General features: G+C 34.5%; 33 protein-coding genes and 1 long non-coding RNA gene across 64 annotated transcripts; 16 read left to right on the top strand and 18 right to left on the bottom strand.

The window, feature by feature from the left end:
* Positions 1-891: 891 nt before the first annotated feature.
* On the top strand, positions 892-6,289 carry LOC110613785 (pectin acetylesterase 6). Its single transcript, XM_021755095.2, has 13 exons — positions 892-1,297; positions 1,463-1,545; positions 1,654-1,783; positions 1,866-1,939; positions 3,285-3,371; positions 3,446-3,570; positions 3,669-3,729; positions 3,913-3,966; positions 4,076-4,153; positions 4,559-4,664; positions 4,781-4,926; positions 5,188-5,291; positions 5,877-6,289. The coding sequence occupies exons 1-13, from the start codon at positions 1,093-1,095 to the stop codon at positions 6,004-6,006; spliced, it is 1,383 nt and encodes a 460-aa protein (XP_021610787.1). The 5' UTR covers positions 892-1,092; the 3' UTR covers positions 6,007-6,289.
* A 630-nt stretch (positions 6,290-6,919) lies between these two features.
* LOC110613803 lies at positions 6,920-9,158 on the bottom strand. The gene is made up of 2 exons (XM_021755131.2): positions 7,643-9,158; positions 6,920-7,419 (listed from the first exon to the last, which is right to left on the bottom strand). Exons 1-2 carry the CDS (start codon positions 8,376-8,378, stop codon positions 7,331-7,333), a joined length of 825 nt encoding a protein of 274 aa, XP_021610823.1. The 5' UTR covers positions 8,379-9,158; the 3' UTR covers positions 6,920-7,330.
* Positions 9,159-13,390: 4,232 nt separating this feature from the next.
* LOC110613797 (transcription factor MYB61) lies at positions 13,391-15,636 on the bottom strand. Its single transcript, XM_021755118.2, has 3 exons — positions 15,209-15,636; positions 14,979-15,108; positions 13,391-14,896 (listed from the first exon to the last, which is right to left on the bottom strand). The coding sequence occupies exons 1-3, from the start codon at positions 15,339-15,341 to the stop codon at positions 13,798-13,800; spliced, it is 1,362 nt and encodes a 453-aa protein (XP_021610810.1). The 5' UTR covers positions 15,342-15,636; the 3' UTR covers positions 13,391-13,797.
* An 8,790-nt stretch (positions 15,637-24,426) lies between these two features.
* Positions 24,427-26,918, bottom strand: LOC110620643 (cytochrome P450 709B2). The gene is made up of 4 exons (XM_021764456.2): positions 26,593-26,918; positions 25,815-26,038; positions 25,488-25,738; positions 24,427-25,388 (listed from the first exon to the last, which is right to left on the bottom strand). The coding sequence occupies exons 1-4, from the start codon at positions 26,870-26,872 to the stop codon at positions 24,572-24,574; spliced, it is 1,572 nt and encodes a 523-aa protein (XP_021620148.1). The 5' UTR covers positions 26,873-26,918; the 3' UTR covers positions 24,427-24,571.
* A 1,935-nt stretch (positions 26,919-28,853) lies between these two features.
* Positions 28,854-32,620, top strand: LOC110620822 (auxin-responsive protein IAA30). Its single transcript, XM_021764726.2, has 6 exons — positions 28,854-29,271; positions 29,884-30,198; positions 31,435-31,677; positions 31,770-31,969; positions 32,054-32,153; positions 32,256-32,620. The coding sequence occupies exons 3-6, from the start codon at positions 31,508-31,510 to the stop codon at positions 32,305-32,307; spliced, it is 522 nt and encodes a 173-aa protein (XP_021620418.1). The 5' UTR covers positions 28,854-29,271; positions 29,884-30,198; positions 31,435-31,507; the 3' UTR covers positions 32,308-32,620.
* A 4,026-nt stretch (positions 32,621-36,646) lies between these two features.
* Positions 36,647-39,694, top strand: LOC110619843 (probable WRKY transcription factor 47). 3 transcript variants are annotated; one of them, XM_021763414.2, is made up of 6 exons: positions 36,647-36,943; positions 37,059-37,130; positions 37,251-37,403; positions 37,958-38,293; positions 38,386-38,499; positions 38,731-39,694. In XM_021763414.2, the coding sequence occupies exons 1-6, from the start codon at positions 36,725-36,727 to the stop codon at positions 39,352-39,354; spliced, it is 1,518 nt and encodes a 505-aa protein (XP_021619106.1). In that variant the 5' UTR covers positions 36,647-36,724; the 3' UTR covers positions 39,355-39,694. The 3 variants fall into 3 exon arrangements, with proteins under 3 accessions (XP_021619106.1, XP_043818251.1, XP_043818256.1); XM_043962316.1 differs by having other exon boundaries at positions 36,647-36,948; positions 37,214-37,403; XM_043962321.1 differs by having other exon boundaries at positions 36,801-36,943; positions 37,214-37,403.
* Positions 39,695-40,240: 546 nt separating this feature from the next.
* Positions 40,241-43,040, top strand: LOC110622886 (protein S-acyltransferase 18). Its single transcript, XM_021767591.2, has 9 exons — positions 40,241-40,528; positions 40,689-40,802; positions 40,890-41,216; positions 41,381-41,449; positions 41,572-41,643; positions 41,763-41,891; positions 41,982-42,062; positions 42,144-42,308; positions 42,393-43,040. The coding sequence occupies exons 1-9, from the start codon at positions 40,487-40,489 to the stop codon at positions 42,912-42,914; spliced, it is 1,521 nt and encodes a 506-aa protein (XP_021623283.1). The 5' UTR covers positions 40,241-40,486; the 3' UTR covers positions 42,915-43,040.
* Positions 43,041-43,592: 552 nt separating this feature from the next.
* LOC110617273 (probable polygalacturonase) lies at positions 43,593-47,584 on the bottom strand. The gene is made up of 6 exons (XM_021759956.2): positions 46,964-47,584; positions 46,108-46,425; positions 45,329-45,449; positions 45,077-45,251; positions 44,864-44,934; positions 43,593-44,546 (listed from the first exon to the last, which is right to left on the bottom strand). The coding sequence occupies exons 1-6, from the start codon at positions 46,979-46,981 to the stop codon at positions 43,849-43,851; spliced, it is 1,401 nt and encodes a 466-aa protein (XP_021615648.1). The 5' UTR covers positions 46,982-47,584; the 3' UTR covers positions 43,593-43,848.
* Positions 47,585-51,496: 3,912 nt separating this feature from the next.
* LOC110613767 (proline--tRNA ligase, cytoplasmic) lies at positions 51,497-59,025 on the bottom strand. 3 transcript variants are annotated; one of them, XM_021755075.2, is made up of 14 exons: positions 58,846-59,025; positions 58,574-58,638; positions 58,344-58,380; positions 58,152-58,237; positions 57,519-57,611; positions 57,138-57,254; positions 55,915-56,102; positions 55,453-55,519; positions 54,984-55,106; positions 54,702-54,854; positions 54,176-54,460; positions 53,837-54,055; positions 52,248-52,341; positions 51,497-51,808 (listed from the first exon to the last, which is right to left on the bottom strand). In XM_021755075.2, exons 3-14 carry the CDS (start codon positions 58,351-58,353, stop codon positions 51,744-51,746), a joined length of 1,500 nt encoding a protein of 499 aa, XP_021610767.1. In that variant the 5' UTR covers positions 58,354-58,380; positions 58,574-58,638; positions 58,846-59,025; the 3' UTR covers positions 51,497-51,743. The 3 variants fall into 3 exon arrangements, with proteins under 3 accessions (XP_021610767.1, XP_021610759.1, XP_021610775.1); XM_021755067.2 differs by lacking the exon at positions 58,574-58,638; XM_021755083.2 differs by lacking the exons at positions 58,152-58,237; positions 58,344-58,380; positions 58,574-58,638; positions 58,846-59,025 and having other exon boundaries at positions 57,138-57,270; positions 57,519-57,601.
* A 4,320-nt stretch (positions 59,026-63,345) lies between these two features.
* On the bottom strand, positions 63,346-68,636 carry LOC110613751 (protein transport protein SEC23). The gene is made up of 6 exons (XM_021755043.2): positions 68,388-68,636; positions 67,233-68,236; positions 65,187-67,007; positions 64,143-64,259; positions 63,970-64,041; positions 63,346-63,777 (listed from the first exon to the last, which is right to left on the bottom strand). Exons 2-6 carry the CDS (start codon positions 67,710-67,712, stop codon positions 63,640-63,642), a joined length of 2,628 nt encoding a protein of 875 aa, XP_021610735.1. The 5' UTR covers positions 67,713-68,236; positions 68,388-68,636; the 3' UTR covers positions 63,346-63,639.
* A 176-nt stretch (positions 68,637-68,812) lies between these two features.
* On the top strand, positions 68,813-71,458 carry LOC110613758 (L-cysteine desulfhydrase). 4 transcript variants are annotated; one of them, XM_021755055.2, is made up of 2 exons: positions 68,813-70,400; positions 71,136-71,458. In XM_021755055.2, exon 1 carries the CDS (start codon positions 69,038-69,040, stop codon positions 70,394-70,396), a length of 1,359 nt encoding a protein of 452 aa, XP_021610747.1. In that variant the 5' UTR covers positions 68,813-69,037; the 3' UTR covers positions 70,397-70,400; positions 71,136-71,458. The 4 variants fall into 4 exon arrangements, 3 of the variants coding, with proteins under 3 accessions (XP_021610747.1, XP_043818238.1, XP_043818236.1); XM_043962303.1 differs by having other exon boundaries at positions 70,903-71,458; XM_043962301.1 differs by having other exon boundaries at positions 70,880-71,458.
* Positions 71,459-72,651: 1,193 nt separating this feature from the next.
* Positions 72,652-80,508, top strand: LOC110613733 (probable leucine-rich repeat receptor-like serine/threonine-protein kinase At3g14840). 9 transcript variants are annotated; one of them, XM_021755009.2, is made up of 24 exons: positions 72,659-73,213; positions 73,316-73,493; positions 73,811-73,882; positions 73,962-74,030; positions 74,118-74,189; positions 74,300-74,371; positions 74,454-74,525; positions 74,628-74,699; positions 74,795-74,866; positions 74,985-75,056; positions 75,145-75,216; positions 75,400-75,471; positions 75,941-76,006; positions 76,286-76,351; positions 76,444-76,479; positions 76,581-76,621; positions 76,750-77,126; positions 77,194-77,389; positions 77,587-77,733; positions 78,380-78,498; positions 78,601-78,811; positions 78,899-79,136; positions 79,449-79,599; positions 79,785-80,508. In XM_021755009.2, exons 1-24 carry the CDS (start codon positions 73,096-73,098, stop codon positions 80,109-80,111), a joined length of 2,988 nt encoding a protein of 995 aa, XP_021610701.1. In that variant the 5' UTR covers positions 72,659-73,095; the 3' UTR covers positions 80,112-80,508. The 9 variants fall into 9 exon arrangements, with proteins under 9 accessions (XP_043818225.1, XP_043818221.1, XP_043818228.1 ...); XM_043962290.1 differs by lacking the exon at positions 79,785-80,508 and having other exon boundaries at positions 72,652-73,213; positions 79,309-79,588; XM_043962286.1 differs by lacking the exon at positions 79,449-79,599 and having other exon boundaries at positions 72,653-73,213.
* A 74-nt stretch (positions 80,509-80,582) lies between these two features.
* LOC110613745 (diacylglycerol O-acyltransferase 3) lies at positions 80,583-82,154 on the bottom strand. The gene is made up of 2 exons (XM_021755030.2): positions 81,551-82,154; positions 80,583-81,388 (listed from the first exon to the last, which is right to left on the bottom strand). Exons 1-2 carry the CDS (start codon positions 81,920-81,922, stop codon positions 80,696-80,698), a joined length of 1,065 nt encoding a protein of 354 aa, XP_021610722.1. The 5' UTR covers positions 81,923-82,154; the 3' UTR covers positions 80,583-80,695.
* A 472-nt stretch (positions 82,155-82,626) lies between these two features.
* On the top strand, positions 82,627-87,039 carry LOC110617597 (PSME3-interacting protein). The gene is made up of 7 exons (XM_021760503.2): positions 82,627-82,945; positions 83,053-83,127; positions 83,439-83,496; positions 83,859-83,914; positions 84,332-84,394; positions 86,026-86,091; positions 86,574-87,039. The coding sequence occupies exons 1-7, from the start codon at positions 82,889-82,891 to the stop codon at positions 86,823-86,825; spliced, it is 627 nt and encodes a 208-aa protein (XP_021616195.1). The 5' UTR covers positions 82,627-82,888; the 3' UTR covers positions 86,826-87,039.
* Positions 87,040-88,295: 1,256 nt separating this feature from the next.
* On the bottom strand, positions 88,296-95,111 carry LOC110613706 (ABC transporter B family member 11). Of its 5 annotated transcripts, none has more exons than XM_021754961.2 (14): positions 94,996-95,111; positions 94,761-94,894; positions 93,624-94,043; positions 93,433-93,487; positions 93,172-93,347; positions 92,836-93,057; positions 92,483-92,721; positions 91,781-92,306; positions 91,425-91,698; positions 90,133-91,007; positions 89,641-89,907; positions 89,293-89,556; positions 88,882-89,175; positions 88,296-88,795 (listed from the first exon to the last, which is right to left on the bottom strand). In XM_021754961.2, exons 3-14 carry the CDS (start codon positions 93,933-93,935, stop codon positions 88,439-88,441), a joined length of 3,861 nt encoding a protein of 1,286 aa, XP_021610653.1. In that variant the 5' UTR covers positions 93,936-94,043; positions 94,761-94,894; positions 94,996-95,111; the 3' UTR covers positions 88,296-88,438. The 5 variants fall into 5 exon arrangements, with proteins under 5 accessions (XP_021610653.1, XP_021610645.1, XP_043818198.1 ...); XM_021754953.2 differs by adding an exon at positions 94,353-94,662 and having other exon boundaries at positions 94,761-95,041; XM_043962263.1 differs by having other exon boundaries at positions 93,624-94,039; positions 94,761-95,041.
* A 3,529-nt stretch (positions 95,112-98,640) lies between these two features.
* Positions 98,641-105,165, bottom strand: LOC110613698 (ABC transporter B family member 11). 2 transcript variants are annotated; one of them, XM_021754940.2, is made up of 13 exons: positions 105,013-105,165; positions 103,928-104,317; positions 103,586-103,640; positions 103,315-103,490; positions 103,003-103,224; positions 102,687-102,925; positions 102,050-102,575; positions 101,688-101,961; positions 100,372-101,252; positions 99,947-100,213; positions 99,580-99,843; positions 99,212-99,505; positions 98,641-99,124 (listed from the first exon to the last, which is right to left on the bottom strand). In XM_021754940.2, the coding sequence occupies exons 2-13, from the start codon at positions 104,255-104,257 to the stop codon at positions 98,768-98,770; spliced, it is 3,885 nt and encodes a 1,294-aa protein (XP_021610632.1). In that variant the 5' UTR covers positions 104,258-104,317; positions 105,013-105,165; the 3' UTR covers positions 98,641-98,767. The 2 variants fall into 2 exon arrangements, with proteins under 2 accessions (XP_021610632.1, XP_043818196.1); XM_043962261.1 differs by lacking the exon at positions 105,013-105,165 and adding an exon at positions 104,653-104,964.
* A 2,183-nt stretch (positions 105,166-107,348) lies between these two features.
* Positions 107,349-109,152, bottom strand: LOC110622794 (acyl transferase 4). The gene is made up of 2 exons (XM_021767435.2): positions 108,686-109,152; positions 107,349-108,484 (listed from the first exon to the last, which is right to left on the bottom strand). The coding sequence occupies exons 1-2, from the start codon at positions 109,094-109,096 to the stop codon at positions 107,627-107,629; spliced, it is 1,269 nt and encodes a 422-aa protein (XP_021623127.1). The 5' UTR covers positions 109,097-109,152; the 3' UTR covers positions 107,349-107,626.
* A 6,814-nt stretch (positions 109,153-115,966) lies between these two features.
* On the top strand, positions 115,967-118,775 carry LOC110619479 (two-pore potassium channel 5). The gene is made up of 2 exons (XM_021762960.2): positions 115,967-117,251; positions 118,199-118,775. Exons 1-2 carry the CDS (start codon positions 116,242-116,244, stop codon positions 118,344-118,346), a joined length of 1,158 nt encoding a protein of 385 aa, XP_021618652.1. The 5' UTR covers positions 115,967-116,241; the 3' UTR covers positions 118,347-118,775.
* A 7,772-nt stretch (positions 118,776-126,547) lies between these two features.
* Positions 126,548-127,417, top strand: LOC110613689. Its single transcript, XR_006352715.1, has 2 exons — positions 126,548-127,239; positions 127,365-127,417. It is a non-coding gene; the product is annotated as an uncharacterized LOC110613689 (long non-coding RNA).
* Positions 127,418-127,569: 152 nt separating this feature from the next.
* On the bottom strand, positions 127,570-129,748 carry LOC110613675 (protein RADIALIS-like 3). Of its 3 annotated transcripts, XM_021754914.2 has the most exons (3): positions 129,502-129,748; positions 128,765-129,365; positions 128,042-128,487 (listed from the first exon to the last, which is right to left on the bottom strand). In XM_021754914.2, exons 2-3 carry the CDS (start codon positions 129,052-129,054, stop codon positions 128,451-128,453), a joined length of 327 nt encoding a protein of 108 aa, XP_021610606.1. In that variant the 5' UTR covers positions 129,055-129,365; positions 129,502-129,748; the 3' UTR covers positions 128,042-128,450. The 3 variants fall into 3 exon arrangements, with proteins under 3 accessions (XP_021610614.1, XP_021610606.1, XP_021610601.1); XM_021754922.2 differs by lacking the exon at positions 128,042-128,487 and adding an exon at positions 127,570-127,821 and having other exon boundaries at positions 128,765-129,730; XM_021754909.2 differs by having other exon boundaries at positions 128,765-129,748.
* A 1,204-nt stretch (positions 129,749-130,952) lies between these two features.
* LOC110620454 (protein HAIKU1) lies at positions 130,953-131,801 on the top strand. Its single transcript, XM_021764205.2, has one exon. The coding sequence runs from the start codon at positions 131,127-131,129 to the stop codon at positions 131,634-131,636; it is 510 nt and encodes a 169-aa protein (XP_021619897.1). The 5' UTR covers positions 130,953-131,126; the 3' UTR covers positions 131,637-131,801.
* Positions 131,802-133,503: 1,702 nt separating this feature from the next.
* On the top strand, positions 133,504-135,054 carry LOC122725246. Of its 2 annotated transcripts, none has more exons than XR_006352712.1 (5): positions 133,504-133,663; positions 133,975-134,067; positions 134,482-134,597; positions 134,746-134,819; positions 134,941-135,054. XR_006352712.1 is itself a non-coding variant. In XM_043962238.1 (5 exons), exons 1-5 carry the CDS (start codon positions 133,598-133,600, stop codon positions 134,977-134,979), a joined length of 303 nt encoding a protein of 100 aa, XP_043818173.1. In that variant the 5' UTR covers positions 133,506-133,597; the 3' UTR covers positions 134,980-135,054. The 2 variants fall into 2 exon arrangements, 1 of the variants encoding a protein (XP_043818173.1); XM_043962238.1 differs by having other exon boundaries at positions 133,506-133,663; positions 134,567-134,597.
* On the top strand, positions 134,975-138,499 carry LOC110613649. Its single transcript, XM_021754880.2, has 6 exons — positions 134,975-136,316; positions 136,411-137,097; positions 137,181-137,264; positions 137,485-137,560; positions 137,682-137,998; positions 138,136-138,499. Exons 1-6 carry the CDS (start codon positions 134,976-134,978, stop codon positions 138,325-138,327), a joined length of 2,697 nt encoding a protein of 898 aa, XP_021610572.1. The 5' UTR covers position 134,975; the 3' UTR covers positions 138,328-138,499.
* A 751-nt stretch (positions 138,500-139,250) lies between these two features.
* LOC110613659 lies at positions 139,251-143,244 on the bottom strand. Its single transcript, XM_021754890.2, has 3 exons — positions 142,627-143,244; positions 140,539-141,946; positions 139,251-140,444 (listed from the first exon to the last, which is right to left on the bottom strand). The coding sequence occupies exons 1-3, from the start codon at positions 142,976-142,978 to the stop codon at positions 140,291-140,293; spliced, it is 1,914 nt and encodes a 637-aa protein (XP_021610582.1). The 5' UTR covers positions 142,979-143,244; the 3' UTR covers positions 139,251-140,290.
* A 1,080-nt stretch (positions 143,245-144,324) lies between these two features.
* Positions 144,325-149,012, bottom strand: LOC110613625 (pto-interacting protein 1). 5 transcript variants are annotated; one of them, XM_021754866.2, is made up of 8 exons: positions 148,778-149,011; positions 147,286-147,395; positions 146,764-147,014; positions 146,538-146,664; positions 145,916-146,189; positions 145,190-145,322; positions 144,989-145,075; positions 144,325-144,763 (listed from the first exon to the last, which is right to left on the bottom strand). In XM_021754866.2, the coding sequence occupies exons 2-8, from the start codon at positions 147,368-147,370 to the stop codon at positions 144,632-144,634; spliced, it is 1,089 nt and encodes a 362-aa protein (XP_021610558.1). In that variant the 5' UTR covers positions 147,371-147,395; positions 148,778-149,011; the 3' UTR covers positions 144,325-144,631. The 5 variants fall into 5 exon arrangements, with proteins under 5 accessions (XP_021610558.1, XP_021610554.1, XP_021610542.1 ...); XM_021754862.2 differs by having other exon boundaries at positions 147,286-147,431; positions 148,778-149,010; XM_021754850.2 differs by having other exon boundaries at positions 147,286-147,431; positions 148,824-149,010.
* A 10,423-nt stretch (positions 149,013-159,435) lies between these two features.
* Positions 159,436-166,382, top strand: LOC110613606 (squamosa promoter-binding-like protein 1). Of its 3 annotated transcripts, none has more exons than XM_021754835.2 (11): positions 159,439-160,675; positions 161,013-161,194; positions 161,373-161,527; positions 161,612-161,953; positions 162,302-162,376; positions 162,460-162,567; positions 162,659-162,776; positions 162,876-163,017; positions 163,141-163,294; positions 164,491-165,114; positions 165,683-166,382. In XM_021754835.2, the coding sequence occupies exons 1-11, from the start codon at positions 160,068-160,070 to the stop codon at positions 166,124-166,126; spliced, it is 2,952 nt and encodes a 983-aa protein (XP_021610527.1). In that variant the 5' UTR covers positions 159,439-160,067; the 3' UTR covers positions 166,127-166,382. The 3 variants fall into 3 exon arrangements, with proteins under 3 accessions (XP_021610522.1, XP_021610527.1, XP_021610534.1); XM_021754842.2 differs by having other exon boundaries at positions 159,442-160,675; positions 163,144-163,294; XM_021754830.2 differs by having other exon boundaries at positions 159,436-160,675; positions 161,373-161,953; positions 163,144-163,294.
* Positions 166,383-166,513: 131 nt separating this feature from the next.
* LOC110613588 (major pollen allergen Ole e 10) lies at positions 166,514-168,890 on the top strand. 2 transcript variants are annotated; one of them, XM_021754811.2, is made up of 3 exons: positions 166,514-167,646; positions 167,738-167,993; positions 168,070-168,890. In XM_021754811.2, exons 1-3 carry the CDS (start codon positions 167,530-167,532, stop codon positions 168,096-168,098), a joined length of 402 nt encoding a protein of 133 aa, XP_021610503.1. In that variant the 5' UTR covers positions 166,514-167,529; the 3' UTR covers positions 168,099-168,890. The 2 variants fall into 2 exon arrangements, with proteins under 2 accessions (XP_021610503.1, XP_021610495.1); XM_021754803.2 differs by having other exon boundaries at positions 166,514-167,503; positions 167,612-167,646; positions 167,738-168,212.
* LOC110613582 (S-adenosylmethionine synthase 1) lies at positions 168,732-171,444 on the bottom strand. The gene is made up of 2 exons (XM_021754795.2): positions 171,257-171,444; positions 168,732-170,242 (listed from the first exon to the last, which is right to left on the bottom strand). The coding sequence occupies exon 2, from the start codon at positions 170,231-170,233 to the stop codon at positions 169,052-169,054; it is 1,182 nt and encodes a 393-aa protein (XP_021610487.1). The 5' UTR covers positions 170,234-170,242; positions 171,257-171,444; the 3' UTR covers positions 168,732-169,051.
* A 10,280-nt stretch (positions 171,445-181,724) lies between these two features.
* On the top strand, positions 181,725-186,090 carry LOC110618762 (autophagy-related protein 8i). The gene is made up of 5 exons (XM_021762003.2): positions 181,725-181,883; positions 182,011-182,066; positions 183,807-183,859; positions 185,593-185,711; positions 185,813-186,090. Exons 1-5 carry the CDS (start codon positions 181,757-181,759, stop codon positions 185,920-185,922), a joined length of 465 nt encoding a protein of 154 aa, XP_021617695.1. The 5' UTR covers positions 181,725-181,756; the 3' UTR covers positions 185,923-186,090.
* An 872-nt stretch (positions 186,091-186,962) lies between these two features.
* LOC110613574 lies at positions 186,963-189,379 on the bottom strand. Its single transcript, XM_021754784.2, has one exon. The coding sequence runs from the start codon at positions 189,335-189,337 to the stop codon at positions 187,121-187,123; it is 2,217 nt and encodes a 738-aa protein (XP_021610476.1). The 5' UTR covers positions 189,338-189,379; the 3' UTR covers positions 186,963-187,120.
* Positions 189,380-194,734: 5,355 nt separating this feature from the next.
* On the top strand, positions 194,735-195,478 carry LOC110618323 (ubiquitin-40S ribosomal protein S27a). The gene has a single exon (XM_021761488.2). It carries the CDS (start codon positions 194,839-194,841, stop codon positions 195,307-195,309), a length of 471 nt encoding a protein of 156 aa, XP_021617180.1. The 5' UTR covers positions 194,735-194,838; the 3' UTR covers positions 195,310-195,478.
* Positions 195,479-196,803: 1,325 nt separating this feature from the next.
* On the bottom strand, positions 196,804-198,906 carry LOC110620177. Its single transcript, XM_021763801.2, has 8 exons — positions 198,419-198,906; positions 198,173-198,206; positions 197,826-198,062; positions 197,635-197,724; positions 197,474-197,539; positions 197,296-197,387; positions 197,156-197,203; positions 196,804-197,072 (listed from the first exon to the last, which is right to left on the bottom strand). The coding sequence occupies exons 1-8, from the start codon at positions 198,763-198,765 to the stop codon at positions 196,955-196,957; spliced, it is 1,032 nt and encodes a 343-aa protein (XP_021619493.1). The 5' UTR covers positions 198,766-198,906; the 3' UTR covers positions 196,804-196,954.
* A 949-nt stretch (positions 198,907-199,855) lies between these two features.
* On the bottom strand, positions 199,856-201,514 carry LOC110629019 (short-chain dehydrogenase reductase 3b). The gene is made up of 2 exons (XM_021775858.2): positions 200,914-201,514; positions 199,856-200,823 (listed from the first exon to the last, which is right to left on the bottom strand). The coding sequence occupies exons 1-2, from the start codon at positions 200,925-200,927 to the stop codon at positions 200,049-200,051; spliced, it is 789 nt and encodes a 262-aa protein (XP_021631550.1). The 5' UTR covers positions 200,928-201,514; the 3' UTR covers positions 199,856-200,048.
* A 1,582-nt stretch (positions 201,515-203,096) lies between these two features.
* LOC110613566 (probable protein phosphatase 2C 49) lies at positions 203,097-206,275 on the bottom strand. Its single transcript, XM_021754772.2, has 4 exons — positions 205,902-206,275; positions 204,889-205,086; positions 204,551-204,792; positions 203,097-204,013 (listed from the first exon to the last, which is right to left on the bottom strand). Exons 1-4 carry the CDS (start codon positions 206,067-206,069, stop codon positions 203,443-203,445), a joined length of 1,179 nt encoding a protein of 392 aa, XP_021610464.1. The 5' UTR covers positions 206,070-206,275; the 3' UTR covers positions 203,097-203,442.
* Between the last annotated feature and the right edge of the window lie 3,761 nt (positions 206,276-210,036).

The following is a 210,036-nucleotide window of genomic DNA, read 5'->3' as shown; positions in this document are numbered from 1 at the left end:
TTGAGTATTTGTGCTCTTCAGAATCAAGATTACGATCTGTGGCTGTTGTGCTTCACTAATAGCTTTTATCAGTTAATCGGCAACATGCAAGCTTCTATTATATGTCACCGATGGTATGCCAGTATGTTAAAAAATAAAATATATTTTTTAAAAATTTAATTAAAAATGATTTTTACATGTATTTAAATGTATATAATTAATTAATAAAATTATTAAATTAAAATTATAAGTGCATATAATGAGAAATTTTTAGAATTAAAAAAAATATAGAACCAAACTAACGTTAAAAGAATTAATATGAAAAAATGACGGATGAAAATATATATGATGCTTTGTCCTATAATTTTTTTATTTTTTTATATATAAAAAAATAAATTTTTAATTATATTAATTTTAAAAATATTAAATTTTATTGAAAATTTTAAATATTTATTTAGGTAAATAAATGAAAAATAGAGTTTATAATAATTTTCAAATAATAAAAAAAATAGATAAAATTGTGGGAAGGATTGAATATATTTATTGGGGAGACATGAAGGTTGACGCATGAGAATAATCACGGCGGCAAACATTCGCATTTAGAATTATTAGATTTGACAAAGCAATAAAAAGGTGAAATATGTGGTGTCGGTCGCCGATGGATGATGAAAACAGCTGTATAGCGTTGAAAGTAGGAGATAATGGCAGAACACCAGAGACAGACAGAGGTCTATTTTCACTTTTCACGGTTTTGTCTTTGGTGGTCCCTTCTTTCGCCCTTTTTTTTTTTCTTTTTCTAGAGGTGGGTTTCGTTCCTAGTAAAAATATCAGACAGACAAATAATTAATTCTAAAAAAATGCTAACAAATTAACAATATTTTTCAAAAAAATTGTTTATTTATTATAGCAGGCAAGTGTCGTATATGGTAATATAGTTGTGCTCTACAAAATGCGCTTTCAGTTCTTGTCCTGCACAGATTCATAATTGAATCACCTTGGCCTAACGGTTCTTCTTCGACTTCTCCAGCACACCACTCACTGAGTGGCCGATTCCAATAAGCCTCAAGCCTCCTCTGCCTCTGGTTTTCCCAACATTTCTTGGATAGGCAGAGAATGATGAAGAGGGAGGGGAGACTGGTGGCCTATTTATACGCCTGTAGTGTGATTGGGCTGGTTTTTGCCGGATCTCTGGATGTTTTTGAAGATTTCAAAACTCTTTCTTTCCTGGAGAGTGATGCGGGGTCCCCTTCTTCACCTGTTGCTCAACCTCTTATGGTCGACCTAACTCTTATCCAGGGAGCTGACTCCAAAGGAGCTGGTACGACACAATCTCTTATATATCCAAGTATTGGCATTTGTTTATTAAACCAAAATGCGTTATTCGTACTGTTCATGGGTCGTTTGATAAGAAATTGTAACCTCGAATGCTTCATTTCAATACTAGCGTGAGAATGTTTTGTGTTTTAATGGCTTCTCATGTCAGTCTGCTTGGACGGAACACTGCCTGGTTACCATTTGCATCGCGGGTCTGGATCGGGTCAAAACAGCTGGGTCATTCAGTTGGAGGTTTGTGAGACAACTTTTGGGTATTGGGATTCTGGTTCTGATTCTAAAACTGGTTATCTCAGTAAAACATTAGCAGATTCGACTTAACTAAAATGTGGCTTGGTGCAGGGAGGTGGCTGGTGCGATACTATCAAGAATTGTGTTTTCAGGAAAACGACACGCCGCGGTTCATCGAAATTTATGGAAAAGCAAATACCATTCACTGGGATTTTAAGCAATAAAGCAGAAGAAAATCCTGGTTTCTCCAAGACATAACACTTGTTTTGCTCTTGCTATATTGATTAGAGGTTCCAAATTCTGATTCCTTTGTATGGTTGCAGATTTCTTTAACTGGAACAGGGTCAAGCTGAGATACTGTGATGGGGCGTCTTTCAGTGGGGACAGTAAGAATGAGGTTGGTTTAAACTTTTAAGTATATGTTCTTCGCAATTACTGTGAACAATTGGTGTGCATCAAATGGAAGTTTTTAAACCACTTTCCTGCTTCAGTCGCTAACTTACTCAGTATCAAATCATGTTGTATTTATGGAATATTGTCTTTACACTTAATATTGGTGTTTGGCATTCTTTAGAATTCTGACAGTATCACAGTTATATTCAATTAATGATAGTGTCGAGAATCTAGGTGCTTGATAAAGCTCATCTTGGTAAAATATTCCTTCCACCCTCCAATAGACCCGTTAGTTCTATTAATCTGATTTGGTCTCTGAAATCCATGCCTGTCATACAATGGCAATATTGGGGCAAATCTAGAATTAAAAACTTTGGAGGGGTCAAAGATTTTTTTTTTTTTTTTAAAAAAATCTTTAACCATATAGTTGTAAGAAAAAGTCACAAGATCCTCTCATAAAACTTATTTTAAAACTAGTCTCTGACCAAGGCTAAGACAATACTATCCTAATAATTTTTAAAATATCAACATTTTTCTTATTTTACCAACTACCACACTCAATTGTCTATCCACATTGTCCATTTTAGTAAATTAAGGTATCTTTAAACATCTTTTTAGCCAAACACTTAAATTGCTTGACGTTATTTTAAAGTATTTTTACCAAAAATCAACTTTTTGTTTTTACCAATAATCCAGTTTTTGGAATTCATTAATTCTACTAATTAGTGTTTGCATCAAGTAAACATTATCTCTAAAAGAACAAAACACTATCTCTTAAATTTTAAAAGTGTTTTATATCAAGATTTGAATTTCAGACCCAGTTTAATAGCACAGTTGTTTTGAGTACAAAATGTCACGGGTTCAAATCGTGTCATCTCTACCTATTATTTCGTATCTGAATTGGCTTGTGAGTTAAAAAATATATTTCAAGTCCGGTCAAAAGCAAGTATGTTAAACCAAATGCTTTCTCAATGACTCAATGACTTGCAAATGTTGGATTTAATGATGATGTGACAGTATTTTTTTTATTTGGGTGAAAGTGTATTTCAAAAAAAAAAATGATTCAACTAGTTTTTTTCATGAACCACATTTGCCTCTTTTTTTTGGGGGGAGGTAGATTTTGTATTATCACACAGATTACAAACCAAACTAAGCTTTTCCACACTATTGAATGCATAACAGCAAAATGTTCTGATATCAGAAATTTTTGCTAGCATAGTTTTATTTTGTGCTTTTTTTTTCTCTTTATTTCATTTAATGTTGGTTATGTAAGAAAAGTGATTTGGATTAAGATTTTGTTTTAGCATTAGCACTTGCAATTGCACATTTACAGGTACTTTCCTTTTCAGGCTGCTCAGCTTTATTTTCGAGGACAACGCATTTGGTCAGCTGCTATGGAGAAACTAATGGCTGAAGGAATGCAATCTGCCACTCAGGTGTTTAATTTATTTCCTTTCTAATTCTCAATTGGTTTCCAAATTTCCAGCCACTTTATGAACGCATGCTTCAGGCTCTTCTCTCGGGATGCTCTGCTGGAGGCTTGGCATCCATAATACACTGTGATGAGTTCAAGGACTTGTTTCCACAATCAACAAATGTGAAATGCTTAAGTGATGCTGGACTCTTTCTTGACGTGTGAGAAACGATTCTTTAATACCTTTCTATGATTTCTTTTGGTGTGTATAGTTCTGTTAACATATATGATTTTCATTTTTACTTTAAATCTGCTGTAGAATTGATGTGTCTGGTAACCGCACGCTTCGGAATATGTATGAAGGTGTAGTTAGGATGCAGGTAGAAATACTTTTTTGCTTGTGAAAAATTCCTCTCATTAATTTTTTGTAGTACATTCTTTAACAGAACCTAAACCTCTGATCTGAGTTCTACAATGGTTTATTAATATGTTGCAGTATTTCAACATCTTTATGCTCAGTATTTAACCATCTATTTAATATTGACATGCATATGAAATTGTAGGAAGTGCAAAAGGATCTGCCAAGTACTTGTACCAGCCACCTGGATCCAACTTCAGTAATCACCAATCTTTTCTTTATTGATTTTCTGTTGAATGAATGAATCTTAATCTGTGAGAGGTTAATAGAAGATAATAACCAATTCACTCTCTTTCTATCTCATACAGTGCTTCTTCCCTCAGAATTTGATTGCAAATATTAGGACTCCATTATTTATTCTCAATGCAGCCTATGATGCATGGCAGGTAATCCTCCTTTATATTTCACGTTATCTTTTAATGGCAATTGCCGCCTAGTATTTTGGGAAGGGCTGTTGATATCGTTGCATATAAGCATGTTGAATTAGCTAAGCTACCACAAGGTGATGGTAGATTATCCAGAGAACCCTATCTTCCATCACTCACCTTCCCAGCAATCGTGGTTCAAACAAAAAGACATGAGACTTCCTCATTTTTTTCAATGAGAAGAGTTGAATACAGAACCCTGGGCATGGGAAACCAGGAGTAATAATAGTAATAGGTTGCATAAAATTTCAACTGATTTGAGACTTCGTGTGTAAGATATGTTCAGTAGCTAAGGCTACTCCACTCTACTGAATATTGCCTCTGTTTAATATTGGACAACTTGGATGTGTTCTGTTTATTTTTCAGCTCCAAGCTAGTCTTGCTCCAAAATCAGCCGATCCTCATGGTTCTTGGGATGCATGCAAGCATAATCATGCAGAATGTAATTCAACACAGATCCAGATTTTGCAAGGTGACTTAAAGTTCTACTTTCTATGCTTTGTTTTCCATTACTAATGGACTTTTTAATTAGAACAGATACGTGGGTACCTTTGTATATTGATTTCTCCTGTCTCTTTAACGGTACAGCCTTCAGGAACCAAATGCTAGAAGCCGTATATGTCTTCTCAAAGTCAACTCAAAATGGTTTATTCATAAACTCTTGTTTTGCTCATTGCCAATCTGAGAGACAGGACACATGGTTTGCTGATGATTCTCCCCTCCTCAATAATAAGGTACCTCTTCCCCGTCAGAGAAACTTCGTAGGAAATATAAAAGAGGCATCTATACATTGTTTCTTCAAATTAAAACTTTTTCTAAACAGTCTACTGCTCTTGTATATGATATTAACAACTTAGCTGTCTAACCTGATAAGGGAATGAATGAGCTTATTTGTATGTATCTGCAAGTATATTGTGGGATTATAGAACGTCGAATGAAAATTTCATTATATATGGAATTTTCCATTATAATTATGTTATGTTATCAATATGCAGAGGATTGCTCAATCTGTTGGAGACTGGTATTTTGATCGAGTTGATGTTAAAGCCATTGACTGTCCATACCCCTGTGACAACACTTGCCATAATCTAGTTTTCAAGTGAGTGAAGAACCTGTCTGTTCCTCATTATTTTTTCTTGATTCATCTCCCAAATTTCTATTTATAGAGATTGTAACATTCATTTATCATGACCTAAGTCATCACTTGCTGAAGAATGCAAATGCAATGGCTGGCATAATTCTTCTACAACGCCTTTGAACAAGTGAATTATTAGTTGTTTGTTATCTCAGTAGAACATTTTAAGTTCGCTGGGCTCAAAAATAAAATATAATTGAGATGTTTCCAGAAAGCTAAGCTCTATATTTCTCTTATCCTTGTCATATTCATCATGTCCTATGATTTATTGTATATCTTTCCTTCCAAATGTTGCACCAGCACCACAATACAAACTCTAGATCACATGGTCATTATGAGTCAGGATTTTAAACCTGGCATTTGATGAGGTTCAAGTTTGTGCCCAAGCCTGGCTCACATATATACTGTGGATTTAATAAAGCTGCCTTATTTGAATGAATATGGAAGCTGTGGTTATTTGGTGTTCTATGAGGCTCGTACACCATCTTTTTTATGAATTTTCTGTCTCAAATTTCAATTGTTAGACTGAAGATATTATCTTCTCTGCAGTGATGTTGCTTCAACTATATCATTCTCTCAGTCCTCAAGACTAACCTTTACCACGCTAAATCTGCTTAGTTCCATTGTGATGTCATTAATATCTTCCAAAAGCACCATGGGGTTTCAGTTTGATCAATGACACTTGATTAAACATGGAGAAGGCGGTTTCAGTTTGATCATTGACACTTGATTGAAACATGGAGAAGTGCACAGAGCTGCAACAGCAGGTGGATGTGCTTGCTCATAAGCCCCGAACACGTAAAATACATAATTGAAGGCCAATTTTTCAGCAGCCCAATTATCATGTCTTTCTTGTGTTGCTTCTCGCAGCTGCCTCTGTTTTTCATCAAAATGAGTTTTTTTTTAAGACATTGAGAATCAATTTTGGTAGAAAACCTCACAATGATGAACTTATTTGATTCAAATGAGTTGCCAGAAAGTTCACTTGGAAATCATGAAAAAAATAGCCAACTAAATAAGTAAAATTTTGGCACTCACTGATATCTCGAAACTCCTTATAGTTGAGTTATTCCCAAGCTGATATCTTACATGCCACAGTCAACTACACTGATTTCTTTAAAATCATAGGATCTATATACATATGAAAATAGGTAGATGTTCTCAACAGCCTCACCAACTCCCATTTTTTAGTACGAGGGAGGCATAAATTTACCTAACTATAAACCTTCTTAACCAACTTCAACAGTCAAATATTTGTTTTTGGAATGTCGGATAGGCAAGTTTATTGATTCACCTAGATGTAGTCGTACATTGCTTCTGCCTTGATCAATCCAATACAGACTGAGCCCTCCAAAAAAGGCGAAAACAAATCATTATAATGATTAATGCCAATATATCCTTCATCATATATATATATATACAATTCGGGTCTTCGAAGAACTGATGTTTCCTAGATCGTCGATCTCTGGTATTTGTCATGTTTTACCCATACATGAAACTTTAACATGATATTGATAACGTTGGGTTTTTTTCTTTTCCCTTTCTGTAACACTCATTGTAACGCAATCTCATTCACAACATTGTCAACTAGGTAACAGAATACAATGAAAATTGAATACAAGCTCCAAAAATCACAATAGCATAATCTACTGTTTTGAGTCAACCGGGATTCGACCAGCCCCAGTCATCTGCTCATATATTTACAACAGCTGAAAAATGTACAGAAGAGAATCAGTGACAGAGACTTCGACGGTCCCACCTGAAATCCCATCACCACAATTATCTACCAATCAGATGATCAAGATAACCTTCAAAAAAGGAAACTCTTTTATACCAAGAAAGTGAAGTCCATCCCCATGTTTAAAATTACCCAACCTAGATTGAAAATCAACATTTATGTGTGTCCTTCATAGCATATGCTTTTTGAACCTAGTTTGGTTTAGATATGACAGGAAAAAAAAAAATCAAACGTTGCAAGAAGAGCTATGCCAAAACATTAGCAGTCAGAAGCCGCCGTGTCGAGACGTAGATGCAAGCGCCACTGCCTGTGCCCATACCTTTAGGCGAGCCTTTACTTCTCGTGGATCATCACCTGCATATAGATAACATAGTTAATAATCATAAAAAAAAAACATGCAAATCGATACAAAAGTTTCTAGCTTTAAGTAACTATGCAATAAACTACACAAAGCCTGTATGCAAAACTGCAATAATTGGGAACATTGAATTATTTCTTAGCCCCCCCATTTCAATTTCTAGACCCAAAATTATGTTCAAGAATGAGAATGAAGAGACACTAGGTATCGAACGCTAACCAGGGCTAGAAATCCGCCAGTTGGCAATAGGGGAGTTGCCACCGCTGCTTGTCTCTAGGGTGGATCCCGACAGAGACACACGACTAGGCATTTCCAGCATGCGCTCATGCTCCAATTCAAACCCAAGGTCTCTACAAGCCTTCACTTCCTCATAGTCCATGCACAATGACCTCCTCCCTCCCTTTGGCCTCGTTATCACCACCAACCCTCCGCCTTCACTCTCTCCACTAAAACTATTACAGTGCCCGTAGTAATTACCCATTCCCGCTCCCTCATCTTTCTTTTTACTCTCATTATCACCATCCACCAATATTTCTCTTACTGCCCTTCTGCTCCCCATAATCTTTCTCATCTTACCCTTTCGAGCTTCATTTTCACTGGCATACTCCTTAACACCAACAAGTTGCTTCTTTACCAACCCTCCGCGATTTCTCCGGCGAGGCGGTGTCGCTGGAAGCGAGTAACATCCAACTTCCTTATCGGAATCCGAGGAAAGGTCAAGCATGCCTATCCCTTCTTCGTCATCGGAGAGTTCCTCATCTGCATCGAAGCTTTCAAAGGACAAGCCTGACGATAACATCATCATACCATCGCAATCTGGATAATCACCATCTTCAATAGTATACATCGAACTAGTACACAGAGACAACCTAGACAAATTATCTTCAAGCATAGTAGCAGAAGAAGAAGAAGAAGAAGAAGAAGAAAGCAAGTTGGTGCTCTCAGCTAATAACATAATCAACCAGAAGAGAAAGAAAAACAAAAAACAAAAGCAAATAAGGCAAAAATTTTGATCAAAGTATGGGAAAGGGTAAGTAAATTATAGCATTAAAATGATTTGATCTTCATTTCCTGATAAGCTGAAGGTAAGCATAATCCTCTCGCTAACATTCCCATTTATACAAACGTCATCCCATTGAAATTCCCACTACCCCCATACACGTGTCGATCGAGCTTAAATTCATCCCTTAAGTTCTCCTCACTCGAAGACTGAGGGGGTAATCACGGTAATTAGCAACGGGATTACAGGGAATTAATAAATGCTAATTCCGGTAATTAACATGAGAAGTTTCGCCGTTTGGTTAGATAATAGAAATGATTAAGAAATAAATACACACGTCGGATAATGGGAGGATTAACGTACAGAATCAGGAGAAAGGACGAGTGTCCCACACCAGTAAAACAGTGACACGTAAACATAGATAACCCCTGCAGTGGGTTACACTAGCGAGCCACTGAAGGCCTCATGCGAGTGCCTGAGTGGGCAGGCGACCGAAAATTGAAAGAGGAAGCTACTCGATTTCCTAGAAGGTAGTCCAAGTCTGTGGTCACGGGTCCATTTGCCAAGAGCAAGGTCTGACTGTTCTGGCTACACGGACTACTAGTTGTACAATATTGTGTAACAAAATTCACAAGTACCCCACAATTCAACCTCTTATACTGATCTTTTATCACTGTCTAGTGGAAAATTTGGGATCTACCGCACCAATTATTCAGTAATTTGTCCATTATGCAGCCTGGACTGTCGCATTCTTTTCTTATTTTTCTGTTTTTGAGTTATACGAAAGAAATGGGTAGAGGGGAGGAATAAGTAAGAATTTTTTTTTTTTTTTTAAAGCGTGCTAAAGCAAGTGAAGTATGCGTCAATTTGGTGTTTTAACGTACCTAGATTCTGACCTACTGAAAACATCCCGCCTACGCTTTTCACACATTTCCGAAACTGCCCATCTCAATTCCACTAAGGGCAGTTTCGGCGGTGGAAAAGGATTATAAATTTTATCGGTGGGTTTGATAATTGATAGTGATGTTTATCAAGTGATGTACAAACCGCGTTTAAAAGGACAGTTGTCTGCGTTAGCTTCTCCATGGCCCATTGTGGCCCACCTTACCAGGCCCAACAATGACCACCTACACGGATGCACCCATATGCTTTGACTCAATCAACTATTACACGTGGCATTAAATAGCCATTCCAACGCATCACTTATCCTCTCCACACTCTGCTTACTAAGTAGTGGGTCACCACTGTTACCCCCATATCGAGAACTGCTATTGCTTTTCTCTCTTTTTCCCTTTTTTTTTTTTATTTTAAAAATATATTTTTTAAATTAATTGGGGCCCGTCTAAAATATATAATAATCATAAAAAGGCTTTGGACCAATTTAATAAACAGAAATAAGTGCTAAGCAAGTATGGTAAACACTGCCGCTCAGCGACCGTTGATCTTGTTGACTAGTCGCCTTCCTCAACAAGCTTTTTAAGATGTCAATGGAAATGGACGGTTGGAATTGTCGCTGTGGCGTTAAGATGTGTACACGTGCACTTCTAATCACGCTCCTTCGTGTGATCGCATGATGAATTGAAAACCGTGCGGTGAGGAGCTTTATTTTTGGTGATGTTATAATTACTTTTGGTGATAATTATAAATATTATGAAATCCATTTCTATGTATTAACTTATTTTCTATACAAAATATTTATTTAAAATTTCTGATAAAAATAAGACCGTCTCAAATATTTTATTTTGAAAAGAAAAATAGAAATTAATTATGCGTAGTTTATCTGGTGACACGATAAAAGTGTTTATTTCAATTTTACGAGTATTAGGTTTGAGTCTCAATCTTTCATATCTTTTAGTTAAGTGATGAAAAAATAAAATATAAATTTGTTAATTTATTAGGAATAATGATTACTTTATATTTTATAAATAATGAAAGAAAAATAACTAAAACGCCATAAATTAAATTTGTTAAACTGGAGACGTGGTAGCACACTTGCATTTCTGGCACCGATGGTGAATGGATGGCTGTCTCTCTGCATCTCTTTTTTTTATATATATTCTTTTTCTTTTCACAGAAATTGTTAATAAAACTCTGTGACTAAATAATTGGGGCTGTGGTCAAACCTTGGAAATTCTAATAATTGTATTAAAATGGCATCATTTGCAGATGAGACAATAAAAATCCAAAATTTTCAGAGACAAACAAACAGGTTAATGAAACTTCCATCGTTTTTTTTTTAAAAGAAAAAAAAAAGCTATGGTTGGATATAGAATAAAGAAGTAAATAAATGGTGAAAAAAAAAAAACACATATTTACATATGCTAAGGTCAAAAAATAGTGGACAATTAATATAATCAAATAAATTTGAAAAAAAAAATCAAATCAACTGAAATTTAGATAGATTAAACGTCAGAAGAGAAATAAAATTTAGGTGATTATTTGAATGAAAAAATCTTCTTCGTTACTTAATTTATATTATTAATCAATTGAGACATAAGCCTAAACTTTATAAGTTTATCTGATTGAAAATTATCATAAAGAAAAAAATAATTAAAATAAAGAAGTTGGACAGTGGAAGGGATTGTTTAAGAATGAGAAGTGGTTTAGATTTAATGTCTTTATCTTTATTTTTTAATTATTGCTAGCAAATTAGATGAATTGCTTATAGAGATAATTCAAAATAGTGATAATAAATAATTTAAAAATTAGAGAAAGAACGAAATAATTTTAAACACGGAAATAAGAAAATGTTTAAAACGATTGAGTAAGAAGAATTGGCATTGGACAGTGAATACGTCAGTGAAAAGATTAAATTTTACGTAAAGTTTACAGACGTTGATTATCAAAGTCAGGAAATATTTTTATATTTTTAACGTTTAAAAGTGATTAATATAATTTTTTTAATTAAAAGGAAAAATTGACTTTTTTTTAAAAAATATATATACTTTTAATTTTAAGAGAATAAGTCATTTTATAAATTTTAAAAAAATAATAATAATAATATATAATTTTATTAATATATATTATTCTTATCTATTTTATAATTTTTATTCACTCTATTTGTTTTTACGTATATTAAAAAAAAGATAATTTTTCTTAATTATATTTATTTTAAAAATATTAAATTTTCTTAAATATTAAAAAATATTTTAAATATTTATTTAAAAAATAATTAATGAAAGATTATAATAAAAATAAAATAAAATTATAATAATGGATTTATATATTATTTATAATAAAAAATAAAAGTAAACAATAATTTTAAAATAGTGAAAAAATAAAATATAGATAAAAATTATAAAATAGAGAGAAAATTTTTTAACTTATATTCAAACAGTGAAAAATAATTTATTTTCTAAAAATATTTTTATGTATAAATTACTTTTTGCAAATAAATAATACTGGACTCTATTTATTTTTTAAAATGGATTTTTTAAATGGATTAATGTAAAATATTTTGTTAATTAAACTAAAAATTAAACAGATTTTATGAAAATTATTAATATATAAATGAAATATATAATGATCAAAGCATAATTTTTAAATACAAATAAAACAAAATTTTCATTCTTTTTCTAAAAAAATGACTTCAAACTTTTTAAAAAATTTGAACAGTTTTTAGAAACTTGAAAGTGGTGGTTACCAAGCAAGGCTTTTGTCTGAGTTGAGGTCAGAGAATCTGCACTCTGCAAGGCTAAAGCCTAAAGAAAACAGGAAGGGGACCCACCTTGGGCTGGTGCAATAATCATGTGGTGATTTGTGATTAGGAGCCCAGTATTCACATACCCACAAAAGATGGGCAAAGGCCCAAATTATTATTTGGGTCTGACTGAAACGGCCCAACAGATTCTCAAAGTAACTGTGTCGCCAGTTTATGAATTTTATTTATTTTTATTTTCATTGCATTTTTTATTATAATATGAGACTTTACTCTGGAAAAAAGAGGGTGGTAAGAAAAATTATTGATTACATATGTTAAAAACTTGAATTAAATTCTTACGAATTAATAATATGAATTTTAAAAATCCATAAAAAATATCAATTTCATGTGAATTTAAAAAAAAAAAAATATTCCCTCTCTATTTTTTTTATCAATTAAAACTTTTATGTAATCATAAACAATTAATTAAATCATAAATTTTTATAAATATTTTCATCATATATGAATATTTTATTATGTATGATTTTATAAAAATTTATTAATTTTTTTTTATGTCAAATGAATGGAAAGAGAATATGGTAAGAAACTATTGCGTTTGTCTCGTAACTTTGAAGAAAATCTTTGGAAATGAATTTAAGAAACAAAACTACCAAAAAAATCTATCTAACTGCAGGCAAGAAAAAAAAGGATTAAAATCACAAGTTACCATATCAGCTATTTGTTCTGGATGATTAAGGAATTAATATCAGAGGGTGACAAGTGGCTGCTGCAATGGTTGGGGTTACCATATCTGCAATTTCTTGATTCACCTCAGAATTGACTAATATTTCCCTTGAAATGGAAGTTTTCTTACTTTAATTATAAAGTTTTTCTTAAAGTAAACTTTAATCTCTTTAAGAAGCTACAACACTTGACTAATAATGCATATGGCCCTTATTAGATTATGAGTCACTATCCTCTTGTACGGATTGTATAGCAACTGAATAACTATCATTTCACTTGTGGGGTTCTCTGCCACACGTGTGTGTGTTCCTGTGTGCTCGTGTGGATCACAGTGTGAGAGTGAGAGAGAGAGAGAGATTGGGACTTGCAGATCAAGAAATTGAAAAATGAGACTTGTTTTAGGTGTTGCGTTGCTTAACTATAGATCATCTAAAAGTTGAAGGCACTGAAAAGTGATAAAGCTCGTAGAAAAGTGATTACAATCTGTTGTCTCTTGGAGACAAGGATGGGCACCCATATCAATCTTCAACTCGTTAATTAAAAAACAATTCATGAAAGATGCGTCATGTAGTTTTCAGTTTTCTTGCTATTAAAGGATACACCAAAATAATATATACTAAAATAAAAAAAAATCTCACATCTTTTCTGGGGATACTTAACACAGAGAATTGCAACACTGTAATGCATATGCAATGAGGCAAAGAGGAGAACTACACTGGCATATGCAACCCTTATTCTGCAATCCTACCTCCCCACACCCAACAGCTAAAACAAAGCTAGTTAATAAGAAAAGATTGTTTTTTTTTTTTTTTGGCTCACAAATATTTCAAAACCATAGGGTGAGAAATGTTTTTGTATCAGTCCTATTTACAAGAGAAAAATCTATGGCACACACCTGTAAAATAAAGAAACAGCTCTAGCCAGCATCCGTTGGAGCATCTTCAGTTTCTTCGTCTAATGCCAGTGGTTTCACTCGAATGCCTATCAAAGCTAAATATGTCCATAGGCTGCTGTAAGTCTTTGAATATCTTTTGGGCATATATCAGAATTTTGGAAAGGTTCTTGTTGCTGCTGGTTTTGAGGCCAGACGGCGCTTGAATTTTGGGTTAGGAAATGCGTTTCTGATTTTATCTCATTGTATAAGGATTGCGGAAGACTTTGATTTTGTAAAGCTGCAGCCATTATCAATGGATTATGAAGATATTCTGGCCATTTTACGTCCTCCTGTTGGCTTCCCATCAGCTGGTTTTGGCCCTCTTTCTCCGTTGAGCTACAGTCCCCTAATCCCCAAGAAAAGATTGTGCTCTCAAAGAAAGTGCTTTGCAGTTCGGCGTTGCCGCTGCTTCCAGTGCTGCTGTTACTATTGTTGCTCAGGGCAACTGCTTCCCAAAACCGTGAACTATTGATTGGAAAAGATGCTAATGAAGGATCGTCGGAGGGAACAGTAACGGAGGGCTTGAAGGGCATAGAAGTGGAAAGAAATGAACTTGTCGTTGGTGGAAGGATGGTGGGTATTGAACTGGAAGAGAATTCTGAGTTCATATCCAAAGATTTGCTGGTTTGGGTGAACCAATGGGAGGGGATTGAGTTCGTTACAAGCCTGGAATTGGACGCATAATTCAATTGCTGAAGAGGGAAATGCCCCACCAAATCCGAAGGTTGGCAGTTGGTTGTGGAGCCTTCATGATGGGAGGTTGCGAACCTTTCCAAGAAAAAGTCCTTGTTGCTTATGGGCGACATCAAATTGCTGTTGTTACTGTGGTTGTTGGTGTTGCTGCTCATAGTTTTGGAGTTGGAAGAACCTTTTCCCTCTAAATGGTAGGATTGTGTCTTTTCTTGTGAAGTTGGCCCGGGCTTAGAATTATTGGCTTCAAGGAGGTTCAATTCATTGGAGACTCCAGAGGCCTTTTCTTGGCTCTTGTTGGCAGGTGGATTCTTGTCTTGTCCATTGTTTTCAACCTCGGATAGCGGTTTGTGGGTAACAGGGTCAATGCCTCTCTGCCTAAGTTTCTTCTTTAAGCAAGAGTTCCAGAGATTTTTTATTTCGTTGTCGGTCCTTCCGGGCAGTTGTGCTGCAATCTGAGACCACCTGAGATCCCAAAAGTGTTAACTAGCTTTTTCATGAACAAAGGAGAGAGTTTTTATGAATATATAAATATACACATGTATACCTGTTGCCCAGAACTGCATGAAGTTCAATTATGAGGTTCTCTTCCTGTTGGGAGAATGTGCCTCTCTTCAAATCAGGCCTCAGGTAATTAATCCACCTCAATCTGCAGCTCTTTCCACACCTTTGCAAACCTGCAAATTCACCGAAAGTACAAAAGATAGAAATCAGTGAACTGCAGAAGTAGTAGTTCAGCTTGAAACAGAGGAAATTAATGAGGCTATTGTGAGATACCAGCTTGCTTAGGAACAGAGCTCCAACAACCATGGCCATACTTGGTAATATGCCTGAGAAGTTTCTCATCTTCCTCTGGGGACCAGAGGCCTTTCCTTAGCTTCTGCTTGTAGCAGCAAGAGTGCCTTCCCATTTGGAGTAAGACCCACCAAGCAATGAAGGGGGAAGATGAGATATCTTTCCTAAAACAGCAAAGTTTGCTGAATCCCAGGTGAAGTGTCAGCAATTAACACAGGTGGCTCGGAAACGGATGTGTAGGTAGATGGTTTCGCAGAAAAGATGTAAGCACACATACAGAGAGTTGAAAAGGGAGCCGAGAAAATGAAGTAGCAGCTGAGAAAGGGAGTTGAATTAATATAAGGTAGCCTTCAAGAGAGAAAAGTCGCCGTCAATAAGCTCCTAATCTCTCTGTTTTTTTTTTTTCCTTTTCTTTTCTTTTCTTTTTTTTTTTTTTTTCTGGAGATCAATTATATATTTATATTTATTTATTTATTTAGTTGAAAGGTTCAGAAATGAGTTAATAGTCTGAGTTGCATATGTCTAATCAGAGGTCTGAGAATTAATGTCTTTTGCAAGAATGGTGGGGCATCTCATTGATAATTCATTGAAGACAATTTTATATATATATAAAAAAAAAAGTTGATCATAACCTAGGCCAGAAATTCAAGCCAGTTAAATGAAAAAAGGGTTCAATCCTCATCTTCAATGTGGTAAATAAACACCAAACTCCTTATAGTGAAAAAAAAAAAAATATTGCAGTTTTGGTGATTTTCTGTTTGAATGAGCTTGAAAGCCATGTAAAAGAACCCACAGGATCAAGAAAAATCTCAAGGGAATGACAGAGATGTGACATAAGCTAGAATTACCTATTTTCATAATATTCATCACTTTCTTCTCAATGAAAAATTAAAAAATAATAGGAAATGCTGCTTCTGTTACCATCTCATGTTTATAAAAGAGTTCATTAACAACCGACAAGTTATAATATTTTTTTCTTTAATTTCATATTTCTTTGCATTTAGCAAGTAAACTATTATTTGTTTATGCCTTTGTGTGAAGGGGAAGGGAAATTGTTGAAAAGATAGAAAAGTTTTGATGATGATTAGGTGGAAATTAAGAAGAGAGAGTGTGTAGTTATTTTCTGAAAGTAAATGATATCTTCCCATAAGTGAAGAAATCACAACGAGGGTTGCTAATTTCCTGACTCCACCAAGATTTCCATTTAGATAAAAAAGAGTTTTCAACTTCATTTTTGCCCTTTTTGGCTTCAAGATATTGATGCTTTGTCCACCATATTTCTTGTGGATAGAAGATGACTACGTAGTTGTATTTTTGTTTCATTTTTGCATATACACATGCACCACCCCCATTGGTTTCTTCTCTTTAATTTTCTCAACTAAAACCCTATTTTTAGCTGTATGATTTTATGCTGCATGTCCTTTACCAGTTATAACCTTCCTCTCTTAATAATGCTTAAGTGCTTGATTAAGGCTACTTTTTCTCAGATTATTAGAGTGTCGTAGCCTTAGCCAACCCACTTTAATAAAGACACCGTCCACCCCATCAACCACTGGCTTTGCTCCACTCGCTGGCCGGTTTCTCCGATTCTCCGTCCATCCCTACCCTAGCTAGCTCAAATGGGAAATAATTTACAATATTATAACAAGTACAAAAGCATGCAGATTAATTTCTTGCTATGGACCACCCCTCCATTTATCTTATTTATTAACTACTTTGAAGCCCTTAATCCTAGCTGTTTCCACCTTTTATTAGGGCACTTTCTTCATAGACTCAGAGGAGATTAATTAAAAAATTCAAGGTATATTCCTCCAAAAACCCTAATATAATATTGATATTTAGACCCAAAATCCAGTTAAAAAGGAATGGGAAGATTGAAATTTAAAAAAAAAAAAACTCAACCAATTATTCCAAATCATTATCTGAGGAGGCTGTGGCCCGCATTGAATATGAGAACCCTCCAGGAATCTTCATGATTTTTTTAAATAGTAATTATTATTATAAACTAATTATGATTTTTAAAATTTTTGAATTTAATTAAGAGTAGTAAATAAGTTTGAAAAATAGTCTTTTTCAATTTTCGAATTTTTAGAATGATGGAATATTAGTTTTGAAAGTTCAATATGTGGAAGTGAGTGAGGTGATGATGATGATGTGAAGAAGGGAGATCAGACGGCTGAGATGGAAATAGAAGAAAGTCGGCTAAGATCAGAGGGTTTGGAAAGAGTGAGGGGTTGATTTATTTGTGATTGAAGGAGAAATGGACCCAGACAACATCTGCATGTGCAAATATTTCTGCAGATAACACATCTCTTACGCCATCTTTACGGGCCCCACCTACTGTCTCAAATCATGAAAAGGAAACCTTTGTTCATGATTGAGGGCTTTTTCCCTCCTTTTCACCTTTTTTTTTTTTAATTTATTTATTTTCAAATATGTGTAATATTTAAAATTCAATTTTTTTTCAAACTCCATTAAAAACGTATGTTGCATATGTGAGTTATGCATTTGAAATTTTTCCCTTTAAAATAAAGAAATTTATAAGAATGTCGTAATTCAGTTATTTTTTTATTTAAAATAAAGACTTAAGAGGTTACCCAAATTTCCATTTTTCTAACTTAATTTCTGTTGAAAAGTTGATAATGAAAAAGAATATATAAGTACGCATGAGAATTTGAATTTTGAGTTGTAAAGCAATTTCCTTTTCTTTTGACTATACTAAAGCACTCAGCCAATCAAAATTTAAGCTGAGAAGGAATTTTTTTTTTCATTTTTGGTTTTATTTTATATTAATTATTAGGGGAGAACTCTTGAAGTTTAATTTGTTCACATTCAGATCGAGGGACCCTTCTCTCTGCATACAGCTCCAATTGACATCCTCGCATTGCACCGACACAGCCGATTATTATAATTTTCAATTTTTTTGGTTAAAAAAAAATACTTATATATATATATCTTTGTTGGAAACCTAATTTTAAAATAAAAATGAAGAATCATAAAATGGTATATAAAATTGGTAAGCAAAATCATAAACGATAAGTAATTGATTTTGGAATCAAGGTTTGTCAGCTTGTAAGGGCATAACGTGGCCTGACCTTATATAAATATATAAATCGATTTAAAAAAAACCCATAACAAAAGATGCTTATAATCTCCAATAGTTCATCATGTACTCCTGAGATAATCATATGCAAGCACATGCGGTGCTTCCTTTCGTCAACTATTGTCTTAACTGTTTTATTAATATTAAATTCTTAATCTCAGTTGGTAAGCAAAATTAAGGCAAAAAAAAATCATTTTTTAATAAATAATCATATGCTAATTAATGCTTCAATGGCGGCGGGAAGGGAATTGATTTTTGGGTTTTGCTTTAATTCATCAACACGTTTCAATCCACAAAAGAAAAATTAATAAAAAAAATCAAAAGAGAGAATGTTTTCTAGTTTTGAGAGTTGCAGTGTTGCTTTCAGACAGAATTGGTTGACCTGTTTATCATGAGATGATTGAGTTTCCATTTACCTTGCAAGTTGCAGAATGTAACGTTTCAATTCCATGTGACGTCCGATTCTGGAATCCAATCATTTTTTCTTGTTTCTTCTTTGAAATTAGAGTGGCAAATTGAGATCAGAGATTTAGTTTCCAAACTCCAAGTGAAGGATGACAAGAAACAAGAAGATCTGAAAGGAGATAGAATTTTAGGGTAGTGTAGGTTCATTGCTTAAACGAGGTGAGGAAATCATGGTTTGATTTGATCCATATAATTTAGGGTACATGGTGCAAATATTTGTCCCGTACTCCAGGATCCAAGTGGCTGAGCTGAGCTGAACTGATGAGGATATCTGAAACCTAACCCTAATTAAAGCAGTGGCCACTTGATGATTATCCCCACTTGGGAAATTAGATAAGGTTTTGGTGTTGGTGGGGTCTTTTTCTTTCATATGTACCTATATATCATTAGTGCAGTGGCCATCTCCTCAATCATTTTGATCCATTAATAGAACGACCATTCTCATCACCACGGAAATCTCCTTTGGTTTATATATAAATGCTGTACTATGCTTCATCCTTCTCGTTTCAGTCTTCTCCCTAGGGAGATATATAGTTTGAAGCTCTCAAAACGCTCAAACACACGACTATGCCTAGCCAAAAGTAACCTTTTTTTTTTCTTTTTGTTTTCTTTTTACTCGTACGATAGTCCTATCCGTTAATTAATCTCGTTTGAAAATTAGTAAAGAGATGACTAAAGAAAGCATGTTTAAAGTTCTTTAATTACTATATTTTTTTTCTCAATCTTTTCCTTTACTTTTCTCCTCTGAATGCTTAAAATTAATAAAACGAAACTAAATAGTATTACAAAACATCAAATGACTCCATTAATTCGTTATACTTGCAGCGATGAGGGGATGGGAGCTTTCGGAGCTAAAAAATTTAAAAAGAGGAAGCTTGTCAGTGAAAAAAGAAACCAAAATTTTCTCTTATCCCCTTTAACTGTTTTCTTTAACTTTCTTGTTGTCGTGGAGAGAATTTCAACGAGAGCCATGTTACAGGAATATAAAAAGAAAAAAAGGAGAGAAAATATGTAGACAATACAGAAACAGGTCATCGAATTTAAGGTGACAAACATGTCTTTAAAACTTTAGATAACTCTAAAATGGCATTAATAGACATGCATGGTTGCACTGCATACGAGATAATAAAAGAGATGACACCAAAGATAAGAAAATCGTAAGAAATATACATGATTTTAAATAAAACGATGTCTCTTAATTTTAAAGTTTTTGTAATTTTTATTCGTTTAATTGATTTACGACTACTAAATTAAGTAAATTTAATTAATTAAATTTATAATCAATTAAATTAAATTATATATGTCTCCAATATATATATAACTAAATTAAAATATTCATGGTAATTAAGTTTTATGGGAATTTTAATGTGAGAAAAATAAGACCCCACGCCCCATATTTCTGAGGATGCGTCTCATTCTTCAGGTCAAGTACACTATCACAGAGTAGAACGCATCATTACCAAAAAGATAAGCGACGAAAATGCAGGATAGCCATTCATCCATTTTTACATATATTAGACTCGGACCCATTACATTTTACATACACAATTTCTAGCAAAAGCTGTAATGCGGGCCCGTTGCGATCCCGGCCGTCCATGGATGGGACCCAATAATGAGTACGCTATGACGTGTGCATTGCATATAAACGGTAAAAAAAAAATTCCCAACAATATAATTATTAATTATTATTACCATGCAAATGCATATCAGATTCCCTTTCGTTTTCCATTTTCCCCTCTATTTAGTAATTACGTTTTGGGTAATTGCGTAATTTTTGAAATTGCTTTTCAATGCTTATTTTAACATTTTTGCATCAGGCAACGTAGGAAATATATATTTATTAAATAAATCACATCATTAAGAACAGTGATTGTCGGCAAACCCTTTTTTAACTGCTTTTACTGTTAACCTCATACGCTGCTCTCTTGTCTGCCACCATTGTATGATCAACAGTTTTTACTATTAAAGTGACGTCGTATGAACAGGTTTAAGCTGCTGTTTAACACCCTTAAAAAGAAAATCAATTGATTTAAAATATATTTAACAATAATTTTACATGTAAAAAAAGAAAAAAGAAAGCATGGCCCACAAACCACCAAAGGTGGATAGATTTTGTGTCGTAACGGTTGAATGATTGACCAAAGAAGCCATGGTTTGTTGATTTTTTTCACTAAATCTTTTTACTCACCAAAAATAGATGGACCGACCTGAATAACTTCTTGTTATTCATTTTTGAGAAAAAAAAAAAAAAACAGAAAATTTTCATTATGGCTCTCTCAGGCGACACGTGTGTGTAGTACTATGAGGGGCCATAAACTACCTCAGCCAACTGTAAATCCAACGTCATATCTCCCTTCGTACTCCCACGTCAACCTCACTATCACTAAAGCTGTCGACACCCTATTGGTTGCCTTTCGAACCCTAGGCCATCGGAACAGCTTCTTGTTTGATGTTCGGACCCTACTATAATAATTGCCGCCTTTTGACATGCAAATTTCATATTTCTGCATCTACCCATTTAGGTTATATACAAACTTTTATTTAATTACTACGTACTTTATATTCACCTGGTTATTTTCATCGCAAGTGTGGTATCAGGACGAGAAAAAAAAATTAAAAATATAGAAAAATAGGTTATTGAAAGTGCATTAATGATGAGAGGGTCCAGGGGGAATGATTGGAGGGTCCAAATAGAAAATGTTAAAATAGTGGACAATTGAGGAGCTGGAGCTGGAGCTAATAAATGGCATAAATAATGAAGTGTGTTAATAGGATCAGAAATGGGACCTGGTGGCGATTTGGAAATATCCATATAGACAATGAATGATTTGCTACATTTCTCTTCCATCACCATATCATCAATAAAATTATAGGTGCATCGTTGTCCACACGACTGCCTCTGTCCCATCTCATCCCCTTTCTTTGTTCTTCACATATTTTTTTCAAACCTTTCATATATGTTGCTAGTTTTGTAATATTAATTGCACCAAGGGATCTCCATTCCTTTATGGGTTTCCAACATTAAATTCATATGAGAAATTTAGTAAATTTGAAAAAAAGGATAGGATGATTTTGATGGGATATTAGTGAAAATAAGAGAAGGACATAATGGTTATGTCCTGGAAGAAAGAATAGTCTTTTAAAAAGGATGACAACCAATTGACAAGAAAGATCAACCGTCACTTTGTGGATAATGGGATTACACATTCTGCTTACTCCTCATTAAAATTCTCTAATTATTTACACAACTTTCTATCACTATGTCAAATTTCATGTTAACTGCCCAAGATTATTTAAAATTATATCATGACCCACAAAACAATTTCTCTTAGGGAGCACACCACGTTCCTTCACCTTATGGAGTGAGTACCTAGGTCTAGTCCTTCCACTCAGAGAAGTGTCTATTCAATATGACCCCTTAATGTATCCCACTTAATATAACAAGCAACATTTGCACATGCACCCTTGTGTATTTTTCTTAAAACCTTCAATTGAAATCATATTAGCTTTAATCATACCCATGACAAAAAAAAAAAAAAAAACCCATGTCTTTTTCACTAGGTAATGGTGGCAATTTAGATAAAACTCTTTCAATCTATAATAATAAATTTGACTTTTAATGAAATGGAAGACAGCATCTCAATGGAGGATTAAACACCATTAAGACATAATTAACCCACTTTAATTAAATTATCAAAAGTTGTGTGAAAGATGAGTTTTGTCAAAGTTAACTTGCTTGGGTCTGCCTCCTCCGTAAATAAGAATAATTATAGTGGAGAAAGATGGTCAACTTGCGTCCAAGATTACATCTCATTGACCTATTGCTCAATCTAATATTAGTCGGCAGTGGATTAGTTAAGTCCAATCAATCCAATGGTTTTGATAATGCTTGGCTGATTTCTAATAATCTAATTATTCTTTAATACATGATTTCAATTTTCTAATTCGTAGAGAGAGAGAGAGTCCTCTGTTCTTGGTTTAAGTCTAGGCTTCTAGGGCCTTCTTTTTTGCTTTAGGGCTTGATTTCTGTATGGGCTTGGCCCTTATGGCTTATATGAGACTATACCTAGTTTTCTTTTCAGTTTGGGTAAGAGATGGGCTCAAAACTCCAACCCAATTTCAGGACTCGATTCTACAAATCTTCAGCGCCGGCGCCGGCACCTAGTGATCTTGATATCTTTAGATGAAAAAACAAGAATAGTTTATATTATTTTTAACTTCAAAGCCTCTGAATAATAACAGGGCGTCTTAAGAAATGCATCAAGGGGAGCAAAAACGAAAAACGAAATATATTTAATTAGTTAGATGCTATTGATAGATGCTGGGGATGAAAAATTACACATTACAGAGAAAGTGAGGAGAAGAAACACGCCAATCAATTTCATCAAAGGTAGATCAGGGTTTGCACCCTCACAAAAAAAAAAAAAATCTTAATATATTTTTTTTTGAATAAATAATTAGCTTTATTGAGTAATTTGATTTGGGTGACAACTCTGAGAAGGCAATTGATGGGCATGGTTGGCTTGTAGATGTTGGATGATTCCTTGTATAGTTAAATTACTGGCCTTCACGCAACACTGTTTTCGCAAAATCTTTGGCCCTTGGATTATTCAATAGATTACGGATATTCGCCCTTTTGAAATTGGCTCCTTGTTTGGATTGCTTCCTTCCTGCATCCGACGGTTGAAGTTGAGAAGAAGGTTGTTTTTGGATGAAGTTGTAAGATGGAGTATTGTTTGAAATTGTTGGGACGCCTTTCTCTGCAGTTTCTTGCTCGCCAGTGCCAACCTTCATGAAATCATAATACCTATCATCTTTCTCTTCCATGCTTCAACTCCAACGCCAACGCCAACGCCAATCTCTCACATACACTCTCTCCATCTTCCTACCTCTTTTTATGATTATATTTGCATCCTAAATTGGAAGCAAATTTGAATGCCACATCATTTCCATATATGATCATGCCCAATTCTGTCACAATCAATCTAATAAATATACTATTTTTAATTAATATAATTGATTTTTTTTCCCAATAATTATAAAATGATAAATTTTTTTTATGTTTATTTAGTTTACTGTGTAACATATCAAAGTTATATATAGTATATTTTCAAATAATTAGTACTTTTGGCACACCTGCTACCTAAAAATTTTCTTATATTTTCTATAAAGACTACCTCGCATCTACTCGGCTTCAAAAATTTTAAATGTAAAGAGGCGTGGATGTCTGTATATTAATTATTTAATAATTTATATTCAATTTTTTCAAGAAATTGATATATAACATCTTAATTAGAATTTATTAGTTTTAATTGATAATTTATTTTCATTTAATTAGTAGTGAATCAAATTATTAGTATTAATATTTATTTTAAGATAATAAATTGATTAACGTAAATTCTTAAAATTATTATGTTTTTATAATTACGTAAAAATCTGATATTTTTTTAGGAACTTACCTCTCTTTTTACATGCACATATATAATTTGACGTTATGCAATTTTTTTAACCGAGTAAAGTAAAATTGATTTAATGAATAACAAAATTTTACTATGTTTTAAACAAAATATGTAAATTAAACTAATTGAAAAATTATATTAATTATAATAACTTGAAAAATAAAATTCAAATATAAGAGTACCAAACTCCCTTGAAATTATAATTATAAGAGTACCAACTCCATTGGACTTACCTAAGAGCAAAATCTAATCTCAAACCGTACATTGAAATTATAATATTCATATTATATCTAGAAAATCAAACAATTCAGCTCCATCTTACAAAAGCAAAGATTTAACGTTAATGGGCAGACCATACTGCGGATGCAGAGTCAGATAATCGACTGGGGCGTGCTTGTACTCAGGGCAGAGTGAAAAAGAGAATCTTTGCAGAAGCAGAGCAAGCACTGTTTTCGCTTCCATCATTGCAAAATTCTGGCCTATGCAAGCTCTTGGACCCATCGAAAATGCCAGCAAAGCATTTGGGTGTTTTGCAGCCTTGGAGATCCCATTGACGAACCTCATTGGATTGAACTCGCTTGCATCTTCTCCCCAGTATTCTTTGCTCCTATGAATCTTCACAATTGGAATTGATATGCATGTTTCTTTTGGGATCATCAAATTTCCCAGTTTCATGTCTTCTGATTGCTTTCTCACCAACATTATTACCGGACAGTACAGCCTCAAAGCTTCGAGTAGAACCATGTTAACCAATTTTAACTTAGCTAACATGTCTGCATCTGGAATTCCCATCCCACATTCCTTCAACACTTCTTCTCTAAGTCTTTCTTGCCATTCTGGGTGTAAGCTCAACAAGAACGTTGTCCATGTTAGTAAATTTGAGGTGGTCTCGTGCCCAGCAAAGAAGAATGTTTTACAGTTTTCCATGATTTCACTCGTTTTCATTTTTGGACTAGTTTTGATATCATCAGCTTTAGTTACTGAAGCTTCAATCATTAGCCCAATCAGATCATCGCCATAACAACCATCTGAACTAGCCTTCGCCTTTATTCTGCCATCTATTATGCTCTTCAACGAATTCTTCAGCTGCCTGTTTAGCTTCCACATCCGAAGATTCAATGGAGTAGGCAGATACCTTTAGTGACCAAAAAATAAAGAAAATATCAGTGATGATTTGGCTTCACAATTGTAACTGAATTAACAAGTAGAAACATGATTTGGGCAAGTGTATTACTGGCTACCGGGGATGAAAATATCGGTAAATGAAGCTACACAGCATTTTTGAAGCTCTCTTTGCGCTTTAAAGGCTTGTTTTCCCTCAGCGTAACTACTGCCAAAGGCAGTGTGGGCAATTATATCAGCCGTGAGCTTCTGAAAAAATTCATTCATCTCTATCTTGACAATTTGCTCATCCCCCACTCCAGCCATATTTTTCCACTCATCAAGCATCGACATGGTGCAATCCGCCATTTTCTTTATCATACTCTGCACTCAAAAATTAATTAATTAAAGTGATTTTACCAAATAAAATCTCACTAAATTAAGGGAGGAAGTTCGAGACCTTGAGCTTGTCGATAGAGAAGGCTGGATTGAGAATTCTTCTGTGCCTAACCCAGTCTAGTCCATCAACGAGAACCAATCCATTGCCAGTGAGAAGTCGTATTGATGGCCTTGTCTTGGGCTTAACATAGAAGCCGAACTTGTTTGATAGTAATTGTTTGGCCAGCTCAGGGTTTGTTGTTGTGATTCTTGGCTGCGTGCCGAACCAGTATAGCCATGTGTCACCTGCAAAGGTAAAAATTTCCCATAACAGATGAAGCTGATCTGTGACTTTAAATGTTTTAATAATTTATCTAGCAAATAAAAGGTAAAAAAAAAAATATATCCATTTCAAATATTTTAATATATTATGTCAGTGCTTCTTGTATTCCAAGAGCAGAGCGGTCTTTTTCAAAGGTAGCATTTGTCTGGACATGAGTATTGCGTTGTCTTTATTGTCGCGTAACTGTGTTTAGCTAAAGTTTGTTACTATATGCATCAATAAAATTTTTATTAATTTATTTTTTTTAAAAAATACTTAGGAATTTATATAAAATTTAATTTTTATTTTTTTATGTTATTACTAATAATTTTATTATCTCAACAAAACTTAATATTCTTTTTTTTAGATTAAAAATGAGTATAATCGATTATTTCTTAATAAATCTATGTAAATAAAAATTATTGGACAAAAAGTATTTAAAAGAACAAGCAAGCAAAAAATTAAAAAGGAAAAGGAAAAGCATAGTCATTAAAAATGGGGAAAAAAACAAAAAAGGATGTGTAGGAAGAAAACTGACCGTATTCTGAGGACCACTTATGATAGTGTGGGAGAACTCTGGGAGTGATATCAATATTGGAATCAGTATCTAAAACTGCATCTCTTGCAAGCTTCTTCAGCTTCTTTATCTCCTTAAGGGAACCATACAGCAACTTGTAAGTTGGTCCTCTGATTCCTTGCTTCTCAAAGGTTTTCGTCAGCCAATATGGTCTCCAGACCACAACCTTAAACACCTCCCAAATCTTACTTACAATAACAATACTCACCACACCCATCAAAACAACTCCTACATAACCCATCAGGACAAGAATACAGCTATGAGTTGTTGATAGATATGAGAAGATTAGAACCTAGTTCTGGTTTATAAAGTCCAGTGTTTTTGGATGACATCATTGCTTAGGTAGTAGGGATGGAGTTAGAGGACAAAGTACAGTAAGTGTCACAACATTATGTGTAAAGTTTTTGTCCCCTAACTGGATAAAGACTAGAGAGTGAGAGGATTTGGTTCATAATTTTCCTTGTGTTTCAATTCTGAGTCATGATTTTACACGTCTTCTTTGTAAATTATTCATAATTAATTTGTTGAAGGACAGAAGAGAAGCTTCTTCCTTATCATGTCAGGATAAGATACACTGTGAAACCAAACAATCAACCGCACCTTCTTTTGTTTTTTCGTCCAAGAAATCACACCCATTTTCAAGTAGGTCCCTTGGAACATTCTCAGCTTTCTACTTGAACTTGAACTGAAAATTACTTTTGGGAATTCTAGACTATTCTGAAATTTAATAACTTTTTCTTTATACCGGAGATTAAGGATTGGGATATACGTTAATTTTAATTTTCCTTTGAAAAATGAATCAGGGAAAAGGTTTTTTTGAAAAAATCAAAAGCAATGACTTGAAGAAGATGATTGAATATACTAAATTTATAAGTTTACTGTTTTTTTTTAAAATAAAACTTGTATTAATAAAATTTCATCAAATAAAGACAGACGTCATCCCAAACAGAGAGACGATAATGTCTAATAGATTCTCTAGCTAAAATATAAACAGTTAGAGTGTTATAACAACGAACACATATAACAAAAATATCAGTTTTCGAGTCTAATAAAGATTTACAATCATTTAAAATCGGATCCAATTTAAAAATGTCTAAATGTGGAGACTAATTACCTGCAAAACAGTATATAAGAATGCAGTTATTAAAAGACAAAAATTCTATCGTAAAAAGCAAACAGTGATAAAGAGTTAAAGTTTCAACAATTACCGACGTACGATTACCTTCCGAAAAACTAGAAACAAGACGTTGAAATATATGCTTAGAGTTTTCCAAGCAAAACTGTAACCAATAAAATATTGAATTTGAAACAAAACTCCATCAACTTAACAAAACCAAGTGAAATTGTCTAAGCTTGATACAAATCCCAGTGGAACAGAATTGTCGAAATTAGGCAGTCACAGCCTTGTCTGTCTCTGGTTCCGACGAACAGGTGTTATGAGAAATCACCCCAACTAAACTTGATATCTTCTTTCTTCAACTTCAGCTGCAAGTCACAGAAAATTTCCACATGATCTAGTTTCCACATAAATAGCAAAAAATAGTCAATTTTTTGTATTGAAATTTCACAGTAAATACAATATTGTAATCTCCAATAAACTTCTTCTGCTGTTTCAAAGGTTACCGAATGCCCAAATAAACTTTAACTCTCATAGGGTCCGCGCGACATAACTTGTATCTCCTTCCAACCAAAGAGGAATCCATTATACAACTAAGAGCCTCTATTCCCTATATGTTCAAAATCAATATTATTAAAAAACCGAAATAGATATATTTTTATCTCTAATTTCATAATAGATATCTCACTAAAAAATGTCATAAATCTGTCAAAAAGGTCTGTATATTCTAAAAAAATAATTGGATTGTATGTGAGAAATATTTTCATCATATAAAAATTATAAATTCTTAATAGAAATAATAATATTTGTTATTTTACCTATAATCAATTGACGCAGATTATTTTTCATGGAAATAAAAAAGAAAAAATTTAAGTTTAAAGAAAATAATAAGACAAAAAGTATGGAATCATAAAGAAATTATAGGGAGAAATTTGGGTGATTTATAAGTTTACTCTTTTTATATATGTCGGAGAAAAAACGTATATTTTTTAACCTTAATGATTTAATATTTGCAATTATTTATTTCAGAAGGAAGGGTGTGAATGTGACATGTGACGTGGAGTTTGGGCTTGGAATAGTTAAAATGGACATGGGATTCAAGTTCAAAGTAGCAATCTGCCAGCGACATACAGGCCCCTTCTCCACGACCTCTGGAAATTGGATATTTCGGGTTTCCAACAAAAGAAATCCGAATTTTGAATTCCGATTCATTCTGATTTCCCCCAAAAAACCTAAACGCAATCACACGAATAACTTGTTTCGAGCGGCTCCAGTTCCAATTTAAATTCAATAATTCAAGTACCCGCTTTGCCCTAGAATCCACTGTAAACGGATTCTAACGGTGTGAGGGAATTCGCAAGGAAAAAAGTCCCTGATTAAGCCGACAAAGTGATCGCCACAGCACGAGTCAGAGCATGTAGCGGCCGAAGGATCCAACCGGGTTTGGCTTATCATGCCTGAAGGTGAAAATCGTGTGGTTTAATCGAGGAGGATTCAACACTTTATGCTTTGATCATGTTCCGGTGAGCGTGTTTTGCAATTCAGTTTTATAGTTGAAACGAATTTCATATTTTATATATTTAAAATTGAAAATAATTTTGATTTTTATAAAATTACTTTATATCAAATTTGAAAAAATTTAACTATTTTATAAAATTAATATGGTAGTATTTACTTAAATTTTTTAAAAATTATTTATTACTTACCGAAACTCCACTTTTTTCATATCTCCCTTTTCTCTCTCTCTCTCTCACCTATCTTTTTCTTTCCCCCAAACTTTCTCACCTATCTCTCTTATCTTTCTCTGATTGATCATACTATTTGCTTAAAGACTTGTTTATAATTATAATATTTACGATCTCCTCTTATATATTTTTTTCCGATTGATCATACTATTTACAATTATAATATTTATGAACGAATTTGTAATAATAAAAAGAATTGTTTATAAATAAATATGGAATTTAAATTAAAATGAAATAAAAAAATGTATAAAATTTGAATTAAGAGATTAAGCATAAAATTAAGGAAATTTTGATTATGCTTACAAGAATTAATTACAATCTAATTTACATTGAATCCCTATAAGCTATGATTATATATAATACAATGAGTATATTATAAAATTTCTCCAGATTCTAGTGATTTTGGTGGAGTTTTTCATTATGATGTGGCAATTGAAGCCTGAAGGTCCAATATTGCGAGCTGCCCTGCTGGAGCAAAAATGAAACATCCAGAGACATGATGATGGAAGCACACAGCTGGGAGGGGAAGAATGAGTCAGGAAAAGGATTTAGTCCATGGAATAAAGATGGCAAGTCCTGTGGAGAATGTGAAAAAAAAAAAAAAAAGTTCAATTGCAGTAAATTGAAACACGAATAGGGGGTAGAGACCACAAAGTCTTTGGAGGAAGGGAAAGTCCTATGATGTCCAATCCAAGCAACAAAATGGTAGGGGCGGTGGGAGACATTTACTTCTCTTTTTCCCTCTTTTGTTTTAATTCCCAATCTTTCCTTCTAACATTTGTCCATATCTTTAGCTCCAATTCAGATTTCTTGTTCCCTTTCACCTTAGACAAACATGAAGCTGATGGAACATACATATAAATTTCATATTATTACCTAGAATGACTCTTTTTTTAAAAAAAAAAAACAAACAAACACGTGAGGGAGACTTGTTGCATAAAGATGGAATGGAGAATGTATCCACGTATTTTGCTTTATGCCTTCCTTTTCCATGTGTTCTCCAATATTTCTAAGGAAAAATTATTTTTTAGTCCCTGAGATTTAACGTAATTAACATTTCTGTCCCTCTAATTTGGCGACCCAACACTTAAGTCCCTCACTTTCTCTTCCGTCCAAATTCGTAGTCCTTCCGTTTATTTAAACCGTTTGGTCAAAGAATCAAAGGTGAGATGTGATAATTTTTAAGAAGAAAAAGAAGAAGGAAGTTAATTTTGTCAATTCAAGTGTCCCAAACGACTATTTTGAATGGAAGGACTACGAATTTGAACGGAAGAGAAAGTGAGGGAAGAGAAAGTGAGGGACGCCAAAATAGAGGGACAGAAGTGTTAATTACGTTAAATCTCAGGAATTAAAAAGTAATTTTTCCAATTTCTAAAATAAATTGGAGATGAAAAAGATTAAATAATTAACATGTATGTATAGATTTTTGTTGTAATGTTTCATGTTCTTCTTGCATGTATTGTTTAATTGTCACTGTACAGAACAACATAAAGCCTCGCCAGTCGCCAATACCAATACAATATCCTTTAATTATGAAACTGCACCCAAGGCCCTCCATGCGCACTACGATAATCTAATCCATTGAACATTGATATCAGATTGTACATGTTCACTGTAAAATTCAATGCTGTCTAAGGGATCTCAACTCTCAATGCCTTATTTGTCTACATTCATCTTCTCTAGCCCACTACTCTTACTCTTACTCACAAATATATATTATAAAAACATCTAGTGTTTGACTGTTTGTGGGTATTTTCGTATACAACTATAATTGATATAGAAGACATTAGAATCCTGGAAACAGCAACTGTATTTGCCACATGAATCACGTTGAATCTTAGCTCGAGCTGGAATCATGAGCAGCCTAGTTCGATTCCTACTCGACACGTGTATATGTCGGGCCAATGAGTTACACATGACCCCACTTGATTCTTATACCAGGACCAATCAAACTTGTATTTATAAAATGGAAAGCAAGGTGGCGGCTTCTGTGGATTAATTCTCATTTCAAAAAATGGGTAGAGGAGGCTCTACTAGTTCTTCATCCTCGCTTGAAAGCAGCAATTACCCAGCTTTTTCAAGTGGGTCGTCTTCTCTCTATCAGCAAAATCGAGACCTTAGCACAGATCTTAGACTTGGACTTAGCATTTCAACTTCTCAACAAGGCAATCCTTCAATACCAAGGTACATAATCATATTGAACACCCATTTGAAGAATTCATGTACTTGTGCTTTTAGATTTTTTATTATTTTTTGACTGATTAATTGAATATTAGTGAGCCAGATTGGCCACCGATCAAGCCTCTTCTGAAAAAGGCATTAGCAGCAGAAGAAGATGAATGCAAGAGTGCTACCTTTTTTGTGAAGGTTTACATGGAAGGAATTCCAATTGGCAGAAAATTAGACCTATTAGCCCATGATGGTTACCATGACTTGATAAGGACTCTTGATCATATGTTCAACACTAGCATTCTCTGTAAGTAATTTCCTTTTTTTGATCTTTTTAGTACTGTGTAGAATTATTTTAATAACAAGCAGTGCATTCTTGGATACAAAGCAGGGGCTGAAATGGATGGAGATGAGCGCTCAGAGCAGTACCATGTGTTAACATATAAAGACAAAGAAGGAGATTGGCTGATTGTTGGGGATGTTCCATGGGAGTAAGTTTCACATCTTTATTTGTATTGCTTTACCTAATTCCATCTCCTTGCTTAAGTATGCATGATAAAATGGATTATTATTATTATTTTTTTCATATATAGGATGTTCTTATCCTCTGTGAGGAGACTGAAGATCACAAGTGCAGATATCTAATATTTTTGTTCAACAACGAGCACCCCTTTTAATGGGGTTCTTTTAGGCTTTTCATCTGCTCGGTTTTCTCCCCTCAGGCAAAAATGGACTCAAGCCGAAGGACGTCCACAACCTTGCCCTGGAATGTACTCTTCATCGAGCTATGGGACATAATCACTTGTATATAATAATTTTCTCTCCGATGCCGTACTCGTGGCTCTTAATGTGCACTTAATCTCCAAGATGTGGATTTTAGGTAGGACATTAGCGGAAACTATGTTATTCTCTATTTGAGTTTGCAATGTCAAGAAAATGTTGTTTAGCTGCTTGGGTTTACATGGGAAATGTCAATTGAATAATTTTCCTTTGTACATGGAATCCTTCATTTCAATTTTTCTTTTTTTCTTTTTTATATATATATTACTATCTCCTTTCTATAATAATTTATTTTATTTTTTAAAATTTTCTATTATTTCAAATATTTCAAAATAATATCAATTTTTATTTTTCATATATATTTTTTTACTAATCTTTAAATCATTTGATACTAATATGAAAAAATTATTATAATTTCTTTAAAAATTAATATTATTAATTAATTTTATTTACTTGGCTAAATAAATTTTAAACGAGAGATGGAAGTAGTGGTGAGCATTAATTTAATTTTTATTTTGTCCTGAAATGTTTGGATGAGTGTATGGTCGAATGTAGGATTCATGAAATTCTTCTACATGTGCTTGTTGAGGGAAAGGGGTGGCCCAATTTTTACCAACTGGGCTTCAGCGAGGGAGCTGGGCAGTTTTTGGAAATTAATTGATACCTAAAAAGGGGTGGCCCAAATGTTTACCAACTGGGAAGAGCCCATCGTACAAGACCACCAAACCAACAGCTGAACTAATAAATAAATCTATAATATTATTTTATTTTTTTAAACAGTATTTATTTCTTCCTATATTTCAATAAAGATGTATATTCCCAACTATATATGATTTTAAAAAATATAGAATTTCTGGATATGAAATACTCTCTTCCCTTTTTCTCCTTTTAGGAGGAAATGGCTTAGGTAACTAAGATTATAAGTTAATCAGTTGGTTAATTTATTAGGGTTAGGTAATTATGAGAGTCGCAGTCATGGAGAAAAGTAACAAAGCCCAAGGACAAATAAAGAAGAAAATTAAGAGATGCATGGTGTTTTAAAGTCCATAAGCTTGAAAATGAGAATACCCACTTGCTCTTATTGTATCTCTCCACTCTAAAAGCTTGAAAATGATCAGTAGTATACTTCCTCTGCGCGGATAAGGTCGCTGCTTTTTCAAACCTGTGAGGAAGGCAAGGGCCCATTCCCTTGAGGGGCCCAGTGTAAACGTGAGTTCTAGGGAAAAGTCACCACCCTTATTGTCCATAGATAAAGACAAGAGAACTAAAACGAAAGGAAAAGCAAAAGCATTTCTTTGTCAGTTTCCATCACCTTTTGATGAGTTTGACACGAAACCCTTTTCCCTAAACCCTACCTTTTCGCTTTTTCTATCCTTTTACTTTCTCTCCTTTCCTTTCTTCCCTTTTCTTTTAATATAATATAATACAATTATCTAAATTAGACCTCCAATTCTAATATTCATTGATAAGAATATGAATTAAACATAATCAGATTTCAACCATACCTCATCCCTCCATCAATTAATTTTCACCAACCAAACATAGCTTTCTTCTTTCTTTTTTCTTGCCTTTGCATTAATATTTTTTGTGCGTGCCATTTGGCTTAGCTGCTTCTTTATCAATTGGCCGCCGCTTTCTCTTAATTGCTTCCAATATATAATTATACATTTTATTTGCTTTCCTTTATGTGTTGACCTAAAAACAACCACGTTGCATGTGACATGCCCACGACCCTATTAATTGCTCTTCCCTTTAAGAATCTTCTCCTAAGCCCTACCTAGCTATGTTCCTCCCTTTCTCTCTGTTTTTTTATTTTATTTTTTATTATGAGATCTCAAATACCCTCTTATAATTGAAAAAGGATTCCAATATAGTTATAATTGAAATATTAATGGTGAATGATCTAATGTCACTATTTTCAAAACAATGGATAAAGAAATAAGAATTAATTAGTGTATAGAAAAATATAAATTGAGTGAGAATCATTGACTTGTTGGTATCTTTCACATGGAAAACAGAGACCAAAATTTTTGGTTTTATTGTGTAGAGGTAGAAGGAAGAGACAATCTTATTCATTCTTAATGCTTGTATTATAGTAAATACAGAGAACGACCTTCCAGCTGTGGGTTTTTGTGTCAATTGCATATAGGGCATCTTTCGCCATTGACCCAACTTTTTCCACATCTTACCCAATTAAACTGAGATTTTTTTATTTTATAAAAAAATATTTTTTTGGATTATATATATTGATTAGGATGATTTGTAAGTGATGACAACAATTTCTTTTTCTTTTTTATAGTTTATTTTATATCACCAGTTTGTTCTACTCTAATTAGGAAGCGGTCCACTGTGGTCATTGTATTGACAACTAGCTAAACTGAGATATACAAGTTTCCTTTTTTTTTTTTTTTAAATATATATATACATTTTTAATTTCTAACCTTTTTGAAAAAAAAAAAAATCAGGCGTGGAGCGTAAGCCTGATATAATTGTAGCGTGTACCTTGTTCCCATTTGATATTTATCTTTTGATGTATTCACATATTCAATTTTTTCCTGTAAAAAAGAAAATACAATTATTTATTAATATAACATATATAAGGTTGAAATTAAAAATCTTAAGGAAATTGAAATTAATTATCTGCTGAACTTTCTTTCTTTCTCTATGGAAAATAAAAATAAAAATAAACAATATTAGCTTGGCTACTACTTGGACTGCTACTTATGCTTTGAGTTAATGCTTTTGGTTGGGATGATAGGATCCTTCTAAAAAAGAAAAATGTTGGAGGCAGCTAAGCCAATAAATTAAACTTTATTTTACTATTATTTTAGCAGGAGATTGGGATGTAGAGACTCAAATCTAAATCTATTAGGTCATAATTTGATCTTATCACCTTCTTCTGTTATTTCTGTCCTTATGAGTTTTCAATGTAAAGAATGTTGTATGATAAAAAAAAAAAAATTAACTATCGAATGAAATTAGGTTTTAAAATTTAAATAAATAAATAAAAATTATTTTTTTTGAAAGCATAAAAAGTTTTACTTGGAATAATAATTTTTTTAAAAGAAGAAAATTTCTAATTATAAATTACTTGCATATTACGTGAGTGCCTCTTTAATTTTGCCTTGAATTATAGGGAGAATTTAACGGCCACGATACCAGAATGTTTAGAGTATTTTAGACGGACCATTCTACGTCCATCTTCATTCATTCATTCATTTCAAACTCCCAATTTTTTTTCTTTTTTTCTGTTGTTATATTGCTATGAAGTTTCTAATTATTTTTCTTCTTTTTTTTTTCCATTTCACCAATATTTTCAATATAGTCAAATTGCTTTTCTACTAAAATCTATATTTAAAAAAAAATTATACATTAGTAATATTAATTTCAAAAAAAATTTACTTGTAAAAATGGAGTGCATATTTAAAAAAAAAAACTAAGAAAAATTTATAAGCTATTATTATTATTATTATATATTATTTCTGCAACAATATTAATTTCAAAAAAAATTTTAACCTCTCAACTATAATAACTAACTTATTAACTAACTTAGAATAGTTACTCAATGTGAGCTACTGATAATGCTACATATTTATTCTAGTGTTTTCTATTATTATTATTATTATTATTATTTTGCTTTTATAGAAAACTTCATAAATTCATTTAAATATAATTATTAACAAAAATTTTTTTATTTAGTGTGTTTTTTATAATTAAAATATTACTAAAATTTATTTATAGATATTTTCTATAAGAGAAAAGGTTAAAGTAAAAAGACTCGTTTAGCCTTCCAGATAGATCCTGGTCCCTGGGGCTGGGAGGTGAACAGAGGAGGACAATGACGTCTGGGCGTTGGCTTTCTGGAGCTTCACAAGTCAGTCAGTGGGATTAGGTATTTTATCTATGACGGAGTTAGGACCCACCTTTTCTTCTAACCAGTAATCACCGTCGGATGGAGCATTTTCGTCAACTCGGTTGACCCCCACGTGAAATTACCGTACCTAATCCAATCCCACCCCTTCATTTTTAACGACGCCACCTCTTAACGGAACACCTCGATGCTACTTGCACGGCGCTGCAGCTTTCATTCCATCCACAAAGTCTCGACACGTGTATACTTACCTCAAGCTGATGTCATTTCTCCCGCGAAAAAACGGCTATTCTTCTCTTTGTCTCTGGTCCTTGGTTATTATTTTTGGACCACATCACAAGCAAGTCTTCTAAATAACTTCGTTGAAAAACCTCTATAAGACTACAATCGCTTCCTCCTCTCCTTCTACTCATGGACCAACAAGGCCGGGAATTGACATTCTTCCACTCCGGAGATTTTCTCCGGCAGAATCCTGATTTATCTGATCGCTCAACCGACAATTCCGTCGATCGGGGCAAGTCTAACGTCAAAGAAGTAGATTTCTTCTCAAGCGATAGGACTGAAAACTTGCCGCTTGATCAAGAGATGAAGGATGGATCAAAATCAGCTATTGTTGTTTCCGTGGTAAACGTAAGGTTCCAATATTCATCCCGATTCTCACCCTTTTCTATCTTTATTTTATTTTTGTTCATCTATTAGTCATGTTGCTTGTGGAAGATGAATAAAATATGGTACTTTGTTGCAGACTCGACTCAATCTCCTCACTTCGAGCTCCGGAATATCAGAAACAGCAGATGGAAAGAAATCCAATAATGAAGTGAGTTTTCATATGCTTTGTCCAATGTTATAATTAATTCCTTTTAGATGGATCTTCGCTAATGGCTGTGTGGTTGTTTAAAGATTGGATATTTGCTGGTATTGGTTTCATCTTTTACAGCTGAAGAAACTACAAGCCGAGTTGGATAGACAACACGATGACAACAAGAAGCTGAGAAGCATGTTGGATCAGATTACCAAAAGCTATAAGGAGCTGCAAGTTCATCTACTCATGGCAATGCAAAAACAGGCACAAGGGAATCGGGGAGAGCAGGTGAATTTTGGTTTGCCTTTCCTCCAGATTAGTCATGTTAGATGGAGAAAGCGGATTTCCATTATCCATACACCCAATTCAGAAATCGAAAACAATCTTTATTATCTATAAACAAATGGATGACGTGCCTCACTTAAATTGGAAACCGTGCTTGCTTTATTCGGTATCCGCTTTTTGAATATCTTATTACTCATCTTTTTACCTTTTTCAGCTCTAACCGCCTAGAGATTACTATCTTAAATAAGTAAATTTCCACTGAACTATATTATCTTTCAACTCGTATCGATTTACTCGATTACGTGCTCGTGTAGGATGACGGGCACCCATCACCACCAAGGATGCCAAACCTAAATTACTTGTCCTAGCTAAACTGTAAACAATCTTCCTCCCGTTGTACCCTAGCTAGGAAGAGAGAACCCATTTGTGTTTGTTGCTTTGTATGTCTAATTTCGCTGAGATTTGCATATTTCATCTCAAATCTTGATGTGATTTGAGCAAAGTACCTGAGGATTAGCTGTGTAATTAACAGGATTCATTTTTAATGATGGATACAGAAGGGAGAGCTGAATGGCATCGCAAGTTCCATAAAGTCAGCCCAACAGTTTATGAACCCACGCCCATTTGCTGCATTAGATGTCAACAATCCTTCAGCATCTGTTGATAAGGCACAGGATCTGTCGTCGGCATCTCCGACAAATACTACTGAGTCTATGTCTCAAATTAATCCAGGGAAACAAGTTTCGAAAGAGGCTGGTCTTGATCAGACTTCTCAGAGTTGGGGATCCCCCAAGAGTCCGAGGTTAGAACCAGGAAAGTGCGAGGAGCAAGTCCCTGAAGTCCCTTTCAGGAAAGCTAGAGTGTCTGTGCGAGCAAGATCTGAGGCTCCTCTTGTACGCATTTACACAAATTTTAATTAGTTAAACGTTGTATGAATTGTTTCTTGTGAACCAAACGCTATATGGATTTTTCTTTTTTGGTTTAGATTACTGATGGATGCCAGTGGAGGAAATATGGTCAAAAGATGGCCAAGGGCAACCCTTGTCCTCGTGCATACTATCGTTGCACCATGGCTGTTGGATGCCCAGTTCGTAAGCAGGTAATCCTCAAATTTCAATGCCAAATTACCCAATATGTTGACTAATTTGAATTCATTAACATTATTATGGAAAAATTATAATTTTATGCTTTAAAAAATAATCTTTATTTTAAAACCTAAACCTATAGATTTGTGTTATGAGGTAGAGATAATTCAATCATACGGTCATTGTAGTAGATATATTTTGATTTACGACATTTATTGCCGTGAGGCTGCTTGTTCTTTGAACAGGTGCAGAGATGCGCTGAGGACAAGACCATTCTAACTACAACATATGAAGGAAATCACAACCACCCACTTCCACCAGCAGCTACGGGTATGGCTAATACTACATCTGCTGCTGCGGCGATGCTTCTATCCGGCTCCACTGCATCCAGAGAAGGCCTAACATCGACTAGTAGCTTCTTCCCTTCTTTACCCTATGCTTCCACAATGGCTACCCTATCTTCGTCTGCGCCATTTCCCACCATAACCCTCGATTTGACACAGAGCCCCAACTCCGTACCTTTTCTGCGTGCTCCTCTATCAACCACATTTCCTCTTCCATTACATGGCTATCCACAACTGTTAGGCCACCCTATGTATGTCCCTCCTAAGCTACCAGCAGCAGCAGCTGCAATTCCATCAGTGCAATTACGGCAACGGCATGCTTCAATGGTTGAGACAGTGACCGCTGCCATAGCTTCTGACCCAAATTTCACTGCAGTGTTGGCGGCAGCCATCTCCTCAGTTATTGGTACACAGAGGAGCAACGATGGAAGCAGCAGCAACGTTAGTGCTCCTAACGGGGGAGTATCCGGGTTGCCTGGTTCCCCACAATTTCCTCAATCTTGCACCACTTTCTCCACCAACTAGGGTTACTGATATCTTGCGCTCTGGATTGAAGCTATTAGAGGATAACGGTGGATCTTTGGTAGGAGAGTGGATGATATATGGGTGCAAAGTGGTCATAGGGATAAATCTTGGCATGCTTAAGCGCTAAAACTAATAAAAAGAAATTACTATGATTCCTTTGTAGATGATACATATCTGATATAATCTATTTAATTTTAACGCACATAGATTTTACTAGTGTAATAATTACTCAGCATAGTAAGCTTTTGAAAGCTTAAGAATGAAGTATGCAGTGCGAATGTAATGTATTTGGCAAAAGAATAATACATAAGGCAGATGTAATCATAAAGTTCCATCAAGAGATATACATGATCAATGTTTTCATTTTAATTACTAACAAAGACATGATCAATGCTTCTGGGCTCGATGGTTTTACTTTGGTACAGTGAAGTTGACATCTTCATGATCTGTCCCTTGTATTAACTCGAATTGGTATGTTGAAAAGGATGTCGTGCCGGCATTTTGATGATCATAAAAATGAGATAATACATTTTCATATTTTTAATGATTTCAAGTCTTTTATGTACATATATGTAGGTGGGAGTATATAACAGAAAGCCTGTAATAAATTTCATATGGCAATGACTGTATTGTTCTCTTGTTTGTATTTAGAAAAAAGAAATTAACTTATAATTTACATTTAAGATCTATTGATTTATAACTCCAAAACTATTGCATTCAGGAGGTCAAGACCTTCTGTGAGGAGGCTTAGGATTTGGGCTTTCGTATGAACGATAAAGACCCATCTACAGATCCATCGACCCATGACCAAAAATAAGTAGCCTGTCCACTCTTTCCAAACGGCTCATCTCTTTACTATAAAGCCCAATAAAGCCATCTTAGCCACGACGACTCATCCGCGTCAAAGTCATTATATTGGGGCCCGCAGATTTCAACAAGTTAAACTGCGAGCCGTCAGATCTGGAAGTGGCCGTTCAAATTTCAAAAACCCTTTCACTACTCGACCGTTAGAGGGTCCTTCCTTTCTTTTCTTTTCTTCGTGAACTCCAAGGATAGGAAGCAAATAAGCCAACAACCAGCTTAACCTTTTAGCTCTCAGTGTAAGTGCTCAGGCAATTTTTATTAGAAAACCATGAGGCGCCATGGCTGGCAGCGACCTCTCCATCCTCTGCAGGTACATCCATTTTTGTTTCGCTCCAGTTAGATTCTGATAGACCATTAATTATTTAGTCACACCTCCGCAGAGAGCTATTTTTTACAATTTCTGTGTTTGTTTCTATATTGATCGAAATGCTTAAATACCCATCTGCCAAAACTTGAATTCCGCATTGCAGATTGTGGGAATGGCAGTTTACAGTTTCCTTGTTGTTTCCTTTTACACATTCCTCGGGCTCTTCCTTGGGAACAGAATCGCAGAAATCACTGTCACCGCAATCTATTCTTTCGTGGTAATGCACCACACCGAGTATGTTTTTGCTGTTTCTACATCATTTTCTGCACAAAACCAACGAAGAGTTCATGGTTCTGTTTTTCAGGCACTTTCAGTTATGTTCTTATTTATTAGGTGCACTGCCATCGATCCGACTGATAAAACCAGCTTTAAAAAGAAGAAAAAAGCTAAATCCAATGGGCCTCCTAATTTTAATTATGGGTTTATCATGAGTCAACTAGTTGTGAGGTTTTTTAGAAGGCTGGAGAGGAAGATTCTAAGAACTTTTATAAGGAGGAAGTACCTGGATCCACTGAAGACCAGTGCTCAAATGGAGCCATTGCTCCCATTTCCCCTTGTCCTGAAGGATGATTCAATCGCCCCTGATCCTAAAGATGATGATATCTCTTATTGCTCTCTATGTGATTTTGAGGTTGGCATACCATAAATTTGAACCAACTATACTCTATTGTGCTCAAGAATCATGTCAAAGAGTTTTAATTGAAAGATATTAAAGAAATGCACATGGGAATCGTAGTATGAATTATGAAACATGATTTTATCTTGGTGTTACTGAGTGCATTATACTTCTCCCAGGTGAAGAAGCATAGCAAGCATTGTAGGACCTGCAACCGTTGTGTTGAAGGCTTTGATCACCATTGCAGGGTATGAAATTGGGTATTTTCCTTGCATTAATAAGAAAATCTCCTGCCTTCTATTTCTCATAACTTCTTTTTGGAAATTTGCCTGCTAAAACATCTATGAAAAATTTTTGTTTTGTGGTCCAGTGGTTGAACAACTGCGTTGGTAAAAGGAACTACACAACGTTCATTCTTCTCATGTTATTTGTGTTGCTAATGGTCAGTAGCTTTATACCTTTCAATTGTCAGAGATCATATAACTGTGTTCCTGAAAGGAATTTCAAGTTTTCAACTCTCATTTTGCTTACTATTTCCTTACAATATTGTTACCATTGCAGTTAATCATAGAAGGAGGAACTGCAATTGCCATATTCATTAGGTGCTTCGCAGATAAGAAAGGGATAGAGAGGGAGTTACAGAGGAAGCTACATCTAGAGTTCCCAAGAGGGGTTCTTGCCACGATATCGGTAACAGACAGTTAATTTTTTTTATTTTTCCTATCACATTTGGAAGAAAAAACTGTTGCTAATTGTTTGGACATTGAACAAATGCTACAGGTTTTGTTGGTTTTAATGACAGCTTATAGTTCAGCAGCCATGGGACAACTTTTCCTCTTTCATGTCGTTCTCATACGCAAGGTAACTAAAACGAGGAATTTCACTATAAAGTTATGCTGCGAGGTTGCCTTCCCCCCTATGTCTGATTAATTGTTCCTGCAGGGAATGAGAACATATGACTATATCCTGGCTATGAAAGAGAATCACCAGTCAATGGAACTAGATCCATTTGATGATTCAGATTTATCTTCAGACTCTGATTTTGACTCACCCGAAAAGTCAACATTTGTTTCACGGTTTATTTGTAGAGGACATAGAGGAAATCAGGTACTGGTTACATGGATAATCTTAAATTTTGCTAAGAAAAGATGTTCACAGATTAGCCAAACTGAATGGTTCATCTATTTTCAGAACCCGACGAAGCTATCCATTAGGATTGATAAGGATCCTGAGCTTTCCAACTTAAACAAGAAACAAGGATTCTATGTAAGTATCAATCCATGGAAGCTGATAAAGCTGAGCAAAGAGAAAGCTCTAGTAGCAGCTGAGAAGGCCAGAGAAAGGCTCATGAAGCAGAAGCCAATGGTGCAACAAGATTCATTAAAACCACTGCCGTTGGAGACAAAGTGTGGACCTTTGACGAATCCAGACATGAATATAACAAATGTGGGATCTGGATCAGGATCAGGCTCAACCCCTCTTATTTCCAAAGGGAGGACTCCAGGATCACCAGGAAGGTTTTCGAGTCCAAGACGGCGATTTTCAGGCTCTCCAGCTATGTTTTCTAGCGTTGTTCCATCGCCAAAACAAAAGTACAGAAGTACTTTCGACTTGAAGTTAACAGAGGTTTCCAAGGAACTTGAAACCTACATTTCAAGGCAGGTCTTATGTTCTGTTATTAAAAAGGATGCATGTGAGGCATCTCCTAGATAAATATAATGCTTGAATTTTTTAATTCTCAACCTTAGAGAAAGATACATTGATTGATTATTTGAGCGTGTAGAGCCAAGTTTTCCTCTTAATCAAACTCAAACCGATACTTGTATGTTTGTTTTTTTCTATTGATTGACATTAACTATTTGAGCCATTCAATTCAAAATCCTATTTCGAGTGGAAATGTTTGTTAATTCTCATTGCACAGTTGAAACAAAATTCCATGGGAGATTAAAGTCCATGCATTGTAATCACAATGTATAAATTTCTTTATCAATTAGGATATATTATATTCATATATCCTAAATTTCGAATCAGACTAATGCTCACCCCCAGGAGAGACTATCATTTTGGAGGAAACTTGATACACAAAAGAGTACTGAAAGGACATCAGTGCTATTGTTTTCTCAGCATAATAAGGCCAAGGATGTTTCCCCTCTCAATCCGTCCCTAATCCAATGCATAGTCAATAAAATGACAAAGGCACAGTTTTTGCTGAACATGAATTTTGTCAGTGAGACAAAAAAAAGGAAAGGCCCATCTCTCTCATTCCAGGGATGCAACTTTCCAGGAAATAGGCTAGACTAGCCTCGTGAGCTAATGTAAAAGTAGAATTTGGAATTGCAAAAATGATAAATAAACAAAAAATAAAACAATTATGAATGAAGAGAGAGAGAATTGAAAGTATATAATCTCATTATATTTTCACTTTCTGATAAATCACTCAATTATTTGTTACTGCACACGAACTTACAGGAAAAATCATTTCTCATACTCTTTCACAAGTCAACAACAAATCAGCAACTTGACTCAACTCTATGTGTCAGGCAATCTTTTTTTTTTCTCCAATGGCAAGAATCAAAATTTGAACTTAATTGACCATTCACAATCGAAGGTGAGTAGACCACCAAACAAATAATAAGCTTCCATGAATTTACCAGGACAGAAACCAAGTACCTCTATTTTGATTACTTGAATTCAGCAAATGACTTGACAGATTGTAACAATCAGAATAATGATAAGGGGAGATGCTCTCCCTGAGGGGCTCACAAGTTTCTGGGGACACTGAGTCAGAATACCCTTGGATATATGAACAGTTCCAGGGAGACTTGGAGGTTATATTGAGGGTAATGTTTGATAGGCAAATGTTGAGAAAACTGTCTCCTTCTATACCCTCTAGAATGCCCGCATACTGAATGTTATCTCCAGCAATGTCTTCAATGGTTATCCGTTCTACAGTTGGAAGAGCTTCTGGATCATAATGTTCATCTGGGTGTTCCCCATAATGACCAGTGAACCTTATAGCTATTTTTACATCAGTCAATGTTATATTCGATATATAGATATCTCTCACATAGCCACCCCTTCCTGGAGATGTTTTTATCCTAATACCTGTATTTGAATTATAAAATTGGATATTTTCAGCATGAACTTCTGATACACCTCCAGACATCTCACTCCCAATTGCTATCCCAGCACTTGTTCGAGTTTGTCCAACAAGCCGGCGAATAATAATGTTCCTGCAAGGACGAGCGTATGATATTCCATACTCGTCCCACCCGCTCTTGATAGCAATTAGATCATCACCAGTGCTAATGTAACAGTCCTCGATGCAAACATCATCAGAAGAATCTGATTGCATTTAAAGAATAGGTAAGCAACCCTAATGAAGCACTTGAGCAAGTAATTGAAAATGGTTGAGCAACACAGAGTTGATATTGCTGTTCAGCGGAGAAAATATATCTTGCCCTAAGATCAAAGCAAAAACAAAAATTGCAGGTACCATGACAACAACAGGAACAAAGCTGGGAGCTCGATTAGCAAAAACTTACTGCTCTAGTTGCCACATGGGAATAACTACAATGTTTCTATGAGTTGCATCTCAAACTATGATACTTCCCATTTATACATTAAATTAGAACATTTCCAGCCTAGCAGAGAAAGTTTACCTGGATCAATCCCATCTGTGTTCGGTGAATCAAGAGGAGCACGGATCGTAACATTTTGGACGATAACTTGGCTGTTCATCCAGAAAAACAATCTCAACTCTCCCCCTAATTCATGAAAGTTTCACTTTTGCACAGTTTTATATGGCTATTTAAAAAACTTCAAGTACAATAAACAGGACAGTGATGCATTATAGTCCATTTGGAGGGACAAACCTGCAGTAAACAGGGTGGATTGTCCAGAATGGTGAATTAATGAAGGTCAGGTTGGAGATTACTATCCCAGATGAGTTCATTAACTCAACCAGATGAGGCCGAGTATAATTTAGGGTTTTGGTATGGAACCAATTCCACCAGTTGCTGCCTTGACCATCAATAGTTCCATTATCACCTACACAGAGAAACCAGTGATGTTATGAAAGCAAACAAAACAAACATGGAATTTAGTCCTTCATTGACATCACTAACCTGTTATAACAACATCTGTCAAATTGCGGCCATAAATGAGGCTTCGATGCCTCTTACCAGGCAACTCCCTTCCTCGGCCATATGATGGTAGAGGATCAACAACTGGCCAATCATCAGAGTTCTGGAATTGGCAGGTCAAGGTTTTTTAAAATATCATGAGCTAAAATATCATAACTATCACTGTTCAATTGGCCTAGGGGGCTCAACTTGCACAAGTGGATATCAATGAGCTCACCGATAATAGATTCACTGTCATTCTTACATTAATTAGCATACCAACTCAATGGAGTGTTAAGTTACTTAGATTTCAGTTAGAGATAACTTCCCTGGAATTCACATTAATTACATGTCTTATCATAATAATTGCTGCTTAGAATCCCTCAAACACTTTCACTTTAAATAAACTGCAAAGGGGCAAGTCAGAACACATATTGCGGATAACTGGCAACGAATGTAAGCAATTTTGTGTTGTGCACATATCCTGCGGTATGGAAGTGAGCTCCACTTGCACAAGTGGATATCAATGAACAGATTCGCTGTCATTCTTGCATTAATTAGCATACCAACTCCATGGAGTATTAAGTTAGATTTCAGTAAAACAACTTCCCAGGAATGCACATTAGTTACATGTCTTATCATAATAATTGCTTCTTAGAATCCCTTAAACACTTTTATTTTATATAAACTGCAAATGGGGGTAAGTCAGAACACTGTTACAGATAACTGGCAACGATCAAAATTTTGTGCATATATCCAGTGGTATGGAAGTGAGAACTTACAGTTGATCCCAGAATCACTGCATCTTTATCTAACCACAATGTCAGATGACTGATGAGATCAAAGCTGCCAGTCAACCACTGGCCAGCTGGCACAAACAGCTTGGCGCCTCCCTTATCAGCAAATGAATTGAGATAGAAAATAGCGTTCTGAAATGCTTTGGTGTTGAGAGTGACCCCATCTCCAACTGCACCAAATTCAGTAATACTGACACTGTGAGGCCGAATAGCTGCGGAGTTAGCTCGTTTGCAAGGTGAACTGCCCTTGATAAGCCGTGGAACATGACTGAAAAGTGCAAGTACCAGAAGCACCCCCACTGGCTGAAAGGACAACGAGAGGGGAAAAAAAATCACAACCGACTAACAGAAATATGGGATCTGAATGATGGGTTTAATTCATTTTCGCCTTCTACCATTTTTTCCCCTTAATTAATTCTATTGATCAATGATGATAATCTATAGATACTGGGCAAGTTTGACACCTTGATCAACAAATAAACTCAGAAACAGCCAAAATAATGAAATTCAGATAAGCAAGCCAAGCAATAAATGGATGTATATGTCATCAAAGATTTGATGACATATACAGCATTGAGGGGCGCAAAAGCTAGCCAGTTGCCTACATTTTGCCTAAAAAGTAGAATGACAATATTGAAAAGCCGGTATTACTTATCTGCGCTCAATCGGATCCTAAAAGATTTATATATTATCTGTGGCCGAATTAAGATGATTAAAAGGTATGCTATACATTTGCGCCTAATCGCATTCTAATTTATGCTTCTAGATAGAAAAATGCGGAATGAGAAAAACAGAAGAACAGGAAGAAAGAAAACAAAGAATGATAAAAAAAAAAACTCACGGTAAAAGATCTCCTCATATGACTGAAATCTGGTGATTCCCTTTAGAGCCCAAGCACCAAGAAAGCAGCTTAAGTTTTTAGCTTGCTTGGGAGAAAACACAGAATTCCCTCAAAATAAGAAATGGGAGAAGGTTGATAAAGATGGGACAGGACAGGGATCTTGATCACCAAGATCTCCCCCAAGCAATGTTGGAAGATTATGCGAGTCTGTGAGTGTGATTAGTGATTAGATATTGAGAGAAACCACCAACACCACCCAAAGAAGAAAAATCATTGACAGTGACCGTTGCTGCCAGCCAAAAATCAAGCAGTAGGTCCCCCTTGTTCCTTCACCTGCTCCTCATCACTCCTCTTTATCTCTCTCTCCTTCTCCTGTTTCTTCTTGAAGATTACACTGAGAAGCCAGAAACCTGGATTCCCAAAAAGGCGAAAAAAGAAAAAAAAAAGGGGGAAAACACTCGATGAAATCGAATGTAGATTGATGAATAGTGATTAAATTGAAGAATGGTGTGTGAAAGCGCTGTTCTTGAGAGGCATGATTCAGAGAGAGACTGCAGAGACTAAGTTTGCATGGCAATTGAGATGTCTCTCTGTGGTCTCCCTGTTCCAATTTCAACAATTTACTTAAAACCTTTGTAAACTCCGTCTCAGAAGTCAGAACTAACTTGTAAATTTTTATTTTTTTTGAATTCTTTTTTTCTTTTATTTATTTCATTAAGAAACTAACTTTTAGATTTTTTTGGAAACTTTTAGATTTTTTTTAAATTAATAAATATTATTATCTCGAATTTATTTTTTATAGGATAAAGCGTCTTATTAATCTCTTTTTATGCTTAATTTAGAAATTATTACGTCACTCGAATAATGTCAAAAAATTTTAATTATAATACTCCAATAACAGTTATATTTAAAAAAAATAAATCATAAAAAAATTACTGAATTTCGTAATTAAAAAATAACTGAAGAAATTTGTTTGACTAATTCAAATTATTATTAAAAAAAAAAACGTCTAATTCCTCTATTTTGTGATTTGCGAATGAATAGGTTTGACAATCTCTTATTTTTAGTTTTTATTAATTTAATAAAATAGTAAAAAATGTGTTTAGAAGAAAAAAATAAAAATTATAAAGAAAATAATGATAGTTTAGACAAAAGAATATAATTGAGAGTTATGTTATGGGAAGTGGTGGACACGCTTTTTAGACATATAGACAAAAACAACCCTCTATTTTACAGCTGGTATTGCGGTTTTGCTGAGCGACTGCTTCTGCATGCTTCTCTTATTCAAATTATTATGCCAACAAATTCAAAATATGGATTATCCAGTAATTTTAAATATAAATTAATTATATTATCCATAACTTATTTTAGAAAATAAGAATTATCACATATACATATTATTAAGTATATTTTAAAATTTTATATTGAATTATTATAAATTGATAAAATTAAATAAGAGACTACTGTTTATTTTTTAAATCATAAGAATATAATTAATTAATTATTATATTTAAAATATTATAATTTTGTGTTTAAAAGATCATTTTTAAATACTGTATTTGGCTTCCTTTTTAAAAAAAAAAAATTGAAAAACGGTTAAAGTATTTTACTTTAATTAATTGTGTGTTGACCTTGACCAAATCTTCTTCTCATACTTCTTCCAAGCTCTTAACTTGGAAAAACTGATAACTCCATCCCAAAGCATGTGGGACCCCTTCATCTCCGTTCGATGCTTGTTATGTTAAGGTTTTTTTATTTTTTTTTGTACGGTTAAAAATGAGAAAACTCGTATCGAAACAGAATAGATTTGTTTTCTTTTTATATATATATTTTACAAATTATAAAATAGTTTTATTTATTAATTTTTTAGATGGTCTTAAGAAAAAGGTATCCAATAAGAAAACAGTAGATGGTCCGCATGCATCAGCTTTATTTTTTGTACCTCTTTACATTTGTCCATACTTAACTTGTATATTCAATCTTTCTCAGATCTTAAACAAACCTATCAATTTTCTTTTCTTCTTGAATTTGGGATGCTCATCCCCATGATACAACTGCTCAAATGGTTACATAGAGACAAAACTGCTATACATTTCCAGGCCAGACTCTGCTGCATTGGTCCTTTCTAAGTCGTTGAATTGTTGTCAGGTTGGTTCAGAATCAAAATTGCTTCCATTTTTAACCCTACCTGTAAACTTAAGGGTTTTTTGAATTTTGATACAATTAATTGGCATTGTCATCACTCGTACAACCATAATAATACATCACCAATTATGGACTTTGATTAAAACTCCCTTTAAAGCTAATTAACTCTACATCTTATTTGAAGTAAAATATAGCGTAATTGGTTCGTGTATGAAATGATAAGGCTGGCATATGCAAAGGTCAATTCAAAAATGAAATGGACCTCAGCTCAGCACAGCACAGCACACCAACCAACCAACTCAATTGGGTTTGGCATATTAATTGCCATAATAATGGACAACAATGGAGTAGAAGCATCAACAACAAACCCACGTTCAAAAATTCTAAATACAGAGCTTGCAAATGCTTTCATCCTAACTACCATTAAATTTATTCTCATCTGCATGCCCTGTCTTATGCTCTTTATTTCTTAGCGTCAAAGTCCATTAACACTTGTATTTCACATTTTCTCCAACTATCAAAACATAGGGATATATACTTTTTATATATATAACCCCATGTGATTATATTTGCATTAATTAAGAAAAAAAAACTAAGATTTATCTATTTTATTTTTTTCTTTCAATTATTTGAGAAATGATCAATTATCTATTAATTTAACAACAGCTCTAGAACAAAACAAATATATATGTGTGTAATCTTTTTTATACAAATGAAATAAAATTAAGAATTCAATTCCTTAAGATCAAGGAGGTGTTAAAGTAAGATCTTGGAATTCAATTTTAGATTGATAGTATCTTTCTCCTTGAAAAAAAAAATAGGGTGTATTTGTTTGAAAAAAAAAACAATTTATATATATATAATATTTTCAATAAAATGATTTATTTTTCATTGATTGTAATGTTAAAAAATAAAAGATATTAATAAATGTATATATATAATGATAATAATAAGATTTTTAAAATTTATAAAATAATTAATTTTCTTTTTAATAAAAAATATTTTCCAGTGGTGATTTTTATGAGTATTCTAAATATTAAAAATATTAAAAATATTTTTTATAAAATAAACATGGCATTTACATTAAAAAAAGTTAATTTAAAGATCTATTCGCTCAAAAAAATAATAATTTTATAATTTTTCATATTTATAATCTAAATTTTTAATTTTAAATAAAAAAATTTCACGAATTTATTATAATTGTAATAGCTTTTTAAATTAATTTTACTCAAATTTAAATTAATTTATACAATATATATTTCATTATTTTTATCATATAAACAATTTAATTAACTGAAAAATCTTAATTAAAATTCTAAATTCTTAATTATATGAAATTTCTAAATTATATAATTAAAATATTTAATTCTCTCATACTTAAATAATAATTTTAATTTCTTTCTAAAAAAATAATAATCTTAATTGAAAATTTTAGATAATTAAAGATTTGAAATCTTAACTAAAATTTAATTCAAATTAATCAAGTTATTTATATAGTAAAAATAATTATACATTGTGTGATATGTGAGGTAATTTAAATTTAGTCAAAATTAATTTAAAAATTATTAAAAATTAAATATTTTAATTCAAAATTAAAATTTTAAACTATAAATATGAAAACTAATTTTATGAGATCTTTTTAGACCAATAGAACTAATTTAAATTATACAACATTTCTATGTAATATCATTATTTCAATACAGATACATCTTCTATGAGGACCGCCATCTTTACACGTAAATGCAGTAATACACTAAATATTGCAATTATTTAACCTGTCAATGAATAAATCTAAATCGGGAAAAAATTTTAAAAAAATACAATTTGGTATCGTCCCGTAAAGAGCCTTGAAGACGAGGCAGGAAAGGGAGAAATTACATTGGGTCACCGTGATTGATTCCACCTATAATTTATGAGTTTCAAGAGCGGTCCATGTTGGTGAACGAGTGGCTTATTGTTACCCCTCCTATTGGACAATTTCCTAAGAGTCCCATACTCCAATTGCACAATCACACTTTGTGGGGAAATCACTGCCCACAGCCAGTGTAGGAAACAAAAGGCAGGCCTTACAAACAAAACTACACTTCCATTGTTTTCCAGTTACCGTTACAGATCCCTTAAGACCGATAAATTGTCGCCTCTTCATCTCCATCAGCCTCCTCCTTTTCCCACCAAAACAGATAAATTTCAATTGACGAATCACTGAGTTTTTGAAGCCCGACCTTACAAATTTGCCACACGGCCTCCGACCTTGTGGAAATTTCACGCCAAGGAGAAGCACACCCCTAGTCTTCTTCATTATCATCATCATCTCTTCTCCTCTATCTTCTTCCTATGCGGCACTCCTCATTTATGATTTAAATGCATTAATATATTAAACATCTATAATGTTATAAAAGTGCCGTTCATAAAAATTAAGATTTGCACCAGATATAACGGCGCGGATGAAGGATATCAACCACGACAGTACATAAAATAATCCGACAACCGCTTCATCATAGCAAGGTACATTTTGCACAACATTTCAAGAAGAAAAAAAAAAGCAACAAGTGAGGTATCAATTACTAGTTCCAAAAACCAAAATTTAGCATGTCTCAATCATTTTTTAAAAATTCAAAAACTAGGGGATAATAATCTAGTAACTTCTGCCCCAGTAGGTCCATTTCTTCGCAGGCTTTCCAGAGGCAAAGCATTTAGTACCTGCGAGGGACAAAAAAAAGTGTTAACACCAGAGGAAAATTCACAAGTTGGTGTTCATACATCAATATAAGTTCTTTTCTTTTCCTTTTGGTTTACTTGATGAGCTACATAATGGAGCTAGATGTCTTCCATCCATAAAATCCTCGCTCTATCCATTGGATTAGAACTACAGACTTGATGTTAGATATCTCCGAGTTTTTAACCACAAACAACTAGACCATCCATTCCCATTGAAACAGATAACTGCAAGTCAGCAGGCATGCGCAACTCTCTCCAAAACATTCTAGTCTTTTAACCAATAAAACAATGCTATAAAAATTGGAAGGAAATCTTAACAAGACGTGCACACTATTTAATAAGTTTGAAAAGCAATTACCACATTATTAAGATACAATGAGTTTAATTGCCAATCAAATTAAATTGCATAATGGGATATTACCTTCAGGGAGTTCTGGCTGGTCAAATGGTGTACAAAGGCTCTTGGCTGCTCCCATCTCACCTCGTGTTCGTTCTTTCACATCTTGCTCCACCTCCTGCAGAATATTCTTAAAGCACTGAGGTCACCTTAAAAAACGACATCCTTTGCTTATAGCACTTGAGGGATACGACAAGTTTCATTCTGCTTATAGTGCAGACCACCCAGAGACTAAAAATGAGTGTATCCTATCTTTTAAAAGTTCATTAGGGAGACACTTGAATTAACTGCAGTATTTTCGTTTCCAATTCCATTAATAAAGTAATTATTTAGCAAAAATTAAATGATTGTGAAAGTAATTAGTGAGAGAAAAATCGAGCTTGGCATTATTTTTTTAATTTGAAATAAATAAAGATTTGCATAGAAAAAATATAATTACATATTTCATTTTTTTCCCAATTATGTTAACTTCATGTATTTTGTTTATTTCATTTTTCTGTTCTATTTTCTCGTATTTAGCCTAATCATATTGATTTCATCTTATTCCCTTTTCAGATATATTATCCTACACTAATATCAACTAGTTTTTTCCTTTATCTTATTGTGTTAATTTCCCATATTTAACCTGATGACCGCTGGATTTCTCCATCCCGATCAGGGACCAGGCCCATAACGACAGCCCATCACTTAAAAGCCCTCCGGTCTCTTGAATGAACTAGGACCAGCCCGCTCAGCCTTAAGACTAGGGTCCATCCAGACCCCCCAGTCAGACCGACCCAGCCTAGTGGGCCCTGAGACCGGATCTCCACCTGGATCAGTCCACTTCTCTCCAACTCTGTCATGAGAAGAAAGGACAATAGGCCTGGTCACTTCGTAACCCTGTCCACTCACGCGCCGGAGGGAATTAAATGGCCGCCTGACACAGAGAGGGTCGCCGCATTATCCGTACGTACGGACCCATACGACAACAAGTGTGTTCTTGTGGCAGAAAGGTCGTGACACGCCAAGGGAAAGGCGGGATAAAAAAGGGAGACACCCTCCTCACAAACTAAGTTTTATTTTAGTACAGAGACCCCTTGTAAAGTCAGACCTTTTCTTTTCTGGATCTGAGATTATCATAACCTAATTGCATTGATTTCCTCTTTCTAATTATTTTAAATTACAATTCAAAAAAATTTATGTCCTTAGTCATATTATAATTGTAAGCAATTAAAATATTTCTCATCAATTATTTTAGTAAAATTTCCTTGATCATGTTATAATACCAACTAACAAAAACTTTTTTCCTCAATAGTTTGCAAGTTGTAATTAGTCAAACAAATGTATATTAGATACCCCTTTAAATTTTCAATTTAATCAAAGAACTGAGAATTTCTTAAAAAGAAAACAGTATGAACAGGATGGAACTGCCAGTTCTAGTCTGGCTCATGGATCAGAGGGGGCTTCTGATCTAGGTCAGACTTATGAACTGTTCAATGGTTCTGGTACCAGGCCCAACTCAGATGGTGGCTAGGCCTTGTTAGAGGAACAAATTCCTAATATGTGTGTGTCTGTGTGTGAAAAAATTATATATATTCTCCTCATATAGCTCCAAAAAAGAACCAGCACCATACCTCCTCATCACACCAAGGAGCTAAGATCATTTTCCTTTGGCTGAGAGCCTCCTTGAATTCATCCCAAGTTTTTACTACTTGAATGCAAGCATCTCGCTTTTGTTTAGCAGCATCAAACAGACTTTGATGAATATCATCCAGTATACGTTTTACTTGCTCAACCAGATTGACCCTGCTTATATCTTCTTTTGCTGCATTGTCACGACGAACAGCACGCACCTAAGGATAGATAGATATCATCTTAGCATTTAATACCTCTAACCATAAAAGGATAAAATCAAGTGTAATAATATAAGAAAAAAAACCATCATGCACTTGGAACAAAAAAAATCAGAATACCTGATTATTTGCCAAGTCTTTTGGACCTATTTCAATCCTTAAGGGAACACCTTTCATTTCCCAGTGAGAGTATTTCCAACCAGGTGAATAATTGTCTCTAAAATCAGCTTCTGCACGAATACCTGCTTTACATAAAGTATCCACAGTTTCAGTGCAGGCATCAAAGATTCCTTGAGTATTAGCGTCTTTGTATGGCACCGGGACCACAATAACTTGAACAGATGCCACTTTAGGTGGTAGCACCAAGCCTTTATCATCTCCATGAACCATCACCATCACCCCAATCTACATAAAATATGAAAAACTACATTAGTTTGATGACAGATGTCCAAAGAGCACACAACAATCAAATTGATCGTAAATGAACAAAAACTAAATAAAAAATGTATAAATAAATTATTTAATAAAAAAGCCAGTCTAAAGTGCAAATGCATCATAACAACCAAACAAAATAAAACAACAGAAGAGCAATGTCATATTTTCATTACAAAAATCAACTCAAGATGACAAAATTCGCAAAGTTTACCGTTCTAGTGCTATAAGCCCAAGAATTCTGCCAGACCATACCCTTCTCTCCCTTCTCATTTTCAAAGTTTATCTCAAACATTTTTGCAAAATTTTGCCCTAAACAGTGAGAAGTGGCACCTTGTATGCCACGCCCAGTGTTTGGAATAAATGCCTGACACAGATAAATTTGAAAGAATTTGATTCAGGTAAGTCATGCTAATCAAAATAAGTCAGTAAATGGATAGAACTTAAAAGAAGATAATGTAGCACAGTCCCTATCTACACGATAAATGTTAAATACCTCAACACTAGTGGTGTAGAGTCCACCAGCAAATTTCTCCATCTCACTTTTCCTGCCTTTTACAACAGGAATAGCCAAGAATTCTTCATAAATACGTCTATATAGTTCCAATATTTGAAGGACCTGGTACATAACAGTTGAACAGAAACCATGATATCAATAAAATTCTACCTAGATATTTAATGTCAATACAGATATCAAAGGCAGGCAAATAATTCCATGCCAAAAGAGTGAGTAATGATACAGAAAATTAGAAGCATATACAGCATCCCAAAACTCATACTTTAGTTGGGTCTATGAAATGATAAGCTCTTACAAATCAACTGGAATGCTCATGATCATGTACTTCGCAAGATCTACAAACAATTTGTTAATAATAACTGCAATACTTTGTTTCATCACTTCCATTATATTCCATTAAACATTGATCACAACTATAAGGACAGGAATTAAGTAATTAGTTTCATGCCTCCTCATCTGCTTCTGCCTTTGTTGCAAATGCAGTATGCCCTTCCTGCCAAAGGAACTCTCGGCTCCTATAAAATAGAAAAATGTTTCAGCATGAACATTAATCTGCAAACACGGACATCAAAGTACTATGAATTATACTGCAAATCCATATATATGTTGGACAAAAGCCAGCATGCAAATTAAAACAAAAGGCTTGACCAAACAGTTTATCTTTCAATAGGATTTATTATATTGAGAAAATCACATTGTTATTAACTCACATGAGGTTCTAGCAAAATTGAACAGAAAAAGTATATATCGAGCAAGACACAACAGTGCATAGATAACACAAACATACTCGGCAAGTCTTTTACTCTATGAATTCAAGAACTTCCTAAACAATAAATTATCAACATGGAAAAAAACAGAGAGAGAGAGAAGAATCCAAAACTTTATACATGACAAAATCCAAACAATGTACCTGATAAATGGAGTAGGATTGCTAAATTCCCAACGAACAACATTGCACCACTGGTTAAGTTTCAAAGGCAAGTCACGGTGTCCCCTTATCCACTTAGAGAAGTAGGGGTACATAACTGTCTCACTAGTTGGACGAATAGCTATAGGAATTTCAAGGTCAGATTTTCCAGATTTTGTCACCCATGCAACCTGAAAAAGAACCAAAATGTCATACGGTAAACATCCTTTCTATTTTCTTTCCATTTTCTCCAATTCAATAGCTTCCTAAAATAAAATGGCCAGAGAGGATAAGAAGGAATTAATGATTTTTTTTCCTTCAATTAACACTAATCTTAAATTACCAAGCATAACCCAATACTGACCAAGGTTAGCCATCTTGTATTAGAACTTGGGGAGGGTCACACAACATATAATTATTTACAAGATGGGGGTTTTGAAATCACAATGCAACAATGTCATATAACTGGTAAACGATATTATGAAGTATGAGGACCACTCTTATAAATCATGTCAAGAAACATTTGTAGCCACTATCTTCACTTCTCTTGTCTCGCTAGCTGACAACTCCCCAACATCATGCTCTCAGTTTTCTTGCTTCTCTGCCCGTCATCATCTACAAGCCTGTTTGGCTGAGTTTCAACTTTGCTTTTTGAAAAGCATCCTTTCCTTTAAGATAATGTTGGAAAAATCAAGGTCTTGAGATCCTATCTTTTTGGAGGTAACCACAAACTATTTGAGTACATCATGTTTTATTGTTAAACATTATGTATTCCAGTGTTATACATACATATATATATACATACATATATATATATATATATATATATGTATATATGTATATATATGTTTACTTGAGTAATTTAACTAATTTTTTGAAAAAAATAAAAACACAAAAGTAGCAGCTCTTTCAGTCTGATTTAGTTTAGCAGTGGAACAAAATGACCAATCTCCATTCCCATTTTGTAAATTACACCCTGCCTTAGATAGGCCCCAACAGCCAAGATAAAAATTATTCCCACAATAATAATGCAGATGCCAGATGTGTCTTAACCTGCTATAAAAATATCTTCCATGAAACATCTGCATATATGGTCTATGAAAAGTTTATTAGTCCTCTACATCTAAATCATGGTGACTTGTGAAAACCAAATTACTTCAAAATAAGCACCATAATGCAAGTCCTTAAATAAGTTCTCCTTCCTTCATGAAGAATTCAGATCTCACCTCTGGAGCAAAGCCCTCTATGTGGTCCTTCTCCTTTTCCAATACACTGGATGAAACAAAAAGAGGGAAGTAACAGTTCTTGATTTTCATTTTCTTGATTTCAGCATCAAAGAAAGCCTGCAGATTGTCATCACTGAAAAACATTATCCCGATGCCCAATTTATATGCTTATAGACTGGAAGAACAAGGATTGGTAAAAAATACATACAACTACATCAAAAACCAGGATAAGCACCAACCAAATTAATAGTCTCGTTTGTAATTACTATTATTCAAGAAAATTTCAGCCTGATGAAAAACATCATATGGGAATCATAACAGCAGCATAGAGAAAAACTACATAAAAAATAAATAATTAAGTGATCAAGGGTCTAAACTTACTTGCATGATCTCCCAAATTGACATTGACCATGGTCTCAAAATATAACAGCCAGAAATGTCATAGTACTCGATCATCTCACCATTGACGACCACCTACATGGGCCAAAAGGAAACAAATTGACAATTAAGGGTCTAATGTTCGAGTAGATAACATCATTTAGTGTCGGCGGGGCTGCATTTCTTCATCACAAAATGTATTTTGCCTTAACAGGATGGGACAATCATAATATTTGGCTGGACAATTGATTTTCTAACAAGTGCATAAGCAAACAAAGAAAATCATTTATTGAAATTTGAGAATCACTGAAAATTTGCAAGAACATATGATCTTAACATACTGCATTAGCGCATTGGGTGGTGGAATAACCACTTGCTAGAAGGAGAATTTGAACAAATCCATGCATAATACGGACACATACTATCATAAAGAATTTCCATATAGCAAGTTACAGAGAAATGTCCTTAAATTAAAAACTTGTTTCTTTTGCTTTTTACAAAGTTATAAATGTACTGTACTACTGTGTCAGTATCAAGCACTCCTACCTGATCTCCCAAGCTCAAAACGGAAAATAATCATCCTACACATAAAATTACCAACAGCTGATGCATATAATTCTAAAGTCTAAGAAATACCTCAGAGTACCACTCTCCAAAGTTCTCTTCCTTCTTAAAGGAGAGTCCTAACCCAGTCTCTTTCTTCACCTCCTTCCTTTTACCCCCTGAAGAGGTCAACACAGATCATTTTACCTTGTACAGACATAAGTAGGGCAAGTACAAAACACTAAGAAATAAACAGATAAGCTGTGATGGGGGGCAAAAACTCACCACCAGCCATTTCACCAACTCAAATTGGGCACAACACCTGGTAAATTATAAACAAAAAAGAAAAGGAGATTTCAGTGACAACAACAAGCAGAACAGGCACATCAGATAAAACTGCAAGACCACGCAATACATATCGAAATGGACACCATGGTCAAATCTGAAGAATCAATCTGAATAGAACTAACAAAAATCAACAATTTAACAAGTTCTCAAAGTCATCATTCACTCACTAACTACAGCACACTGTGTTGGGAGTATGAAATAGGAAATGAAGCAGCAAAGAAGACGCCAATGGCTAGACAGACCAAACAAAAGAAGACTATTAGAGCTTAAAGACTAATATTGATAACATTAATCTGACACAAGTAAGAAATTGCGAACCTAAAAGAACCGTCAGATTGGACCAATAAAAGCGAATTTGCAAGAAATCATACAAGTTAGAGATACTCATTGTATTCATAAAAATGAAAAATACTAGCTTAAAATAGAGAAGAAAGCGCACAGTCTGATTGGATTTTGAGGTAGCTTCTCTTCGTCTTCCCCTCTCAGAGGCAAAAGAGAAAAGAGGGAGGATAAGGAGAATCCAGACGATAAGAGGAACGGAGGTACAGCTTCAGAGACGGAGAAAGAGAGTGTTGTGCCTCTGTTTAGTAAGATCAAAACCCTAGGGAATATGTAAGGACTGCGTACTTATTACTAAATTATTTGTAAATGGATCGGAAGGGCCATTTGGCAGGTCAACAAACCCATGTTCACTCTCAAATGTCCGTTTAATTTGCAAAAATAAATAATTGTTCTACTTAAACTGTTATGGTATACGGGGAAATTAAACTATTTAAATTTAATTTTAATTTTTATTATTAATATTTTAATTCGATCCCGAATCTAATTATTATCAGTTTAAACTATTTAAATTGATCTCAAATCTAATTATTATTTTTTAAATAAAATTTAAATTCATTTAATTTTATATATTTTAATTAATAATTTATAATATCACACAAATTAAACTATTTAACTTTAAATTTAATTTATATTAATAATATTATAATATTTGAATCTATTTTAAATCTAATTATTATTAATTTAAATTATTTAAATTTGCCTCAAATCGAAATAAAATTTAATTTTATATATTTTAATTAATAATTTATATAAAAAATATTTTTTATTAATAATTTTTATTTAAAGAATACAATATTTTTAAAAAATATATAAATTTTAAATTTTAAATAAAAAAATATATAAAAAATTATAAATATTATTATAAAATATTTTTATATTAAATTAATTATTTATATAAATGGATATCGATTATGAATAATTTATAAATAAAATTTAAATTTGATCCGAACTGTATATTATTTTTTTAAATATAAATTTATCTCAAATTTAATTATAACTATTTAAATTTATTCAATTAAAATTGATCGACAATATCAGCTTTATATATTTTAATTAATTTATATAAAAAATATTTTTTATTAATAATTTTTATTTAAAAAATTAATATTTTTAAAAAATATTTAAATTTTATTTTTTAAATAAAAATATATAAAAAAATTATAAATATTATTATAAAATATTTTTTTATATTAAATTAAGCATTTATATAAATGGATATAGATTGCGAGTAATTTATAAATAAAATTTGAATATGATTCGAATGGGTATTATTTTTTTAAACACCGATTATTTTAGATTCTATTATAATTATTTAAATTGTTAAATAAAAAATATTAATTTTATATATTTTAATTAATAATTTATATAAAAAAATATTTTTCACTAATAATTTTTATAAAATTTAATATTTTTTAAAAATATTTAAATTTTAATTTTTAATGAAAATATATAAAAGTAAAATTATAAATATTATTATAAAATATTTTTATATTAAATTAATTATTTATATAAATGGATACCTAATTTATAAACAAAAATATGAATGGAAATTATTTTTTTAAACATAAATTTATCTCAAATTTTATTGTAATTATCTAAACTCATTGTATTAGGATTGTTCAAAAATATTAATTTTATATATTTTAATTAATGATTTATATAAAAAAATATTTTTCATTAATAATTTTTATTTAAAAATTTTAATATTTTAAAATAATATTTAATTTTTAAATGAAAATATAAAAAAAAATATAAATATTATTATAAAATATTTTTTATATTAAATTAATTATTTATATAAAATATATATTTTGATTATTATTTTTTTTAATACCAACGCATTTCAAATTTGATTATAATTATCTAAATTGTGTGTTGTTTCAAAAATATTAATTTTACATATTTTAATTAATAATTTATAACAAAATATTTTTTTATTAATAATTTTTATTTAAAAAATTTAATATTTTTTAAAAATATTTAAATTAAATATTTAATTTTTAATTTTTAAATAAAAATATATAAAATATTTATAAATATTATTATAATATATTTTTATATTAAATTAATTATTTATATAAATAAATTCGAGCTGCGAGTAATTTATAAATAAAATCTGAATCTAAATCTAAAATGATATTATTTTTTAAAATATAAAATCATTTTAAATTTTATTATAATTGTTCAAAACAGTACTATTAGAGTTGAGTCGAGAATGTCAGTTTTATATATTTTAATTAATAATTTATATAATAAAATATTTTTCATTAATAATTTTTATTTAAAAAATATATTTTTTATTAATAATTTTTATTGAAAAAATTAATATTTTAAAAAAATATTTTAATTTTAATTTTTAAATAAAAAATATAAAAAAAAAGTTATAAATATTATTATTAAATATTTTTCATGTCAAATTCTATGTTTAGTTGAAAATACCCAATTCATTACCATTCTTAAATTTATCTCATTAGGGGTTAGCTTTAAATCAATTAACTTATTGAATTGTCCGATTTAAATCAAACTTTCCAAATGGAATCGGTGCTTTTAACCAACAAAAACTTCTAACATTTGTAGCAAGATTCGAAGCCTGTACCTTCAAAACATTCAATTTCATTAATTCAACAAGTAAGACTGCCAAACTAATTGTTATTTTTTCACAACTAATAATATGTATAGGTGAAGCAAGTGATATTAATATAAGTAATTATTAATAGTATACGATAATTTATTTTTTTAAAAGTTATTTTGTTATAAAATTTCAATATATTATTGTTTAAAATTTTAAATTATCTTTTAAAAAATATTTTAAATCTCAAAATTTAGGTAAATTTATTTTAATAGTCAGTTATAAGATATATAAAGTGATAATTAAAATAAAAAAATTATTATTAATATTATAATGTTTATTTAATAACATTATGGTTAACTCTCAATTCGATTTCAATTGGACTTTAAACCCCTTTAATCCTATGCATTCACCGATTTATTGTGGTTACTGCTCCTCATCCTTCTCTGGATGGGAAAATACTAACCTTTCCATTTCCAGTAGCTAGATTGCTTGCTACCTCCCATTGTCCATGGATGTAATTAATATTTAATTTTGAAATAGTTTTTGTTGGTATATGTCCTTTTGTTGTTAGTATTATTGTGGTGGTCTATTTTTTCTTATATTCGCAAGTTTATCTTTAACCGAAAAACTTGTATAAGTTTTAACTCAGAATTTAATTTTTTATTTGATGAATTTTTTAAATTAAGAGGTCAACTAAATTCTTTTAAGTAGTGTTATTTGTTGCCCTCTAACTTATAGACCTCTCCATTTCTTCTTTTCTTTTCTTTTGAGCTTCTAATAGCAAGGAAAATTGAGATTCAAGATTTTCTTGTTTTCTTTGTGATGTGGGTATTGAAGAGCTTCATCCTCGGCTCCTTTCATATAGGGTTGATTTGAGATTTTTTGTTGCTTTTCTTTACATGCATCCTCCTTTGGTGATTTGAGCCTTTTCTCGGCAGACCAACTCAGTTTTCAATTCCCTTGTTCAATAAAAGACTTTGTGTGAATATGATTTTTCTAGCAACTTACAATTTGAGTCTCAGCGTTTGATGCTCCCCTAATGGGTTTCAAATTATTATTCGGGCCTAATCGTAATAAGTCGAGCCTTTTGATAATGGATTAAAATATTCTTAAATGTTTTTTATTCATTTGAATGTTTTTAGCCTTTTAACGAAATCTCTATTTCTCACAAAATAAAAAAAGGAAAAACGATTGAAACTAATTTTATTAGTTTATTTTAATTTGAAATTAAATCATTACTTTATTTTTTACATTGTGAATTCCCTATTTGCCTATATATATATATATATATTTAAACTTCAGTAACGATACAATTGTAAAAGTGAGACAGTTTATCTTAAATAATATAAAAATCTTAATTACAAATCTATCAAAATCCCACGAGAAGAGATGAATTGAGAGTGGGTTAAGTTATAATCAATTTAATTATAAAAGTGAGATAACGCATTGCAATATAAATTAGAAATCCATATCATAATATGAGATAAAATATGAGTAAAGTGGTGACGCTATAAATTTCTTTCTTTTTATTTTTAATTGCAGAAAATGTCCTTTACAGTGAATCATACAAATTAATTTATTTCTCAAGGCTTTGCTTCTCTACACTCTCTTTTGTTCTACTCAAGATCTTCTTTAAAAAAATATTTTTCATATTTTCTAACCTTTAAAATATTTAAAAAATTTAATTAATAAAAAATGTTTTACTAATTAAAAAAATTAAAGAAAAATATAAAAATATTTTTAAAAAATCATTTTTTACTAACATATATATTAATTTATTAATATCTTTCATTTTTTAAATTAAAATTAAATAATAAAAAAATATTTTTCCATATTTTTCTGTTTTCTGAAGAAAATATTTTTTAAATACAAGTTATAATTAATCTAATAACCTCCGAAAATTGGTTTGTAATAAATATCATAACTATAGCCAATGCAAGGCAATATTCGTTTACTCACCTCCCCGGGTTTCAGTGTTCTCTGTCATTTACCTGAGAGATCATATGTACTGCACAAGAGCTAAGATGACGGCTCAAGAAAGGTAATTTTTATTGCTCCCGCAAAGTATTTCAATGGATAAACAGAATAATATCAAAACTTTTCACACTCAAATGTAGGTGCTTCCTATGTCAAAAATAAAAAATAAAGATTAGATGATATTGAAAGATATCATCCAAGAAAACTTACCCTTATCCACAGAGCAGATAAGAAAGGGATAGAAAGAGGAGAAGACAGGTTTCCGTTCGCCAAAACGTAGGATGCAGCTCCTAAAATTGTTTCTGGAGGTACACCTGCCACTGAATTGCAGGACGTTACTGCTTAACTTGGTTCTGGTGGCACCACTTTCAAGCTTCGCATCCACTCACACAAACTAGGATCATCAAAGTGAATAAAGCTGCATTTTAGCTTCGTTCGCTGTTCTGTTGTCAAAGATCGAAGCTGTGGGAATCTTGCCTCCTGCAATAATAAAAAAAAAAAAAGAAAATTTCAATTTACGTCAACAAATAGCCAGTGCAGTTGTCTGATGAAGACCTGGTATCTATTTATTCTCAACCAAGTGGTTTAGAACCATCCATACCCCTCCCGCTCCACCATTTTTTCCCTTAAAAAGACAACAAAAGAAAGAGGTTTTTCATTTGTCCATTTCACCTGCTCGTAAGGAGGATCCTTGTGTGCAGGTATCAGACGAGAAACAAAGTATCGAGCTTGAGAGCTCCCTTCCTGTTATCAATGCAGAACATGAAATTCATTAATTTATGGAACATTTAATGGATAAAACTGCATAAAGAAAAGATTGAGGAAGACATTCGTGGGATAAGTACCTTAAAAGCAAGGATCCTAGGAGCTGGAAAGCGCAATTCAGTGAGCTCTTCAGCTAAAGTTCTGCAAGCTGCCAAAGCTGCTGCACTTCTTCCTTCATCAGCAGCTAGTTCAGCACCCTAGGGTTACCAGTTATCAGGAAAATGTCCTTTAATGGTAAGCAGTTAGGATAATATTAATCAAGGCAGTGAAATTCTTAACCAACAGAAAGGAAATCCAGGATGTGGGGGAAATATTCAAAGCAGTTAGGCTGTCAGTATGAGACAGACAATGATTTATGTGTCAACATGGTAATCGGATATCTATATAGGGTATGACATTTCTAACATGAATATCAATGCGAAGGTCTGAAGATGAATACACAGAGAGTTTCCTCACACTCAAGTATGAAAGAATGTCATAATAATATAATATTACAGGCAATGGCAACATTAGATAGGTGAATTGCACGTCCCATTTGATTTCTTCAGTTATCAATGACTTTAAGCAAACCTATTGAAGTCTGCTACCATAAAAGTCATTTATCATCTTCAATTTTCATTTATGAATCAGAAAAAATAAAAAATCTGAAATGTTAATTACCAGAATTTTGGAGATTTAAAGGACCTGGGCTAGTAGGAAAGAAATTAATGCTTAGATTTAGCCTTTCTTGTTGCTATTTTCTTCTATACTCGGTTAAACCCAGCTAAGCCTCCATCACAAAAAATTTTCTTCCATTAAACACTTTCTGTTGTTCTTAATGTTAAATCATTTGAAATTAAAACAAGGGGGTTTTATAGAGAACATATTACTCTCAAGGCCTTGCATCTGCCCTCCATATTTTTGAATTTCCTTCCTTCTCAAAATGGCACAGGTGTATGCGTATGCATGAGCATAAACAGAGAGCACATGCATATACATGAAACTAAAGATGCATAGATCATAGGGCCATAGGCACAAGATAGCATAAAAAACATATTTACATGAAAAATAAAGAAATCTGCAGAACCAGGGACTAATAACCGTGCCATATTATAACAACAACAAAGAATAATTCGGTAGCTTACCAACCAGATGAAGACATCAGTACCATGGTCAAGAACAACAGCTGTATTAGATTGCATTGCAAGGTCATAAGCAGGTAATTCTTCAAAAGTGCCCCCTTCACGGTGCATTAAACAACGAGGTGCCACCATACGCAGTGAAAGATCAAAGGATGCATTGAGAAACAAATTCCGCAGCACAGACCTCTCATCTTCATGCCCAACAATGTTTCCCAAAAGGGGTCCCCTTCTGAGATGAAAAAGGAACTCTGGTAACAACGAGAGTTCTTTGGGGAATCGATGAAGTTTTGACTTTGGTACCTGCGATCCAAATCTCAAAGCAATGTCTTTAATTCTCTCATCTATTATTGTCCGCATATCAATTGCATCAGAATAGTTTTTGGCTCGCAAGAGAGTCCTTTTGGCAATAAGGATTGCAGCCACTTCATCTTGAACACTTTCAAGATATGCTGAAACACTATCAACAGTAGACAATCTAACAGTAATAACTCTTGAAATATCAGCTTGATAAAGGCTCATGTATTGAATTGCAAACTGGAAATATACACAATCACTCTTGATGTCTCCTTTATTTTCCATAGAAAGAGAAAAGCTCTGGGTTTCTTCTACACTTAACATTTGAATTGAGAAAGAAACATCATTTTTGAAAGTTTCATGAGTGTCTATATGCGCCTCTTCACCCGGACCCACAACTTGAGTAATAAGAATATCATCAGAACAGCGAATCTCCAATAGTCCCTGGGATCCTGATGCCCTAGTAGATGCCCTTTGCAAGTTTACACCAAATGCTTCTCCAAAGTCATCATGAAGAACCAAAATGCCTCCAGAAGCTTTTGCAAGAGGTTGCAGAAGTGGAACTCTCACAGGACATGTTCCAGCACATAAAATGTCAACCACTGTATTATGTCGATATGCTTCGTGACCCAGATGCTCCATCCATTTTAATGCCGTCTTTTCCATATAAGGATAATTTGGGTGACTAAGAGAATGTGGGACTGATCCAGGGCCATAAGTACTGGGTCCACCAGCACACACAATAATTCTGCTATTACCTCCAGCCCGTTTGACTACACCTCGTGACATTTCTGCAGATGGTCCTTGAATTATACTCAGTGCAACCTCAACTGCAGTACCCAGGCACCGATCTCTTGAAGCTTCCGCAATCTTTAATTTATAAGGTCTTAATGATGAAAAAATTTGGTGAGCCACTTCTTTTGAAGCATGCATCGGTGACAAGTACACACCAGTTCCATAGATCAATGCTTTCAAGGATTCCTGAGAAGGTGATTTATCACCAGGAAGTACATCAGCAGATGCCATTGATTCCTCGGAAAAATCATAAACCGATACTGTACGGCCATACAATATGATTCCAATTCTTGCTGCAGGGGGAAGTGAATCTACAAATGCATGCAAGGAGCTTTGCAAATGTTGCAGGTGTGGTTCATCTAAACATTCGTCTATAACAAGAACAATGGGTGCAGACATTCTGGAATCAGAAACTGGAACAAAACCAGGTCTCTTGTTCCCAGTTCGAACATAGTCAACCATAGGTGATGAAATTTCCGGTAAGTTACTAAGGTCTTCTTTGCTTGGAGCGATGTATTCACCATCACTTCCATTCAATTTCCTGCAAATTACACATTGCCACTGGCCTGAACCAAGTAATATCTTGCAATAGAGATTTGCATAAGCTCCACAGTTTTGGCAACGATGGGGATCACGCTGTATTATCTGAGGTCCTGGTGAAATCTCCCTCCCAGGAAAAATCAATGCCCCAAAACCCAAACTGGATACATTGGCTAGTTTCTTCTGCTTCAGCACCTAGTTGACAAATATAAACCAAATAAAAATAATCCATAAGATTCAAAACATATATCAGTTTGGGGATTAAAACAAAAGTAGATAAAATAATTCAAGTTGATATTTGTAATTAGTAACCAAATGCAACAAGAATGAAGAATCTAATAAGTCATGATATTTGAAATTCTGTTATATATATAGAAAGATGTTAACTTTACTTTGCTCCAGAGAGAACGAAAGAGATACCTTGTGAGCAGAGAATAAGACGCAGGGTAATTCCTCAATAGATATTGAATCCTCTGTAGCTTGGGGAACTTGGTGATGCAACTGTGCTGACCCATTTGAGAAATGCGGTGGTGATGATGTGGGCAATGAGGATCCTGATGAGAAAGCAACTGGTTGAGGTGTTGCAGGAGAAGTCCGGAAAGGCACAGCAGCAGGCCGGACTGGTGAAGTAAAAACAGGAGGACCAGGGGGAGTGCTTAAATGAGGAATCGAGCTTCCAGTTTTGATCCCATTGAATGGTGATTGTAAAATTGGAGTTTTGATTGAGGGAGAAGGGCTCTGATCTTGTTGCAAATTAGGAGAGGGAAATCTAGGGGCTCCAGGTAGCATTGGAGTAGAAGGATTTATTGGAGTTTTCTCAGGTTGAGGTGTTGATGTATCAGGGTTTGTGGGAGCAACTGTGAGAGGATATGCAAGGGAAGGTTGAGGTTGTTTAGCCATCGAAAATCAAAGTCTTTATTGAAGAGAAAGAACTTTGAAGAACCCAAAACCAAATATCAGATTTTAAAGAAGTTATAAACAATTCTATCGGAAAATCAATGATGTTCAGAATAAGGACATTGAGACTGCAGTGAATTTCAACGGGTTATGGATAAAAAGTTTAATGCAGAAATGACCAAAAAAAAAAAAAAAAAAACCCTACGTATTACTGCTCCACCCGCAGATGAAGAATTCTAATCCAATAGTCATTTACTGCAGGACAAGACGGGGAATTGGAAGCCTAGAGAAACCTAAACCCTTAATACAACCTAAAACCCCAGAAGCAATCAAGAAACAGTAACAAATCTTGATCCACACCCAGCTCAAGGTATCCCAATATAGTCAAGACCCAATCAAGAATCCTCAAAAAGCACAAATTTCACGTTCAGATATAAAAGTGACTGGAATAGAAGGTCTTGTAATCAAAACCCGATCAGCGAGCACTCTTTTCTCTGCACAATTGGGCACTAAATCCCTCTTGTACACTGAAATCCAACCGACAGAAAAAAAAAATAAAAAAGATAAAAAAAGCAGGGGAGGAAAATCAACAACTTTGTGAAAAAAGATCTAGGCTTCTTATAGAAAAGAACATCAACATTTGATAAAATTGAACTAAGGAAAACGGAATACACATACCTGAGAGAGAGGGGCAGAGGGGTTGGGAGAATTGGCAATGTGATCTTTTTCTTTTTTGTTTTTTTCCAAAAAAAAAAAATTAACGATGGTAAAACAGTTTTTTGTACTGAGTTTGGATTATGGGTCTTGGGTCCGGACTTGAATTCATCAGTTAAAGCGAGTCTTTTCTTGGTCTCTTTCTTCCCTGTTTTTAATGTTTTTTTCATGACATGGGGAATGAGACCGATTCACACTTGAAAAAAAAAGGGTTAAAACATAGTACGTGTTGTGTTGAGTTTTCACTGCGGCGTCGTTGGGATGCTAAAGCAGTCACCCCAGATCCATTAGATCCTTGAATCCAATACTCTAGGCCCAAGTTGTTTCTCCACGTCCACGTGTTTTTGCTTATTACTGTCATTTTTCTTTCTCCGGACTCGAAATAGAAAATTATTCACGTAACCTCGTGATCATCGTCTTCACCTTGCAACCTAAAACGACGGCGTTGAGCCCCTCTGTCACTCTTCCTTCTAAGCCGTGGCATTTCTACCGCCGCATTTCCCTCGTAGGTCCTCTGATGCTAAGCACACCGTGAGCGACGCTTCCACCCTTTCCATTTTCGAGCCGCGTTTCAAATCATGCCCAATCTTGGTCACAAACCCTAACTCACCCCAATGGAAAACGAAGATCCTCGAAACGGTGAATCGTCTCAGCAGCACCAACCCACCAAGAAGCCCCGTCTCACTCGGTTCATAACCGAAGCCGAAATCCGAGGAGAGTTCGCTCACCACCTGTCTGGCATAGCCCGAATCAACAACGGTAGCTTCGGGAGCTGCCCCGGATCTGTGCTCGCTGCCCAAAGGAAGTGGCAGCTCAAGTTCCTTCAGCAGCCCGACGATTTCTACTTCAATACACTCCGCCAGGGGATACTCCACTCGCGGACAGTTGTTAAAGACCTTATTAATGCTGACAACGTGGATGAGGTCTCCCTCGTCGACAACGCCACCACCGCTGCTGCCATCGTCCTCCAGCAGGTAGGCCGTTCCTTCGCCGACGGTAAATTCCACAACAACGACACTGTTTTGATGCTTCATTGCGCCTATGAAGCTGTAAAAAAATCTATCCACGCTTATGTCACGTGTGCTGGCGGATCAGTAATAGAAGTTCAGCTTCCATTTCCCGTTAACTCCGATGCAGAGATTATCACAGAATTCAGGAAAGGGATAGAGAAAGGTAAGTCCGATGGTAGAAAAGTTAGGTTAGCAATAATTGATCACATCACATCAATGCCATGTGTCGTGACTCCAGTCCGGGAATTGGTTAAAATTTGTAGAGAAGAAGGCGTAGACCAAATCTTTGTAGATGCAGCTCACGCTATGGGTAGTGTTAAAGTAGATGTTAAAGAAATTGGGGCTGATTTTTATGTCAGCAATTTGCACAAGTGGTTTTTTTGCCCACCATCGGTTGCATTTTTGTATTGTAAGAAGACAAGCTCCTCCTCTGATGTGCATCACCCTGTGGTTTCACATGAATATGGGAATGGACTGCCAATAGAGAGTGCTTGGATTGGGACGCGGGATTACAGTTCGCAGTTGGTAGTATCATCTGCTTTGGAGTTTGTAAATCGATTTGAAGGAGGAATCTGTGGGATAATGAAGAGGAACCGTGAGAAGGTTGTTGAAATGGGAAAAATGTTAGCGGAGTCTTGGGGAACAAAACTTGGGGCCCCACCGGAGATGTGCGCAAGCATGATTATGGTCGGCTTGCCTTCAACATTGAGGGTAATGAGTCAAGACGATGCTTTGAGGTTAAGGTCGTATTTGCGTTCGAATCATGGCGTTGAGGTTCCAATTCATTATCAGGCTCCTAGAGATGGTGAGGCGGTTGTGAAGGATAAGGATGAGTTCATAAAAGCGTATGCAAGGATCTCTCATCAGGTCTATAATACGCTTGACGATTATTGCAAGCTTAGGGATGCTATAAATCAGATTGTTGATGATCCCCAGATATCTGAAAAGCTTTTCACAGAATGAATAGGTATTCTTTTTGCACACAATTGGAATTTCTTGTGAAGTATTTATTTGGAAATGTAAAATTTCTGTGATTTGTGCTGATTGTGTCAATCTTTAGTACTTGACATAGTCCCTTTACATTTCCATTACAATATAACTCAACGAACTTGAGGACCAATTAATGATGGATGATCAGTTATGGATCGTTTATGTGCTGCCAATGAGAGGTATGCAATTTTGGACGTGCAAATGCCTGGCACTCGTCTGTTCTATATATGCTTTCTTATGCTATAAAATTCTCGGTTAGGAAGTGTTTGCCCTCGTTTTTTTTTTTTTTTGTGAATGTTTTTTTACCTGGTTAGTGATGTAACTGGTAAGAGGGGTTACAAGAGTAGGGTTTTTTTTTTTTTTTTTTTTTTTTTTTTTTTTCTAGATTTAGGTTTCAAAATGTATGAGCTTTTGGGTGTATTGAGCTTAAAGTGTTGCTTTTGCTAATGCATTAAGGATTTCTTGGATAAACACATCAGCCAAAAGCGAAGAGAAAACGATTAGGTAGGATGGAGACAAAAGAGGAAGCTCACTAAGAAGGGATGACATGGTCCTTAAGACAATATGGCACCGTTTCGTGCCTTTTTGTGGAGAATGGCTTCAGCCTTCAGGCATGGCCTATGAAATTGGAGATAGTAGATGGGTGGTGAGTAGTTGGTTGTCCTTTGAATTTCCTGCAAGGTCAGTTAATGATTCAGTACTTTGACTGCAGATTGGAATGATCTGGTTGGAAGAGACTTGTTTAAAGGACTTGATGCGATTGGCAATCATCTTTTGGCTTAGTTCATCTGCTTGGATGCAGCAAGCCAGGTTGTTGCTGGCAATCTTTAATTTTTGCAACTTTATGCCATTCTTGGACTGGGGAACTGTTAGTCTGTCAGTTCTTGGCTTTATAGGTGTAATTTGAGAACTGCGTGAAGTTACTTTGAAAATATGAGGGAGGATAATATGTAGTGAAATTCTCAAATGACCTCTTCTCATTTGCAGTATTTTTTGTGAGCTTACAGTAAGCATTTGCATTCCCTGGTTCTGTGACGCTTGTGGTTTACTGCATTCATTATACTTTTTAGGCTCTATTGGTTATTAGAGGATACTTACATAGAAAACATTTTCCGTGAACTTATTTTTCATTGTGTAATTGCAATAATGAAAAATAAATAATATTAATAAATTTATGTATAAAATGTTCAGTGAATCAATATTTTGTTTCTCTCTTCTTTATTTATTTTTATACTTGATAAATTATATTAGGGGTACACAAACAAATTGAACCTAGAATAAAGATATCAATTCATTTTTCATTCTTTGATTCTCTTTTAAAATGAAAATTAAATACTTGACTATCCAATATCAAGAATATTTTTCCATGCATTAAATATATGTATATATATATTTAAAAAAAGTTATTATAATTTTTATTTTTTTGAATCAATTATAATTTTTATTTATTATTTTTATGGGATATTAAAGATCTAATTGTAATTCAATATTTAAATTCAGTAACTTTTACTTATCTCTTTTATATATTCATATAATGATAAATTGATTTATTATATTAATTTCGAGATATAGTTAAATTAATTATCACTTTATTATCAAATTAAAGTATATTAAATATAAATTATATCCGTAAAATAGCACAACAATATTGAAGATCGTTATTATAGGCTAAGCAAACGGACGTAGCCTCAGATTCTGCAATTTCCGTTGAAAGATAAACATTCCCTGTTTTTCTATTTTCCTCTCAAAATCGGTAATCATACAGTTGTCTAACTCCATAACTATAGTAATAATAATAAGGTCAACAATATCAGTGTTTAAATCTCAAACAAGAGCGTTTATAGCCGAAATATTTGACTTAATAAAGTTGTCATTTGTTTATGATAAAGCAGTTCATGTGACATTTTTTGACAGCTCTGCTGGTTTCTAAAGTTTTTATAGACGTCTAGGAAATTAAGTGTAGGTATTATTTGTATAAATATATTGTTTTTTGGAATGAATATGGAATTTGAAAATTAAAATTTGAAACCTTTTAGATTTATTTAAATATATTTATTATTAAATTATGTTTGAGTGTTTGCATAAATAATTTATTATTTGTTTAGTATTTTAAATCGATACTTTCATGAGAATGATTTATAAAATCTAAGATTAAATTTGCAACATTTTCTTATACAATTTTTAAAACAGTTAAATAGTAAAAAAATCTTTTAACTTTATTTTCCGAAATTCCAAATTCACATAACAGAAACAAAACCTCCTTCATGAGAATTCTTAAAACACGGTGCCAAAGGTTGCACTGACGCCTTTACCCGTAATCGTTACTGAAAAGGTCAATAAAGCATTAAAACCAAGTATATGACTTCAAAAATGATGGCTAAAATGGATGATTGAACTTTCAGACAACGTATTAATTGCTCTCTGTGGACACTCAAACATCAAAAAAGAAAAACTGTAAAGCTAAATTTTAAGATAATGAATACATAAATAAGTTGCTTAGAAATAAAATCTCTCATTATCTTAGGTTATATTACATAGTTAAAAGATCCACCTTGAACTCCTCACAAGCAGAGGAAAGTAAAGCCATAAAGAGGATATCATCTACACAGGGCATTATTGCATTGCAGCTTGCAAGCGCAGCAAGTGCAAAAAGTTGCTAGGCGAAGCAGAAGATGGCAAGAGTTGGTGAAAATCTAGAGAACCTGTTTGGTTCACTTAGGATTATATTTCTGATTATCATTTCCACGGGAGCAATCAGAGTTAAATCGCAGCTTCTTCCTCAAAATGAAGGTACACTAATGGCTTCTCTTCCTTTTCTTCGCTCTTCCCACATACCCAGAAAAATATTGTTGGAGAGAAGTAAAGAAAGCGACGATCTTGATGTGTGTGCAGTGAAAGCTTTAGAAGAAGTAGCAACTCAATTAGGTAAGCAAGATTGGAACTTCAAAGTAAATCCTTGCAGTAATGACACAAGTTGGTTCACACCAATATCGAAGCACAGGCCATTATACAACAACAGTATAGTTTGCACCTGCTCCGACCCGGGGGGTGAATGCCACGTTATCAGCATGTACGTTCCCTTTCCCTTTATTCGCCTATTTCAATTTGCCTGCGGATTGTAATTTTCAGTTAATCAATGTTACTGTATTTCTATAGTTACCTGGTAAGCCAATAGGTCAGAAGATCCTGATAGATACTGAAAGGGTATAGTTAATGCTTCTGTTGTTCTTGGTTAGGTTTCTTGATGCTCATTTTGGCAAGTATACTATCAGATTTTTCAGTTTCAACTTCATCTCATCCACAGCAGTGGATTTAAAGTGCTGAAATTTTAAATTGCTAGTAACTTTAGTTTTGGAATTTCATAGGTCTTGCATTCTTTTGATACAGATTTCTCAAAGGGCAAGATCTTGCTGGTGTGCTGCCTCGTGCTATTGTGAAGCTACCTTACCTCAAGAACCTGTAAGAAATTTCTGTTATTTAACCCTGCAAAATGAACTGAAAACTTTGATCAATTCTGAATCTTTCATCTGGTTTATAGTGATCTTACTCGAAACTACCTTAGTGGTAATATACCAAGTGAATGGGCTTCTACAAAGTTGGAATTTCTGTAAGTTAATGTCCGCAAGTCAATGTTAGATTAGCCAATGAATTCTCTCTTACTGAACTATTAGAATGCAAATGTGATATGCCACAGGTCCCTTTCTGTGAACCGCTTAACAGGACCAATGCCAAGCTATTTGGGAAATATTAGCACGCTTAAAGTCCTGTACATATCTCTCTCTCTCTCTCTCTCTCTCTCATATACATTTTTAGTGTAAAATAATTCAATGTTCTATTTGATTACCCCTGTGATAATCTTGAGGTATAATTTTTCAGGGCCATCGAGAACAATCAATTTTCAGGAGCTGTTCCCCTTCAACTTGGAAACTTGTTTAGTTTGGAGATTCTGTCAGCCCCTTAACCTTTTTTTGTCAGAAAATATGATTATATTTCAATAGACAATGCTAAACTCACATCACTTTGCTTGCAGCATTCTCAGTGCAAACAATCTGACAGGAACTTTACCACTGGCTCTCTCTAATTTGACCAAACTCACAGAGCTGTAATTCCTTTCTAACAATTATCAATGTTGCATTTTTATTAGTTTTAGTTTTTCTTTGTCAAATTAATTTCTTAATCTAGTTTTATACTGGGACTTGTGCAGTAGGATTAGCAGCAACAACTTCATTGGAAAAATACCCAGTTTTATTCAAAGCTGGAAACATCTTCAGAAACTGTACTTGCTTCTTCCTATCTCAAATTCTTAATCCTTGGAATGGAATCTTAATCTCTTTCTCTTTAATATCCTTTTGAATGGTGGTATTCTAACAGAGAGATCCAAGCTAGTGGTCTTGAAGGGCCAATCCCTTCTAGCATTTCTGCTTTGAATAATTTAACTGAACTGTAAGTTATGCCTCACAAGTTAATTACTATCACGCTCACACTTACCCTCTTAAGTTATGTGCTCTTGAGGGTTGAAAATTGCACATATGGTAATATCGTCTTACTGTCTATTGTGTAGGAGGATTAGTGACTTACACGGTGGAGGTTCAGAGTTTCCACATTTAGAAAATATGACAAAGATTCAGCTGTTGTGAGTCATTATTGACATTGATGGATGCTCTAAAATAAGAATAATTCAACTACAGTAATTGAGCTTACGTGAAGATATTTTGTTCCAGGATGTTGAGGAGTTGTAATATATCTGGACCTATCCCACTAAATGTAGCAGCAACTGAAAAACTGAAAATTTTGTAATTTTTTGGTCCCTCTATCCCCATGCTTTTATTTTGTTTTTCTCTAATTACAGTGTTCAGATAGTTGGAGCTATGCTTTCCTTAGATTTTAATTAACTAACTATTTTCCTGGTAAACAATGTTAAAGATTTTGTTATCATGATATCTGCAGTTTGGTTTAAGAAAAATGTTTCCATGCAGAGATCTCAGTTTCAACAGATTGGAAGGAAATCTTTCAACAAATCTTGAAGGTCTAACGAGCCTGGAGAATGTGTAAGTGTTGTAGGTTCATAGGGATCTTTTTCTGTATGGATAGTTGCTTTGTTCTTTCTGATCATACCTATAAGTCGACCTTCCCTAATTTCACATCCGAGTTAACAGTGAGTGGATCATAAAATTAGCAGATAGAAACACATAACTTTAGATGAGCAATTGAGATGTACAACATGACTTTCCTTTGGAATTCAACTTTACAATGATGCCTCTATCCCTTACTCTGTAAGCTAATTGAAAGAGTAATGGTGTTTGAAGTTGACCCAGAGTTTTTTTTATTATTATAATTGCTATAAGGGGAAAGCACCATATGTTGTTAACAACTTGAGAGCATATTAGTTGCCGTTTACTTCCTTGTATGTTTGAATGTCAGCAAGTGCCTTTTATGTTAAGTGTGCCTTTGTCTTTGCTTCACCAAATTATGATGATTAGTGTGTAACAAAATGACATGATGCTGCCTAATTAATAGGTATCTGACTAGCAATTTACTCTCTGGACCCATCCCAGACTGGATCAAGAATGGAGATACTCGTGCGTATGTGTGCTTTCTTAAATCCTGTGTATATTTTTTTGGGAAGTAATGTTTATTATATATATTTAGTATTTTTTACATATGCTTCTGATTTTGTAATGTGTTTTGCATTACAAGCATTACATTAGTTTGCCTATAAATTCCTAATTTTGGACAAAAAAATTTTACCTCTTTGGGATCAGCTGCAAATTCCCAATTGTAATTTTCTATCGATTTTAAATGGATTAGAGTTTTAATCCTTTGGACAAAACATATTAAAAGGACTTTAACTTTTATATGCAGTGAAATAGACCTTTCTCGCAATAATTTTACTGAAAGCACATTGCCATCTACTTGTCGAGATACACTGTAAGAACAAACGCCTTATTTTTTTTTTCCGGGTTTGTAGTATGTCAGTTTACTTCATACCTTCTAACCTTACCTTTCTGTTTGTCCATTAGAAATTTGTTTAAAAGTGCTTCAGGAGGAAACGACTCGTAAGATTCTGCTCTATTGAGCATCTAAGGATCTGTTTCTTTCTCTTTTATTTTATTTTTTTCCATAAGATGATAATTATTTCTTATACAAATCTTTTCAGAAAGGTTGTGGAGTGCCTGAAAAGCTATGCTTGTTCAAAAGGTAATTACACTTTTTCATGAAAATACATGGTGTACTTCCTCTTTCGTTTTCACTTTGGAGAATGGTCTCACATCCTTTACATTTTCATAATGCCTAATTACTATTAATGCGTTTCAATCTCTTTATAGACAGATATTCATTGCATATAAATTGTGGTGGAGGTGCAACTAAAATGGGAAGTATAACCTATGAAGCTGATGAGGAGGCAGGAGCTGCAGCAAAATATGTACCCATTAAGGAGAGTTGGGAAATTAGTAATACTGGACATTTCTGGGATAAAAGTAGATCCTCAAGTGACTACATAGCACAAAACCTGTCTACCCTCAATATGAAGAATTCCGAATTGTACACAAGAGCACGTCTATCTCCTCTCTCCCTTACATACTATGTGCGGTGTTTAGGTAATGGGAACTACAGTGTGAAGCTTCACTTTGCAGAGATAGTAATGAGGGATAATAGATCCTTCTATGCTCTTGGGAGACGGATATTTGATGTTTATGTGCAGGTAAATAATTTCATTTATATGCTCCACTTGTTGAAGAAGATGGTTTGATTAAATTTTCGCGTTGTAGGGAAAACGTGTGTTGAAGGATTTTAATATTGTAGAGGAAGCAAAAGGGGTGGATAAGGTAATCATTCAGGATTTTAAAGCAGTTGTTAAAGATGGAACTTTAGAGATTCACCTCCATTGGGCCGGGAAAGGGACAACAGCTGTCCCAAAGAGAGGAACTTATGGTCCTCTCATATCTGCAATTGATGTGGAATCTGGCAAGTTGTACCTCCTTTGTTTCCTGGTATATATAAATTAGTGATATCTTGCATGATACATGGACTAGAATGACATAAAAGATGCATATTCATCTATCACAGGCAGTACAATTTCTTTTTGAGTATTGAACTTGTGTACTGTGTACATATACTGCAATGTGATGATCAGTGTTCTTGTTTTTCTTAATCCTGCATAGATTTCAAGCCACCCAGTTCTGATGGAGGCAAGAGGAAGAAATTCATTGTGGCTGGAGCTGTAGTTTTGGCATTGTTTCTCATTCTCATTATGGTGGGTGTTCTTTGGTGGAAAGGTTGTTTGGGAGGCAGGGTGCGAAAAGAACAAGGTACTGAATGTCAGTTAAAAGAATGAATGGAGAACTGTGTATTCAATCACTATAGAATTGCAATAATTTTTAAATCATTTAATTGCTTTGCAATCTTATTGATATGATTTTCTCTCTCTTGAAATTCTCTGTTAATTATTGTAACATGTCAATAAATGGACACTTTTTTCTTGACAAAGAATTGGGCCAATTGGCAACTGAAGTGTAACCATGAAACCACAGTAGCTTTTGTTAGAAATGGTAGCCTCTTTCTATCATACCTGATAACAATAATGACCATTTGCTTTTAGAACTTTCAAATGAAATATGAGACAATTTTCGATTTTAAGATTTTTTGCATTCTAGCAATTTTGAAAAATTACAAAATTGTAGATATATTAGATTGTTGAGAAGAAGAAATGGACACAATTCACATGCTAATTCTATCCTTTTTATTTGCCTTTTTTCTGTTGCACATCATACAATTTCCATTAAGAGATGGGATAAGCAATGAGTAGGAGTCTTGTAATAAGTCGATCGTTATTGTAACTAATTCAGAATTTACAACGCCTAAAACAGGTTTTATTTTTCATCACTGTCTTTTTTGCTCCCTTTTTTTCTCAATCCTTAAGAAATTATTCAACTCTTTAGCTTGTTCCTTGTACAGAACTGCTAGGTTTAGATCTGCAAACTGGCATTTTCACCTTCAGACAAATTAAAGCTGCTACAAACAACTTTGATCCAGCTAACAAGATTGGAGAAGGTGGCTTTGGATCAGTCTTCAAGGTATAGTACAACTCTATTATTCTATAGAAGTTTTTCTTTTTTTTTTTTTTTCAGCAAGTGAACAACTGAAGCAACAGCATTTAAATTGTATTCTTATTGCAGGGAACACTATCAGATGGTACTGTAATTGCTGTTAAGCAGCTTTCTTCCAAATCAAAGCAGGGAAATCGAGAATTTTTGAATGAAATAGGCATGATTTCTGCTTTACAACATCCAAATCTAGTTAGATTGTATGGATGTTGTGTTGAAGGGAATCAATTACTATTGGTATATGAGTTCATGGAAAACAACAGCCTCGCACATACATTGTTCGGTAAGCTTACTGTATATACTATATATATACACGCTGTGAGAATTAGGGTGGTCAGCTTTACTGATTGCTTTTGTCTGCTGGTCATAGACACAGGAGAAAGCCAGTTGAATCTGGATTGGCCTACAAGGAAAAGGATTTGTGTTGGCATAGCAAAAGGCCTAGCCTTCCTCCATGAAGAATCTGCTTTGAAAATTGTTCATAGAGACATCAAAACTACTAATATACTCCTTGATAAAGACCTAAATCCTAAGATTTCTGATTTTGGTTTGGCCAAGCTTGATGAAGAGGAGAACACCCATATCAGCACCAGAGTCGCCGGAACTATGTGAGTTGCCCTTTTCTACCTTTCACATACTGTGAACTTTTCATTACAATGATTATTATTAGTTTAAAAATTATTACTAGCTCTGTATACGTATAATGGCATAAAAGCTATTACAACATAATCACAAAATTAACATTGTCACTTTTGTGGAAACAACGTCCTTGCAATCTAGGGGAAGACTGCATATACCTTATCCTCCTATTTTTGCCAACACTCACAAGTCTTGAGCAATGATGTGGTATCCGAGTTATTTTTTTAAAAAAAATTAGTATTAGTGAAGCAAATGTCACTTGGTTACATTTTATTCTGCAGAGGATACATGGCACCAGAATACGCATTATATGGCTACTTGACCTATAAGGCAGATGTTTACAGTTTCGGAGTTGTTGCATTGGAAATTGTTGTAGGGAAAGCCAACATGAAATATATACCAGATGAAAATTTTGTCTCTCTCCTGGATTGGGTAAGATCTTTAGCATTTTCCTTTGAGATATGATGTGTGCAATAGAAGCCACTATCACATATTGGCACTTTCGCTTAGCAAGGAAAAAATATAAACTGAACAGCAAAACGAAATGTGTAGAAATCTCTCTTTTTGTTATATTTATTTTCTCATTTTTCTCAATAATTTCTCTCTGTATATTTCAGGCTCTTTTTTTGCAACAAAGAGGAAACCTTATGGAGCTGGTTGATCCCAGATTGGGGTCCAAGTTCAAGAAGGAAGAAATAGTTAGAATGACAAAAGTAGCATTGCTATGCGCTAATTCTTCACCTGCACTCAGGCCTACAATGTCTGAAGTGGTAGATATGCTTGAAGGCCGAACTGCTGTTCATGAACAGGTTGGGGGACCAAGTATATATGGTGAAGAATTGGGATTCAAGGGCTCAACGGATAAGTTTGATCAAATTTCACATCATAGTTCAAGCAGAACTCAGTCGTCTACTCCTCGATCAGATGCATCATTGATTACCTGATCATCTATATCTGTTCAGGATCTTAACCCATTTAATCCTGATAGTCAGTAGTGTAAAAACAATTCTGTGCTAGCATCCTTTCATGATGCACAAGTTTCTGGCTCGAGATGTTTTCCCTTCCCAATTTGCTGAACCAAAACAATTACAATAGCTTCTGCAGATAAAGAGGAAAGGAGTTGTTTGGTAAAATGGAAACTTGGTGCGACATGAAGCTGAAATTCTGCCCACATAACGAAGATGATGTACGAATCTTATCTTTGTTATATGCTAGTAACAGACATTAGTTATGTCATGCAGTGGGAATTTTTGCTGGTCTTTTATGTAAAGGCAAATTTATAAATGTACTAGATATGTTTTATTTTGATATATCATATTTACTTTGTGCCTTGCAGCAAAATAAAAACTATGAAGAATAGACTTCAAAATAGAAAAAGTAAGATCTTGTTATCAATGCTGCAAAAAGAGAAAAAGTAATGTTGAATGGTATGAAATTTCTCTGTTAATATGTGAAATCACCCTAAGAAAACAAATGTTGAATCCTCAGAAATAGAATCGACATAAAAAAAAAAAATAAACACGTCTCTTCAAGAGGATGCCATGATACAATTATCGTTCCTGTCTTTGCCCAGAAGATTTCTAACAATTGCATCTACGTCTTCCAATCCTACTCCAATGCACAGTGACAGAGGATTGATGAGAGCTTCCACAGAAGCTTTTGCACTCTCGTTCTGAATCCTCACATTAGGACCGTTCTTGCATTTCCCCATGCATTTGCACCCCATAACGTTGCCCTCTTTTCCTACTTTCCTCTCAAATTCTTCCAACAATGCTAGTGCTCCCATCTTCTTGCACTTGCCCCCCATGCAAATCTCAATCCTCCTGCCTGATGCAGTGCAGCTACTTTCATGATCATTGGAGCAATCTTCTGGGAGATTTTGAAGACTGATAATGGGGTGCTCTTCTTGATTCGATAAACTACTATCGGCCAATTTCTCTTCTTCTTTATTATTCTCCTGCTCCTGTTCTGTTTTGCGGTCTATAAATTGATTCAGAGCATTGCTTCTGAACCTGCTCATGTCCGTTACTACTTCACAATCGCTGTCGCTTGACTCAGATGAAGAGCTTGAAGAGGAGGAGGATGATCCAGAATCAATCTTGGCCTTGGCTTTGACCAACGTGGCTTTCCGCTGGGCTTTCTCCTCTTTTCTTTTCCTCTTCTCTTCCTTTTGCTCTGACCTCAGATGTCGCAATTCTGCAAGCAAAACCTCCATTGATTCCTGCATCGGAGAAGCTATCACATTAGTACTTAAAAGTAATAAATTAAATACCACGATCAACAAAACCAACATAAAAAAATGAAAATTGATCATAAAAATATTGGTATCTGGCTTGCTATTTTTTCTTAAATCTTTTGATGAGAAGGGGAAAAAAAGGATTACCGATATCTTCTTTCTTTTGACCTCATCCATCAAAATGCTACCAGATTCTTCAACATGGACCATATGATCAAAAAAGTCCAAGTCTTTGGACAATCTTTTAATCAACTTCAGCTTCATCTTCTTCGTCTTCTCTGTTTTTATCTCGTCACTCTTCTCCTTTTGCTTCTTTCCTCCACCCATAGATGGGGATGCATAATATTGCATGTGCCCAGCATCAGAAAATCCACGACTCAAAATCCCCATATCATCTCTGGATTTGGATGATACTCCATAATTTACCATACCCAATTGACGAAATTTCCTAGATCGATTATGGACTCCGGCGTCGGCGAAGCGAAGAGCAGGCGAGGAAAATATTCGAGCGGCCTCCATATTTGCTATAGGGTTATTAGCAAAGAGCAGAAATTTGTATTTAAGGGACGCAAAATTAAAGTTTGAACTGGTTTAGGATTAGCAGTTCAAAAAAAACAAAAAGAACTGGTTTAGGATTCTGGTAGTCTAATTCTGCATGCACAAGGAAAGGAAGATGAGTTGGCAGCGAAGTGAAGATCTGAAGCTGACGTGGATGGCTACCGTTGATCGGCCATGGCGCGCTCGTGCTTCTCCGAAGCGCCACACTTCCATTGCAAGTATGACACGAGCTTTTATTTCCTACGAGCGGTGGGATTACTGAATGTTTCATTGGACGGTGTAGATTGTGACAGCTGGAAACACAAACCATCTATGTGTGTTTCCATTTTGATTTTGTTTATAAGAGAAAATCCGAACCTATCTTTTGATTGCAGTATGAACATTTCTGTTAAAAAAATATTTGTCAGTTTGGTATATATTAATATAATTAATTTTCTGTATATGAACTGGATATATAATATTTATAATTATAAAAATAAATATATCCATTAAGAATAATAAGAAATTTCAAATAGTTGTATTTTTAGTTAAAAAAGATAATAATAATTTCTATTTGTATTATTTAGGAGTGAAAAAAAGATAAAAGCATTGATCCAAACAATCACTAAACAAAATAAAACTATTTATAGCCCAACAGTTAAAAGTGTAGCCCAACGGATTTCAAGGATCAAGCCCATTTGGTAGGAAGACTCAGGTTGACACCCTCCGAGTGGTGAGGTGGACGCGTTTCTTTTGCATGTAGCGGCATCGCATGCGACGTGAGTGAGGTTCACTATACAGAATCATGTCTCGCCCGTTGGAAGTAAAGAGTTGCGCGGCTTAGAGACGTGAGTTAGATTCTGTCTGATTGTTAGAAAACGAATAATTGGAAGGAAATTAGGGTTTGAAAACGTGAAATTGTAAATTTTGGAGCGAAAATCTTGAAAGATGGCAGGGGAATCTCCAAGGCCCATAAGGTTAATGAATTTCATCTCGGAGGAGCAGGTATTCCCAATTGATTAACCATAAACCCTGATTCACTTGTTAACTTTGTTCTTTTAATTTCAATTTTTCCCGGTATTAGTTCTAATTTTTATTCTCTGGTGTTACAGTTGGATCTGGCTAAGAAAGCGAGGGGTGAGCGGGTCGAGGACGGCACTGCGCAGAGAGATAGACCTCTCTACGAGGTTTGCCCCGCTTCTTCTTCTAAAATGTAGTAGCTATTAAGTTGGTTACTGCACTGAAGATTCTATTTAAACGAAAAAACGACGACTTCTAATTCTGATAAGAACTAGGGCTTCAATTAGATTATGGATTAAAGTGATAAACGTGCTTAATGATTCTTAATTTTCATTGCACTAATTAGCCCGATTTGTTTTCAACTATAGCGAAGGTGTTTGACGGTATTATGGTGACATATTATCTTCTTTTTCTAGAAAGTGCATAAGCACTTGATCATTTTCCTTATTATAATCCTCTTTTTCCTCCATGAATGCAGATTTTAAAGGAGAATAAAGACAAGCGGGATGCAGAATTTAATGAACGCTTCAAGCATAGTAAGTGCTTAGTTTGTAGCGGATCCATTCCCCTCCCTCCTCCCCCCTCCTCCCAAAAAGAAATGTCTGCTCAGGAGTTAATACATCCAGCGATATTCCTGTTAGTACTTGAATTAGAATAGCATAATTCATTTTATGAAGAGCGGTGTTTAGCTATTCGAATACTGTGTCCTTAATCCTTATCATTATAAAATCTCTACATGTTCCACTCTTGAGGATGCCTGTGAGGGTTGTTTAATTGCCTGGCCATTCCTACCTTAGGGCTGCCCATTTCCCAATGAGGTGGAAATTGGGTTAAGGGATTCTTGCTTTGCAAAATTTAATGATTGAGAATGAAGATTTAATCAATTGTTTTGTTGCAGGGCCTCCTAAAGCTTTGGATGACGATGAGACTGAGTTTCTTGATAAATTAGAGATGGTGAGGCTATGTTGTAAGAATTTATGATCTTTAAGATCTAGTAGAAGTGCCATCTTTTCTGCTGGTTTCTGCTGGTTATTTATTTGCTGTATGAGTAATCAATACATCAGCTAGTATCCATAAAGAGATGTCTGCTACATTATAAGACTTAGGAGTTAAGTAACGAGTTGACTCTCAAATCTAGTGTAAACAATTTATGTTACAAGTTTGTTGGTGTCGATGCATGTATGCTTCTAATTCCTATGGTGCTTACTTATTTACCATTGAATGTACCAGTTGAGACGTAAGAAATGACGGTTGTACGTTTTTTTTTTTAATAGATAACTTTTCAGATGCTTGCAAAAAGATTAATTACGTAGCATTTACCGGAATTATGATTCTTTTTTCCCCTTTGTTCTTTGTGTATTTTGCAAACAGTCAAAGAGGGAATATGAGCGGCAAATGGCAGATCAGGAGGAGGAACAGCTTCGGAGTTTCCAAGTAATTTACTAACTTTATATGAGTTGAAGAACTACCAGCACTTTAAGATGTAATTAGGGGTATTACTTTTACTTCATATTAGGAATCTTGATCCGATAGTTAGGATTGACAAGGTTTTGCGTAATTGTTTTTATTGAAGCTCATGGTAATGGGACTTGTTATTCTTTTCCTTGTGGAAAACTTGGTCTATTGAAGGGAGTGTTGTCGCTGTGGAAAAATTAAGTTGTACATTCTAATCTGTTGGTGGTGTATTAATGTTCAAGCTATAGGGAATCAGAGCCAAGTTAGTTCATTATCTTTTTTCCCATGTGCTGCTTATATTAGCTCATTAATATCTTAAAATATAAGCATCTCACAGTAGCATAAAAATTAACTTCTCAAATTAGCCACTGGAAACTTCGTTTGATTGGTTGTTCAGTTATTTTAACTGAACTAACTGAACCTAAACAAAAACAGATACTTCTGAGGAAAAAAATTCAAAACAAAACTCGAATATGATCTGCTAATGGTGAAATCTGGCGAGTCGTCCAGATGAGGACACCTAGGTAGAGGTCTGATTCGTTGGGTTGATCATCATGCTGGTCTGGTCGGTTCGTTAGATCCCTCTATGCTTGACTTTAAGAAATGGGACCTGTAAGATGATGAAGACGGTCAGAAGTCTACCGAGAAAGTTTTCGATGGAGACTCTCCGATGCTCAAGTAAGATCTAGGAACTTCATGGAATTAAGGGAAGTAAAATAGAGAAGAGAAGAGAATGGTGGTTCTGGGTTCTCGTCATGCAGGAGAGGGAGAAAGATAGGTCCCCTTTTAGAGAATGAGAGATCCCTTTTCCAGTGCATAAATACTTTTGAATAAAGTGGATGCTTCTTTTTCGGTGTATAAATACTTTTGAATAAAGTGGATGCTTCTGGTGCCATGTCCTCTTCTGATGCCATGTCCTCTTCTGATGGGACGGGATGTTTTTGTACAGATGTGTTAGGCAGCCCATAAATGATGGACTATAGGACAATAAATGCGGAGCTGATCGATTCGTACCCTCTATATGCGCTCTTATGATACTGTGCTGAACCAAGAAGGCGACTAGCTCATAGAAGGTCGGCATGTTTATGGCATCTTTATCTTGGCTTTGTCAGGTCGTGCCGGGATCATTCGACCTATATAGAAATGAGCTCCTTCTGATGACTGCCGATGACTGAAGTTGGTCACGTCTTTGTTCAAAGCCTTATTGTAGTATAGGCTTTTGAGGAGATCAGTCTGTTTGTCCCCTCCGGTCTTTGAGGAGGTCGGTCTGCCCGTTCCGGGCTTGGGTAAATTCAGGAGTATTGCAAGTCTGATTTTTTGACTCAATAGGTCGGATTTCTTACTGCCTGGTCCGACCGGATGGAAAGTCTTTCGATTCACGAATACACCTGTCACGATATTGGGGGTCCTATTTTTTATACGATATCACGATTTGTTTGGATGTTCAGTTTTTAATTGAATTCTACTCTGCCCTAATTCTATACGTAACTGTTTAGAGTATCCTCTTTTTTTTTTTTTGAAGCCCTTTTTATTGATGTTTTAAGAACTTCTGGTTTTTCATATTTGATACGTCTTTCATCTTAGATTATACCGTCTGATTTCTCTTTCAGGCTGCAGTCGCTGCACAGTCTACCATTGTACATGAATTGAAAGCGCCACCTGTTCCTGTGGTCCAGGTTTGTTTCATCTTTGATAATGTTCTGATTATAGGCTTTACACACGCGAAGCCATAGACACACTTGTGCATGCTTGTGTATGTGTTCAAGGTGTTCAAGCCATACATAGGGAAAACTATAGCATTTTATGCATGCAAAAGAAAAAATAAATAAATTCTGCATCTAAACTTTAGTCACCATCATTTTCAATTTGCAAAACTAGATTCCACTGACCTCATGAAAGAAATAAACTTGTAAAAAGTTTATATGTACAAGGACCAAGGTTGGTAATGATTATTTATGTAACGAACATACGTTGAAGCCAGTAATGAACATTTTGGTTAAAATGTGAATCGCCCTAAGAGTTGGTATATTTACGGGGTTGGTAATGATTATTTGTATGAGCAATCGTTGAAGGCAATGATGAATATTTTGGTTAAATTGTGAATCTCCCTAAGAGTTGATATACTCTTTCTAATTGGAACCTTTTTTTCTGCATGCAGGAACAGAAAACCGTTGGGAAGAAGAATCCGCCTGCTCGCTCATTAAGTATGATTATTAAAGTTAAACCACAGGCAAAGAAAGCAAAGCTAGATGTAGGAAATATTGAACCTTCAGATATTGTGAGAACACCTGATGATACAGAAAAATCTTCAGACCTATTGAAAATACCTAATAGTGATACTAACAAGTTCCCTGATGTTGCTAAAACCGGTCTTGTTTCATACAGCGATGAAAGTGAGGAGGATGATTAGTTCATTTGCTAGAAATATCTTATTTATAATTCATTTAATTTCTCAAGTTCTTTAGTTTCATGTATACAATTATTAATCGAGGTGGAAGCCGGGGCATGCAGTATGGCAGTAAGCCTGTCTCCTGCGCTGTTATTGGGTAAATTACTATGCCCTTGAAGTTTAGTTTGTATTTTTAATATTAAATTAAAATATCTTTGCGGTTTTATTTTGTTAATCACTCAAATATTCGTTTAAATTTTAATTTTAATTTTTTTTTTGGTGTTAATTACTCTCATTTTTTTCCAATGAAAAAAGAAATTTTTTTAATTTTTTAAATATTCTTAAAAAAAATACTAATACTAATAGGAAAGAGAAGAAAATTTGTTAACTTAGATATTTTCATATCAGTTTGTTTTTCCACATTTATAGTCGATGTTGAGAACTCTTTTTTTCGTTATTACCATTGTCACTGAAAATTGCCATTGATGAAATTTGCAGAGAAATAAAAGGAAATTGAGACCATGGGAAGATTTATTTAGTTAATTTTTTTTTCCATTTTGCTATTTGTATTTTTTTTAGAATATTTACGAGATTAAAAAGATGTTTTTTTATTGATTAGTTCTTAATGTTTAAGGGAAAGTGTGAGGAGATACGATACTGTAATGATATTTTTAATATCGGATATTTTAATCTAATATTAAAAGTATATGAATATTTTAATTAGATTGATTAAATTTTAAGGATATGGTAGTAAATTATTTTATTTTATTTTATTTTATTTTATTTTTATTATTTATTTAATTAATAATTTAAAAAAATTATAGTATATAATTTTTTGAAAATGGGAATAAAAAAATAAAATTTTAAAATCAATAAAATTTTTCTTCGATAGTCTCTAACTAGATTTTGATGAAAAAATTGTACATTAGTTTCTTTAATCAAAATTTAATAGATTTATTTTTTACCTTAATCAACCATTTCCTTACAAAAAAATATTTATATGTTTCTAATTGATTTTTATAGAATAATATATATGTTTATATATATTTAAATTTAATAAATTGAAACGTAAGATTTGAATTAGCATATATCAATGACTAAAAAGGATATATTTTTGCAATTATAATTCATAAGTACAGATGTGTATAAATTTAATTTAAATTTTATCATTAATAAATATAAAAATCAAATATTAATTAGTGGTAATAACAAAATTACTAAATTTTATTTGATATTTTACAATAAAATAATTATTATTACTACTATTATTATTATGATTATTACATAAAATTGAGTAAATCACATTCTTCGTTAAAAGAAAAAGGTAAAAAAGCTAACTATTAGTGATGGGAATAAAAATATGGTCATAATGGATAAAAGCAGAAAAAAAAATCTAACAAAACGTCACCGGCGACCATTAAATAAATTTATTCTGGAGACTCTTTAAGGAAAAATCTCTTTATAGAAAACTTATTTTTGCTCCAGGTAATATATCAAAAAACACATTACATATATTTATTAATTGGAAAAAAGAAAAAGGAGAAGAGAAGCAAAATTTACATTTGAAGTTCCGTTATACGGGTAGGGTAGATAACTCTCGTCTCTACACCATAAACAAAAATTGAAAATATAGCTTATGCAGTTTGAGCACTCGTGTGTAGTGCTACTAAGGAGGCGTAGAAACCATCTTTGATGTTGATCAGAGTCTCATGCCTTCCTTTCTCCACAATCACTCCATTCTTAACTACTGCTATAACATCTGCATTCTTTATTGTGGATAAACGATGAGCTACCACCACAGTTGTCCTGTTCACCATAACTCGGTCTAGTGCATCTTGAACCACCCTCTCTGATTCTGCATCTAATGCACTGGTGGCCTCATCTAATAGCAATATCTTTGGACTCTTGACTATGGCACGAGCTATGGCTACCCTTTGCTTCTGTCCCCCCGACAACTGGACTCCTCTCTCCCCCACTGCAGTTTCATACCCCTGCTCTTGCATTGGCAATTTACTTTAGTCTAACATCAATAATGAAAATTTTGTGAAGAAATTAAAGATGGTGTTTGAAAGTTTACCTGTTGTGAACTACTGATGAAATTGTGGGCATTGGCCAATTCTGCTGCCGCTATAATTTCTGCCTCAGTAGCATCTCCTTCCTTTCCATACGCAATGTTGGCACGGATTGTGTCATTGAATAGAACAGGCTCTTGGCTTACTAGCCCCATCTGCTGCCGTAACCACCTCAGTTGCAGTTTCTGAATTTCAACTCCATCAAGTGTGATATGTCCTGAATTGGGATCATAAAATCTTTGTAACAATGCAATTACTGTTGATTTACCACTCCCACTTTCTCCAACCAAAGCAACAGTCTGAAACAAAATAGAAACCGATCAATATTATTCTAATGTATTACTCATTTGCAATTCCCTTTGTCATGTGCTATTTGGCTGAAAGAAATGGGATGCACAATATTAGACAGAAGTTACCTTTCCAGAACGAATAGTTAAGCTGAGGTCCCGGAAAATTTGAATGTCTGGTCTAGATGGATACTTAAAGCTTACATGATGAAGCTCAATTTCTCCCCTTACATTCTCTATTGTTGTTCCTGACTCATCACTAGGGTCTATCTTTGATTGCCTGTCTATGATTGCAAATACAGAAGCAGCAGCAGCCTTCGCTTTGGTGGAATCGGTACCCATGGAACTTGACTGAGAAATTCCTACGGCCGCCATAGTCAAAGCAAAGAAAACCTGCAAGATGAAAAAGTGATTTAAAATCAATGGAAAATATGCGGTAATGGGGAAAAAATTGATTAATATGAAAGATAAACTCACTTGAAAAACATCTGCAAATGTTATGTGGCCACCCTCAACTAGTCTTGCTCCCGCATAGAAACTAGTTGCATAGAAACAGAACAAAAAGAAGGAGGACAATCCAAATCCTACGCCGCTGACCAATCCTAGCCTTACTCCTGTCCACATGGGGCCTTCACATTTCTTTTCATATAGTTGCATCACCTTCTCTTCAGCACAGAAAGAAGCAACCGTTCTTATACTCCCAACTGCATCATTTGCAACTTGGCTTGCTTCCTCGTACATAACCTGCAGCCAGTAAGATTCATGTCTTAGGAAACAAAATAAGTGAATTTATAGGACACTGTCATATAGCAAGTCTTAATATGGCCTAGCGAAAATCTCAGCTTGACAGACAACATTGATGAGGATTCAGTTTCTTTAATCATGAACTATTTATTTACTTATTTATTTTCCCCTGGATTGAATGCAGCTTGTCGCAGCCAAGTCAGGCTCATTGCCTTTAGAGCATACCTTTGCATCTGCACTGAATCCTTTCATGAACTTCACTTGGACTACTCCATTGACACCTATCAGAGGGATTAGTGCAAGGATAATGAGTGCTAGTTGCCAACTTGCAGTGAAAGCAATGACCATAGCAGCCACTGCTGTTGCAATGTTTTGAACCAACTGAGCTAATGCATCTCCGACTAGGGCTCGCACTGTGGCAGCATCTGCAGAGAGCCTAGCACCAATTGCACCACTTGAGTGCTCAGGCTCATCAAACCAACCAATCTCCATGTGGACCACCTTCTCAAAACACATAGACCTGATCCGTTGTATTAACTTGGACCCAGCTACAGAAAAGAAGTAAGTTCTGAACGGATACACCAAAAATGACGCCACACCAAGGGTTGTGAACATTAGTGCCCAGAATTTTGAATCCTTTCTCAGTTCATGAGGTGGTTCGAAAAATGTTTTGATTGCTTTTGAAATTAGTATACCATAAATTGGAAGTATTGTACCGTTGATACTTGCAGCAATAGTTCCAACAATAAGAACTGGAAGTTCTGGCTTGTTGAGATATGCAAGGCGGCGGATTGGAACCTCTGGATATTTTTCTTTTGATGGAAGGTCTTCTATATCTTCAAGGTCATTTTCAGGGCCATTGAGTCCTGTGGGTAAACCAAATGAGAGCGACAGCGAATGGTGGCTGCTATTTCTTGATGATCCCCTACTTATGGAACGTCGCAATGACCTTCTTTGACTTGACTGTCTAAATGATTCCACAGAAATTTCTGACCTGCTGCAATCATTTGGTGCTTGTTCTGACTCTTTGTTTACTTCCTGCAATCGTATTAGCTGAGAGTAAGCTCCATCAGTATCCTCCAGTAATTCTGAATGCGTACCTGGAAATTGACAATAATGTCAAAACTTTTCTCCCTGACATGATCACATCATAAAATTCAAATTTCTGTAAGACTTACTAGGCATACATTTTACTTTATACAGTAAAAAAAAATCGTACATAGATTCCTGAACCATGCTAAATTTAGGATGGAAAGCTTCAGGAATTGAACGGTGTAAAACTACTGCATGGAAATCATACAATTATTTACTGAAAAGCTATATGTCATAATTTGAGCACTTTGAAAATAACCAAAAATGGAGTCCAAAGAATAACAACACCAGAGAACAACTCAAAATCAAAATCTTTAGAAACAAGCAACGAAAGAAACAAAAGAAAAAATCGACTTGCTTACTGGATAATGCACTACATGTCTATTTGAGAATGTATATTCAATGGCTATTACTTTTAGATATACCTTTTTCGACCATCTTTCCTCGATGGATGACAGCAATTATATCAGCATTCCTGACAGTGGTCAAACGATGGGCAACAATAACAGTAGTTCGGTCAAGCATAATCCTGTCTAATGCTTCTTGCACTACCCTCTCAGATTCTGCATCAAGTGCACTTGTAGCTTCATCTAAAAGTAAAATTCGAGGATTCTTCAGGATTGCTCTTGCAATTGCAATTCTCTGCTTCTGCCCACCAGAAAGCTGAGTTCCATGCTCACCAACCATGGTGTCAATTCCCTGGAAAAACACAAAATCAGAAATTCATATGACCTTAAAACAAACAGCACTTTTCATCGACAAATAGGCAATAACTTAGAACCTGAGGTAGTTTATCAATAAATTTTGCAGCATTAGCAAGTTCAGCTGCAGATCGTATCTCTTCAATAGTTGCACCCTCCTTCCCATATGCAATATTGTCCTTGATGCTAGAACTAAACAATACAGGTTCCTGACTGACAAGGCCAATTTTTTCTCTAATCCACTTAAGTTGAAATTCTTTGATGTTAATGCCATCTATAAGAACTTCACCAGATTTTGGATCATAAAATCTCTCTATCAGACTGATTACTGTTGATTTCCCACTCCCACTATGCCCAACCAAAGCTGCAGTAGTTCCACTTGGGATGGAAAGAGAGAATCCACTGAATATCTCCTCATCTGGTCTGGCTGGATAACTAAAATATACATCTCTTAATTCTATATCTCCACGGACATCATCCAGTACTTTCCCACTCATATCATAAGCATCTATCTCTGGCTTCCTATTAATAGTCTCAAACATTTTATATGCTGCAGCTTGACCGGAAGCAAATGCACTCATACATGGAGATGTCTGCCCGAGGGACCTGCAAAAATGCAAGCAACAAACAATATGATTTATGAAAGAAGCTTTTCTATAAATGCTCAGCATATCTACGCATTCAAAATGCACTTTAAAAAATGATACATGAAAGAAGATTTGTATAAAACACCAGCATATGTATGCATTTAGAACAACACTTAAAAAAAGAACTGAACTCACATTGAACCAGTCAAGACAGCAACAATCACATTAATAACTTGTCCTCCACTATATCCTTTTTCCAATATCATCTTTGCACCAAACCATACAGCCATGCCATAGCTACTGAATACAACTAGCATAACTACGCCAATGCCTACTCCAGAAGCAAAACCTTCATGAGCTCCTGATTTGTAAGCAATTTGGAGATACTTGTTGTAAGCGCTAATGGCTCGTTTCTCTCCCGTATATGATGCGACCTGGAATACGAAATAGTATCATACTTCTAACAAAAATAAGTGGCAAATTAAAAATAGTTCATTGAAAGACAAATTCTTATATTTTTCAAACATCCTTTTGTTCACGTAACATACTGTTCTAATTGAGCCAATTGTCTGCTCTACTACAGTAGCTGCTTCTGCATAAGCATTTTGTCCACGAGTTGCCATCCTGGATACCAAAATCGACACAGTTGCACCAGCTAGCACTAACAGGGGAATAGCAGCTAACATGACAAGGGCAAGCATCCATCCTTTGGCAAATGCTATAACAAAACCCCCAATGAATGTCGCCATCAGCTGCAGAAATTTTCCAACCTGCACGCAACAAGCAGACATAAATTCTTCCCAGGATTAGATGAGCAAGATAAATGAAATTCACCATAATATTCCCCTGCTGGCGGAGGCAATAAAGTTGCAGCAATATACTACCTTTTCACCCATTGCATCTTGTATAAGAACAGTATCACCAGACATTCTGCCAACAACCTCTCCAGTATTTGTTTCCTTATCAAAGAAAGCAATATCTTGTCTCAGTATAGTTTTCAAATAATAACTTCTTATTCTCGCTGCCTGTCTTTCCCCTGTGACCATCCAGCAGGTCACCTCTGCAAACAACAAAAACAGGATTTCTTTTTAATTGACAGTAAATTTAGGACTTCTGTTTGTATTTTGAGCACGAGATGAACTTACGTAGAAAGGCTGCTGCTGCAGCTCCAATTGCCAAGTAGACAAATTTTAGAGAGACCTGAAGAACTTGCAAGTATCAAATCAGTAACATGTTCACATGAACAATTCCAAGACATCCCAAGAGAAAGAACAGAATTTAGAATCTGAATTTCCATGGAAAATATCATGGCCAACGACTATTAATTTAATTTTACCTTGGAAACTATATGAAGTATATCCTTGTCTGCCTGATTTTTTCCGAAGGAATCAACCATTTGCCCCATTAGCAATGACATGAGAGGCATAGACGCTCCATTCCCAAAAGCACCAACTGTGCCAGTAATCATCAACAAGATATCAATAGAATCTGCAAACGAGAAGAGCTTAAGAAAAGGAACGGTCTTAGGTTTCTCTTTGCCATTTTCTTTGCTTCTACTGGGGCTAGAGTCTTTCTCCTCCACCACCACCTGAGAATTTGAGCTGTTGGCCTCCTGTATATTGGGATTGCCGTTTTCCTCAGCCATCATACAGATACCAAGATGGGAACCTCAGATTTAGTATCAGAAGGGCACAGAGTTTTCCGGAGAATTTAACTTGAAGCCGCAGAAGCCATCCCTATCAAACCTAATAACTAACTTACAGCACAAGCAACAGAAAACAGTGTCAAATTACTACACTAGTAATTACAGCCGGTCATGGCCGGATATAGAAAACAAAAGAATCGTAAACAAAAGGGATGGTTTAAGATTTCACCTAATGCCAAACAATGACGAATGATCAGTCCAATAAAAAAAATTAAAAAACAAAAAAGCCACTTCTGTGTCTTTAATTAAAGCAAGGATGCCTGAGACAAAAAGGAAACAGTAACCATGCCCAACTCACTCAAGATTCTGTGTGTGCACATGCATTCATGTCCATAGATATTCAGTGGCGGGATCAAATACCTTTTCACTGCAGTTGCTGAGGTTCTTGAATGATTTATTTATTATCTCATAGCAGGTGAAAACTACGGTGCAGCCTCCAGAGTGGAGAAAAAAATTACTAAGAATAAGAAAAGGCATGTCAAAGCCACACGCATGCCATCAAAAGTTTGACACGCTTCACGAGCAAAAGCGATTCAGAGTTGAAAAAAAAAGAAAGTAGCATTAAAAGGACATAAATACCCTTTTTTGCAAGTTATGGCTAAGTATCCATTAAATAAATGAAAACGGAAGTGATCCGTAAGTGATGGAGCCGCCCAAATTATCTCCATCCCTAATCAACATCAAAAGATACGGACTAGGGTTTTATGATTTTTTTTTTTTTTATCTCACTATATCCATAAAGGTAAGGATTTGAATCTTATTGTTTACCTTTTTTCTTTTGCATTAAAATGGCAGGTAAATCTCCTCAATCTTCCTTCTTTAGAGGCCTTTTAATTCTACGAGAACAATCGGCAGGCCAATTGAATGTATAAACCAAAAAGAGCTTCTCCTCTCAGTCCTCGCTTTTACATACATCGTAGGACGACCAAGATCAAGAAAGTAGCAAAGAAACGAGAAAGAAAATGCGAAAAAGAATCTCCCTCGAGAAAGCATTTACACTTACCAGAAGAAAGAATCCAATGAACTTGATACAATTCTACTGCCCATCTGCAGGTTATATCTAGCTCCTGCCTCACGAGTTCTGGAGTCTTATTTAAACCTGCGGCTGCAAAGCTTAACGCTTAGTGGAATAAAATAAAATTTATTGAATTAAATACTATTTTATATTTTATTTTTTTACATGAATAGGCTTGCTGTATAAGAAAGAAAGCAAGCAACCTTGCTTCTTTTTTTTTTTTTTTTGTAGAAGTATTATATTTAATAATTTTAATTAATATGCATAGAATACAATGGTGATATGACTATGAAGTTGAACAATTGTTCAAGTGCATTAGAATAATCCGTTGTGTGTTAATTTTCTTCAATTTTGTCAACTGAAGAGGATGCATGCATTTATGGTATAGAAAATTGCCTTGTGCTTCTTTAATTTCCTTTCCAGTACGGTGGTGGAGGAGGTAGTGGACCACTGTGTTGGACAACCTAACACGTAAAAAATCTCAAATAAAGAAATTAGTAGGCCTCATCTCTTCAGGATTCTGCATGTGAGAACCACCATATTCCCTTATGGCGGTATGCACGGCATGCACGTAAGCTTTATATTGCTACTAATAATTACATATAATTGTGCTCTAATTGGAAGACAGGTAAGCTTGCAAGAATATCAAATGTAAAGAAAGTAATAAGCAACGAGAATATATTCATTATGGGCAGGATTGTGCTTCTTAATTCCTGAACAGACGTTAGTTTGGATATTATATTATGTCTGCATAAAGTTGTTGCACCAGTGAAGACGAGTGCTATTGGAGTGAGTATCAGCACAAAAAGATGCTCCCTTTTTTGCAGGGTAATCATCTCAAGATTGCCTCGCAATAGTTGGTGGGATTAAGTTTTTATATATATATTATCGTTATTTTATTAACTAAGGTTAGGATTCCTGAAACTAATGAGTTCCTTTTCAATAATACTAATTAATATTTTATCATATGAGATCAATTAATTAAAAATTATGTCACATCAATTAATAGAATTATACTATTTAATAATTAAATAATTAAATTATTTATTTAAGAATAATTAATTAATATAATCATTTCGCCACTTTATTATTCATATGGTAAGTAAATTGCTATAAATTAAATAGTTTCAATTTTAAGATTTACATGGAAATAAACAACTCATAACAAATAAATATAACTTTTACTATAAAAAAAAGTGTTTGTTCAATTCTTTTTTAGATTTTTCTAATTTTTTTTTAAATTTTCAAGACAATCTCTTTTCCCAACAAAATTATTTTAAAGAAAAAAACTCTTCTGAGAAATATTTCAACGAAATAAACTTTCTAAATTAGCTTATAAAAAAATAATATTATTAAAAATCTCTTAAAAATAAGTTTATTAATGGTGAATTGTTAGCTAATCATAATTTATTTGTGACATTATTATATATTTTTTTAAATAAAAATTAGAGAAATAAAATTTTAAATTTTTTAAATTTATTTAAATATTAAACTTATGAGTGCGTCAGTCACTATTATATCAACACTGCTTATAACTGTGTTTAATATTATTTGATCGAGTTGAGAAAGATCTCTTAAACCTAACTAATAACAAAAGATACATATCGTGATAGCTGATTGCTTATATATCATCCAATAATTTTTATCGTTTAAAATTTAAATTGGAGAAGAAATGAAATTTTAATTATAATTAAGATATTAAATTAAAAAAATAGAAATTATATATTATTACCGTATATAGCATAGATATTTTTCGCTGGCATAACTGAAATTTAGGTGAAATGAGTTGTTACTTTGTTGAATTATTGATTCAGGCCTGCATCACCAAAATAATTGGAAGATTAGTTGAATTATTGATTTTGTAGATTTAATTTTTTTTGAAAAAAATTTAGATAAAATACATTGCTCGGTATGTTTAAAAAAATATATGAATTTAAATTTCAATCAAATTGAAGATAAATTAAATATTTTAACGATTAAGTATTTGAAGTAAATATATAGTAACTGTCATTTAGAAATTAGTGCCCATTTATTTTATAAAAAATATTTTAAAAGAAAATATTTTATATATTTTTTAATTTGAAATATTTAAAAAAATTAATTAATAAAAAATATTTTTTAAATTAAAAGAAATATTAAATTATTTTTAAAAAATAACTTTTTTTAAAAAATGTACTGTGAGAATCTTATTAAAACTTTTTTATAATATATTTTATTTTTTAAATTAAAATTAAATAATAAAAAATAAATTATTTTATTAAAAAATATTTTTCATAAAATTTTAATATATTAAATTTTAATTTGGATTATATGGAGTGGCAAATTGACTAGATTAGTTTTGAATTTAGATGTTCAATTTTTCCTAAACATTATCAATAAAAACAGTTTCTTTTTATTAAAAAAATATTGAACTAATAAAAAATTAGAGGTCAGGTCATTGAATTTGCCTTGCAAGGGAGTCATACCTATTTTATAAATAAAAACTCATAATCGCAACCAAAAAATTAGTCAAGAAAATCTTATAAGTAATTTGGTGTTTGATTTCACTTATAAATTAAAAGATTTTTTTTTAAATAGGAAAAATTAGATTTTTTTATTTTATAATACCTATTGAAATAAAATATTACTCTCTCCATCTTATAATTTTTATTCATTTTATCTTTTTATATATATTATAAAAAATTATTTCTTTAATATTTATTATATATATTTATATTAAAAATATTAAATTTTATTAAATATTAAAAATATGTTGAGAAATTTTTTAAAAATAATATAAAATTAAATGAAGATTTATATGTTATTATAGTAAAAAAAGAAAAAATTTTAAAATAATTAAAAAATAAAAGATGGATAAGATTTATAAGACGGATGGTATATTTTTCTAAATTTTCTTAAATACCAAGTTATTTTTATGTAATTTAACTAGGCATTTACTTAAGTTCAAATTGATTTATAAGTTAAAAAATATTTTAAATAAAAAGTAAAAGCTAAATATATTACTGCAAATCCTTTATTCCAAGGATTCCACCGAAATTATTCAGCCAGGCAAAGAGATAAACTGCCGCAGAATCCCACTTGAGCAAAAATGACAAATAAGAAGAGATAAAAGAAAAGGTTTGAAATGGCATTATTTCCTGAAACGTTGGTTTAGTTCTGATAAAAGAGTATATACCAAAATCAATTATTATATTTTTAAAAAATTAACTAAAAATTAAATAATATACGGTGATTCACGTTATTAGTATTTGGTAACCTGTGAGTGTGATTGTAGAACTGGTCAAATTTTAGTTGGAAGTTCCTTTCAGAAGAGTTGTTAAGAAATGTAATTAATAAACAATCTTTATCCTGATCTTCCTTCTAGACGTTGATATCTTTCAGTTTCGAAAACCAACCAAGTCACATGTGCCGCAAGCTTTGCCTTCCTTGCTACGGAAATTATGAATCATGGTCAAGCTTGATTAAAATATACATTAAGTTGTAGCCCATCACTATTTCTTTGTCTGCCTTAATTCTTCAGTTAACAAAGTACAAGGCTTTAGCAAATAATCATAATTTAATTGCTAATGGGGTTAAGTGTTATGTTGATTATGCCTGTGACAGCTGAAAAGTGAAAACCACAGCAGGTCAGTAGCCAAATAGGCGTCATCCATGACGTTTAATATTTATAATGGATCAGTGGTTGTTTACCAGAAACGCTTGCACATTTTTCACATTAAAAAGTATAGTGCTCACAAGGAAAAAGAAATGGCTGCTAACTCTATGCGGTTGAGGCACTCATGTGAAGTGCCACTAAGGAAGCATAGAAACCATCTCTCATATTGATCAAATTCTCATGCTTTCCTTTCTCTACAATTACTCCATTTTTAACAACTGCAATAACATCTGCATTCTTTATTGTAGATAATCGATGGGCTACAACCACTGTAGTCCTGTTCACCATTACTCGGTCTAATGCATCTTGAACCACTCTCTCAGATTCTGCATCTAGAGCACTTGTTGCCTCATCTAATAGCAGTATCTTTGGACTTTTGATTATAGCACGAGCAATGGCTACTCTTTGTTTCTGCCCTCCAGATAACTGGACTCCTCGCTCTCCTACTACAGTATCATATCCCTGCATTTCACAGTCATAAAACGACAGACAGCATTAAGCAGCAAGAATCTAAATAAAATGATACATATGTTTCTTCTAAGTTCTAACCTGTTGCAAGCTACTGATGAACTTGTGTGCATTGGCTTTCTCTGATGCAGCTATGATTTCTGCCTCAGTTGCATCTCCATCCTTCCCATAAGCAATATTGGCTCGGATTGTATAGTTAAACAAGACTGGCTCTTGGCTCACTAGCCCCATTTGCTGCCTCAACCACTTGAGTTGCAGCCTTTGAATTTCAACTCCGTCAAGAGTTATATGACCTGATTCGGGATCATAAAATCTTTGTAACAGTGAGATGACAGTTGATTTTCCACTTCCACTTTCTCCAACTAGAGCCACAGTCTGAAAGCAAAAAATTTGTTTTTGTTGTCTTCTCCTTATATGCAATAGAAGGAATATAAAACAGGATTCATTACCTTGCCCGAATGAATAGCCAAGCTCAGGTCTCGGAAAATTTGAACATCTGGTCTTGATGGGTACTTGAAGCTTACATGACGAAGCTCAATTTCTCCTCTCACATTCTCAACTGTCATTCCTGAGTCATCACTTGGATCTATCTTTGACTTTCGGTCAATAATTGAAAATATGGAAGCAGCAGCATTCTTAGCCTTGGCGGAATCAGGAGCAAATGAACTTGATTGAGAAATTCCAATAGCTGCCATGGTTAAAGCAAAGAAAACCTGCAAAGTGGATGCATGAAATCAACATCAGAAAACAGCTAATGTTTAGGAAGCCTTGAACATCTTTCAAGAAAAACTAAAGAAATAAGAAAGAGATACCCACTTGAAACACATCCGAGAAAGTTGTTTTCCCATGCTTAACAAGTTGAGCTCCTGCATAGAAACTAGTTGCATAGACAGAGAACAGGAAAAAGAAAGACACACCAAATCCTATTCCACTAATAAGGCCTTGCCTTACTCCTGTCTTCAAAGGGCCTTCGCATTTCTTTTTGTACAGTTGCATCACCTTTTCTTCTGCACAGAAAGAGGCAACAGTTCTTATACTCCCTACTGCATCATTTGCTACTTGGCTTGCTTCCTCATACATCATCTGCAGACATTCAGATTTACATTATATTTTATGATATGATATAAGTATATAAGAAGAGACCCTAGCTTTGACACACACAAAAAAATAGCAATAATAGAATATTTTCCTTATTCTTTTTTCAATGCATGAGCAAATGAAATACAAGATGAGAAGTATACCTTTGCATCTGCACTGAAACCCTTCATGAACTTCACTTGAACGTATCCATTGATTCCTATGAGAGGAAGTAGTACAAGAATAATGAAGGCCAATTGCCAACTTGCAGTGAAGGCAATGACTAGACCTGCCACTGCCGATGCAATATTCTGGACCAGCTGAGCTAGTGCATCTCCGACCAGAGCACGAACTACCGCTGCATCTGCTGAAAGCCTGGCACCAATTGCACCACTTGAATGCTCAGGATCATCAAACCAACCAACCTCCATATGAACTACCTTCTCGAAGCAAATCGTTCGAATCCGTTGAATTAGTCTATTTCCGGCCACACCGAAGAAATAAAATTGCGATGGAAGTACCAAAAATGATGCCACCCCAATTATCATAAAAATAAATGCCCAGAATTTCGTGTCCTTTCTTAATTCATGAGGTGGTTCGTAAAATGATTTAATCACTCTAGAAATGAGTATGCCAAAAATTGGAAATATGATACCGTTGATGCATGCGGCTATAGTTCCAATTGTAAGCACCGGAATCTCAGGCTTGTTGAGATATGCAAGCCTACGGATTGAGACTTCTGGAATTTCTTTTTGCGGTGGAGAAACTTCGTTTTTTTCCTGGGAATTTTCAGTGACATTAATTCCTGTAGGTAAGCCAAATGATACTGAGAATGAATGGCGACTGCTATTTCCTACTCCAGATGATTCCCGACTGATGGATCGTTGCAGTGAAATTCTTTGACTTGACTGTCTAAATGATTCAGAAGAAAGATTTGATCTTTTATGGTCCTCTGTTGCTTGTTCTGAATCTTTGTTTACCTCTTGTAATCGTATAAGTTGAGAGTATGCTCCTTCAGGATCCGAGAGTAGCTCTGAATGTGAGCCTAATCAAACAAAAAATATATTAAATTTATATTTCATTTCAAATTGTGGATCACAATCACAGGAATAAATTGAAGCCCTGAGAAATAAAAATTTTACATCTAATTAGGACAATTTCCTATACAAAGTTCATATTTTCACAACTAATTAGCTGTAGAAATTAGTGAAAATTGCAAGAAAGCACAGCCTTGTTAAATTTTTATGGAAAATCAAGTAAACAACTAGGAGTTTTGCAAAATGAATCACAATCGTGGATAAGCATCAAGAACTCATGAAACAAATGATTTCAGAGTTTGAAGCTGCATGCAGTGGATATGTGACAATGTGAAGACAATATATAACCAATTAGGCAATAAAAACTTCAGCAATAGATGACAAGCAAATTTGAGTTTGCTGTATATGTCAGAAAGTATGCTCAGAGTCTAAACATAAGATACCTTTTTCAACCATCTTTCCACGGTGGATAACAGCAATTACATCAGCATTCCTAATTGTACTCAGACGATGGGCAACAATAACTGTTGTTCGATTGACCATAATCCTGTCCAATGCCTCCTGAACTATCCTTTCTGATTCTGCGTCAAGTGCACTTGTAGCTTCATCTAAAAGTAAAATCCGTGGATCTTTTAGGATGGCTCTCGCTATTGCAATTCTTTGCTTCTGTCCTCCAGATAGCTGAGTTCCATGTTCACCTGCCATGGTGTCTAGCCCCTGCAGGATGAAATTCGAAGGTCAAACTGAAAATGATCCAAAAATAAAGAAAAAAAAAAATACTGTTTAACAGGAAGCTGTTTTGTACCTGAGGTAGTTTATCAATGAATTTGGCAGCATTGGCAAGTTCAGCTGCAGCTCTTATCTCCTCCGTTGTTGCTCCATCTTTTCCATATGCAATATTATCCCTAATGCTGGCTGTAAACAACACAGGTTCTTGGCTGACCAGTCCAATTTTTTCCCTAATCCACTTTAGCTGGAACTCTTTGAGGTTGATGCCATCAATAAGAACTTCACCAGCTTGTGGATCATAAAATCTCTCAATCAGACTGATGACAGTTGACTTCCCGCTTCCACTTTGTCCAACCAAAGCTGTGGTTGTGCCACTTGCGATGAAGAGAGAGAACCCACTAAATATTTGCTCATCAGGTCTGGCTGGATAACTGAAATGTATATCTCGCAACTCTATATCTCCATGGATGTCATCCAATATCTTTCCCCTTGTGTCATAAGCATCTATCTCTGGCTTTCTGCTGATAGTGTCAAACATTTTATAAGCTGCAGCTTGCCCAGCAGCAAATGCACTCATGCAAGGAGATGCCTGCCCCAGGGACCTGAAGCATCCATATGTGAAATTCAGAATTCCAACAAGTGATCAGCATCAAATAAAATATTGCACTTATTCATTCACTCTATTTGTGTTTTTGCTTCAGAAAGGAACTTACATGGAACCACTCAACACAGCAATGATTACATTAAGTACACTGCCCCCTGTGTATCCCTTCTCCAGTATCATCTTTCCACCAAACCATATTGCCAAAGCATAACTACAAAATATGATTAGCATGAGAACACCAAGCCCTAATCCTGTAGCTAAGCCCTCATTAACACCTGAATTATAAGCAGTAACCAGGTTTTTCTTGTAGTTACTTATAGCTTGCTTCTCCCCAGTAAATGATGCAACCTGGTTTAAAATAAAGCAATGAGCATAGACTTTAAATTTATTTTCCAAGCATGTCTAATACTGCTATGTCTACTTACGGTTCTGATTGAACCTATAGTCTGCTCAACTACAGTTGCAGCTTTTGCATAAGCATTTTGTCCGCGGGAAGCCATCCTAGCTATACTGATAGACATGGCTGCACCAGCTAAGACTAGCAGGGGAATAGAGGATAACAAGACAATTGTAAGAAGCCATCCCTTGATAAATGCTACTACAAAGCCTCCAATAAATGTTGATACAAGCTGTAGAAATTTCCCAACCTGCACGAAAGAAATAAGATTCACATAATTGGAGGAATACAAGGGAAAGGTGGAACAAATTCAGTATAAGTTCTTCTGTAGGAGTTCAACCTTCTCTCCCATGGCATCTTGTATAAGAACAGTGTCGCCAGACATTCTACCAATGACCTCACCAGTGTTCGTCTCCTTATCAAAAAAGGCTACATCTTGTCTCAGTATAGTTTTTAAATACAAACCCCTTATCCGTGCAGCCTGTCTCTCTCCTGTGACAATCCAACAAGCTACCTCTGAAAAAACAACAAACAGAGTTCTTTAATCCACACGCTTCATACAAACTACATTTCCCTGTACAGAAGATAGCACTATTGAGTATTTTACTTACGAAGAAACGAGGCTACAGCAGACGCTACTGCCAAGTAAACAAATTTTAGGGACACCTAGAATCATCCAATAAACAAATTAGCAACATCTTCTCATTAAATAGAAGCACATTTCATCTTCCCATTTAGTAATAAATCAGTAAAATCATCGAGTTTATGGTCTAACTTCCATCCGCTAGATTATTAATATATGCTTGAACTAGTTGCTAAAGTTTAGAGCCCAACATCCAGTTAAGCTTCAGAAAGATGCACATTATCTAATACTAACATACTTTTGATGCAAATAGGAATTTGTATTAGAAGAGTACAGGCTCTTGCTTAAATCTTGTGCTGAAAATGTTTACCTTTGAAACCACGTGCACCACATCTTTATTCTGATTTTGTCCAAAGGCATTAATTGTATCTCCAAGGAATATAGTCATAAGGGGGAGAGAAATCCCATTCCCAACAGCGCCAATTGTGCCCACAATCATCAAAAGGATATCTATGGAATCTGCAAAAGAAAAGAGTTTATGGAATGGAACTGAATTAGTTTTCTCGTCTTCTTTGCTCTTCTTTGCCTCTTGCAAATTCCCATTTATGCCGGGATTCTTTTCCTCTTCTTCTTCATAGGTTTTTGATGTGCCAGCCTCTTGGGTTCCTGCAACACCATTCAGGCCGTTCTCCTCGGCCATAACAACAACTTCAAGAGTCAAAGATGAAGAACAAATGTCTACTTAGCAGTTATATTGCTTCTGCAGAGCAAGAACAAATAGCGGCTTCAATCAGCAATTTAGTATAACCAAGGGGCAAATGCAGACACATAACTTGAGCACTTAGCAAATTTAAAATTAAATAAAACCCAGAAAACAGAGTTGAGTTACCATCTATTTTTTGGAATGAAATAAAGTAGCCATTAAGAAACAAAAGAGGAAATAAAGAAAAAAAAAAAACAACAAAACCGATTCAAATAAATAGGACTTTGTTTACACTCCAAGGAATCAATATCTGTCATTTGCTTATTCTAATATTAGACAGTATGCAAAACAAAGGAAATAATAATCAAATACTGCAAAAACAAAAAGCTAACCAACTGGAATTGGAACTCCATTGGAAACTGTGGTTCCATATAATCCCGGAAAGTCGAGTTATAGCTGAATAAAAAGATTCTTAACTTGTTTTATCCCACAGAACAAAACTCTTGAAAAAACATAATCTTTTAAAGATCAAATCAAATCTTTCCTTGTTTTGTTCCTTTACTTTTCTCTCTGTCTCTTTCTCATGATTAAGAAATAAAGAAGCCAAACACTGAGAAGACGTTCGCTGCAACTCCATACCCACCATTTAATCCAAAATTAAAGTAATCAAATTTCTCTTAAATAAAAAGAAAAAGAATGAATAGGCAACACTAACAAAAGAAAAAGCCACTGAGAAGCATGTACTTGCTTACCTGACAATGAAAGAAAGATGGAAAGAGTAGTTGAGATGTTCAGTTTCTGAGATCAGGGCCTTGTTCGCACATTGTAATTTTATACAGATATTTCCATTGCTTGAACTGCAAGCATTTTTGAAGGGGATGACTCGTGAGTGTGACCTACCATTTTTTATTTTAAACTTCTTGAAAAGTGAAGCAGCTCACTCATCAGCAACCATAGTCCTTCGCAGATGGGACCAACGAGCGTAGGGGCTACCCCTTTGTCAACCAAATCCAGTATTTAATTAATATTTAAATTCAAATTACTTAAAAACTATCTTTGCATTTGACCATTGGATAAAAAAATTTTACAATAATTCATATTTGTATTAAAAAATTAAATATAATTTTTTTATTTTTCATATTTTAAATTTTTATTACTAATCTAAAATATTATATAAAGATAAAAGGAATAAATAATAGAATTAATAAAAAATCAATAAAATATGTATTTAAAAACTATTTTATTAGTTAAATAAAATTTTATAGAATATATTATAATTTATCATTAATTTTTCTAAATTTAATTTAATTTTTTTAACAATAATTGTGATAAATTAAAAAGTTTTAAATTTAACATTAAAATTTAAAGTATTTGATATAAATATAAACCATTCTAAATATTTATATATTGATATAATTATTGTAAACATTTATATTTTTTTATCAATAGTGATTATTTTTTAAAATTTTATTTTTTATAATTAATACTTTTAATGTATAATATAGAAAAATGAGAAAGGGAAGAAAATTATGATAAATAAAGTATCCGCGGTAATCATGTTTGTTTAAAAATAAAAAATTAGAGTTTATTTTTTTACAAAAACTATTTTATATAAAAATATTTTTTTAATATTTAAAACACTCAAAAATTTTAATTAATAAAAAATATTTTTCTAATTAAAAAAATAAATAACGTTTCATTTAATAAGAATAAGTCATTTTTTTATTTTAAAATTCTTATTAATATTTCTATATATAAATTGATTAATAAGTTTTATATTTTAAATTAAAATTAAACAGTAAAAAATAAATTATTTTATTGAAAATATTTTTAAATGTAAATTATTTTTTGTAAATAAAAAAATTAAATATAAAAATCATTTTTAATATAGTCATGACAATCAATTATTAAGGTTGATTAATTATTAAAAACATAAGTATGTAAAGGAATATAAATAAAGTGTCGTGTCAAAACTAAATATTTTCTATCTAATAATTACAAAATTAAATTGAAACTCATAGTTCTTTAATTCAAACATGAAATTGATTTAATGGCTTGTATTATGACCATCACCTTCAATAATTTTAGGTAGAGTTAAATCAAATGTAATTTTAAAGGTAAGTTGATTAAGTATACTACTGAATTAGGTAGTAGGGTTTGTGAAGAAGTAACAGCCAGTGGAATTAGGAATCAAAACTTTAGGGTTTTAAATTATTCAATATATTCAGTGTAAGTCATTTTTTAGTCAGAATGGATGAATTTCACTATTAATCATTTAAGAAAAATTTAAATTTTGAATCATTTTGATTTATATGAATAATTATAATTATTATATATTTAAGAAAAAGCAAATATTTTCATAGTGGATTTTGACCTTAGCAGACAAAATAATTGGTTGGTCCCTCCTTCCTCATCAACATTTCCATTTCCTCACTTTTTAACTGTCAACCACAGCAATATGCTGCAAATTATAGCACCTACTCCACCTCACTACCTACATCAATTTAATCATTTTATTAAAAAAATATAGAATACGATGATTATATACATAAAAAATAAATAAATAAATAAATGCAGTTGGATTTAAAACTGGAGGAAGTGGTCGATTGAAGTTCAAAAGTGGAGGAAACTCGGATGATGGGCCTTCCTTACCAAAACGAAGAGCAAAAGTCGAAATGCGAAAGAAGCCTGGAATGGTCGATTCATGACCTTCAAAATGGAGCATTTTCTGTTGTTTCTCATCAACTGATTGTTATGGCACAACTTCCTGCTTCTGCTGTTGTTATTATACATATCAATACATATAGGGTTAAATTCAACGCTCTAAATGAGTACTCACTTTGTCTTTTTCAACAATTCTTGCCATAGAATTATCATCCCACAAGCAAGAATTATTTCTTTTATTCTTCATTTTTCCCCTTCTCACTCGAGAATAAGCCACGTGGAGATCGATGGTCCTTGGATCAACGGCAGCATGACGTCTTCAACCTGTCACATGGACGTCTAGATAGAATAATCGAATTTATTATTGTACGGCGTCGTATAATATAAAATTCGGAAGCCCATGTTTGGGAACGCTAAAGCCTTAACCCATACTTCTGTCTTCATAGTCACAGACTCGCAGCACCCGCAAAATGTACGGATGAAAAATTATTACATTTTCATCAATAAACTTATGTAAATAAAAATTTACATTTTCCTGAGTTTTTTTTTTCTTTTTTTTTTTATAAAATCAAACAAATTCCATGCTTATTATTGCTTGCAATCACGGAGTAAGCTTAACCATATGGTTATCTTGGAGAAGGAATCAAGTTAATTTCCAAGTTTTTTATTTCCACAGTTTTTTTGGGAATTGAACATGAAGACTCAAGTAGCTTTCGTCATCTGATCAATGAAGTGCTGGCGATGGACCTCCTCAACGCACCAAGTCATCAAACGGATGCCTTTCTCCGGCAGTGGCAACGATCCTACAATACCTACAGGTATGATGCTAGAGCCCTGTATTGGAACAATATGCACTGGAGGACCCCATCCATAATCCACCTGATTGAATCCCAATCTACCCCATTCTGATATGAACAATGTGCTGTAGATTAGCGGCGGTGCAAATGGGTCCTCACCATCTTTCAAATACTCGCCCTTCAGATACTTACCAAATTCTGTTGGCAGCTTAGATTTTGATTCTTGTATGAGTTTTATCACTTCAATGTTTGATGCTTGTGCCAGAGACTCTGCTTGAACTGTGATTGTCACTGGGAAGAAACAATTCCCGTAGAATCCTTTAGGCAAAGCAGGGTCTAGGACTTGGCGGCAATTCGCGAAGAAAACAAGCTTCATCTTTGTGTTGTGCTTCAGGTTTATTGCAATCGTTCGGTGTCTCCAAAATGTGGCAGCTACAACTTCGAACGTGGAGCAAGTTTTCCCCGTCGACTCGTGAAATTCTTTCTTGAGCCGAGTAATTTGATCAATTGAAATGTCTATATTGGCATGTTCTAACCTGTAATTTGGCATTGGTGGTGGCAGTATTGGCAGTGCTGTGACATTCGCTTGCTGGGGTGGTGTTGGAGCAAAGTCCCTACACCAAACTGGGGAAACGCTAAGCTGCTCAACACCTCTAGCTAGCTCCCCAACTGCGTTTAAGAATTGTGCAGCTCCAAGGCCGTCGCATATACTATGGCAGAATATAAGTCCAATCACAAAACCTCCAGATGCAAATTGTGTAACCTAGAAAAAAATGGAAAACAACAACAACTTACAGCTTTTAGCTAGAATCGAATGGATCAAATAGCTTTGACATAGGTCTTAGTTATTTATCGTTAAAAAGTATAACAACCTCAAGCCCGATATAAACATTACATGTTAAATAAGCTTTTAGTTTCTTTTCATTCAATGGGTGATATTAATTATCTCTGACAAGAAGTATACCTGCATTTGGACAAGTGGTTCGATGTCTTTGTCAGTTTCAGGAACATAATCAGGAAGGAGTTCATCACAGGGGATTGTTGTGACATTATCAAAATAATTGACAGATTCAAGATTACTAGTAGTAGATGCCTCAACAAACCATACACCTTGACCAGAGCATTCAATCTGAAGCTGGCCCTGGCTGGACTCCTTGAGACGCCCTGCAAGAGGGTAGTAAGGGACCAAAGCCTTTGACAAGGCCTCTCTTATAATTCTTGCTGCTTCAGGGCCATTTCTGAAAACATGCAGCGTCCGAGCATTGCATCTCAGGACAGGCAATCTATCAATGACAGAGAGATCAAGAGTTTCTGACGGTGTAGGCTCAAGTGGCCTAACTAGACATCGACTTGTTCTAATTACAGACAAAGCCATGAAAGGATAAGATGCTCGATAAGAAACAGTTATTAAGCACCATGTCACTGCAAAGCCATAATAACCTTTTATAGAACATAAGATGTAGAGGAGATGTTAGTTTATAAAATTAAAAAATAAAGTTGATGATATATGCTTGGCCTTTAAGTCTACGTTTCCTTTGGTAGCAAGAGAAGATAGCTTGGCCAAGCAAAATTGCTCATATTATATATGTCACAGGCGTTAACTTCAGGCAAGGATATCTATATTGTATATACAAACCCAGAGGAAGGGTGCAGCTGTGGATCCAATGGAAATGGTAAAACTCAGTTTATCAATAATAAAACCAACTTAAATAATAATTATCCATGAGAATGAAGTGTAAATAGTCAATTTCACATGTTACATCAAAATCCGCATTTGGTAATTGGTATTCTTAATTAAAAAGTGCTTATATATTAATTTACCCGTTCAAGCCGTTGAAAGGTTAGAAGGATAAATCCCTATAAACAAAGACTAAATACAATAAGTTTGGTTAGACTAAAATTCCTATGACAAAAGGAAAGCTAATAATAGATATTTGACCTATAGAATAGTATTTATCACCTCCCCGCAAACTGATGGGGGAATAATCTTTAATTTGAATTTTAGATCAAGAAACTGTGATTTAGACAAAGGCTTGGTCAAGATATCTGCTAGCGGGTCTGTTGTGGAGATGTAAGAGACACGAAGATTTTTCTTGTGAGTCTGATCTCGAATGAAATGGAAGTCTAGTTCTAGGTGTTTGATCTAATATGAAATACTGAATTGGCTACAAGATATGTAGCCGAAACATTATCACACTAAATATGTGGAACATATGAAACTGATTGCTTGAAGTTTAACTACTTCATGATAGAAAGACGGTGTAGTGAAAATCACTGTGGATTGATATGTTTTGGGTTTGAGGTTTCTTATTCTTGAACGGGTTACCATGGAATGATGATTGGTTCAATTATTTAGATGTTGTGGCTTAGTAGTGTTGAAGCAGTAGGTTGTATTGGTGGAAAAGGAAGATTCGGTGAATTTGAAGTAAAAGGCATTAGGGTTCGATTATAACAAGAGTTTCAGTTGAAAGTGGTTCGGTTATACCAAGACTGTGGGGAAGTGTTTGAGTTGCAGGTAAATTGTGAATATGACTTGGATTAATTTGAGAAGGCCCATTAACCGAAGATAATGGTAGATTGATACAATTACTTGTATTTGTAGGAATGGATGGCAGTTGCTTGGTGGAAAGTGATAATATTGATAGTAAAGGAGGTGGTGAACCGAGGACAGAGGACTAACAATCACTTTCTTTGAATGGAAAAACCCGTTCATCAAATAAAATATGGTGTGAGAATAATATTTTATTTGTAAACAAAAAAAATATTTATAACCTTTATGTAAAAGATGGTAATTAAGAAAGACACATTTAGTTGAACGTGACTGAAATTTATTTTTTATACATGGTCGCAACCAAGGATAACAGCAACAACCAAGAACATGTAAGAAATTATGTTCCAGATTACATTGAAAAATTATTTGATAAGGTGATTTGTGATGAAGATTTGAAGTGAAAAGTCTATTTATTGTGTAAACTACAACAACAAATGCATGGTCTCAAAAGTTTGGTGATACAGAGGCATGAAGTAAGTAGGCTCGGCCAGTTTCGTTCATGTGATGGTGTTTTCTTTCCGCACATCTATTTTGTTTAGATGTGTGTGGACATGAACTTCATTGTGTAATTCCATTTTCAACCAAATATTTTTGAAGTGTCTAGTATTCCCTACCCTAATTTGATTGAAATTGTTTTACTAAAAAATTTTTAACTATAGTCCGAAATTTGACAAAACAATAAAAGACATTAAATTTTTTATGAATAAAGGAGATCCAAGTATACTTGGTAAAATGATAAAAAAATAGTACATAATATAAGTAACCATCAGATAAAGGAATAGGTGTAGGACCCTACAAATCTGAACAAATTAGCTCTAAAGGTTCTTTTACAACAAATGAATAATTAAAAAAAAGCAACTTGTATGATTTGCTACACAACATATTTCACACAAAGATTTATTCACATTATTGAAAGCAGATAAATTATTCAACAATAGAATTTTATCAATAGTTTTATAACAGGCATGGTCTAAACGAGCATATCATATAAATAAGGTGACTAAATTGCAAGTTGGTAAGTTGCACTTGAGACTAAAGCATACAGACTATTCTTAATTTGTCACCTGTGAAGTATTTGCTTCGTTCAGAAGTCATTTATCACAAAAAAAGTTGAGAAAGAATTCCAGTGAGATATCATTAGAAATAGAAAATTGACGAAGCATTAGAATCGATAACAGGCAAAATATTGTCTAACGAAAAATCATAAGAATTGAGAGTGATATGATTAAAACCAATATTAGAAATAGGTAAGCTTTTACCATTACTGAGAGCAACTTCATCAGTTCCCGAATATTCAGAATGAATGCCCAAGTTTTTCAATTTAGACATCCAAGTGATGAGTTGCCACTACCCATAATTCACGGTTTATGGGATGTAGTAGGTGAGGAAAAGTAATTACTTGCAGGTTTTGAATTTTGATTATTATATCTAAGACTGGGATATGAATTAAAAGCGTGGCCCTGTCCTCCGTAATTGTAATAGATAAGATTGAATCCTTCAGTTCTGATGTTTCAATTCCATCCACAACCAGAGTTTAATTGGTAGCCTCCACGCCTACCACCACATCCTCTCCCTCTTTGACAATTATTATAATGCGCAATAGTAGGTGTATTAAGTGAAGCATTGGAGCTCTAAAGTTGCATCTCTTTAGAAAGGAGACCAAAAGATCATCGAAGGAAATAGATGTTAAGCTGGCCTCTATATTTTGCATCAATAGTCTATAATTCGAGCTTAGGCCTCACAAGATATGGTCAATAAGATCATCTTCAGAAATCGGGGCATCACGAGCAACCAGCTGATCAAATAGCTGCTTTGCACGACTTATGTAATTTGCAATAGTGTCAGTATCTCTGGATAGCGAATGGAGAGCATTTTTTATGGTCCTGATTTGCGCCCGAGAGCTAGAGGCATAGGTGGTTTTCAAACGATTCTAGGCATCAAAAGCCGTGTTGGCACCAACAACTTAGGATAAGACCGATTTTGAGAGGGAGCTTATAATCCAACCTAGTATAGTTTGGTCTTTGATGAACCACTCTTGATAGACAGGATGTTAATCTGTTTGGGAGGAGGATCAATCAAGCCATCAACGTGATGGAACAATTGTAAGCCATAGAGAAGAGAGTTTAATTGCGTTTTCCACATAATATAGTTTGAGGAGGTCAGTTTAACTGTAACATGATTTTTAATGGACGGAGTAGTAGAGGGTAACACGTTAATTGGAATAAAAGGAGTAGGTGGGTTGTAAGCCATGGAGAAGAAACATAACTGTAATAATAAAGAAAAAGAGAAAAAAAAATGGTGTTTAAATCTTAATAGGGCTCTAATACCATAAAGAGTTATAGATATGTTTATAATTATTGTTGTATATACTTCTTCTATTATTACGTAATTTATAGGAAAAATACAAGTTAACTCATTCAAGTTATTGAAGAGGCAGAAGAATAAATTCCTGTAAATAAAGGCTAAATATAATAAATTTAACTAAACTAAGATCCCTATATAAAAAAAAGCTAACAACATATATTTGACCCACAATAATTTAGTATTATGCTTATCAATACCATTGTATGCTCATTTGAACAGGTTCGTCTTTATCAGAAAAAAATATTTTTATATTTTTATATTTTAATTAAAATGTTTTAATTTTAAATTTATTATTCAATTACTTTTTTAATTTGGTGAGATTTAACCTAATTCTAAAATTAATATATAACATTCAGTTTTTATTGACATGAAATTCAATATTAAATTTCATGTTAATTACGGAGTATATACATATATATATATATATTGAAAAATGAAATTTTTGTGTGTATAAAAATTGAAATTTAGGGATTGATCTTAAAAATAAATTAAAATTACATTAATATGTTCGGATTAAATACAAACCAAATAAAATATTTGAATTTTTTTTTATTTAATCAATCTTTGAATCCATATAAACTGGACAAATAAAATTTTTAAGGTGAACCATAATTTAGTCTATGTTATTTAGAGCCAATTATTTAGTTTTTTATGGTTAAAAAAAAAAGGATTCTTTTACTTTGTTCATAATTTAAAATTTATAATTTCACATGTTTAAATAATCCATATAGTTAATTGGTCAAACACATGAAGTAGGTGCTGACCAAAAAAATACATCAGTAGACTGTTTACAAAAAACAAAAAAAATCACATCACTAGACTTTCCTAGATATCAGTAGCCATGGGAGGACTTGCACCGCCGCCAGCAACGAGCATGTGGGTAATAAATAATGATGATCCACTTATATATAGTAAATAAATAAACTGGATAATCAATCCAAAAATAGTAATAAAATTAAATTTGTTCTTCAGTTAAATCTGAGTATTATTATATTTAATGTTTATGTATATAGTAATATTTAGTAGAAATTTCCAGAATTATATACACCGTTAAAGAAGCAAAATAGTTAAAATTTGATCCTTTACGTGTATTCTACTTGAGAAAATAATTATTTCAATGTATCAATATTTTTAAATATTTATATTGTGGAGAATTTAAGGATGTAAATGGTAGGGTACCCAAAATTGAAGGTATCCAAATTTGAATCCGATTATATATAAAATTTTCAAATCGTCCCAAATCGATTTAATATTTTAATTTTATTATTCGTACCCGTTCCAAATCTGTTTAACAATACCCGCATAATATCCGAATTCGATCGAACCTGATTTTTTTTAATTCAATTCAATTATAAAAAATTTAAAGATTTAGATATTTTAATCCAAATAACAAATCTGAATTAAAAAATTTAAATATACTAAAAGAAAATAAAAACCAAAAACAGAATCCATTCAGTATCATAGTAATGAACTGTATCACCGACTACCAAGAGTTCTTAAAAAGTCTATTCATAACTGCAATTAAATTTTTTAACAGTATCCAAATAATCAAATTAATAGTTCATAAATTCTAAAAATCTACTTTTAGTCCATATATCAGATTAATAGCCATAAATTCTAAAAATCATCAGTGTTACAGTAATCAAATAGCAAACCTGAAGAGAGTTTCAGTCAAAGGAGATGTCGCCGATACCGATTGGGGAGAGGCAAGGGCAGTCGGAAGAGAGAAGGAGATATCGCCGATGCCGACCGAGGAGAGGGAAGAGTTGTCTCCGACTAGGAAGTAAGAGATGTCGCCAATGAAGAGAAAAGATTTATCGTCGACTGGAGAGAGAAAGGAGACGTCGCCAGTGCCGACTGGGCTACCAGCACTCATCAGTGAAGTGGGGGAGAGAGGCGTTAGACTGGAAAGTGGGACTGTGGGAGATGTCACCGACTGAAAGAGAAGGAGATATGACTGACTGGAGAGAGAAGGAGATATCGTGGCTGGGGAGAGAAATGAGACGTTGCCGGTGCCGATTGGGCTGCCGGGGAAGAGAGGCGCAGACGGAAAGATGGGGAGAGAGGCGCGGGAAGCGATGAGAGAAGCGCAAACGGAGAGAGAGAGCAGTATGGTAAAATAAAAAATGGAATGAGGGATTAAGGTTCATTTTGTTAGTATAGCTAATTGGGTTGGGTAACGGGTATCCGATTATTTAATTTCGAACCCTACCCAAATCTGAAACGTGTAAAAATTTTTAAATCCGAACCCGCCCAAATCCGTTTTGTAAAAATTCAAATTCATCCTAATAAAATTTGGACGGATCGGATATCCGTAAAAACCCATTCGCCTGACATCCCTAAGAGAATTGCACAAAGTTAGCAATATCTAAATCGTGTGACGGTGGCTAATGTACAAATTTTGGTTGAATTATTATTAAGAAAAGTATTATTATTAAAAAATGGTCATTAATTATAGTTTAATTATAAAATAAATCTTCATATCATAGAGTAATATAAAAAGATTTTTTTTTTTTTTTTATATAAATCTTGATTCTTTTAGCGGAAAGCACAAGGCGAATGAAAAAGACAAATAATTAAACGCATCCTCAATAATTGAAATCTCATCAGCTGTAGCCTGTAGGCTGTGGGCTGTAGGTCGAAGGCTGCTGCGGTTGGTGTAATTTTTTTTTTTCAAAAAAAAAAAGGTAAAATATCAGGATTTATAGTCTACGGATTACTTATTCCGTACCTGTTACGATTGCCACATACCCCACCATCTCGGGTTAAACTCACGCGCTTGAATGGAGGATTCAGACAGTGCAAGGTTTCCCATGTTAAATTTCTACTACACGTGATCTTTGTTTCTTTTCCTTTTTTTTATTTTTCAAATATTTCTTATTTTTTTCTTTTATGTTGTTTTTATGGTCGTCTTTGATTTATTTTAAAAAGTCCACAAAATCTCCCACATTTTCCATTTTATTTTTAAATAAAGTAAATAGTTTAATCAGTATCTTTTTTGGTAAGATTTATTTTCTATCACTAATTAATTTTATAAGCAAAAGATTTAAATAAACTATTATACATTTTTTTATATTTTTTAAGTGATATTTTTTAATTTAAATAACCTATTATTTTATAAAAAAAAATCAAACAGTTTGCTCAAATAAAAATTTTATTACAAATTATGAATTATAAGATAATAAGAATTAAATAATTAACGTGAGTTTTTTTTGTTTAACCATAATAAAAGCTAAACAGAACACACAAATAAAAAAGTTGGTTAAATTAATCGGTGAACACAAATAAATTTTTGAGCTAATGGCATTGGAAAAATTAAGATTACTTGAATATTGCAACCATGTAGGTGCAGGGGAGACAACATTACTCCCCCGAAGTTCACAATTCGCTTACGCAAAAACCACCCACAGCCATCAGCGCCGTCATTGGTAGAGGAGAGGACTGCGACAATGTCTTCAGTTTAACGGCCTTATTTATGGGTCCCTCCCACCTTACAACTAGACGGCTCTCCCTCTCCGGTCACTAGTCGCTACGTTAGGAGAGCGAGAAAGAGAGAGACCACTTGCCTGCCACTGGTCCGCAACGACTTTTTCTTCTTTATTCTGATGGAAAATGAGCCTTTTCTCGGCTCCCAAACAATGCCCCAGCCCCAATCCATTCGTGATCATCATGATATTTCTTTCTCTCTTCCTCAGTCTCTTTCCTCCCCACTTATATTCTCTGAAATCCAGGATCACCCACAAGAGCAACCCTCTTCTCCCCCCGGAGCTCCAACCCTCTATAGATGGAAACCGGGTTCTCTCCGTCGCTCCAAGACGGCTCCAGCCATGGTCGTTATGCGAGACTTGAAACCAGAATCGCCCCAAGATCCCAAGCCACAATCTCACTCCGACTCCATTATCAGGCAAGCCATTTTCCTGCTTTCTATGTATTTACTTCTCGGTGTGGTTATCTACTCTTTTAACAGAGATAACTTCTCCGGTGTAGAAACCCACCCGGTTGTCGATGCCCTCTATTTCTGTATAGTAACTATGTGTACTATTGGCTATGGTGATATTGCTCCGTTGACCCCAGTAACAAAAGTTTTCGCCTGCGTCTTTGTATTGGTAGGCTTTGGATTCATAGACATATTGCTTAGTGGGGTTGTTAACTATGTCCTTGATTTGCAAGAGAGCATGATCTTGGCTGGGATTCAAATGGGTAAGACCCACCAAGGATTTTCAGCTAGGAATTACATTGTAGATGTTGAGAAGGGGAGGATGAGGATACGATTGAAGGTTGCTTTGGCACTTGGCGTGGTCGTTTTGTGTATTGGAATTGGTATGTTGGTTCTGTACTTTGTAGAGGATCTAGATTGGATTGATTCGATCTATTTGGCAGTTATGTCGGTTACTACAGTTGGGTATGGTGATAGAGCGTTTAAGACCCTGCCCGGAAGGCTATTTGCAGCTGTTTGGCTTTTGGTTTCGACCCTGGCGGTGGCAAGGGCTTTTCTTTATTTGGCAGAGGCTAGAATTGATAAGAGACACAGAAGGATCACCAAGTGGGTTTTGCATAGGGACATTACTGTTGAGGATTTGCTGGCTGCTGATATCAATAACAATGGTTTCATTAGGTGCAGTTCTGTCTTGATCCCCTCTAATCCTTCTTGTGCAATTGTTGCGCAATTTCCATCAATTCTCTAGTTTTACTATTTGGTGAAAATTTGTTGAATTAGTGATGGATTCCTCTTTTGTTAGTTCTTTCTGGTTAGCATTTTTGGCTCACAACGACACGAGTATCAGAATATGTAGAAATAATCATAGAAATGGTTCATTAATTTCATTATTTCAAACTTGTCATTCTAGTTGTCTCGAGATTCTTATCATCTTAAAGGTTAAAGTTGGTTGATCAGTTAATAGAGGCCAATCTATAAGAAGCTTGTATATGATGAAAAATGCTCATTTACTAGATGTGGAGACCTAGAAACACAGAGCTGCAGAGTTGTCTGATGGAACACATCATGTCAAAGCTTTCCAGCAACATTTTTGTTGCTGAAATATCTAAAATTAAGCATTGCTTAATTGAACAACCCATCACATAGCATGTAGGAAACTTGGGATAAATTACAGCAGTCAGACCTGATATGCCAATGTCCATGAATCTTTTAGTATTTGAAGGTTTCTGTGAATTCAGTACTTGCATCTTAATCTTCTCTTTGTTTGATCTCAAATGAGTAGTTAGTAGCCAGAATTTGTAATCTTGGCTTCCTAAATAACTAGTTTGTGCTCAATTCGAATTTGAATTTGAAAAGTTGAGAATTCTTCGCCATGCATAATATATTTTGACTGTGTATAGGTTGGGGATGCTAATTAAAGTAGAGAAAGTTGAATAGTGGTTGATGTTTATTATTTATAATCCAGCTCATGTAATTTCCTTAGTGATTTATGAATAGAATCAAGACCTCCATTGTTATTAATACTGTTATTTTTTTTGTTGGCTTTGAGTACTTTTGCTGTTCACCTAGCCTAGGAGCTTATCTAACATTATCTTTGTGTTTTCCTTTTAAAATCTTTCCTGCAGCAAATCGGAATATGTAATCTACAAGCTCAAAGAGATGGGAAAGATTGGGGAGAAAGATATATTGCAGATATGCAATCAATTCAGCAAACTAGACCCCAACAACTTGGGAAAGATAACGCTACCTGATTTATTGGAGAACCGTTTATGACAAGTAGACGGTGTAATTTAGTATGTACTATTTCAGCAGAAGAAGCTATCTCCTTATTCTGGGAGCAGGACACAGGAAGAAGGAACCTGAGAATCTTCTTGCAAAAGAATTGGTGGCATACATGCGCAATCGATGTCCTATCTATCAAAAATATGGTAGCAGATTAGCTATGCAAGCGGTGGCACGAGGAGCTGACAGGCACTTCTTGGCTTAGTACAAGATCACAGGAGAAAACAAGGAATGCGAACACAAGGGCAACGCATGGTTGCCTAGTTTCACGAACTCGACCACACCCCCCAGGCCCATCTCTCAGAATCTAGATCTTTTTATCCTGGGGCCTTGACTTTGTATAACAAATTGACAATGTGATTAAAGCATTGATACTGGAACAATTCCCAAGGAAAAAAATGCAATGAGAAAATTGTACAACTCAACTATACTACTCAGCATTAGTACTTAGACATTATTAAAGATATAATTAAAAAATGAATCTAAATCTAAAATTACAAATGCCCAGTCATTCATTATTTTCTTGACTCCAGAAAATGGGAAAAATTCCACCCTTCTTAATTCAGATATGTGCAATTTTTCCCTCTATTTTTGACCAAAAACATTAATATAGATTGTAGGTTTTAGTGGGAAGTCATAAAACCTAACACAACTACTATTTAAAAAATCAGAAATCCCCATTTTGTTAAAGAAAAATAAAAGAGCTATGCAGAGTTTTTATTGATTTATTTTATTTATTTTTCTTTTGCTTCTTAACAAAAGCTCAAATCTTAAAATTTTATAATCCTTATGGCAATTGATCAAGCATAAATTAGCCACATTTTTATTATCTTTTTTATTGCTTATTTACACATTTTTTAGCTTAATTTATGGTTTTTATCTTGTTTTTACAGAAAAGGAAGAAATTGGAGAATTGGAGAAAAAGTGCAGAAAGTTGACAGAAAAGTGATCGGGTCAGTGATTTGCCCAGTGATTTGCCCACTGCTTGCCCAAATCAGGCTGAAGCAGAAACCTGAAGGCAACAGGCAGTAGTGATATGGCAAGTGATTTGCCCAAGAAACGCGAGGATCACTGGCCAAATCACTCGCAGAGACATAGAGGACTGACTCACAGAGAAGCGATCTGGTCAGCGATTTGCCCAATCACTTGAAGAAACTGGTCAAATCGCAGGGCAAATCACTTCGACAGCAGAAAATACAGCAGAGCGGGAAATTGTTCAGGAAACCGAATTTCAAGTTTTCAGAAGTCCAAATCCAACTCAATCACTACCAAAACAATTCCAAGAGCCACGAAAGAGTTTCTCACCTAAGGAATTCCAGTTGCAATTAAATTCAACATTAAAAGAGGAGTCACAAGCCAAATTAAAAAGGGGTTTCAAAACCCTAGAAGGATGGAACTCTTCAACTATAAAAGGGCAACCTCCAAACCAGCAAAGGCATCTTCGGCTGAGGAATTGAACTCGCCAGAAACTCTCCAGCATCTTCCTTTTTCTTTTCTTTTCATCTTTTTGTGTATTTAGTCCACCATGAGTGGCTAAACTCCTTCTTTTCTAGTTGAAGTTGGTGAATTTCAGATTTTGTGATGAATTGGGAGATTTAAATCTCCATTGTTAAACTTCTATTTATTTTCAATATTTATGCAATTTGAGCTTTCCATAAATATTACTTTGCTTTTAGAATCAATAAGGGCCCATTGCTTTTAAATTGCTTAAGTAATATTGTTTGAATGATTTAGGTCCGTAATTGCTTAGATTGTTCAAATACACATTTAATCAAATTGCATAATTTAAACTTGACCACGCGGTTGGCAAGGATAGAATTGGGTTTCTCTAAGTCTTAATGCAGTCAACAGTTGTTCGATGCTACAATGCCCCAAGGACGTTCCTTGGCAACTTGTTGATTAGTGTTTGATTAGCGAACGTTTCCTAATCAAACTAGAACTAAGGAGGAATTTGGATTGTGAGAAGCGTCTTCCACATCCAAAACTAATTTATTGGAATAAATAGGAGAGTTAAAGAATCAATGATCAATTCTAAACAATCTGAAATAAGATCCATACTTCAACTAGAAGCTTTTCTCTTATTGATTTACTCATCTTTAAATTATTGCTTTCTTTTGTTATTTAGTGTTAATCCATCAACTCAAAACCCCCCTCTTTTAATTATTTGTTATTTACTTATATTGGTTATTATTAGGAAGATCTTTAGTGTCAATTCCCTGTGGTTCGACCCTATTGCCACTATCTACAAGTTTATTGTTGATTGTTTAATAGGTTTATTTTTGACGGCTTCGACAACCGCTTATCAAAAATTGGCGCCGTTGCCGGGGAATTGATTTAAACTAACGTATTTTCCTTTTATGATCAGGGCTGATCGTAAAGAAGCTCTTCTTTACGATCCTGAAATTGAACGCACTGCCAAGACCTTACAAGCATGGCTACGGTAAGTATGTCTTTTCTCTCTTCTCAAATTTCTGAACTAACCTCTATTGTGAGAAATTATAGTCAAGCTCGACAAGTTCAACAACTTCAACAAGCACATGCATTTGAAGGATTCTATGGACAGCCAAGACATAATCCCTACCTTGACACATATAATTCAGGTTGGGGAGACAATATGAGCTATGGCTATACAAGGACAGACCATGACTACCAAAGAGATCTGCAATACAATCCATGTTGGGGGGACAACCCGAATTATGGCTATGCAAGGGCTGACTACTACCAAAACTATCAAGCCCAAGCAACACCTAAAAACTCCCATATGGAACTTGAAGAGATGGTGAGAAAATTGGAAATTTCTGGGAAAATTCTCCAACAGCAAGTGGATCAAGCGGTCAACTCAATGAACGCGCACATATTAAGAAGGGAGGAAGAGCTTCAAGATCTATGGGACGATGACGAAGAAACAGACCAAGCTGCTGAATCTGAGGCACAAATCACCACTGTAGAACCTGCTGCTGTCCAAAAATCAGCACCAACCGAAGCTCCTGCTGCAAAAACAGCACCTGCTGTCCAAAAATCAGCAACCTCAGAAATTGCCCCAACTGAACCAGAAGTTGCTGCACTTGCTGAAACTGCCAAAATTACACCAGAAATTACAGAATTTGCTGCTGTCCAAGTTGCTGAAAATAGAGACAGCAACTGCTGTCAAACTGCCACAACCACTGCTGCCCACAAATCAGCACCAGCCGAAGTACCTGTTACATCCCCTGCTGCTGTCCATAAACCAGCAACTGCTGGAAGTGCCCCAACTGAACCAAAATCTGCTGAAATTTCTGAAACAAACCAGCCCCCTGGAGAATCCAGCACAACCAGATTGCTAGCACAAGTAAGTTGTTGTTTGCCCTCCCAAACTGAGATAAATCCATGGCAAAATGCTAGTGCCATCACATTGAGGAGGGGAAAGGAGTTACAAGACAATAGGGATGAAAAATTGCAAAAACAGGGCATGGAAGAAATTCTGCCAGAAAGTGATCAGGGCAGTGATTTGCCCAGTTTACTCGTAGGAACTGACCCGATCGCTGGGCAAACTAAGCTGTCCAGCAGTGGTTTGCCCAATTCTCCAAAGAAGGCAGAAAGTGATTTGCCCAAATCAACAGACCAGGCAGAATCAAGTCAAAGGCAGAAACAACAACCTATGGAGAAATTCAAGGTACCTCCTCCCTTCCCAAAGAGATTTGCAAGGTCCCAAAAGGAGAAAGAGGAAAAAGAGATATTGGAGACACTTCGCAAGGTAGAAATCAACATACCTCTACTTGATGCTATCAAACAAATACCAAGGTATGCTAAATTTCTCAAAGAGCTATGCACCAATAGGAGGAAACTTGCTAAACATGAAAAGGTAAGTGTGGGGGAGTGTGTTTCAGCTGTCATCCAAAGAAAACTACCAGTCAAATGCAAAGATAGAGGAATGTTTGCGGTTTCATGCAAAATAGGCAATGTGGGAATAAAGAAGGCCATGTGTGACCTTGGAGCTTCAATAAATGTCATGCCTCTTTCTATTTTTAACTTGTTGAATGCAGGTACACTCAAGGGCACCAGCATTATGATCCAATTGGCTGATCGATCCATTGTCTACCCCAAAGGAGTGCTTGAAGATGTGTTGGTGCAAGTGGACCAACTAGTCTTCCCAGCTGATTTTTATGTGATTGACATGGAGGAGGACAAGGGCAACATCACCTCTGATATCTTACTTGGGAGACCATTCTTGAGCACAGCAAGAACAAAAATTGATGTGCATGATGGCACATTGACCATGGAGTTTGAAGGGGAAATTATAAAATTTAATGTTTATGATGCCATGAAATTCCCCAATGATGTTTCTCCTGTTTATGGCCTTGATATAATTGATGATTTAAGTCAAGAAATTTTTGATTTTGATCAAGAAAACTTACTCTATGAAGGTCTTTGCAGGAGAGAAGAAGTGGACAGCAACATCACTGAAACAAAGAAAACAGCAGACTGCTGTAACTTGCTGGAAGTGAGTGATTTGCCCAGTGATTTGCCCAGAATACCAGAAAATCTGCTCAAATCACAGCTCAAATCAGACAGTAAGCAGACAAAAAACCAGCAGACAGAGAATGCACCAGATCTGAAACCCTTGCCTAGCCACCTCAAATATGCCTACTTGGGAGCTGGAAATACACTTCCAGTAATTATTTCCAACCAGCTCAGCCAAGAAGAAGAGGAAGCTCCTTGATGTGTTGAGGAAGCACAAGAAAGCAATTGGGTGGACCTTGGAGGACATAAAAGGCACCTCAAGACCATTCGGTGGAGGCTCAAGATAGGATGCAGCACATGGAAAGCATGTTGCAGCTGCTGGTTCACCATTTTCTGCCCCAGCACCGTGACAGATAGCTATTTGCCCAGTGATTTGCCCAGTACTTGCCCAAGTCACTGGTCAAATCACCCCCAGGCCAGGAAATATCTTTCCCTTTTCTCCTTCATTTTTCTATATGTTTATTCACACATTGAGGACAATATGTGGGATAGGTGTGGGGGTACTAGAGAGTCTTTATTCACTGATCACACCATCTTTCCATTTTTTTGATTTCTTTTTGTTTCTTTTTGCATTATTTTTACCCCTTATTGCACACACCAAATTTTTTTTTTTTTCTTTCTTCACACTTTTTGCACACACACACAGAATTTTGTAGCTAATTGCTCTACTCAACATAGATAACAAGGTTGAAAGAGTACCCTTATCTCATGACCCCATTGATTTGCCACCCCTTTAAGCCTAAATTGAATCATTCACAGTATGTTACCTTCACTTAGGAAGTTTTTCTCTTGAATTGAATCCTTAAATGTGCTAAGGTCAAGAGAAATAAAAATACAAATGCATGCAAACACAAAGCTAGTGTAACTCCCTATGAGTTGATTTGCCCAAACTATCATAAAAAACCAGCACAAAGCACAAATCATAAACCTGTTCCAATGGTCTAAAACTATGAACTGTGCCTAAAAACCACTTGGAGAAGTTACTAACTGAGTAACCGGGGGTGTATCACCCATGTACACAATCGCGTAAAAAGGTCAGTGACTTTTTCAAGCAAATACGTTTCGATGGTCTAGACTATGAACAGAGCTAGTAGCCACTTGAACAAGTGACTAACTGAGTAACCGGGGGTGTATCACCCATGTACACAATCGCGTAAAAAGGTTAGTGACTTTTTCAGGCAAGGATAAGAATAAGTGCTGCTAAAAATAAAAATAAAAATAAAAAGAAAGAGAGAAGAAAATGGGCAAATCACTCCTAGGGGTTGCATTAAAACTAACATAAAGGAATAAGCATGATTGAACCAAAAACCTTTCTCTTGACCATGGTAGGTGAAAGGAAACAAGGAAAGGAGAGGATGACCTTAGTGCATGTACTCTATACTGTGATACTTCAATTTAGGAGTCTAGGGGGGCTGATTAAGTGGAACTTAGGCTCTAAGGAAAAAGGGGGCTTGATTGGCTAAGTTATTTGTTGCTTGAGGACAAGCAAAAAGCTAGGTGTGGGGGTATTTGATCAAGCATAAATTAGCCACATTTTTATTATCTTTTTTATTGCTTATTTACACATTTTTTAGCTTAATTTATGGTTTTTATCTTGTTTTTACAGAAAAGGAAGAAATTGGAGAATTGGAGAAAAAGTGCAGAAAGTTGACAGAAAAGTGATCGGGTCAGTGATTTGCCCAGTGATTTGCCCACTGCTTGCCCAAATCAGGCTGAAGCAGAAACCTGAAGGCAACAGGCAGTAGTGATATGGCAAGTGATTTGCCCAAGAAACGCGAGGATCACTGGCCAAATCACTCGCAGAGACATAGAGGACTGACTCACAGAGAAGCGATCTGGTCAGCGATTTGCCCAATCACTTGAAGAAACTGGTCAAATCGCAGGGCAAATCACTTCGACAGCAGAAAATACAGCAGAGCGGGAAATTGTTCAGGAAACCGAATTTCAAGTTTTCAGAAGTCCAAATCCAACTCAATCACTACCAAAACAATTCCAAGAGCCACGAAAGAGTTTCTCACCTAAGGAATTCCAGTTGCAATTAAATTCAACATCAAAAGAGGAGTCACAAGCCAAATTAAAAAGGGGTTTCAAAACCCTAGAAGGATGGAACTCTTCAACTATAAAAGGGCAACCTCCAAACCAGCAAAGGCATCTTCGGCTGAGGAATTGAACTCGCCAGAAACTCTCCAGCATCTTCCTTTTTCTTTTCTTTTCATCTTTTTGTGTATTTAGTCCACCATGAGTGGCTAAACTCCTTCTTTTCTAGTTGAAGTTGGTGAATTTCAGATTTTGTGATGAATTGGGAGATTTAAATCTCCATTGTTAAACTTCTATTTATTTTCAATATTTATGCAATTTGAGCTTTCCATAAATATTACTTTGCTTTTAGAATCAATAAGGGCCCATTGCTTTTAAATTGCTTAAGTAATATTGTTTGAATGATTTAGGTCCATAATTGCTTAGATTGTTCAAATACACATTTAATCAAATTGCATAATCTAAACTTGACCACGCGGTTGGCAAGGATAGAATTGGGTTTCTCTAAGTCTTAATGCAGTCAACAGTTGTTCGATGCTACAATGCCCCAAGGACGTTCCTTGGCAACTTGTTGATTAGTGTTTGATTAGCGAACGTTTCCTAATCAAACTAGAACTAAGGAGGAATTTGGATTGTGAGAAGCGTCTTCCACATCCAAAACTAATTTATTGGAATAAATAGGAGAGTTAAAGAATCAATGATCAATTCTAAACAATCTGAAATAAGATCCATACTTCAACTAGAAGCTTTTCTCTTATTGATTTACTCATCTTTAAATTATTGCTTTCTTTTGTTATTTAGTGTTAATCCATCAACTCAAAACCCCCCTCTTTTAATTATTTGTTATTTACTTATCTTGGTTATTATTAGGAAGATCTTTAGTGTCAATTCCCTGTGGTTCGACCCTATTGTCACTATCTACAAGTTTATTGTTGATTGTTTAATAGGTTTATTTTTGACGGCTTCGACAACCGTTTATCAGCAATTCATATATATTTTTATTAGAATGGACAGTTAGAGTTTGCCTTTTTAATGATTCATGCTATTGGATCATTATATTCCAATTCCGCAAGCACTTCTTCTTTCTCGGGCAGAAATAAATATTTACATTTACCAAATTACATACAAACTCTAAATGATTGGTGATTACTGTCCATTGCAAAGTTGTACATTCGGATCATGTGTAGGCTTAACCAAGTTTCTTGGGCTGGGGGTTGGCTTGTTGGTTCAGTTTTATCATTGCTTGCTTTTTATTGGGTCTGCTTGCATCTGTCTCTTCTCTTCCCTTCCCTTCACAGGTTCTACAAACAGACACCCATGAAGTTAAAGGGATCTTAGATGTCTTTAGGCTTGGCTTGATGACACACTTTATACATATCCATATTTTTTCAATCAAATGTTCCAAATTATTTTAAAATCTTTATATGGGAATCAAAGTTTTCTGTTGGAGAAATTAATTCAATTTTTTAAACATTTTCATCATAAATGAATTTGCAAGTACAAAGAGAAAAAGAAGAGAGTGCAGTACATGCAACATCCTTAAGAAACCTCAGAACTTGCCTAATCTAATCTGATTACTACTAAAGCAGGCAAAAGGTAGTACATGGTCAGGTAGCCCAATTTGAATTTGGTAGTACATAAGAGTAGTACTATAAACCTTCACCTTTTGTCAAATAAAAAGCCCCCCATGATTCACAGCATAGCCCCAAACAACCGATCTAAATGTTGATGGTCTGCCCACAAAGAAGGTGGAGGAATTTGGTAGATTTCTCGCTGCAAAATAGCATGGTATCAGCATGGCAAGGCAAGTGAATGGGATTTGGGTTTTGGGGAAGCGGGGAAAGAAAGAGGCTGACAAAGACTGGGAACAGGCAGAGCATGGATGGAGCTATTAATGGAAATATCTGTTTTGGCTCCACCCATGCACTGCCTCTTCCCTGGCTTGTGGCTCCTCCTTTTCTCCCTCCTCACTTTTTTTCGTTTTCACAATTTCGTGCTTATACTTCATTTAAGAACCCTGTTAAGGGAATTGTTAGCATTGATGTTTGGAATTTTCTGCGCATGATATTTTTATGTCTAACGTTGAAATTTTCTTTTGCCTGATTTAGACTAACATATGCTGACCCTTATCGCTAGATTAGCATTTTATTTATCTCTTTGATGAATTGATACATCTTGAAGAATGAAGAGATGATGATCGATGCAATTCCATTTTCTATACTGGGTCTTGACTCTTGAAGAGAGATGGTTTTGGCCAAGGGAAATATCGTTCCGAGGACGTTGATGACTATGAATCCTGAACTCTCGTTTTGTCAAAACCAATTCTTGAGAAGAAGTCTAAGGAAATGTACCTAATCTTCTTGTTACATTATAGCATATTGAATACAGATTTTCTTGGTTTACCAAAAAGATTTATTCAAATAGTTTTGACAAACTAGGATCGTTTGCTAAAGGGCTTCATTTGGGTGACAGGCTGATAGCTTATTTTCTCACTCAAGCTAATGGAATGAGGGAGCTTCATGCTAGTGATATGAGTGGGTCTCCTCTTTTAGTGACAGTTGCTCTTGCCCCTCGTTGTATTGCTATTCTTGGGCATAACGAGCAAAACCTTTTATTTTTCTTTCTTTTTTTTTTTCCATTATTAACCATAAAAAGAGGTTCTAAAATTCTAGTCAACTGAAGTAAGTAGTGATAACAAATCCATTGACTGATATTTCCAAATCCATCTGTTACATACAGGTTGAGTTGGCATATGCTTTCTGCTTTACAGAATAGAGCTTACGAAAAAACTTACAGCGCTTGAGAAAAACTCCTATGTGCATACCTCACAATCACATTTTTCAAAGCAAATCTTGCACAGGATGTCTCTGTTTTGTTGAACAGCCACTTCAGCTCTACAATTTAATTTATGTTCAATTGCGCCAGCAATCTGTACTCAAAGATGCAATAATAACACAAATTTTAATTCAAGAGCATCAATCATTATATCATACGCAATTTTTAAGGAATTTTAACTTTTATCATGATAATGAAAAAAAAAAATTCACTATGAAAATTAGGAACTTAGGATTGCTCTTTTCCATTCTGTTCATTGCTTTTGAGAGGAGATATATATACTTGAATATTTGAGAAAGATGAGATTAATGCTAGAAATGAATCACGATTTTTATGAGTTTAAAATGAAATTAACAGCAGACTTTCACTGATGAAGCAAGAAATTACATCAGAGTAAAGTTTAACCAGACACCACAGACTTAAAGAAACCATATAGAGAAAAATGAACCAGTAGCAGTAAGCAATCTGATAGCTGCTTCTGGGATGAAGATGTTTGCTGAAGTATGCTGGAGAAATATGGTTGAATTCTTGGTTAGAAACATGCAACAACGCAAAATCACTAAGAAAACTATAGCAGATTTTTCTGAGCAAGAATTGCATGTATTTCTCAATCAGCAGCTAACTGGCCTAATGTTGGCTTTTGGAGACATCTGAATTATATACGAGGATGATTGTGCAGGCCGAAGAAGACACGAACAGAGTTTGTCAATAACTTAACGATATTTAGCAGAGTAGCAAAACTGGGTCCACTCGGTTGACCCTAAACAACATGATCGAGATGCCTCAGAACATATGAATTAGGAATGCCAAATCGAAAGACGCAGGCAACCTTTAAACAGAGGAGATTTCAATAACTCTGTTGAGAGGCTACTACCAGGCACGAAGTGGAATACATATTCAGAAAAATCAACAGAAACTATTATGAACTGTATGAGAAAGGAAGCCTCCAATAAAACCAATGATTGTTTCATGGAAACATAACAGGAAAGGGAAAGAAAAGCAGAGAAATAAAACTAATGAAGAAAGTGAGGACATACTTCTGATCTTCTTCTGTCCAACAGACAGATGGAGTACGTTCAACTTCAACACAAGCCTGAGCTTCTTCAACAAGTGTATGATCCAATTCACCTGACTCTATAAACTGCAAATCCTCCAAAAGAATCGCATAATGTTTTTGCACATCCTCTGCACTCTTCTTTCCTCCAAGCATGGATGCAACCACTTGCCACCGATCAGGGTTTTCCTCGTCAACTGCTGCCAAAGCCAGCTCAAATAGCTTGTTCTCTTCCCAGCTCCACCCAAACAACATTTTTGGAAAATCATCCATATTATCGAATACCAATTACCAAAACACAACAACTATTATAGAGTCTCGATCAATCTATACTCTTTTTTCAGAGAAAAATAAGCAAGACCCAGTTGGCCATTCACATTATAGTATTCATCGAAGAAGTGTGAGAATCTTTTCTGGTAGTTTGTTTGATTCTCTTGACCAGATTCTAATATCCCTAAGTCATTGGGGGCATGTCAGATATGCGGGTTAGAACTTAGAAGCAGATCTTCTCTTTTTTGTTTTTTTTTATAGGGAGTTTCTGGGTGTGCGTATGTCAGAGACAATTTGCCCTTCTTGGTCCAGATCTGGACGTAAGCAATGAGAGAGGGAAAAATACATAAAATACTAATTAAACATAATACAAGAATTCAATATTAAGCAATTTGGTTCAAATCCAGAAACCAATAATCAAAAAAAGACAAAACCCAATTCTTCACTAACCATTTCTTGCAGGACCCAGAATCCCAAAATTTTCCAATTCTAGCATTGGATTCCAATTGCTGCTAGATCCGGAACTGCTGCCATCATCACATGTAAATTTTTATACAAAAAATCAGAATTCACTCCATCAATGGTGAAGTAGAACCGGCAGATTTCATTTGAAGCCAATCAGCACATTTTCACATTTTTTTAACAAATTTCTAACTTGGCAATAAAAAGAAAATGACTTCTCTGGGCAGGATCATTCGTTACTTGATTTTTTTTCCACGCAATATTAATTTGTCAAGCAATCACAATTGGTAACTGGGTCATTTTCAAGTACTTTTAAATGTGAGAAAGACTTTGCTGTAAAATAGTGGAATGAGGACCCTAATGAGGTAAAAGGATATGTTTCTTTATTTACCAAATTTCCATTGATTGGACATAGAAAAACCAATTCAAAACCTAATTTTCTTTTTCCTCATCAGTAGGTCCTTAAGGCAAGGCATTTTTTTGTGATGGGTATCTAATATCTTAATCAGTCTCCTTCAGCTATGGACCCATTAGCAACCATAAATCTCTGGGCTCTGCTTATAGCCTTATATACTTGATCATTTTTTGTGGCAGTCACATGGGATATGAATATATATGTACGTCATAGGAATCCATAAATAACTAAAGATTATGACTATAGAAATATCATAATATGGCTGATAGAGACCATTGGTTGGTGTAGAGCCCAAAGTGGGCGAACTTTGCAAGGAAAAGAGTTGATCTCAGCCAAAGATGTATGAGCGGCAATTGCCCCCACGCATATGGGAATGTGATCCAATGGGTGGGTCGGCTATCTCAAACATGATTTTGTTTGAGATTAGACAGCTAATCATAATTATATTATCTTCATTGTTTTTTAAACAGGTTGATGATTTTTAATACCCACTTGCGTGTGGGGAACAGAACTCTCTCTTGATGCTTGAACTGTGAGTGAGTTGAGAAAGGCGATTACTAGCGTTGTCTTTATTTGAGAACGATAGCAAATAAAGAAACTGGCAAGTGGGTCAATCAATAGTTGGTATAAAATTTTTGCTTACAAAATCACAAAATTAAAATGCTCACGCTTAGAAAAGCCGCAAAAAAACAAATATAGTTCTGTCACTACCTGTTACAGTAACTTTACAGGGCACGTTGTGATCGGCTCCTAAGCTCGCAACGCGTCCTCATCCTGCTTGGACAAGTAAATCTGCATTAGGAATAGAAACTGTTGATGGGCTTATGGGCATTGAGCCCGAGCCCGAGCCCGAGCCCAGGCCCAGGCCTAGAAATTAACATACACGAGGGAAATTGCATCTAACTACAGCTGGTGTGACAGTTGGCAGCACGCCGATGTTGACTTTCTCCCCTTAAACTAGCTGAGCTAATCTAAGCTAACTATTTATAAATACACCAACTGTTTGTTGAATATCAGCTCTAGGGTTTGCTTTTGTTTGTCATTTTATATACTGTGGGATTTTATTATCTGTTAATTCTGCAGTATCTGGCTTATTCAAGTTATGGAGACTTTTGTTGCTTGAGCTATCTGGGATTCCTTTGAGTTGTCAATTTTGTTTTGCTTCTTTTGGGAGTGAACTTGGATTGGATTTTGAAGCATGGATAACTCGAAAAACAGGCAGCAAAATGATCATTTGGGTGTCAACAAGACTAGCAAGAATATAAGGAAGGGTCAGCTGCAGCAACCCAATGTTGGTAATAATGCCCATAGGCAACAACCTCAGCCTCAAGTCTACAACATTAGCAAGAACGATTTTAGGAATATTGTTCAGCAACTAACTGGCTCTTCATCGCAAGAGCCTTTGCCTAGGCTTCCACAAAACCCACCCAAACCCAAAAGCATGCCGTTGCAGAAGATTAGATCACCCATTTTAACTCCCATCAACCAATCCCATATCCCCCCTTCATTGCTGACTCCAGCAGGAGCATCACCCACTTTTCCTTCTAACAATGACTTTGTCGGGCCAAGCCATTTTGGATACACAGCTTCAACAATGACGGCATCTGGGGACTCTACTTGGGCGAATACAGCTACCTCCAATCTTAGCTTACATGCGATATTTTCAGAATTCAATCACGGATCTAGTCAGATCCGCGGGCGAACCTAGCTCCATTTCACTTCTCAATTCATTTTATCATCTCCTATAGGCTTCATGAATGTGCTGTCTCCTTGTATCCGCTGTTTTCTCCTGGGATTCAGTAAAAATATTTACTTATGATTAGATTATTTTGTATGAAAAATATTAATTTAATTATTAACTTAAAAGTAATAATTAAGTTATACATATGAAGTAATTGACTGTGCTTGGCTCTTAACCTAATCCAGATAATTGCTGCAGTGCTATTGCAGGTCCACCGTGCACAGAAAGTCAACCTGGAATTGGCAAACAGTACCGTTCTAACAGACTGGAACTATTCTTTTATGTGCAAGATGTCGTACGATACACTAACAATTTAAAACCACACATCACGTGACTGCACACGTCCATTCTGCATATGTCATGACTCTGACTCTTCTCATCTCTCTCAAAAATTCAAAAAATTTTGGGAGAAGGAAGAACTGGTAACAGCCCAGCGCCTATGGGCGTTCGTGACAACAACGGGCAAGGCAATTGGTTGGCGCGCAGACAGTTGGTGGGGCTAGTAGGCCTACCGAAAAGGGTCTCTGCCAATTGGGTCTGCAGGATGCACAAGAGTACTATGGAGTTATGGAGTGCGCAATGCGTGTGCAGGGAGCGCGCGAGGAAAGCTACGGAACAAAGGCTGGTTGGCCTACGGAGCTGCACCAAACAAGATTTCAGTCTGTGGGCAGATGGAGATTTCTAGATGGAGATTTAGTCCTTGAGAAATTACAATTTAGTTTCTGAGAGTTCCAAATAGATATTTCTAACCATACCATAGAGAATGTATCTTCAATATATGTTGAGAAAGTGATATGTCTCTATATAGTTATTTAGGGATATTCATTTGTAAATATAAGAGAAATATATAGAAACATATAAAGAGATAGTAAAACCTTATAAAGCATTTTTTAAATCAATACAATTTTCTTTATATTTTTTTCCTTTCATGGTCATTCTCTTTTGTGTTTATTCAATAACCATTTTTTCATATTTTTGTTGTCGCAATCACCTAATTACTGTTATTTTGAATTACTGGTTAAGGTTTAGTTCGTGAAATTAAGATCGTATAGATTTATCCAATAACTTTTTTTCATAATCAAGTTTCCGTTGTCACAATCATCTAATTATTTTTATTTTTAATTATCAATTAAAATTGAACTTAACTTGTAAAATTAAAATCGCACGATAAAAATAAAATTTAGGTATTGATTCACTTACTCTCCCGTATACATCACCGGCAATAAAGCAAAATAATTTTAATTACTGTAAATTTAACTTTTTAGATTAAATAGAAATGGCTAGGATCATAATGATCGACTCATCATCCGCTAGCAATCAAACGTATGTTTGCCACCCAAAACTCCCCACTCTCCCCCTTCCATTATCACAACATAAATGAAAAAAAATTAATACACGTACAAGTTCAATTAATAAATAAAATAGTTAAAATTTAAATTTTCTCTATTTTATTTGTTAAATTAAATAATATATGAATTTATTATTATTATTTTAAAAAAATTTGGTTGTTTTTTAATATGTACTATATATAAAAGCAGAAAAAACAAGTGAAATAATGGATTAATTCACTTTATTGTAATTAAATGAAAATTAATATGTATATATTTATTATTGTAAGTTTTGTATAAAAGTTCAATTAAGTAAAGTTGTTAAATAAAGCTTTTCAACATCAGATCACTTTTAAAATATTATTTTTAAGAAAAATAATTAAAATAATAGAAAATTCACTAAAAAAAATAAATAAAATGGAAAAGACTTGCTTCCGAGAATCGAAAGCCGGTTCTTTGAGGGACTGCAACTTATATCTACCACTGCACCACAACTGAAATACGGTTGTTTTAATCTTTATGTTTTATTTATAGAAAGAAACAGGATTTTGGCGAGCCCTAACTATTACACATGAAACCGCAGTAGAGGAGGTTAGCGAAATGCAGGGCGATGAGGCCAGGGTCTTGCTAGGCTTCCCTCCCTATTCCCGCCCCACCCTCTCCCAGGTCATAAATCTCCCTTCTTTGATTATAATTCTATCTGATCCAATATTTTATATTTACTTGCCTTCCTAACTTTAATTTTTGAATTATGGCCGACTCCATCTACTGATCATCAACTCTATTATGAGCTCGATTTATTTCTCTCTTTTTTCTTTCTGGGTGGAGGTGGGTTCGACTCCATCTTTCAATTCATCTCCTTTTCACCATGTGGGTAGATTAGTATTGAGAGTATGAGGATTATTACTTGTCAATTCGTTGATTCTACACATGTTTGATGCTGATTATTTCTTTCATTTATCCAAATTGCCTGGTAGGTTAAAGCTGCTTGCAGAAAGAAGGTATGGGTGTCTCATTCTGACATCTTTCCCTTTCACAAAAAGCCTTGTCTTGAGTTCGGGTTCAAGTTGGTAAGCATCGGTGTTCCTTCTCGACAGTTTTCAAGATTTCTTGTTTTCCTAGCAAGTTCACGTTTGTTCAATGTATTGTTTCTTTTGGATGCTGTATCACAAACACTAGTTTCTGTCTCAGCTTGCTTGTTAATGGCACTCTTTATTTACATTTCCTATTGATATCATGTATTTATTGTTGGCTGGCAAGTGTCAGATCCTAAATTAGATGAATAAGATGTCATTCATGCATCTGCTACTAGTTGTTTACACATAATGTACAATACTTGTTTATTCTTCATGTGCCCGCGTTGTTGGCACTGGTTTCAAAAATAAGGAACCTAGAGACTTAGCAACAACAAGAATTTCCGCATTTGGTACAGTTACTTTGTACTGTAATAATGGTGGAGCTGATTATACTTATCCTTTCTACAGCAAACTGTTTTTTGGCACAGGATATTCTTGTATCTTGTACTGCCATTCAATGTGTCTAACCTCACTATGTGCATTTTTACTGCAGACCTCAGAATCTTACACTTACCTTCTGTCCGGTAATTTTCTCCTCTCTACAAATGTTATGAGATAGACCAAGGAGAATTTCCAATCTGATTTCGATGCTTAAGATATTTAACTTATTTATATTTTAAGCTTTTAAAAATAGATTGTCAAACCAGCTACCTGATTCTGTTTCCTGTTCAGCTGTTGATATCTATCTTTGGGGGTCATGCAACAGGAGTGTTGCATTGGGGAAGGACTTCCAGTGTGTCAAAGAGGTACACTCTGTTACTAAACTTTCCCCCTTATGTTAGCTAATGCTTGTTGGTGTGCAAATTGCCCCCTTCTTAATTTTTACATTTATTTTTCATCTGTTGTATTTGTCTTTTATCATGACAGCTGAAGGCTAAAAAGTTATTGCTGCTAATTGCCAAATGATTCAAGGGATGGCCCCACTTCGGTCTGCAGGATATGTTGATCCTGGGTGGGAGCATGGCATTGCTCAAGATGAAAGAAAAAAGAAGGTGAAATGCAACTATTGTGGCAAAATAGTTAGCGGTGGAATATTCAGGTTGAAGCAACATTTAGCTGGAATATCTGGTGAAGTCACTCACTGTGATAAGGTTCCTGAGGAAGCATGCTTCAATATGAGAAAAAATCTAGAAGGATGCCGCTCTGGTCAAAAACGAAGACAATCTGAATATAAACAGGCACCTCTGACTTTCCACCCTGATGAATGTGATGATATGGAGGAAGGTCCTAGTAACTACAAAGAGAAAGGCAAGAAAGTGATGGTTGATAAGGACTTAATTGTAGGATCTGCTCCTCTCAGATCACTAGGATATGTGGACCCAGGCTGGGAACATTGTGTTGCTCAAGATGAAAAGAAGAAAAGGGTAAAATGCAATTACTGTGAAAAAGTAATTAGTGGTGGTATAAACCGATTCAAACAGCATCTAGCTAGAATCCCTGGAGAAGTTACCTACTGTGATAAGGCTCCTGAAGAAGTGTATCTTAAAATCAAGGAAAACATGAAATGGCATCGTAGTGGCAGAAGGAATTGGAAACCCAATACAAAGGAGATTTCCACTATCTACATGCATCCAAATAATGTGGATGAAGAGGAAGAGCAGGAGGGAGGACTGGTGCAGTGTATAAGTAAGGATGTACTGGCTATTGATGATAAAGTTTCTGATAATGATGTCAGAAATAGTAAAAAGGGGAGGTCCCCTGCTTGCAGTGGCAACAGCACTGAACCGCTACTGAAGAAATCAAGACTAGATTCAGTGTTTTTGAAGTCTCTTAAAAGCCAGGCATCACCACACTACAAGCACGTAAAAGAAAAGGAGAAAAAAGCTCGTAAAGAAATGATATCTGCTATCTGCAAATTCTTTCATCATGCTGGAATCCCTTCTAATGCAGCAAACTCCCCATATTTTCACAAAATGCTGGAGTTAGTTGGCCAACATGGACAAGGTCTACAAGGTCCTTCAAGCCAACTGATATCTGGCCGGTTTCTTCAGGAAGAGATCACTAACATCAAAGAATATTTAGTGGAATTGAAAGCTTCTTGGGCAATTACGGGCTGTTCTGTTATGGCTGATAGTTGGAATGATCTCCATGGTAGGGTATTAATTAACTTTTTGGTCTCTTGTCCTCGAGGTTTATATTTTGTTTCTTCCTTTGATGTCACTGATATCGTAGAAGATGCTGTAAGCCTTTTCAAATTGTTGGACAAGGTGGTAGAAGAAATTGGTGAAGAAAATGTCGTTCAGGTGAGTTTTTTTTACCTTTGATTCTGTTCCTGCAGGATATCCTTTGACTCTACCAATTTCTAATAAGCTGTTTTCTTCTTGCTTCCCATTGCAGGTAATCACTAAGAACACAACTAGTTTTAGGACTGCTGGGAAGATGCTTGAAGAGAAAAGAAGACATTTATTTTGGACACCATGTGCTGTACATTGCATTGATGGAATGCTTGAGGACTTTCTGAGTATAAAATGGGTAGGAGAGTGCATAAATAAGGCTAAAAAGGTGACAAGGTTTGTTTATAAAAGTACATGGCTTATGACTCTTATGAAGAAAGAATACCTAAAGGGACAAGAACTTCTTAGGCCAGCTGGTACAAAGTTTTGCACTACCTTTTTAACCATAGAAAGTTTGTTGGATCAAAGAAATACCCTTAAAAGAATGTTCCAGTCAAACAAATGGGTTTCATCCCAATTGGCCACAACAATTGAGGGTAAAGAAGTAGAGCAAATAGTCGTAAGTGCCACATTTTGGAAGAAGATGCAGTGTGTGAAAAAATCTTTGGAGCCAATTGCTCAGGTTCTTCAAAAGGTAGATAGTGATGAAAGCCGATCAATGCCATTTATATATAATGACATGTGTAGAGCTAAGCTTGCAATTAAAGCAATCCATGGGGATGATGCACGAAAATATGGGCCTTTCTGGAGTGTATTTGACATCCACTGGAACTTACTTTTTCACCATCCTCTCTATGTGGCTGCTTACTTTCTCAATCCATCTTGCCGTTATCGTCCAGATTTCATAATGGTACGAGGAACAGTTGCCTCCACACTGAGTTTCAACTTCTCTGTAATGCTCGTTTTTAATTTTATCCTATTTCTTTTCTGTAGAATCCTGAGATTATTCGTGGTCTAAATGAATGCATTGTGCGGCTGGAAGTCGACAACAGAAAAAGAATTTCTGCATCCACGCAGGTAGCGTGGTCTTCTGTCTTCTGTTGGGGTACTCTGTCATAAGTAGGGTCAGGATGATGCTAGGAGTTTATTTGCATTCTCTACGTTTCAAAGTGGAATGGTCAATTGAGCTGCACTAAATTCTGACACAGAAGCAATAAAAAAAGTTATTTTAATTTGCCTATACATTGATATTTATCATGCTTTCTCATATCTGTTGATCCTGCGATCTGATGCACAGATTCCTGATTTTGTATCCGCTAAAGCTGATTTTGGAACTGATTTGGCCATAAGTACTAGAATAGAACTTGATCCAGGTAATGGAGTAAGGTGCTTACACATTATTTATTTATTTAAAAAATAGTCATAAATTCGAATTCAATCTGGTGACTGACTGTAAAGAGCTAATGTAAAATAAATATTGTTTCATACTACTAGCTGCTTGGTGGCAACAACATGGAATAAGTTGCTTAGAGCTTCAACTAATTGCTATACGCATACTGAGCCAGACATGCTCATCTATTGGATTAGAACATACTTGGAGTACATATGACCAAGTTCATAGCAAGAGACATAACTGTATGTCTCGAAAGAGATGGAATGAGCTCACCTATATTCACTACAATTTGCGTTTACGAGAACGGCAGTTGGAAAGAAAGTCTGGTGATTTGATCTCCTTTGACAGTTTCATGATCGAAAGCATACTAGGTGACTGGCTTGTAGAGGCAGAGAAACAAGCCATACAGGAAAATGAGGTATTTATATTCCTAAATGCTTTTTTTTTTTCAACAAGTGCTGTCTTCGTTATTTTTTAAATCTTGCAAGGTTCCTTGGATTTTAAGTTAAATCATTGAAAAACTGGGAAAATTCACGATTACTTGTCGTGTTCTAGGAGATCCCTTGTGGTGAGATGGAACAGTTTTATGGAGATGAAATTGATGAGCATAACCACGAAGCAAAGAGACCTGCAGAGATGGTGTCATTGGATGGTATGGTTGAACCTTTGGAGGTTAATGCCGCTGCTGGAGGCATAACCACTGATGATGATGGTCTTGATTTTCTCAGTGATGATATAACAGAATAGTTGATCTGTATGTGCTCATCAAACCTGGGAGTAAGCAGTGAGATACATATATGAATTAGTATTCGTAAGCGAAGTGATTTGCTATTTTTAAGACCAATTCTTACACTGTCAAGCACATATTTGTTACTAAGATCTCATGATATCTTAATATTATAGTAATTTAGATTTTATATACAGGGATCATGCAGATGATTGTAGGCCTAAGGCTCATAAATGATTTGTCCTATCATTGAGATTGCTGTTCCAATTGCCTTGAGAACAACAGGAATACACTCTTGTTTGTTTATTTATAGATGGACTCAATTTGAAACGACCATTTGGATTTGAGTTTGCAAACCATGATACAAGCTAGAATCTCTTTGTTCATAAGACTGAGGTGGGTGATAAGCTATATTATAGAACGAAGTGAAACTGAATTGACTCGCTATCTGGTGATCAAAGGTGCACATTCACCTTTCAGGTAACTTCAAATTTAACTTTAGGAGCACACTGTGGTTATCCTCTTCGTACAATCCATTCTGCCCTTTTATGGTATTAAGTAGGCGTCGAGTCATTTCAAAATCACATGAAATTTTGTTTTGGTATCAAATTGTGTTTCCAATTCTCTGATGCGCCATGGCTTTCTTTCCTGATATTGTAGGTGTATGTGCTTTTATTTGCTTCAAGTCGTTTACCCTTGACACGTCATTGTAACGACCGAACTTTATAAACTAAAATTTTCAACACCAAATAATAAAAATTTACTACGGATTCAAAACAGATTACTCTCTCCGCGGCTTCGTTTTGAAGTACATGATTTACAATAATTTATCAAAATTGGAAAAGTGGTCAAACTCACAAGTAAGAACATTTAAAATCTCAATGGTAATACAACACTGATCCAAAGCAGAAAGAGAAATGGATTCACAAACAGGAGAAGATTCTGCCAAAAAGAAAAACATTGCAACTCATTCTTTTAATAAAGTTTATGAGATCCCACAGGATTTGATAAAATAAAAACAACTGCGAAATGGTTTGTAGTAACAATTCTCTCATTATAGTAGATATTTGTAACCGCTGCTCAAAAGAGCTACCTACAGTAAAAGGTTTCCATGTGAACCTAGTATCAATACTTGCTTACCATTTGCAGGCTACCGCCATTTCATATTTTTTTTACTCCGTTTAATTGGTCTTCCTTTTCTATTTATTTATTTTTCTTTCTTTTGCATAGAGCACGTCAGTAACATCCCCTTTTTTTTGAAGAATTGGCCCAGAAGAGTTACCAGGAATGTGATCAGCGCTTCAGACTTACTCTAGTAAGTGCTCTTCAACAGGCCATTTCACGTGAAAAGCACAGCATCACAGTGCTGCCCTACTTGGAAAGTACTAAAACCTACACCAAACTTGCGACTTGTTGCAGATTCATTATTGATTTACAGAAATCCAAACACTTGCTCCCTCATCAGTGCCAGTCCGGAATCCATTGTACTTTAGAAGTAATGGCCGTCGCCCAACCTTTTTGTGATATTCACCGAGGACCATCTTATCTAGTAGATGGCCTGTAATAAACAAAAGCCATGAAAATTCAGGTATAAAAACCACCCCTTTAACATTCGCCCCTGGCACAGAAGCAAACTCATAATGGCGATTCTGCAACCTCTGAGAATTCTCTCTGTCCATAGCATGCACCATACCATAAGCTAACCTTCTCCCTTTATATACCCACTAGAGCTCATCATCATCTAAGAGTTCCCACCTGCAATTTTTCTTTTTCTTTTTATTATTATTATTTTTTTTTGTATGTCAACCAAAGCAGTTCTTTCAACTGGCCTCCACATCTCCAGAACTTAGCTCAACTGCAACCGACACTCAAATAAAATATATTGTGTACTTAGAATTTGTGACCGCCAATTAGTAGGACCACTTCTCCAAAACTAAATGTTGATCTTGACAGATCAACCTACTACACTAGTATCTCTCTGTTTTAATCTTTAAGGGTAATGGCAATTGGTTGCCATCCTGATGGATGATGCATAATCCATTTTTTGGGGGAACTTAACATATTCAAGATCTGGAGTACATCACCCAAAGCATACTCTTCTAAGCATGCCTTTTTCAGTATCAACGCTGCTTCATATCTGTACAATTAATGAGAATCGTAGAAAAATATGGAATTTGGTCACATACAATTTCAAGATAGGCAAAGTAGCAGACATAAATAAACGAGTTTACCTGCAATGAGAAGCCAATATGGCTGATCGCCCTGCAGAGGAGGTCAGGAACTTCTGTATTTTATCCCATGTTCCCTTTGGGTACTGGTTGGGATTACCACCTGTAGTGTTCACACACTTCCAGAGTCTTTCATTTTTACCAACATACAGCTGTAACGTGCCTAACCTTTGTTCAACTACCATATTTTGCTCAATTGCACTATCCAATGCTTTTCGTACATCAGTATTCTGGTGCTTCAGTTCTCCAAATCGAATGCAATCTGTTATGTTTGCTTCAGTAGGCATAACTTTTTCTGCTTTCAGGGTGTCTAAAGCCAGTAAGATAATACCAATAAGACCTTGCACATAATCTGAAGGTGATGGCCTTCCTTGAGCTCCCCAGATATCAGTACTGAAGGTAGTGTTGCCGACCACAGGAGAGGATGGAAGAAGTGGAAATCCTGGACCTCGAGGATGCCATTTGTTCATTTGATTGTTGTGCGTTGGATGGCCTTTATTGGGTGCATTTAGGGTACCAAAATTATGAGACTCAAGCGAGCCCTTTTTTAACTCTTCTACAGCTTGAAGATGGAAATTAGGAGCAACTTGACGTTCAGATATACCTAGTTTACCAATATCAGGCGTATTTGTAAATGATGCCACAGGTCTAATACCATCAGGTTTGGGATTCATGGAAAAATTACCATGTGGAGAAGCATGTATTTGCATAGAATTATTTGGCCTCACAAATTGAGAATAGGGATTCTGACCACCAGAAATGGTACTACTGCCATTATTTCCTGCAGGATCAGAATTACCAGGAAAGAAATTGGGTGCAGACATAGTTGCAGTGACAACAGACCCACCGCCTCTGAAGAATTCATGTGGAGCTTTCTTAAACTGCTTTGTTTGCGTGAACTCTGGCTGATAAGTATAACTGTTGCTCTTAGTTTCTTGAATTACACCAGAACTCAAGGTTCTTGATATGGCAGGCTGATTCAAGGCATTATGAAAATATTTCCCTTTAGAAATAGTGTCCCCAACCCTTATATTAGCATTTGAATTTGGAGTTCCCAAAGAAAGGCTTTCAGAGCTAAGTTGAATGGGTTCCGGATATCTGCTTTGAGACGTTATAGCAACGCATTTACTGCTTACATTAGCTAGTTGTGATGATTCCCCACTAGTAACTGGGGGTCCTCCAGCTGCAAGGCTCGTCCATAGCCACACAGTTTTTGCTGCAGCAGTAAGAGGTGCAGATGCTTGTTGCGGCTGTGCCAAAAGTATATTATATCTCCTCATGCGTAGTTGATGTAGACAATTAGAAAAATCCCGATCACCAGAAATAAGCAAGTAATTTGCAGGGGCAGGGTTGTCTACTGCCCAGAAAAGCATATCAACTAGAATTTTCTTGTCACTCGCATCTTTCACACCTGTTTATCACAGGTAAAAATGTAAACCACAAAACCAAGACCATAAACAATGTACACTACAGAGTCTTTCACACAGGGCAAGGAATGTGCACGACCTAGAAATTTGATATAGAGAAGCCAACACTCGTGAACGTTAACAAAATACAATAAAGACGGCAACGCTGTAATTTACACAAGGATTCGCAATTGACTGTGACATAAAACTTATTAAAGGACCGACAAAGTATAGTTGCAAAGAACTTTATATAGGCACGCCTTGCATGTTTTAAGCCCCGTGATTTATAAGTGAAGAATTACAAAAGCTTCGTAACCAGAAGCAGACCACATTCAATCAAAAGAAATAGGTTTAACCAAAGCGGACAAAGGTAATATCAAGAAAAGGAATCAAGCATATGTAAATGTCTTAAGCCCCGTGATTTATAATTGAAGAATTACAAAGGCTTTGGAATAAGAAGCAGACCACATTCAATCAACAAGAAATAGGTTTAACTAATGCGGACAAAGGTCTTATCAAGAAAATGAATCAAGCATACGTAACCGTTAGATACAAGTGAAAGAAATTCAAAACCCTAGAAATTTGTTTAACCTATGGAAATGAAACAAAAATAAAGAAGAGGAAGAAGAAGAGGAGGAAAAAAGGATGATCAAATATATACACACATATATATACACATAAATACCGGCAGGGACGTGGTTGAGGGCGATGCCGGTGCTGGAGAGAGCGTGTTGAACAGACTGCGGAATTCGATTAGTGTCGCCGTAGGCGGAGATGGAGACAGGCCCACAGTAATTCATGTTGACAAGAGCAGAGCTTATATTCTGGGCAATAGCGTGGGGATCGCAGCCCTTAGGCACCTGGCAGTTTTCTATGTCCCACCACACAGACGTCTTGGCCGACACGTACTGCGCCTCCGCTCCATCCCCTCCGCCTCTCCGCACCTGTGCCTGGGCCGCCTTTGCAGACGTCCCCGGAGGCGCGGCGCCAGTAGATGTGACACCAAAGTTTACGCCTCCCGTTACATCTCCAAACATGGCGCCCGATAGCTCAAGAATGCATCTGTGGGCGTAAATGTGAGTATTTTCCGGGTTATAGGATTCTTTTCCTCTGCCAGTAGATAGGGTCGGCGAGAGGCAGTTTTTGCATTTCAAGTTATAAAGACTCTGTGCTGAGATGATATTACGTTTTTACCCTTTGCTCTATCTGCCGGCAATGGCAGAAATTGGAAAGAGTATTTATGGAATAAAATTGTTTCCAGAACAACAGTCAACAGTTACGTTGTTGGTTTGAAAGGAACATGTGTATGTATTGACTAACCCTAGACCTCTCTGATAATTTGTTTTAGGACTTAAATTTTGGAGGACTCTTCTGCTGATTTTTGTCAATTACTTGACTATGATTCATGTATTTTTTTATGGTAAATTTATTTACTATATTTATTTCGAAGTTTTTTTTATAAATAACTTCAAGAAATGACTTTTTACTAATTCTAATTGTGGCACAATGTATATACACTTCGGACTAATTTCAAAATAAAAAAGGTTACTGGGACTTGGAAGTTCAAACATCTGTTTTATGAACAACTATTCAACAGTAATTATTAATTCAGTAATAAAATTATTTAAAGTCGATTTTACTAATTATAACCGTGGCAACACTGAAGGGAATTTAACAAGACTATTTAAGAAAATATTTTTTTACTAATTACAAATTACAATTAAAGAGAATTTATTGTACTCTTTTAAGAAAAAAAATAACTATCACCGTAACATAATTAAAAATTTTGATCAAATTATTTATTTGTTATACATTATCAAACAAAAATAGTTTTCAAATAAAAATTGCGAGTTTTTTTTCATTTGTTTTTGTTTTATTTTTTATTTTAGAAATTGAGACCAAAACAACCTTATATGATCCATCCCTCATGTCATTGAATGAAATTTGCGGCAGTGCCTAAAATATTTTGAAATTTATAAAAACAATCAAAAGCATCCTATACTTTTTTGAAATAATTTAAATATTATTTACTTAACAATTATCTTATCTATATATCGCAAATTTAATAAATATTGACTGAACTTTAAGTGATGGATTACATGTTAAAATTTTAATTTATAAAATAAAGAATAATATAAAATAGATGATGGAAAGTTATGTCTTTTAGATGCACAACGAAAATTTTAATGCATCATATGCATATACACACACACAAGTAAGGGGCTCATGACACAAAAATACACTATAGCTGATGAAATCATCGGACAGAAAAGAAATTTCTAATCTTGTATGTCTACCCTTGCTGCCAATTTCCAAGTTTAATAGTTTATCAAACAACTAGTAAAACATTGAATTCAATCACTTCATAACCTTAAGAGGGTGGTTGAGGAAATCATCGATCATTCACATTTATAAGAGATAAATGACCCAAAGCTATTCATCTACTAAAGATGAACAAGGATTTTTCAAAAATGAAAATAAAAAAATAAGGGGAAAAAAAAGCAGCAGCAGGAATATGATTCTGACAACAGCCTCAAGCGTTATGAACAAATGAAATACATAGCAAACTATCAATTTCTATAACAGCTCTAATTTATGCCTCTGGTACTTGCACGGATGCGCACTTGAGCATGCACACATGTCGGGGAAGAGAGAGAGAGAGAGGAGAGGAGGAAGTTAGAGAGAGAAAATCATGTGCTTGGTGTTTCACCAGCAGGTCCTGGCCGGGCATTTAAGAGGGGCTGTAGAGCTTTAACTACAATGCTCATGTTTGGGCGGAAGTCTGCTTCATATTGCACACACAAGGCAGCGACAGCAGCCATCTGTAGTGAAGATGAAGAAACGTTTAAAACTTAAAAGCCATCTTGAACTCAGTAAGGCCACATAAATCACATGGCAAACATATGGCTTGCTTGTAACCTTTAACATCTTTTAGTAAATAAAGGTCGCACTAGTTTTCAAGATGTGATAATTTAAAATAAACTAAAAGAAGAGAATTTTTTCCTTTCAATGATCAAAAAAAATATTTTAAAGAAGTAAGCTCAAACCTTTGCAACTGCCTTGGGTGGGTAATCTCCTTGAAGTCTTGCATCAACACACTGCCTTACCTTATCTTCACTAAGTCTTGGTGTAGCCTAACACATTCCAAAACTCGGGTATCAGTTGGTGATCAGAGGAAAGAAACACTCCCTACATAGCAAAAAATTGAAAACAAAACTAGTCATGAGAAGTTAAAGAGAGACTAGTACCCATGTCACTAGACTCTGCTGTCCGCGTGGTAACGTATGGTCAACGGGTTTTCTCCCAGTCAGAAGCTCAAGCAAGATGACACCAAAACTGTATACATCACTTTTTGCATTTAATTGTCCAGTCATTGCATATCTGCCAAATCAAATAGACAAATGCTCTAGGCAATCAATCTCACTTCAAGACATTCAAGTTTGAGGATATACCAGAGATTTAAGCTTATGCTCAATTTGATAGCCAGGCAGGTAAAGTAACAAAGTTATTTTTCTGAAAAAAAAATCAGCAATCAAACGAGTACTACACAGTTTAAAATTCTGAATAGTAAGACAACACAAAATCATTGGATCGAAGTGAAAAATATTCAATCCAGAGGTAGATGAGTCCCTCAAACCTCATAACTGCAGTTTCTGCAACAGTCAGAACTCAGAACAGTATTTGGTGTGCACAAACATAGATATTATATGAATTTAGCAATATGCATGACTGCCAATCAAAGATTCAGAACTAGTTATTCTAGAAACAAATTAAATTTTTTTTATTAATTTATTTTCTTTCCAGGGTTAGAGTTTTCTATTTTCCTTTTTTTTAGACTCCGCAGCATCAGGTTGTTGTCCATTGAATTGACAATAAAATTACATGATCAGACAGCTGGTTCTTTTGCCGCATTTTGTCTTCCTTTCTCATTGCTTGTTCTACATCAGTAAACATGAAGCTCATCATTAACTTACTCAGGAGCATGATAACCAAAAGTTCCTAGAACACGAGTGGAATGAAGACGTGCTGCCATATCAGGAGCTTGATTTGACAAATCAAAATCCCCAACCTTTGCAACATCATCATCAAAAATCAGAACATTGCTGGACTTAATATCACGATGAATGATATGAGGATCAGCCTTTTCATGCAAGTACTCAAGTCCTTTTGCAGCCCCAACAGCAATTTTCACACGCTGCTGCCATGAAAGAACAGGACCAGGTTGTGCCCCTTTAACACCTTTCCTTCCTGCAATAATAATTGATAATTGAAATATTAAACACACAAATTCTTTATGAACCAAAAAATTTTATGAAACTGGCCCAAAATAAATAAGTAAAAGATCATTGCAATTTCATCCAAGCATTAGTGAACTTATCTGTCCCATAGCTACCATGTACATGTTTACCCACAAGTGTTTTGATGTATCTCAAAATTCCATACAAGCAATAGGCTAAGAGATTGAACTGGATTTCCTTTTCTCTTAAGGTAAGACTATAAGTTGCAATGAATTGCAACCACAACATGTCATATGCAGTTAAACAGAGCATTGAACATTCACTGTATATTGAAACAACGAGGCAAGATCTGAAATACCATGAAGAATATCATGAAGAGATCCATTTGATGCAAATTCATATGCAAGTATGCGGGAACCTCCATCAACACAATAACCAAGCAATTGTACGAAATTTTCATGCTTAAGCCTTGACGCCATTGAAACCTGTGAAGCAAGCAAAAAGTGAAAAAAAAAATAAGTAAACAAGAAAAATTACAAATAAATTAAGTGGCAGATATAGCAATTTTCCATTTTGAATCATGCCTGGGCTAAGAACTCATCATCAGGCTGTTTGCTAGCATCTAATTTTTTTATTGCTGTTGCCTGCCCACTTTTAAGAACCCCATAATATACTCTTCCATATGAGCCCTCTCCAATCAGAGAATTTGTCCCAAAGTTATCAGTAACTTCTCTTAGTTCATCCACTGAAACAGAAGGGACTTCAATAGGCTGGACTTTAACAGCCTGAGCACCCTTAGGTGCTTTTTCTGAGGCATGGTAACCTCCTACGTTTCCTGCTAGGCAAAATCAAATTCAATTACACCAATAGCATATATAACAGAAACATAGAAACAAAATTATCAACAAAACATGAAAATTGTTGCAGAAGGCATTTAAGTAAATTATAAATGTGCAGTGATGAGTTTAAGCTTCACCATCTCAACACCAAGAAAATTGGTTGTCATCCAGCAAATTAATTTCAGTGGGGTGATCATAGATATTATTAAATTGCTTACTCAAATATATCAGTCTTTACGAAACCTGTCCAGTTTCAATAGAAGATACCTGCTGAACTTTTAACAGGGTACGGGCCTCCACTGTCAACGGCTTTATGCATGTCATCTTCTTCACAACAGCCAAAGCAGCTCATGTTTCAAGCGTTTAGGAAGACCCCTCTAAAAACATCAGTTAAATCCCATCAAAACAAGCACCTGAAAATATTGGTACAAAGAACTCAAGGGGAGGGAAAAGAGAAATTGAAGAGACAAAAGACCTACAAATAGATGCTTATCAGCAATCGATCTATATTGAACTCAACTCAACTCAACAAAGCCTTAATCCCAATCTAGTTGCAGACAGCTTTATAGCTGTTTAATATTACTACCAGTAATGGACATTGTCATCAAATTAACACACATGTTAAGAAAATGCACACACCCACATACAATACAAAAGATAACATCTCAGTGAAGAACAGTTGGCCCAGAATATAAGATAGAAGAGAAGTGCTTGCTATTGATGCTGCAGATTTTTTAATTGTAATAAATTTTAGTTCTCATGCTATATGCTTGGCTTTAGAGATGGAAATTTTACCCTGCCCCGCCACAGATAACAGGGCAAGGATGGATATGCGGTGCCCCAACCCAATTTTACCAAGGTTTTAAACACCAGGCACAAACTTATCTATTGGGATACCCAATAATTGCTACAATGTTGCCAACTTTTGTCACTCTTACATGCAGTTACTCATCCAGATTGCTAAACCAAAAGAAACAACTCCACTGTGTCTCCAATACGCATATGACAGCAAGCAATTAAAGCCAAATCTATTAATGGGACCGACTGAGAACTCCAGGATCATTGTGGGCTCTTGCAAGGGAATCAGTTAGGAGTTTAAGGTGGACATACTCAATGGGACAACTTTGACAAATAATAGAAATATAAACCAAATTATCAGACCCACAATTTTGAGTTTCTACAATTCAGGCACCAGTATCTGTTTCTTGACCTCATTCCACTATGTAAACCTTATTTATTTTACAATACGATAGGATGTGGGTACAAAAATAAAATCCTGCTTTTTCCAGCATTAAAATACCAAAGCTTCTCTGCATTTGAGCTATAATAAATTACACTAGATAAAATCCAAGACTGTGCATCAATTTGCACAAATTCACAATGCAAATAACCAAATAATAAGAATTATGCACGAATTACAAGCAGCAAAACTCCACAACAAGGGTTCACATATAACAGAACCTATATCACCCAAAAATGCAGTGCAGCGATTCAGTATCCAGATCAAACCAATAACACCGAGTAAAGGAAGGTTACATTAAAAAAGGCACTTGATACATGAATAGAGTTCAATTTAATCAATAAATAATTAAAGTTCCCAACTTAATCAGCAGCTTACATAGGCACAACACGCAAGGATTAAGGAACTGCGAAGTGTAATTATCATGTTGATCATTTCCACGTTAATAAAAAATCTACAAAACCCAAAAAACTAAAAAGAAAACCGATAATTGAATAACAAAAAGATATCGCTCCGTACATGGAAAATTTTGCAGAGAAAAGAATAAGACGAGATGGGAAACAACCTTCAACCAGTCCAGAGAAGGAGTGTGAGCTAGGGTATAGCTGGAGAGATCTGAAACGTTGAAAGCCGGCCAAGGGTGCGTAGGATAAGGCGCGATGAGTAATCGGGCGTGCTTTGGATAGATTGGAGTTTCTTTTGACTTGAAGCTAAAGTTGTTTGCCCTTTGATTTTGGAAAATTAATGAGAAATAACCTTTTTGATACAGATAATTAATGTATTAATTGCTCCTTTTAAATTCCTTTTTGTCTTAATTATTTATTTCTTTTTTTTCTAATAATTATTTATTATTTTTTTATCATTCATTGGTTGTGCCGCCAGACTTGACTTTGCTGTTTCAGATTTAATTTTCAGGAGTTCTTATTGCATGGTTCCGGATACAGCATCATGGAATTGTGTGGCTGCACTTGATTGGTTGTTGGAGGCTGGTAGGGTCCGACAATGCAGAATGCCGTTGACCCTGATGCGATATGGCATTGCCAGGTCAGTTCAGGTGACCTTAATGATTGGCTTCTCCTCCTTTTGCTTATATTAAATTCAAAAAAAAATGCCTAATATTTTAATAATAAAATAATATTATTTTTTATATATAATTTTTTAAAATAAATTTCCTGATTATTATATTAATAAAATTTTATTAACTAAGCGGGATATCATCCTAAACAAAAAAAGATGAGTATACCTAATAAATTTTCTAGTCAAAATATGAGCAGCTAAAATAGTATTACGGTAAATTCATTTAACAGAAATATCAGTTATAGAGCCTAATAAAAATTTACAACCATTCAAAATCAAACTCCTATATAAGATAATTTGACAAAAATACTTTTCAAGTGTTTATCTAAATCCCTGCATAAGATAATTTGGCAAATATACTTCTCATTCTTTTTCATTTCTAGAGCATAAATCATTAAAGTCTCCCGAATAAAGCCACGGAAGAAAGTTTGTACGAGATAAAGCTCAAATAAGGTTCCAAAATTAACGTCGTCGTTGCGATTCCGAAAACGCATAATAACTAGTAAACCTCCGTCGAATATTACCTTCCGAAACAACCAAATCAATAAAATTTAAAAAAAAAACCAACCACAAAAACATACATATGACTCTTTCACATTAACAAAAAGTCTCTTCTCAATCATTGTTTATTGACTGAGAAGCAACCACTAAAATGTAAAAAATTATGAAAAAATTCCACACGAGAATTAAGAGTTTTTGTTTCCATGAAAAATAAAATGTCCGACTTGTAACTAGTAACCAAATCCTTCAATGCATTTACTATCTGAGGATTGCCGAGTCCTCGGCAGTTCCAACACAGGACAATAATTGCTTTTGACTAGTCCGACCTTTGACGGGATGAGCCGCTTTACTGTTACCTGTCAAAATAACATTCGTATGGGTGTTTTTAGAGACATCCTGTTGAGAGGAAGGAAACCTATAACAATGTTATGTTTCATGTTTCTTGGCCTCTTTTTAGCATCATCATTTATTCGGATTGCAATCTCCTCATCAAACTTATCAGAACTGCCTTGGCCCACAAAATTCTTGTCCATGTCCATAATATGATCCTCAGTCTCCTTATTTACAATGGGTTGACTTTTGCCAAATAAGGAGAATTGCTTATTATGTGCTGTTAAATTAGTGTTTTCAAAATTGCTAGTCGATGCCAATTCTGCCACAAATTCCGGCGGAGTAGAATTGTCGGAATCACGCAACCACAAGCTTGTCAGTCTCTGGTTCCGACGAGCTCTGAGAAAATCACCCCAACCAAACTTGATATCTTCTTTCTTCAACTTCAGCCGTGTAACGACCCGGAAACCGGATCGCTACCGGCGCTAGGATCCAGATCGACATAAGGCCGCCGGAACCCGTAGCAAGCCTAACATACATCCTGAATACCTGTTAAATCCCATACATGATCAAACACATTCATAAAACTTTAAACTTTTTCTTTCATTTACCAAGCTTAGCCTGTGCATGCACAAACTCAAAAACATAAAACCCCACACTGGAGCCCTCAATAAATGCTCCAATGGGGCAACATAACATACATCAAGCTTGGTTTAGCATAACTCATCATAAAACATTACATATAGATCATGTATAAAAAGGGGTTTACTATAAACATTAGGGCCAAGCACAATACTAAACCTCATTACATTATCTTACATTACATCACTTTACATTATACATGTCCACTACTATACTATTACATGACACACCTATAACATACCCTTAACCATTACTCTTTTGACTCTCTGTGCTACCTCTGGTCCTGCAAAACTGGGGTTAGGGGAAAGGGGTGAGCTAAAAAGCCCAGTGAGCAGAACAATAAAATAATTCATTAAAACATATGCTATCATGAAATGCATCACATCACAACAAATCGCATCAAGGATGGAATTGTCACCAATAGCCCTCTGCAAAACGCACCAGGTCTAGCCGTGCCAGGAGCGATACGGCCACACCTGGTTTTCTCTTACATATACATATCATAGCAAGTCCAACTGTGCCAGGGGCGATACGGCCTCACCTGGTCTTTCCATCTCATATCATATCATACCATCTCATGTCATATCATATCATCTCATGCCATATCATATCATATTGAGGGCTAGAGGATCATCCAATATCCATCCACAACAACATCATCATATAATGCAATGCAACATATTCGTGGATTCTAATGCAACAACCTATAAACATGGCAATCGTGATGCATGGACATGCTTAAAAGTTAATTTGCTTTAAATAAAAGAGTTGTGTTCTACTCACCTCTGGCTACCTCTGGACTAACTCTGAAGCAGCTAACTTACTGCTGAACTCCTCGGTTCCTCAGGTCCGATCCTATACAGGTGGACTCAAATGAGGGACCAAACATACTCGAATAGGACTTTAAACATCTCCCCAAAAACCCCTAAAGCATCATAAAACAATCATAGAAATCATGCAAAAGAAGGCTGAACAGGGCACTTTCGGCGGCAGGTTCGGCGGCCGAAAGTCCCTCCAGAGCCGAAACTCAGCCACTTTCGGCGGCCGAAAGTGGTTCCAGAGCCGAAACTCATGCATGTTCGGCGACACCTTCGGCGGCCGAAACTCCCCTCTAGAGCCGAAAGTCCAACTTTCGGGGGTAGGGTTCGGTAGCCAAAACAAGTCACCACAGGCAGGTTCGGCGGCCGAAAGTCCCTTCGGCTGTCGAACCTGAGTTCTTCCAGAATGGCAGAACTTAGCTTTCTCATGCACAAACAGCCTCCAAACCTTTCAAAACAGTCCAAAACCTCACATGCTCTCTCCCAAACATGCATACACACTCCCTCATGCATATAGGGCATAAACTTACTTAAACTTCACAACATAACATCACGTAAACAAACATTAAGCATAAAACCCACATAAACCTAACATTTTTCTCTTCTAGCTTAAACATGCATCTCTACCCTCTAAACCCCTCAAAACCTTCATAAAACTTACTTAAAACATTGCAAAAAATGAGGATCTACACTTACCTCTTGAAGATCGAGGGTTGGTGCGACCCAAACTTGGAAATGTGGAGAGAGAGAGTTCCAAAGGTCTCCAAGCTCCAAAATCTTGCTCTAAGCTTAAAACTCTTCAAAACAAGGATAAAACTCATGAAAACTTGAGGGATTTAAAGAAAAAACACGAAAACAACCAAAGGAGGACATAAACGCACCTTAGCTCGAGAATGGGGAGAAAACTCGCCCATTTTCGGTCTGAGTGCCCTTTTATAGGTGGCCGATCAACCATCTTCGACGGCCTAAGCTGCTTCCGCAACTTCACCACCTTCGGCAGCCTAACGTGCCCCCTAAACTATCCCATATAAGGCGGCCGAACTTGAGATTCGGCGGCCGAAAGAAAACCACTTTCGGAAGCCTAACGTGCCTCCTAAACAGCCCCATGTTCGGCGGCCGAACCTGGGCTCTTCCCTCCTTGGTTTTTTCTTTCAAAACTCAATTCCTTTCTAATAAAAACCATCAAAACATGTAAAAACATTCTAGAAAACCTTTACTTTATCCTTCTAGAGAGCTCCGACATCCGAGATTCCACCGGACGGTAGGAATTCCGATGTCTGAGTCTAGCCGGGTATTACAAGCCGCTAGTCACTGAAAGTCTCCACATGATCTAGTTTCCCACATGATCCAGTTTTCCACATAAATAGCAAAAAATAATCAGTTTTTTGTATTAAAACTTCACAGTAAACACAGTATCATCATCTCCAACAAACTTCTTCTGTCATTTCAAAGGTTACCGAATGTCCAAACAAACTTTAACACTCATAGGGTCCGGCGACATAGCTGAATCATTTTTCATATCATACTCTTTATAGTGGCCAACAAAATCCCCGACCAATTTAGCTAACGTCTCGTTATAATAACCAGAAGGGAGGTCTTTAATCAGAACCCAAAAATCAAAATGAGTTAGAGGGATATAGAGAGGATTTTCATTACCTTGTATCTCCTTCCAAACAAGCAGGAATCGATTGTACAACCAAGGGCCCCCATTCCCTATATTTTCAAAATCAACATTATTAAAAAATCGATAGAGATATCTTTTTGCCTCTAATTCCATAATAGATACCCCCTCTAAAGGATGCCATAAAGTTGTCAAAGAGGTCTGTATATTATGAAAATTGATTGGATTGTATATGAGAAATATCTCCACCATACATAAATCATAAGTGACGATCGGAATATCTCTGGAGCTCTTAATAGGGACAACAACATCTTCTTCTTCATCGATAGTCAATTAACGCAGATCGTCTTTCATGGGGAAGGAGAAATAAGAAGTTAAGTTTAAGAAAATGGAAAAGGCGAGAGTATCGAGTCACAAAGGGACCACAGAGGGAAATTTGCATCGATAATTAAAATTACTTCTGTTTATATATTACTACTTATATCATTAAATTTAAACATAAAATGAAATGATTCATAAAAGATGGAGATAGTTGAATTGAATTGAAAAATGGACACATAGACTATGGAACTCTTTCTTATTGATTCTGACTACTCTTATTTTATAGGATATCTGTAAGAAAAGAAATATAGGTGTTTTTGAGTTTAATCTCTTATTTTATAGGATATCTATAAGAAAATAAATATAGGTGTTTTTGAGTTTGTACAATATGATCTTATCGCTATATCATATTGTATCTTTATTGATTTTAGAATTTTATAGCATAATAATGTTTTTATTAATTATGCCTCTCAGCCACATCGGTATTGTTTAGTTGCTTATTGGTATCCCCTCATTTGAGATATATCAAGCTAAATAGTGATTTGCCTTGACTGGATCAGTTTCGCCATGCTGCTATTATTGTAATAGCTAAAGATAGTATATGTAGGATTTTGCATGGTATTACTATGCAAATATAGTGTTCTTCTATTATGGTAGGAAAGACACGTGTTATGCTGGCAGCAGTCGAAATGATATACGATGCAGACTTTTTAATCTATTGCATGTGAAACTGATTATGCTATAGTATATAATACTTTTCATAGTTCATCTTCTGCAGTATCATAAAATATTAGAGTTTCGATTCTAATTACGTTTAATTTTTATTTTCACATTTCAAATATTTTGTTTTAATGGATTTATTGTCAAGTAAATACTATTGCAAATACAGTAGCTAAGTTTTGCCTATGAAATTTATTACTCCTAGATTGGCACCAGTATCATTTGCTACCTTTATGTTCTTTATTATAATAAAATTTTATTGCAAGTTGCAGCTATGTAATGCAGATATTGATTTGCGGAGGAAAAATTTAGAAATTATCTCATTTAGATATAATATAATTTCTTCAAAAAATTATTAAAAGACATGTTTTGAGTTTTAACTTTAATTTTTTAATTTTTTATATTTTATTTTTTACAATGTAAATACCTTACTATACACAAAAAGTCTTATTCAATCTTCTTGTAGTCATTATATACCCTTACATTATAATATATTTAAAAAGAGCTAAACATATATATATTTGATAAGGTTGACCCTAATCTTATTATTATATCGTGATGAATTTCTGCTAATTTATAGCAGTCGGAGTGAAGTGATATTTTTATTGATTTTTCTATTTTTGTATTAGTTACATCTGATCACTCACATGAGCCCATTTTCTATCTAGGATTATTAGGCTTATATCGGGATCATTTATCTCTAACTGCTATTATTATTATTGTAATTGATATCAAAGAGTCAATCGTTTATGATATTGTCAATAAAATTTGTCATCCTTCTACTATTGCCGGTGAAACTCGAACTTTCCTTATAAATATTAAATAGATTTTTTATAAGAGCATTCGTTGAGTTTGCGTTGGACTCTTTATTATTGTGTTATGCATTGTGCAAGTCGATACTCTTTTTTATTTGGAAAATTAGTGCAATGATAGCAGTTATATTATCTTTTAATTCTCAACTTTTATATGTCTCATTCAAGCATAATCCTCGATCAACTAATTGTTTGGCTGATACTGTTATTAAACTCTATTTGAAAAATATTTTTTATATCACGATGGTTAAGTTACTATTATTTGAATTATCAATAATTTTTATAATAATATTTTTTATTATGTTTTGCAGTTTTATAATATATTTTTTATGTGAAAAATTTTTAAAATTTTTTGATTTATTTTATATTTAATATAGATCATTGTGTTGAATTAAATATATATTTTATAATATATAAAGTTGTAATATTTTTAAATCTCAACGTAAATAAAAATAATTTCATATGTTGCATAACGGACCGTTTGTGGGATTGTAAAATTCAAAGAAAACTGCACCGCCCCAAGGCCTTCAAGGGAAAAAGGCCCAGCCTGACCACGTCAGTAAACGTGGCACCGGCCACGAAGAATAATGTAAACGAACAACCAAAAAATTAATTTGAAAATTAAAAAAAATTAAAAATATTATACGTCAACATTCAATCCCGTCTATCTTACGCTACAAAAAATTTCGAGATTATCAATGAATTTTTTCATTGATAATTTTATAAAAATTCATCGATAAATAAATTATCAACGGATTATTAATGGATTACGATCCGTTGTTAAAAAACTCATTGTTAAAGTTTTACCAACTGTTTTGAAATCCGTTAATATTACTAAAAAATTTATTAATGGAATTTCCGTTAATAATATTAATGGATTTTAAATGTGTGAGTAAATTGAGAGAAAAAAAATTTATTAACCGATTTTAAATCTGTTGATAAATCTATTAGTAAATCTATTGAGAATTTAAATAATTTTAAAATAATTATTATTTTAATTAAATAATAAATTTTATTATTAATATTATTTTTTATTACTTCAATAAGATTTAAAATTATATTATTATTGTTACTAAACTTGTAATTTATGTCCAATATTTATTAGAAAATAAGAGAAAAGTAGATGATAGAAAATGATAAAAAAAAGAAAGAAAAAAGAGAAAAGAAAAAATTATAGAAAAATAAAAATTATGAAAAAGAAGGAAGAATGATAATAGAGTAAAAAGATGATAGAAAAATGAGAAAAAAAAGGAAATGATTAGAGAATAAAATAATAGAAAAAGAAAATGATAGAAAAAAAAATAATATGAGAGGAAATAATATAAATGATAATTATAAAGAAAATTAAGAATAAGGGAAGAAATGAAAGAAAATAATGGAAAGAAAATGGAGAAAGTGAAAGGAAAATTATGGAGGAAAATAAAGAAAATAATTGAAGAGGGAAGAGAATGAGATAAAAAAGGATAAGAGATGAATGGAAAATAATAAGAAAAAAAATGAGAAGAAAAAAAATGAGATAAAGAAAGTGAAATGAAAGAAAGTAATAGAAAATGAAAGAAAATGAGCCAAAGGAAAAGAGAATGGAAGAAGTAAAAATGATAAAATGAATGAATGATAAAAGGAGAAAATGTGGTGTTATATTTATAAAAGCATATTACTAACGGATTCAAATTCGTTAGTAAATTTTTTATAAAAAAAAAGGCGAATTTTTTTTCTCCATAAATTACTAACGGATTTTGAAATCCGTTAGTATTACTAACGGATTCAGATTTTGAAATCCGTTAGTAATACTAACGGATTTACCAACGGATTCAAATCCATTAGTAAATTTAAAAAGAAAAAATTGGACTTTTTTCCTTCTAAAATTACTAACGATTTTTGAAATTCATTAGTAATACCAACGGATTTTCGGATTTACCAACGGATTTAAAATCCGTTGGTAAATTTTTACATAAAATTTTTTTAATTAAAATTTACCAATAAATTTTTAAATCCGTTAATAAATCCATTAAAATTACTAATGGATTTTCATCCGGTAGTAAAATCTATTGGTAAATCACAACATTCTTATAGTGTTATTAGTTAACAAATATTTATAATATATTTTTTAATTAATTATTAATTATTATAATATTTAATTAATAATATAAAAAAGTAAAATTTACTGCAACTAAATATAATGACTTTAGTGGCTTGATCTGAATGGTTTTTGCAATGACTTGATGATTTTAGTGGCTTTTATAGCTCGATTTTGATTATAATAATTTAATTAAAAAAATTTAAATTATTAAATTTTTATGTGTTTGATTAATTTTTTTTATTTGATTTATTGAAAAGTTAACATATTTCTCCTTTGTATTGTATGAGAATTAAATTACATTTTTTTAACATTTTGATTCAAAATGAACTTTTAAAAGAGTAATTCATGTGAGTCACTATCCAAAATCTATCACACTCCAGCAGTAACAGTGATTCCAAAACAGGGCAATCATCATATATGGATCTTTATCTGCCGATTAATTCAAACATAACAATAAAACAAATGATACCCATCAAGAAAAAACCACTAACTAAAAAATCTTTTTACTGAAAGGAAATAGAGAAGAGTGGTGGAGACTATATGCGTTGGTGGGAAATGTGGGTTCATGTCACGTGGCATGCAATGAAATGCGAGCAAATACACAGGTTGGACAGAATTGCTGAGAGATCTCCACCAAATTGGTTGGATTCGTGGGCTCATCTGCCCACTCAGTACCTACCCATAACTCACCCGCACAAGCCTAACTAGCCAATACCATATTTTGGAAGGAAAAAAAAAACAAAAAATTAATTAATAAGACTCAAACATCTTATTGTAATATTAATTTTTTATTATATTAATTTAATATAACCCTATAATTTAAATAAATATTTTCGTAATTGAGAAACATAATTCACTTTTATAAATAAATTAAAATCGTTGGAAATCTCTTTTATAAATAAATATTAATAACTTTCTATTAATGGATAAATTTTTTTCTGTGAATAAACTTGTCGTTAACCAATAACATTACCTTATTTTTTCTCAAAGGCATGAAGATATCATTAAAAGCCATTACTAAAATAATTGAAAAAGTACAATTACGATCATGACATGTTTAAAACAAATCACGTGAATAAATATGAAAGGGAACTTAAAGAAAAAGAAGAAAAACTTAATAGGTTTTTTTAATAATTATTTTTAATTTTATTTAATGAAACTTTGCAAAATAATAAAATGTCACGTTCGTGGTCCATGACGCGCCTAAGAAGGCGGTTCATAAGTTAGATCCACGTGATTATTAATACTTAATTTTTTTGTTTGCTATAAAAATGTATAAAAACTTAATTAATTATAAATATTTAATTTATATTTTTATATAAAATTTATTATAATTTTAAATAAAATAAAAATAAAATTTTCTATATTTATAATTTTGATTTGTTTTCTTGACATACAGGTTTTACTTGACAAGCGGAGCTGAAGAAAATGTTATTAGTTTTAATTCAGTTTTACCACCGACAAAAATATCTATTGCAACTTTTGTCCTACGAGTCATGATAAAATAAGGAGTCAAAGTCAATACGAGGGAAGGTGATTGATTGGAATAACTCGTTTTGTTTTATTATGAGATCGGGTGCACTGAATCTAAATATGCCTTTCCGTTTTGTATGGTGCACCCGACCCGCGCAGTCCAGGAGATTCATGGTCCGCGTGGTAGTTTTGTAATAAAATAGAACCACATACATTTTTTCAGACAATTTTTACTATAATTTGAATTTTTTTGACATTTTGATTAATTGAATATGTACATAAACATGTAAACAATATTTATATTTATATTTAAATTGATGAAAATATATAATTAATAAATGTAATTAATCTTTTAAATCTTTATTAAAAATCTATAATAATAATTGGATGGTAGAGGATGAGATGGGTGCATTTTGTTATGATAAGCTCAGTTGCGGATAAACCACTCTCCTTGCGACAATCCAATAAAGAATATTAAATAGCAAGGACCCATGACAGCAGGTGAAGGTGAAGCACCGGATAATCACCCACCCAACTCCCGAGTGGGAGAGAGACAGAGAAGTAACACACTCCTATACCGTATCCAACACTAGGAGGAAGATGGAAGATGAAAGGGAAGAAGAAGAGAGAAAAAAATAAATAAAATAAAGAAAAAAGAGAAGCATCTTTTTTTTTTTTGGCTTATCGTGAGTGCGAGGTAGACACGCAGTGTGCAAAGTGGACCCACCATCTTTGTGTTGGGTATACTGTACTGTCATCTTCTCTCTCTCTATCTCGCGTCTAACTCTGAGGTAAAAAAAAAAAAGTACTAAAGATTGTTGATTACTTGACATTATTATTTTTCTGTACTATACCAAACCATACCACACCTCATTTTCCCACAAACGAAACTCCTTTGTATCATCATCATCATCGCCACCGTCCAGACATTTCCCACATTTGTCTTTGTCGCCGTGTACTTTCTGGCAGTATGGCCGATCTGCTTCTGCTCTACCGGGCTGTGACTTAATTATTTTTTTCCCGGGCTAGTAAGTTTTTTCTGTTTTCTTGTTCTTTTTTAGTTTGTGGGTGCTTAGTTTAGCTGGATGGAGTTCAGAGCCTGAACTTGGGATTAATGCACTTAGAGTTTGTATACCGGATTTTTGAGCGGGGGATTTAATTCATTAAGGGGTACTGGCATGTGGTTTGCTCTTAATTGGAACCATGGGTGTGGGTTGTACTGTTTTTGGACTTTTGGGGAAGAAGCGAAGATGATTTGGTGAATTTCTCAACTATTATTATTACTTTTTATGGGGTTTAGTTAAAGTTCTGATCTTTCAAGGGAAGCGGGTTTAATTAATTAATTTTTTTTAAACAAAAAATACTGTCGGTTCAGTTCGTGAATTTGGAACTTTCGGGTATCTGCGTGTGATCCATGGAAGCTAGATTTGGAGGTGAAGCTCAAGCTTATCATTTCTGCCGCATGGGCACCACAGATATGCGGGCAGTGGGGAAGAGAAATTTAGAATGGGATTTGAATGATTGGAAATGGGATGGCGATCTTTTCATTGCTAGCCCTTTGAAGCCAGTACCATCTGGGGGCATGGGTAGGCAACTTTTTCCTGTTACAACAGGAATTCCAGTAAATGGGAATCCTTCTAATAGTTCATCCTCCTGCTCTGATGAAGTGAATCCGGGAATTGAGAATGGAAAGACGGAATTAGAGAAAAAAAGAAGGGCTATCGTCATTGAAGATGATAATTTACATGGTGAAGAAGTGGGTAACCTTAGTTTGAAGCTGGGGGGCCATGGTTTTCCAATTATTGAAAGGGAGATGGGAAGTTGGGAGGGAAACAGTGGAAAGAAGACCAAAGTGGTTGGGGGTAGGATGAGCAGTGCCGTTTGTCAAGTCGAGTACTGTGGTGCTGACCTGAGCAGTGCCAAGGATTATCATAGACGACATAAAGTTTGTGAAATGCATTCCAAGGCCAGTAAGGCCCTTGTGGGAAATGTTATGCAGCGTTTTTGTCAGCAGTGTAGTAGGTATGCGTTCATTTACTGATCGATGTTATTTGCATTTGTTATTTGTTTCTGTATTGGTTGCTTACTACCGTGAGAAAACACATATTATGAATTTTGACACTTTGATGATGCTACGGAGCGTGTTTTGATTCCAAAGTGAGGCATAAAATTGGAAATAAGTTGAATAAGTTTTGTCTTATTAAAATTTTGTTACAGGATGTGGCTCCATAAAATAGTATGGCTTTCTGAGAATGTTACTAAGGCTTGTGCTTGCTCCTTATATCATAGCTGTAACTCCTGTTAAAAATCCTGGAAAAAATTATTTGTTTTAGGTGATAATTTGGTAAATTGTTGCCAGATTTCATGTCCTTCAAGAGTTTGATGAAGGGAAGAGAAGTTGCCGCAGACGTTTAGCTGGCCATAATAAAAGGAGGAGGAAAACAAATCCTGAAGCTGTTGGTAATGGAACTTCATTGAATGATGAACGGACTAGTAGTTATTTATTGATAAGTCTCCTGAGGATTCTTTCAAACTTGCATTGTGAGTATTTCCATGCTTTTCCCAGTAAAATTATGGGGTTTAAGTCTATGCATGAATATAATGAGATATTTCCTTGATTTTCTGAATTTATAGTGTGCAAACCTGTAAGCATATTAGTATCTTCTTTTTATGGTAGATATATATTTGACCAAGTAATGCTGTCTTTTACAAATTGCAGCTAATAGGTCAGATCAGGTCACAGATCAGGATCTTTTATCTCATTTATTAAGGAGCCTTGCGAGCCATTCTATCCAACATGGAGGAAGAGATATATCTGGGCTTCTTCAGGAACCTCGGGATTTGCTGAATGATGGTACATTTGGAAATTCAGAGGTACTCTCAATTTTGCTCTTTGTTGAAATCCTTCCAAGGCCTATAAAAGAACATCTGACAGTTAATGTTTCTGGGTCTCTGCAGCAAGTTGTGTGTGCTCATGGTGCCAACGGTGCAAATATGCAAACCTCTTGCCTTGTGAAACCTAGCATTCCGAACAACTATCCAGCATATTCAGAAGTTCGAGACAGTTCTCTAGGACAGGTCAAGATGAACAATTTTGATTTGAATGACATGTATGTTGACTCAGATGATGGCGCCGAAGATATAGAGAGATCGCCTGTCCCTACAAACATGGGGACTAGCTCCCTTGATTGCCCTTCATGGGTACAGCAAGATTCACATCAATCAAGTCCCCCACAGACAAGTGGAAATTCAGATTCAGCATCTGCACAGTCACCTTCTAGTTCTAATGGAGATGCTCAGGTATATATTTATTGAATATGATTACCTTTCCAGTTTGAAATTATGTAGTGGAAAGGATTCTTTGTAAAATTCTCAAGTCCCTCTAAAACATTGGCATATTGAGATGATGATATATTCAATAGTAGTTGGATTTTTTTCGATAAGAAGACTTTTAGAGTATTTGGTTGAGACAATGAAAGTTTCTCTTTTAGATGTGTCACCTTTCCAGATAAGTTTAATTGGTTATACTAAATGCATATTGTTAGCCTATTTTACTATTTAAATTTGCCTAAAATTTTACGTCATTTTGCATTTTGGTCTTTTATTTGTGTAAATATTAACATTGAACTTCCCTTTCTACTGTTGCAGAGTCGTACAGATCGAATTATTTTCAAACTGTTTGGTAAAGAACCAAATGATTGTCCTCTTGTCCTGCGTGCACAGGTACATAAAATTTATTGTATTACTGCAATTAGTTGGGACTTCATCTCAAATATATTGATTATGTGAACTCTATAAATTTTCAGATTCTGGACTGGCTATCTCATAGTCCCACTGATATTGAGAGCTACATTAGGCCTGGTTGTGTCATTCTAACTGTTTATCTTCGTCAGGCTGAGGCAACATGGGAGGAAGTGAGCTTGCACACATTTTTATGAATTTCTTTTTTCTCAAATATCCCATGCAATATTTGTGGTCTTACAGTTTGAATTTCCTCTTGTGTAGCTTTGCTGTAATCTTAGCTCCAGTTTGAGTAGGCTTCTGGATGTATCAGATGATGCTTTTTGGAGGACTGGATGGGTCTATATCAGGGTGCAACATCAAATAGCATTTGTTTGCAATGGTCCGTTAACTTTTAGTTTCCACATTATTAACTTTGTTACATGCTGGAGTAAATAACAGTATTTATTTTTGGAATACTTGGGCATTTTTGGTGATGCAGGGCAGGTTGTTGTTGATACATCCTTGCCTCTCAAAAGCAACAACTATAGTAAAATTTTAAGTGTCACACCAATTGCAATATCTGCATCTGAAAGAGCTCAATTTGTGATTAAAGGAATCAACCTGTATCGGCCTACCACAAGGTAGTTGCTGCATTTGATTTCCACACAAAGCTAGTGAAATTTTAGATTAGTTGTGATTAGCCTTTTCTTCTATTAGCTCAATGCGCTACTAAAAATCCTGTTACGTTGTTTTTTTTCTCTTAGCAGATTACTCTGTGCAGTAGAAGGGACGTATATGTTCCAGGAAAATACTCAAGAACTAATGGACAGTGTTGATAACTTGAAAGGATATGAGGAACTCCAATGTGTTAACTTTTGTTGCTCTATTCCCACAGTTTCTGGAAGAGGATTCATTGAGGTGTTGTTGCTCATTACTTCCTATTGAATTTCCTGTTGTTTTGTTACCTGCATTTATTTAGCTGGGGCAATATGATAGTTCAGAACTTCAGATATATAAATTTTGATATTTCATCGAATAGCACTTACCCATCCTGCTGTAGAAAGCAAAGAACACTCAAAAGGGAAGAGAAACAATTCTCAGATTTTCTATATTATCAATAATAATAAATTCTACTAAAATACCTAGATGACATAGATATTTATAGTCTATAATAACTAGTCCTAGTATTAGGATTAGGAATCCCAAAACAAGAAAATGCTACAACTTTTTTACTAGGACAATACTAGACCTCATAGTTCTAAAGTATTCCTAAATAATAGATATCTAAACTCCTAATTGTATTAGAAAATCTGAATTAAATGTCTTAATTTCACAATTAAGATTAAGTCAAAATAGTTCTTAAATCTAATCTTCCTTGACTGCATCACACCTTCTGTGATATATATAAATCTTGCAACTATCTGTGTTTGTTTTGGTGGGATTGTGGATGTGTACTTTTATTTGCAAATTGTTAAGAGTCCTGCGTATGTAATATTGCAAATTAGGTTTGCATGGGCTAGCTCGAGCCTGTTTTCATTTGCTTCTTCATTAATATGCTGCCTCTAGTTACGGGTGAACCGGCTGTTGGATACTCATTTTTGCAGGACCACCACGTGGTTTGTTTATTTGGCTTTTACATGACATTATTGAAGCTTCTTATTCATCTAAAATTGTCATGTATATAATCTTGGGGTTTTGCTCTGTTTGAACCAGGAAAAAAGAATATTGCTATCATGTGATTCCATTATTAGAGCCACAGCAATAGCTATATTCAGTGACTGCCATTTACTGGCTGTCAAATCAAACTTCCTTGTTTATTTGGGTGGTCTGAACTGGATGCCACATTCTTGAGATGGATAATTCTTTCAAATTTCCATTTTTCCTCTGCAATTTATTCATTAAAACTATTTGTACCTTGTGCATTGCGCTTATTAAAAACTAATCAGCTTATGGAATATGCATCAGCAGCTGGCTTCCAACTTGATTCTATTATTATATACATGTGGTATGCAAATGTTTACCGTTCTGGTCCTGGAATGTGGATGTTCATAGAATATCTATACTTTTTTGAATGTGCCATTCTGTGAACTTCATTTGATCTTCGCCCTGTCCAGATCGAAGATCATGGTTTCAGCAATAGCTACTTTCCTTTCATAGTTGCAGAGGAAGATGTTTGTTCAGAGATCCGTATGCTTGAGAGTGTTCTGGAGTTGGGTGAAACAGATGCTGATGCTGCTGGAACTGGGAAAATGGAAGCCAAAAATCAAGCTATTGACTTCATTCATGAAATAGGTTGGCTTTTTCACAGAAGTCAATTGACATCCAGATTGGGCCACTTGGATCCTTGCATGGACCTCTTCCCTTTAAAAAGGTTCAAGTGGCTCATGGAGTTCTCCATGGACCATGAATGGTGTGCTGTAGTGAAAAAACTCTTGAGCATACTTCTCAAAGGCGTTGTTGGTACAGGAGAGCACTCATCTCTAAACCTTGCATTGTCAGAATTGGGCCTCCTCCACCGAGCTGTGCGGAAGAATTCTAGGCCTCTAGTGGAGCTTCTTTTAAGATATGTTCCTGGGAATGCAGGACCTGAAAACAAGCTTCTGATTGAGGGAAGCCACGATTACAACTTGTTTAGACCTGATGTTACAGGACCTGCAGGTTTGACGCCTCTACACATTGCAGCTGGCAAAGATGGTTCTGAAGATGTACTGGATGCTTTAACTGAAGATCCTGGAATGGTAATTCTTTTTATAATTAATTTATTTATGAAAATGCTGCTAAAGATGATATGATATGTTTTTCTGGTCTGAGGTTTCAATATTACATTTTTAGGCGGCGCGTTTCTTCTGTTTGGACCATGGTGCTTAAGATTACATTTTGGCTGTATTTAGTGTTGGGAACTTGTGTTGGCCATGTTTGTTTGTACATTTGCAGAACTAGGTTGATGTGGAGGTTCCATTTAAGCAAGAAAAGTTAAGCTGTTGCTGTCTCTAGCCGCTTTTTTTTTTTTTTTTTTTTTTTTTTTTTTTTTTCTGGTGGAGGGCCAGGGTGTATTTTTTAAATTATTATTATTATTTGGTGGTCTATTGGGGTCTGGCTTCTCACTGGCAATAGGCAGCAGTCCTCTAAACTTTATAAAGTTGGCCATCTTCATTATACAGCCAAGTGATGACCAATTTCTTTTCCTTCCATGTATAGATGTTTAGACTAGAATCAAATGCAGCCAGTATTTATATTTTGGAAATTAAATTTAGCATAATCTTTGATCATCCTCAGATATAAATGATGTGCTTCTGTTTGATACAGGTGGGAATTAAAGCATGGAAGAGTGCTCGTGACAGCACGGGTTTCACCCCAGAAGATTATGCTCGTCTCCGAGGCCACTACTCATACATCCACTTGGTACAGAAGAAAATTAACAAGAGACCAGCTGTGGGGCATGTGGTGCTAGACATTCCTGGCACTCTATCTGACTGCAGCACTAACCATAAGCAAAATGAAGGGGTGACCACTAGCTTTGAGATTGGACAAACGGCAGTGAGACCCATTCAGCTGCCCTGCAAGGTTTGCCATCAAAAGCTGGATTATGGTTCAGCTGGGAGATCATTGTTGTATAGGCCTGCAATGCTGTCAATGGTGGCCATTGCTGCAGTTTGCGTTTGTGTGGCTCTTTTATTCAAGAGTTGTCCTGAAGTTGTGTACGTCTTCCGACCCTTCAGGTGGGAATTGTTGGACTATGGAACAAGCTAAGCTTTCTAACTCCCAGCTTGATGGCATAGATAGGTGGTGTGCATTTACAGACCGTTAAGTTGAGAATTCATGTGGAAGCAGTGCGTGAGGACGAGTTTCAGATTCAGTAAATGTTATTGACATATATATATATTTGCAGTTTTTAGAGGTAATTCTAACCGGTGGAAAATGGTTGGGATGTCTAGCATTTGTAACCTTAATTTAGGTTCCTAAATGAAGTTGAAAATCCTAAACTTTGGGGAGTTGTTTTGTTTCACTTTTCCCTTTGGCATGGTTTATTTTAAGATTTCAAATGAAATAATTTTATAAAATTATATATGATTTTAATTTTTTAATGAAAAAAATTATTAAAAAATAAATAAATTGAATTGAATTTTTCCAAAAAGATAGCGTCAATGTTGAAAGTAGAAAATAATTATGAGGTGTAGGGAATTAGAAGTGGATGATGGTGTTTTAGGTTGAAATTCTCATGTCGGCTCATGGCAAATACTACTTTTTTTTTTTAAATAAAAAAATTTTATTAAAAAAATGAAAGCAAAAAAAAAATATATACTGGAAGATTTTGAGTTCGATCCTGTTGAAGCTAGTTATATAAAAAAATAAAAAGAATAATAAAATCAATTACATCCAAATGAATGCACGGGCGTAAGTGTGACCTGAAAGGCATGAACAGGAGTATCATAGTCATGCCGGTTGAACCTGACAAGTACGTTAAAAAACATGAACGCTGTTATTAATTAAGCAGGTGCTTCACGCTATAAATGATGTTGATGTCCAAATGGCCGGCTGTTGATTTTCGTCACAGTTGCAACACTAATTCAAAAAACTTTTTATTTCTTTTTTTTTTCCTTTTAATTTCTATGTTTCAAAAAGACCAATCAGGGCCTATTTTGTCTATCTGGCCATCAATAAATCCAATACCGGACATAATCCTAAAAGTTGGGAGAAAGATAAATTAAGAAACTATGGGTTAATCCTAATGGTCTTATTGAACCCTTTTTCAAACCAGAAATGAATGACAAGTCACAGTGGAACACCTCTCTTCCACCCTAGCTTAGCCCCACACATTTTTGCTTTTTTTATTTATCTTTTCTAAAGCTATTTTTCTCCCTTTATTGGGCATCTTGTTTAGACCCACAAGGGCCTAATTGATATTTTATACAATTGGTACTACCCATCTCATCTGTACATCAATATTCTCATTTTACTCTATAAATACCTGCATAGAACTTTCATATTTTTGCCGTCATCTGTCTCTCTTTCAATCATATTAGTAGTTGGGTGTTGTGAGATAAACCAAGATGGATAGTGCAAGGCCTCCTTTGGCATTTCTCTCTCTGGCCTTTGCTTTGCTTCTTTCTTGCGCCGTTTGTGTAGGTTGGTATTTTACCCATTAGCAGAATATGATTTTTGTATGTTTGTATTTTGATTTCATTTTAATCACAGTTCTTGTGGACCTGAACATTTTGGTTCTATGCCATGCAGAGTCAAGATACCATGGAAGAAACCAGTACCGGATGGTAAGTTCTTGTTAAGTAATGACATTCTGAGCTTAACAAACATTGAATTTATTACAAGCATCAAGCAAATGTTACCTTTTTACACGTATAGGCAAATGACGGTCGGAGGATGTGGTGCATTGCAAAGCCATCGACAGAGGCAGGGACGCTTTTCCGCAACATAGATTTTAGCTGTGGGCAAAGTGGAGTGGACTGTACTCCAATTCAACCGGGTGGTAGCTGCTTCAATCCAGACACACCTGTTTCACATGCCTCTTATGCCATGAATCTCTTCTACAAGTTTGCAGGCAAGCACCCTTGGGATTGCAATTTCAATGGCACTGGTGTTACTGTCCCTCAGAACCCTTGTAAGTTTCATCTCAAAGGCTTTTTTTTTTTTTTTCTTTCTAATTTCAATTGAACTTGAGTTAATTTGTTTGGCAGCTTTTGGTACCTGCATCTACCCTCTGTGACGAGAGAAAGAGAGAGAGAGTCAAGAAGTAGAGACTAGACAGCACAGTTTCAATGTTTTTGTTTGTAGTTGCCTTGGATTGAGGGGTTATAACTTCTAATATGATGCCTTGATATGTATTGGATGAGAGGCAGACTCGACTCATTTGTAGAAGGGCTGAGGCTGGTGCTAATTAATTACCAATGTTTTCTATTGATTAACAGCTAAGAGTGTTTGCGTTCCAACTTCCAATCAACCTCAGCTTCAAGTTATATAAAATAAAAAGAAAAGAAGGAAAATCAATAGAACTTTACCCTTTCATCTTTCCAGTATAATGAATAACAGAATATGTAAATATCTTGCCTCCTGCTAAAGTGTGGTAGCAGAACCCAATTCTTCCATCTACGTCGAAAATTACTATAGGAAAGGGGCATAGCTTATTCAAGTTCAAGCATAGGCATCAGATGCAACTATCCCTGTACAGCCTTTAAAATGTGAAAAGAATGAATCGGGATATTTACCTGGAAGCTCAAACGATTTGAGTCGGATAACACACAGAAAAGGATTTCATTTAACCAATTAGAAATTGAAATAATCCATCTCCTGGCCCAAACATTGCAATGAAAGCATCCAACTCACTAAGTAAAACAGTAACTTCCTTGGCCAAAAGAACACGTTAATACTTGATAATACATTTCGTTGCTGCTCTGCTGCCAGGCAGCTCATTGCTTCCAGTGTCATCAATTTAAACAAAATTCTCTTGCATTTTATAGCACCAACACTGGTAATTAAAAGGAGAGATCAAAAAAAAAAAGAGAGGAAAAAAAAAAAAGAAAAGAACATTGAATTAGGGCATCTTATGTATGAGAGATTTGACCATTAGATTTGTAGTGCAGCAAAGCAAGAAATCAAGCCAAATTATTCTTCAACTACCAGCCAAGCAAGCATTGACAGCAAGCACAGGATAAATCAATCTTAAGCTTGAGGCTTCTCCCACTTGAGGGGCTTCACAACCTCCCAGGTGAAGTCTGGGTCATCCCTTCCAAAGTGTCCGTATGCAGCTGTCTTCAAGAACCTGCTGTTGCCACCCCTCTTGAGATCTAGGTTGATGGTGATCATTCCGGGTCTAAAGTCAAAGTTCTCCTTCACAATCTTGAGTATCTCCTTGTCAGGAATCTTTCCAGTTCCATAGGAATCCACAAACACTGACAAAGGCTCAGGCACCCCAATGGCATAGGAGACCTGCACGATACACCTGCGAGCAAGATCATTTGCCACAATACTCTTGGCTGCCTGCCTAACAATATAAGCACCACTCCTGTCCACCTTGGTTGGGTCCTTTCCTGAAAAAGCACCACCACCATGGGCTCCCCAGCCACCATAGGTATCTATAATGATCTTGCGTCCAGTGAGTCCTGCATCACCATGGGGGCCACCAATGACAAAACGGCCTGATGGGTTAAGGTGGAAGATGGTCTTCTCATCAAGGTACTTCTCAGGGATGACAGGCTTAATGACATGCTCCTTGAGGTCAGCGGCAATCTCATCGTTTGTGACGGTCTCATCATGCTGAGTGGAGATGAGGACAGTGTGGACACGGACCGGGACCCTGGCTCCGTTGTCATTGTAATACTCAACAGTAACCTGAGTCTTACCGTCAGGTCTTAGCCATGGGCAGGTGCCGTTCTTCCTAACCTCAGTAAGCCGGGCCCCAAGCTTGGTGGCAAGGACATGGCTCAATGGCATATATTCAGGGGTCTCATCAGTGGCATAACCAAACATATGCCCCTGGTCACCGGCACCAATCTCTTCTGGGCGCTTGGTGAAGTGGCCATGGACACCCTGAGCAATATCAGGGCTCTGCTGCTCAATGTTAACTAGGACCTTGCACTTGTCAGCATCAAGACCAACATCATCTGAAACAAATCCAATGCCGCGGCATGTGTCACGAACTATCTTCTCATAGTCTACCTTGGCCTTGGTTGTAATCTCTCCAAAGACCATGACCATGTTGGTCTTAGTGCATGTTTCACAGGCAACCTTGCTGTCAGGATCCTGCTCAAGGCAGGCATCTAGCACCGCATCAGAGATCTGGTCACAGAGTTTGTCGGGGTGGCCCTCGTTCACGGACTCAGAGGTGAAGAGAAAGGTCTCCATTTCCTTCAGCTGCATACATCATAAAGGCAGAAGATACCTTAATAATAATGATGATGAAAAGCAACTCCGTGAAATCTAAGCTTGCTTAAATTCCGAAGAATATAGCATAGAGGACAAAAATAAAATAAATAAATAAAACAGAAAAATATACAATATAGAATAATCTTTTGACATTTTGTGAATTTCAGGGAGGGGTGTCCTGCTCTGCAGCATCTTTTTATTCTCCCCCCCCCCCCCCCCTCCCCATCACCCAATTACTCATGAATAATTAATTAAAAACAGAAATCAACTAACAACACATCCTGGTTAATTGAAGTAGAAGGGGGAAGTACTCGATTTCTAGCTGCACCTGGGAGAGCACTATATTACAAGTCCGATAACGGATAAATACAAAATGAACACCCACTAGATCTATACCAGATTGATATAATGGAAAGGATAACATTGACATCGTAAATAATCCCATCCGATATGAAAAAAATGGTACAAATCCTGAGAAAAAAAAAACATCCATAGAGCTACGGAACTAGAAAAGACCATCAGATCTTGTATTATACTGAAAAAAGAAGGGAAAAACAGGTAAGCATAGGCTATTATACACGCCAAAAATTCCAATTACAATTGAAGTAGAAATTCCAAACAGGTGATAATGACAAAAACTTCAGCAAAGAGTGCTCCAAGGTCATGCCAAGCACAAGATTTCAAAAAGTTCAAGTTCTTTTATAGATCTTCAATTCTACCAAAACAGGTAGCTAAAAGCTCTTAAGTCACACAAGTCAGTATCAAACCCAAACATACTCATAAAACTCATATCTGTAACACGTATAACCAACCAGATCTATAGCATTTGAGCCAAACAAACTAAAAACATAGCTCGTTAGAGCAAGAAACGCAATCGGGAATCGAAAGAGAAGCATTGCGAGACCCAATAAGACTCATTTTCAAGCAGCATAAGCCAGAAGCCATGAACAAAACAAGCAAATAGCATAAAAATCCCTGGAGAAGCTACAGAAAAGGGTATACCTTAGACTAGAGTCAGAATACGAATCTAGACCTTTGTGTGCTCTAACCAGACCTCAAAACAAGCGGTACTGCGAGCGGCTCGACGATTGTCGTCCTCCTGGCACCCGCTATTTATAGACCAAGGGACCTGCTAACTGGTAACCGGATGGAGCAGTTAAGATTCTTTTTAATTTATTGGAGAATCTGCATCTGAGGGTTACTAATTGATTTGGGGAACAAATATAGCCGTTGGATGTCAGAATTTGGAGGCGTGGGATTGGTTGGGGTTGGTGGAAGAGAGATTGGGAAGGCTTTGAAAAGTATCAACTGGCTAATTGATAATTTTTTATTTATGAAAATTAACAGGGAAATGGCCGGTCATTCACCAACCCCTTATCGGTTGGTGGCTTGAGCCGTTGGCTTTGGTTCTTCTTGGGTTTCGGTTTGCTGCCTGGAAAGCCGAATGGTTAATCCCACGCTCAGCGTCGCTCGTGTCGTCAACGCCTGCACCTTAAAATTTTCGCTTATTATACACTACATTTTAGTTCAATTTAAAAAATGGTTTATATAATTAAAATTTTAAAATAAAGAAGTATTTATTTGATTGATTGACTCTCGAAAGCGATCGAAGAAACGTAATAATTTAAAAAAGCACAATCTGAAAGTACAAAGCTGTCCCCGTTGGAAAGGCTGTACGCTAGTGTTGTCATGGGTGTTTTTGGTATATTAAGCTTCGCCGACACTACAGAGCCGACAAAGGGTGCAAAGGCAATTTTTTTAATAAGCATATTATGTACATGTTTTCTCATGTTATATTATGTTAAATGTATTTTTTCAATTTGATTAAAGATGTATATATATAAATAATAGCGGTTTATTAAACCGTTCAGCCAAATGCCTAGGAAAGGAAGAAGAAAGAGAAAGAGAGAGTAGAAATCGAAAATGACAGAATTCATAAGGTGATTTTTGACCTATCACTAATATTGGTTTGAGTTTGTTGAACACGTCCTCTGTTTTGATTGTACTCTTTTGCCTTTTAAGTAAGAGAAAGATAATATTTTTCAAATTTGTTTTTTCTCTAATGTAGCTGCCCCATCTCTAGTTTTCTTCACTATGAATGGGCGTAATGTTAGTTTTACTTTTAATAATTTTTTATTTTTATAAATTTCTAATAATTTTTCACAATATATTTTTTAAATTTCGTAGATAAAAGTTTACACTATGTTTGACTTTTTAGGAAGGGATTTCAAACATTAAAAGTAATTATTTTAGAATCGCGTTGATTTCAATGGCTACTGCTTTTTTTTACCATTGATAACTATGAGCTCTATTTATCTCTTAGCGTGATATCGATTCAAAAATAATTTTAGTTATTTAGAACTTTTTCATTTATTTTGTTATTAATATTTATAATTTATAATTGAAGTCTGTTTAGACTGTATTTTCTTATTGTTTTTTTTTCTAATGTATTGAGTTGATTTGTTAATCGGCATTATTATCAAAGTATTACTCTTGATGCAGTAAGTCAATTATATGAGGTAGGATGATATTAGGAATCGATCATAATTGTGTTTAGTTTGTGGTACTGTTTGGTATATGAATTTATTTTATTTATTATCACTTTAATTTTTTTAAATTTAATTTAAGCGATTAAATTATATTGTGATTTAATTTTTCTATTCATTCACTTTTTTTTTTCAATTCAATAGAACTTTGAAATGCATATTTTAAAGTATGGTAAAAAAATATAAAAAATATTTAATAATTTTTTTCAATTTCAAAATTTACATTTTTTTATTTTAGTGGTAATTTAAAAAATTTGAATGATAGATTCTAATGGAGGAGTTATTAGTGTTGCTTTCTCTCACCTACCTTCTGCAAATAACATATGGTTGGTAAGAAAAATTATTAAACTATTTCCAAATTAAGACTATAAAGCAAACTTTGACTTTACTATTAAAACCATTTGAATTTTAATAAACAGAAAGTTCAACATGATTAATATTTCTAGTATCTTGATGATTTGAAAAAACGAAGAGGATTTTTCAAAATGTAATATATAAAATTGGACTATTTTTATTGTGAAGTAAATATTTAATTATTAATTTGAAGCGATCATTATATGCAATTAAATTGATATTTAGCTTTGCAATTAAAAAATATTTTTCAACTAAGGTCGTTCAAATGAATGTTTAATTTTATTTTTTAAATACTTAATCTGTATTTGTAGTGTATTTGGATTATAAAACAAAATAATTTCACAAATAATTTGACATAAAAGGAAAAAGTGATGACGATGGTTGGTTGGGCATCAACGAAGCCATTCTTTGATGGATGGTGTGGTTAGGAAGTCAAAATCAGAGACTCCTCAAGTTTGGCCACCAACCAAATGGGAACTAAGTGATACAAATTAAAATGATTTTTTAGAAAGTTAAATAATAGTAATTATATATGAACCTGTGTGGGACCATGAGCCAAGTTGAGCCAAGCTGAGCCAGCCAGAAGAGAAGAAAAGTTTATACGCGAAACGACGAGGCAACAACTAGAGAAGTGGGGCAGTTGGGATTTGTTTGGAGCAAAGCTAGGTGCGGTTCCCACCCACGAAAAGACAACATGGATTCCCAAAAGCTTGGCCCAACCGTCACGTGCCCTTTCTACGCGTGGTTGCTAAGGTGCATTTTTCTATCACTAAATTATTAGCTGCATCTAAATATTTAATTTTTTAATATTATTTATTATTTTTTTGACATTCATAATATTAAGTTAATGAAGTTTTACTAGCAGTTAAAAAAAAAAGTTTTACTATGTAACAAGCGCTCAGCTTGATTCGTTCCGTAAAAGATACATCACATTATTTGATAAATTAAAACTGGAATCACCAAATGTATAATTTTTTATTAAAAAAATATTTGTTTTACACTTTATAATTATAAAGATAAAAAAGTAATTACATTTATTTTTACCTACTTTTTCTTTAAAATGGAGAGAAATTGAATAGTAATTTTAATTTAGTATTTTTCATCTTTATTTTCTTTTTTTTTTAATATTTTCCTTCAATTCAAATAAAATAAAAAATTATTTTCCTTTCCTATTATTTTCCATCCATTCAAACATAACATAAAGAAAAGTAATTCTAGACATGAAAACTTTTATTAATCAGAATTCTATAATTTTAAGTTTAAATAAAATAATTTGATAATTTAAATTTAATTATAATATTCCAGCTGGACCGGCACTGTCATTATTGTTTATATCTTAATGGTTGATGATATCATCATAATAATGACGTGTGCATGGCTGTCTCTCTCTCTTTTGTAATTACACGTTTTTTTATTATATTTTTTTGCTGTCATTATATCCTCAGCAGCTCAGAACTGCATGCAGAAGGGGAAAGTAAAAGAAAGGTTGCATTTGACAAAAATGAACAAGGAAAACTTAATCAAAGGGCCCTGCTGTACAATATCTTAGAGATAGAAAACTAAAAATATAAAAACAAATAGGGTTAACTTATTTTGACTATATTATATAATCAAACAATTAAATTCTTTCTCCTCTGTCTTATAATTTTTATCATTTTATTATTTTTTTATAAATTAAAAATAATAATTATTTTAGTTAAACAATAATTTTTATTAACTTTTTTATTATATTTGTATTTAATATAGAATAGAAACATTAAAATCATTATTAACAACGTATAGTTTGGATGGTTTGAATTATTATTGTAAAAAAGATAATACGATCAGTAGAAGATTTATATTTTATTTTAAAAGATAAAATTTTTTTTAAAAAAGAAGAGAAATGAATTGAATAGAATTTTGGAAAGAATTGTGAAGAAGAGAGGGACAATTGGATCCACTGAATTAATAGCTTGAGTCATGCCTCTCATAAAATTGTCCACATTAATCATGCCTCTCCTTAAAATCATGTATAAACAATAAAATAAGGCTATGAATGAGCGATTGGTGACTCGGGAAAGACCAAGAAAGGAGAGGTACAGTGACAGAGCCAGAAGCTTCCTTTGGTAGGATACCAGCTGCGCCGCTGTGACACCTGCATCCCCTTCAAAGCATTTTTCGACCGTTGATACGGCACGTGCCCTTGCCGTACCTTCAATCCGCCCGTGGAGAGGCAGACCATATGCATTAATGAACACATGTCTAAGATAGAGGCATGTGACTGTGGCTAAACTCACACACCATTCAACTCACCTGCACTAGAAAAATAGCGTCATAAGTGCCTCCAAATCATAAATAAACTACAAGCATGCATCTCTCAGTACGATATTTTATTTCTTGGATCATGATTGATGACTCGAGTCAGCCACATTTACTAGTGTTAAAATGAATCTAATCAATTTAAAATATTATATTTATGATTATCGATTTTAAAAATACATTAATCCTTCAAATTATAATTTTTTTATTTTTTAATTTTTCCCTAATTATATATTTTCTTTTTAGTAAAAAACATAAATTATGATATCAATTTTAAGATAAATAATAATTAAAAATTATATTTATTTTAATATTTATTTTTTCTACCCACTCATAATATTTAGAGATGATGATTGAAAAATTTACTTGATTTATAACATGCACTATATTAAATAGTATAAATAAAGATTTTGTATATAATATCTTTGAATAAGAAAAATCGTAAGTGAATAATATGTGATATTTTTAAATTGTAGAAAGAGTAACGTTGATAAAATGGGTACTATAGAAATAAACAAGAAAGATTGCTTAATGAGTATACCGATCCATATTCTTACGATTAGGGATGAACAGTATTCTGTTCAAATTGAAAAAATTGACCGAATCGAATTAATTTCAAAATTCGATTCGGTTTTTTATTCAATTCGGTTCGGTTTAATTTTTAATTTTAAAAATTTCAATTATTTCAGTTTGGTTCAGTTTTGATCATAAAAAATTAAAAAAACTGAACCGAACCGATTAGTAATAATAATATGTTATTTTCAATAATATAGAGAAATTAAATTATATTAAGATTAAAATATTTTAATTAAATTTTAAAATATTAAAAATAAAGTATAAAAAATAAAAAATTTATTAAAAATTAAAATCGATCAAACCAAATTAAATCAAATTGAATCAGACTAATTCAATTTGGTTTCTGATCAAAATCGATTCGATTCAATTTTCATAAATACTAAAATTTTAATTTTCAGTTTATTCGGTTCGGTTCAGTTTTGAATCGAACTGACCGAATACTCACCTATACTTACCACTGTATTAAAGAAATTGAATGAACATTTACACGTACACGACCATTCACATTCCATCATTATTGATACATACAGTACGTATAAGCAAGTGCTATTATAATATTATTTATTATTTTATTATAAAATGATATCATAAAGATTAAAATCAAACTGATTTATAATATATAAAATTTATTAATAATTTAATAATATGAATTATAGTAAGGTTTAATATTTAATTCAATGATTTTAATTAGACTATATATATATATATATATATATATATATATATATATATATATATATATATATATATATATATATATAATTTTACATTTAAATCACATGTCAATTTTGACTTTACAATATGAGATTTTTAAATTTAAATGACATATTTCAATTATATATGATTAAATTTATATTATAATCATATGGTCAATTTTGACTATATTGAATGAGATTTTAAATTTAAGTCACATATCTCAATTACGCATGATTAAATTTATATTATAATTATAGTGTCGATTTTAACTATACTATATGAGATTTTAAATTTAAGTTACATATCTCAATTACGCATGATTAAGTTTATATTATAATTATAATGTCGATTTTGACTATATTATATAAGATTTTAAATTTAAGTTACATATCTCAATTACGCATGACTAAATTTATATTATAATCATAGGGTTGATTATGACTTTACTGTATGAGATTTTAAATTTAAGTCACATATCTCAATTACACATGACTAAGTTTATATTATAATTATAATGTCGATTTTGACTTTATTGTATAAGATTTTAAATTTAAGTCACATATCTCAATTACGCATGACTAAATTTATATTATAATTATAGTGTCGATTTTGGCTATACTCTATGGGATTTTAAATTTAAATCACATATCAAAATTTAAATTTAAGTTCTATATAGTATATGAGATATTATATTTAAGTCATATATCTCAATTTTATGTTATAGATTTATATTATAATTATAGTGTCAATTAATTAATTAATAAATTGTAGATGATAATTTAATAAATTATTTAATTGTAATGTTCAAATTAAATTTATGTTTAATCATCATACCAAATTAAATACTAATTTAAATCACAAAAAATATCATTTATAAAATTTAATATAATTTAAAATATTTTTAACTAATTTAAGTCATTCCTATTACGATGTGGTTTTTTATATTGTCAAAAAAATTTAAATTTCAAATTTACAACCTTTTCGTGCTATAATTTTATCTGTTTTTAAACTCACCGTTTCACATGCGTTTCATTTTTCTCTTTGATCAAACCTGAAAGAGAACCCTCTCCTTGCAAATGAATAATTGATTGAAAATAATCTCTCTCTCTCTAGTTGAAGATCACAATAAACTACAAGCAATATGATTTTTACTACAGGGTGATTCCAGGCCACCTCCAAAGTATATCATACTATGTATTCAAGGTAACCAACAACATTCATGGAGGGTAAGAGTAAGAGTGGAACATTTGCCTCGTAAACATGAACTTAAGCATTACATTGATGCTGGAATTGATCACTTGATTGTTTGGCATAACATACAACCCTTGTGGGTTATGAGTTTTAAAGTTATTTCGAGTGAGAAAATGAAAATCTACATATTGAAGAGAAATGGATCTGAATTTAATTGCAACACTCGACCTCCATTCCGGTCATCTGCTAATACTAGTAATTCAATACAAGCTGATGTAATTAACATCTCTGATGAAGAAAGTGCGGATGATGAGGATAGCTTTGATGACAGTGAAGAAGATGTCGAGAATGATAATCTGACGGTTAATTATCATGCTAATTTATTTTTTTCAATAAGAATTTGCAAATAGCTATCATGTCACAATTTTCATAACTTAAATTTATTATTATTTTCTAGTGAATGTTATTGTAATACTACAAATAGTAGAAGATCACATGTTTATTTATCATATGAACAAGCATGATTACAAGTATAAAATGATAATCCTTAATATTATTTGACTCATTTGTATTTCAATTTTATCATTATTGATTTGCCAAAACTCATTTATCATGATTTCTAATTGATGCTAAAACATTTTTTTTTTATATTTGTCTTATCAAACAGAACATTCCTATCGATTTTGTAAGATCTCACATTGAATTTGAGAGGAAGACTATATATATTTGTAACAGTGAGCATGATCTTCATTGAAGGTGTGAATATGTGCCGAGGTCTAACAAGAAAGTAGAATTGGCAAAGGGAGAATTGAAAAGGGATGGATTCAATTTGTCACAGTACATAAATGAGAAAAATTGATGAAGTAGAGTTCATCATGAATGCAAATGAACCAACACATATTATGTTTCATGTCATAATTAGAAGGCCAGATATATTAAGTCATGAAGATGATAATTCCAATATATAGATATATATATAATAACATATAGAGAAATTAACTTAATTACCTCAAATACTTTTTTTTATTTTAACATCAAATATTATTTTTTTTACTTCAAACATCAAATACTAGTATATTACAATATATATTTTAGATAAATTATTACGACACTTTGTAATTTGATATAATACAATAATAACTTTATATATAGATTTAACACGTCAACTATTAAGAATTGTATAAGTAAATATATACATGTTGCAGTTAACTTAAACTATAACAACAAAGGCTCATTTCATGCATGTACAATTCAACTTTAATAACATTAGAAGCTATAAAGACTTATTACAATTACTCCCGTACTTTATTGTTCCATTTTCAAACCTACCTAAACATAATATTATCTTGAAACTCTAAAATATATTGAGCCAAACAATTTTAAATGAAGGCATGCTAAATTATTGTGCCATTGTTAATGCCTTGCATGACTTGTGATCTATATATAGTTGTACATACAACTTATAAAAGTACATCTTTAACTCAATAGCATACCACTTATTTTCTTCAAGACTTTTCGCCCAACTCTCCTTCTACAATGGAAATTGAGAATAAGTGGATAATGTCAACTTCACCTGCTACATTGGAAACAATGTAACTTATAAGAAGTCAGATGATTGATTTGAATGAAGAAATCAAACAACTAATTAATAGGATGGTGAATTTGTACGGAGAAGATGATATAAATGTGATGATGTTGCAAGATTTTTCACTCTTGAATGTGTATGAAATGATGATGGAAGTCATTGAAAACGAAAAAGAAAGAGTTCACAAAGAAATGATTCTTTTGAAATATGATAGGTTGCAGTTATCCTTATGGAATGAAATTTCTTTTTGAAGAATGCGTTTTTATTTATTTTGTTTTGAATGGAGATCATTTACAAATATTGTAATCCTTTTTGTTAATACTTCAAATGAAAATAGTGGTGTTAGACCTTTTTCTATGAGATATTTATTTTTATTATGATTCATTGATTACTTGCTTTTTACATTATTAAATATTTTATATATTATCACTAGTAATATAATAAAAACATAAAAACCAAATTGTCATGCATGTGTTTCCATGTTATAATTCAGTCAATTAATTTTTTTTTTGTGATTGCATGAACTTATTGAATTAAAACTTAAAGTCTATTTTATTTGCATAAAATTTGCATGACGGTTTTTTCATTTATAAAGTCTACTTTATTTAAATAATATAACCTGTTATATATATTTTGTCAGCAAATAAGTCTTAAAAATAACTGTTAAACTTAGCGTTAAAAAATAAAATTGATATAATTTCATATTCTTAATAATTATTACGTTATCATTTTTTCAGCAAATATCTTATTTTCTTAATATTATTTGTAACACTTTAATTGAAATATTAAACAACTAGTAGACATAAAAGTGCAAGAAATATTATATTCCATCAAAATTTATTATTTGTTGAAGAACAAAATCTTATATACATCCTAACAAATAAAGCAACCATCAACTGATTGAAATTTGCATTATCAAATTCATTCGCTTCATCTATAACTCTTGCATTTGATGTTGTTGCACATGATGAAGGTTCTTCATCTACAGATAAACTCACATCCCTTTTTTATTCAACATAATAGTTGTATACTTTAATAGCCTCTGCTTTTGTAATATAAGATTTATATAATCTCTTGCTAACTCCAATAATATTAGGTGCACATTTGTGCCAAAAAGTGTATATTCCAGGGTTAACACCTTCAAAAACAATATAATATTTATGTATCTTTTTTCTTTTCATCATAGCAAAATATACCGCTGAATAGTGAAAAGAATTCAAAAGAATAATGAAAATGATACAAAAATGAAATAAAGTGTCTTTTTATATAGATGTCGGATGTCCGTACAGAAGTGAATATAAAATTTAAATCATCCTTCAAGAATAAATGGAGATGCTGATGTTCTTGAATCTAAGAAGGTATTCTCGATAGAAGACAAAGGAAAAAAAAATGTATAGAAGAAAATGATCTTGTGTAGGAGTTGGCGTGTAAAAAAATGAAAATTAAGAAAGTTTTAAGAGAAAATGAAGTAGAGGTTGGTATTATTGAATCTACGAAGGATACTTAATAAAGAAGAAAAAATCGTTTATAAATATGAAATGAAAGTGAAAACTTGATAATAAAGTTATAATAAATTGTAGAGAAATAAAATTGTTGACATGTTTATAAAAAATAAAACTCTATTTTAAAAATTGAAACACTTAATGGATGAGAGAGAGTTTAAAATTTAAAATTCAAATTTTACACTTTATTTAAAAAAAATGAAAGAAGTATAATAAAATAAATACACATTATGAAAATATTTGAACAACCTCACTGTGGATCAAGTTGAGCTATCTAGTTTTCTCATTTATAAATAAAGATGAAGAGTCCTGTTTGTGAAATCATTACATTAGCTTAAAACAGGGAGTAGCCAGTCATTTATGTGTTCAGGTAGATTAACAGAAATTAATTGTTTGGGCAGAAGTCAAGTTTGTTAGGGTACCTCTAAGGATGTCAAATAGGAGATTAATTGTGGCACAAGATACCAAACAGAGGTGATTCTTTCATGGTGTAAGAATCCGATACTTTACTTTTGGATAGGGCATTCACTTCTGACAGATTCCCTTTTACTTTCAGATTTAGCGAACAGCTTCATGATGGAGACGCCACAATTCCTAGCAGCCGTTTGGCTTTACGAAGCTCATCTTGCTATTTAATGGGCTATAAATAATGGGCCGAGAAGCCATAATTCCTGCAAGTGGTTTGGGCTGGTCTTCCATTCTTCATTTTCTGGTTCTCACGCTGCACCTAATCATTAATATGTAACGTGGAGTCATGTCATCGTGCTTTATCTGTTCCTCTCTGTCTATCCCTCTCTCTGTTGATCTCCACTTTGTGCATACTATCATCCTGCGATTGATAATGGGGAAGACGAAGTCATTCAAGGACGAATTCACTTTCGGTTTGTTTTTTCTCCTCTTTTGTTTCTTCACAATCACTGAGTTCTCTGGATTTTCATTCACTGTCTGCTTGTATATGAATGGATCTCTCTTTGCTTTTCTCATCTCAAATCAACCAGTTTATTTCAGAGGAAAGACTCGAAGAATCCCGCGATATTATTGCCAAATACGCAAACCGAGTTCCTGTAAGTTCACAAATATAGATCCTTCTCTTTTGTTTTTTCTTCATATTTCTCTTTTAGAGATTGCTCATCTTTTTTAGCTGTGCAGCCGTAGTTCAAATTTGGATCTGAGTGTCCATTATTGCCGCTGTCTTGACTTGCTGAATTTTTGTTTGGACATTTTTAATGAACATGATGTTTAGTGTTTTTTCCAAAAGCATAGACATGTAATATCAATATGTATTAGCTAAAATAAGGTAAACTTTTTTTTTTTTGAGACATTAAGCCTTCCAAAATCGAGCTGCCTTTAACTATTGTATTAGTATGTTGAAATCTTTCTAGATTAATATATCCTCTGTTAAACTGTTGACAGATTTGAACGAGAAAGCTTCAGATAGAAGTTATTTACGACTTGTTTCTATTAATTGTATAATTTCTTGGGATAATTTGCAATCCTGGCATCTTTTGGGCCTCCTGAGATCTTACATGTTGGCCTGAGGATGAGTTGGTACCAGTGTTGGAACAACTCCTTAAGTTTTGGAATCATAAAGCATTGCCCATGCATCATTATGCCATGCAATATTTCAGGATGTTTGCATTAGACTTCACGAATATGTTGCATTGCATAAATTGATGTTGATGTGGATGGTTGTTGGGTGATCCATAGTCCTCTGAGGTTATGTTATGATGAGGTTATGTTATGATGATATGTTATGGAAGACCAGCGAGGCCCATTCTACGCCCCTGGCACTATGTAAGAGAAAGACCAGCGAGGCCCATTCTACGCCCCTGGCACTTTGGAATGTTATGTTATGTAAGAGAAAGACCAGTGAGGCCCATTCTACGCCCTTGGCATTTGGTGATGTTGAGGACTAATGGTGACAATACCATCCTTTATGTGATTAGCTGTGATGTGTTGCATTCCATGAAAGCATGAATAAGAAAAAAAAAAAAAAGTTATATAAGAATATACCTAAAAATGGAGGAGTCATAATAATAATAAAATGAATAATAATATACCTAAAAAGGGTGGAATTAAAGCAAATATTTTTAGTTTCCGCTCATTGGGCTTTATAGCTCACCCCCTCTCCCCTAACCCCAGTCTTGCAGGTGCAGAGTAGCTAGAGGAGTCAACAGAGTAAGAGAAGTTTATGTAATAGCTTAGCTGTGGACATAGTTTGTTGGTACTGTATAAGTATGAGATGTAATGTAAGTTTGATAATGTGCTTGACTAGAGTCTGTTGTATTCCCTGTACACATGGTCTTGTATGAGATATAATGTTTTTATGATGATTATGTAATCCAAGCCTATGTTATGTTATGTTACCCCATTGGAATATTTGATGAGGACTCCAATGAGAGGTTTATGTTATGTTTGTGCATGCACAGGCTAGGCTTGGCAAAGAAATGTTTGAATGAAAGAAAAGTTTTAACTTTTATGTATGTTGTTGACCATGTATGGGATTAAACAGGTTCACAGGATGTATGTTTGGCTTGCTACGGGTCCCGGCGGCCTTAAGCCGATCTGGATCCTAGCGCCGGTAGCGGCCTGATTTTCGGGTCGTTACAAGTGTACCATCTCGTAAAGCTTATTTTAGATAGATAGATGAATTGGTATAGAAATGGCTTAGCTGTTGTTGTTTTACTAGCTTTGGCTATGGGTTTGGACATATTTGAGTACATTGGACATTGGAAAACCGACCTAATCCTAGCTGTTGGGTTCTATGTTTATATGAAAATTTTGGTTGTGTTATAATTTTGCAGGTAATTGTTGAGAGGTACTGCAAAACTGATCTTCCTGAATTGGAAAAGAAAAAGTAAGTTCCAATTTCAACTTTGGTTCAATTGAAAAGCTTAATATGTTTTTGGAAGAATGATATTCCCTTCATGCCACAAAAGTAGATTTATTTTTAATTTCACATAATTAAGAAAGTGTAGCTTATATAGTTAAACAAATAAATTTTATTTAGTCTTTTCTTAATATATCCTCCACTTGTATTTACTCTATTTAGCATATTTTTGTGGACAAAAGAAGTAATTTTTAACCCATAAGTGGGTTGAATGCAGAGCTATAGTATTCTAGACAAAAGAGGATTGTATGGATTGTAGGGCCCTTTACCAATGGCAGCATAAGCAGGGACGGATGTAGCCTTGGGTTAAGGGGCTATGGACTCTCCGAAAAATTTCAAATTATGTAGAGATATTTAGATAGTTTTATATATGTTAAAAAAATTATTATTAGATTTTTATATATTTAAAAACTTTATTAATTATTTCTTATTTCAAAATTACTTAATTATAATATTTTGTATTTTATAAAATTAAATACTTTATTTTTTTTATCAAATAAATCTTTATGCCCCTTCAATAATATTTAGTTAATAGTTAATTTAATTTTAGTTGTTTATTTTATTTTGTCCTTCCATTCTCTATTTTTTTTCAATCTAAAAAATTTATTTTCATCTTTAAAATTTCAATTCCTATACTTATTTTTTAAAAAAAATTATTCATTCTTATATGCTATTTTTATTATTAAAAAATAATTATCTCAATTAGTTTCTAATATATTTATATAATTAAAATTATTTATTAAATTAACTAAATTTAGAGAAATTAATTTTAAATTTTTATAAATAAAAGTATTTTATAAGTAATGTTTTATTAATTAATAAGTTTCACGAACTATTTAATTTTAAAAAATATAAATTTAATGAATAATAGGTTAGATAATTTAAATTTAAAAATACTTAAATATAAATCAAGTATTATTTTTATAAACAATAGGTTAAATTATTTAAATTTAAGAAAAATGAAATGAAAATATTATTTTTATAGCTAATGGGTTAGATAATTGAATTTAAAAAAATAAAATTTATAGTAAATATTATATTAAATTATTACGTTACTTTAATAGTATTATTTTTTTTTATAATTTTGCATGTTATTAAAAGTTGATTTTATAATAGTATGAAAAATGAACTATTTACAAACCGGGATATTTACATAAGTATCCATTGACAAATGATGGTAGCAGACAAGACAAGCGCTCATGAGGTATCTGTGAAAAATGGATTTCTTTTTTCCAAGCAAAATGGGATATTTACAAACTTGAATTGGTATATTGATATTAAAGGTGCTTATTTACAAGTGTCCAGTTTGATTTGTGTATTATGCATTAAATATCGAATTGCTTTTGGTGTCCAATCCGTAAAAGGCTATAGTAATTAAAAATGTTTGAGGTCTTTAACATGTGGAGCTTGCAGACTGTTACAATCAGCAAGTACTGAAGATAATATATTTGTCCAATTGTTATTGCGTCTCATTCCCAGCAATAACCATGTTATGAAAGGCTGTTAGTTTCATGTGCTGTGATTTTGTGATGAGGGGAATTATGGGGGTTTTTTGCAGAGAAAAGGTTTTGGGGTGGGTTCCAGAAACCATAATTGATCCAAATCTCTCATTTTCTTTTTATTGGTAATTAAGTGCTAGTGCAGTTTTTGTGAGGAAATTTTTTGAATTTTATTTACAATCCATCTATCTTGTACTATAGATATCTGGTTCCTCGAGACATGTCTGTAGGTCAATTCGTTCATGTGCTAAGTAGCAGACTTCATTTGACACCCGGGAAAGCCCTTTTTGTGTTTGTCAGGAATACCTTGCCGCAGACAGGTAAACTTGCTGTCATATATTATAGTTTTTGAAATTGTTCTGCATCTGCATGGACTTTTTGTGATAATTTGCCGATGTGTTCTGTGTATAACAACCTGCAGCTACTCTAATGGACTGTGTCTATGAGTCCTTCAAGGACAAGGATGGGTTTCTGTACATGTGTTACAGCAGTGAGAAGACCTTCGGTCATTCTAATGCTTTATATCTGTAACCTTAAACTATGAGAAACTGTTGTATAATCTTGCAATTCTACCTTTGCAGATCACCTAGTATTGCTACATGTGCATCTGTTTTCTGGGCCATAATTGGTGCTGTAAATACTTTATGTATTGTCCAATACTGTCCCTTGGCATATAAAATGAAAATATTATTCTTATAACTGTTGCAAACCTTCATGCAAATATGTCTTTCATTTTTAGAAATAATGTCGTCGCGTCAAATTGACAATGAAATGGTGATGATCCCGCAGAAAATAATAATACTGAACTTCATTATGAGAATACATATGAACGTACATCACAATATTCCTGCGACGTCTTCAATAAGAGCTCTTGTTTTTATTTCTGAGTAATGTTTGTAAACACTTGCTATGGACGAGATACGGCTAAGGGCTACGTCATTTCAAACAAACTCATTGAGAGACAAAAAGAGGCACCACTATCACCTGAGCGCTCAAATGTGCAAATCTGAAAGGATGTGAGGTTACCAAATATTTCAATCAAACCAATTACTGGAAATTTTTGCAGGTATATGTATTAAACTTCCTATGAAACATATGCTGAAGGCAGTGATTATAAAAAAATCATATGACCTCCCCCTTGCGGCTGACGGACGCCGCACCCGCATTGAATAAAGTAACCAAAAACTTGCGTAGAAAAAAAAAAGTTAACAAAATGTAGAATTAATAATAGCTTTTTTTTGTAATTACTTTAATTATAACACAGCTTTTTTATATTTTGTATATTCATATTTATTGTTGGAATAAATTTTAATAAATTAATCTAACAGTGAATGTTTTTTTTTTCTGAAATGGATCTAACGGTGAATGTTTATTGCCCCACTTCAACAATAGATATTAGTGTCCGATAATAATGAATTTTCAAATGACCAATAGTTCGGACTATCACTGATTTACAAATTGCTATAGATAATAATTTGGTTTATCAACAATTATTGATATTCGAATCAAGTTGTTCTAAATATTAAGGAAAGTTGTTAGGGGGGCATAGTTAAAATCCCTGTCTCGAATACTTGAAAAATAACTATCACACTTTATTTCAAATACATTTCTTATTCATATGAACCACAACTTCTTACATGAAACACACCACACACAATCTGATTTCATGACCGTGGCCAGTTATTAACATCAGTCTAATAAACCACCCCATCAAATTCCATCATTGGATTTAGATTTCACAGGTCAGCCACAGTGGTTCATCGAACTTCCCCGTCAGCTTATCCCCAACAACATTCTCGTCCAAGCGCAAGTGCCCCAAGTCCAACCTGTTCCCACAGTGCCAGGCTGGCGTCCCATTCTCGTATCCATTACATGTCAGCCTCCTCAGTCCCGTCCCATCCAACCTGATCAAATACAGATCTCCATATGGCTGATATTGATTGGGCCACGACACTGGCTCAGCCGTAACGCCACCGAGATTAGCCGTGAACAATAGCCATTCTCCATCCTTGCTGAAACACACGTGGTTTATCCTTTCCCTGTCCACCTCACTTGACCCAGCTGATCCTGCCACGTGGATCCTCTTCAGATCGGAGCCGTCTGGTTTTATGACGTAGATGCTAAACGCACTGGTATTTTCCGGATTGTGTCTATTTGAAGAAAATGCAATGAGGTCTCCCCTAGGTGACCAGCTAGGCATAGTATCAATCCAAGGTCCCTCCGTTAATCGTCGTATGCCACCGTTGAACTCTCCGTTAACAGCGTCAATTATATACAGGTTTTTGTGGCCAGATCGGCCAGATCGGAACACAAGGGACTTGCCATCTGGCGAGCATGACGGGAAGGCGTTATTGCCTGTGTCCTCTCCCGTCAGGATTTTAACGTCCCATGGGATTTCTTCGCGATCACTGTTTAGATACGAAGGGTCAAATGTCACACGTGCAATCTGCACCGTTTTTTCCACTGACTCGAAGATTGGGCCCAGAGATGTGAAGATGGCGTTCTCAGTTGGACTCCACGAGTTATAGAAGGCTACACGGTTCTTGAGTAAGATCCATCGCTTTGAACCATCCGCTTTAATGATTTTTAAACCCCCATTCACATCAAAGTTGGGATTAAAGGCTATGAAATCACCGGCCGGGGAAAATGACGGAAATGATCCGTCGATTCTCAACATCCTTATATCTTTGATTGGAGACATAATCGGTTCGAGATTTGGGATAGTTGAGTCGCCGGGGGATGATTCGCCTCTAAACCGATGATACCCGAGAAGAGAGGAGTTTGGAGAAACAAAGGGGTTGTAGTGATGGAAACCCGGATTCAGTGATTCTGTCACCGGAGAAAAGGTCCTTGATGCAAGATCAAATATCTCGATATGCCTATAATTCTTGTTGCGCCGCCGAGTCGCTACGGCAATTCTTTTACCATCGTGGAAGGCCGCAGGAGTAAAGCAGTGTACCCCTGGCGGAGTAACCCGCAGAGCAGCGTTGGGAAAGCCGGAGAAGTTCACCTCTTCAGGGAAATTTACCTGGAAAATGCTCCACCATCCATCATCAGCTTGGCGGTGGAAATAAATCGTCGAGTCATCTGACCAGGTGGGCCATCCACCACTTTCACAAACCACGACTCGTTTATTCGGATCACTTTCTCTGAAAACAACTATATCCGTATTAAGGTGATGAAATTCACCGCCCCAAGGACGAAACCCATAAGATGCAACAGCCACGAATTTCCCACTAGGAGAAATAGCGGGACTGTAATCAACAACTCCATGAGGAGTCAAACGAGTAACGTTCTTCTTTTGATGATTAAGATCGACGGAGTAAAGAGCACTCCAACTTCTAAAAGGTTGATCAGGCTGTTCATGAGCTGACACGAAGTAGAGGCGGTTATGCTTGATGATTGGTCGGTCATGGAAAGGGCTCTCCGTAACAGATGGAAGCTGCTCCAATTTGGGAATTCCAGGTCGGGACAGGTAAATTCCGGCGTAACCATTTCTTTCGGAGACGAAGACAATGGCTTGATCGTCTGCGTGGATGAATTGAGCATTAAAATTGATGGAAGTGCCGTCAGTAAGGCGGTGTTGGTCGGAATTAGAGAATTTGGAGTCGTGTAAATGGGAAGGGAGTTTGATTGAGAAAACGTCAAAGCCATAATTAGTGCGGCCAACGGTGGAGAAGACGATGGTACCTTGGGGTTCCATTGGGATGAGTCTGCAAGTGTGGGTGTGAGAGTGAGTATGGGCAAGAAGAGAGGAGTGTGGGAATGAAGGGAATGGTTGGGCTTTTGAAGAAGCTGCGACAAGAGAGAGGTTGAAATACATGCGTGAGAGGTGACGCAGCATTTTCTGTCCTGGTTCAGCGGACTGGTGTTCTTGCCCTGCTGAAAAAGTGACAAAATAAAAATAAAAAAAGAGAGAATTGGATAAGGAGTGGAGACTGGTCATCGTCCATACCAAATGGAGAGGGAGCAACGAGTGTGAACAGAAAGTTGGGATGGAATCAAATTAAGAAATTTTAAGAGCTCAATTTTGAGTTTATTTCCCAGCCTAAGTGTAGTTTTAGAAGAAATCAAATTGAAGAGTGAAGATGCAGCAGCCACAACAGTTGGCTACGTCTCACCTAAAATTTATGAATTAAACTCATGGTCAGCATTGCGACATTAAATTTTATAGACTTGATCCCCAAGTATCAAATTTTCTATGTATACCCAATGGATAATGTACGCACACTACATGATATATTATTCGGTGTATTATCTGCTTTTTTATTTTTTGATTTTCTTTTTATACAGAGAGTGACAAATAAATTATTACAATACATGTTATAAGAAATTTTATGTATGATTTGATGTATAATGATTGTATTATGATAATTAATCATAATAACTTATATATAATTTATTATAATTAATAATTGATAACTAATTATAATACTCAATATAAATAAAAGAGGTAAAATTATTAGATTTTTTTAAGTTAAAAAAAATTTTTAAGTTAATTTTTTTAAATTTCAAATAAAAAAATTATTAAAAAATTAAATTATTATGAAATTTTTTATTCCAAACTAATGTAACAAAGTGATAGAAAAAAAAACATATATAATTATAGAGGTTGATATATAATTTATATTATTTAACTTTCTAAATAACAAATTATTTTTTACAGAATCAAATAGAGGTTTAATATATATGGTCACCACACTTAAAATTAATAATTCATATTTACTTCACAATGAAAAATTCCAATCTTATATGTTATATTTTGAAATTCTCTTCATTTGTTCAAATCATTTGAGTAATATGAGAGAATGGTGTATTTTTGCCATTATTATTCTTTTCTTTTTATACTATAAGAAGGTGGAGATAAATATAGCATTTCTCCATAATCTGGCGATGACGTGGCTAGTTGTTTGATAATGGATATTGTCAGCTAATAGATTGGTAATCTCGCGATTACAGATATAATAGGTATATGCTGGACTGTGCATGATAACAGTAACCTTGTATCGAGACTCAACCTACCCAGGGGAGAGCGAGTTTTAATGATGAACCGGGTGTTTTGAGGTATCCGGGTCTTCTTTTTCTCGGATGGTACCGTATTTCCTACTTATCAGATCCTTGCCACGTGAACAGGTCTTGTAGTGACAGCTTATGACTTACTTTGAGCGATTGTTATATAGCATCAGAGGTTCTTCCGCTAGTCTATGATTCTTCAAATTTGAAGGAGATAGTTGTTTTTGAGATTTGGAGCATGTGGCTCACTATGATTGGTTTTTTTGCTACTCATGCTGACTACCTAACCCCTCAATGATGACTACCCTTCTTCTCGTGCCACATTTAAAGCCTGCCGAAAAGAACGTCTTATAAAAACTATTCTTTTTCTCCAAATATCACTTTTCTTTCTCCTGTCATCTTTTGCTTTCAGAAAGACTCGGTCGCGACTTTATTTTCGTTTATACTTTCTACGGTAATTTCTGTTTCCTTTTTCTTCTTTAAAATGAATAGGAATACTTTCTCTTCTCTTACCCTTAGTAGAGGTTCTGCTTTAAGCTCCTCCTCCAATGTCCTCATTCGTGCCCTATCCCTATTGTTCCATTGAGGGAAGCTCCAGAAAGCGAAGATATCTCTATTATTGACATCCCATCCACCTTATTGGAGCAAGATGTAGAACGCTTTTATGACACATACTGAATCCCTCGAGAGACCTTTCGCATCTTTGTCCCTTCTCCATGCGTTCGTGTGAATGACTTGAATCCTGTGGAGGACACTATTATTGTTTTCAAGGAGCACGGCAGGAGACGGTGACCCAAGGTGGGAAGATATTCGTATAAGGCCAAGACTCGATAAAGAAGGAGATGGTGAAACAGTTTCTTTATAAAGGCATTACTTGGATAAACGACATCTTATCTGAGAAGGAGGGAGATGAGATTGAAGAGGGGGAGGTACGAGCTAAGGGTAGCCCCCACGACCGGGTCTCTACAAACAATGTAATAGATGTAGAAAACGCTGATATAATAGAGACTCGGATTGAGGAACTTGAAGATATTCCTCCTCTCATGTAATATTTTATGACTTCAATAAAAATATTGTCTCATATTTTGTTATTATTTTCACTGAGCGTCTTATCCAAGACTTAAACAATTTGCTGACAAAAACCATTGCATAATGGAAATAACATCTAGATATATGGTCTAGAGAATGCCTTCCTCGAGTCTGAAATACCTTATAGGATTTATTATCATCTCGAGGCTAACGCTCGTTCGTGAGCACCCAACATGTGGCTTGGGCCTCAAATACTTTAAAGGTTTTATTGTAACATCCTCTGGGCCCACACTAGTTAATATTGTCCGCTTTGGGTCAAGGAATTGAAACCCTGTCTTTTGTTTCTGGGTCAAGGGATTTACTACCCTGTCTTCCCAAAACGCGTCCACTGGGGTCTCTTGGGGCTTGCCCTTATAAGGCTTCCCCCCTCCTTACCTCTTTCCGATGTGGGATACCTTTGATCCACCTGCATAGGGCTTCTACCCCCCTTACAGGTCTGAGCGTCCTCGCTCAGCACACCGTACTCATGAGGCCCAAGCTCTGATATTTATATAGGGCTACTACCCATTAATTGAGTCTTGTGAAGCTTATCTCGTGGCCTGCCATGAAAGCCTCGATTAGTGAGACCAACGTCGAGAGTAGTTTTGCCTCCTTTTGAGTTTTATATTGTCTGAGATAAGCTTGCAGCTTTTGGATGTATTGGAGTATCTGTTTGTTGTTTAAATTATTGAGGTCTACTTCATTGACCATTAGGACCGGAAAACAGAGCTATACTTTGATTGGCTAGACCTGCAAGGAAGAGAACGTGAGGTAGTAATGGGTGCCTACGGCGGCTACTCTGACGCTCAAGTCAGTATATCGAAGAATATGATGAATGCAATAAATTGTTTAGAACTTGAGTAGTGTAAAAGAATATCATATCTTTACCTCTGTAATTCTTTTCCTTTTATATCGTAAAAAAATAAAAATAAAAATAGTATTTTTCAATAGTCCAGTAATAATGTGGCCGACTGTTTGATAAGAAATATGATAAGTTAATAAATTGGTGATTCTATGATTACAAACATAACGGATATATGTTGGACGGTGCCTAATGACGGCAATTTTATACTGAAACTTGATCTATTTAAAAAAGAGCAAGTCTTATAATGAATCGAATATTTATAGGTTTTCCTTTTCTCGGATGATATCACATTTTCTACCTATCAGATTTTTGACACATAAATCAGTGTTGTTAGAATTTTTAAAATATATATATATATTTTATATTGTTAGAATTTTTATTTTCCTTTACTTGAGTTCTAGTAACGAGAAGTTATTTAAAATATATAAATATATCTGCGACTATGTTTGTTTGGTGGGACATGTTATAGGAATGTTAATTCAATTAATATTTTATACACCAACCTATGTCATTATAGTCAATAATTTTAAATTTTACATTATTTCTTATTATATCACTTATTAGCGTTGTATAAATATTTGTGGACTTCGACGATTATTGTTTACACAGCAAAGTAACAATTATTTTATCATATGATCTAATAATATTTTATGAATATTTTTATTTTATTTTAAATTTTTATAAGTAAATTGATTTTTCGTAATTAATCATCTTATGATATTAGCAGATAATTATAATAATTTTAAAGAATATAATAAATAAAATATTATTTTATAAAAATTTTAAAGATTGAAATGTATAATATTTGTATTCTATATTTTATAAATTTATAAGAAGGATAAATATTTTTGTGATGTAATTATTTTATGAAAAATTATTAAAGTTATAAGAAATAAATGGCATTTTTAAAGATAAAAACTATTAATATTTTTAAAGATAAAAACTATTAGCATTTTATTTTTCAAACAAGTTTCCCTCTATGGTCCATTTGTGACTCGACATTATCGCCTTTTCCTTTTTCTTAAACCTAACTTTTTCTTTTTCTTTTTCCATATAAGACGATCTGCGTCAATTGAATATTAATAAAAATTAAGATGTTATCCCTATTAAGAGTTTCAGATATATTCCGATCGTCACTTATAATTTTTGTATAGTGAAAATGCTTCTCACATACAATCCAATCAACTTTCAAAATATACAGACATTTTTGGCAGATTTATGGCGGCAATCATCGGACAGTTAATGCATTAAAGGATTTAGTTCCTAGTTACAAGTCCGGTATTTTATTTTTGATGGAAATAAAAACTCTTAGTTCTCGTATGAAATTTTTTCGTAATTCTTTACATTTTGATGGTTGCTTTTTAGTCAATAGGCAAGGATTGAGAGGAGACCTTTCGTTAATGTGGAAGAGTTATGGGTCTGTTTCTGTAGTTGGTTTTTCTTCAAATTTTATTGATTTGGTTGTTTCGGAAGGTAATGTTCAATGGAAATTTACTAGTTATTATAGGTTTCCGAAATCGCAACGACGATATCAATCTTGAAACCTTATTCGAGTTTTATCTCGTAGAAATTCTCTTCCGTAACTTTGTTCCGGAGACTAATAATTTATACTTGAGAGATGAGAAAAAAGAGGAATATCTTTGCCAAATTATCTTATGCATGCAAGGGTTTAGACAGTTACTTGAGAAGCATTTTTGCAAAATTATCTTATACTGTAATTTGATTTTGAATGCTTGTAAATTTTTATTAGATTCTAAAACTGATATTTCTGTTAGATGGGTTTGTCGTAATACTACTCTAACTGCTCATACTTTGGTTAGAAAATCTATTAGGCATAATTGTCTCTTTATTTGAAATGATATCCCTATTTATTTGATAAAATTTTATTAATACAATCAATAGGTTTGTTTAAAAAAAATATTAATATTTTAAAATATAAAAATAATAATATTTTTATAAATAATGTAATAATGTATATTTTTATTTAATAATAATGTTATTACTTTAATATATTTTATTATAGTATTTTGAATAAAAATATATTTAAAACATAACTTTCTGTTACTTTAACGTATTTTCTGCAAACTAATTATTTTACTAATACAAACATAAGTTTATAATAAAAATATATAATTTTTATTAAATTTGTATTTATATTTATTTTTCTAATAAATTAAATTTACTTTATTTTAAACTAAATAACCATACAAATTTCCAAATGTTTGTAAATTGAAAACATTTAAAAGCAAGATCTAAAAGAGTTTTTTCAATTAATTCAGCCCAAAATTAATTGAAGGAACCCACTGGGCCGACCCAACATTAAGCCCCTATCACGCCATCCGAGGGCTTAATCCGTAATTTCATCAGACGACGCTTACCAACAAAACCCTAAAATCCCTCCCCTCTCTTCTCTTCCACCCACACGGCCACACCCACACTTGCTGTTCAATCCTAGACCAAAACCCTATTTTTTGCCTTGCTCTCTGCATCTGTCGCCAAAGATGCAGATCTTCGTCAAAACCCTAACGGGTAAGACCATAACTCTAGAGGTAGAGTCTTCGGACACTATCGACAATGTGAAGGCCAAGATCCAAGACAAGGAGGGCATTCCACCGGACCAGCAGCGCCTCATCTTCGCTGGAAAACAACTAGAAGACGGCCGGACCCTTGCCGACTACAACATTCAGAAGGAGTCGACTCTTCATCTGGTGTTGCGCTTGAGGGGCGGAGCCAAGAAGAGGAAGAAGAAGACCTATACCAAACCCAAGAAGATCAAGCACAAGAAGAAGAAGGTCAAGCTCTCCATTCTTCAGTTCTACAAGGTTGATGACAGCGGTAAGGTGCAGAGGCTGAGGAAGGAGTGCCCCAACGCTGATTGTGGCGCTGGTACTTTTATGGCTAATCATTTTGATAGGCACTACTGTGGTAAGTGTGGTCTCACCTACGTTTACCAGAAGGCAGGCGGTGACTGATCGTATAAGATTCATCCGGAGAGCAGAGCACAAATTTATTTTCAAATGTTTTTCTTATTTTTGACCTGAATGTTGAACTTACTTTTATTGCTGTATTTTTATGAGATATTTTGCTATTCTGGATAATGACTATTTTGCATTTTAATGGTCAATTTCCGTTTTGACGTTAGTGTTGCTTGCTTGATATGCATTATTGGATCAGATTTTAGATGATTGTCCTTGGTTGCATCACCAATTTTTAAGGTTACAAACAGATAATGGGTACTAATCCATGACAAGGTTGAGGAAACCAGAATCACACATTTGGTAGCGTTTAGATGTTCTGGGGCCTGATATATGCCTTGAGAGTGTTTCCTGTAGAAATCTTATTGGCTGGAAAATGAATTAAAATCAGGAATTTAGTGCATTCAGGCTTCTTGTTTTTAATTGGAAATTGTTTCTTTGAGTTTTATATGTGATACTTTTTTAATGGCTCACATTTTTTACCTGATAGCTATATGAGATCCTGCGTGTAATTTCTGGACTGTGGGTATAACGATGGGATATAGCAAGTTGATTCCATTGTTTTATCCCATCATTTAACTGTATTGGATTTGTGCCCATGACCTGTTTTCAGGCTGTTGATCAATAGCATATGAAGTGTTTTGCGTAGCCATAATGCTATATGGAAATCCAATTGCGTTTTAAACCGATTCTTGCCTCTTGGTACCTTGGATGTGCAAGTAAGAAGTACTTCTGCATTAGGAATCCTCTTGAAATGAAGTTTATGTTCTATTACCAAGGTTTGGCTTTTGAATAACTGTTGAGTGTGGGAGGGTTGGAAGTCTGATAAACTCTTTTTAAGAGTAACTTGGTCCGGAAATTGACAGCCCTGAGTCTGCTGATTGTGATCATCTTGGTGCAGGCGCATATATCTTGTGTGACTTTTGCTTCCTGCATCATTGTCTACCAGTGTTCTGTACACGCATCAAGCATGTACATATTCGTATGCCTAGATGCAATTCATTGTGATATGTTGCTTGCTTTTAATTGGTAACATATTTTTTTACTTCACTGCAGTATGCAAAGCATCAGCGCCTTAGGCGATAGAAGCTTTTCCGCAACCTAAATCTATTCCGAACCTCGAAATTGGTTATGGGAATACTAAATTTCACATCTTTACTCATTAAGCCTTGAAAACGATCAATATTCCTCAATCAATAATATTTACTAGAAAATTAATTTATTTTATATATATTTAAGTATATAAAATTTATAATTTTAATAATATATATAGCCTCTGGAATTTTCCCAAAATATTTCTAGGCATATCTATATGTTTAGCTAATGTTTATCGTCTGAAGTCTTCAGTTGCGGAGTGGTTTGCTTGTTAGACATGATGACTCGACCACTATCATTTCCATCCGATTATTGTACGAGGAAGCGTCCAGAAATTATCATCAATTAATTCAGAATCAACAAACTAGTGGGATAAAGTTGTTCAGAAAAAAAAATAAAAAAAAAACTGTATTTGGGGTATGGCAAATGCTTGGGTACTTTCTGTAATAGTAAAAAGTGGAATAAGGTTCAAAAACACAAGTTCTTGTAGGGATCGCAATCAAATTCGAAACCACCATTAATAGTACCCAGTTTCAAGAACAACAAATTAGTATGATCTCACAAAAGCACCTGGAAACCATCTGGGAAAAATCGAGTTTTTGGCTTTCACAATCAAAGCATATATCCCATAACAGGGAATGTGAACCACAGCCAACACAAAATACCTGCAAGATGGCCAAGTTCATCACTATCTGATTAATTTCAGATAGAAATAAGATGGATAAAAAATGGGGTTAACAGTACATACCATAAGGGAGCCCACGCTATATCAAGCTCCAGGAATGGATAAGGCCACCTGGGTTTGGAACAAATTATGTTTACCAGCTCTTGGAGGAAACTCTAAAATAGTAAAAACCCATGTCTTTGGAATTTGAAAATTAGGCTTACCATGTAAAACCACAGGCATGAATCACCCATTGAAAAACAACATACAGGCAACTCCATTGCACAAAATATGCAAGCCGGAACCAAGGGAATGACTGAAAGCAGGACAGCAGGAGCAATAACTAAACCTGTGAAACTTCAATAGATGAAATCAAAACTCACCCTTGGTAGTGATACTTACAAGGCTGTTTAGAGCAGTATCCAGCAAAAGAAAAGCAGCATTCAAAGTGTGCATACAACCCATCAGCTGTGAAGCACAGATAATTAAGAAATTTCAGTGAGTTTCAGCAAAGAAACATCAAAATCAGCTATCATCTAGACATTTTAGTGCTACATTCTCACCACATTGAGTTCAAGATGTGCATTTGATCCGAATGGGACGATAATACACCAAAATACTAAGTCTGTTAGGATGACAGCACCTGCACAAGTCTGTGATAAGATAAAGATTATCTGTATATGTCAGTATCAACGAGGCTTGATAAAAAGGAGTTGAATTAAGATATAGAAAATTGAATTCTAGATGAACTGACCTGATAAATAGTTTGCATAAGATATCCCCAAAATCCAGCTCTCAGCCTAATTACCTCTTCTGCATAGTGACTTTGCAACTTGATGGTTCCCTTCATTGCTTTTTCATCGTAAGTTGCAGAGTTTGTAGTTCCATTCTCTTCCTCATCTGTTCTCAAGAACTGGGCAGTTTCCACATTTTCAGAAGGAACTCGCAATGATGACACCCAACACCCATATCCAGATGTGACAGTGGCAAGCTACATAGAGAAACCAAACCAGTACAAGTAAAGTTGTAACCTAATATATAATCATGAGTGCAGGCAAGTATTCAACAAGGAATTAAAATTGAAAATTGTGGTTGACATACCGCAAAATATACCATTACTAATGCAAATGTCCACCTGCATATCGATCATTATACAAAGCAGAAAATTACTAATCGATAAACAGAGCAGAAAATGAAACTAATACTAATCGATAGATAAATGTATATGATTAATGAAAAATGATGTAGCAAATTAATTAATTGGACTCAAACTAATGAACTAGATATTTCTCTGTTACGAGCAATGCTTGATAAATTATTGGCCATAATGTATACAATGAAACTTACTCGGTGTAATACATGAAGATGGTAGCATCCCAATCCTCGATATCCCACGTCAGAAATCCAGCCATGACCAGAAAGGAGATGAAACGAGTGGCTAACAGCCATCCAGGATGAAGCCCTTTCCAGCAACTGCACCATAGTTGGGATGATCCAACATGATTTTTAGGCATAGCATTTAGGAAACCATCGGTGTCTGGTGGAGTAGCCACAAGGAGGAGGCTCTCATAGATGGAGTTGGAGTCGTACTTTGAGGCAAGCTCCCTCCGCCATAGCACCCATAACGAGCCAACGAAGGACACAGCAACGATTCCAAAACAAATGAAATCGTACCAGTACACAACCAGTGCCATAGTCACCTTGGAAAGATTGAGATGTCTGAAATTGATCAGCTTGCTTCAATAGAGCATAATGTTAGTTGAAGAAGAGATGTAGGTGGTGCATGCTTTAACATGGGACTGGTAGTTTTGACTGTTCGGTAAGGGACTTCAATTAGGATTATGCTTTTCTAATAAACAAGATCAAGCGAACTTGGTTTGATTTTAAAGTGCAAGGAATGCTGGATTTGGTTAAAAACAAGGCCCAGTTCCCGAGCTCCGCAGCCCAAAATATGATTGGAGTAGGCTGGTGTTCACAGCGGAAGTTGTGAATTTGGTAGCTATCTCTCTCATTCAAACTTGCTATAAAATGACAAAAGATCCCAACAAAACTTTTGCAAAAGTGCTTTACATTAATAATAATAAGCTCAAAATAAGAAGAATGAGAAATATGTCCTTGGATTGCGAGAACTCCCATACTTGGCCATTTCAACGCTGGACGAAGAGCCAAGGCTTCCGCGAAATCTACATCCTGCATCGCCGGGGCAGGAATTTGACCTCCGCTTAAGAAGTCCCCGCATGATCCCGAATTAACCACCCAAAACCAGCCTTGGGTTCACGATTAACTAAGGATCAAGCTATTTCATATTCGGATTAGCTAACAGCTAAAAGGCAAAAGTGATTTTTCATTTGCACATTATTTCATTTAGGTATGAGACTCACTTTCTACAATTTAAAAGAAGAATTAATATTTCATTTTAAAATTAACAGTTTCATTTCCTGTAAATTGACCCAATCAAATTTAAGATATTAAATTTTGTCTAATTCTCTGTCAATTTTTCATTAATAGTGTGAAGAATAATTAAAATACCCATATATTATTTTTTTTTAACCTTGAATTATATCAAATTAACACTCATACCACTCAATTTTTCATAACTAATGCTTTATCTTGTATTTTAATTTTAGCAACACTGGAAAATATATATATAAGTAACTTTTGGTAAGGTAACCCAAGCTTAACAGATGGATTTTTGTCAATTTTCATTTGCATACTTCAAATTAAAGAATGTAATATCGTATGAAGCAAATCACACCTCGGGACCTGATTAAGCATAAATGATGGTGAAAAAGAATAGCATAATTTCTGCGTATTACAAGGGAAATGCACATGGGATTTTGAAGAGTAAGCCTCCATCTCTCAAGTCGTAACAGCTTTTATACTTGATGCACACACGACCTCATATCATTCAATTTTACAAAGAGAATCCAAAATAATAGAAGTCATTAATAATAAAATACAATAAATTCACGCTCGTTTAGATGGCTGAAAAGCTTTGGTTAACCACCGTGAATCCTCCATCAACAGCCAAGTTATGGCCGCTGATATATGCCGATTCATCCGATGCCAGAAATAGAGCTGCCTCTGCTACATGTTTAGCCTTCAACACTATTCCCTTCAAATTCGCCAAGGCACAGCTATTTGCTTCAACTTCACTGGGTTCCAAATTGTAAGCCTTGCAAGAAAGTGGAGTTGCAACTCCGAAGGGAGAGATGCAATTCACTCGTATCCCATGAACCCCTAACTCACTACAAGCTGTTCTCACCAGACCCACAAGTGCATGCTTCGAAACTGTGTATGCATGTGGTCCGGTCCCAGCCAGAAGAGATGCAACACTGGTCGTGCATATGATAGAACCGCGAATGTTTTTAGCCACCATTGCACGGGCGGCGTGTTTGATTGTGGCAGCCACGCCACGTACATTGGTGGCCATGGTGTTGTCGAACCCTTGAATGTCAAGCTCCAAGATGCTTGTTAATGGACCCATGATTCCAGCATTACTGAAAAGAATATCAAGTTTTCCATATTTCTCCAAGGTGAAATTCACTGTTTCCTCTACTTCCTGCTCATCTCTCACATCGCAGTGTCGATAAGTAGCTCTATGCGAGCCTATTGAAGCCACCACAAGGTGCCCTAAATCATCCTGGACATCGGCGGCCACAACAAAGGCTCCATTCTCTGCAAATAATCTCACAGCCTCCTCACCAATCCCGCTAGCTGCACCAGTGATCAGCGCAACCTTACCCTCCAACCTAGAAAAGCAAAATGAAAAAGAAATAAAGAGATCAGATCAAGATGCTGCATGCACCAGAAGATGCAATTAATAAGAGGGTCTAATTAACCTTGGCTTAGACATTGGTGAAAGTGTTTGTTTCTCTTGGTCTTGGAGATGGAGTTTGCGCAAACTTCAAAAGCAGAGGCTTTGGATCTGCTGTTGATGTGAGCTAATTTTGTGAACCCATAAATACTAAAATATTCTAAGCACTTGCTAGACTGCAAAGCTCGAGACACTGACGTGTAAGAAATAATAGTTAATGTTGGCTAATACTGACCGTGGATTAAGCATTTCTCTCTTTGCCACCATTAGTATAAATATTAATTGAAGTCAACTGTTCATCATTACAGAGTTTCTGGGGTATACAGATTCTTCATTGCATTATATGGTAAGTATAAATTAATTATTTATTGCAAATATGCAACTGGGTATTTGTTAATAGCAAGAAAATTCGACAAGGAAGCATAATCACATGCATTGTTAGATAAGTAAGGCTGTTCATGTCGTTGCACCACCAACAGTGAGGCATTAAATTCTGCTATACACACATCAAATTGGCGAATGCAATTATATACTAAATTCAAATGCAGATATATAGCATGCAATCGCTTTCTATATGTAGACAATTTCTACAAACCTAAAAGCTGAAATGCATGTAAGAGATTCTACTGAATTTGTTAGACTTAATTAGCCGAATTGTCTACCACCCACTTCGACATATATTTAGCAATTTCGTTTATGATTAGAGTTTGATTCTCCTTTCTTTCTCCGAATCATATTTACTGTTAAAAAAAATAATTTTGATTGTGTTATTGGAATTACAGGTAATATGTTGGACATAATAGGTAGGGAGGGAGGGTGTGGTGCTCGAGTTTTATATTTTAATAAAGCAATTGACATCCAATCAAATATAAATATATATATAAAAATATATATATTTGGAGAGGATTGCATATGGATAAATTAAAACTAATAGACTATATTGCAAGAGATCAAAAGTTTGAACATTTTAAGGCAATTTTGTTTTTAAACAATCATGAATCATCCTTATAATTTTGATTTAATAAATGTTTAATTAATTCTTGGTTAATTATAATATTCAGAAGTTTTATCGCTAAGTTTCGTCTTAATAATATAATAGTCATTATTAAAATTTGATTAATATTTTAAATTTAAACCACAATCAATTTTTAATTAAAAAAATAATAATTGAAGGCGTCATATAGAATTCAACACCAAATTACAACACCAATTATGAGATTTCCTCTTGGTTGCCAATAAAAGAAATCTCAAAAAATGAAATTAGGAATCTGGGTTTCTAGATAAAGAATCACTGAGTAGAGATCTGCCTTTGAATTGCTGGTATATATTTATTAATAAAAGAAATTTTATTGTCAAAGAAAATCCAAATATAAAAAAGTTCTTCTGCATATGTGGCTTCTACATCATTAAATTAAGGGGTTTGAAATTTAAATCAAGATCATTATAATATCTTTTGCGTTCTCGTTAATATAACTTCACTTATTATTCAAACAATAAAATTATATACAATTATTAGTATAAATATATTAATTTAAAACTGCATAAATCCATTGCATCAATTTAAAAATAAAATAAATAATTTTATATGCTAAACTTCTTATAACATGAATTGCATGCGAAATTTCGTATATTCTTTATAGGTGAATATTTGGTTTTAAAAATAAAATTTTTAGCATCACAAAATTTATAACTTCCAAAATTTAATTTAGACTTGATGAAGGAAAGATGAAATCATACAAGTTGCCGAGAATAGAGAGCTTGTAGGATTCCGACCCCAGAATGCACTCAAGCTGTGACGTAATTCCTGGGCAGTCCCACTACAATTTATCCTAAATTACGCATAATTTCCAAAGAGACGGCACAAAGTTGGCAAGTTGCATTCAGTTCTGTTGCATGTAAGAGAGTGAGAGGGCATTTCTCGTTGACGGACGAGAAGTAGATTGTTACAGAACTTGATGGTGATTTTGAGATCTCTTAAAGTTCATCTTCATCAAGATTTATTCTCTATTCGGAAATTGAAATGAAAATATGGACACGTCGATCACATTCCTAAAAATAATGCAGTGGATTAGGAATATTCTTCCTTCGCTGGAATATCCTCCTCCACTTAATATAGTCATATAGTGACCTATCTTTTATGATTTTCTTTTTCTCTTTCTGTATCTGATTTATCATAAACCTAATCTGCCAAATGAACAGGAAGGAAAATTCATGAAAACAAAAATCAAGATCATTGTATTGAAAACTGTATATACATGCTCATTACATAATCAATAAGCAAAGTCAAATGTGGACAACAATACTGGCCCGTTAGAATAAACAGATCCCCGATGAACACATTATCGTACAACATTTTAATTTCAGCACCATCGCCATCATCCAGTGCAATCCACCCACACCACATATGTACATTCCTCCAATTTACGGTGTGCTGTTTGAAAAATCAGCACCTACAAAAATGCTAGCTGCTTTTTCTAGCGTAAAACTGAAGCAGCCAGAAACAGATATTCCCCTTCCAAAAAGGGAACCTTATTCAACAATTCTGCACATACATTCAATGGTTTGCACTGCTGTCCAACAAGTTCCTCAAGCTACACAAGGCCTCTGCAGAGAGGCTACAACACCTCTGTCTCCTTTGTCTAGGTGGTGATAGCTCCTGATTATCGAGGGTAGAGAAGCAGACAACAATCACAGTCAGATTGTCGAATGTGTTTCGGCGCAAGGCCTCCATGACAAGGTCTCTAGCACACTGTTCTGGATCATCGTGCCGCCGCAATCCACGACGGACAAGGCTGACAGCATGCTGACTTGACATTACATCCCAAATCCCATCACAACCAATTATGAGAAACTCATCATCCTCTGTCAGAACCACCTGCTGGAACTCTGGCTCTGCAATGAGAGGCGAAGGAGCACCTATAGGGTTTTTCATGTCCCAATCCCCAAGGGCTCGAGAAACTGACAGAACACCATTGAGATAACCATCATCAATGTACCCTCCCAATTCTTCAACGCGCCTTCGTTCCGATGGATAAACAGGCCTATGGTCTTGAGACATATCTATTGCCTCTCCTTTACGACATAGAACCGCTCGACAGTCACCAGCATTAGCCACCAGTAATTGCCTGGAACAGGAGCACATTGTCAGGGTTCTAGTGAAGTTAGAAAATAATGTCAAAACAATAGCATTGAAAACACCAGAATAAAGTACTAAATGGGGATTATGGTGTCATTACTGAATATCATGCATTTATCAATTGGATTAATGCATTGGAATTTATTTTGAGATACCCAGCAGTTACCATCCAACACATTAAAGTTAACATGCATAGTGGAATTTGTGCATTGCAGACATCGTGAGTAGGCATAAACTTTTGCAGACATCATAAGCATGCTTAAGCTTTCTTTGGTTGAGATAATGCTACAGAAAAGTGTGCAAGAATAAAAAACACCTTATCCAGGATCACTTTTTAATACAGTACATATTGGTAATCACTAAAAGACTAGATTTGATTTTTTTTAAAAAATGTCCTGGACAAGCTAACATAAATAATGCATATTGTCTGCCCTGTTCAACATCATAACCATAAAGACATGGACAAGAAAAGAAAAGGTTGTGACAAAAATTAAATAAGATACTAATAGATACAGCAAAAACATACCTTCCAAATATAAAAGCAGTAATTGCAGTTGTCCCAGAAGAACTGTTCACACTGTGGTCATCTGCCAAAGCTAGGTCGGCCAGAAGAAAAGCTTTCCTAAGGGAGTTCTCAACCTCTTCCAAGAAGATATTGTCAACTTCATGTTCATATGTTTGGGGAAAATTAACGTCTTCAAAAAAGAGCCTGATTGCATTTTTCCTAATATAAGCTGCTGCTTCAGGTCCTCCATGACCATCAAAAACCTTTAAATATATCCAAAATCTCAATCAAATTATGTGTCGAACAAATTATAGTATTTGATGCTGGTTACAATCACAGGTGTGGAAGAAAAAAATTACCCCATAAAATGCACTTGGCTTGGGGAACTTGAAAAGGGAACCCAGTTGTGTTGACAGATCATCTATCCGTATGTGCTCATCTTCCATATACCGTCGTGGCCCAATATCAGCAAAGCTGCCAGAACGGATGCTGGGGACAAATTGCAAGATTGCACGCTCAAAAGACACATCTGGAATTTTCTCAGCAGATTTTATATCCTACAAAAGGGTATGAATGGATTTTAAGTTTTTCACTTCTTGCATAACACCAACAATGTTCAGAATAACGCTTCATATCTCACAATGACTACAATTAAAAATTTGCACGGTTCATTGAACATATGGGACATACTCAGCACAGATGTTCTTATTACCAGTTCTCATTACAAACATGGAGAAACGATTCCAATGAATTATTGCTTAACAGAAATCAGCAGCTCCATCAAATTATTAAATTATTGAAAGAGAAGAAATTAAATTACAAAATCATATATTATGCAAACAAGACAAAGTGTAATAGATTTACTAATCATAACACAAAGAAGACAGTAGTAGATCAGTAACCATCCGGCGCCATAACGTGCATCAAAATTTTTCTTCCACCAGAACAACCTTTGTTTTGGCTTGCGACTTAACCCATATAATTATAATTACTCAATTGCTCTAAGAAATGAATCGAGTAAAGGGATTAAATAACTTAGACTATTCTGCTCAACCATGATCTTTAGTCAATCAATCCAATATGATCCTAAAGGGGAAAAAAAATTCTCCAGTTCCATGGATGACGCAAAACTTCTCTATACAAATTCAGCTCGTAAACACAAAATCCGATCTAAACAAGTAAACGAAATAATTTTAACATCTGACAAAAAAATTCAAGAAGCAATCAGTTACTAGCTCTCAGTTTCAACTAAATAAACATTAGAACACTAAATCGTTACTATTTTTATTTGAAGTTCACAAAGCAAACCCTTGGGAAGAAAACATGATAAGCAATCGAGAGAATCAACCAGAAAGAAAGGAGGCGAACTCACCACTTGACAGGTAGATAAATCCGCAGGCACCGAATCCGAAACACGAATTTGATTTAACCTTCTCGGCGAGATGTTAACAACATCTTCAATCTCGTTTCCTTTAGCAAAATATTGAACATCCAACACAGGGACGCTCTGTTGACAAACAACCTCTGCTTCAGCCACCATATTTCATTTACTAAACCAAAATTTTCCTTCTCAAAAAGATTCGAAACTCGAACTCAACACAGACGATAAGAGATGTTTCTTTCTATTTCTTCTTCTCTCCTCTTTTTTTTCTATCCTTCGTAAATTTTCTCGCACTTTCTCTCGGCTTTTTCTTTCTTTCTATTGATTTTTTGAATTTTATTTTCCTTAAAGAAATCAAATTTTTGAGGCAGTTGAGCGTCAACTTGTATTTATAGGAGTCAGACCGGTAACCGGTGGCTACAGGTAAAATTGTATGGGTCAGTGGACGCGTGTGAGTTGAGACGCCGTGGTTTGAGAGACTGGTGAACCCCGCACGCAATTGCTTGAGTTTGGCTTGACGGACACGTGACAGTTTTTTAGTCGACGCGTGACCTTTGGTCCCTTGCAAGGGGTGCTTCGCGTAGAATGACTCAACCATCCTTCCATTGATGAGTTGTCACGCTGACTTTACGGGGATGGCAATGGGATTATTGGAACTTTAAGGGGTAACTTGGAAATTTACATTAAATTTCCCTCGTTTTCTAACCTCTTGATTCGGGTTTGCGCACGTTATCAGTGATGTGCGAGCAATATAATTTAAAAACATAATTCATTTATAAATTTTATTTAATTTAATATAGTTTGCGCTCATATTATTATATTAAAATTAAATAATTAATGTTATTAAAGTATTCTAAATGTAATAAATTATGTTTAATAGATTAATAAATAGGTGACGTTTATATATTTAATTATATATGTAATTATTTAGATTTGTTTAATATTGATATTAAAAAATTAATGTAACATTCCAATTTATTTAAATTTGATTAGAATATATTTACTAAGTACAAAAAGTGAGGTGAATGTGGTAAAACTATGGATTTGTAATATATGTTTTATAACATAATAATTAATGAAATTCCAACAATTATAAAAAAATAGCAAAACATATTTATATTTAAAAAATAATATATTTAAATCAACTAACGTATAAAATAATTAATATGTAAAATTTAAATATAGGATAAGTTAATAATATGTATTATAATCCTCAATATTTTTTTTAAAAATTTATATAAGATATATTATATTGAAGATGAGAAGTTTTAAATTCGAAATATTCAAAATTAAATTTAGTATTATTGACTAATAAATTATGATATAATTAAAATATTTTTAGTGTATATATACATTAATCAATTATATTGAATATATAAATTTTATATCATGTTTGAATATATAATAGAAAGAAAAGAAAATAAAAAAAAGAGAAAATGCTTTTTCGTTTTTATTGTATATTTTTTTATTTGGCAAATAGAAGAAAAATGGTAAGAAAATGAAAATACATGAAAAAAAGTAATGCTTTTCAAATTTATCATCTTATCTCAATTTTATAATTTATTTAAAATATGAAATGAAAAAAAAATGAAGACATATATAACTTTTTTAATTGAAAAACAATTTATTTCCGTAATTACATTAATTTTTCCCTAAATTAAAGAAAAAATAACAAATGCAAAATACATCATATATTTTCTATTCCTTGTCCACATGTCCAAACGCATGATTGGTAATTGTTTGAATGGGATGTATTTAGGAAAAAAAAGTTTTAAAAAAACAAGTCTACGAATGGACGAAGCCACTCAGGTTATAGAATAAAATGAAGAACGCTGCGCTAGGCCCAACCCTGGAGCGTCTTGTCTTGTGGGCGATTAGGGTCCACAAAACCTGGGTCCCAGTGATTTTGGTGGGTGAAGATGCATCTGCAATACTGTAGTGATTTAGATCCGTCGACTTTTATAATTTTTATGCGGATACTTTTATAATTTAAATTTAAATTTAAATTTAATTTCTATTTGTTTTATAAAAAAATTATATTTAAAAAATATTTTTCATATAAAAAATATTTTTTAATAAGTTAATTTATTTTTTATTATTTAATTTTAATTTAAAAATAAAATTTATTAAAAAAATATTTATAAAAGTTTTAATAAAGATGATAAACTGCTATAAATTATTATTTTTTTATAAAAAAATATTTTTATTAATTAAAATTTTTAAATGGTTCAAATATTAAAAAATACTTTTTATAAAACAAATAAGAGCTTTATATAAATTTAAATTAGATAAAACTTTTCTACTCTCTCCTCACATTATTGTAATAAGTATTTTGAAAGGGTTGTATATTGTTCAAGTTCGGTGCCGCAGCCAACGGGCTCTTTGGATGATGGGGTCTGCAGCCGTTGGTTTGTATAGTTTGTTTGATTTCCGCTTGGCTTTTGATGACCGCTGGATTTCTTCACCCCAGAACAGGGGCTTGACCACAGCCAAAGGCCCATGACACAGAGGCCCACGTACTTGACACCCCCCAACAAGCCTGGCTCATTCCAACTTCCGGGCCGGGCTCGACCAAGCTTCCTCTCCAGCCTGATCCCTGACCAGCAGACCCCTCTCAGGCCCAGCGTCCAGCCCAACTCTCGGCCCAGCCCGGGGTCCAGAACAGTACTCACCAGACAGCCTGGCAGATCCGCTCGAACGTACGCATGAGGAGAATCAGAGGCCGTTACGCATGTAGCAGGCAGCTGATACCCTAGTACACCCGAATCTGTATGGCAGAGACGCGTGGCCCAATCCTGGAGAGACCTTTACACGTCACCAGCAAGCAAGACAATGTATAAAAAAGGAGTCCCCTCCTCAGAAAGTTTAATCTTGATTCTATAATACGAGAACCCTTGTAAAACCCTATTCTATTGGATCTCAGATCATCAATTGGCGCCGTCTGTGGGAAAACGAAGGAGATCTTTTCATCACCGGAGTTTTCACTTTCAAAACCCACTGAGATCCACGATGGCAAACCACCAAGAAAGTAACCTTAACATTCCAAATGACCTGAGCTCTGCCCAAGATGGGCAGCAGTTCTCTTTTTCTAGCCCTACAACAATGAATAACCAAACCCCTATTTCCCTTAATCCCTCGCCAAGCTTGGCAGGGAATACTCCTACCATGACCCTGTCTAATCAAGACATTCAAACCATGGCTCTCCAGTTACAGACCACTGCTCACTGGTTGGGGCAGATAATGCAACAGAGGGGACTTAGCACCCCAGTAAACGCACTCCCAGTAGTGGAGGAACCCAGAACCGATGAACCCCGACCTACCTCTATCCGCCTCCAAACTAACAACCACGATGCCGGAGAAGAGGAAGAACCGGAGGCCCGAATCCATGGGAGAAGGGCAAGAGAGATGATAGAAAATGAAGAGGTGGACGACTATTCTGCTGAAACAACCAGGGAAACGGGAACTGAAACAGAGGAGGAAGAATGTAGTTTGGGCAAAAGATCCAACCCAGAAGACGAGAAAATGAACCAAAAACTGAAAAGGTTGAAGGAGCAGCTCCTAGCCGAGCTAGGTAAGAAAGATCAGAGTCAAACCTCCTTGCCTACTTCTTCTCCCTTCTCAAAGGTAATGCAGCAGGAGACCGTTCCCAAAAAGTTTATGATGCCGCCGATGGCGGCCTATAATGGGGCTGGTAACCCGAGGGAGCATGTCATGAACTATAAGACCTTCATGGAGTTGCAAACCATGTCGGATGCTCTGATGTGCAAGGTGTTCCCAACAACCCTCTCGGGACCAGCGAGGGCATGGTTCAACAGCCTGGAGGCCGGAAGCATTAAGAGTTTTGGAGATCTTGCCATCCGCTTCATCAGCCGTTTTGTAGCCGGGGTACCAGCAGAAAGAAAGACGAGCTATCTGGAAACAGTGAGACAAAAAGCTGGTGAATCCCTCAGAGAGTATGTCGCCCGTTTCAACACGGAGGCCTTGCAGATCCCCGAGCTTGACGAAGGAAGGGCGGTAGAGGCCATGCAAAAGGGAACAACCTCTGCTGAGTTTTTTGGTTCTCTGAGCAGGAAACCTCCGACCTCACTTGCCGAGTTGATGAAGAGGGCAGAAAAGTATATAAGGC

This window comes from Manihot esculenta, chromosome 1 (genome assembly GCF_001659605.2).
Source record: "Manihot esculenta cultivar AM560-2 chromosome 1, M.esculenta_v8, whole genome shotgun sequence".
Taxonomy (NCBI): Eukaryota; Viridiplantae; Streptophyta; class Magnoliopsida; order Malpighiales; family Euphorbiaceae; genus Manihot; species Manihot esculenta.
The sequence above is the reverse complement of the archived record's forward strand: the minus strand, read 5'-3'. Positions and strand labels throughout refer to the sequence as shown.

Bases quoted from the DNA above. Each gene is read 5' to 3' on its own strand.
- LOC110613785 (XM_021755095.2), top strand. From the start codon at position 1,093: ATGATGAAGAGGGAGGGGAGACTGGTGGCCTATTTATACGCCTGTAGT. The intron at 3,571-3,668 runs GTGAGAAACGAT...AATCTGCTGTAG, and splicing joins GCTGGACTCTTTCTTGACGT to AATTGATGTGTCTGGTAACC. The intron at 4,927-5,187 runs GTACCTCTTCCC...ATCAATATGCAG, and splicing joins CTCCCCTCCTCAATAATAAG to AGGATTGCTCAATCTGTTGG.
- LOC110613803 (XM_021755131.2), bottom strand. From the start codon at position 8,378: ATGTTATTAGCTGAGAGCACCAACTTGCTTTCTTCTTCTTCTTCTTCT. The intron at 7,420-7,642 runs GTTAGCGTTCGA...ATCTATATGCAG, and splicing joins CTGGCGGATTTCTAGCCCTG to GTGATGATCCACGAGAAGTA.
- LOC110613797 (XM_021755118.2), bottom strand. From the start codon at position 15,341: ATGGGAAGGCACTCTTGCTGCTACAAGCAGAAGCTAAGGAAAGGCCTC. The intron at 15,109-15,208 runs GTATCTCACAAT...GTGAATTTGCAG, and splicing joins CTCTGTTCCTAAGCAAGCTG to GTTTGCAAAGGTGTGGAAAG. The intron at 14,897-14,978 runs GTATACATGTGT...TTGGGATCTCAG, and splicing joins CATGCAGTTCTGGGCAACAG to GTGGTCTCAGATTGCAGCAC.
- LOC110620643 (XM_021764456.2), bottom strand. From the start codon at position 26,872: ATGGGTTATGTAGGAGTTGTTTTGATGGGTGTGGTGAGTATTGTTATT. The intron at 25,739-25,814 runs GTCTCGAACTTC...TTTTGAGTGCAG, and splicing joins TCTCTATCGACAAGCTCAAG to AGTATGATAAAGAAAATGGC. The intron at 25,389-25,487 runs GTAATACACTTG...TGGTCACTAAAG, and splicing joins ATTTTCATCCCCGGTAGCCA to GTATCTGCCTACTCCATTGA.
- LOC110620822 (XM_021764726.2), top strand. From the start codon at position 31,508: ATGGGTAGAGGAGGCTCTACTAGTTCTTCATCCTCGCTTGAAAGCAGC. The intron at 31,678-31,769 runs GTACATAATCAT...ATTGAATATTAG, and splicing joins GGCAATCCTTCAATACCAAG to TGAGCCAGATTGGCCACCGA. The intron at 31,970-32,053 runs GTAAGTAATTTC...GATACAAAGCAG, and splicing joins GTTCAACACTAGCATTCTCT to GGGCTGAAATGGATGGAGAT.
- LOC110619843 (XM_043962316.1), top strand. From the start codon at position 36,725: ATGGACCAACAAGGCCGGGAATTGACATTCTTCCACTCCGGAGATTTT. The intron at 37,404-37,957 runs GTGAATTTTGGT...TGATGGATACAG, and splicing joins AAGGGAATCGGGGAGAGCAG to AAGGGAGAGCTGAATGGCAT. The intron at 38,500-38,730 runs GTAATCCTCAAA...TTCTTTGAACAG, and splicing joins GATGCCCAGTTCGTAAGCAG to GTGCAGAGATGCGCTGAGGA.
- LOC110622886 (XM_021767591.2), top strand. From the start codon at position 40,487: ATGAGGCGCCATGGCTGGCAGCGACCTCTCCATCCTCTGCAG. The intron at 40,529-40,688 runs GTACATCCATTT...TCCGCATTGCAG, and splicing joins GACCTCTCCATCCTCTGCAG to ATTGTGGGAATGGCAGTTTA. The intron at 41,450-41,571 runs GTATGAAATTGG...TTTGTGGTCCAG, and splicing joins GCTTTGATCACCATTGCAGG to TGGTTGAACAACTGCGTTGG.
- LOC110617273 (XM_021759956.2), bottom strand. The intron at 45,450-46,107 runs GTAAGTTCTCAC...TGCCAATTCCAG, and splicing joins CAGTGATTCTGGGATCAACT to AACTCTGATGATTGGCCAGT. The intron at 45,252-45,328 runs GTTAGTGATGTC...TTCTCTGTGTAG, and splicing joins GACAGATGTTGTTATAACAG to GTGATAATGGAACTATTGAT.
- LOC110613767 (XM_021755075.2), bottom strand. The intron at 55,107-55,452 runs GCATGAAACTAA...GTTATGTACCAG, and splicing joins AGGCAGAAGCAGATGAGGAG to GTCCTTCAAATATTGGAACT. The intron at 54,461-54,701 runs GTAAACTTTGCG...TATTTTATGTAG, and splicing joins GGGCTTATAGCACTAGAACG to ATTGGGGTGATGGTGATGGT.
- LOC110613751 (XM_021755043.2), bottom strand. From the start codon at position 67,712: ATGGCTAAACAACCTCAACCTTCCCTTGCATATCCTCTCACAGTTGCT. The intron at 64,260-65,186 runs GTAAGCTACCGA...TGGTAACCCTAG, and splicing joins CTGATGTCTTCATCTGGTTG to GGTGCTGAACTAGCTGCTGA. The intron at 63,778-63,969 runs GTGAAATGGACA...TTATTATTGCAG, and splicing joins AGGATCCTCCTTACGAGCAG to GAGGCAAGATTCCCACAGCT.
- LOC110613758 (XM_021755055.2), top strand. From the start codon at position 69,038: ATGGAAAACGAAGATCCTCGAAACGGTGAATCGTCTCAGCAGCACCAA.
- LOC110613733 (XM_021755009.2), top strand. From the start codon at position 73,096: ATGGCAAGAGTTGGTGAAAATCTAGAGAACCTGTTTGGTTCACTTAGG. The intron at 76,007-76,285 runs GTATGTGTGCTT...TTTTATATGCAG, and splicing joins AAGAATGGAGATACTCGTGC to TGAAATAGACCTTTCTCGCA. The intron at 77,127-77,193 runs GTAAATAATTTC...TTCGCGTTGTAG, and splicing joins TATTTGATGTTTATGTGCAG to GGAAAACGTGTGTTGAAGGA.
- LOC110613745 (XM_021755030.2), bottom strand. From the start codon at position 81,922: ATGGAGGCCGCTCGAATATTTTCCTCGCCTGCTCTTCGCTTCGCCGAC. The intron at 81,389-81,550 runs GTAATCCTTTTT...TCTCCGATGCAG, and splicing joins TCAAAAGAAAGAAGATATCG to GAATCAATGGAGGTTTTGCT.
- LOC110617597 (XM_021760503.2), top strand. From the start codon at position 82,889: ATGGCAGGGGAATCTCCAAGGCCCATAAGGTTAATGAATTTCATCTCG. The intron at 83,915-84,331 runs GTGAGGCTATGT...TTTTGCAAACAG, and splicing joins TTCTTGATAAATTAGAGATG to TCAAAGAGGGAATATGAGCG. The intron at 84,395-86,025 runs GTAATTTACTAA...TTTCTCTTTCAG, and splicing joins AACAGCTTCGGAGTTTCCAA to GCTGCAGTCGCTGCACAGTC.
- LOC110613706 (XM_021754961.2), bottom strand. From the start codon at position 93,935: ATGATGGCTGAGGAAAACGGCAATCCCAATATACAGGAGGCCAACAGC. The intron at 93,348-93,432 runs GTAAGTTCATCT...TGTTGTTTGCAG, and splicing joins TGCAGCAGCAGCCTTTCTAC to AGGTGACCTGCTGGATGGTC. The intron at 91,699-91,780 runs GTTCTAAGTTAT...GTGTTTTTCCAG, and splicing joins TTATTGATAAACTACCTCAG to GGAATTGACACCATGGTTGG.
- LOC110613698 (XM_021754940.2), bottom strand. From the start codon at position 104,257: ATGGCCGAGGAGAACGGCCTGAATGGTGTTGCAGGAACCCAAGAGGCT. The intron at 102,926-103,002 runs GTAAGTAGACAT...ATTTTAAACCAG, and splicing joins CTATAGGTTCAATCAGAACC to GTTGCATCATTTACTGGGGA. The intron at 99,125-99,211 runs GTTAGAACTTAG...TGTGAAATGCAG, and splicing joins TCATCAGTAGCTTGCAACAG to GGATATGATACTGTAGTAGG.
- LOC110622794 (XM_021767435.2), bottom strand. From the start codon at position 109,096: ATGGCTTTGTCTGTAATTAGAACAAGTCGATGTCTAGTTAGGCCACTT. The intron at 108,485-108,685 runs GTATACTTCTTG...ATTTTTTTCTAG, and splicing joins AACCACTTGTCCAAATGCAG to GTTACACAATTTGCATCTGG.
- LOC110619479 (XM_021762960.2), top strand. From the start codon at position 116,242: ATGGAAAATGAGCCTTTTCTCGGCTCCCAAACAATGCCCCAGCCCCAA. The intron at 117,252-118,198 runs GTGCAGTTCTGT...TCTTTCCTGCAG, and splicing joins AATAACAATGGTTTCATTAG to CAAATCGGAATATGTAATCT.
- LOC110613675 (XM_021754909.2), bottom strand. From the start codon at position 129,054: ATGGATGATTTTCCAAAAATGTTGTTTGGGTGGAGCTGGGAAGAGAAC. The intron at 128,488-128,764 runs GTATGTCCTCAC...CATGTTGTTTAG, and splicing joins TGGACAGAAGAAGATCAGAA to GGTCAACCGAGTGGACCCAG.
- LOC110620454 (XM_021764205.2), top strand. From the start codon at position 131,127: ATGGATAACTCGAAAAACAGGCAGCAAAATGATCATTTGGGTGTCAAC.
- LOC122725246 (XM_043962238.1), top strand. From the start codon at position 133,598: ATGCAGGGCGATGAGGCCAGGGTCTTGCTAGGCTTCCCTCCCTATTCC. The intron at 134,068-134,566 runs GTAAGCATCGGT...TTTTTACTGCAG, and splicing joins TTGAGTTCGGGTTCAAGTTG to ACCTCAGAATCTTACACTTA. The intron at 134,820-134,940 runs GTACACTCTGTT...TTATCATGACAG, and splicing joins ACTTCCAGTGTGTCAAAGAG to CTGAAGGCTAAAAAGTTATT.
- LOC110613649 (XM_021754880.2), top strand. From the start codon at position 134,976: ATGATTCAAGGGATGGCCCCACTTCGGTCTGCAGGATATGTTGATCCT. The intron at 136,317-136,410 runs GTGAGTTTTTTT...TTCCCATTGCAG, and splicing joins GTGAAGAAAATGTCGTTCAG to GTAATCACTAAGAACACAAC. The intron at 137,265-137,484 runs GTAGCGTGGTCT...TCTGATGCACAG, and splicing joins GAATTTCTGCATCCACGCAG to ATTCCTGATTTTGTATCCGC.
- LOC110613659 (XM_021754890.2), bottom strand. From the start codon at position 142,978: ATGTTTGGAGATGTAACGGGAGGCGTAAACTTTGGTGTCACATCTACT. The intron at 141,947-142,626 runs GTATTTATGTGT...TGTGATAAACAG, and splicing joins CCTCAACCACGTCCCTGCCG to GTGTGAAAGATGCGAGTGAC. The intron at 140,445-140,538 runs GTAAACTCGTTT...TTAATTGTACAG, and splicing joins ATATTGGCTTCTCATTGCAG to ATATGAAGCAGCGTTGATAC.
- LOC110613625 (XM_021754866.2), bottom strand. From the start codon at position 147,370: ATGAGCTGCTTTGGCTGTTGTGAAGAAGATGACATGCATAAAGCCGTT. The intron at 145,323-145,915 runs GTAAGTTAATGA...TTGATTTGGCAG, and splicing joins TTTGGTTATCATGCTCCTGA to ATATGCAATGACTGGACAAT. The intron at 144,764-144,988 runs GTTTGAGCTTAC...TCTTCACTACAG, and splicing joins CACCCAAGGCAGTTGCAAAG to ATGGCTGCTGTCGCTGCCTT.
- LOC110613606 (XM_021754830.2), top strand. From the start codon at position 160,068: ATGGAAGCTAGATTTGGAGGTGAAGCTCAAGCTTATCATTTCTGCCGC. The intron at 160,676-161,012 runs GTATGCGTTCAT...AATTGTTGCCAG, and splicing joins TTTTGTCAGCAGTGTAGTAG to ATTTCATGTCCTTCAAGAGT. The intron at 165,115-165,682 runs GTAATTCTTTTT...TGTTTGATACAG, and splicing joins TAACTGAAGATCCTGGAATG to GTGGGAATTAAAGCATGGAA.
- LOC110613588 (XM_021754803.2), top strand. From the start codon at position 167,428: ATGGATAGTGCAAGGCCTCCTTTGGCATTTCTCTCTCTGGCCTTTGCT. The intron at 167,504-167,611 runs GTTGGTATTTTA...TATGCCATGCAG, and splicing joins TTCTTGCGCCGTTTGTGTAG to AGTCAAGATACCATGGAAGA. The intron at 167,647-167,737 runs GTAAGTTCTTGT...TTACACGTATAG, and splicing joins GAAGAAACCAGTACCGGATG to GCAAATGACGGTCGGAGGAT.
- LOC110613582 (XM_021754795.2), bottom strand. From the start codon at position 170,233: ATGGAGACCTTTCTCTTCACCTCTGAGTCCGTGAACGAGGGCCACCCC.
- LOC110618762 (XM_021762003.2), top strand. From the start codon at position 181,757: ATGTCATCGTGCTTTATCTGTTCCTCTCTGTCTATCCCTCTCTCTGTT. The intron at 181,884-182,010 runs GTTTGTTTTTTC...AGTTTATTTCAG, and splicing joins CAAGGACGAATTCACTTTCG to AGGAAAGACTCGAAGAATCC. The intron at 182,067-183,806 runs GTAAGTTCACAA...ATAATTTTGCAG, and splicing joins AATACGCAAACCGAGTTCCT to GTAATTGTTGAGAGGTACTG.
- LOC110613574 (XM_021754784.2), bottom strand. From the start codon at position 189,337: ATGACCAGTCTCCACTCCTTATCCAATTCTCTCTTTTTTTATTTTTAT.
- LOC110618323 (XM_021761488.2), top strand. From the start codon at position 194,839: ATGCAGATCTTCGTCAAAACCCTAACGGGTAAGACCATAACTCTAGAG.
- LOC110620177 (XM_021763801.2), bottom strand. From the start codon at position 198,765: ATGGCACTGGTTGTGTACTGGTACGATTTCATTTGTTTTGGAATCGTT. The intron at 197,540-197,634 runs GTGAGAATGTAG...TGTGCTTCACAG, and splicing joins CACATCTTGAACTCAATGTG to CTGATGGGTTGTATGCACAC. The intron at 197,073-197,155 runs GTATGTACTGTT...GCCATCTTGCAG, and splicing joins ATAGCGTGGGCTCCCTTATG to GTATTTTGTGTTGGCTGTGG.
- LOC110613566 (XM_021754772.2), bottom strand. From the start codon at position 206,069: ATGGTGGCTGAAGCAGAGGTTGTTTGTCAACAGAGCGTCCCTGTGTTG. The intron at 204,793-204,888 runs GTAATTTTTTTC...ATATATTTAAAG, and splicing joins AGCCAAGTGCATTTTATGGG to GTTTTTGATGGTCATGGAGG. The intron at 204,014-204,550 runs GTATGTTTTTGC...CTCCTGTTCCAG, and splicing joins ACTGCTTTTATATTTGGAAG to GCAATTACTGGTGGCTAATG.